This window comes from Hirundo rustica, chromosome 2 (assembly GCF_015227805.2).
Source record: "Hirundo rustica isolate bHirRus1 chromosome 2, bHirRus1.pri.v3, whole genome shotgun sequence".
In the NCBI taxonomy this organism is placed as follows: domain Eukaryota; kingdom Metazoa; phylum Chordata; class Aves; order Passeriformes; family Hirundinidae; genus Hirundo; species Hirundo rustica.
In genome coordinates, this window is record NC_053451.1 from 27,797,773 (window position 1) to 28,051,407 (window position 253,635).

General features: G+C 41.1%; 3 protein-coding genes across 5 annotated transcripts; 2 read left to right on the forward strand and 1 right to left on the reverse strand.

Moving 5' to 3' along the window:
* Positions 1 to 72,096: 72,096 nt before the first annotated feature.
* Positions 72,097 to 82,346, forward strand: HAO2 (hydroxyacid oxidase 2). Its single transcript, XM_040056202.2, has 8 exons — positions 72,097 to 72,205; positions 73,845 to 73,997; positions 74,756 to 74,907; positions 75,696 to 75,979; positions 76,358 to 76,573; positions 78,381 to 78,539; positions 80,216 to 80,285; positions 81,972 to 82,346. The coding sequence occupies exons 2-8, from the start codon at positions 73,867 to 73,869 to the stop codon at positions 82,025 to 82,027; spliced, it is 1,068 nt and encodes a 355-aa protein (XP_039912136.1). The 5' UTR covers positions 72,097 to 72,205; positions 73,845 to 73,866; the 3' UTR covers positions 82,028 to 82,346.
* A 4,895-nt stretch (positions 82,347 to 87,241) lies between these two features.
* LOC120749079 (3 beta-hydroxysteroid dehydrogenase/Delta 5-->4-isomerase-like) lies at positions 87,242 to 97,531 on the forward strand. 3 transcript variants are annotated; one of them, XM_040056199.2, is made up of 4 exons: positions 87,242 to 87,354; positions 87,614 to 87,815; positions 92,609 to 92,773; positions 96,550 to 97,531. In XM_040056199.2, the coding sequence occupies exons 2-4, from the start codon at positions 87,662 to 87,664 to the stop codon at positions 97,362 to 97,364; spliced, it is 1,134 nt and encodes a 377-aa protein (XP_039912133.1). In that variant the 5' UTR covers positions 87,242 to 87,354; positions 87,614 to 87,661; the 3' UTR covers positions 97,365 to 97,531. The 3 variants fall into 3 exon arrangements, with proteins under 3 accessions (XP_039912133.1, XP_058279930.1, XP_039912134.1); XM_058423947.1 differs by having other exon boundaries at positions 87,321 to 87,354; positions 87,618 to 87,815; XM_040056200.2 differs by having other exon boundaries at positions 87,333 to 87,349.
* Positions 97,532 to 108,642: 11,111 nt separating this feature from the next.
* MAN1A2 (mannosidase alpha class 1A member 2) lies at positions 108,643 to 243,036 on the reverse strand. Its single transcript, XM_040055492.2, has 13 exons — positions 242,610 to 243,036; positions 214,036 to 214,291; positions 199,445 to 199,541; positions 183,189 to 183,307; positions 180,752 to 180,832; positions 156,977 to 157,071; positions 155,438 to 155,561; positions 154,930 to 155,023; positions 136,123 to 136,238; positions 130,015 to 130,234; positions 122,809 to 122,981; positions 115,617 to 115,732; positions 108,643 to 113,119 (listed from the first exon to the last, which is right to left on the reverse strand). The coding sequence occupies exons 1-13, from the start codon at positions 242,915 to 242,917 to the stop codon at positions 112,987 to 112,989; spliced, it is 1,932 nt and encodes a 643-aa protein (XP_039911426.1). The 5' UTR covers positions 242,918 to 243,036; the 3' UTR covers positions 108,643 to 112,986.
* Between the last annotated feature and the right edge of the window lie 10,599 nt (positions 243,037 to 253,635).

Here is a 253,635-nt window from a genome sequence, read left to right on the forward strand (position 1 = left end):
ACCTAATTTGAGAGTATTTTATTGTCTCTGAAACATGCATTTAGTGAGAGAAAATATTTTAAAAGATGAAAAATTTGAAAGCAAATATTCCATATTGGAGGAATGTTGTGATTATTCTTGAAAAGAGGCATTGTGAGTCAGGGAAATAAATTGGCAAGACCTCTCTTAACAGGAATTCAAACTGTTAAGGTAATTAAAATCACAGTTAACATACTCAACCAAGTCAAACTGTAATCTGTTAAAATCTCTTGTACAGAACCCTCCAGATCTTCATTCTTGTACATTTACTGTTCCATGGGATAAACAGTCATATGCTGCCATTATTATTCATAGCAGAAAATTTCCTCTTGAGCAGAAGTCTTAACCCTGCCACAGAGTGACACTTTATGATTATGCCTGTGGCCATTTCAGTGTCTTTGTAATTCAATTGATAAAGTTGATCTGTAAAGATTTAGCATATTAGCATATGTTCTTCAGAGTAGGGACAGTAATTACTTTGAGAGTTGTGATGGATCTAGAATAAACAAGCTGCATTCTCAACAGAGACAGTAAGTTACTGGTACTGTACACTTATTAATGTGACTTTGAGAGCTGAAAAGCAGATTTTTGATTTTAAATCACCAGAAATTCCACTCAGGGTGCTAGGTATGCTGGTCGCCATCCACACCAAGAGAGTGTTTAGGAATAGCTTAAACAATGGAGTCCTCTGCCCCACCATAAGCCTTGAATGCAGGATCGGAGGATTGACTAGAGTGATTGAAACAATGGAAAGCAGGAGGTAGCAGGAATGGAGCAAACCCAAAAATCATGATACAAGAAATGAAGTGAATACACAATGGTCTTGAAAGAAAGCCAAGGAAAGGAGTTTTTTGAGCAGAGCACTGACGGCAAGCAGATCTGGGATCATGAGCAAAGCGACGCATTCTTGTTCAATCTTACTGTTATTTCAAGAAGTGGGACTTTTTTTGTAGTAAACCAAGATTACTTCAAAGAAATACCTAGCTCTTGTAACCAATTTCTCATTCTAATGGAAACAGCCTGCGATATCGTGCATACAGGCTAACTGCTCAGGCCATGGTGGAGTTAGACACTAAAACCAGAGAGGGCAAACAGTGAAGAATAACAGGGAAAGAGACAGAGGGAGATTTTAGAAAAAGACATGGCAAAGTGGGAGAAAAATGAAAACTTGCAGGAAATTAACTTAAGGCACAGAGATATAAAAGAATGTAGTCTGGTTGTAATCTTCAGCATGATAGTCAATCAACCAAGAGATGCTAATGTCTGGAGGAAAGAGTAAACCCTAAAATGTACCCATGTTCAAATTTCTGATAAAAAAGAGTTTGTCCCTCCCACCCCTTTGCCATTTCAGAAAAGCAGCCCTCTCTGACAGTCAGCCAGGCATCATGATGGAGGGCTAAAACACATGAAGCTGCTGCCCATTTGTAACACGCTCTGTCTCCTTTCACATCTGTAGAGCATTTAGCTGCTTGCATCTGGTTGTGTTTGCGCAAATATAATTCCATATTCACTAATAATTCCCGAGGCTAAAGGCCCCTCTCCTGTAACCTTGTTAATATTCTCACAAGGCCTGGTGTGAACGCCTCACAGCATTTGGATTAGAATTCAGTCTGGTGGGTTTCCCCCCCCACCCCCCCGTCTCTTACTCTTTCTCTTGCTCGTACTTCTCTGGCCTCCAGTTTCCTGGCCACCCACATGACGAGACACTCTCCCTCCCGCTCTCTCCCCATTCTCAGTTTCAAGGAATTTCCTTTTGTCAAAGGCGAAGTGTGATTGACATATTTTCCCCCTCTTAAGTGCAGTCTTCTTAATACTTGATTTAACTATGTCCTTATGGGGCTCGTATAATCATTACCTAGGTGAGAAAGAGACCCCCTGCTCCCTCACTAGCATCCAATCTTGGCCTTCAAGCGCCAGACAACTGGCTACTTAGCACTTTTTACATGGTTCTTATTCACTTTTTAAAGACATTTTTATTAATTTGGTGGTGATGAGGTGTTCCGGATTGACGACATTGGAAACTGAAGTAATTTGTTTGTCCACAAAACAGCTACACCAAAGCAGCAAAACCGCTGGCTCCCCTACTAGTGTTCATGGGGATCCCCTTTCAAAGCATCTCACCAATGCCAGAAAAACTGCCTTCTCCTCTGGCCTTTGTGGAAAGAAGGCAATTCACTTTTCTCATCAGTACTCAACCCTGATGCTAAGACTGATAAAAAACTGAGCTGGAGCTCACCCTGACCATAGTGTCACAGGAGTGAGGGACGTTAAGCATTTTGCTGGTCCACTTCTGGTTTCTGCTCTTTTTAGCACGAGAAATGGTTTCTTGTAGTTCTCCAGACTATTTTCCATGTGACCTGCATAGCACAGGCTGTGAACAAATGTCCACCCCAAGTAGAGCCCAAGGTGTGTTAGGGTGGGGACAAAGGGTTGAAGGACAATAGCTGTGGGATTTAGGAACATAGATGGGCTGCTGGCAGAAAAAGAGGAATGTGAGTCCCCGAGCTGGTAGTTCGGAGTCCTAAATGATTTCCTGGTTAATCTGTGTTGGGCACCCTGCTGCAATGTTGTTTTCATCCATGTCTTGTATACAGGAAAGTAACTCTGCATTATGATGTCTGTGGGTTGGCTGGGGGAATGGAGTTGAAGAGGTTGCTCAGACTGAACCAAAAATTTTCAATACAACATAGAAAGGGTTACTAATGAGTTTTTGAATTAAGATTTGCAAAATCATAGCACACCTTTTAATCCATATGAGAGCCAATCAGAGTTTTGTATTGAATTTAGCAGTAATAGTCCTGAAAACTGATTGTTATAACCAACATACAAGGAAATGTTTATAGTAATGTATGTTGAAAATTTATGCCACATCATTGTAAAACCTTGTTTTCAGTTTTGTACGGACTTTGCTACATTTGAAATAATTACGGTGAAATTTCCCGTATCAGGGATTAATCTCTATCTTGCATCCTTCTTTCCCCCCTTCTGTGAAAAATGGATGAAAAATAAATGAGCCTTCAGAAAAGGTTTTGGGAGACTAATCTCACATACACTAAGAAAACTTGAAAGGGGTGCCAGTAACAATTAATAATCCCTACCTAATTTGTATGAAAGAGTTGTCTTTTGATCAGCAGATGGTGTGAAATGTCCCTCTGATGTCAGGAATGTGTTCTTGCCCATTTCTACAAAACTTTTCCCACATTTAGTCAACTTGTGAGCCTCAGGAAGCCTCCCACTTCACACAAAGACATTAGAAATGCATGTTCCCTGAAGGATTTCTGCCCATTCTCAACCCCAGAGGTGGATGGCAATCTTCTCTCTCAGCGGAGCAGTGGGGTGTGTGTTGTGCCCTCGGTGCCTCAAGGCAGGGGAGACGGTCAGTGCTGCTCCCAGTGTTTGTCTGACAGACCATGGGAGAGGAGAATGAACCTTTCTGACAAGACTGCAAAAGGTAGGGACCTGGGACTGAAGTCCTGTGAATGAAGGCATTGGGACAAAAAGCTGCTGAGCTCAATATCTTGATGTTCTGAGAAAAAGGATTGGTGGGGGGGCCTGACAGGCAGGACTGCAAGCATGATGAGAGAGAGGCATGGACCTCAGATACTTGTCTCCAGAAACAGAAAAGGAATTTCCACACATTGGAATTTCATAAATTAATTATAAGAGGGAGAAAAGCACCCAAAACTAGAACTAGAGAAGTAATGATTCAGGCTTCAGAGCAGTTTTTTGGATGATACGTAGTGTAAGACCTGAGGCACCTATTGAACAATGGGTATAAAAGAAGACCTTGAATACGCAGAGTCTTCAACAGAGATCCAATGGAAAATTGTTGTGTGCTTATGTAATCGAACATGGTAAGGAGGTTCACAGGTAGAGCTGAAATTAGATCAGGCCTATTACTGATGACCTTTGACATCTGAGTGTTTGACTTTGCAACACTAATAGTTTTTCAACGTATTATTATTCATGCAGTACATTGATATACTTATAATAGTCTATAGGCCAGGAACTCAATGCTGCAGAGTGAGTTAGGTTCTTTATCTCATTAATGGTTTAAATTAAATCAATTAACAACCATTTACCTTAGCTCTGGCATCAAGCCATAAAGATTCAAAAGAACGCATCCTTTGCAAAGCCAGATCCTGTGTATTCTGCAATGGGATGGGACCAAATGGTAATGATATAAAAAAAAATCCTTTCATTCTTGTCTTCCTTTCTTCACACAAACATGTGCAGCTGTGGCCCATATCTGCTGAAAATAGTCATCACCACAATATGGCAATGAATATTTTCAACCATTCTTTTAAGAAAGCTTTTATCTTTTCTTGGCCTCACAATGTCTCCAGGCAATCTATCTCCATTGTCAGGGCCTTGTTTTGTGAAGTATTGTTTCCAAGAAGCATAGCTCAGGACTTTTTTTCTGGTATGTGCCTGGGAAGGAGTTAATTTGTAGATGGCTTAGGCAGTGTATCAGATCACAGTCCTCAGCCTTGCTGCTGCCATGTGCCAACAGCTTCCCTTGCCACACAGACCTGTGACCTGTTTTGCCCTGGCTTTGCACGCACTTGGTTTGCAAACTGGCCAGAAACTCACGTTGGGTACCTGACTACAGATACTGGTAAAATACTGTGTTTATGAGTTAGGGGAGTGTGCCAGATTCCATTGCTGTGGAATAGTTGTGTCAATGCTTCCAGAAGGTGATGTGAGAACTGTTGTTTCCAGCTCCAAGCCAGCTTTGGATTACTTCAATGGTTTTTCCCTGGTTCAGGTTCTCACAGTTATTTACATAACTGCAATAGTCAGAAGTGTTTTTAAAATCAAAGCTACAATTTCTGGAGCATGGTTTACAGTAAGTGAGTTGTCCATGGGCTGCAGAGCTTGGGAAGCAGTCTCTGAGTGTGCAGCAGAGCAGGCTGTGCCCCCAGACCAGCTCACACTGCACAGGATCACTGTTCTGCCTTTTCTTCTGAGACATTTCTAATGAGCACTATATGCCGCACATTGCTGTGCACACCACCTGTGAGACGAATTCTCTATCCTTATGTCCTGTTGGGCCACTCTGTTGTCTAACATTAGGGGGAGCATGGCTCACCTTCCTACCCACTCAGCCTCAAGGCTGTGGTGTGGTGTTTGGAGGGGTTCTCAGGCTTACAGGATTGCATTGTTGACAACAGTGCTCTAGGTGAAAAACCAGGGAGCAACTTCTGCAAACTGTCAACCAGCTTTGTCTTTCAGAATGACCCAATAACTCAGGAGACAATGAATGGAAACCTGCTAGAATATTTACATGTTCCGGTTTTGCTGAAGAATATCCCCTCTGTTGTCAAAACTGACAATAATAATATCTCTTCTTTTTAATTCTAAGCAACAAATAATCCTGCGTCTTCCTTGCCTGATTAAAATATCTTTAAGTCTTTTTCTTTTCTGACTGTTTGAATTGCTAATGTAATGTCTTGATGTGTCAGGTGTTTTCCAGGTATATGTGCAATAGCATATGTTACAGCTATATGTAAAATAGTACTCTTACAGTGTCAAAGAAAGAGTACAGAAATGCTGGAACTGGAAATTTGGAATGGGATGAGACTAGTGGCAAGTATCATCATGGTCCTGGAAAATAGGCCTGGAGGGACCTATCAGTACCAGGGTTCAGTTTGGAGTATGGGAAATACAATGCAGAAAGCATTTGAATCACTCCATTGTCATCAGGTTACTGTGGAATCCACAGGTGAAGTACACTCACTTCCTTTAATGGCCAGACCAAATATGAAATGGCAGGCTGCTGCTTCTGCTTTGCAAATTCAGAAACAAAGACATTTCTGTCCCATCATTCCTTCTCAAACAAAGATAAAACATCCCAGAGGCATGCCAGGCCTTCTGTTTTTGTATCAGTAGTTTGACAACTACATTGTGAACATTGACTAATAGCAAGGACAATTAAGATGTGGAATAAGAGAGCAAGAGATTCCCAAACTCAGGATATCCCCTAGGAAGAGGGAAAACTGGGATATGGCAACTGTCTTTCTGTTGAGACATGAGTGATCCGGTGCTCCCTTCTGCATCCAATTTTAAGCTGCCTGCAGACATGTAAGGTGCTGCTGTGGGCTGAGGTGTGAGACAGAACGCCTCCTTTAGGCTTTCCAGAGGCAGCCCCTGTTCCTGTGGATGTTTTGGACAGTGAATGGCATTGTTCTGGGGGGCTGCAGCTTGCATCAAGAGGATCTACACAACATGTCAAATCCCTCCTGTCTTGACCCCTCCTGACTCCTGGACATCTGTAAGGGAACACCCCTGAGAGGGTATCTGTAAAGAACTGTTTATTTTGCAGTGAAGGGTAATCTCATAATAACCAGGGAGTTCCTCCAAGTTCCTGGGAGTACCAAGTGAACCTTGCCCAGTGTTTCTGGCTGAAATGTTGCAAACACAAGTACAATGGAGGCTCTGAAGAAAACAGAGGAGCTCAGCACCCAGAGCCCATGTTTATTTTCTCCAGAGATGAAGGGAGGACTGCAGGTCAGCCAGACTTGTGCATTTTGACTGATATTTATTGACTCAGAAGTCCTTGCTGACAGACAGACAGACAGTCAGGCAGGGAAGGGTTCCATTACAGTGACGTCGTTTCTTTCCCTCTTCTCCCCCGAGGCTCTCACTGCTGGCACTCTTCACACATTGCTGTGGCTTCTCCAGCTGGTGCTGGGACGAATGGCAGCTGCCTTTCACCTCGCTGGTGCTGGAAGCCTGGCTGCCCCCAGGGAACACGACTGCCGGGCTCTCAGCGACAGCCAGCAGCCCATCTGTCGGAGATGTGGCAACAGCACAGAGATTGGTGTTCAGCCTTCCCTCTGAGACCTGGGTGAGCGCTGGAGGTCCTGAAGTGATCCCTGGGTGCCTACAGGGCATCAGTCTGAAAGAGAAATATATCCCAGAGCTGTGTTCAGCCCTATTGCCATCTTCCATTCCCTGATGCCATCACTGCTAATTAGGTCTCTGATTGCCCATCTCTAATATTGTGCTTTAGGAGAGATTCGAGTCCTTTCTGTAAGTGACAGTAAGGCAGATCTGCTCACAGCTATATGCAGGGATGCTGTGACACACTCTGTTTGTGCCAAGGGTCATGGCTTTAATACTTTTGATTCCTAGTATGGATCCTCTAGTGTGTCCCTTTGGATTTAAGACTGTGCTGGAAATTTGTTATCTATTGCAAGCAGTAGTTACCTATGCTTTTAGTCATCAAGAGTAACTGGTTTTGATGAGTCCTCACTGGAAGTGTAAAATACTTTATTCTTCATCCTTTGTTAGAATTGAGAGGCAAAATATGCATGTTTAAATAGCATGAATTTTTTCTCTTGTCCCCTCTCTCTCCATGGGTTTTTTTAAGATGAATTTTCTCATTTTGAGTCCATTAAACCAAAGGGTGTGCAGCGGGCTGCAGCAGGAATGGTTTGGGTTGGAAGGGACCTTTAAGATCATATAATTTCAAACTCCCTGCCATGGGCAGGGACACTTCCCATTAGACCAGGTGGCTCAGAGCCCCATCCAGCCTGGCCTTGAACACTTGCAGGGATGGGATACCCACAGCTTCTCTAGGCAGCCTGGGACAGTTCGTCAACCTCACAGTGCAGATTTTTTTTGCAGTATCTAGTCTAAACCAACTCTCTTGCAGTTTGAAGCTGTTTCCCCTTGTCCTGTCACTCCATGGCTTTCTAAAAGGTCCTTCTTCAGCTCTCTTGTAGCCCCTTCAAGTACTGGAAGGTGCTATGAGGTCTCCCTGGAGCCTTCTCTTCTCCAGGCTGAACAACACCAATTCCATCAGGAGTATTTGCAGCAGAGCAGTGCCAGATAGAGCTGGTCAGAAGTTTTTTATTTGCCTCTCAAACATCGTATCAGTAGCATGGACAAATGAATCGCACTGATCTCTTGGTTAGTGAAACTTACTTTAGGGATGCCACAAAGTGACAATGAGGGTGCCCTTTCAGATTCAATTTCTATGAATATGTTGTGTCTGCAAATACAGATGCATACGAATGAGAACTCAAGCACCAGATAATTCAGTCCACTTTTCGACTGCCAATGCAAAATTATGTGCAATAGTACAAGTTTTGTTTTAACAGTTTTTAATGATGAGGTATCTTCCGTGTTTGGATTCTGGCTGTTTTTCCTGTAATTTGATTCATACTGTGAGGCATGGTTGCAACACTTTCTGTTCTGTGACAGAATGCTTCTTACATCACCTAACATATATGGAATTCTTTTCAGGCTCTGCCTCATTAAAACCCAATGCTTAGATCTCCTGCCTCTCTAATGTACAGGGGCAGATCTAGGCATATTTTCACTTTGAAAAGATTTCCTCTCCTTTTCATTAATGACAGCTGTACAGCTGTCTAAAGACTGTGGAGATTTCCCTCTACACTGCTGTGTTTACTGTCTTTGTAATCTGTTTTGGAGAGCCGCATGCTTTTGTTCCAGCAGTAAAGATCCTTTAAGTAGAACCTGTTTTCCCCAGTGTGGCCTTCCCTAATGTGGCCCTCCCAGTAAACAGGAATAAAGAGGGTGACAGGCTCAGTATGTGTGGTGGATGCCAATGATGGGATGGTACTGCAAGGAAAAGGCTTTCCTGGCTATGTCTTAGCTGCTGAGAATGTCTCATGTCCAGGGGCTGAAAAAGTGCATCTGTCTGTGAGGGTGCATGGGGAGTACCTTCAGGATGCTCATACAGGGCTATAGGAAGACCAAACCAGCCCCCAAGCATTTTATCATCTAGTCTTGCTGAGCTTTATGTCTAGCAGAGCAAAATATGTTACAAGTACTTGGCAGGTTTGTCAGCACTCTAATGGCCTTCCGTGCCTGAAGAGGGAGTAGCTTGACCATAGAGTTTCACCTGTGGGCTGACTTACATAGCTGGGATGTCCCAAGCTAATTCCTGTTTGAGTAAGAGCACATACATAGAAACAAAGCTTGATTTAAAAGCAGACTGGATGATTACCTGTCTGTTACAGGGCTATCACACTGCAGCTTTTTTATTTTCCATATCTTTAATCCACCGCTTTTCTCAGCTTTCCCAATGAGGTCTTTATGACAGTGCCTTTCAATTTGTGACCACAGAATTCTGGAAGCAGGGGGACTGCTTCTAAAGGGTGTGAGAAATAAAAGCAGTGTACATGTGCTATGCTGTAATTTATGTGTGTGAAATACCTACAGTATCTATACTGTATCACGTTATATCATAGTCTCTGTGCCCATTGGGATGGTCAAGAAAGTAAGATGAAAGGTTTTTCTCATGAGAAGAAGCAGGGTATTTGAATCTCGAGTTTATGACAGTTTTGTAATCTTTAGATTCCTTTAGTTCTGCTTTGTTTCAAGAGAGGCGCACTTTGCACTTAGCACTTGGTACTTTGCTGGTACTTTGTAGGTTGATGGCACCTCCCCGGGGTGTCCTGTTCATGCAGAAAGAAAGGACACAGTGCAGGGGGTGTTCACATGTGCTTGGAATAGGTTCCATGCTACAGAGGTATCTGGCTCCAAATTCTGTCTGAGGAAATCTTGGACGCGACATCCATGCACAGGGAAGATGCTGACATCAAAGAGTGAAGGTAATCTCTTTAATAAATCTAGGCACAAATGCAAACCTGTCCTGGACTTGGAGGTAAAAATTTTTTGATCCTGTGCAAATGACTGTAAGTCAGTTATGTTTGATCTCTAATTCAGATCCTGTTTAGTCCCTTTCAAGGACACTCCCTTGTGTTCTACTCCATTTCTTCTACCCTTCCTCAAAGTACTAGCGTGCCCCATTTGGCTACTGCGTTAAATTTTGATCCTGGTTTTGCTCAGCACCTCAGAGCCCCTTTTCTTCAGAGCCTGTGGTTGCATTTGTTTGTGTCAGCTGTATTCTAGGAACAGATTTTTTTGCTGTTTACGTTTTCCCTCCAAAGCAAGTGACAGTCAGGCACAATGGATGCAGAAAAGCTTGCATCCTTTGTTAGTTGTAGTTAGTCCTTAGCTTTTCCTTGTAAACCTCAGTCAAATCCACTTAGCTTAGTTGTCTTTGTCACTGCAGAAGGGGAAAGAGACTTTGCTGTTTTGCCTTCTACCAGTGAACCCTCAGCAGAGAATGGTACTTACAATATAGATCTACTCACATAGTGCCGATCTGCAGTCTTACTGTCATTGATCCATAGCTTAGGCCTAGGAAAACTTAATTTTGGCAGTGTGGCTAGAGGCAGATTAAAGCATTTTTAAAAAAATAATAGCAGATCTCTGAGTTCTTTGACAGATCTCCTCTTGGTTTTGTTACTTTCCCAAGACATGTTGTGTTTTCCTGCAGACAGACAGAATGATATGAGGTATTATGTATACCTAATTTATGTGTAACTTCTGTACAATGCAATGCACATAGCTGACTCTCCACAGAAGTATATACTCACAATTCTGTAGGTTTATAAGTTTAGATACCTTATCCTTAGATGCTGGATGTCCACAGGTGCTGGATGTTGTTTATGCAAAAAATGAAACGAACGTTTCATTAGCTCGAAGCTAATGAAATTTTGTTGAACATTAGGACATTTTGACATATATGAGGATAGAGGAAAAATGCTTATTAAAGTATTATATTGTCTAAAATAAGCAAGGGTGCACTTACCTAATCCTGGGTAGAAGTGAAATTTTTGTCACCAGCTCTTGAACAGACATATTTAAATTGGAAGGCTTTAGCTTTTGGGTTCTGTTTTTGCAGCATGGATCAGTTGTGTTATGAACTGGGAGTTATTAAATATGAAGTGAGAAATTGTGCTTTTCTTTAAAGGCTTGACTGCTTCCATTTTTGTCAAGTTTTTGTTCAATGTTTATCCTATGCCCCTCTACTTTATTTCCACGTCTCCCAACTGCACCTGGAACGCCTGTTAGTAACATGTACTGTTAATACTGCAAACTTAATTTTCAGAAGCTCAGCACAAAACCAAAAGCAGTTGCCTTTGGCCTCGGCTGGAATCCAGCACCTCTGAAAATCAGACACTCCTGTTTTTCAGTTGGAAGAACTGATCCTCATCTCTAAAATGCTTTGAATTTACAATTTAAAGAACTTCCAATCTATGTAGGTTTTAAAACACTGTGTACATGCAATGTTTGTACAGGAATCTGGCAGCCATTTCTAGGGAGCATTAAGCAACAAGATCCTGTAGTGAGCAGCAGAAATATTTTTTATTTAGAGATTACATAACTCTGACAAAATGGAAACCAGCCCCCGTGCTTCACTGTAGACCAGAACTTTCTCTTCCCAGATGGAGAGTGACCTTTAATTGTGTCAGTTCCACCCCACATCCTCAGAAAACAAGGACAGCTGCTTCACACATGAAGGGAAGCAGAGACTGAAGCAACCATGTTGATCAAGGAGAGATCAAGACTGAGGTAACCTTACAATAGCTACACAAATCCAACTCCATCCATCAGTTAGGTCTCCAAGAGCATCCAGACAAAAATAATTGATCTTAAATGTCTCAAAATGAATTAGCCCCCATCTACCTGTGTCCCTTTAGCAGCCGGTACTCTGGCAGTACTGATGCAGCCAGCAAAGCTGCCTGTCACCGCTAATCCATGTGGGATGGATCAAGCAGTGTTTGATGCTAGCAGTACAAAGAGTGACACTGAGCTGGAGTGGGAGGACTGGGCAGACAGAGAGCTGATGGTGCCCTCAGGCTCAGTCTGCTGGAGGAGGAGTTCCCATGTGGACTTCATGTATCTGGGACTCATAGCAAAGAGAGAGAAACTGGAAACACACCGAGGGTTCTGTCCTGAGTTAATCCATCAGTGCTCTTATACCCCTTATAAATAACTGTCCTAAAAATCCACCACCAGCTCTGCTCCCCTATCTTTCACTCCTTTTGTTCTAGACGCTCTCCTAAACGTTCGGGGTTTTGATTCTCTTTCCCTGTGTCTTTAATGTCTTCGTGGTGCGGAGGGGGTGGGTAGGCAGGAGGTGCTGGGACCCCTTCTGTGGAGCAGCTGTGGTTGCATCCTGAGAATGTGCAAGAGTCGGGAGAGTTTGTGAGGTATGAGTTTTTACTGCACGCTGAAAGGATTTCTCCATCACCCTGAAGGAGGACCTGAGGAGTGGTGAAAAGGTATAGAGTTGTCAGCCCTGAAACAAAAGCACAGTTGAGAAGTAACTGGACAGTGTCTGTGTCCTCTGATGAGCTGAGACAATTCCATTACCCACAATTTGCCATAAATCAGCCGGTTCCTCTCTCTGGAACAGGTATTCAGTGTGTGCTCTGCTATTCCTTAAAGTGTGGGGCTCTTGGTCAGGGAAATGACCAGCACCATAGTGGCTTGGAGTCACAGCAGTAAAGACTTTATCATTTCTTTTGACAAAGTTGCCACTGAAGGCAGTCGCTTGCTAAAACACAATTTTAAAATAGGAGTTCACACCGTTTATGTTAACTTTCTGTGAACAGTCAAGCAATTTACTTTTATTGACAAGAAAATCTGTAAAAAGTCAATGTCAAAGATACATATGTGTGCATTTAAGTAAACTAGTTTAAAGTTCTCATGCATAAGCATTCAGTTTTGAAGTGCTTACACATTCCCTGAGCCAAAGGAATGGAAACAATACAATGTGATTTATCTGACCAATCAAACCCAACCCAGACAGCTGTGGCGCAGGCTCTCCTGCTGGCTGCTATTTTCATGCCGGCAGAAGAAGAGGGTAGATGCCTCACATGATTGTGTTTTTGTTGTGATCTTGGCACTCTGCTCTTCTTGCCGGTGAGTCAGAAGCTAGAAAAAGGACAACCTGCCTTGAAGGGTCAAATGGGAAAAGCACAGAGACCTGGTGCTCACCAAGCATGCCTACTCATGGTCTTCACTACGTTTGACCTTTCATTTCTACATTTGAGTATGGATATGTTGATAGGGAGCAGTTTCCGAGCTGTGCTGGATATGAAATCTCACCCCCCCATTACTGATCCAAAATCATTAAAGGAACTGTGGACAAATTCTATGCGCCACGTAACATATTTGGACAAAATATGTTGACATTTTGTGTCACAGTGTTGTTCTCATGTAACACGGGGCGGGGGGGGGGGAGGGGTGGTGTGCATGAGATCATCTCTAAAGTAACCACTTCAAGCTATAACTTGCATCCCTCCTATGTATATATCTTTGTGAACAACTCAGAAATAAAATACAAAGGCCTCATTAAAAAGAAAAAAACACCCACTAGCATGAAGAACCAGCATCTAGATTGCTCAGGGACATGCCAAAACACCAGCAAAGCTGCTGCCAAACCTGAAGATGTCTAAATTCCTTGCAGGGCTATTACATTGCTAGCAAAACTTCTCGTGATCTTGAAAGTGTTGCTGAGCAGTTAAACCTTGACTGCATTAGGTCGCACAGCATGTAAACTGCTAGACCTCAAGAAGAAAACCAGAGAGGTGTGAGCAGGATTCCCTGCACACCCCTCAGGTCTCTGTGACACCACAGAAATCCGTGCCTGTGCATACTTGTGATGTGCTGGTGATCCCCCCAGCAGCGTGGGTTCGTAGCTCCCTGTCCATGCCTGTTCTTGGCATGTCTCTTATTTTGCTTTCCTCCATCTTCATCCATTACAGGGGGATCTTGCAAAGAACTTGGGAGAAAAGGTAATGTGAGGACACTGTATTTTCAAGGGGCACATTTTGACTGGGGTGTGCACTTGGAACAAAATGACTCTCAGAATGCAGCGCTTCTCAAATCAAATACTTAATTAGCTGTAGTAGCATGACCTGCTTGCTGTCTAAAGTCAATTGTCAAACAGAAATCTCCGTATAAAAACATTATTTTTAAATCAGAAAAATTGAGTGTTTTTCCCTTTTCAAACCCCAAGTCAAAGACAGATAGATATATAATGTGTGAATGCTACCATTTTTTGGTTTGTTGCTGATCTCTCCCATGCTTTCAGGCAAAACCCCTGTGGCTTCCAAGGTGTCCATGGCTGTGAAAGAACTGTTTCCTGAGGTGTGGGAAGCTCCCAGTGGGAGCTTTTGGTGGCCTCCACAAAGGAAGGAGCAGCAGACATCTGCTGCACACGTTTTACGTAGCTCTTGTTTGCAGCAGCCGTGTGGGCAGCGCGATGCATCTCACACGTTTTCTCAATCTGTATCCCCACCAGGTAGGATTGACAGCTGGAGAAAACCATATATTCTGGGTGCTAAATAGGTTATCCACCGTCCATAAGGAAGAAAAGCAGTGAGCTTTGCAGCCGTGCCTCCCAGCCCTGCCCTTGGTTGTGACTTTGCCACCGGCAAGGCTGAGTGCCTGACCCCTGCTAACGTGCGGTGCCTTTAATAAGGAGAAGGAGGGAAGTAATTTTATACTCAGCATGCGAGTGATTCATGTTCTCAAAGGGGATAAAAATGTTATTAGAAAATTCTCCTGCCAAATGTGTGGCAAATGAAACCAATTTATTAATGCTGTGAAGCCAATGTGTGAAATTGGGATAAAAGGTGAGGTGCGGTCTCACCCCTGTGCTTACTGTGGCAGAATGTGTGGCAGACAAAGGGCTCTTGTCCTTGGAAAGGAGATGCTGCTGTTGTGGCAGCAAACAAACACAACAGATTTTCTTCGGCACAGATGCACTTCAAAGTGTTGGGGTGAGAGATGCCAAGACATAAAGAGCAGACCTTGATCATAGGTGATCAAGCTGCTGCTTGAAACCTGCAAAACATTGTCAGGACACCTTTGAAAATGTTTTTATTCACTTCATAGTTCAGGGCTTCCCATTCATTTAGAGTTATTATTTATGTTATTATGTGTTAAGCAGTCTCAGTGTTCTCTGTGTCTCCAAAGACACAAAACCAAGTGAGTCCTGGGCCCCAGAATACTCTTGATCTGAAATGAAGTCCACACAAGCAAGGCATGGGTTTGGAGTGAGGAGACCTCAGACATGACCCATGCTTTCATAGTAATGTACTTTACATGGGACGACGAAGAGGTGACCATATATTCATGAAGTATCTATAAAGCAGGTGCTGTACTATTGACAAAAGCAAGGTGAAAGAGGTTTATAAAGTGACCCTTGAGAGGTCAAGAGTCCTCTTCCTTGATGCCCTTAAGATTAAAATGTCTATGACTCTTCCTGCATCCCCCTAATTTTTGCTCTCTCTTTGCCAACCCCATGCTTGATGTGACTGAACAAGACTGAAACAGTATGGATGGAGCTAGAAGCAGGATGAGCAAGTCTTAGCTCAACTTCTTTTTACCTCATATGCAAATAGCATCATTTGCCTGTTTTCGGTGCCTGGAAAACACCAGCATCTGGACAAAGAACAACCATCCAGAATAGCCAGAGCCTATCAGGACAAAGGAAATCTGTGGAGGAATTTCTGCCTTGGAAAGCTTATCTTCTCCAGAACAATATCTGACTTCAAATTATCATATAAGTGGTCATACACAGTTCTTCTGTATTCCTTTCTCTTCCTGAGCAGCCTCCAAAGCATTTTTTCAGCTGCAGGTATCTAAAAATCTGGACCTTGTTTAATCAATTTCTGATTACACTGGGGCAATCATCATCTCCAAGGTGGTTTGTTGCATGATTGCATAGTCAGAAACAAGGCTGAGGATTGTTCTGATCAATTTCTAGGAAGCTTTATCCCAGGCATCAGCTCACTTAGCCCATCCCAGACCAATCTTTCTGCTCATATTTCATTCAAGAAAGTACTTGCCATATTATCCCCTCGCTCTGGCAGTGGGGCAGAAGGGTCAAGCTTTGAACAAAGAAGTAAAATGGATTCTGAATGTTCCTGGACAAGAAATGTGAAATCTTCCTGTTGTTCTTTTATGCTAAAGGGGAACACTTAGGAATTTGCTGTAAGACTATAAGGCGTAAAATTTAGCTGTGCTAGTCAAGCACATGTGGAGTATGAGTGGCTTGTGATCTTTTTGTCATTTATGGATTTGACCTAGAAATAAAGCTGTGCAGATTTAACTATTCTCAAAACAATAAGGTTTGTTTCATTTCCCCCTCTCCCCCACCAATCTAGCCTCTATTAATGAATCTCATACTGGTAAATTTATTCATAAATGGGATTTCTTCAAGCTTCTTTCAGCTTCATTGTATACTTTTCTGCCTGCCATCAAACCAGCAAACTCATTCCACAAGATCTTAACATTACTTGTATTTTGTCTAAAGAAGGGATAAATCAATTAGTTTCTGGCAAAATATTAACATTTTATTAGCATAAGTCAGAAAGCTGAGTGATCCAGAATCCAAATTAGTTGTTTGATTTAGTATAAAATACCCACGGTCATCTGTCAGGTAAGTGTCTCCATCTGTCTGTGTTTATGGCTGGATATTAAAGGTGAAGCTTGCAGACTCAGTAGCTCAGTGCCTCACCTTCATATCATCAGCTAACAGCACTCAGCTCTCTTGCCACAAGACAAGAGTCCTTCTACGAGTGAGGTAACCACAGGTGATGCTCAGGACACAGTATTCTCAAGCAGAGTCCAAGGTCTCTAAGACATAAAAAGGCATAAATAAATAAAACCTACCACTGATGGGCAGAAAAAAGTTATTCAAGCTCCATATATGCTTCAGAGTTCCCAGATTCATGAGAGGGTCCAGTATCACACCCCTAATCCAAGCCCCACGGTGTTTTCACCTTCACAAGCTGCATATTGTTGTTGCAAATTCCTACTTCCTGTGTCCCTTAACTTTGTGAACGAGCTTCTACATAGTCCACGTTTTAAGAACGTCCTTGAGACTTGAGGCTTAATTCCAGCGTTTGTCCACCCTCTTTATGGAAGTGACCTCAGAAATATCTGGCTGTGGGCTTGCCCAGTTGTTAAAGCCAAGGAAAATCTTACGTGTTTATTGCACTTTAAACAAATTCGAGTATGCACTTGCCTGGAGTATGGATGTACTTAGTATGTTGTGTCTGATGAGTTGATTCCATGTGTTCTTTGGTCTCTTCAACAACGTTGAAAACCCAGTACATTCAGTTCAGGACCTTTCCTAGAAGAACCTCCAGGGCAGATAGAACCTGTAGACAACTTAGGCAAAGGATACCAGTGCCTAGATTAAGGCAAAAGGAACACCTGAAGCTGCATCTCAGAAGGTGAAGCCTGAGATGAATAGGCTGTTTAAACCATTCTCCAACAATCTGCTGATTGTATTCCCACCCTTTTTTCTTTTCTTCTTTTTTTTTTTTTTTTTCCTTCTCTCTCATTAACACAAAAATATTACTACAATCCATTCAACAGTCAAGAAAACCAGGAAATTGTCCCTCCCTGAAGAAGTCTTCTCTATTGGATCCCTGGAGACCAGGGTGCTGCGTTTCAGGAGACTGAAGATTTTACAGCCTTGCGCTAATTCTGGAAATGCATTCCCTACACAATTGCACAGTTCCAGTTTGCAGACCTGTTATCTGAATGGGCTAATCTCTAGGGAAAATCTATAATGGGTCAGTGATTACAGAATAATATAGTCTGACTATCACTAAGCAAAACAGAAGACAAATAACTCCATTAATTATGGAACTAAGGGAACATGGATGGCAACTTGTGGCTTTCATGTGGCATCCACCAAAATCTTGCTGCCTAATAATGACATCAAAGAACTGAACCTCTTTCTCTAATTGCCTGCAAGAGTGGCTTCCTGAATGGAGTCTCTGGCATCAGTGAAGAGCTAATCTTGCCTTGCCATCTCACCATCTGCAGGGAAGCGCTTGTAAGGGCTTTCCTCTACAGGTAGTGACTGTCATGTTGACTATCTGGAGTCAGAATCCGTGAAATATTGTCACTTGTGTCAGATATAGTTGAAACTGGCTAACCTCTTCAAGCAATATTTTGAGAAGAGAGAAAATTGAAAGGAAATTCTAATCAAGTTAACATCCCAGTCTTCCATTTTCCCCTTTGACAACGCACATGTCTTTATAAGCCTTGCTTCCTCAGGAAGCATTTTAATTTACTCTCTGAGCAGCAAAAGCACCCAACAGACTTTTCTGCCACAGTTTGATAATTTTGTGTCCTGAACAGAGACTTAACAGTCAAAATGATGGAAAGGACAATTAACCAGTTTCTGATATCTGTGCTGGTGTGTCTATCCCGTGGAGCTCTGTTGAAGTCACTGGGATTACTCTGTATTTCCGCTGATAAGAGCGGATAAGAGCGGATAAGAGCATAGCCTCATTTGTGCTCTAACTAACTTTTTCAGGGAAACATAGGATTTTCCATTTTGTATTACAATACTTAATTGGGAGTTCTTTGTAATTGTAGCATTATTGTCATGTGGCCTAAGTCTTAGTGGGCAGAGTAATTTGTCAATGTAATTTTGTATTTCCTGAAATCCCAGATCCTTGGATGTCTCAGACACAGTGCTCCAGCCAGTAGCATAGATGTGACGGAGCTCTGAGGAGCTCTTTGGTATTGCCTTGCCACATAAACTGTGATTTATAGCTGTGTATCTCATTGTTTGTATTTGTTGTTGTTTGCAGCTATACGGCAGCAGCGCTCTTCACGGTGTGCCAGAACTGTATTTGCTCTTGGATGTCAACATTTCCACAGCAGGACTGTGTGATTTTGGCTGGGCCAAGTTAGCATTCATGTCTAGATGGACGTATTCACATACATACCCTCTTGTGCCTGCTCCACTGTTCTGTGAATCTGTTTGATGCTGGTCTTAGAATCATAGAATAGTTTGGGTTGGGAGGGACCTCTAAAGCCCATCTAGATCCCACCTCCCTGCAAAGAGCAGGGACACCTCCCACTAGATCAGATTGCTCAGAGTCCTGTCCAACTTGATCTTGAATATTTTCAGGGATGGGGCACTCACCATCAACTGGGCAACAATTTCCAGTGTTTCATCACCTTAATTCCAAATATTTTCTTTATTATAGCTAGTTTAAATTGAATCTATTTCAGCTTAAAACCATTAACCCTTGTCCTAATCCACAGGCCCTACTAAAAAATTCAGCCCCATCTTTCTTATTAACTCCCTTTAGGTTCTGAGAGGTGCTATAAGGTCACACACAGCCTTCTCTTCTTGAGGCTGAACAACCCCAACTCTCTCAGCCTTTCTCCATAGTAGAGGCGTTCCAGCTTTCTTTTTGACAATCTTTGTGGCCCTCCTTTGGACCTTTGGATGTATGGAATATTTAAGTGTTACAGTGTTTATCTCCACAAAGAAACAATGTCATGACAAAGAGCTACACTGGCATTTCCCAAGCGCTTAGGCTGCAAGACCCTGACTGAGAGATGAAGGTCGAAGTGGAACATGTAGTAAATGTATGCTTTTACAGTGAAGGGTCCTTCAACAGCCTGTGTTGTCACAGTTGGATTAATTTACCTTAAAATTGGAAAACACATTCTTGAAGTGTTCTCTTCTTAGTGGCTAAGTGTTGCCAGGGGGCCATGAAGGCATGCTGGTTTTGGCTTCACAGTGATCAGTATTGGGTTGTGTTTTGGTTTTGTGCTGAACAGAGCAAAGGGTTGATAATATAGAAAGGTTTTTGCTATTGCTGAGCAGGGCTTGCCCCGTGCCAAGGCCCCTTCTGCTTTCCATACTGCTATGCTGGCAAGTAAGTTGGGGGTGTGTGGCAAATTGTGAGGAAGCACAGCCAGACAGGCGACCCAAACTGACGAAAGGGATGTTCCAGACCATATGACATCAGGCTCAGTATGTAAAGTAGGGGGAGAAAGGAGAAAGGGGGATGTTTGGAGTGATGACATTTGTCTTCCCAAGTCACCATTACATGTAATGGGGCTCTGCTCTCCTGGAGATGCCTGAACACCTGCCTGCCCATGGGGAACAATGAATCAATTTTGTGTTTTGTTGTTTGTGTGCACAGCTTTTGCTTTCCCTGTTTAACTGTGTTTATCTCAACCCATGGGTTTTCTCACTTTTACCCTTTGGATTCTCTCCCCAGTCCTGCTGGTGGGGGAGTGAGCAAGTGGATGTGTGGGGCTTGGCTCCAGGTTGGAGTTAAACCATCACAGAAGGCCAGCTGCTCCCTAAGGTTTGGGAACCTGGAAGCCCCCAACACTAACATGCCTGGCAGGGCAGCAGGTTTACTAGGCTAGGTTTACTTGCACCATGCCTAAATTATGTAAGCAGAGTAGACCAGGGTCAGCTGCAACCAAGAGTCCAGATCATTCAGAAAAACTTGTGATGATGAAGCAAATGCAAGGTCAAGACAGGAAGTCAGTCTGTGGGACAGAGTCCAGTGATTTTGGGGAAGGTCTGTAGTGACAGGACAGGTGCATGAACAGCACCCAAACCATGGGATCAAGATCAGACACAGGCAAGGCTGTGGCTTCTCTGGAGACCAGTAACCCTACAACAAAGGTCAAGCAAGGGCTGTAGTTAGCTCAGGCTGAACTCATGGGAACCTCCTGGGCCCATGGTCAAGGGTGTATGGGAGAATTCCAGGTGTTAGGTGGGTCAGAGAGACTAAAGCTGGTTAGTGCAGTCAGGGCACTGGCAGATTTAAAGTGAAAATATTGTAGAAACAGTTAGAAATGTAGCCCATTATTTGGATGAAATTTTCCTCAATACAAAATGCTCTGTAAGTATTCTTTCTGTGTGCCTGAATTCTTCTTGAACTATCCCATATGAAAGAACATTTTCTATATAAATTGATTATGGTCTAGAGCTAATGTGAGCTCTAGAGCTTGCAGGAGCTCACAGAGGAGCTTTGACTGCAAGACTCAGTACATTTTCAGGAAACATGGCTAGTGTGTGTTCATTGAGTTTTTTCTTAGTCTCATTTTGTGTGAAAGGGAGTCAAGGGTGTGATCTCTTAATGGAAAACAGCTGCTATGCTTTCAGTTTGGGGCAGTATTATATTATATTAACAGAAATACTCAGCTGAGAACCGGTCTCTGAAAGAGACTTGTTCTGCAAAAGAGAGAATTGTATCTTCATCTTCTCCAAAAGACCTGTGTGCCAAAGGATTTAGCTGCATTGCAGGAACTTCAATCGTGTTTTCACCTGCGCTGGACAAGTGCCATATCTGCTAACTGTGCAGAACCAGTCACTTGGAGTCAGTAAGAGTAATGCTGGCTTGCATTTTGGCCCCCCAAATGTCTTATTGTTTATGTGAAGTGGAATCCTGTCAACAGGAGAAATCAAAATGAAGAAGGCTCGTCTCGAGTTATTGGTCATTACACAGGTAAAACTGAAATCCCCAGTTCTGGTCAGGAAAATGTGCCTTCAGCAAAGAGTCCTACTATAAAATCGATACAACTGCAACTCATAGTGATTGCCATCTTTCCTAGCACCGGACTACATGGTGTTGGAATCGACACTCCACAGCTGAGTGGAAGGGAAGAATGCAAGATAATAAGAATAACATGTTTCTGTCTTGATAGGATGCTGAGCACTGTAAATCAGTGTGGACTTCAGCCAGAAAGAGTCTTCAGCTCCTGCTGGGAGTGTCAGCAGCAGAGAGTTCCCCAAGTTTATATCCCTTTGCACAAAATTTGTGCAAATTCGAGCTCCTCCTCACTGGTCCAATAAATTCTGAAATAGATCTTCATTCTCCATTCCTGGAACTTGTGATTTCAGTCTCTAGGGATTTGGCTTTTCTGTGTATTTTCCCCTTAAAATATCTCTGGTTGAACGAAATAAAGTTGTTTTTTTCTACAGTGTATTGGCAGAAGTAATAGAACATCAGTCATAGAATTCCAATGTATTTTCAGCCAGTGGCTGAAGGCCTGTTCTGATATGCTGTGAATGGACAGTCAAACCCAACACTGGCCTTAACCTGCTTAATTAGCTAGTAGCACATTGTGTTCAGATGAGTTGCATCACCTTACCCTAAGGTTAAATGGGGTATTTGGAGGGCAGTTTCTTTATGCTTTTGCTCTTGTTTTGACAGAGCAATCCCTTTGTGGTGAGCTATTTGAATGAAATTCCACGGTTCCCAGCTGGAATGTAAATACAAGTGGAAATCCTTAGGTGGTGAAAAGTGTTGTATCTCTAGTTGGCCAAAAGTCAGGTGAATAAATACAATTTCCATGGCAAACATAGCCTGTAGTAAATGAGCAGCATGGCTGAGTGGTATGGGCTCAATTTGTTTTTCTCTGTGTGTAGCTGAGCTCTCAAGTGGGATTCTGTATCTAGATATAACTCACACTGGGATCCCTCCTAGACTCCTCATAGTTGGGTTTCTTCCTTTTATTTTCATGTCTTATTTTGCTCCCTCTCAGGATGTAAATGGTGCACCCTGAAGAATTATTGTTGAGCTGTCACACAAAGGATATTCCATAGGTAGCAGGAAATGCAACTCAGATACATGGTTTGAAAAGGAACTGGTTGCTCCTGTTACATCCCACAGGTAGTGCTGTGCTGTAGGGGTCAGTTGTCTTACAGTGAAATTCTGCGAGAGGCTGACACAGAGTGCCCCACCCTGCTGGAAGAAAGTAATTTTTTTCCTGCCTTTTGGAAGTGAACGGAATTGCTATACACTAGCATGAAAAAGGAAGCAGGTATTGCTGCTGCTGAAGCCTATCAGCTGGGAGGCAGTAACTCTGAAAGTCCAGCTTGTGGCAAATGACTGAATGTGACCTTTTGGTGCAGGGCTACGGCTGAGTGAGCCCAGTGAGTGATGGCTGGGTAATCACTGGGTGTATAAACAGACAACACTGAATAAAGGGATCAGATGTCCTCTGCAAACAACACTGGTCATATGTATCTGGCACAAGATCTGTGCCTGGTTCTGCCTGGTTCACACTTCAAAAAAGGTGATGAAAAAATAATGAGAGTTTAGAAACTACTGCAAACACAACCAGCAAAGGGAGTCTTAGCAATGAGAAAGCACCTCAGTGATGGCCTTTAGGTAACTATACAGACAGAAGATTTTGATTGAACAGCTCAGGCAAAGGCAGAAATCACCAGGAGTCTGCAAGTTTACGCATTGTGAGATAGACAAAATCAAACAGAAAATCAAGTTTTGACACATGGTGAGGCCAAAGAGTTGCTGGAAAATAACCATCAGCAAATGCAGTGTATTCCTCTTTCCTTGAAGTGACTTAGTAAATTTACATTGTGGCTGGCAGTTTGCCTGTGAGATGTCCTCCAGCTCAGAGAACTTTTATATAGTATTTCTGTGCCTTGTGTTTTACTGGAAGTGAAAATAACTTCCTATTTTTCTCCTTTAGCTGTAAAATCTATGTCTACCTTCTCACCTGCTTCTCTGACCTGTGGGATTGCTTATTCTCCTTCGTGATGGGCTTTGAGCACAATTCTGAAAGCTGAGATAGTTTATATTCCTAATCCACAGGAAGGGTGGATTAAATTCACTGGGATCATTTTTCAAATTCTCATCATAAACAAAGAAGCTTGCCTATGCTTATTTCAGTTGTGTTATTGTATGAAAATGTCACGTTTAGCAAATAACTGGGATCTTGCTGCTGCTGCTGCTTGTGTCTTCACCTCACTCCTCAGCTTCTTCGGGCCAACTGCAGCTGTTGTGTTGGTGCTGAGTGGCTAGGAAAATAATGATCTGGAACTCAGCAGCATATTGTGTGCAAGCAATGAATTTATTGCCAAGAGTATGTATAAAATAAATTACTGCCACAATCCTTTTTGGAAATCCTCACTTTCCTTAGTTCTGTGGCATCTCCTTGGACAGTGCTGCTGGGCTGGAGCTCTGGCAGGGACTGTGTGTACCTGGCCAGGGGGTTGTGATTTGGCACGTGGCAGTGTCAGAGAGGAATCAGAAGGAGCTGGTGGAAAGGCTGAGGCTATATTTTGCTTCTTTATGCTGTGGGATCAAGGTAATTTTTCTAAGACAGGCAGCTGGATGAGGACAGGAGGACCAAGGTGATAAAGAAGCAGGACAGAGACACATAGTAGGATGGGTTAAAAGGACCACATTGGGAGGCAAAAGAGGGGCCATCATTCCTTTCCAGGCTCTGGATGGAAAACTGAGAATCATGAATTTAATTTTTTTTATTCACTTACCTATGAACAATACTAAGAGAGGGCTTAATCTATACTGGTAGGATTAAAGAGGTTGACAATCAAATATTTCTCTCTATTTGATAAAACAACTTAGATCTGAGTTATTGGAAAAAATTCTATGTCCTGCTGTCTGCCATACATTGACACTAGGATGCCATATATTTTTGTTTCTGATTTTTCAGGAGGCCTTTAAAGAAAATGTGTCATATTAGTTGTGTACTTAAGGGTTGAACCATAGTGTGTATCTACAGGAGAGCCTCATTAATGTAGGCAGCATAAAACCCAAGCACATTAGATTATTTCTGATTTGCAATTATCTGTCATTGCAATGGCTGACAGTGTTTTCATTATTTTGTTTTCTGTTTGTTGGATCATACGGTTCAACCCAATAGGGAACTGCCTAATCTAGTAGGCACTGACTGCTTTTTGCAAGACTCGTGCTCGTGCACAATGGTGTTACAACCCAGCCTCTGCTGAAATCCCCGGTCTGCCTTCATTTTCTCATACTCTTATCATTCCATTTCTATGGCTTTTCTGAGTCCCAGCTGTCCAAACCAGCACATACCAAATCCTGCTGCCCATCTGTTCATCTACACAGAGAAGCATGACCACATCCCCACAGCCTCAACCAATTTTATTCACTTCCTGCTGTCTTTGGACTCCAGATAAAGCTTTTTTTTTTTTTTTTTTTTTTTTTTTTAAAGAAACCCTCCCCTAATCTGTCCACTGACTGATGTTAGTGTGCATGCTTTCATTTAGAAGGAGGTTTTATCATAATGGTTGTATTGCTTTCCTAACAATGTCTGCCTAAGTAGGTTTGTGAGTTGAGACCATGGGAAGAGCAGGCATTTCTTTGTTTTTGTTCCCGTTAGGCATTCAATGCCAGGTGGCTCCACATTTCAGCTATCAGCTGGTTTCCATAGTCAGTTCTTGTATCAAAAATTTGCATTTATCCATTGCTGTGTGAGAGCCCCAGACACTACCATAGCCCTGCCATGTTTGCTGTTACATGAACACATGAAAATACAGCCTCTTCCCCGAGTCGCTTACAATGCGCTGTCACCACCAACACGTACCCCTGCAGCAAGCACTTCTCATGTTAGTCCCTGGTATGGATGCCTGCAAAATTAACATCATCTGGAAGCAATGGATCATTTTACCTAGGCCACCAAACACGTGTTTGTTGCCAATAACTTTGGTTCACTATTCAAGCATGTCCAAGCAAAATGAATGGCCTGGATTCAGAAGCCTTTGTATCCCACCTCCACTTTTCCCCACACATTATTCGGTAAGTCCCTGATCTATCGACTTTTGGTTTCTAGCCCTATGTAAAGCACCATGTGTTTTACAGAACAATAGTGACAGCCACATTTTCGGTCAATGTGGTTTGGGATTTGGACGTCTTTCCTCTGCCTGTCTCACTGCTTTGGGTCACTGTATTATTTTCAGAACTGGCATATCTCAGCAATCAGTAAGTTACATATGACTGGGCTCTGCTTTACCTGGGGCCTTCTTGAGTTCTGTGCCGTGAGTTTGTCCCAAATTTAAATGCGCAGTTTCTAGAAAAGATAATCCCAGCAAAGTGGTAATATTTAGCTTCTTTTTTGCAGCCATGACATCCAAGCAATGAGTAAGCCCACCAGAATACCTGTCTGGCAGTGCACATGCCTGTTGTGCCGATCTGTAAGCCAAAGCATTTCAAGTGATGGCCAGTGAAAGCAGGACACCATTGCCTGGGAAACCAAATAAATAGAAGTGCACAGCCATCCATCACTGCCATCTGGAAAAGATTGGGCTGAACGTCTTCCTGTCAGGATCTGCTACAGTATTTATTTGTGTAGCTGAGCTTTGGCTTTGGGGATTTCAGCAAAATATTCCTTTCAGCAATGACTCGAAGAGAAGATTTGGTTCTGATTGTCAGCCTAGTGCCAATTCCTCTGTTCAGTTTTGCAAAATTACAACTGTAACCAATAATTGTGTTTCTTCTTTTTCTCACAGGTAGGGAGTTCGCATGTATGGAAACAACAAGTAAGAGATGCTCTCAATTTGATATTGTGTACATGTGTTACCAAAGCGGCGTGAATACCATGAGCTGGTGACAAGTACAGGTGCAAATGATTCATGATGGATGAGTTTGCTCCTCTGGTGCTTGATAAGAAGAACAAGACTTTGCTTAACACAAATAGTCTGGTGGGTTCTCCTAACACAGCTGAAAGATGGAGTTATTTTAAACATTAAAAATAGAAACATCTGAATTTACCTAATGTACAAGGAGCCTCTGGGTCAGGTAGGTAGTTCAGAGGATAAGGCTGGCCTAAGGAATGTATGTTGCAATGCAGTAAAACAAACCTTGAAATGTGCTAAAGCCACACTTAATACTGGAAGGACAGCATGAGGTGTACAAGCTATAGAGAACAGAAGAGAGGAAGGAGGAAGTTGTACTGATTCATTTCTCTAAGTGAAGACACAAGAAAAGGAAATAAACAAATTTAAATGGGCTTTTTTTTTTTTTTTTCCTAACCACAAGCCAGAAGGAGAATATGAACAAAATCTTCTCAAACCAGAATATCGCAGAGTCACAGAATCATAAAATCTTTAAGGTCAGAAAAGACGTCCAAGATCACTGAGTCCAGCCTTTGACCAATTACCACTTTGTCAACTAATCATAGCACTGAGTGCCATACCCAGTCTTTTCTGGAATATTTCCAGGGATGGTGCCAGGTATAGGAGGACAGTCACTGCCCTGGTCCTGCTGGCCACACTATTGCTGGTACAGGTCAGGTGCCGTTGGCCTTCTCAGCTGCCTGGGCACAGCTGGCTCATGTTCAGCTGCTGTCACCAGCACACCCAGGTCCTTTTCCTCTGGGCAGCTTCCCAGCCACTCTGCCTGTGGTGCTGCCTGGGGTTGTTCTGACTGAAAAGCAGGACCTGGCACTCAGCCTCACTGAACCTCACTCAGCTGGCCTCAGCCCATGGATCCAGCCTGTCCAGATCCCTCTGCAGAGCTCTCCTGCCCTCCGGCAGACCAACGCTCCCACCCAGCCCGGTGTCTCCTGCAAACTGGGCGAGGGTGCCCTCGATCCCCTCGTCCAGGTCACCGATAAGGTTCTTACACAGGACTGTCCCAGGTACTGAGCCCTGGGAACCCCACCGGTGACCAGGTGGATGTAACTGCGCCCACCACCCCTGTCCGGGCCCGGCCACGCTGCCGGCTGTTAACCCAGCACAGAATGCGCTGCTCAGGCCATGGGCTGCCAGCTTCTCCAGGAGAATGCTGTGGGAAGTGGTGGCAAAGGCGTTACTGAAGTCCAGGCAGACAACATGCACAACCTTTCCCTCTCCCGCTATTAGGGTCACCTAATCGTAAAGAGAGGTCAATTTGTACAAGCAGAATACCACAAAATGTCATGTTTAGGGAGGAGCATGAGCTTTATTTATGCTGATACCTGCCAGAAATTCTCTTTAGTCAAAAAAGGGCAAATAATTTCCTAAACTGAATAGAAAAAAAAAATATTATTGTTCAGAAGAGAGAGAGAGTAGTCAGGGAAGACACTATGTGGTATCTGCTTAGCCATCTGAGAGGGCTGTAGAGCATGTGAAAGGCACGGAATAGCCTGGCACCACGACTTGGGGTTCTGCCAACAGAGGACATGGACTGAATTACTGAATTCACAAACACACTGAAGAAGTAGAAGAAAGAAAAGGAAAAAGTTAATTAAAAATTGAGAGGACAAAAGAAGAGGGAATTGTATTGGGCTTATACTGTGGGGAAATAGGCAGACGTTTAATTAACGCATTCAGAGAAAGATCAAATTGTCAAGAAAAATGGTCAAGGTTAATAGTGAAGAACAGAATGCTTCTGTGGGAGTCCAACACTCTATTCTGCAAAGTTGAAGTGAATGTAACTGAGAGTAAGAGCTACTTTTAAGGGAGAGATTATGGTGCAGAAGATTTTGGTCTGGCCAAAACCAAGTGCTGCTGATTTGCCGGAAATTTATTCAGAAGAGTTTTGGTCCAGAGAAACCAAACCTCAGAGCATATGCAGACAAGGATGTTCCTTACCCTTCAGCTCTTTGCTTTAATTGCTGTTCTTACTTACTTTGCCAAATTGTTTGCAAGAGCAGTAATTCACAGATGAAGAAATAAGTACTAAGCAAAGGTGAAATTATCTGCTTTCAGAGACCAAGCAGTATGGTGTGTAGTTTCTGTGCTATTTTACAGGAATACTATTTACTATTCTAGGAAACTGTCAGACTTGAAAGAAAGTGTGAGAGCGAAAGAGGAAAATTTCTCCGTGACTGGCTTGTTTTCCAGTGAAGACAAGACTTTGGCATTCTGTAAATAAAATGTATAAACCCCTGTGTTCAGTGAAGTTTACATCAACACCACCACCACCAAATAGGAAAGTGGAAAATGAGGAGAAGAAACAAAATAAAAAATTCCCTCAGCTGCTGGACTGTGGCTTTATATTGTTGGACCAGTAACTCTGGGACTTCTGTGTGTCATGGTGATGTAAGTTCTACCAATCCTTAGATGTTTAGATGGACAGATGTTGCAGAGATGCTACAATAATCACACCCGATTTCTATATCCAGCTTCTTGCTTACTTAGGACTCACCCTAGAGATGTCGAACAGCACTGCTTCTGTGCTCCCTGCATCTGCTCCCTTGGAGGAGGCAGCGGTTTTATTTTCTGCCTCGCTCTCCAGAGAAATCCTGACGCACAGTTGTATCGGGATGGCTGCATTGTGAGCGTGTCCCTAATGAGTTCAGCTCGCCTCTCCTCCTGCACTGTGGTGCCTTCCTTGGCTGCCTGACGGGCATGTGGTGGCCAGCTCACAGTGTCCTGCCAACACGGAAAGCATGATCAAGTGTTCCGAGAGCAGATGTCTTTTTATTTTTGATACCTTATATTCTGTAACAGAACTCGGAAAAAAGGGAACATTGGTGTTTTCCTGAAATGGGAATGAACTTTTTCTGTGCCTTTTCACCTCATTTCATGCTGCTAATTCACACTATTTACCTGTGTGTCCTGTTGCAGGTAACATTTTGGTCTGTTTCTTTTGCTAAAAGGATTGTGTATCTCATCCTTTGTCCATAAAAATAGCATATTTGTATATTAAGAGGGCCAAATGTGAAGACTGAAAATATAGAAAGACATAAAAACCATAACAATTTATTATTTTTAAATGTATTTAATGACTTTTAAGTAAGCCTAGCAATCTTCTTGCATTTGAGTCATGGTTTCTGAACTCTCTGATGGGCAATGCAGCAGCCTGAAGCTAAAGGGGTTTTTTTTCTGTTGGCCTTTATAGGTGCAAAACTATACCACGATGTGTTACTGCTAATAAACTCAATTTTATTTTGTTTATATAAGCTGCCTCCAAATTTGCTGTGTGCACTGGGCTGATGAGGGAGGAATTTATGTCATTTTGAAAAAGACATGTGGGAAGTCTCAGGGGAAGGAAGGAAGGAAGGAAGGAAGGAAGGAAGGAAGGAAGGAAGGAAGGAAGGAAGGAAGGAAGGAAGGAAGGAAGGAAGGAAGGAAGGAAGGAAGGAAGGAAGGAAGGAAGGAAGGAAGGAAGGAAGGAAGGAAGGAAGGAAGGAAGGAAGGAAGGAAGGAAGGAAGGAAGGAAGGAAGGAAGGAAGGAAGGAAGGAAGGAAGGAAGGAAGGAAGGAAGGAAGGAAGGAAGGAAGGAAGGATTGCCTGCTTGAACAGAGGCTAGATTTTGCTTTGATGAAGCCGCAAAGAATGTGAGCACATACGAAGAACGTCTTATGAAAGTTTTTAGATCCCAAATATGACACACTTCACTTCTCAAAGCATTGCCATAGAGCAATCCCTCATGTCCCATTTAGTACATCAGCCACAGTGCATCAAGCACCTTCAATTTATCTCTCTGACACCTCTCAAGTACCTTCTGTTCAATCCCCTCCTTCAGCCTAGGCAGTTGTCTTTATTCTAACACGTCTTTAAATGCAGGAAGGCTAGGAAGGCAGAAGGAGGACAAAAACCACTGCAGCCTATATCATGCTACTGACAATTATTTTAAAGTGATAGAAAATGAAGGACAAAGCAGGAGACTGAGTGAAAGCAAATGTAGAGCCCGTCATCAAAATAAGGAGCAAGATTGATGCTAGTGAATGCTGTGGCTGTCTCAGATGGCATGCAGGCTACCAGCTGGACTGTTAGCTATGATATAAATACTTTGTTGGGTTCTTTTTTTAAAATATTCATGGTAACTTTTTGAAAACATTTTTCTCATTTCTGGAGTCACACTCTATGAACTGTAAAGTCACTGTAATGTGCTTGTAGGCCAGGAATTGTTTAGAGTCGGGAGTAGAGCTGGTAGATATTTTTCACTTGAAAACTATTTTTTGATGAAAAATGGCCTCTTTTGTGAAACCTTCTGTATTTAATGAAAAACAGAAAGCAAATATGTTCTTTGACTCTAAGTTAAGAGTAAATATCTTCCCAAGGCAGTGTGAGCTCCACATGAAGGGGGAAATCAAAGAGTGGGAAAGTGCACACACTCCCTAGAGCTTCTTTCACTCAGAACCTGTCATTTCCTCCATAGGGGTGCTTAATTGAAACTGGTGCAGGATACGAATGTTGAATACAGAGGAAAATAGCAGTTGCAGGAGGAGGACTGCAGCTGTATGCCTTTATCAGAGAATATCAGCTAAGAGCTGATCATCGTCCTCAGGTTCAGTGTTCATAGCCTACCTATTTGAAAGATTTGCCCATGCAATGATACTTTCTGGTCACTTTTCATCTTGGTGTTATTCACATTCTTCCAGTGGTTCTGGAATATTTATGGTCTTATGTGGGTTCACAGAGTGAGCCACGGCTGAGGCATTTTTCACTCTAAACATAATTACCTTCAAGTTGTCATCATTTCCTAATGTGCTTAGTCCCTGTTCAGAGCTAGTAATAAGCTGGATTCATCTCCATCATTTAAGTATTTAAGTAGCAAACAGTTTTGGAGTAATTTGTCATTGAACATCTCTGTGCTTGAACATATGTGAACTCTCAAGGACTAAATTTAATCCCCGGGCTCTTGCTTTGCTGGGAGTGTCAGCCCTGTGTGGTGCAAGGGAGCTCATTTATTGATTCACTTGGTGCTTAGACAGACTGATGCTGTGACTGGTTGGATTTCAGCGGTATACTTCTATAAGCTGAGTATTAATTACATTTCTTGTCAGATGAAGGGTTACAGACAATCCCCAGAGACAGATATTTTGAACAAGACCTCTGTGACTTGGACATTTCTTGTGGGAAGCTTATCCCAGATAAGGGTCCCTCTTTGGAGGAGCAATGAACAGAGGCCGTGGATCACCCAGGAATTAATCTGGCACTCTGATAGCTGTGAAGTTGTCCTATCAGCAGCGTCATTGAAGGGAGTGCCACAGAGATCTTGAAACAGAGCTAAATGTTTAGGGAATCACCTGTTAATTTCCTCATGGTGTTTCACATTGGAATAAACTTTACACTTTTCCCTTAAAGCTGATCTGGTCAGAGAGTACTGAGAACCCTCTGTGTGAAGAAGTGAACATAGGGAGGGTGTGATCCTTCAGGGGCCGTCCTGTGTCCACTGTAGAAGGTTCTCACTGCTCTGCAGGACTACATCGCACTGGAAAGCAAGGAACCAAACACTCCATGTCTGGGAAGGGAAGTCTTCCTTGGTAAGTGGTATTCACAGTTCGTGGGCAAGAAAAAAATCATAAAAAATAGGTAGCTACTTGCCATTGTCTTATTTTTTTTTCTTGATTCCTAAATTAGTGGCACTTTTGATGTCCCAGGTTGTTTCTTATGCACCAAGGTGAGTTTTAGATAGCCAGGGGAGGCATAGGGCTTTATAACAGATGTGCTATTACATATCTGTGTTCGTGCTCCATGGTGATTTTAGTTCAACTTGGCTTGAGGGCCATGTTATTTACTTTTTAATTCCTTTTATTTATGTTGATATTTGGGGGAAAAAAAAAAAAAAAAAGCATGTTGTTTATTTCTAAAGAAGGAGCAGTTGCAAATAAATGACAAATCTTATCAACTGAGTGGGAATGATTGCTGAAGCAGAACATACAGAATTTTTTTCCAGTTCAAAGGCTCTCTTTAGTTTGTTCATGGCCATCTGTAATTTTCACCTATGAGACTCAGATTTTTGAGTCTGATCACTAGTCACATTTTTTTAAAAGTGTGAGAAAAGGTCATCTAGTAATTCCTAAGTATGAGGCAAAGGGCAAACCCCATGCTTTCTGAGGAAAAAGGGATGGAAATGTTCTTATGGCAATATAGCTGCAGACAAAAACATCAAAATAGGCAAAAAAAAAAAAAGGTGTCTTCACTGAAGACAGAAGCTTGTGGATGGCCTGATGAAAACTCATTTGCTTTTGCCTGAGTAACAAGCGCTCAGGGATCACACTCAGTCTAGGCTCAGTTTGTTTTAAAGTGCTCTTGTGGTACTCTTAACAACAAATGCCCGCTTGTGGTACTCTTAGCAACCAGTGCCCACTGGAGCCTTTCCCGTGTCCATTGCGTTTCCTGTATATAAATTATTTTCCTGGACTGTTTGTCTGGCACATGCAGTACTGCAGGGCACTGTGCATGTGTATTTGAAGTAGAGAGAATGGTACGGCAGAAGTAGGCAGATTTCATTGGCACTGTAGCGTTATGATCGTTGCTTTAATAATTGCCTTGGCATTCTGAAGGATCAAAATGCTATGGAAATACAAGTTATAATGTAGTTATATAAAATTAGAACGGCAGTAAAAATGAGAGTGGGCTAGAGCCAGGAGAGGATACGTGAGAAAACAGTTCCTGAAGTGAAACATGGATTAAAGGTTCATTTAAACAGGTTGCTGTGTAGCTCTGGACTGACCACAAGCATGTCAAGGCAGCATTCAGCTCCTCTGTAAAACATTTGCTGGTCCACAGGAAGAGTTTGTTGCATTAAGTAATTTATGGGGTGCTAAGAAGTTCCTTAAGCTATTATTAAAAACATACAAAATCTTCCCTGGTTAGGACTCTAGTAACTCAAACTTCTAACTAAGCAGAACTGATAGGGCAGGCCTTTTGATGTTTAATGAGTTCTGAAGCAGATGTGAGATGTGATAGACAGGGGAGCCGAGATGATTTACTGCTCATGGAACAAAATGATGAGATCCCCTCCTGAAAAAGAAAATGTAGCTAAAAAGGACAGGTTTTCTGGTGTTTTTTTTTTTTTTTTTTTTTTTTTCTTCTTCCCCCCTTCTTCCTTCTTGGTGCATGTGTTTTTGATTTCCTCACCCCGTGCCTCTCAGTGCTGGCTTGTTTCCATTCAAACACACACAGAACACTGAAAACTAATTAGCCCTGGATGCAGCCACAGGAAGTTAGCCTGCCAAGTCCCCTTTCCCCCACAATTCCTCAACTTTCTCAGCTTGCCTCAGGCCAAGGGCCTTGCACTGGGCCTCTCTGTGTAGGTTGCCAGGTCTAATTTTACAATTTCCCTTCACCTTATCAAGTGTGCCCCAGGCCCAACAAGGGGGAAAGGATCAGAACCAATGTTGTGTTGTGGGCCTTTCTCCCCCACACCCAGTCCCCACCCACCTCTTTTCTTTTCTGCATCAGTTTTGGGAGTCTTGGTCGTATCTAGTTTCGGTGTTGACTTGTTAATCTGACCTTTGCTAATGCTTTTTAAAGGAACTAAAGAGAACTTCACCATCTTGTAAAACTTGAAAGTCCCTCCTCTCCAAGAACTTTTCTTGGAGGTTAACAAATTTTCCCGAGAGCCAGAGGAGTACAGGTGTCAACCATTTTCAGGCATCTCATTTCAAAGCAGAGCCCACCACAATCCCAATGCGAGAAGCCAGAGTCTGATCAGAGGAACGCAGCAGGCTGGATGCCAGCCTACGGTGGGCAGAGTCATGATGTGCAACTCAGCTAGAAATTGTCAGCATGGCTGCAAAGTTATCACAGGCTGGAATCATACTGGGGTTCTCTTCTTGATTCTTATGCTTGGTTACTGTGGGACATTTAGCAAAGGTCGCTTCAGCAATTTTGACATCCCTTTCTAAGCTGGTTATACCAGGATGTAACCCCTTCAGGGAGTACTCGGAGCTTTATGGATGAAAGGCACTGAAATATGACACCTATTATCAAATTGCAGTGGAAAGAGCTGGGGAAGAAAAGACACCAGGCAAATGAAGCCCCCCTTCCTTCTGTGGTACAGAGGAGTGGAAACTCCTGCCCTGTCGGACTGTTGACCATCCAGTCCAGTGTCCAGAACCCAAAAGCCTTCAGAGGAAGATTTGAGGATCCTGTGGTACGATAGCTGAGGAAAGAGAAGAGGGTAGTTTGACCTTCAGTGCCATTCAGATCTCCAGGAGTTAGGAAGTGGCAGAATCCCTCAAGTACAAAATGTTTGCTGTTGCTGCCTGTGGCAGCTGTGGATGTTCTTGGTCCTTTCTAGTTGTTGTTAGGTTTTGAGCTGTGCCCGTTTCCTGAAACAATGAGTTCCACAGTGTAATTGTGTGTTGTGTTAACATCCTCTTTCCATTGATGGCCTCTGTGGAGAATATGTGGAGAACCTCATGCAGCATCTGCTGGTGCTGCACCTGCCCTATGGACAGAGAACTCCAGCAGGCATGGCTGAGAGACATGGGTCATCTGGGAAACAGCTCTAAATCAACCCAGAGTTTAAAAATAACCTGAAGAAAAATATTAAGTAGTGTGCTAGGAACGGCTGCTGTAGGAAAGGAAGAATATCCTATTCTTATTTCATTCTTCCCTCTGCAAGACTTGAGAAGAGTTTTGTAGTTAGGTTACATTTTAAAGACATTTACTGTCTTGCCTTTGATTTCCATGAATGTCCTTCCTGTAGAGCAGGTGGTGGCATCTGACGTGGAACAATGTTGGGGGGAAACATGCCTTCTGCCAGCCACTTTTCACAGCCTGCAAAACGTCTGTTATGCTGTTTTATTTAACATTTCATACATTTTGTAACTGTTAGAGACAACCCGGTTGCAGAGAAATGGCTTCACTGCATAGGCACACTGTTCTGGAGTTGAGACCAAGCAGGAGCACAAAAATATGATGTTCTAGAGTCCAGTTTGGAGCATTCTTAAATGTGTGGTGTGTAACATGTGAGTAGTCCATTAAAATGAAAGGGACTACTCTGGTGACTGCTGTAATCCTAAATTCAAATAGCTTACTGAGCTCAGGCAACCTAGATAATTTTTAGGGAAAAAACCAATTGTCTTCTTTGGGTACAGACAAGCCTGCTCATCTGATGTCAGAGACAGCAGGGTAGCAAAAGTTCTGTTGGGCAGTCTTTTTTTTCCTCTGCATCTGGACCTGGCACAAGTGACTCCCAGTGTGTTTGGCCTGTCCCTGTTACAACATTGACAAATGTAAACCTGGCAGAGTAGTAGAACAAGCAGCTGACTAGCTGACTTATATGCTCTCCTTCTGGCTCCAAGTTTTAACACTACTTGCAAGAAAACAGCCTCTTAGTTTTTTGATCTCTGCCTGAGTGTCAGGACTCTTGGCCAAGATTATCACATCACTATTGGTTGCTCTGAAGGAATCTCTAAACCCCAGTGAGAACAAAACAGCAGGACCACGTGTGTCTTAAAAGAACAAAACAGAGACCAAAGCAATTTTTATGCAAACATCCGTATTTCTTTTAGCAGGAGCAGAGCAGTGCAGAAATGGAGCACTTGATAAAGATTATTTCTGATTCTTGCTTTGAAGTTTTCTGAGAGGTATTGCTGGTTATAATGACCAACAATCCTGGAACCACAGAACACCTGTGTCGTGTTCTTTTTTCTGAGACTGGATGTCTCTAGGTCAGCTCCTTTTTCAGAATTCTTCACTTTTCCTGAAGAGCAAAAGGAGGAAAACAAAAGTCCAATGTGAGAAGCTTTTCTTCCTTTCATATCAGTGACTTCAAAGAAGAGCTTATACTTTACTGGAGACCTAGCAAAATGAGCCCATTGTGGCTGGTCCTGGAGCTATAACATTTACCTGATTGCAAGTAGAACAAGCTAAAGGATTTCTATCCAAACTTCATTTTGTAAAACTAAAAAAGAGTTTTTACTAAAAATGGAAGATTACTCAAAATAATCCTTATTTCCGTAAGTTGTTCACTTATTCTTCTTAAAACCTAAAAAAAAAATTTTCAGAGGACCATTTCTGAGTTCTTAGTGGCTAGGATTTATAACCTTTTGTCAGTTGTTAAAAAATGTATGCCTTGCCTTGCCTTGCCTTGCCTTGCCTTGCCTTGCCTTGCCTCTCTAGTTTGTCCTTTTTCTCAGTGATAGGGTTTTTAAAAGTAAATGTTTAACATTCTCCTGCCAAGATTCTCCTTCAAAAATCTTCACATTTCTAAAGGTTATTGCAAAAGCTGCAGTCTGCTTTTGAAAATTCTGTGAAGGAGAAATAGAAGTGTAGTCATTGGTGATGCCTGAGCATGTTGAACACCTTCAACTGAGTGCACATGGTTTGGTTTGAGGAGGTGAAATCGCCAGATTTGAATGTCTTAGCACAAGAATCAAATTTTAAAATGTGTGAGAAGCTGATCTCTCACCCCTGAATTTGTGATCAACGATAGTTTCTCTTCAATTAAATTGGCCTGAATAGACAAGTTCTTAATTATCTTTCTGTGTGGTCTTGCAAATTAGTCCAGGTTCCTTCAAGATTCCTCTTACCTATTACAGAAGATGTTGATCTCTGAAGCCCTTTCTCTGGAAACGGCATTTGTGAAAGTGTTTACAGGGACTCACCAGAATAAAATTCTATCAGATTTTGCCATTAAAATCAGTGTGTGGGAATGGTCTAGATCAGGACTCCAAGCCTGATGAACACCCTCACCTGGTGCTGCTGCGTCTTGGAAGATAAAAGGAACAGGAAGAAAGACAAGTTTGCTATCCTCCATGCTCTCCCCATCACCTTTGGTGATGTCTCCAGGCTGGGATGCTCAGAGTTTAGTTTCTGAGTGTTGTTTAGGCATTAAAAATGAGCAGCCTTCTCAGTTTCTCTAGTTTCTTAATCCTGTTCCTTTCCTCCCCTCCATTTCTGCGCCATCTTTCTTTTATGTGTCCTCAGGCTTTGATCCCCATGTCCCTTATACACCCTGCTGTTTAACACATGGAAGAACAAAATTCATCTTCCCCAAACTTATCAAGCCACTCCCCCAAAAATCAAGAAAATCAAGAGCATAAACCACTTTCAAATTGCTGTACTTGGATGTAATTTCTTTTTTCTCACCCTCTCATTTTGGCTGTGTACTAGAGCTGGTTGAGTGTTGAATTTTATTTGATTTGGGCACTTTCCCAAGGAACTTGGATTCTTTCAGTAAAAAAGTCAACATGTGCACAGAAAATAAGGCTTGCAATGCAAAGGTACTGGTTTACATACTTTGCTTGATGCCTCTCTTCTCCCTAATTTTCAGATTCTTGTCTCTTACAGCATCTGTCTCACCACCAGCCCTTTCCTTGGGGCATGATTGTGCCAGAGCTTTAAGAAGTTATCTGTGACTCCACACTAGAGAGGCACAGGGGCCTGAGTGACCCAACACAGGTGAAAGCCAATACTGGCCAATAGAACTGTCATTAATGATGGTTCTGATATATAATATCCCATGGGTATTTTACACAGACGAATACATTATATTTCTGGTCATCAATCAGTCACAAAAGAACAATTGCGTGGTGTACAATGTGGCAAATAGGAACTAGTGAGAGAAAAATATTTAAGCTGGTACATGAAAAACAGATAAATAAAAATAATATCTCTCAAGAAAGCGAAACAAAAAAGATTAATTACCACTGCTCTCTCAGTGGAAAACAAAGAGACCTCTCTTGTGCAGCTGACATCCTTAGAAAGTCTTTGATGTCACTGTGTCATCTTGGGTTCCCATTTCTGAGAAACTATCTGTCTCACCCTCAAATATATCTGTGTATATAAACATGGCTTTTTATTTTTGAATCACATGAGATGATTTAGTATAAACTAGAAAATAACTTCCAAATGCCCTTTTTTGCCTGCACTCTTCTGAGAACACATGGGGAAGATAGTACATACTTCTCTTACAAAGAAAATGAAAATGTCATTGTTTTCCCCAAATGAATTTGAAAAATTGATTTTGAAAAAATGCATCTTTGAGATAAACCCCTCCCATATCAATACATCAGAGGAGTAACCAGTCACCTCTGCAGAAACATTTATTAGTTTCCATCATGTTGCATTGTTTAAAGATGAAACAGCACACTCTGCAGAGGGCAGAACTTCCTCTCCTCTCTTCTCCACTTTAATTGCATTTCTGTTCTCAGTATTACATAACTTTAAAGGCATGTTATAAATATTGCTCTGCATCATAGATCATGTCTATAATTTATACAGCATTTTCACATAGATACAGTCCCCTAAAGAACAAGTTAAACATGGGAAATTAAAATAATAGAGGCCAGTGTGCACATTTGAAAGATATTTGGTGCTTCTTTTTCCCCCAAAAGCTAATTTGATGTATTTTGTGTTGCATAGTAATTGTTCAAAGTCAGATTAGAAAGGTTTGATAATTTTGTTGGAGTCAGAAAAAGATTTTTAATGGAATTTCACCCCCCATGTCCATAATTTCACGTAATGGTTTTTGTTGTGTTATTTTAAATTCAAGATGAAATCATGTCTGATTCCCACCCACAGTGAGGTAACCAGATTAACGATAGTGGAGAACACCACACTAAGAACAAGGCAGATGTGTGAGAACAACCAACTTCATTCCTTGAAGCTTACATAGTAGAGCAAAAAAGAGAAGTGCTACAGGTACAGACATTTGCTCTTTTCACAATTTGCTCCAGCAAGGTAGAAGTTAAACTCCTATGGCAGAGAATAGGGTCATAATCTAAAGACATCTTACTCCTTATTACAAATTCTGCTCATTGGCAACCTTGCAATCCAGCCTACATTTTCCCATTTGTTTATGAAATTATAGCTATGCAAACTGTCACTTTTATCACTCAGTGTATGAATATATTGCCATTTGTCTTCCAGCTGAATCTTTTTTATGTCTGCTGTGGATGATTCACTGTAATTTTGAACTTTAGTAAAGAGTGGAAATATATATTTAAGTAGCATTTTTTTTTTTCCTAAAAATAGCCTTACCATTAGCATATCAAATGCTCAGACATCCACTTTCCTGCAGAATGGAAGTTCTGAAAAGCTTTTTCCAGGAAGACAATTTTTCTGACATCTTCACTTCTATAACACATTGCAATATCCCTGAATTATGTTTTCTTTTTGTTTTGCTTTGTTTTGTTTTGTCTTTTTTAAACCATATTTCATTAATAAAATAAGTTTGTGTACAGTATTACAAGCTGTGTAGATCAAATGCCTGTTCTCTCTTAGAGATTGAGTTCCCTGGCTGGACAACATCTTTCCATGATGTGCTCAAAATCTAGTGATTCCCAGGACAAACTTTCTCAGGCAAGGAGGAGAGTGGGAAGTACATATGGAGATGGGATGGATCTCCTCTAATGGTTTCCGTAATGTACAAAGCATAGGAAAGCAATGATGGCTCTGTTGCTGGCACAGACCTGGGGACATCATGAGCACAAAAAAGGCTTGTGTTTTACACAGGAAAAAGCAAAAAGCTGTAAATATTGGTGCATGGAAAGGGGAGGGCAAGGTTGTTTCAGAGCGGGATAAAAACTGAGGTTTTGCTGGATTGCAGGTTGGCTGTGAGTTGCCAGTGGGATACGAATGTGGAGAAAACATATGTCATCCTACAGTGTACTGAAGCATTTCTACCAGATGTTGACTTTTAATATCATGATACTAGAGTTCAGTGAGAACACAGTTCATGCCTGGCAAAGTCTAAACTGAAAGTAAAATTGCAGAGGATGCCTTGCTGGCATGGCTGTGAGTAGAAAGCCTGTCTTATGTGTGGACACCAAGATAATTTGTCTTTTTAAACTGAGTTTTCAGAAGACCAGGAAGAAAATAGTAATATTCTCTGTGCATAATCCAGGGCTGAGCAGCCAGGTTACAGAAGAGCCGTACAAGCAAGTGACCATCCTGGCACAAGAGCAAATGTGCTCTGAGCGAACATGTGCTATGAATTGGAGGAGTGAGGAAAAGCATCAGTAGGAATAATGGAAACTGGAAGCTGAACTAACTCTAAGAGGGAGCTGGTAGATATTTTAAAAGGATTACATGATGTGATTGCCTGCTTTGGTGGCTGGGGAGGTTCATTATGGTTCTGCTTTCTGCTTCCTTTCAGCCAGTGTAGCCCTTTCCTGGACACCAGCCCTTGGAAACAAAGGCTGAGAGAAGGTTCATGGGATGTCTGCCCATACATCAATCTCATGGGCTGTGCCAGAGGTGCCTTTGCATATCTGAAAGGATGGAGATCATGCCGTCATGTCTCAGTGGAGAGAGAAGCTCACTGCTTCAGGCAGTCACGCAGCATCCCCCACAGGTTTGCCAGGAGCTGGGTAGAAAACTTCCATTTCATGTTCTCCATATGGCTGCAGTCTAGCAGATGACATCACCTAAATGCCCATAGTCCTGGCTCTCCCCTCAAAAGGCAGAGTGATTAAGGAAAAAATAAACCAAACCTCCTCCCTAATCCCCTTCATCCCTAAAAAAAGTGCAAAAGTCAAAAGTCTTACTGAGTGTTGTCAACTGAGGAGCAGCAACCCATCCTCAAGCCTCATAATTTGTTACGGATACTTAATTGCAGGGTTGGTTTTCTGTGTTTTTGTTTGGGTGGGAAGCCTGCAATTCCTCTTAAGGCTCTGTAACGTACTTTGTGACATGTGGTAACGCTGGGGAGAATAAAGACCAGGAAACATATGTGGCTAGACAGGCAGGGCCAGTCGTCCTCCTCCTGCCAAAGTAGGCTGCCTTCATCTGTGTTCCTGGCAGGGAGCTGCATGACACCTCTGGTTCCCTCCCATGTCTTTCCAAGAGTAACAGAGATTTTCTTCTTTGCGAAGGAAAAATGAAATCATGACAAAAAGTAATAAAAGCCATCGTCCCAAGGCACTCAAAGGAGTTTAAGACGAGTTGGTGGGTTTCTAGCACAGAATTATTTCTTTGCAGATTATTACTTGTTACTGTATTTTATCATTTTGTATTTTATTTTGAAGTGTTTCATTTCTTTAAGGTGGTGACCTTCAGCATGCTGAAAGCATAAGTGGATGATCTTACCCTGTTCTGTATGGTCCAGTCATCCTCATGCGTGTTTCAAACACTATAAGCTGCTCCTAAAGTATTTTGATACCATAGTTTACTAATTAAATTTTTGACTAATTAGGCGTTGACTTTTCCCTTTAGCAGTGCTTGCCTGGGTGCACTCAGAGGAGCAGTGGTAGTTTCCCTGCAGTGCAGAGGGAGCTGGCAGCAACGTGAGTGGTGGTGTGCCGGAGCTTTCCTGCAGTACGAATCCTGGGAAGCTGGGTGTCCCAAGCCCCTAAAAGTGATTAACCCATTCACTTTTAAATATTTATGGACGCATGATTCTTGCAAAGGCATAAATTGTCCTTTCACTCTGTTTTGTGATGTCTGTAGTCATTAAATCCTCTCTGAGAAAATTACATTTTATTTCTTTCTGTTTCCCCAGGAGGGTCTTCACCTCCCCAGCCTGAACATCTCTTTGTTCTTTCTCTTCTGACCTTTAAAGTCCCCTATGGTCCTTAAAATCCTACTACACCACAGTGTCCCCTGAGATCCCTGTCAGCCCTTCCTTGCACACAGCATGCACACAAGTTTTTGTAACTACTTCCTCTTTATTCTCTGCAGTCTCCCCACACATCCCTATTTTCCTTATGTCTCATCCTCCTCCTACATGTTTTATGATCTCTTTGCCAGTGCAAAGTAATCCCCAGTAACATGTTTGCTACTCTTTTAATAATTTCTAATGATTAAAGTATGAGAGGCAGGACTTGCCTAAATAAGTGATAATTCAAAGATGAGACCCTAATTCTCTCTTTAAAAGTACAATCCAATTTGTCTTCCCCCCCAGCTTTGCCAAAACTACAAACCAGGCTGTCTTATATTTCATATATATGATCTCATGTCAGAGCAGAAGTTTTCTGGAAAATTTGAGACAAATTGGATGAGGCATTTTTGGACTTGTACAGAAACTGAAGCATTCTTTCAAATTTTTTTTTTTTTTTTTTTACACAACTTTTTTGGCATGTCATGACTCAAAAGCACATGGGCTGGAAAATTCCAGATCTGCCAAAATCATGGGTTTTCTCCCCACAGTCTAGGTTTTCAGGTTCTTCTTGGGGCCCAGAGAGTAAAATCAAAGATTCAGCCCTTTTTGGTTGGTTGTCTTTCTCCCTTCCCTGACTGAGCTGTGGTGTGTACCAAGGGACAGCCCTCCATGTAATTACCCATCACTTCTCAACTCCAGAAACCAAGGGTTAGGGAAAGACCTGGGCCTAAATGAGCCAAGCCCACAGGTGTTCAATGTCAGCCTTTTTAATGATTTTTTTTTTTTTACCTGGATGCTGGTTTCTGAATGGTTCACCAATAGCTGGGTTTTCAGCTTGAATTCTGAGTCAACAGCACTGAAAAAAAAATATTTTAAATTATTACAAATTTATTTTCTCCCAGCAAAACAAAACATTTTTTAAAGATGCCTTATTTTTTTCTTCAATACTAAAGCAAAGAATTCATTTAAATTTTGTGAATTGTTTTTTAGTCTTAAGACTATTATCTGCAGGCAAATTTCAAAACAAAAACATTTTGTAGAAAGATCAAAATGTCAAAAAGAGAATGTCAAAAATTGTTATTTTCCTGTCCATCCATCTCCCCCCCCAACCAAATTTCTGTAGACTTGCTAAATTCAGTGTGGATTTATGAATAGTTTTGATTAACCCCAAATGATATTTTTCTAGGCAAATGCATTAATTATTTGCACCAATGTATTTTGTAGCTCCATTTTGCTACCTTTTTCTCTGGTCATCTCATCATTGACTCTTGCCTATGACTAGTTTGGTTGAAGCTTGAAGTAGAAATAAACCCATGAGCGCCTTTAGGAACTTTGCTTGCTGATTTTTATGAGCCTCAAGAAGCCCACCCCAGCCAGCTATGATATATTTAAATTTTTTTGTAGCTTCCCTTTTTGGGTACAGCATAGGTTGAATTCTCAATGAATACTGAGGAATTTACCCTAGCAGTTTTAAACACGGAGAAGGTGACTGAGAGCTCTGTATTCCCTTCATGATAGTGCCATCAGTCCAAAGATTCAGAGGGCTTTGTCTGCTGTAGTTGAGGATCTCAGGTGCTCTCTCCCTGTGCAAGCAGCCAGATATTAGTATGGTTTTTATTCTTGCCATGATCAGTTCCTATCAGAAGAACAGGAAATGTTGCATAGAATGCTAAAAACTAAAACATAAAATACTATAAAATGTGCATTGTTTTATCTTGGGAGTGAGAACAGTGGAAATTCTCCTTTTCTTTCTCCCATTTTTCTCTCCCTCTGTTGTACAAACCCTGGGATAAACTCATGGGTGGCGTGGGTATGATCTGCCATGAGAGCCTGAGCTTTGTGAGGAGCAAAGCTGGAAGCAAGGCTTGCATGGATTTTTTACTGCACACAAGTTGACAGTGATGGGCAGTGTGGTGCAGTGCTGCTGGCAGAACAGTGTGGCTGTCAGGGCAGAACATGATCACAGCTGCCAACACAGATTTCATGTCCTGCCCTGGTATATAAATCAGGCCTTGCACTGGCCTTTTGCATAAGATTCATTTTATTCTAGAAAGGAGTGACATTTCTTCCACAGAAAAATGAGCACTCCAACAGTCTAAATTAAATTAAAATTAAGAAAATACCCTTCATGTCTGAAGAATGAAAAATAATGGTGAAAGACTAGAGCTTAAAGTAAGGAGGCTTAATGGAAATTCAGTGAGGTAACGTGCAAATCTAAAACCTCAGCAAGTTCAAGGTCTCAACAATCTGTAGCCTGCTTTCCTCTTGTTGCATGTCATCCATTTGCAGTAATGAAAACAACCCACACAAATCTGCAATCCCTGTGTACATTGACAAGATGAGCCACCAATGTGCACTGTATGTGATTTCAGAACATCTTAAGCTCTCACCCAGGACATGTGCACATCTACACAACCAGAAACTCTCTTTCAGCTCTAGTATCTGTGGCAAAATCTTGACTTTTACAGCTCACAAAAGGAGCAAATATTCCCAGATTCCCATTTAAATTCCCCCTTCCATATAATGAAAATATTAAAACAATTGAATCTCCTTACAATTCCCAGTAGTGCCCTTTAAATCAGCTTTTCATTGGGAATTGAATACATACTTTCTGTAACATAAACTGAAATCTGGGAATTGTAAGCTGCCAGCAAAATATGAAGGTATGCTACATTTGCTCAGATATATAAGATATGACAATGTTTAATATGAATTAAATTTAACAGGTGCTATGATCTAGATACACAATATTCGAAGGTGTACTCCAGAGAACTCTACATTCCCTGCTGGTTCTGCATTTCTGTCCTTTCCAGCATATTCTTATCTCTAATCTTACCTCCCATTTCTTACAATCCAGATTCATTTTGTCTGAGCAACATTATCCATATTTTTATCGAGTTCCTAAATTACGGCCGACATATGCAACCTTAGCTCTGGCTTCCCAGAGGTGTTAGTTGGGGTAATTGCAGACTGTTTAGCTAAGCTTTGAGGGAGAGAGAACAAAACTTGGATGTCACATTTCTCACCCAGACAGAAAAGCTGTTTCTCTCACATGCTTACTGTTTGAAACTTAGGTGGAGAAATTACTAGGGAAAAGATGGATGGGAAGAAAGGATATTTTTATTTTCATGAAAACTCCTTAGACAGTGAAGAATCATCCATTGCTACCTCGATCAGGGATGTAAAGTATGTCAATGTGTCCACATCCTAAAATTTACACAACCTAAAAATTACAGGTCTTCCTGGGAAGACGTGCTTCTTGATTGCCACTTACAGCACCCACACACTGATTTCGCTGGTGCTGCAGGCTCTGTGTCCCAAACAGTGGCCTCTGGTCTGTTTAATGTCTCACCCACTCAGGCACTAATAGAGACATCATCCCCACCTCCACACACACAAAAATTCCATGTTTTCTGAAAGTACGATACACACCCTCATTCACTCAGCACTCCCACATCCACCAGCCCTTCTGCAGCTCAAGGAAGTCACAGTGAGAGTTCCAGGCCAGTTTTCAGTGGGGATCTGCCAGCTGGTCAGAAGCAGGTTCTCTGAAAGTTTGTTTTCTCTTTTCTGTCAAAGGAGGATGTTGAAACATCACTTACTGGGAAAGCTATGTGAGAGGAAAATGTCATCATCTCAGTGAGCTAAAAAGAACCATATTTTGCTCTCTGCCTAGTTCAGTATTTTTTAAAAGGAGCAAAAGTTTTCATTGATGATGCACTGTACACGGAAGGACACAAAAAAGAGAGACACTTCTAGACGTAAGGAAGCTGCATGAGGTTAAAAGCTGAAAATTAGCCTATTTAAAACGGAAGAGGTAAAGCAAAAACTCTACCCCTGTAAACACAGGACACTGATGATGTTCCCGGAGATCTTAAAGCCCAGAGTAACTGCTACAATATTGGTAGTGTGGGCTTCTCCATAAGATAGGCCAAGGAATTGCACTTGGTCGTTCCACTAACAGAATGCTATCTTCTGCTTTATCTCTAAATTAGCTGCTGGAAATATGTTCTGTTTTTTATTTGAAAGTGTCAGCTGATGAGGTGTTTCTTGGGTAAGTGGCTTCAGTGGCTATTTTCATGGACAAAAATATAATATAATTTATACTCTGAGATGATCTTCCTTCAGTTTCAAGTCACTCAATCTCCCTCTGCTTTTATCTGTTTCACTGGTATCTTTTCCCCATCAATGTACTTCCAAGAATTGCATGACACTTAACTTCCACTTGTATAAATTAACCAGGATGATGTGTTCTTGCTTCAGAGAAGACCATGTCACCAGAGTTTGTATGAAATATGAATGAAATCATTGAGTTTCCTTTCCAAACTTAACTTCCTACAATTCTGTGGTGAACAGTTCTTCAGCTGAAATCTTTCTATCAAGATGCAGTCTCATTCTAAAACATTGAAGTGGCTTTGTAAGAGGTATCTTGAACACCAGAGAGAACCTGTTTTTAAACCTACAAGCAAACAGGAATTAAGCACTTTTGAAGCTTGTTAGATCATGCTCCATGATCAGAATGATACCTCAAAAAGGGTTACTCCCATCCCACATCGTCCAGCAGAGGGCCTGGGTACAGATATCACTAGTTGCCTTGAGAGGAGAGAAGTGTTGATCTGAGAATGCACATTATATAAGGAGCGTGGAGGTGTGTAAATTCTGTATGTTGGACGCATAAGTTGCATCCTTTGTGTGGGAATCTGGTGCTTTTGTGGATTTCATTGGTTTGTGGATAATGAGTCCATTTACTGCTGCAACAGGCTGGTTTCAGGCCTCTGCAATCCTGCTAGAAAAGATGTCACATATACGAGCTATCAAAAAAGAAAAACCAAAAGAAGTTCAATATTCCTTAATGCTGGATCCAGCCAAGATAACTTCAGAATCAACAAGAATATTGCCAGACATCTATGGAATACACACACCTCTGACAGCCAGAGCTGCACTGGTCCAATCATGTTCCAAATTTATGAAGCTTTCCTCTAGAAATAAGGGTGTTACATGAAAATTTCTGTTAGCATTTTGTAACAAGGCATCAACCTCTCTCTATATAGCAGAGGTGCTAAACCTTCCAAGGGATTAGCTTAAGCTGAGCCATAGTAATACTATTTAGATTTTAAAAATCAATAGGGCAGGCATTTTAAGGAATGCATGTTGTACGATAGTTTGCAACTCTAGCACGGGAGGCCTGGTATTTGAAAGATAAATCTGGTCCAGTTGAGATTGGGTATCAAGCCTGTACATGGCTGTGGAGTCAGTTAGCTGCTGAAGCGACTTATTTAGGCACATGGTGGAATTTCCAGTAGTTGGAGACTTTTAGTCAAGTCTTTGAGCACATGGAAAGGTTGAGTATCGGGACTGGTGCAGAGAGAAATGTTTTAGATAATTTGTTTTGTCTTTATGCTTTAGTAAAACCTACAAGAGAAAAGGATGACAGGAAATCAAGCTAGCCTCATTTGTTGGCAAAACACAGTTCACCCAGAATGAATAAACATCCTGTGGCTATGAAGTGGAAGAAGGAGAGAGAGTGAGGACAAAATGTGGAGCAAAATCTTGCTTTTTCTTTTATTATCTTGGTGGGGTATGCCTAGGCAGCGTAGAGTGCCTACTGTATAAAACAAATAAAATGTAAGAAAGCATGGTATAAACAGTTGTGTCTGGTGTGGTGGATATCCCTGCAACGTGGAGAAATGAAATTTATATTCTGTGATATAACTTCCTTTCGTCAGGTGGTTGCACTGGTTTTGGAGCTTGAGGAGATGTGTGGACAAAGGATCAACAGCCCTGATGCCTGACAATTCCCTGCGGGTTCTCACAGACCTCCCACCTATTACTGGGAATTATTTTGTGGCAGGATTTCCAGTCACTGTAAATGGCTGTAAATGCACTGTAAATACACCTCTGAATGGTGTATTTACACCTCCCAGCCATCACTCACACACTGCAGATGTGTGATGGTTCCATCACAGACAACCACAAGACAAAATGGGAACACAACAGAATGCAATCATCTGTAACACCCTCAATGCTTTTTCTGTTGCAAAACACTGATAATCAAAAGAGAAAAACACGGATAATCACAGATGAAACCAGAAGGAATATACAGGGTATGTATGGTGAGCCCTGAAATCTGATTCTCATTGTTATAGCATATTCACATTGTGATGTTGCCCTGTCAGATATCTTGCATCTAAATTCTACACATTTTTCCAAAGTGAATTTTTTATGCTGCAAATTATGCATCTTTCCATCCCAGAACTTGTTAGTTAATTGAAAAGTGATTAGAATACCGCGGAGCTACACAGAAATGGTAACAAAGTTGAGTGAGAAGCTGAGATTACTGGAAAAATGAATATATATGGATTGAAACCCTTCCTGAGACCTGAAGTGAATATATTACTTGTCATCCTGAATGACATTTGGCTCTTCAAGACCTACCAGTAATGACCTGAACAAAGAATGGGAATGCTGCATGCAGGGAACTCAAGAACATGGCCAGAGTGCTGGGGCAAAGACAGGTTTTATACTAAAGTGAGCACTTCAGGAAACCCTTCCTAAGGCAGAAGAAAATGCTGCATGAGAGGCTTATTAATTTAGCAATTGGACGTCTCCAGAACAGGAAATGTAATGGAAACGAGTACACCACTTCCTAATTAAAAACAAACAAACAAATACATCTGCAAGAAACTCATATGAGGAGAAAGTTTTGTCGTTGGTATTCTGTTACATCTATCAGGACCCACAGAAGGCATAAATATAAATCTAGTGACGAAGTCCCTGTCTGTGGAGTGCGGGTATCCAGTTAAGAAACTTTACTGGCTATTTTCTGGACTCACTTTCAACAGGGATATGCAGAAGAAATATTTGTTAGCCAGTACTTTCGGTGTTCCCATGGTCTGCCTGACAACATATGTTAAAGTAGGAGTAAAAATTACAGAATCATCTTTGGTTGATCATGAATATTACCTAGCACAAAGACTGCCAACAAGCTAAGAGGTTATTGGCAGAGTTACAAAAAACTGTAGGCCTCTACAGGATTTAAGATCAAAGTTGCAAACCTAAAGGGTTTAGAATGTTTTTTCCAGTGACTTTAGTAGCTTGTGGTTGAATTATAGCATATCCTTTGAAAATCTTTTCAGTTTTGATGTAAGGCATTTTTGTAATGGAAAATCCCTCGTGTCTTCAGTAGGTGATTTCATTGTTTAATTAGAAGTCCTTTCCAATCCAAATTTGTAACTCTCATAGTCTTTTTTCTTGCTAAACTAAAGAGCCCTTTCTTATCAAATGCCTCTTCCCCACATGCATATTTATAGTTATAGTTCAAATCTCATCTCAAAACATCTACTGGATAAGGTAGATTTGCCTTTCTTCCTTTCTCACTGTACAGCAGATATTCTTGAACTCATGAGTCATTACATTATTTTCTGGAATATTTTTGGAATCCATTCCAAGTTTGACCATCCTGCTGTGGGTGTGGACACCCGAACTCGAGCCATTGCTCCAATCACAGTACTTTAGCTGTGGGTATAAACTGTTCAGCTGCCCTTTCTGTGCAGAAATTAGAAAGATGAGAGATACACAGTGGTATAGGCAGCTCTGGGAAGCAGTGCAGACGTGCCTAATCTCCAGTCCTCCAAGGTGCCTCTGGGAAAAGCCATCTTCTTGTCAAAGCTGGTAGAGAGAGCCTAGTGAGACCAGCTCCCCTATGCTGAGGTTAGCCTTAGAAAGAAGCCTCAGAGCTAAAAGCTGCTGTGCCCATATTGTCACTACATGATTATCTAGCAGTGTGTAGACAGATTTTCTCAGGCAGCTGATTGAGACAGAACCAGATTTACTCTTTGGCCATGAACCAGGTTCCTGGTTCAAGAACTTTCCTGACAGTTTTCCATGTGGGATGTTATTCTGATTCATGTTTGGTCTGCAGCAATAATTCAGTCCCTCCATACAGTAATTTTATGCTTTTCTAGCTTGTTTTCTTGGAAGATCTCAAAAATGCTATAAATATTCATTGATTTACATTCAGGATGATCCAAGGAAGAAAGTAAGTATGACTGCCTTAATAAGAATCTTCTGAGCCTTGTTTTAATGTTTCATGTGAGGTCAGTTTCCAAGAGGAAAATAGAACCAGTTTCTAATGCAAACTACTGAGTCCATCATATCTCTCTACTTGATATTAGAATTATTGTGCTCTGCACTGAAAATTATCTCCTCCTTTGTCTGTGTAAGTAGCCAATCCTATTGCTATAGTACCCAAATAGAGTATATACAAATACTGTGTTTATATAGTACACAAATATATATACTTGGCTATATGCTGGAAAGGAACCTCCAAGTACGTGTTGAATGTGGCTCCTTTTTTTCAACAGCAGGGTTTTTTCCTCTCAGCATTCAAAAGAAGAGGGAAATGTAGAAATAAGTTCCCCAAAAGCCTAATGGAATATTCCTGGCTCATACATTTCTCCTTTTGGACTACGCCCCCTTGGCTTGCAGAGGAAAAACTTCAAAAGGAGAGGGTAGGGAGTTCTTTTTCAGTCTGTTTGTCTAAGCTGTGGTCCTTCGTGCTATGAGAAACCTCTCAAACAGCTTCAGCAAGGATCTTCATTCTGCTCCCTTCCACATCCTCCTTTATTCCTAGTCCTCCTCCCCCTCCTCACTTTCTTTCATGTGGATCAAGGCCTAGAAAATGACAAGCCTCTTGATTAATAGATACAGAAAGTCTTCTTATGTAATTTATTTGCTTTCTGCACCTGACTAGAATCACTAGGTTTATCTGGAAAGGAAAATATATTGTCCTTCCTGACTCCGAGTGGCAGCAGAGAGAGCTGAGCATGTGATATCAAGCTGCGCATGGAAAGCAAACAAAACGCCATTTCTGTATTTTGTAAGCATCTCAGGTCATAAAAGTGTCAGCACGCTATATTTCTTGCTGGGATCCTCTCTGTTTTATTATCTGGGCCCTTTCCATTGTGTTGAATGTGCAAGGAGAGTCTCCAAAGCAGGCAACATCTGTTTCCCTGCCATGTTTTTGATTATCAGCTCCATATTCCTTGCAAGTCTCTCGCTCACATATTCCAATCAAACTCAATGGGGGCTTCAACAGTGAGGACACTTCCTTATCTCCCTTCCCCCAGACTCTCCATCCATCATTCTCACATGCTGGCTCACTAAATGCTGATGCAAGAGGCCTGTTCTTACACTTGGGTAACACACTCATGACCTCTCCAATTTGTTTTGTTTGCTTAAGTCTAATTGCTGTAAGGATGCCTGCCTCTTGGTCCTTGATGGGGGAAAGGTCAGAGGAAGGAGGCAGGTGGGATATCTGACTGATTTTTGCTTTGGTACCTGTGGAGAACAGTTTTCCAATGCAGTTTTAGATGTGTTTCCCAGTTTTCTTCCCTCAAGAGGAAGTTTCTTCCCCTCTTTTCTCGGTTCCCAATTGCTAAATCAATCTCTCTGTCCTTTGCCAAGAGATCTGTTTTACCAGTTATGCAGGAATTTCAATCTGCAGATGGGGAGTCTGACAAAAAGAATCAATTAAATCTATTGTCTTTTGCCTATGGTATTGCACTTACAGGATATCCAACACACGGAGATTTGGAAATGCAGAAATATAAGTTCCATTGAACTATGAGTTGTTTCTCCAGCGAGGTTTTGTATTCATTTTCAAATAACTTGTTTGTGTCCATGTTCAGAACAACATTGAACAGTCACGGGGTGATGCAACCAGTGTTGCACTTGGGATACAGAAGCGGCATTCTGTACAAACAATTGTATTTATTTATTTAAGCTGTAGATTTCTACCCCCACAGGTAGAAATCCATCCATCCATCCATCCATCCATCCATCCATCCATCCATCCATCCATCCATCCATCCACAACAACAAAGCCATGTTGTGCACCCACATGACAAAACATCCCAAAATATCTCCTAGATCTGGGAGAGACTGGACTTCATACTTGCCTCAATTCTTGACAGTTCCTCCTGCAGCCTGATTAATAGGAGTGTGAAAGAGATCAAGGGTTCAGCAGGGCAGCAACAGCACCAAACTGACTCCATGATGAAAGGCGACAAGGACTGAATAAAGAAGAAAAACAAAAGAAAGTGGCTCCTTGCAGAGTACCTGTCACTAAAGATGACTGCAGGAAACAAAAGATGGGGGTGAGGAAAAGCAGGGAGAAGAGATGGATGGACATAGCTCAGGTAGAAGACAGACATGGATGACTCCAGTCTTTGTTGGTGGGCCCACAGAGCAAACTGTGAGGGCAAAAGCAGACTGTTGTGAGAAACTGCAGTGCTCGGGCAGCTGCTAAACAGGAGTGTCCTAGAAAGGGAATAGGAATTCCTGAGGAAATAAAAGGTCAGGGAGAAGAAAGGGAGCTGCAGTAAGGTGGGCTACTGGTTAATGAGAAGGTGCAGGGTATGAATAGCCTGAATGGGAATCATGGGCAGGGAGAGAGACATACAAACAAGTGATCAAGAAGAGAAGGGGGTGAAAACAGAAAGTTGTGGTGGAGGAGATTCACAGAGTGCTGTGTAGGAAAAAGAGATAGGACAGGTGAGGAAAGAAAAGAGTGTGAGTGAACATGGAGGTGCCCATAAAAGGCAGAAAGAGGAGGGGGAGTAAAGATCACAAACAGCAGAAACTTCCTGTCAGAGGTCCAGGAACAGAACACACAATACCACAGCTGAGGTTACTCATCCACAGCCTTTGCTTACATTTCATACACCCTTTACTTATTAGACAATTTCCTCTTTTTTTTTCTTTTTTTTTTTAATATGAATGCTACCTTCCCTACCTTCATGATTAGAAATGTATTTACATAATGTATTATTTCCTGTTTTTCTAAACACCATATAGAATTTTTGGTCTTATTTTAGTATTTACTGCATACTTATGCATGATGGGAGCTAGCAAAAATTATTTCCTAGGCTGGCTTCTTAATTCCAATTCTACTACATAAAAGTGTGAATGGCCTCATTCATTCTATTGGTATAATTTGCCATAATGTTTTTAATAAGTTCATTGGGAAATTTCTAGTATTAGACTGTTCTATTTAATGCAATATTTTTTGAAAGGCATGATAATTAGCTTTACCCTTTAATAAAATACACAGCAGCAAGTTTGCATTAATGAAATCAAATATTTCAGCTTGAAAGTGAATCATTGCCTGGAGAAAATGCCTGAAGAGAGCATTTCAGTTATCCTGAATTAAAATTTGAGAGAAGTGGTGAGGGAGGGGAATGTCCTGCCCTGCCCTGTTCTTTTAAAACCACAGGATAGGAAAAACAGCATGAAAAACCTCAGATCAGATATCTGGGCACCAAAAAAAATTTGGGAGGACACTGCACTTCTGAAATGGGAGGTGGGAGAGAAGGTGGCTGCATGTGATACTTTCAAAAGGCTGTCCAGCTGACTGTTCAGCAAGAGGCTCTTGAACATGAATTAGTTAAATTTGTGAAGACATTTATTCTCCTTGTAGAAGAAACCACATACCTAGACAGTATCAGGAACTGAATGAGATTATGGGGAAATGTGGATCCTGTTACTGTGACTTCAGTTTTCGCTCGTGGATATTTCAGATGTGCTCGCCAGGAAACACAGTCCAATAAAAGGCAATGTACTGTGCAGTGGTACAAGGAGAGTTGATTGCAAGGCAGACTGACTCAGGGCTTAGCTCTGCAATGGGTGTAAAAGCAATAGCCAAGGAACACTAAAATTCCAAGTGCAGTTTGGCCTCAACTTGCTATGTGGTCCTTTACACAATATAAAGGTGCCACAAAGTTTTGCCCTGTCTTGATCTCACCTTCCCAGTTCTCTCCCTCATGCTTTGACAACTCTTCTGCCCTTTCTGCTGCATTTGGGAGCCTCTATCTTGCCCCTGCCTTCCACACAGCTCTCTTGCAATGCTCCTCCCCACCCGGGAAGTTTACAACCTTCCTTTACACTTTGTGTCCCTTCATCTTTTCATCTTTTATGGGTTTCCACAGCAAGTTTGCACCAAGGGGCAGTTGCAGTGCTTTAACTGGGAGGTGTCAAATCACCAGTTCTACTGTCTGCACCTGGCTGTTGATTAATATTTAGGGTAGATGCATGCTATGATATTTTGCAGGCAAGTTCCCATTCCATTCGAAAATTCAGTTTTTATTGAGTATGCATGATTGATAACAACAGAAACAAACCTGGAAAACCTGACTAAAGCAATCATAATGGCATTAAAAACAAAGAAAGTGTTCTTTGTGTCTAATTTCTGTTCTGTTTAAAAATATTTGCTCCTAAGTCCTATGTGCCAGTCATTTGTGGCGCAGCATCACAACATCTGCAATTTTAGTGTCCAGACAAACTAATTCAGACTGGGAGAAAAGCTCTGGCCATGTTTTGCAGTTGTGAGTGTGCCACCTTATGACCTGTGCCACTTTATGAAGGGCTCCTGGCAAGGTTTCTCTGCTTCTGATCCTGCCTTCTGCTGCAGCTGCTTCCCCACAGCATATACATCATTTGACCGCCTAAATCCAGTGCTGTCTTTAAGCCTCGATGCTGTGCATCTGATCTCACCTGTCAAAGGATAAGTAGCAAGATCTACAGTATGGAAGCATGAAGAGAAAGTAGACTTTGTCAGACAGAAGCTTTTAAAATAGATTTCAGTAGTGTGTGAGATGAATGGGAAGAGGGAGAGCGGTAGGTGGAGCAAACATGACATGAGAACCTTAACACAGAGCCAGCTTCAAATGTGCCTTACATGGCCCTCTGAATACCCCCTGTTGCTGTCCTGCCCTGCAGGAAGCCAGTGACACTGCCTCCTATTTGTTCCTTCTCCAGGTCACTAATGCAAGCATGTCACCCTCACATTCTTCCTGTCCTCACCTCATCTGGCTTCCACCTGCCTGGGGTCAGTGAGACGAACCAGAGCAGCCTTCAAGCAGTTTTAGCTTTTAGGAGGCACACAGGCAGACAGACTGGTAAGTGCTAAGAGTGCTTTGCTGCTAAGGTTCCACAGTGCTAAGCTGCTTTGTCCTGTCCCCTTTTTGGGATTGCGTCAATCAGGCTGTAACTCTAGACTCAGGCCTTTGGTTTCAGTAGCATAATTTAAAATGCTTTGTCAATAACAAACAATCTGAAAACTGCCTTACAATCTGTAGCTCTCCAGAATTTTGCAGAACACATTGCACACTGAACAATAATGTTGATATTTTCTAGATCTTTCAGGCAACGGGGTGAGGCTCAACTTTCTCATGTCTGCAGGCATGAGGGTACTACCTCAGGGTGATGGGATAGAGAAAAGCCCAAGAATCAGAGAGCAGGCCACTGGGTAACAAAACAAAATCCTACTAGAGAAAAGATAAAAACCAATACATATGGGGAAAATTATCTAAAACACATTATTCACCAAGGGAGCCATGGAAATATGTAGACTAAGAACAAGACCTAAGTTTCAGAGCAGTCTGTAAATTAGACATGAGTTTCCAATGTGTCAGCAATAGAGTTTGGGATGCACACACAAAGGCACCACATGAGAGAACATGATAGTAAACCCCCTCTCTACATGCCTGGTGTGCCCACACCTGAAAGTTTCAGGGGCTTTGAAGTCAGTGGAGCTGTGCCAATGAACACCAGCTGAGAGTCTGCCGGTTGTGTTTGGTTTTAGCGGCAACATTAGAGATCATTACTGACAAACTGGGTGAATTCAGTCAGAAGGAGTCAAAAGGAACAGAAGTTATGACTCAGATGGCAAGGCCCACACCTGTAAATATATATATATGAGACATAGAGATATATATGTGTATAAATGATTAAGTAAACTCTATATGATAAGTGTTCAAATGTTAGGGAAGTGTCATTTATTCAAATTCCAAACAGCTGGCTGGTTTGGCTGCAGCTATGATGCTCTCTAGGATACATTCCCTAAGGATGTTTGTGGAATGGTTGGTCTTTGCATAGATTTGCATAAGAACAAAGGTCTGTAAACAAGCATGGGTATGGGAGCAATGTTCTGAAGTGAAAACAATAAAAAGGAATGGGATTACATGTGATGCAGGGAAATGGGCTCAACTGTGCTGAATTGATCCTCATTGAAATGGCAAGATTTTATTTCCTTTCACAAAGGAAAGGAAATGAAATGTCAAAGTCAGAGAAAAAAATGAAACAAACTGACTGGGATGGACTTACAATGAAAGGAAATTCCATGGATAGAAATACGAAAAAATTCTGAAAAGAAGTGATTGTAATCAAATGTAAGGAGATGGCATGAAGCGCTCCCGCTTGGATGCCTTCTGTAATTGCAATGTCCATGGAGCTCTAGGCTTTGTCCTTTTCTCAAGCCTAAGCCTGAGCTTAAGCCTAACCCTAAGCAGAGCAGTAAAAGCAGCCTTTGGTAAGGGTGAGGTGCCAAGCCCATGAGTGGTGGACAATAGAAAGGTGTGGAAGGAGCAATGATGGGGCAGTGCCATGCTCCCCTTTGCATGCTTTTTCTAGTTGCAGTGTCCCTGGATCTCTTGGTATTTTGGTTTTCTAAATACCAACACACTGCTGGCGGAGCAGTGAAACCAGTCTTTTGGTGAGGGTGAGCTGCCAAGAACATGAGTGGTGCCAAATAGAAAGCTACGGAAGGAGAGAGACAGGCTGGGGCAGTGCCGTGCTCCTCTTGGCACATCTTTTATAGCTGAAGTCCCTGGACCTCTAGGGGTTTTGCATTTCTCAAGCCTAACCCTATGATCTTGTTTTCTCTCCATCTCTATCTTAGTTATATAGAAGTTTAGCTTAGATGTATACATTCCAGTAGAGGTGTCTAGGTTTTTGCTGCTTAGTGTATGACAGGTGAAGTTGCCATGAAGTTCCAAACATTTTCCATTTCATTTTTAAAGATATACTGGCCTTTACAGCTAGTCAAGGCCATTTAATGCCATGTCCCTTGAAATGAAATCCTGAAGATGAAAGTTCCCTGACATTCTGCAGAAGACTATCCAGGACCTGATTCAGAGCTCTGGAATTCAGTGAAAATCTTTCCAATGACTTCAAAGTATTTTCAATCATTCCTAGATAATAGCACAAATGTCACTTCTTTCTTCCTTTCCAACTGGGTTGTCTGAAACTGCGCAGTGCATGATTGAATCCCTATGTCCCTTGCATGTCTTGCATGCCAGCTCCCTTTAACGCCTTCTGTGAAGCCCGTGAGGTTGAATGACACACTCGGTTGCTGTAGGCATCTTCATTCCAATCTGGACCCCAGCTGCTTGAGGTCTAACAGATTGTTCTCAAAGGACAATGTGAAAGCAACATTTGATGTATCTACTCAGTTTAGCTGAACACCTCTAAACAGATGACTGTCAAAGTTGGAGAGTTGATCTAGTTTCAGGCACAGAAGCCTCAGCAGCAGACGAGTGATTACAAATTTACCTATTCATTAAGCTTGATAAAGGTCGATATTTTTCTTGTTTCTAGTGACTGTAATACAGAAGACTCATAATGCTGAAGTGCCCACAGAGAATTTAACCACTTGACTGTCAGAGACCCAGATGACCCACATCACATACACAGATGAATGTGAATACATGGCCAATTCTGCAGGGAGGCTTTTACTCACAGAAAATGACAAAACTTATGGAATCTGCACTCAAGAAACCCCATGCTAGAGACAGATAAGATTCATGTGGTGAAAACTCTTTGAGTTTTGTTTTGTTGACACCAGATGATGCCAGAGGTCAATATAGGGTTATTCATCTTTGTGTGTGAGATGGGAAATAAAAATCCTGGAGCTATGTCTCTGATGTCCCTGATGCTGTTCAGTCTCTCCATCACCTGACTGATGCCAACATCTTCCATATAGTTTTTAGGTACTATTTAGATCCTATTGTTAGTTCTGGTAACACAAAATCTGCTGGTTTCATTAACATTTGGTATCCTTATAACAAAATCTTGAAGGAAAATCTATCACAAATAAATTATGTCAGTGTTTTTTTCAGGGGATTCAATTCCATCCCTGAAGCTGGTCTAGCCTGTGGATAGTTTCCCTAAATTCACAGACACTGTTTCTCTCTAACAGTGTACAATCTACCTGTGCTATCAGCCTCCTCACTTGGACATTTCTATTGCATGTGACAGTGCAAAAAGACATCACTAACTAATATTGATGTTTAATGAATGCAAAGAGCTGAAGCGGAGAAAATAGATAGAAGAGGAGGTAAGACTGTTTCCCCTTGTCATGCCAGCTGATCGGGGATTGGAAAAAGAACAAGAAAGATGAGCAAGGTGGATGAGAGGTCAGTGAGAGTCCTCATCATAGGGGCAAAATAGCAGCCTTACTAATAAAACCTGCAAAGAAACAGATAAGAAAGCCTTCATATGTAGAAAACACACTCCAAATACCACAAGCACCGATGGAGAGGAAATGAGATGATGGGCAGGTGGAATGGAGGAGAGCACCTCAAACAATAACTCTCTGTATCACCAGGACACGGATTTCAGACTCCAGCCTGCAGTTTGGGCACTCTCAGAAGCTTCTCTGACCATGCCAGACAGGCCTGCTTTTGTGCTTCCATATCAGTCCCAGACACGTGTAGGCAGGTGGAGTATTTACTCTGTCACAGCTTCACACTCTCTTTCTCGAATTAATCCACATCTCCTAGAGAAGTGCTTGATCCCTGCTGTGACATAATTTTCACTGTCTTTGTGAAACTGAGTGCCCAGTCTTCCAATGTGAAATCCTCTCTCAAAAGTAATAGGCATTAGAAATAATTATGGACTATGACCTGTGGTGAGCCAGGAACACCTTCCATGACTGAGGGCTTGGAGGTGGACATCAGGCAAAATCATGTATAATCTTTCGCAGACCAGAGCAAAGGAGAAGAGAACAGACAGCAGTGGAATGCACTTAAGAGAAATAGATACACACATGAAAGAAAAAGGCCTTGATATTTAAAATATTTATTGTCTTAAAAGGCATGAAAACTGATACTAGCCATTAACTAATAGATGTTCTGCCTTTGTGATGCAGCTTACATCCCTAACTAAAACCACATCTCTCTTCCGACTTTGTCTGAAGCCAGGTGCACAGATGATTAAATTTTGGTCCAGCTGTAAGGAGAGTGTCTCCATCCTGTCCTTTCCTCTAAGCACAGACCATCTGTATGATACTCATTCATCTCCTCTTGCTGGGCTGACATACTGAGCCCATATTCTTCCAGCTTCAGTTGTCCTCGTACTGTCAAGCTGTGGAAATGGAAGGGATCTAAGCCTAAGGGGGTAACAGGCTCTGGGAGTAGGCTTCTGCTGTATTAAAGCAGTATTAACTGCTCTGCTTTAACCTTGATGTTGTTCATATGTGTTTTCACAAAAGAGGTTTGGAGCTCTCACTATCTACTCTTGCCAGCATGACTTAATACATCTGTATTCACTATATTGAAATGCTGTGTTGCTGTGAATGTCCTCCGTGTGAATCAGGAAAGGGAAGAGGTTGGCTTTGTATCTCTGAGCATATGGATGCCTTGTAATGAGCAGAGGGTAGATTGCTTAAAGCACGTTTATTTTATTTTCCGAACATAAGTTTTGAGCCCCTGTTCCTGTGTCATAGGCCTGCTTGTAGCAGGAAATGATAAACCCAGACCCTGCCTCTTTGAGGAAAAGATAGGTGGAGAAAAGGACTTCAAATACATGTATGTTTTTCATAAAAAGATAAGACAGCTACTTTAAGTGTGCTGAACATACCAGAGAATAGAAACAGACTCAATTTTTATATTTTTTTTTACTTTTGTTTGGTTCTTCCTCTGGCCTAAGCCATGAAGCCTAACCAGATCAAATATATGCAATACGTTTGACCCACATGCAGATGTTATTCAGACCTAGATCCAATTCTATCACCCAGGTTTTCCACTCTAGCAGATGTTGAGCCACACAAGATGCATTCAAACTTCCATTTCAAGAAGTTCCTCCAAAGCATGTCACTATTGTCTGACCTTACCCGTTATTCTCTATTCATTTCCTCTAAAATGCAAAAAGCATTTTCTTCCTCATTTTCCACAAGGCATTAGGATCTGTTTTCTGTTGAGGATGGTGCCTTCTTGATGTGATTCTGCCTTGTATTTCCCAGGATTATTTCAGGGATGATGGACTCAGGCTGCACAGGACACAGCCATAAGGACTGAGGTCTCGAATGCATAACCTTTGAGAAGAGCACGTAGAGAGCGAACACCTGATGGATTCCACTGATAAAGAGGCTGATGGTGGAGATTCAACACTGTTGGTTGAACATATTTTGTCAGGAAACAGCATCACCCCCATGACCCCCAACTGGTGTCTTGCCAAGGTACCAGAACAATGCTCAAGAATCCAGAAGGATGAGGATAGATCTGTGTTCTCTCTGCTTTACCCATAGATCACCCACCAGTACTGCATCAGTTTCCATCTTTCAGTCTGATTAGAATCTAGGGTGTGATAGGCCTAGGCCAGGCCAGACAGACATGCCAAAATTCCTAGAGATAAGGAGAAAAAAAATAGTGTTGGCAAGAAGGCGACTACTGGACAGTAGCATTCTGTCAAGCATCCTGCACCATTATTTGGATGCCATAAATAGTATGTTCTGCAGGACATTGTCCCTCAGTAAAAATAGAAGCCCCAAGTGACAGAACATCCAGAGAAGTGAATTGCTGAAGGTGAGCTAGAGGAGAGTATAGAAATTATGAGCTACGCTTTGCAGACACTTCCTAGCCACAAAGTCCTTGCTTTCCTCAGCCACCTAAGAAAGCTCGTAGGGAAAAACTGTAGTTCAAGTACAACTACAAACGTATATAAAAGATAGCAAATAAATAAATGTTTATGGAGTAGTCCGTTGGATTAGTGGGTTAGCAGACAGACATATGTGTAAAGGAAAAGTAGAACAGCAGATCAGAGAAGGCTGCTTCTAGAAGCACCAAACCCCATATCAAGAAAGGTTTTAGTGAACTTTTATAGTAAATAGGGCAAGAAATATTTTGCATAATGAACAATTCACATGTAAATGTAACAAACATATTCAGTCTTGTTTTGTTTTGTTCAGTAATGGACAATAAACTGTTATAAGCTTGTTATTTGTTCACTCTGTCACATATAAAACACAGTCCAAACATGGGATATTAGAGATAAAAATACATCTTGGTCTTATTTAAAATTTACCTTAGGGTCATTCTTGGAGTCCAACCTTAATTCTGCTCTGAGAAAGGCTCTATAGCCTCTTCTCTCCCTCATGGAGCTCAGTGAAAAATGTGAAAACATTGCAAATTAATTAAGAATAATGAGATATAAAAACTTTATGGTGACATTATTAGTGAGATGATTTACTATACTTCGAGATTATAATGTTTTCACTGGGGAAAGAATTGGCTTTGCTGGAGAAAAAGTAAGCAGGAGAGCAATGCAGTAGCCAACAAGTAAGCAACTTTCCCCTTCAACATCCAAACTAACAGGGCAATGGCCAAACCTCAGGCTTGAAAAACAACATAGCTGGAAAATCCATTGAACATTTATAAAAGAATAAATGTCTCCTCCCCAGGACAGAGGAGGAGAGAGATGGATGTACAGGACTGTCAGTGGGTTCTCTTTGCAAGCAGATACATTGTTCTGATGGGTTAGAACCTGTTTATCCTGTAAGTTTTTTACTTTCAAGAAATAAACCTTTTCATCAGGACTGACACTTGATTGGAGGATTGGACTCCTGGAAGGAGCCGAGCAGGAAGTGCAACAGGGAATCAAGGCACAACAAAGAAGTTCTGATGTCCTTCAGGCCAGCCTGGGGAGCTCTTTCACAGGCACTGACACCTGCCCCTCACACAAACCTTGCCAAGGCTCTGGACCTCCATGAAAAGGCACTGAAAGGGGCTGCTTTTAAAGCTTCTGCCATAGACCCTTCTGGCTAATGGGAGCCAGCAGAAATGACATGCATGAAATCTGTGTAAATGGTGAAAGAATGCTACGTTTGAAAAATAATGATTCAACTTTGTTGTAAGTATTCTACCCAGGGGAGATTTTTTTTTCAATGGGCTGAGAAGACTGATAAGAAATTGACTCCTAGAGCAACCACACGTATTATTTTCTGCATATACTTCTCTTTGTCACAGAAATTCAATACCAGAAAAAGCAAGCAGGATGCAAAGCTTATTCCCTCCACTATACCTCAGTTAGCATAGTACTGCATCTTCCCCTGCTGCAGTAAAATGAAAGATAAGACCAGCACTAAAGAGCTGGAAAAAGAGCTGGAAATTTAATTCACGGACAAATTAGCTGCATTGCATTTAATATTCCCAGTGAGGAAATGAAGAGAAATTTATTCTGTTCCTGCTCTCCACAAATTCACCAGAGGGAATGATAACCCTTAATTAAAGAAGACTGATTGCTTTTTTTTTTTTTTTTTTTAACCTAAGCTTTCATTTGCCCTAAAATAAAATGATGAGAAATAAATGGTGCATATAAAAAATAAAAACCTCACTGGAAATGCTACAGTCGTTCAAATTTCTCATCGTAGTAGACCCTACATTCTAATGAACTCTTTAATAATCTATCAGGAGACAAGCTCAAATTGGACAAATTCATTCCCGGTTTCAGTGGCGCAAATCCATTCAAGAAAACAAACAAAACCCAAGGAATTATTTCTGTCACTTCAGGGCTCATAATTTTGGATAGTTTGCAAGTAGACAGCCTTTTTTTTTTTTTTTTTTTTTTTTTTTTTTTTTTTTTTAATAAAGACTATTTAAATATGAAGAAAACAGGAAGGTCTGGATGAAGAATGGGATGGATGGTAAAGTGGAAAGGAGCCTAGGACTAGAGCTATATTGATGATACCTTGGCGTGGTCAGACAAAATTGAATAGGAGCTACAGGCTGAACAGCAGAACTGATCCTAACGCAAGCTTAACAAAGAAGTGCGGTTGTGCCCAGAGAGCTGCAAATTGTTAAAATATTTGTCAATATTTAAGGAATGAGATGTGAACTAAAACCGTTATTTGCAGCTCATGGTTACAAAGAATGTTCCTCTTTCCATTTATTTAAAAATGCAAAATAGAGGAGTTGGGAAGTCTAGTTAGAGAGAAGATGTCTCAGTACCTTCTACTGCACACATAGACCAAGAAGGAGCTCTGAAGAATCTGATGGCAAGGAGACCTTTCATAATGGATAGGTAAGGTACAGGATGACTCTTCCATGACTTGTTTCTCCTGGCCTGAATGTGGACCTGGTGCTACCTTAGACTGGTCACTCAAAGGGCTAACGACACCCTATTGACAGTCTTTGACACATTTCCCACAGCATTCTACTGCAGCAACTGTTACAGATCTTTTCCAACCCAAACAGTTCTAGGATTCCATGTAAGAAAGAGGTATATGAAAACTTCTCCTGTTTTGACCAAGGATACTTTTAGCTCCAGTACAGATCCCTGTGCAGCTTCTCTGAAGACATCTGCTCTGAAAAATATTTACTGCTACTCTCTATTTCCTTTATTTCAATTAATTCTTTTTCATGAATTTCCTTCTTATACATTGGCTATTTAGTCTACTTAGCAAGTTTGGTGAGGGACATATCAAGGCAGATTCTTTCTACAGGGCTGTCTTCGACGATCTGCTGCTGATCCCTTTGGAGATATCCAAGGAAAGTTCCCACCTAGTACTTCTCTTTACACAAAGATTTTGATTAATTTGAAGTGTATTCTGTTTCTTCACATATGAAGAATGAGTTCTCTACTGAATGCTAATGATTTGTCAACAGCAGAATTTGCCCTCTGACGCAAGCATGCCCATGTCTTCTGGAGCTGTGCTGTTCACATTTCTAGGCTTAAAAAGCACTATGAAGCATAAGAACCGTGTTTCCCTGGATGTCCCCCAGAACCTATTTTAAAGGGTGGCTTCATAAATGTCACCTTTCAGTCTTCAGTTCCCAAAGAGGTTCCAATTGGAAGGCTGCACACGGTGAATTCAGGGTTTCATTCTTGATTCCTGCTAGGTATCTGACTCCAGCAGCTTGTAATATTTCACTTTGTCTATTTGAAACAAAATCTCATCCACAATTACATTGACTTCAGACATATCTTCTGCATTTTCCCCCATATGAATTTTTTTCCTTTTCTTCCCAGTGAAAAGCATTGTGGAATGCCTTAATTGTCTCTGATTTGTGACTAATCACTAGCTGGCCATGCAGAGCCCCTAGCAAGATTTTTCTCCAGACATTTTTGATGAAGTACTAGTTTTGATTTCTTTAGCTAGTTCTCCTCGAACTCTTTTAGGATTTTTGCTTTTAATCTGCCTGACAACACTATTCTTTTCATTTTATTGGTTTGGATACAATAGACATCTTTCTGGAAATTGCCTTTTTACTGCTAATAAACTTGCCTACTTGGCTGTTCATATGTGCTGGCCTCCTTTTATCCATTCTCCGGCCTTTCTCAATAGGTCATACGCAGTGGTGTTATGCTTCCAGTCTGGTGTTCTTCAGAAGTTTCCATGCTGTTTGCTGGGATTTCTCTTTACTGACCTTTCTAGACTCTTTTTAACAAGCTCCCTCATCCCTGCATAGCTTTTCTTGAAGCGGAGGACAATGGCACTGGCGCATTTGGCCTGCAGTGCTCCTCTAGAGCTGGTGAAGCTGAGCCCTCTGTGGTCACTGTCACAGAGCGGAGCTTCCACTGGAAGGGCCAGAGCCACAAAGCTGGGAACTGCCTTTGCTCCTGTGGGCTCAGACCAGATGCTCCATGGAATAATTGCTGACAGAGCCCAAAAATGTCATCTCTCTTTCATCTGCTGGTATGACATTTGTCAGTCTACAGGAGGGCTGTTGATGTCTCCCATTGCTGCTGTTTTTCCTGCTTCTCTGATTTCTTACAGTGCATTGAATTCAAGGCATTTTGCTATCCTGGGCCAGTAACATTATCTATCGTATCAATAATCTTCCATTTTAGGCCTGGAATTTCAACCAGTACGGACTTCATGTAACTTGAGATGGTGAACTTGTAAATTTGTTTTGATGATGAGCCTTCAGTGAGGCGGAGTAATGCTCTTCCTCCTGCACAGTTTATCTCTGTATTTTATATCCTGTATTTAGTGTCCCTTTGAAAGTCTTCTTTGCTCCAGGTTTCCAATATGTATGGTTGATCAGTGTGTGCATTTTGGATCAACCATTCTGCTTCCCTATCTCCTTTTTGAGATTTCAAATGTTATGTAGGAGTGCACCACTACTTAGGTTCTTTTATTGGCACCTTGTATAAAATTCATAATGTTTGTTTTCCTTTGCCTGCTGGATTACTTGCATCTTATGGATTGTCTTTCCCAGTTTTTATTTCATAAGGATGCTCATGTTGAGCCTGGCCTTTTCCACACCTATCAGCTTGCCCCAGCTACCTGGGATTTCCAGCCTGTTGGGGAATATTTTAATTTCAAAATTACTGCCTGGGGCCTTCATTTTGCTAAGAATGTCTGAGAATGTTTTCAATTTGCTGCAAGACCAAGCAATATCATGAAAGAGACTTAGATATGTTGGATGTTTTCAAATCAGCTGGACTTGATGAAATTCCTGCTAGGATACTGGGAAGATTGTCTGAAGCAATGCCAGCACTAATAGCTGCTATCTTTGAGGAACTGTGAGGTACAGAGATAAATGTGTTGCCTCTTACATTTTTTTTCAGTGGTGAGGGGGCAGGGGAAGCAATAGTTGAGCCTCCAGAAGTCAGCTACAAGGTGAGTGGCAATCAGGTTGGATTTATTAAGAACAAATCATACCAAACCAATCTAATATGTTCCTGTGATGGGACTTGTGGCTAGGGAAGAACAGCAGAAAAATTATTTTAACTTTAGTGATGCTTGGAACATTGTCTCATATGAGCTTCTAAGAAGCAAGCTAAGGAAATATTGTCTGTGCATAATTTTCAGCAGTTGAGAGCAATACTGACTGAAAAATATAATTGGAGAGCAGTCCTTAATATTCAGACTTGACCTGGTGACTGAGATCTCTACTGCTAACTTTTTAATTAATCAAATAACACAGAAAAAAGTATAACATGTAATATATTTGACGGGTTTAAAATTATATTAAATTATCTTGATGACCTGGAGAAATAATCTGGAAATCCTAGCTTGCAGTTTTGTGAGGAAAACAACAGCTTTCGATCACCAGCTCCAGGTGATTTCAATTCCAGGCCTAAAATGGAAGATTATTGATATGATAGATAATGTTACTGACCCAGGATAGCAGAATGCCTCGAATTCAATGCACTGTGAGAAATCAGAGGAACAAGAAAAACAGTAGCAATGGGAGACATCAACAGCCCTCCTGCAGATTGACGAATGAGCTGGACAGCAGCATTGCAGGGAGGAATCTGGAGGCTGCAGTGTGTCCCAAGCTGAAAGCTTCTTGGAAAGCTCCTGCAAAACAGAGATACCCCTCAGTGGAACGTTGCCACAGATCAGTGGGCAAACAGGGTCACACTGCCTCAACTCAGCTGCTTCCCCACTCTCAGATTCAGTGTCAGCCAGAAGAATGCCTCTGTAGCGGGCTGGTGGGGATTGGGGCAGCCTCTCATCCCACATTGAGGCCTCTTGAGAGCGAATTCCCTACTTTCAAGAGAGGCTGAAGCTCTGCTGGGAGTCTAGACATTAGCAATCTTAGACAAGCCAACTCCCAATACACCCGTGGAGGTTTGCTCTCCTGAAGGCATCAGTTCTGGTGTTCCAGAGCCCTAGGCTCAGCTTAAACTCTAATTCAGTCTCAAGGGTAAAAGCAGCCTCTCTTTTGTACTTTTGAGTCCACAGTCTCATTAACACTGAGATTCATGAAACTCTCCTTTATTTTCTGTCCTTCCACTACCACGAAATCTCAAGGCTAAGGTGGATCTTTCATGATAGAGATTGTTCTTGACACTGTTGCTCAAAGGCCTCCTTTATACCGTATCAGTTTTCTCTGTCTATTTTTCTCTGAGGTGACTTCCTGGATGTATTAGGGTGTCTCTGCCGTGTTTTGGGGATGGAGTTGTTCTACATCATCTGCCGCCTCTCAACATTTTTAGCAAAATATGAAAGTTCTTTGCTAGATGGTTGATCTCTGAGATTTGGGACTTCTATTACCCTTGGCCTGACTCTTATCGGAGTTGAGGAAGAGATGAGACTACTTCTTTGTTTGGAAGAGATGAACAAACGTGTTTGTCTCCTTCCTTCATCTCAGGATGGAATGGCACATCTGAAGAAATAAGTAAGGAACATACTGCTGAGTAATGGACACGAAAATACCATCTATCATCACAGCTGAATAAACAGTAGTATTGGCAGTCTGTCTCCTGGGTTCTATATGAGGGCCAGGAGAGGACTCAGCTGGAAGATCATGTCCAGTTCCTGGTGCTTTAATTAAGGGAAGATGTCGAACAGCTGGAGAGTCAGAGGACAGAATTGGGGATGACCAGAAGTCTGGAAAATATGGCTCACGATGAAAAGCCAAAGGAATTTGCATAACTTGGTTTAGAAAAGAAACAATAGAGGGGCTGGCCCATCGATGAACTTTAAATATTTTAAAAATAGACATAAAAAGAAAGGGACTGAATCTTTTTTTGTGCCCATTATGGGTGGAAAATAACTGAAATTACAGGAAGGGAGCTCCAGATGAAACATCTGTAAATTTTCCTTGGATTATCAATTGATGAAACTGGTTTTCTTTGTGGCATCTCCATGGGTGGAGACCAGCACTGGTGTAGCTAATTCTGAGTTCAGGGACAGGAGTGGACTAGATGGCTTCTCCTCTCCAGCCTACTTTTCTGTTCTTCTATGAATGCTATCCAGTGGCTGACGAAGTCTTAGTCCTCACTGATTCCCAAATGCTGCTGTTCACAGAAGGATCACTCCCATTGTAAGTAGAAGCTAGCAGGACTTTTTCCAGCTGATAGAATGGAAGGGGACATCAAGAGCAGAGGACTCTTTGACTCAGATAGGGGCAGGTCCCGGGTATCTTTTGTTTCTGTTTTCAGTGTCCTCTGTGGATTTCAGCAAGCTACTACTTTCACTGCCAGCACCACAGTATTTAAAAGCAAGGCAAGGAAGGAAGGCCACAGCTACAGCAGCCTAGCTGGCCCAGCAGGCCAGGTATGGCCAAAACAATCCATAGCTAAAGCTGCATAAGAGTATATCATGATTAATGGCATATCCAGCTGCCTTTGACTCCCTGGCTCCAAGAGGGACAGCTGTCCGTGGAAATCAAAGGGAAAACCCCAAGCTGAGTCATGTCTGAGCTCCTCTCCCGCTCCACCCTGTGTGAGCTCAATGTCTTCAGAGACATCTTTGGCAGCAGCTGGTGAGAACCAAAGGATGTTCTGGGAAACTGCTTCTGTAGACTTTCGTCCCCAACTCTGTTCTTGCTCACCTCACATTTCACCCCTACTTTTCATAAATGCTATAGGTTGTACCTATTTGTGGAGTTCTTTGCCTGATGTACCTGAGGGGTGCTGTATGTTTTCATACTGAGAATATACAGTCATTGTCCTCCCTCCTTCAGCATTTCTCAGTAAGAGTTCAATGACTCTGCCTCTGCTCTCTGAAATTCAGTTTTTTTAATGTTTTGTTATGGTCTGACTCGGCTTGCACACACCCTCCCTGCTACCTGCAGGTCATCACTCCTCACATGACCCAGCTGGGTCTCCCACATCAAACACTGATGTGATTCTTCCTCCCAGCCTATTGGACTTATCCAAGCATTGCTGGTGTCAGAGTTTACAGCTCCAAGTCTTTCATGAAGAGGGGTAACCAGGGGAAAAGACTGCATTCCCTCTCTTCAATGCCACAAAGCACTCCAGATCTTCCTCATCTGAAGAAATATAATGGAACAGAGTTCCACAGTAGGACACAGAAGCATGCTCCTGAATTTTTTTTTTTTTTTTTTTTTTTTTTTTTTTTTTTTTTTGGGTCGGGGGGAGGGAAAGGAGGAATGAAAAAAGAAATTAGAAGGATGAGATGAAAGAAAGGATACCACAAAAAATTCAGATGAATGCTGAGCATAAATCAAGTTCTCTTCTGGTTTTTAGAGGCAGAGGTTTTTGCAGAAAGAACAGTCAAATTCTTGGTAGCCTCCTAGCACCCTAAAAAATTGTGTCACAGACTATCCCCTCCTGCCTCTTTCCCAAATTTATCCCCTTCTCTTGATCCTTCTACCCCCCTGAAACCCTGCCATCCCAGGATATCCCTGCCTGTTTTGCTCCCACCTGCTCTGTCTCTGGCCTTGTTGCCTCTGCATCTCCATCCCTGTGTGCCCCTGGATGCTGTCCTGTAGGTGGGTCCTTTTTTGAGCCATTATTTTTCTCTTCCTCCTCCCCTTCAGTGCTGTTTAAGGCTGCATCCAACTCTGGGTGGCACAGGGTGAGGGAGAGTGGGGCACAGCCAGCTCTCTTCCCTCTCCTCATATTTGGGGCTGAGCTCCTATGGCAGAGGAACACTCTGCACCAGGCAAGTCTTCAGCAAAGATAACATCTGGATTTCAGACAAGCTCTGCAGACCATGTGCAAGTGGAAAGCAGTGATTTACAGCTAGGTCAGATCTGACAGGATTTTCATATGGCCACCAAGTACAGGCTGATGTCTCCAGGGATCAACCCCCGCTAATTTCGGGCCCCTGCATGAAGCACTGAACTGCAGTGAAACCACTGTCAGACATTTTCAGCATGGGCCAGCCTTATTTTTCACTAACCTCATTCTTGGAAGTTGCTGACCAGCTTTCAGTAAAATGTTCCCAAAATAAAATTCAGCCCATCACAGAGAACAAGGATGGAAAATTTCAGCCTAGAATGATTAAAATACAAACAAATTAAAAGCAACCGAAAAACAGGTCTTATAATCAAAACTGTTAGGCAACGTTAAATATAAGATTTGTTGCCCTCTCCACCTGCAACAGAGGGATGACTATTTAAGTATTCCATTTGGGAAAAACTTTCTTGCATGACTGACATGCAAGGAGAAAACATTTTCCTTCCAAACTTGAGGCATATGCCCAAGAAAGACATCTGATAAGGAGAAACAGTGGTGAGTGTTTGCAAACTGATCTGAATTATTTCTGCTGCTTGAAGTTCACCAGATTCTTCACCAAAGTGTTTTAAAGTCCCAGGCTGAACTGAGCACTGATGGATGCATCAGGGAGAGAGATGTCAGCTTGATCCACGGTGATTTGCCATCTGTGAGAAACAAACAAATACAACCAGCGGGAGGAAGGAGCATTGTGACTGTAATAGAAACTGGAGTGCAGATTTACAGAGGGTCTTTGTGTTTGGACTCACGAGCCTTTGACTAAGTTAGCACTGAAAAGCAAGCAGCTGCAAAGGCCCAGCTACACAGATCTGTGCAAAAATCAAGCTTTGGCTGTTGCCTGCTTGACATTCTACCTGCGAGGGTGGATCAGATGTGTAATTATTTCCTGTGTTATTTTCTTTAGTTTTCCAGAGACAGCTAGGTTTCCAGCAAAGTTTTTAGAGAGTCTTTTCAAGGTTTTTACTGTACTCCAATGAAAAGGCTACAGGATTTTAAAACTTGTCCACTTTTTTCAAGTATATACAGGGGTTATAATGAAAGATATTATCTCTGTGGCAAATTTTGATTTCCTCAGATTACAGCTTCACAGCTAAATCAAGAGTATTACTGGTATCAGAGAAAATGCCACTTTTGGAACAAGAAGTCACTGCTATTTTGAATCGAGTCCATTTCTGAAAGAAGAAAATATATCTAGATGCAAAGTACAGCCTCTTAAAAGCCACAGCATAAACACAGAGATTTTTTCCCCTCTCCTGATCCAAAATACAGTATTCACAGACTATTTTTAATTCATGCAAAATTATGATAATCATGAAAGCATAAACTTTATGGTTTGCTGAACTGGCTGCAATGTGCATCCCTACAGTAGGGAAGTACTGAGATCAGCATAATGAGAAATACGACAGAGGACCCTGCAGACAACTTGTAGGTCGAAACAAAGATCGGGCCAGACCAGATGTAGTTACATTTATTGCTGTGCTGTGCACCAGAAAATGTTAAAAATAAGGCACAGGGAGTGAAGATTTCCAAACACATCAGCAGTACTCTGGTGACGTGACCGTGGCGGTCTTAGGGCCATAGTGCCTCGAAGGCCGGCAAGCACTGGGTTCTTTTTTATCGCTTTTACCAGCATAGATTGATATGAATGACCCAAACCTGACATCTAGTGGAGGAAGAACGAGGGCAGGATTTTCCTTGCCTTGCCAGGGGCGCACTGGGCTATGAGCGCACAGAGAGAGCACTTTGCTCTTCTCTTCAGAGGTGACCTGAAGGCTGTCTGCTGCATGGCTTGTCCTGGGCAGGGAAGCAAAGCAAGGAGCTGGTGGGCATTCCAGCTGATTGTACACACCATGTCTAGTTCACGACACCTGTGTCCACAGCTATCCACGCCAGAAGCCAGTTCCACCGTGTTGTCAGCAGAAAATGAGCTCTGAAGGCTGAATTTAAAGAAGTTTCAAAAGACAGCAGCAGAGATGACCATGTCTGGTTGAATTTGGGTTGAATTTGTGAATGCATCCAAGAGAAGAAACAGGCGTTCACTACAGCTGCACAGATGGCGTCAGTGACCTACAATTTCTGCTGTCACAGATGTCAGGTCTGCCCTCCTGGACCAGACCAGCCAGTTCAATGCCAGGTCATGAGGCTGCAGCTCTGTTTAGCTTCCAGCTTTTTCCCAGCACAGTAGTTCATTCACTGCCCCACCTGGACTGCTTGAGCTGAGAGACCAGCTTTGGGAAGCTTTTAACAAGTTTCTGCCTCGTCTTCTGCACTTGCCACAGTAGTATCTCATTTCTCACTTAGCAAAAAGTCAAAACTTCAGGCTCTCATACTTACATGGAAATGTTGAAGGCCTGAACCCTAAAGGCTAAAAGAAGTCAAAGGCCAAATAAAACTGTCCAGTTTATTTTTCACATCTTGCAAATTTAAATCAATATTATAAATTTGTTGGTACCTCAGTCCTGATGGGGTGCCACTCAAAGGCCATTAAAAATGGCAGAAGACAAAGGGTAATTTAGTTGTTTATACACTGGAGGAAGCGAAAAAACATCTCCTATGTGCTAGTAAAGAGTCCAGGCTTTGTAGCTGGGAGCTGTAACTACTCACACTGTCTGTGAATTATCATTTTGGGAGGATGAAGCAGCAAGTTACCAACAGTTTGGAGGTTCATTAAAACCCCCAAAATACTGTTGCTTGCCTAAGTGAATGCACATCCATCATCCACTGCCAAAGATCTCAGCTACAGGGCTCTGTCCCAAGCAGTCGCAACGCTGTCGAGGTGATGTATGTTTTCAGAAGGGATTTTTAATCTCCTGATAGCAAAACAAAGTTAGTGTTCTACAAACAGTACAAAGTTTACCACAGGATTGAGCTTTACTCTCTGGTGGTTGCTCATTGACTGCAGAAGAAACAGAAGCTGCTCAGTGAAAAGACTTCCTCAAAATCCTGTTTGCAGACAAGCTTGAAGGAGAGGCTCTCACCCCCTGCAGCTTTCCCTGGAATCCCAAACAGACAAGCTTGAAGGAGAGGCTCTCACCCCCTGCAGCTTTCCCTGGAATCCCAAAGTAAGTCTGAACTGAGGTTGGAATTGGAAGACAGGACTGGGTCTGGGTTGTTTAAAGTTCCTGTTTATTCTGCCACGACAGGGCTTGGTTTGTCTCATCGTTGTGCTCGACGATTTTGACCTTTCTAAAAGTTAGAAAAGCAGAAGTTGTGATAGGTGGTTTAACAAATGTCTCAGTGTACGTATGAAGACTTGTGCTATCAGCGCAGTTCTTGAAGTCAGAGAAAGCAGACTTGGGATACTTGCACCCCTTGCTACTTTATGCCTGTCAGAGCACACAGAACAATACTGAAGAAGAAATCAGTTCCATTTGTTCTTCCTCTTCCACTGAGTTCCTCGTCTTGGGCTCTTTACTAGCAGAGAATTGTGAGTCCTCATGTTCAAATGCAAACACAGGTACTTCTGTCAGTGATAAGCAGGGTGCCTGCCGTTTGACAAGTTGTTTCCGTGTACGTAACCTGTGTGTTTATCTGTGCCAAAAATGACCAACATGGGGCACATGGGGCTGATTTTGGTGAAGCTTGCAGCCCTTGTTAATCTGCGGTGGGAGGTTAATCCTGAAAATTGGGATATTTACTTCTTCCTGTACATTTTTTAGGGAAGTCAGACCAAGTGACAGCTGTTTTATAATTTCATGTTTCCACATACCTCGCTAAATACCTATTTTAATCAGGACTGCAGAAGTAATTGCAACAATCAATTTAGAAAATTGACTTTGTCTGTGTTTTGTACATGTATCTGTACACACGGGCATGGTTTGCCAAAACATTAATTTCAGTTCTTGCTGCTTCAATAGTATGTAAGTGCAGGCATTTTCTGGGCAGCATTTATGTTGTTTTGATTAGACATCTGGGTCACGCCACTTACATCCCCTGAAAGGCTGAGGTTAGTTCTGAGAAACGTGTTTCGTATTGTGGAATTTGTTTTTCGCCAGTGTTTGCTCTTGGTTTGTCTGAATTCTGTATGTTCCTTTTATAGTATATATCAGTGCTCCAGCATGTAATGCAAACACCCAGAAGATATTTGTTACAGAAAAGAAAGGAAGATCTGTAGAAAACTCTTTGTTTTCTCCTCAGCACGGCCTTGACAGTGACTTGCTCTCAAGGTCTGGACATAGTTTTACAGTGTATTCATGCTGGAGCAGGTTAGATGTAGACTCTATATTTATTTGTTTCCAGATTTCATGATCTTGAATTCCATCACTGTGCTCCATAACTAATTGTTCGGTCACGGAGCCCTCCTTAGGGATAATCTAACAAATGATGTTCTGGGACAACCTTTGAGCAGAATTAGTGGAACAAATAACACAGCTTGCTTTAAGATGGAACTTAGGACAGAATTACACAATTAAAATAGCAGAGGACCTAAAATGTCCTCTTCAGGCTCCTGTTTAAAACAGAATGAAGAGAGGCACAAAGATGCAAGCTTTCTCCTACTTTCACAGCTGCATCTGCAAGTTTTCCTCATACTGGGGTAGAGGATTCATAGACCAACATGTAAGATAGACTGAGACAACTCTCAGCAGCTCTTCTGTAAAACAGATGGCTCCAAATTTTACATTCAGTGACATTAGAGCCCCTGGAAGAGAGAATGGCAGTTCAGGGATCTGATTTCTGCTCCATGTTATTCTTTTCTTCAAGGTTCCCTACGCCTCTCTCAGCAATGGCTATGGTGTGTCTCTCTGACTTCGAAGATTATGCCAAGAAGTATCTACCCAAGATTGCTTGGGATTATTTCTCAGCTGGAGCAGATGACTGTACCACACGAGATGAAAACATCTTGGCTTATAAAAGGTAACGTGAGAAGGAAATGAAGGGGGTGGTACCGGGACCTTTTAAACTGTTTTTGCACGAGTATTTGGACTTGACAAGCAAAGACACCTAAAACCTTGTCCTTTCCAGGGGGTCCCCAAGCTAAATACAAAACCTGAGTGACATGCACTGTATGCTCTGGTGGCAGACGGAGTATGACACGGGTTGTGTGAGGCTTTAGGGATGCTGAGGGTACAGGCAGGTGCTGGGGTAGGGTGGGGATTTCAGGAAAGGGCACGAGTAGCTCTGGCGGAATGAGACGCAACAGGGAGCTCTTGGTGAACAGAAGGAAGCCTATGTGCAAGTAGGATGGGATTTGGGGAACATGCTGCAAAGCCTGAGGACAGGCACACCCTATAGTGAGGACAGACACACAAATGGGGAAGTGGAAGGACCCAGCCTGGCTGCAAGTAGAAGGAGCCTGGAGGAGGACGGTGGGAGAACAGGATATGGTGAGCTGAGGTGGGAGATGCAGAAATTAGGTACTGTGGCAGGAGCAATGAAAAGTGGAAGTGACCGAACTGCTGGCTGAATTGGCCTCTAAAAGCAAACAGAAAGGACAAAGAGCCTTGGTTATATTTTCTTTTATTATGATTTTATTATTTGCTGTTTTCTTCATTGGCTCAGATCCCTGCTTTGCCTTTGGTGAACAAAGACCTGGTTTCCATGAAACTTCAGAAAACTCACTGAACATCTACTGATGGGATGAACTATCCTGAAGGGATTTTTTTGCCTTACAGAATTCGTTTCCGGCCACGTATGCTGCGGGACGTATCCGTGATGGACATTAGGACTAAAATCCTGGGTTCTGAAATCAGCTTTCCTGTAGGAATCGCCCCTACAGGCTTCCACCAGCTAGCTTGGCCTGATGGAGAGAAAAGCACAGCCAGAGGTATTCTTCTGCTCTGGTGCCATGTAGCAAAAAGGGAGTTGTAGAAAACCTCAGCAAGCTGTTAGGATGACTTGAGTGTGACCGAGAAAAACTTTCAGGCTTGAGGGAGCAAACTCCATTCCTACTTTCTGACACCCTGCATAGGAAGCTGTATAGATGTTACTCTTCTTCTCCAGCTACCCCCATACAAAATCAGCCCCATGGAGCCTGCTGCAAACTGAAGACAAGGGCAGCAGACACATTTCTTACTCACACCAAAAACCACACAAGGTTTTCAGTCCTGGAGGCTCTAGATGGGTTGTAAAAAGTTGTGGATGGGACTCAGACTGTGAATTCCTTGTTACTGGTTAAGAAATGTCTTCCTTGGAGAAAAATATATCCCCTTTTCACAAATTCTGTGGTGAGTTTGGAGACCTGATCCCTAGAAATGTTTTTTCTTCTGTGTACATTGAGTAGATTTAACAGTACATTCCTGAGAGGACTCAGTCATAAAGATAAAATTCATGGTTTTCCTAAAAATGTAGATGCAAAATGAAAGCACATCTTGGTAAAATACCTCTCCCTTTTCTGCTTTATTAACAATGGACTAGGTAGAGTGCATGGTAAATGCAGTCATTGTTAATCTCAGGGCATAGCTGCCATGTGCTTTGTAAGATACACATGAAATCAGGAGTTGGGGTGGTCTCTGCAAACAGTGCATGGTTTTGTATCCGATGTCTGGCAAGACCCTCCAAATGCCTTTGTTTCTGATTCTTTTCCAATGAAAATGTTTTTGATTCCTGTCCAAGCGGCCAGAGCAATGAACACCTGCTACATTGCCAGCACCTACTCCACCTGCACGCTGGAGGAGATCTCCGCGGCTGCGCCTGGCGGGCTCCGCTGGTTCCAGCTCTACATCCACCGCAACAGGGCAGCTTCCCAGCAGCTGGTCCAACGGGCGGAGGCCTTGGGCTTCCGGGGCCTCGTCCTCACCGCGGATCTGCCCTACACGGGCAAGAGACGCGACGATGTCCGCAATGGTTTCCGCCTCCCTCCCCACATGAAAGTGAAGAACTTGGAAGGAGCCTTTGAGGTTTGTAGAATGAGCCCGTCCTTTCATTCACTGCGCGGGCATGTACCACATGAGACAAAAACCACTGGGTAACTGCTGCCTTGGCATTTGCTGTACTGGGGCATATCTTCTCCCCTGCTGGTTCTGCAGCATCCTGGCTTGGCCTCCTGCCAGACTGGGTTCTGTCTTCAAAATCCCCATCCAGCTGCCTCAGAGACACTGATCTCCATGCCCACTGTAATTATTCTCCTCCACAGACATGTGACATTTCTGGAGCTGATGAACATGTCTGTTGGCAAGTTTGATTCATCTCTTCTGGGGTAAGAAAAGACACCAAGGGACCTGTGCGTTGTTGCAGCTTGGATGAGTTTTCCTTTTGCTATTTCATTTTGGCTGTAGGGAGGTGACTGCTCTGAGTACGGACTGCCACCCAACAGCTTGGATCCTTCGGTCACCTGGAATGACATCTACTGGCTGCGGAGCCTGACACGCCTGCCCATCATCATCAAAGGCATCTTGACAAGAGAAGATGCAGAGCTGGCAGTGAGACACGGAGTTCAGGGAATTATTGTGTCCAATCATGGTGGAAGGCAACTGGATGAAGGACCTGCCACTGTAAGTAAGAAAATGGATGTCTCACATTTTCCCTGTTTACAGTCTGCACGTTTGCATTAACCTGGGTATCTCTGTGCCCAGGTTTGTGTGTATGCTTCTGGTGGACTCGAGTTTGTCTAGTGGCCATGGATGTGTGCAGATATGCTTTAGCTTAAGACTGCTGAGATCCGTGCCTTGGCATGGGGGCTACCCACTGAAGTATTTCCTCAGCTTCTTGGGAGGGTTCTGTGAGTACCACAGAACACACATAAGTGTGGATAAACCACTGGCCTACGTCAGGTAGAGTTCCCGCCCGTGTCTCCATTAGCTGGTGCAGCGCACTCAAACTCTTTGCGCACTGCAGCAAAAAGAAAACAAAGCTCTGGAACCAAAACTGTACAAATGAGAGCATAATGTATTCTCATTGTTCGCATCTGTCAAAACATGCAAAACAATGCAGCTAGATTTAGTGAGAGGTCTGCTTGCGTATTTACAGGCTCAAGTCTAAGTGGGAATTTATTGACTTACATGAGCCAGAAAAAGGATAACTTATCTGGAGACAAAATTCCCCTGCTTTTTAATTTGTACAAAGAAATCATGCATTGTTTGGACATGTGTGTATTTCACTGGCTTAATTTGGCTTCTGTCAGTTTTTCCAATTGCTCTATTTTACAGTTCTGCATTGCACAGTACCTTATGGACTTTCTTTTCTCGGTTTTCTTTTGTTAAATAAAAATAGATACCAGGGAACTCTCTTATATTCTATGTCAAGGCTGACAATAATGAATTAAAAAAAAATAAATAAACTCAGTGCTAAAGGCATAACAATGGAAATGGCATCCACATTAAACTGTTCTCCTATCTTTAAAGTTGTTTTACGTACACAGACAAGGCTGTAGATGCCTACTTGGGCTCTGCTATTCTTCCAGTGCCAAGCCTGGCTCTTGCTGAGCTAGTTCTAGAAAATTCCAGCCTGAGGGTTTTCAGTTTGAAATTCAGGGGGAAAAAAAATCAAATAAATAAATAAATAAATAAATAAATAAATCAAATGTAAAAAAAAAAATATTTATATATTTATATATATATATATATATATATATATAAAATTAAAAGAAGACAGAAAGGTATAAGACAAGAAAAGAGCATTTTGGTTTTCTCTGAAGGAGGGTTAATTATCTCCAGTGCAATATCCTGCCCCTGGTTGTACTGCCTTTGGGGCCAGAGCCAGCATCTCCGTGTGGTGTTGCCCTGCAATAACATCCAAGGCCCTACTCCATGCTGAACTCTACAGAAAAGACCTTAGATAATCAGGAGATTAACCTGGAGGAAAGGATTGACTGTACTACACAGATGCTTTAGAGTGAGGCACTCAACAAGTGGTCACCAGGATTAAGTCAAAATGTAAGGTTAGGTAGTTTGAGCAGTAGAGGTTTGACATCAGCCTTTTTTTGCAAACAGCTGTATTATTCTTCATTGTCTCAAATGAAAATAAAATATTGATGACAGTTATTCCCATTGAAATTTATATTTAAAATCTTTCATAAATCTAGTGAAAATATTACTGTTTCACTAATCAAAAGTGATAGCAAAGAATATCAGAATAAGCAAAGCATTGGAAAATGGCTTTAAGTGTCTGGAAAACAGAACAGGGAGCTTCACATTATTCTGCAGCTCCTGGTGCTGAGCTATTTGTGATGCATTGTCAGGTTTCATTTCAAGAAGGTGTCCTACTAAAGCACTGCATCTCTTCCTGTCTCTTTGGAATATATCCCCCTTCTCTTGGAATCAAAAGCTGCACTCAAGGTGAGAATTGACTTCTTCTTTGCAGATTGATGCTCTGGTTGAGGTTGTAGAGGCAGTACGAGGCAGAGTCGAGGTTTATGTAGATGGTGGAATACGAAAAGGAAGCGATGTATTAAAAGCACTGGCACTGGGAGCAAAATGCGTCTTTATTGGAAGACCAGCCTTATGGGGCCTGGCTTACAAGGTGAGTAAGAAGCTCTGCGTCCATCTGCCTGCCTCTCATACTCTCCAGCAGTCCTGAAACTGAAGTCACAGACTTTTCACAGGTGGAGAGTATATTTTTAAGTTTTATTTTGCTGAATTTGAAGTTGAATCACCCCAAATTGAATGAAACTCTGATATTGCCTCTGATTTAAAAATACCGCTGAATCTCACAATTTCCTGGGATTTTGAACAATGGGATTTTGAAGGTGATGACACTGTTTTGTGGGACCTGATTTCTTGCTGTTGCAGTTTGGTGCTAAAATACTTTAGGACTCAGGTCCATCAGTGCTTTTGGAAATCGGAGCTGAGCTTATTTATACCAGAAAGATGAGTCTGACAATTTTATTTGCTTTCAGCAAATACTTGGGAACAATACATGGTTTTGGTAGAACAATTTCACAGCAGTGCTATGAATTCTTTAGAAATACATATAGAACTCCATCCCACAGATGGCTGAAACATTTTGGACAAGGCTGAGCAAAACTGTGTCCTGGAGGTGCCTGGGTTTTCCACTGCTATTTCAATTCCAGCTTTGCTGCTTCTCAATCCCAGGCATATTTCTATGATCCAGAGTGCCTCTGGTGCAGTAGGTAAACATAATATAACTAAAATTAAAATATTATTATACTAGTTGGGGGGGTTTGCTCATTTTTTCGCTTTTAACACTCTGGATGGAATTTTTCAAAACTTTTCTCTAGAAGACACTTTTTTTTAATGGTCTAGACACATTTCCTTTCTCTTAAATGGCACTCTTGTCCAGTGCTGTGATTGCTGTGGATTCCAGTAGCAAGGCTTTGAGCAAGAAATCACCTGAATCTCCTGAAAAAAACCTTTAAGAGTTGGAAGTACTGTTTCTTTTGCCAGTAAACATCAAAAAAGGGCCTAAGATGAAAAATGTGTTCCTGCACTTTTTCCACAATGGAAACAGAAAGGAGACGGGATTTTGGGGGGTTCAGCTGTGCTGTGGTGTTATATCCATAGAGCATACCTAAAGATGTATTTCAGTGGCATTACCAAAGCGTACAACAGAGGAAGGGCGTGAACCAGTGCTAAAATTATCTGCACCCAAAGCATTCATTATTGCAAGACATAAAAAGAAAATTTAAGAGAAAAAAAAAAATTAATCCTCTAGTATTTTATGGTAAGATCAAAATCTTCTATAGATTTTGTTGGCTGTTGAGCTTCTTGGTGTCACTTACACAGAGAAAAACACACACATAGTCTGTTGGTTTTAAAGATTCAGTCCAATATTTGAGTAAAGTACAGTTTCTGGAGTGGTAGCATATAAAAAACTCTCATTACTTTGTTAAAACCTGTCAGCATTGTAAGGCTCGACATTTTAAATAGCAAGCCCATTGGTGGGGGAAAACCGAAAGCTAAAAAAAACCCCAGAAAAAAAACAGATACAGTATGTCAGAAGTGAAAAACAGCTTTGTTTTCTTTCCCTGTTCAGATGTATCCCAAAAGGAAAAGCATCTAAATTAATCTGTGATGAACTGAGCACATCCATCACATCATTTTAATCATTCATCTGCATGAGAGACTGGAATTGGCATGGACTTAAGGGACTATCCCAGCTGTCAGGGTGCAGGCATTCTGCAGCACTGCTCTGTGCCAGTGCTCCTTTTACCCTGACTGCTTTCTCTGTTGGTGCAGGGGGAAGAAGGCCTTCAGGATGTCTTAAGAATTCTGCAGGATGAGTTTCGTTTGTCTATGGCCTTAGCTGGTGAGTATTTTGTTTGTGATGGGCGTTACAGATGTTTCTGCATGCAAGCCCTATGGAATCAGGAGTGTGATGGATGGGTCACAAAAAGAGAATCCACAGGAGGTCTGCTACACTTGAGATCTTCTGGTGCCTGTGAAACCACTTGGCATTCCAGGTGTCAGAGCAATGAAGTTTGCGTGGAGATGGAGGGAGTGGGTTGGAGGAGCTCTGTGACCCAAGAAAAGAGATGCAAAACTGCTAAGTACAGCCAAGCAAAACTTGGAATCTCCTGGGAATGGCAGCATATGTTTTCCAGTATTTAATTAGTTTTTATCAAGGTAAAATGCAATTGATTTTTTTCTGCATGAAGAGTTCATTAAAAATAGATGCAGAAATTTTCTATGTGTTAGAGAATACAGTCTGTAGGTGATTACACGTTTTAAAAGCTTTTGAATTTCCTCCCAGCTTTTACTCTCACTCTGCATTTCTCACTCCTGCTCCCAGCTGTAGCTGCCCTGTTTGACCCCCTCACCAAACAGCAAATTTACTGAGCCCAGTGCAAGCTCCAGTTTTACTCTTGAACAAGAGGGTTGTGGACACTGAAACAGGCTCTTCAGGGCAGTGGTCAAAGCACCAAGCCTGACAGAGTTCCAGAAGCATTTGGACAGTGCTCTCAGGCACACGGTGTGATTCTTGGGGTGTCCTGTGCAGGGCCAGGAGCTGGACTTGATGATCCGTGTGGGTTCCTTCCGATGCATGATATTCTATATATCATGACATGTAGAACTCAAGTGGATAGTAACACTGACTGAGAGACTGGAGCTGAAATCCTGCTGGCCATAGTGTGGTTTTATGGGTTACTTTTTCAACCAGTAAAGATTCCTGGTTTTTTTTCCCCCAGCAGACTTTTGCAGTTCTTTACATGCAAAAGGACACAGGTTTCAGCAAGAGTAGCAGTTTGGGATCCCTTTGCTGGGGCTGTGAAATTCATTGAATCATACAGTCTTTTAGGTTGGAAAAGACCTTTAAGGTCATCACGTCCAACCACTGCCAATTTCACCACAAAACTATGTCCCTTAGTGCCATATCTATGTGTCTTTTAAACACATCCAGAGCTCGACCATTTCCTTGGCAGCCTATTCCAGTTCTTGACAACAACTTCTGAGAAGAAGTTTTTCCTAATATCCAATCTAAATCTTGCCTGAGCAGAGGATTCAAGGTGCAGCCTCAGCAGTGCTCAGTGCAGGGGGACAATCACTGCCTGGCCCTGCTGCCCACACCATTGGTGTCAGGCCAGGATGCCTGTATCACATCTGGGTACACAGCTGGCTCATGTTCAGTCAGATGTCAACCAGCACCCCTATTCCACTCATAATTGTCCAAATGAAATGGCAATGTAAATCTTCACCTCTGGCCATTTGGCACACAGCAACCCCTGTCTTTTCTCTGTGTTCTTCTGCTGGCTGGACTGGATCAGATTGTACCCTGCTCAGCTTGTTATAAAAATAATTTTTTTCATGTTTCTAATTCTTCTTGTTGGGGGACTCCAGTGCTGAGCCTCAAGGCTGAAGATGCCACTGAGGAGTGGAGATATTGAAGTGCCAACCTATCCCAACATGGCTCGTACAAGACTGTGATTCAGAGCAGGGGGACTTCCAAGCTTCATCCACAGACTTTTTTCTCTCACCAATGTTTCATTTATTGCAGGCTGTGCCAGTGTCTCAGAGATTGGCCAACACCTGGTTCAGTTCTCAAAGCTGTGATCAGCCTCCTGCCCTGCCCACCAAACAGAGGCAGGTGAAGCTAAGGTCCCAACCAGACTGAAGATGAAAAAGGAGGTGCAATAAGTATCTGATCAGGCCTTCTGGAAACTTCTGAAGGGATTAGGAAAGGTTCTGTGTTAGCAAAGGCTGCGCTCTGCTTTTACTGAGACCGATGAATTCCTTAACGCTTTGGGTAATTGTTACCTGCTTAAATACATTTGCTTTAAACTGTCTGTTCCATGGCTTTACCTATGTTGGGTCTCCCTCCTAAGTTCTGCTACCTTGGACAGCCAGAAGGAAAACCCTGTGCCTTACTTTTTCCACTTTTCCTGCCAAGTTTCACTGCGACCCAATCCGCACACCTCTCCTGCTCTGGGACAGTAAGGGTTGTGGCTGCTGCCTTCCAGAGATTTGGCTTTTCCTGGATGTGTTCATAACAGATATACAAACAAGATGAATCAGCTACCAGACACCCCAGCTACCCTTTGTAGGTGGGGCAGTTCTTGCCCGCTGCTTCTAAATGCAAAGCAGTGAAGGAGTGGAGCAGAGTGGTGGGGCACAGAGCCAGCTCTCAGTGGAGCAAACCCCCGGCTCACCCCGCTTTGGATTCCCTGATCCCCATTTCCCTGGCACGGGCAGAGGGAGCCATTCTACCAAAAGGTGACCTTTTGCATAAAGCCTACTTTAAATCGACCCAAAGGAGGCAGAAGGAAGCAGCTAACCCTGCTAGCTCGCTCTGTTTAGGCTTTAGTTTCTCTCAGAGATAACAGTGTCTGCAGTGATCGTCCAGAGGCCTTCACACCGAGGCCTTCCTCTCTGCTCCAGTACCAATAAACCTTGTCGGCAGACTGACAGCCCGGCAGATAAGACTTGGGAATTACACATCACACACGTTGATGGATTTCAAGGATGTACAAGAAGAGAATGAGAAAACTGGGAGTGCTCAATCCCGCCAAGGCTAAAGGCAGGGGGAGGGGGGATGGCATCTCTGCCTTTTACTGCTCATTTGGAGAAGATCCAGGCCAACTTCTTGGATGTGTGCAGTAAAAGGGTGAAAGGCGATGGGCGCAAGTTGCAATGAGGAAAATCCCAAGTAGAAATCAGTGGGGGAGAACATCACCACGAGGGCAATCAGACACCGCAGCACAGGGTTTGTGAAACCTCCGCTGTCAGAGATGTTCAGAGCTTGCCTGGGCAAGGCCCAGAGCAACCTCTCGGACACTGCTGTGGGAAGAGGTGGGCACAGAGACCTCCAGGGGCTGCCTTTCATCTGAATTGTAGGAGGATATCGCAGAATCATCAAACAAGAGCTGCACATGAGGTCTGTACCCTGCCGTACATGGATCTGCAGAGGCAGCACATGTATCTCTGTGAAAGCCTGCAAGAAAGCATTTTCTGAGTGGAAAAAAAAGATATTTGGTGAGTGAACCAAAACTGGGTTCAATCAGGATGAGAGTTTAACAGGCCCAGTTTTTCCAAGACACTGAAAGTTTTCTGTGATCTGGATTAGGTCTAACCCAATGCATACCAGAGTTTCATGCCCCACTATCTACACCAAATTCTGCTTTGTGTACTTGTTTGTTGTAATCTCAGATACACATTCGAGCAAGGTTAAATCTTACAAAAAAACTGTCCTCCAAGATTGTAAACATGTAGGTTAAGGACTAATCAAACCCTGCTGCTTCCCAGCATCCCTGGAGGATAGGACAGAGAATCAGTCTGCTTACAAGGGTAGTTTATCTACAGAATGGATCCAAACATAAACAGTTTTCTTTGGCATATGATGCAGATTTCTCCAGCCTTTAAATATATGAGTCACTCATCAATTTCAGCTGAGGAAATAGAGTTCTTCCTAAAACTAAAGGGAAAAGGAGACTAAATGTTTGTTTCTGGTTAATTGCCAAAATCACATGCTGTCTAATATAGCAAAGACTATTGCAAGAAGGCATTTTTGATCTTGCAGATAATGTCAGAAATGTTTAGAATCACCTTCTCCATTCTATGGGAAAAACTTTGGCATTACTGAAATGCGAGATATTTTCTTTGTCAGGTTTGAAGACACAGAAACACTGAGGTATTTCTAAGGTGGTTTTCTTCATACCTTGGTTGAAGTGACTGAAGTGTCTTACCAACTCTTCTCCACAATGAGAAGCTGTATCTATTCAGAGTCTGATACAGGACAGTTGTCCAGAGGTTAATGATTTAAATATTTTTTTCCCCTCTTGTCAATGTATAACTGGAAGAGAGGGAAATGTTTCCAAGAGGGAACAGTGCCTCCCACCCTGATGGGCAGAAATTTTCCTTAAGTAAATCTTCATCTCGAAGTCCAGCCTCTTACCCAGAGCTGCCAGTATGTAATCATTTTGAGTTTACAGGCATACAGTGACAAGAAACATATTAATTTTTCACATGAGGAAACATGGATTTTTTTTGTGTGTGTGTGTGTCTTTTTGGTCACAATTACTCTATATTTAGAAATCAAAAGGTCCAGCTAAATAATGAGTATGCTTTTGCTTTTACCTACTTCAGTTCTCATAAGTCTGGGCAGCAGGCCAGACTTCAGAAACCCCTTTCCTGAATTAAAATTCTTTCTGGATAAATAGGTCTGTTCTTCCTTTCTAAATTCTGGATACCCTAGTGGATAGAAAAATCAATTTACCTGAATCTGTAATTAAACAGCATTACCCTCTGTAAAAATACATTTTATCCTACAAAACTTCCATGCCCTGCAATGTTATTGCATATCATCATTCCAGTACCATGATGCAGTTTTTCCCTAAAGCTGCTGGGAATTTTCCCTTCACTATTTCTCTTTCTGTCTTGTCATCTCCACTACACTCCGTCCCAATCCATTTATCCTCTTGTGACAAGGCTAAGGAAATACATTCTCTAACACCTGCAGACGTTGCCCCAAAGTATCTGTCACAGTGAGCACAAGTAAAATCAGAAGAGCAACTGTTCCTGGGCCAGCAAATCAGGGATGTGACTGGAATGGGAAATGGTGCATTGCACATATACTAAACTATCCACTTAGTCCTCGTATAGCATTTCTCCAACACTCATCAAAATGTACAAGCTCTGATTTTCTAAAAAGATGCTCTAAGTCACACAGTCTATTCTACAGCAAAATATCAAATTCTGGTGGTGGCTTGGTTTTTCAGTAAAGTGAAAGAGCAGGAAGACATCAACATAGTCATAAAATGTCTATGCCTTGACACAGAACGCACAGTCGGTAAACTTTTCAGATGCTGCTCATTTATGTTTTAGTCTGCAAGTCCCCTGCCTGTGCAGTAACTCTGAATTTCGTCAGGCTGTTCCTGGTGGTCGGGGTCTGGTGGACTTTGGCCTTGCTGCTCATTGGCACCGTTCTGGGATGTGCAGCCCATCCCAGCATCTGCCTCCCTGTCCTTTGGGGAGCACCAGAGCTGCTCTTGTCTGCACAGGAGGAGCTGTCGTGCCACTCAGCAGCCCCAGCAGCAATGTCAACAACAAACAAGAGGTGAAGCTGTTGTCTCTGAGTGAGGCTGCAGGAAGCACCAGTAGGTCAGAGCTGGAACTGAGCAAACTGCTGCTGTCTGACCACTGACAATTCACACACAGCAGTTCAGATGAAAGCTGCTATGCAGTGAGGTATAAAATTCCCTCAAACTAAGCCAAGCATTTGTCCAAGTAGCACCTGAGAGGACAAAGCAGAGCATCAGTAAATTTCACTGCAGTGCCCTATGAAGCACTCATATTCTCATATCAGCACTACCCCTGCTAAGCTTGGTCATTCTGACAGGCAAGCTTGGTGTACCAGAGTGTTTCCTATCCTGAGAGGCTATGTGGTGTTTTCTGGTTTTATAATGCCTCTTTAAAGCATTTTATTTCCTTTTTGAAAGCAAAAAGGAAGCCCAGTTACAGAGAATGCTGCTTGAAGCAGCGGGGTTTTGCCAGTTATTTCTCCTTGCAAAGTGAACAAAATTAATTTGCAGCAGCTTCTGATAAGAATATACAATGTCAAGGTCCTGATTGTGAAAAGCCAAGGAAAGGAGCACTGATAACAATTTTTTTAAAGCTTTGTTGGAGTAAGAAGCAGATTTTCAAGGACACTAGGATTGAAAGAGTTGCCAGAATTTTGTCATGCGTCACCTTTCTCCTCCACCAGAAATGGTTTTGCTTTCCTCCTGTCACTTGCAAGACCACTTTTGCTCTAAAAAACTAACAGTGTGGGCATGCTTCTTCTACAGCTTTTCTGCAGGGCTCTCGTTAATAAGTGAACAAAACCCATGACAGAACAAAGAAAGGAGTTTAGCAGTTAGTGGCACAAATGGAAGCAAAGCATTTTGAGAGATCCTTTCCAGCTGTGCCCCAAATCAGAGATCCTTTTTCCAGGGATTTCAGCCGAATTAATTGTGTTGGTGGACTTCTTTGTAACTTCCTTGTTGCTCAAGGCAGTTCCCTATTTATCATCCTGCTTCAGCAGGGATGTCAGCCTGTCCCTGTGTGAGAGAGAGAGAAAATACAGCTGCAGCCAGCGTGTCCTGGCAGAGCCAGGAGGGCAGTGCTGGCATCAGGAGGTTCAGGTTAATGCCCTCCCCTGGTCTCACACTACAAAACAGTTTTGCTAGAACTGGAGTGAAACCCCAGGGAGAAACGTGGGCATTTTCCCTGCGTGTTGGAGATGTAAATCAGTCACGACACAGATGGCTGCAGAGGCACAAACAGCCTTATTTTAAATAGGAACTCTTGCACGAGAGATTTCCAGAGGTGAATCTTTCCCTCCTGCAGCTTGAATTTAACTTTGATGGTACATTAAACAATTTCATCACTTCAAATGCCTGGAATATACTGAACAAATACAAAATCCCCGGGGTTAGTTTCTGAACTTGCTCGGAGAGAGTGAGAAACCCACATTACAATGGGGGAGCCCAGTATCCAGAAAATACACAACAGCGGAGTCCACTCCTCAAACCACCCTAAATATCTTGTCCTGCTATTTACATTTAATTGAAATGCTCCCTACCCTCAATATTGGCACAATATTGGCACCGTATTACACAAGCAAGTGCAGGTAGAGAGAATTATGAACATGAGTGTTTATCCTCTGGGGATTTGGGCATGCAGGACCACATCTAGGCTCAGACCTCACTGCATCCAGAGCCTTCCTCTTCAGTGGGAGTGGTGTGGAAGCATCACATTCTTTTGCAGCAAAGGAGGCACTCAAGAGGGAGGGGAGCAAAACCACCGAGGTGGTTCCCTGCAGGATATAAATACAGGCAAATCTCCCCCGCAGCCTTCTGAGTTCTAGAGAAGTGGAACCGAGACTGAAGGCTGACTTTTGTGGGGTTTGTTTGACATTGAAGTTGATTTTGAGCATTTTCAGATTTGTTAATTGAACTGGTTTGTAATGATTTGTAAGAATGTTTTCTTTGCATGGAAAAAATATGTAGACTGCTCCTGAATAGGAATAGCTGGCGAAAGTAAGACACGCTTAAAAAATTGTTCGGTGCAGGGATTAAAGTTGTTTTTCAGTAGTCTCTCCTTCTGCTAACACCCTTTGATTTGTAAAGTCTCCTGAGGTTGATGTCATGTTCATTCCCTCAGGCAGGAGGAGAACCAAGCTCAAGAGACAGTGAGGAGCAGCCCGGAGCCATGTCCCTGGCTGGGGTAAGCTGCCTGGTGACGGGAGCAGGAGGATTTCTGGGCCAGAGGATTGTGCGCCTGCTGCTGGAGGAAGAGGAGCCGCTGGCTGAGGTCCGGTTGCTGGACAAAGCCTTCAGTGATGAAGCCCTCGGGAGGTTTGAAAGTAAGTGCCATTTCAAAAGGACTGTGTGCTGCAGCTGTAGGCGTTGCTGTCCCTCATGGGTAGCTTGGAAGCCTTTACCTCTCATCCAAACCGGTTTGCAGATGGAGGTTTTATCTCAAGGAAGCCTTGCTTTATCCCTCCCTCTCCCTCCAGCACAGAAAGCAGATATAAAATGTGAAAACAGGAGGGTTTTTTTGTCAGGCCCTGAGGCTTCTATATACTGTTCATGCATCAAACAGGCTGTCTTCAACCTGACTTCTCTTACAACAAGACCTGCGGAGCAAAATTAGTGCAGAAATCTCACACTTCTTCTTGGGGGAAGGGAAAATTCAAGCATTGCTATACTGGGTGGGAGGGCAGAGATATCCAGAGCATGCTGTGCTGGGCTCTGGTATGCCAGACAGCGAAGGCAGTGACAAAGTCGTGGGTGCAAATTCTAATGGTTTTCTTCAACCTGTGATTAATTTGATTAATAGTGATCTTCTGGCTGAGAGCCGTGTTGAAGTGTTTTAAAAATTGCTTTTGTTAACGACATTATTGCAGTTTCCTGTTTAAGCAAATGCTAAACAGAAGAGACAGAACCCATTTGCAAAGTGCAAGGCAGAACTCTGGCTTCTTGAATGGGTTGGAGACAGCACGGGTTGAGTGACGTGCCCAGTGTCAGAAACAGTCTGTGGCAGGGCGAGCAGCTCAGAGTGTTTTATTTTAGATGTCTTATTTATCGAGATACTGAGCACATCTATAAAAAGGTACATAAGGGGTCTAAATTCAGTCAGGTCCGTAAGTCCTTAGATTATATTTACTTAACAATAACTTCCTCCATCAGATCTTCATTGCAAGACTCCCCTTCCTCTATGCAGAAAACTATATGAGAACCCTCAGGGAATATCTCTATATGATTTGCTGCAGGGCCTCAATCACTCTACAGAGCATTAAAATGTCATCAAGGAATAGCAAAGGTGCGCAATAAACCCGGTACAAATCACACAAGCCTTTACCACGGTTTTACACAACTCAAACTTCTTTATTAAATCTGACTCCGCATTTCACTGAGGATTTCTACATGCCTCTGAGCCTCGCAGCAGCCCTTCCTGCTCTGGTTTCCAGAGAGTTTCCACAGAAACAAACCCAAAACCTGCAGCTACAGTGGAGGCTGAAGCAGCAGGAGTGTGTGTGGTTTAGCACTGATGCAGAGGGCAGAGGCATCTACACTGCTTTGGGCCAGGAGAGCTTTGTGGGGATAATGGAGCATCCTGGGGAGTGAAAACAATTGTTAGTGTGGGCACAGTCTTGGCTGAGCTGCAGCAAACATTTTGATGTATTATTTTTTGTTAATAGGCAAGCTCAATGCCCTCTTTCCTTATCCTTCCTTCTTCCTCCACAGAGCACTGCCCACACCCCCACCTCTCCTATTCTATTAACATTCCTTCTGCCTATCTGAGCAGCACAGGAGGTAGGGAAAAAGCAGTCACCAAAGCCTTTTCTTCCCCATGAACAGGTAGTAGGGACCATAGGCTGACATTCCAGATGCATTTAAACAGATTTGAACCCCTGCACTTTGACTGGCAGCTCCTCTGTCTGTATCAGCCCTTGTGGTACATTTCTTCTAGAGTCCTGCCAGTCCGTGTGCTCAGGACTACCCAGATATTTCCCTGTCATTCCCTTTGAAGCCCTTCTCTATCACAGCCACTCCTATTCCAAGTGTAGGGCTGCTACAAAACCCGTGGGTGGGGCTGGCATCTTCTGACCTGCATTATTTTTACTACAGGGACTTTTACTTGCTAGCAGATGTTATCTGGATTTCTGGAACAGCCAGGAGCAGAGCTGAGTGGGTGTTTTCCTCACGAATCTCTTGAGCACCTTGCACTTGCAGTATCTTTGGAGAGTCAGGGTTGTGGGTAGTAAGACAGAAAAGTATGTGCAAGTCACAGGACTTTGTGCCAGAAGGCACTCAGGGGCACTCCTCTTTTGTCCAGACAACTTTCCTGCTGAGAGCTTGACCATCACAGTCAGTCTGCATGGGACAGTGGCATTTGTGGTCTTCCACAGCCCCAGAGAGCCCAGGATGATCCAGTCAATGTCGAGTGCTGTGAGCTGGAGTCTACCCAGTTACAATGTGAGTTTGAGCATGGATGTCACGTTGAACAGGGTACTTTGGTGCCCTGGGTTTCTTAACTCCTATTTCCATGGCAGATTTATCTTTCTGCCTTTTCTGTGCTCAGGAATTCCATTTACACAATTCTTTTTTGTTGTTGTTGTTCAGTACTGCATTGGTGCTTCTGGAGAAATCAAAACCCCTATGTCACTCTCAATTTTAGGGCAAATAGTCTGACGGTACTTCTGAGTTAAAAACTGCTCACAATGGGACACTGAATTTTATTGAGAAATCATTGAATTTTCTAGCAAAAACTACCCCATAGCAAGCACGGAGTTTACTTAGAACTCAGAGGATACAGAAACCACTGGAAGAAGGAGCTTTCCCAGCTAGTAGGTACTTTGTCATAATCACTTTATGCAAAAATGGAGAGCTGACTTGAATTCATTCTGTTCCTGCCCCTCTGACCTACACACATGTGTTCTTCCGATGCCTGGGCAATGGTTTGTGTTGATGGAAATCAAGTTTCTCTCTGCTGGCCTTCTCAGGCTGAAACCACTGTCTGTCAGCCATTTCCTTCCTCTCTTTTTTTCCAAGCTCACCTGTAGTTTTCTCTTCACCCAGAACAAAACAAGATCAATCTGCTGATTCCTGACATGCAGCTGATGCTGCTAAAGTGAGCAAGGCCCATATTGTACTTACCATGGCAACTTCTGCTGGCTAAAATGGAATAGAGGAGCAGATTTCCTGACTCATATCACACCCACACCAACTGCCAGCCCAAACAAGGCACAAAGCACCTGGGCAGCAGATTTCTTGTGATCAGCTTTAAAAGGGACAGGCTTCTCCTGCACTTTTCCCTAAAGCTTTGATTTGCAGGTGTGAAACTTCCATTTTCCTAACCCCTTCCTGGGCACTGTGATAATGTTGAAGGGGTCACGTGTCAGAATTTATGTTGTGAAAACGTTTTCTGTCTGCTCTTGGGATTATTACAATCCCACAAAACCTTTTTCATGGAGAACATCAACCTAAGGGCAGTACACAGGCTAATATTTATTGGAGCAAATCTAACTACCAGGTGCTTAACAAAAAGCCCAGCCCTAGTCTGACACCTTTGCATCCGTGCAAGTGGAGGCCAGAGGGAAGCTTCTGGAGATGGAGTCCTAGGAGATGAATGCAGTCTGTAAAATAAAGGATCAGAAGAGAGCATGTGGAGATGACTGTGCTGGGAGGGCAGCAACTCTAGATTTAATAACAGTTTTGCAAATATTTCACCAATCTTAAATCTCAGACCAACCATCTGGGGGGGTGGGGGGGGGAAGCCCCTTAAGCCTGTTGTATCAGAATAATTTTTAAATTGATACAGGGTTAAATTCTTAGCATGCTATAGAGAAAATGAGATTAAACCATTTAAAAACATATCCCCACTCAGTTCCAGATCCAACAGCTGTCTCTCTCAGTGTTCCAAATTAAAGACATGGGATGAAATACTGCCTGCTGTGGAGCTGGTGACAAAGCACTTGGATGCAGGAAATTTCAGTCACAGCTGAAGCTGAAAGCTGTACAAACGAATCAGGTTCTTCTCTTGTCTAAAATGAGCGTTTGATTATGCTGGAAGAGGACAGAGGCTCTGCCTGTGCTGCAGAGTCCCTGCCCAGTAGCTGTGCCTGGGGAGCCATCTAGTGCAGCCAGAGCAGAGGACTTGCTGCAATGGCACCACCTCCTCACAAGTCGTGGGTTGTGCTGGGAAAGTCCCCTCCTCTGGCATTGCTGCAGCCAGGCCAGCTGATTTCCCTGGAGAGCAGCATTGCCTTGGATTGTACATTTTTCCAAGTGATTGTCTGGTGCTGGCTCATGTTTGTGTAGCTCTGGGCTGCAGAAAGAATCCTGCCTAGCACAGTCTAGGGAAGGATGGATCTGAGACCTAGAGCTCCTCTGGGGTCACACACTACAGCTGCTGTGGAGGGAGAGAGCTTAAAAAGCAGGATTTAATCAAGAGGGGCTGAGGTAGCTCAGGGGAACAGCCTTGAGAGTTCAGATATGAACCAGAAAGACGTGCAGGCTAAAAATGACCCCACAGCACAGACACTGAAATGGAGCCAGAGCTGGAGCTGGAAGAGGCATTGTACGTCCTGGCCAAGGTACAAGAAAAAGATGTCAGAACTGTACGTAATTTATTAGAAGAGCTGCAGTACAGGCAAGGTAAAGGGGCAGAAAGCAGGTATGAGCATTTCCCTGTGCTCACATGCTCTGGGTGGAGAGAGATCATTCATCAGCTTGAAGACAGGAACATGCAGTGCCTGTTCAGTACGCTTGGGTTAACACCTCCATGGCCAGCCAGTCACCAGAACATGCCCAGCTCAAGCTGCTCCTCTGTGAACCTTGACACAGTCACAACTCAAGGAAGCTTGCTAGCAGCGGAAAAGATTTCTCTTTAAAAAATAAAATAGAAAGAAACATGTTGAATGTTGGCTCCAGTTCCATGGTAGGTGATGCAAAATAAATCTCTGTAGCACTCTAGTTAGCATTTGAAAATAGAATCCTGGGGAAATGCCTTCTGTTTCACAGCCTTAAAATATTCCTGCTGTTCCTGGACAGTCAGCGCCTGCCAGGCAGGGTCAGCCCTTCACCACTCCTTCCAGTGCTCTTCTTAGGGTGCCTGTAAGGTCTTGTGCTCTGTTTTCTGCTGCCCCTGCAGAGTTCAAGGGCAAGACTGAGGTGAAAATCCTGGAAGGGGACATCCGAGATGTGACATTCCTGCACCGTGCCTGCCAGGGGGTCTCCCTCGTCATCCACACGGCTTCCCTCATCGACACCCTGGGCCTCATCGAGAAGAAGCTGCTCTGGGAAGTCAATGTGACAGGTGAGCAGCTGAAGCACCCTCCTCAAACCCACATCACTGTCTGCTCAGGAAAGGGAGCTCCTGACCCATGGTTTTTTTGAGCCAGGTTAACTGGGTTCTTCTGCATCTTGCACAGACATACCTGGGGGTGCAAATCCTGCGTCTGTGCAGCCCCAAGAAGTTCTGTGTCTCTCCACACCCAGTCTTCCACTTCAGGGCAGTGCAGGATCATTCATTCTTGTCAACACTTAGAGATGCCCGTGCTGAGGTCTGCACAGGCTCTGCCTTCATTGGTGATAGACATAAACCCATGCTCAGTGGAACTTTCCCCTCTGAAATCCCAATGCCCACCTCAGAACTTGGTTCTTATTCTGCCACTCTACATGGCATCCCTGCTTGTGTACATTTTTCAAATTTTACAAGTACTGCAGACTCTGGCTGCAGTTACAGAAACGTTGCATTGCTAACATCCCAGAGCCTGTGGCTCTCCCTTTGCTATTCTTTTTATTCTTCTTTTTCTCCTTTTCCTTCCTTTGCCATTAAGTGTGTGTGTGCAAGGAGGTAGTTGAGAGGAACAAGTGCTCTCCCACCTTGAGCTTGTAATTTAAACCTCCCCAACAAACTCAGAGCTATGGGAGGGAGGGGTTTCAGTGACTCAGTGATGGGCTTTCCCCTCCCGCTAAGGAACCCCCATTCTTCATGAAAGATCAGATGAAGGGAGAAGCTTTAGACTTAGGAATGGCACATGTAGCATCACCTACCAGGAAGTTTAAAGGTATTTCCTAAAAGAACAACTTCACCTCCTGTCTGTGATGCCAAAACCCTCAGTGCCATTCAGGGAGCTGGTACTGCCTAACCTACATGGGCACTGGCCTCCCTGGATGTGTTGCTTTAGCAGCCTGGGGGAGATTTGGGGAAGTTGTTCTTATTTACATGAACAGCTTTGCCAGTCCTTTGTTCCTCTCTGCCACAGACACAGGGCTTCTGCACAGAAAAATAAGGAACATACCTATACAGGCATCACTTTCATAAATATTGGCTGCTCACCAGTTTTCAGAGGAAAAGAGAATTCTTGGCAGTTGAGTTGTTTCTCTCATGTACCTTAAAAACAGTGGGATGGCATTTTAGTTGTTTTAGCCTGGCTCATTGCCTGTACCATTAGCTTCCAGACCCTTTCATTTCTGCTCAATCAAAGCCACAAATGGTCCATGATCAAAGCATAGAGCCCAGTGGGCAGCCTCTTAGGCCCCTGTCAGGAGGGAAGAGCAGGAAAGCAAGTTCCTGGAAACCTGTGCATTGGGTAATTTGAAAATATATATGGTCGGTGGTTCAGAAAGAGAATGTGTAAAGCTCTGTCTATATGACTGTACTCCCACCACAATCTGGTTTTTCAAAGCAGAACGTGCTGCTTAAACACATTTTTCCATGGGGAAAAATAAAAAACAACAACAACAAAAAATCAGATCAAATTGCTATTAAGATGTCCCAAACCCAGAAAGCACTTTAGCTCTGACTCCCCAGTACTCACTCCCCTGCCTATAGGTGAAAAAAGCCCACTGGGCCAGTGAGGATTAGCTGACAACTTTTTCTGGAATGAAATACCATCCACAGTCCTGCTTCCAGAGCCAACTGGCCACGAGGTGAATACTGCTGTCCCCTCTTCCCTGTTTCCTTCTATTTCCATTCTGATGCTCTTCTGGTTTTCTGACCAGCCAGGGCACTGCTATGTACTTCATAAGCTTGCAGGATGAAAGCTTTGTTTCTCCAAGAAAAATGGAACTTGTGTAAGGTAAATGTTTCAGGAAACAGATGTGGATGGTCACAAACCAGGACAGAAGCGAACAAGTTAAACTTGCCTTGATGCGGGGCTTTCCTCCATTGACACACAATATCTCAGAGCAAAAATATTTTTTTTAGGAAGGAAGGGAAGCAAATGTTTGAAAGGAAAGGAATTGAGAAAATAATTCATTATAATCTAAACGAAATACCTTCTGTGAACAAGTTCTCGGCCAGAAGAGCAAGCAAACCGTGGGGACCCACTCACTGAATAAAGCATGTAATACAGTAATAATTTACATTAGGACACACTATATGAAGGATACCTAGATTCCTATTACTGTAGGAATCTTTAAACTTTTACATACAATTCTGATTAGCAAATAAACCACATTTTATTTGGGTGAAATTCATCTTGAACAGATACCAACTGTCAAGATAATTTTATGTTTGCTTTTTTCTAAAACTTGCTATCTCATTTGATTTCATCAAGATCTTCTGCATTTGATTACCTTCCCTCATTTTCTGAACAGTATTGACAGCAGGAATGAAGCTATTATTTAAAAAATAATATAATGAAATAATTTTTTTTTCCAGATCACCCTGGCTGGTATGTCATCTAAACCGGGTGACTTGCATGAACTAAATTTTCACATCAGTTCATTCCTGTCTGCGTAACTCTTTTTCAGTGCACTTCCTTAATTTTTCTGAAAGCTTCATCCAGATTGGTTTTCCATTTTTTTCAATTTCTTTCTTTTTCTTGTTCAAGCTTGAAAAGAGGAATTTTGGTGCTCTAAACATATTCAGCTCAATAATTCTTCCAATTTTCACTCATTAACGAGTCCATATTTTTCTGCCAATATTCCTTGCTCTTCTGAACCTCTTTAATTCATTATATTTGTTGCAGTCACACAAATCTTGCCTGCATTGTGCTGCCTTTAGTTGTTGCTGTAGCAGACTGAGCAGACTTGGAAGACCTTTTATGTGCCTCACTGCTGGTGTTTGATTTTATCCCCTGGATTTTAGGCCACACTCTTCTGATACCATATCAGTCATTTTAGTCTAATGTTCCTTTGCCAAAGATGTTTCCAAATGTCTTTGAGCTGTGTCTTCTCTTCCAAAGCCACTGGCCTTTTTTTTTTTACATTTAATTTCTCTCATTACACCATGCACAAAAAATAAGGCAATTTCTGCCTCAAATCTGGGTAGAAAAAGAAGAATCTAATTGCAACTATAACAGCACAACTTATTTAATATTTATTTCCCTCTTCAGTGTGCTTTCCTTGTTTAACCTTCTTGGCTATTTAAAAGACTTTGAACAGCTGACCTCTGCTGCCCCCAACGAAAGCATTGAAGGATTTTAAATGTAAGAAACCCTGTAGTACTGCAAGGAAAAGCCAGAATATGCCAGAAAAGGAGGCATACATACACAAGCCTGTCTTTTCTCATTGCACTTTATGACCTTTGACTACATGTTACGGTGCCTTGCATCACCGTGTTTCTCACTGGGTGTGAGTACACTGATTTTGAAGCCAACCTACAGGTCCCGTACTAATTCTGTCCTTTCTTAGCAAACCACTCAAGATCATCCTCAAGCCTGAAAAGCAGGGGCTTCACCATTGAGCAGGGAGGATACCTGAGGAGAGGGGCAGCTTCTGAAGGTTCTGCCTTAAGCCAGCTCTACCCAACCAAGAGGCACAAGTCCCCGAATTTGTGGTCAGTACCCATGCTAAGTTAAGGAAGGGCAAAAATTTGATTCTTGGCATAAACACAACCCCCCGCAACAAGCAATTAGGACCAAATATTCACCCTTGTTTAATTCTGGAAGGTGCACTGATACTACCTAAATACAGATTCAGAGCAGGTTCAGTGTTGTGGAATATACTGCCCTGCTCAGGATAGGATTCTTCCAGCTGCAGGGAGGGAGATCTGGCTAAGCTCAGATGCTGTTTCTGATCTGAAACCCCCACTTTTACCTGGTTAGAGGGCCCTAGACCGCCTGTCACGTTTGTTTTCTGAAGGTACTCGGCTGCTGCTGGAGGCGTGTGTCCGCTGTAACGTCCAGCACTTCGTGTACACCAGTACCATAGAGGTGACAGGCCCAAACTGCAAAGGTGACCCCATTTTCAACGGGGACGAAGATACAGCTTATGAGAGCACATCCAAATTTCCTTATGCCCAAAGCAAGAGACTGGCAGAGGATTCTGTGCTGAAAGCTGATGGCCAGGTGCTGAAGGATGGTGGCACGCTGATGACCTGTGCCCTGAGATCCATGTACATTTTTGGGGAAGGCTGCCCGTTTCTCCAAGGCCATCTGGATAAGTGCCTGCTGAACAAGAACGTCTACCTGCGCTTCTCCAGGAAGGAGGCTCTGGTGAACCCCGTGTACGTGGGCAACATCGCCTGGGCACACCTGCAGGCAGCCAAAGCCCTGCGAGCCCCGCAGAAAGCCAAGCACGTCAGGGGCAAGTTCTACTACATCTCAGACGACACTCCTCACATGAGCTACGCCGATCTGAATTACGAGCTGACCAAGGAGCTGGGGTTCGGCATTGAGCCCCAGCTGCCCATGCCTCTGACAGCGCTCTACTACTTCTCGCTGCTGCTGGAGCTCGTGAGCTTCTTGCTGCGGCCCTTTGTCAGGTACATCCCCTCCACCAATCGCCACCTGGTCACGCTGCTGAACACCCCCTTCACCTTCTCTTACAGAAAAGCGCAGCAGGATTTTGGCTACGCGCCCCGCTACACGTGGGAAGAGGCCAAGCAGGGCACCGGCAAGTGGATTGCCTCTGTGATCCCCCAGAGAAGGCTGCACCTGCAAAGCAGCACTGCCTGAGCATGAAGAGGAGCCAAAACCCAGCTAAGCAAGCAGGGCCTTGAGCCAGAGGAGAGCTGGGTGGGCAGCAGCAAACTAGAAAGCATTTAAATGAGTGCTTTGTGTAAGAGCCCACTGAAACCCCTCCCCCCCAACCTCAGAATAAATAAAAGTGAGATGTTCATTTGTTTGTTGAGTACAGGCTGATGAAGGTAACTGTGCTGCATACTCCACACCCACTTCTACATCCCTGCAGCACAAAGACTTATTTTAGTAAGAGTCCACACGATCCAGGGTGTGAACACTTCAGCCCTTCTTTCACTCCACACCACCTCCAAGGCTTTTGTAAAACACAACTTGTCCTAGAAATATGATTACACTCCACAAATGTGCACGCTTCACTCAGCTACACCCTATTCACTCAGTGTTTGCCAACCTCACCAAACAGGCAGAAGCCATCTGATGGCAAAAGCTGTGACAAATCTTCTTCACTTTCTCGAGGGTGTTGTGCATTTCATGTTCACCTGACAGTCAAACTTTGAGCATTGTAAGCACTGAGAGATCAAAAGTACAATGTAAGTGCAATGCAGTTTTAGTTAGGGCAGTGTGGGGAGGGAGAGAAGGGACAGATTTGGTCAGGGGAATATTTTTTTATACAACCTCATTTTGCAATAAATCTGGTGGGTGTCCAGGAGAACTACTTCAAGAAAATTAAAGGGAGAAAAATATTGCAGGACAGCCTTGATCACTGAGGGGTTCCCACTGCAGAGTCAATACATTTGTGATCAACGAAAAAAAAAAAAAAGAGTGCTGAAAAAAGTCCTGCTCTTACCACGTTTCAGCTGGAAACAAAGGCCAACTTTAGCTGATAGGTACACATGTGCTGCCCCTGTGCTTCTCTGACGGCCACAAGAACTTCTGCAGAATGTGTAACTTGACTTGTGGGCAAAAATACAGGTCTTGTCTGAACAAACAGATGTGATCCAGTGTTTATTTCTTAAACATACATCTCACTTGCTGAATACAACTTCAAAAGATGGGAATTTCTTTGTTCTGTTTTGGATGGTGTGAACAGAAACATTTTACCTGACTCAGTACTAATGTAAATAAACCACATTTCCAGGGATGCTGAGAGCTTGAAGTCTGTGCTGAGTTTAATTATTCAGTGTCCTAGACATTGGATAGTCCAGTGTAAACATTACCATGTGCTTTAGAAACGCCTTTGGTTAACTATGTAAGATCTGTAGCAGTAGAATAGCAGACACCAGAACTGTCAGTCGTATTCTGGGGACACAGACCCTCCAGGGGTATGGGCTTTGGTTTCCATCTGCTTGTCCCTCCCTCCCTTCAGATGTGTGGTGATTCACCTTTTCTGCCACGGTGACACAGTCAAACACCCTGAAGGAACAGAGGGCAACTTCCAGGAGAGGTCTGGGGAGAGAAGGAAGGGCCACAACCACTTTGGGCGCAGCTGCTTTGGGCCCTGGCAGAGCATCAGCCGGTCCTGTCGGGCCTCACCTCTCCCTGCAGCTGGGACACTGCACTTAGATCTCTGTGCTTTCCTCTTCTCCATCCCCTTCCATGGCCACTGTTCCTCTTCCCTCCCCTGCATGCACATTCCTATTTTATTTATTCCGCTCTCTGCACACCCTTAGAAAAGCAAAAATGTGTTTAACACAGTAGCGCCCGTAGTTTTTCTAGGCTAATGACATTTCATCCTCATGCTCAGTGAGTGCCAAGCAACGGGTGCAGCCATGGATGCTCTGTCACTGAGGCAGGAGTAGGAAGGGCAATCCAGGCACAGGGAATTAGAGCAGGAAAGGAGGAGGGAGAGCAACAGCAGCAAAGCCGCTATTTAACAGGGGGAGACACTTCACACATCAAAGGGCTGGGGTATTCAAACACATACCAGAAAACTGGGACATCTTCCCACAGGTTTAACAGAGGTCCTAAAATATCCACAGATATTGCCAGAGAGAATAAAGGACAATTTTTTTCCATGGTTCAGTGACTGGTTTCCCAAGTGCAAGCTCCCATTGTTGCAGCTTTCTCTGCCATTTTTGCCTTCACAGGAAGACAGTGGGATCTTTTCATCTCTCCAAGGGCCTTGCTCCCAACAGTCAGGTTTCTAAGTGGCAAATTCCTCCTTTGTTGAACTTCCTCCCTGTCTTGCTACCATATCCCTTCCTTCAATTCCCATGACAAGGCATTCTAGCTTACAGGAAGCGTATTCCCCACTTCTGTCCCTCCCTGAGCACCCTTGGGTTGGCAGCTGTGTTGCCTTTTGCTTCAGGTGGCTGCCCAAAATAGTGGAGTGCCTGCAATAAAACACCCTGGAAGCCCAAAGGAGTGGCTATCTATAAAAAACATTTATCCTGCTGCTCAGAGGCACCGGAGCTGCTGTTTGCTGTTACCCAGTAACAAACACAAGCCAATAAGGATATTCCAAGGACACCAAGAGGGAGCACAGGCAGACTCACTGCAGAGGGTTGATTTTCTGCAAGTTTGCACTCCAGTCCACTTTGCAGCATCTTGTTTCCATATTCTTACTCTTGGCAGGTTAGCAAAATGGCTACAAAATTTACTTGATCAGGATGAGCCTTATTGTTTTTACATCAGCTGACCAGGACCATTCTTCTGATTTAATTAGTTTGTCTGGCAATCAATAAAGCAAACTATTGTTTATCAATGAAGCTCCACTGTCAGCAGGATCACAGTCAGTGAGAAGAACTTTACTTCTGTATAAACAATGGAAAAGAAAAAAAAAGAAAAACACAAACAAACTAACAAACAAACCACAACAAAACAAAACAAAACAAAACAAAACAAAACAAAAAACCCATAAAACACACCACCACCAACCCAAAGCATTAAGGCTGCTTTGCTGGAAAAGTGTTTATTTACCCTTCAGAAATTCAGAAAAGGAGGAAATAGCAAATATATATCAGTGATACTTACATGCTACAGGCAAATTAGTGACTTCTGGCTCCAGCAGGTACAAAAACCTCAAAAACCTATGTTTATAAAGACCACCATTTGCTGTTAAATATTTTGTCACTGGAGAGGAGGAGAGTTTTGCTTGCTAAAAGAGACCAGGACTATAATAATGCACATTTCAAATAGATTTAGGAATAAGGAAGAAGCTCCAGAGAAACAGAAGCAAAAGTGGCGATCATGCCAATATCAGAAATCCATGCCTGGAATTGGTATCATAAATATGGGATAAAGTCAATGGAGGACAGTTGGATAGTTAATGCCAGTGAGCATGTTTTTGTGAAAAATTCATTTTATCAGACAAGCATGACACTGGTATTCTGGGTGCACTGCAGACTTCAAATAACAGTAACATTTTTTACATTATGAAGTTAAATGAATTAATACAGACTAAATGATAAAAATCACAAAATTAATGTTAACTTTCTCAATTACAATCTTTAAAATTGCATTTTTTAAAACACTTTGTCTCAGTTCATTGACTTGGTGCAGAATAACAAGGTGAAAAGTTATGTACAGCCCCTCTTAAGCAGGAAACCAAAAGTTACAATTGTTTCTTGACCTGAAAAATCTGTCACTTAGACATGTAGATATAATAGATTATGGTGGCTGTAAAGCCAGTTTGGGAAGTGGAATACAGTTTGGAACGTTCCAGAAGAGCAATTTTACCACTCCTTGTCATGACCCCTGTAGTCCCATGTAAAAAAACTCTTCTCCCTCCTGCAAGCTCTCCATTTGCATCTCCATCTCAGTTCAAAAACCAATAACCAATTCAATAACTGGAATTCATGTATGGCTGTGCAATGGATTTCTTACTCAGACCAAAGATTGCCATTTCTAGGCATTCCTCAGTCACATAACTAAACTTGTCTCATTTCTTAAATAAGATGTGTCTCTCCAGCACCAGCAGCAAGCATTGAATATTAAGTAGTTAAGGACTAATCTGCAAAATGGAAAAGAGCATTAATCAAAAATAAAGATTTGTTAAATCTCCAGCTTGATCTTCTAACAGGTGCCACTCAAAATGCTTAACACGCATTGTGGAAGACCATCGAGAGAGAGAAAGATTGGGATGCTTTTGCTGCCTAAAATGTGGAAAGACAACCTAGAAAGTTAAGAGAAAACAAAATACCTGTGGGCAGAAGTTGCTTTGAAGCTACTTATATACTCAGTAATCATCTAATTTTTTTTTTTTTTTTTTAAGAAAATTAATTACAGGAATGAATCATCTTCAGTTTCTCTATTTTGTTTTCCAAGTATTCTTGCACCTCAAAATTTTCAATGCAGTGATTTCATCAGAAGCTAGATATATATTTTTATGATAACCCCACATGCAATTTTAGTTATGTATTTAGGTTTAATTTCTCTAGACCAAAAGCACGCTGGATTTTTTTACCTGCACTTGGGCATCCTACATGCTTTTTTTGCAAGTGCTGATGGCACAAGGAATGCCGCACACTCACCACTCAGTCCAAGAAAGTTCACTTTCAGGGGGTGTTTCTTTTGGTCCATCTTGGAATCGACGTCTCTTGTCTGCAGGGCTCTTGAAATAAACTCTGGCACACAGGTTTTGCTGCAGCAGTGGTCTCTCTGGCCAGCCCCGAGGAATAATCCAGAGATGAAAACTCTTTGATCCCGATCATGGCACGGTAGCTTTGGCCTGTACAAAGCGGCTGAGGCGTCTGTCCTGCAGCGTTCAGCTTTTCCTGCTTCTCTAGGAACTTCCCCTCAGCCCCCTCAAATGTCCTGGTTATGTATTTACAGGGAGGAAGTAGTTACTTTTACAATGGCCTCATTTAATTCGAACTCTCTGTCCCTGGCATTGCCATAAATGAGAGGAAAAGGAACCAGGACAGCTCCACGGCAGGAGCTGGCTCACCTCTTGCAGCAAGCTCGGTGATTAACTGCAAACTGACCGGGTCCTCCCGCGGGATGCAGACCCCAGCCGCAATCTCCGCGCCTCGTCCTGGGCTGCGGGAGCAGCCGGCAGCTCCGGAGGCCGAGCTGGGCATCAGGGTGCTGGTGGCAGAGGGCGAAGCTCCCTGATGCCCTGGCGAGGAGGTGGGGAGTGGCCACGGACACGTCTGGGAGAGGTGCCAGGGTGAGGACCAGACCCGCACTCGGATCTCGCCACCCTTTCACAGGGAAAGGGGTTTGGGGCAAGGGATGTCCTGGAGCGGCCGCTGGGTGGGGCGAGTGCCGTGCAAACCTGGGACTTTCCCCGTGTCCCCTCCCCGCAGCTCCGGGCGAGGACACAGCGGGCAGAGCGGGGTGGGAGCCCAGGAGCAGGACTTGCTCCTCGGCGGCATCCTTTCCTTGGAAAGGGAGGAGTGTCTGATCAGCTGTTGGGTAGGATTGATGCTTTGCTCCACACGGTTTAGATCCGCTGGCTCTGTTGGTCTGTGCCTCTTACTGCCACAAGATGGTATCTTCAGCGATGCTTTCCCCTCGCTTGCTCTGCAAAGCCCAGCTTAATATTCCGACTGCGGAGTTTCTGTCCTCACAAAGTCTGCACTTTTACCACAAAAAACACAGTGCAAGGTTGCTGGTGTGGGCTGCCTGCTGCTGGGTACGGGGGATCCAGACAAACGGAGACAAATTATCAACCCTGATACATCACTGAAGTAAAGTATTCATCCCACCTCCTCTCCTGCTAACATCCTTGGGCTCTTTGCAACCCAAGGCAACCCCTCTTACAAGTCAAAATTTCACAATGTCGCTTTAAGGGAATGACTTGATATATGTATTTCAAGAAAAGGTCTCAGGTTCGCCCTCTAAACACTGCTCCAGTGGGAGTGATGCCACGCTTAGCTGTGACCACACAAGAACTACAGCACAGCTGAGATAGTGTCTGGAAGAAGCTTTCAAAGGCAGAGTGTCACTGTCCAGCTTTTAGTTCTGTCTGAGAACAATTTGGTTAATACACTTGAAGTCTGCTGGGCCTCTCTGCACAAGCAGATAAGTAGAACAGGATTTAAAAAACCCTCGAGTTTCTCCCTTGCTTCCTCCCTCCAGCACTCCTGCAGCAATGGGTGGAAGAACCACAGGTGATAGAGTCAAGGTCAAGTGTATGAATCCCACTCATTATTCACTTCGATGTGAAAAGTTATTCTGTCCCTATAAAGATCAGTGCAAGAATCCAAAAGTAATTCTGGGGCTCACATTTATATCGCAGGGACATTTTACTTGGATGTCCTGTTTTTGAGTGTTACGTTCTGTACTCCGTTACTGTGACCCATCTCACTAAAATCAGGATGTTGCCAACTGTTTGAGCCAGAGCAGTCAACAGGATAAATTGCATGGTATGTCTGTGGAACGAAGATCCACGTCTGCTTCGCATTTAAGTTGTAAAAAATTGTGTTTTCTGAAAAACAATTTGCCCTTAATGAAGCAGTGCCCACTCTTGATCATTTCATGATGCTGGAACTTCTGCCAGATTGGAAGATTTGCCAAGTTTTATATTTCCTTTATTTTTAAGGGTGATTCTCACCATTATGGGGAAGAAAAAAAAAAAAAAAAAAGAAAAAGGCCAGGGCTCGGAAATTTTAAACTATGAGTGACACAAAAGCTAGAGATTAAAGAAAACCCCACAACTGCAGACATGGAAAAAGATTCTCAAACTCATTATTTAGAAGCAATCTCATACTTCTTGCAGCCTGACTCACCAGTTTTTGAAAAATCAGGCTTGTCAAGCAGCTGAAGTACAGCGTTTTCTCAACAGGAGCCAGTTTAAATCTCGTGGTGCCCACAGAGGTGACAGACCCTCCACATCAGGCAATATTTTTCCCTCCAGGAAGAAGGCTCCTCACAGTCACAGTTCATGTCCCACATCACAAATGCATTTTCATGCTTTGTATTGATTTTCTGATCTGCTCAGGGCAGACTGCTGTGCCCCCTGCGCCTGGCTGGCTCTGCTCAGCCTCACCAACTCAAACCGGGAACTTTGCACATCCTGGTGAGTTACAGACACACACGTGGGCAAAGGTGCTTCAGCATTTGGGAGACACTGCGAGTGTTTGACATTTGAACCTTAATGTTCAAATGTCACCACTCTGGAAGTCAGTCTGATACTATTATTGAAAACAAATCATGACTTCCAGCAGCAGAGCATACCCAGCCACATCCTTGCCCTTTCCCAACAGCTTGAGCCGGCAAGAAGTTTCTACTGCAGGGGTAAAAAAAAAGGACGTGGCCAGAGCATCTTCCTGATGCAGCTAACCAGCATCTGGCACTGAACATAACCTGTTCAGAGGAAACAGTACCAGGGCTACACACTGTGTTCTGTGAAGGGCTGGATGTGCTGTACTCACAGACTTCTATTAAGAAATAGCATGAGCAGGATCTGGAGGAAATCAGAGGCAGTATATTGAATGGTTTTCCTAGGGGACACACTTGAAAAACCAGCATTTGTGTATTATTTAAGCTGATAAAAAAAATCAACATAACGATGTCACCTGGATGTGGCAGTGAATTTTTCACTGTTGTCACTGAACTCTTCAAAGCCTGCTTCACAGTGAAGCAATTAATTCCACAAGTTGATGCTGGTGACTGGTGTGTATTCAAAGATTTGGAGGATTCTTCTTCTGTGAAAAATTTCCAGATCAGTTACCAAGTATCTAATGAGAACCTGAAAACCTAACCTTGCTGTGATACAAGTAGAAGTACAGTGTGGGAGCTTGGCATAAGGTTTAGCACACTGTAGTACTGGTCTGACATAAATGGTTGCTCAGGTTACACTGGTTTTAAGATTCGAGCACACTAACAGCAAGAATCTATGGATTCTTGGAAATTATGTGCCTGGCTTAAGCGCACAGAATGTGTGACCACGTATCAGTGCAGAGCTAAGAATTCTTGCAAAAATGCCAGAGAACTGTCAGGAAAATCCCTTGATGTGAACATTAATTAGCGCAGAAACAGCCCACAGGCATAAAGCACCGCAAGCAATAACGGGATGTGTACCCAAACAAAGGACAAGATGAGCCATCTAGAACTGGGGACAAGAAGAATTTAAATGCATCCAACAGAGAGTATCTTCAGAGGTTCTCTCTTGAGGCTACTGATTGATCTTCACTTATTTTGCTGCATAAGAGTCACTGCAGAAAACACTCTATTTGCAGACTGTACCACTCCTTTGTTTTAATATAACATTCTTAGTTACTTTGGGTTTGTTCAGTGAAAATCTTTAGATTAAAAGAGATTGGTGTCCCTATGTTGTTAACACTGTGCTCCAACAGGCTGCAATCTGTTCCTGATTTCTCCACAGCAAATCCAGTGGTGAAAGGCCATTGGATAACCGTGTTAGAAAACCTAACAGGAAGTATTTTGGTGAATTTCTATTCATCTTTACTCAAACAGCATAGCAAATGTGAATGAATAACTCCCATCCATTAAGTTATGAAAGGCTTTTTACTTCCTAATTCAATGGCATTTTATACTTGTCCTGCCCTAGAAACAGATAACAGCAAAGGAAAGAGCTTTTGTAAATTCAACCCTAGACTTAGAGATTTCCTCAGGAGCTCTGAAATGCAGGACAGGGAAGGACCTCCTACATCCTTAATTTGGGTATATCAAACTGCAGGCAAACACAGTACACCATCCTTTTATTCAGCAGATAAACATCTTTTCTACTCCTAGGGCCTTGTTTTCAGACATGATTCAGGCCTTGCAGGTATCAGTTTGTGTGGGGCTTTTGTACAAGGTTTGTCCTCCAGAAAAAACGGCTTTTTTCTCTCCCGGGCTGACCAACCACTTGATGTGTTGTGGACAGCAGTTATCCCCTCTGTCAACCTTCCACTTTGCCAGGTTGAACTCTCGCCTCTCTGGACACCAACTCTGCATTCCCTGATAAGCCTCAATACTCCTGTGTCCCCTGAGACGAGCCCTCCAGAACACAGGCGACCAGATCCACACACCACGTCTCAGAGGTGCTCACCCCTCTCTGCACGGCACTGACACGCTTCTCATTTCATCAGAAACCCCCTCTGAGTGCACGGCTGCCTTGCCAGCACCATGAGGCTCTCTGGCAGAGCTTGCTCTGCTCCCTGACAGCCGCTATTGATTCAGTAAGGGACTGGGCTAATTCCAAAGAACAGCCCCCCTCCATGGATGTCAAGGCCTATTGAATACCAAGATAACCACCTATGGCTCGGGAAGCTGCAGATCACTTCAGGGTACATTTGTGAAGTATCAAAACCCACTTTCCTGCTCTTCTGTTGGAATTTGCTCTTGATCAGAGTCAAGACACGAGGTCAGACAGACCTTAGTTTTGACTCAGCACAACCATTTTTATTTTCACTTGCTTTTTCCACCCTGCATTGCGTATTATGGCTGACCGTATGTTCCATTTTCTCTGTTACCCATTTCAGATTGACAATATCCCAGATTATAGCGAAAGGTTTTGCTCCTCATCCCAGGAGGAACAACTTCGCATTTTGACTTTTTAAATTTCTTTTGTCTTCTGCTGTTCCAGGCCTCAGCATTCTCTATATTGACAGTTCTTTCTGGATTTTTCTACAGATTCTTCCTACCATTACAGACAGACATCATACCTGTCACCTGTGACTATCTGTACAATGGAAACCATCCAAGAAAGTAGCGACACTGTTGGTAGACACGAACACACAGTGCTTTTTCCTTTCTCCCCAAATTCTTCCCTGAATTTTGGAGGAACTTACCTGCAAGTAAGTTTGGCTATATGAGTGACTGCTCTTTCTCAAAACATTTCTCACGGGAGTTGGCTCAGCCTGAAATATTGTCAAAAAGGCTCTTGCTCTTCATATTTAAAAAAAAAATAAAATAAATTTAAAAAAGCACACCATCACCAGCCTTCACACATCCCACACGTGAACCAGCAGAGAGAGTTACGCTTCCTTTCCAAAGCCCACAGAAAGCCTATGACTTTGCACTGAGAGAAGTCAGCTCCCAGAGCTACAAGACAAAAGCTAAAAATAACCCATTAAAGGATTAATTTCAGGATTTTTAAATGCAGCTAATTAATATGCATAGGAAAGGCACATGGTCTCCAGGAAGGAGCACACACAATCAGTCGGCAAGGGAAGGGAGGGGGGCGGGTGACACGCAGGCAGAGCGCCAACGGAGAGATAAAAGAGGATATTCCCTATATATATATATCCCTTGGGCAGAGAACATGCAAAAGAACGTCTGTTTCAGACGAGGTGGAAGCAGAAGGGTGAAGCACTTCACTGTTGAGGAGGCACAAAGGACCGGACACACCTTGCTACACCAAGGGAATTCCAGGGAGGTGGCTCAGGGGCCGAGGACACCGCAGGGAGGTCAATGGATGCAAAAGCTGCTGCTTCAGAAGCCCTGCTGCAGTCGGAGGCTGGGTGCAGCGTGAACGTGCCCGTGCAAAAAGCAACAGCTGGATGAAAAGCTGGATCTCAAGGTGGACAGCATGGCAGTACTGCAGGGGCCATGTGTTGCACTCGATTATAGCACTTCGGAGGCAATTTCCTCATGATCATTACATCCTGAGGTTGAAGCACCCTGGGATATCTGGGCATTGGATACAAAGCAGGACACAAGGGCTGGCAGTTGTGGCACATCATGAAAACAAGGTACCACGTATGAGCAACATGAGTGGCGTCACACAAAAAGGATTATCTACAGTTAATGTGAATCAGAAAGCAAATCTGGTTATCCACAGGCTGTACTGCAAAAAATAGAGCTATAGGAGCAGTTCCGGGGAATTTCAAGGTGCAGGGTGAAAACAAGCTCAGTTGAAGCCATTTCCTCATTCCACTTTCCCTGTGAGTAACACTTAAACAATTGGAAACTTTTTCACAGACAGCAGAGGAATGGACGGACAGACTTTACTGCCGAACTCACTCGCTACTTAAGTCTCAAGAACAGCTGGAGGTTTAACCTGGTGGCTTAATTATTTTGTACCACTGCTTGTCTGCCTGTCCCTTTTCCCTCATCTAAAAGGATTTTCGAGCCTTTTAGCCACTTTCACACAATTTGACAAATGGGGAGAAACCTGAAACTTTTGTGAGGTTTGGTGGCTTTCAGAGTGGCACCCGGGAACATCCTCCAAGTGTTGCGCATGAAGCTGCATCTTGAGAGCCAGCTGAGCACTACAGGGACCTGTCAGACGCAAGTATGGGCTACAGGGGTTTAATTTTGCAACAGGGGGTCTTGATAACTGTGTAAGTTGACAAAGTCCGTAGTAGAGCTGCAGGAGAAAGAAAAGTTGCAGCACCACCAAGCCTTTGGAATAGGGTCAGCTTCACAGTCCAGTGCTACAGGATGCTGCTTTTGGAGGCAAAGGACAAAAACCACACCCTTTTCACTTAAAGACATTCTTTATTCAATCTTTTTTATATACAATATTATTTTTTAATCTGTAAAAAGTACATATGCAGGATTCCAGGTCAGAGGCAGAAGGTTTACACATCAGAAGATAGACTTTCGCCCTTTTATTATTTTGGAGGAAAAAATAATCTGTCAGTTTTAGACAAAGCAAGAATAAAGGCAGAATGCAAACCCAACTTCCACCAAGCAATTAGGATTAAAGGCAACAATTCACTGTAACAGGTCAGGCTGTCTCCTCCAACTTTGGTGGTTCCCAACTTTCCTGGGCAATTACAGAGCAGCTGAAGGCGCTGACAGCTGAAGCAGCTCGTGCTCATCATCTCTGCTACAGTTGTACGCACACAACTTGCAACAGAGCCTGGGTTTCCTCTTTGTATGGCAACTCAAACTCTTGAGTCAGAAAACTGTTTTCTCGAAATTCAAGGAGTGAAAGAGGTGTGTCTTACTCAGGGTGAACCGATCTCCCAACTACAGCATGAATCAAGAGCTTGCTTTCATTTTCCTCTGCTATCAAGAAGCCTGTTTCTTATTTGTCCCCTTATAAACACGGGCTAGGCTTAGTAGTGCAAATACCAACAGGGGGTGCACCTCTAACCTAAAGGATGGCATTACAGGGAGTGCGTAATCATTGTCACCTTTCAGAACCCAGGCAACACTCAAATACTCTGGGGGAATATGTCAGTGTTTGGGAGCTAGAACATGGTGATCCACAAATTTGGAGCAGGGAGCTGAAGGAACAGCAAAGGAGTGACTGGCACATGGAACTACTTGTTCTTCCCTCTACTCCAGGGCACTTGCTATTTTCCGTACTTTCCTTGAACATTCCGTTTGAAGGACCATATTGTGCAGCAAAACTAACACTCAGAAGATTCAAGAGTTTTGTTTTTATTTAGAGGACAAAGCTAAGAAGTTGACTTCTTGACTGCAGGACATGCACAGCTCCAGGGCTGTTAATGGAAGCTGCAGAAATCTTGCCTCTTTGAAAAGTCAAGCTCTAATTGTTAGGAAAAAAATTACTGCTGGCAGATCCTGACCAACAGGCAAGTTTGAGGCTTGCATTAGGAAAAGAACCACACAACCTTGTTTCGACCACATGCAAACAGGAAATAGACAATTCTGGGATTTCCAGGCTCTTGCCCAAATCCAGTGCGCTAAAAATGCACGTGATTTTCTGCTTTTTATTTCATTCTGTAAGGGGAAAGGGTATTGTAGAAATTGTAAAATGGGACAGCTACCTAGAGAAAATGAAGATTGCTTTGTTAGAGAGTACAGTGCAAGACTCAGAAACAGCTAGGACTAAAAAGTCATTTTTGTGCTTAAATTTACACTCTTATCTTCAAGAAAGTAAGACAGCAGCAACAGAATGAAAATGGCAACATTCTACTGTACCTTATGTACCCAGAGGGAAAACAGTCTGAACTTTGGGTTGCACATAATGACCTTCTGCAGATCAGAACCTACTTTTCTGTGAAGGACTCAGAACGAGGGCACATCACTTCAGTGAGAAGTTTCAGTATCTGCCGTGCTTGGTAATTAAGCATGTACCTCACCCAGAAGCCATTACCTCCAAACTCTGCTTGATCTAGGAAATCTCAGGATGAAATTTATGAAAGACACAGCAATTAGTCCTTAATATGCATTATTTTTGATAGACTCGGCACATCATTAGCTTCTGGAGGAAAAGGATAGTTGGTATATTTTAAAGAGTGATGGAGTATAAACTGACTGTTGTTGGAGTAACTGGAAAACAAGAAACAAATGTCCTTTATTTGGTATCTGCCCCTTATCTATACAAAGAAGAAACAGCAGTACTGTACATCTGTTTTGAGAAGAACACCATCCCACAACATGAAATGGCTTAGTCCTCAATTCAGGCATTCTTGTGGCAGTAAGTTAACCCACTGGGATCCATGGAGAAGTTAAATTTGAAGGGTTCCTCTTTAATTCACAAGAGGGGGATGGCGGAGGAGGAGCAATGATAAGAAATTTGCCGTTTCTGGGATTGCAGAATTCTGTCCTTGACCTTTCTCTCAACAGACTGGCAGCCATTCTACACGTGCATTTAGCAGGAGGAGTACAGGGATTGGTCTGTGGGGCAGAAAGTACTTTTATTTTTTTCTTCTTTTTTTTTTTTTTTTTTTTTTTTTTTTAACAGAAGGGTCTGCTGTTCCTCCTTCTCCTATATACCCAGAGACATGTAGGAGAACAAGGCAATCGAGTGCAGTTTTAAACTAATAACATTTCTCATAGGATCAGAAAAACAATTTGAAAACACAGCATATCTGAACTTGGGAAAATGAAAAATTACTAGTTCTTCAGCAAGTCACTGAATAACAATTAGAAAAATAAATTAACATGGGTCCAGCAAGAAGAATATGTTTAATAAGCTACTTCTAATTTTAAATAAACAATTACTGAAATCAGTAATATCAATTACTTTGTAAGTTCCCAAATTATTTTTAGGATACTGTGGCAAATAACAGTAACAGAGTAACTGGTATTAAGGTACAAACATTGAACCTGAAACTTCCCAAGCTCCGTGTTTCCTTCCTCTTAAATAGCTCTCGGAAAAAGCATCAGATAGCATTTTTACTTAGATGATATGATGATTTCTATGTCTAAGTTAGTGACACAGACAAATGAAGAATTTTTTTTTTTGGGGGGGGGGAACTCTACAGTCAGATGTATTTTTTTAATATAAAACTTCATATAAAAACATTTTTGAGGAGGGAAAATAGCACTCACTCCCTTTAAATCTGATGCTGTATGGCTGTAGCTCACAAAAGAGTTCTTCCACTTGCTTCAGTACAAAAACATCATTAAGATTTTTTAAAGACTCAACCTGTGCACTAATTAGGAGGGAAACCAGCACCTAAAGGCTGTTTTTCAGCAAAGGGGCCAGCCATTCACCATGGCAAAAAGATTTGAGAGCTATATAGGGGAGTCAAAAGAATAATTTGAGCTGTAAGGGTTCTGAACACCAGTAAAAGGAGACTGAGAAAGACAAAACTGAAGAGATGAAAAATCTGGAAAGCTGAAACTTTTTTTAGCAAATAAATGAAGACTGAAAAAGACTCAATTTAAGTGATACTATTCAGCCTAGCCATGAAGTACTTAAAAAATCCCCATGCAGGTAGCAGCATCATAAATTAATGAAAGAAGAGACTCTTCAGTTTCTTTTTCCAGTCACATGTGAGAAATGTTAGGCTGTTTCCAAAGATCATGCTGGATTTGTACTGGAGCACCCAGAAGAGAAGCAAGTTTTGTCAAGTAAACCAAAGGCAGTTTTAGACTCCTGTCAGACCTGCAAAGAAGGTTCTGTGAATAGAACCCAAAGAATGAAATGTAACAGATTTTGTGCAAAAATACAGAGCTGCAAACTCTCACTGCTTAGCTCAAGGGGAGCTTCTTTTAGTTCCATATACTGTATCCTCCTTTAGAAATCACAATTATACCCATGTTGTCATCTCTGTTTATTTAGCTAAAAGAACCAAGACTAAGAAGTGAATGTGGTTTTTTTCATGTGACAATTTATGAGGAAGGGAAACTTAGGCTCCTTCCTACTCCTGTGATATGCTCCACACTCTGACTGTGCTTGCCAAATGAACTAAGCCCACTCTGGTGACAGTGAGCTACAAACCAAATGCTTAGTAATTTTTTTTTTTTTCTTTTTGGCTATTATTTTGAGCATTATTTTGAGAAGGGAAAATGAGGAGGAAATACTTTTCGTACTTTAGAGTTTAGCTCTAACAGATTAGAGAATGGCTGCCAGTCTGAACAAACAGATGCACCTTAGAAAATTCAGACAGGTACAGAAAGAAATCCAAATCCTGATGCTGCTGGTGCAGTGGTGTTGCTTTTTGTTGTTGCTTTGTTCATGCCATCATAAAATTTAAAAAAAGAAAGAAAGAAAAAGAAAACCTAGGTATTTGGAACCCACCCAATCTGAAGAGGTGACTGTGTGTTGTTCCTTGCAACAGCAAGCAGCAAGTTCCTCTCCCTGGATGGGAAAGCCTCTTCTTCCTCCTGCTGCTGCATTAATATTATCTGTAGATTCCATGTCTTGCCAGGGTTCAAAGTGTGTGAAGTCTCCGTCCTGAAAAAATCACACTCGCATGTTTTGGTCATGTATAAAACAGAACTTTTAACTTATTTATATGTTGAAGAGCTTTGTTTCCCATGCCAATACTTGCTTGACTCGGGGGTCTAGGTTTACCAAGTGTCTGTCTGTCTCCCCTCCTGCTAAAGTCTCAAGTGGTCCATGTAAACAAAACAGAGCTGAAAACAGTCTCTCTTCCTCTTCATAGAGCTGTTTTTATCGATATGCAGGATTTCCTGACAGTGTGGTGTTGGCTAAATGTAGAACAGGCAGAGGATGAGCTTCTGTGTTAAAAACCCAGTTGTCTAATGGTAGAAGATCATCATTGGAGAAAAGCAGATACAAATACCTGGATACCAAAACAAAGACGAAAAACATGGGTATTAAAGCAGAGCACAGGCAAGGCAGGGGCAACAGAGCAGCCTCAGCCCCCACAGTTCAGCAGCTAAAGCTATAAACAAATTACTTGCTTTCAATCTTTGTACAGCAGACACTCAACCTTCCCTATTATGATGACCTGAAGTAATTTTTATCATGACCAAGCACTTCGATGAAAAGTTGTTATAAAGGCAGCATATTAATCTTTCCACGAAACTTATGTTTTAATCTTTCCCAGAAACTTTAGTTTTTCAAGTCTCCCTTCAAAGACTTGTAGTGCAAAACAAACATCAAGACATCAACCACACGTATTTGGGGAACAGGAAGAGCAGAGAAGAAGTTGTCAAAAAGCTTTTCTTAATGGAGTAAACTCGCTTGGAAATGACTAATCCTCTTTAATCCAAAGATTTCACGGCAGCACAAGAGAAGCTACAAAACCATGGCAGGTATCTGATTTGTCATCACCAGTCTGGAAGCTGTTCAGTTTCTGGTGAGAGGGACAGCAGATAGTGCAGAGGCTTTTCACAGATGTTGTACATTATACAATGCCAAGGACATGAAGCATGTAACAAAAGAAGGGCTACTGGACATATGCAGAAAAAGAAGTATTTGCTGTTCCTTTTTTCTTAATGAACACTTCTCAGTGTGACTGGGCTATAACTGTAGGACATACTGGTAGTAGGGATCTACTGTCAAAGTTTCCTAACACAACTGCTAAAACTCAAGACATTTCCCTTGCTACAGAAAACCTGGCGGTGTTGAGTGCAAGCACAACAGCGTGGGTGCACAGGATTTCTCAGCTCCTTCTTGCTTTCCTGCCACCCAGAAAAAGACAGCTCTTGCTGCACTTGGCAAGGAAAGGGTGTCATTCCCATTAGTGGACTCTGCCACATCCAGAATGTGCACACTTGTTCTGCTGCTCCTTCGCTCTCTCTCCATCAGATACTGGGAGCGTCTGCTGCTTTCAGCCGTGTGTCACTGCCTGATCAATTCTTCCACTGCTTTTATTTGCCAGCTCTATCCGCAATCCAGTCAGTGGAGCCCTACTTTTCCTTTCCTTCCTCATCTATTTACTGTTAACAGATAAAAATTTCTTGTAGACATGATTCAGTTTTGTCACACATATCTCATCTCCTTCTCCACACTCTTCATTCGTCTTTAAAGCATCAGGCCCTTCCTTTCCTCAGTACTTCTGCCTTGCTCTCTCCTGCTGCAGCTGTCCTCTTTCTCACCACAGCAGTAATATTTCATCTTACTCAAACTCACCTTCCTCATTTGATTCACACTTTTCCTTTGAATAACTTAAGCAACCTATTTCTCCATCTTGATCCTTCCCACTCAACAGGTACCTTCATGCCAGGTACTACTGCTCAAACCTCTCAAATTTGCTATGTATCTCCGATGAAGTATCCAAGCAGCAACAAAGCATATTTGGGACAGTTACCAAATTTGAATTTGAGAGGAATGAATACGCAGAAGTAATCACCAGTAGCAGAAAAGATTACAGCAGGTATTGCTTGAGACATATTTTATGCCCCTCTTCTGAGCAACATCTTCATTTTCCTCATGACATCTGCCTTTATTTTCATTTGGGCTATCTTGCTCGACCTCATGTTGTCTGCTTTATCTCAATGTGAAACCAGTTTCTGGTTTGGTCTATGCTAATTCCATCAATGTCAAAAACATCTAATATCCAGCTCTCCAATAAACCTTCACTTTGTTCACAAGCAGGAAATGCTCCAACCCAAAAGTCAGTAAAAATTTCTGAGTTCTTTCCTAGAACTGCCACCGTCTGCAATGCTTGCACTATAGTATATCCAGTTATTGAATGATACATCAGTGGATTTTCAGATCTCCTCGTGATTATTTAAGATGCAGACAGGATTCTGGTGATACATCAAAAGTCAGCCTTGCCACCACAGAAGTCCCTTAGGAGTTGATTTCATTCTCTCATTTGGTTTTTATAAGCAGATCAATCATATACCATCAGCTCCTGGAGAGGTACTGTTTCTCTGACCTGACCCCTTTGAAACTGCTGCCTCTCTCTTTGGGACCACTGCTTTCAGTCTCCAGAAAATGAACTTGAAGGATTAAGTGAAATAAAATTAAAGAGGACAACAGAGGAGATATCAGTGGCTGACTTTCTTTTTATAATGGTAACATGAAGTAACAAAGCATTGTGATCACATAGAAGAATCTTGTAAGGAGCCAGCAGGATAGAAGAGTCACACTATCCCCTTACACATGATGAACTTGGAGCCCCTTTTTTCCCAGTGAAGCATGCTGTGATGCCTGAATCAGGCACAAGAACTGCCATTTTCAGCAACCTGCTTTCTCCCCGTTCCATTTTGTGCTCCTAATACTTAAAATCTGTCATTGTCTCCATTAGCTACTTGCAGAGCCGCTACATTCTTCTAGAATTTAGATGTGAGCTTTTACAGAAAGATGAAGTAGTGAAAAGGACTTACTTCAAAGTTTCAGCAAGGAAAAAGCTCTGCTGTACATCATCATACGTAGGAGATGAGGAATAGACATCCTTGACACCAGAAAAGCCACCGCTAACTCGGCAATACTTGTCAATCGCCTGCAAAAAAAAAGGAAGGGAAAAGACAGAGAAAATTTAACTGTAGAACAAAATTTGCTAACTTTAAAGCATCAAGCTTAATCAACAAAGAAGGTGGTTCTTTTTGTGCTGCGTTTTTCTGCTGTGAATCTCTTTGTTGAAGGATGCTATGGACATTAACTGTTTATGCTGAAAAAAAGAAAAATGAGACTGGACACATACAGAAGTAGCATCCTTCCAGGGTTATTAATGACACCACATTTGGCAAACTGCTACATGCTAAGAAAGTATTCTGGGGAAGAACACTTTCTTTCCTGGGTATTTGTTGGCTGATATTGATGACATGACAAGGATTCCGTATATTTTTCTCTGCGCTCGTGCAGCTCCTCATCGGTGACGCAGAGTAGAACACCCATCAGTCAAATCAATGCAATAAGTGCTGTGATGTGCACACGAAGATGTGCTGGACTGCAGCAGAGCTCTTTACCTTTAAAGCATGGAGTTTGAATACATACACATTCCATGAAGAACACAGTTCTGTGAAAAGCACAATGGAAGAGGAAGAGACTGGAAAGTAAGTGTTAGTAGCTCGGAGCACCTCTCGCCTACACTTTCATTATTCCACTCGCACACACGACCTTACAGCACACAAGGATATCAGCCATTAAGACTGGCTCTGGAGAAACGACTCTGAAATGATTCACAGGTTATTTGTGCTTCCCTGCTGCTTTGACTGTGCTTCCTCAGCAGACACCAGCTCTTTTAATAGATTCATGCAGGGACAGAAAAGAAGCAGGCATGAAGGAAAATGTTTGTCTCGGGATGTCTGTCATTACCAATGACTGAACGCAGCTACCTGTAGCTCAGTAATCTACAATTCAGGCCGATAGCCTCGTGTGAAGCTCCTCTCCACATGGTGCTTGACGCCCACATTTTTGTTAATTCTGATTTCTGCTAGTTATACTCAGCAGAGGCAGAGGGGATAAGTTTTGAATTATACCCTTTTTATGCAGAGAAAACAGATTCAATCAAAACTAACTCTTGAAGGACCTCAGCATCGCCTTTGCATACTAGAAATACTGAGAGACAAAGAGGAATTTTCCACTGGACAAATGCACAGAGAATGTCAGCAGATGCTGTCACTGAAATCAGGAGGAAAAGTGAGAAGTTGAGCAGGATACCCAGGACAATAAGTCACAGCACAGCAGGTACTACAGCTGAGCTCCTCCTAGAATACACTCTTACCCTGTGGAAATCTGAGACTGTTCATGGACCAAAAGGATAACCCAGACTGTACAAAGTTCTTTCAAATTTCCAAAAAGCAAGGATTTTAGAAAAACAAGTGGAGGGACTGGCAGAAGGAAGTTATTGGAATGGCTGTGGCTCCAGAGCCTGAACTTATGCCAAGAAAGGTACAGTCTTTCTTGGCAAAATCTAATGCTTGCCGTAATTCCTTATCTCAAGCACAGCTTTCTCCAAGTTTGGATGGAAATGCTCCATTTTTTGTTGGGACTTGAGTCTAAAAGGAGAAAGTGTCCAGATGAATTCTCTTCAGATTTGGTTACTGGTGCAGGCTACGGCTACACTGAGACTACTCACATGCTAAGATCTGGATTGATCAGATTTTCTCTACAGTGAAGAGAAAGGTGCATGTGACACATCAAACCAAATGGCACCAAGTGCACGACAATCTCTGCACGCTCTTGTACAACAAAAGTGATGCTACCTACCACATGGCAGCCAAACATTAACAAAACAACAACCCCAACACCACTCTCTCCACACAAAATTGAACCAGACCGATCAATCAGCCAACAAAAAGGAAAGAAAAAAATGAATGGCTTAGCTTCTGAAGAAATAATGCATATGCTGTTTACAGAACCATTTGCATATCCCTCCCCAGACTCCTACAGCCCTCAGGCAGGTGTTATGTGAATAAACCAGAGCCAAAGCACTTTTGCTTCATAGGCAGCAAAGTGCCTGCTCTTGCCACTATCCCCTTTTATAATGATGCAGAATGTGGCCTTGTGTCTGCTCTGAAGCATGGCAAGATGGAGGAGGAAGCCCCCAGCTCCTGCCAGAATTCCCAGCACAGTCTGATCAGGACAGAGTTTCTCTGGTTACCCACTCAGTGACCCTCATGCTGTGTGCCACAGCCTGTACAGGAGAAACCTGCTACTGACTGTGGCAAAATGAAAACAAGGAGTACATGGTACCACTGTTAGGACACCATCTCCTTCCTCCAGAAGAATTAAACCCCCAAGCCAGTGTAAGAGACAAAATTTGCTTATTTTGGAAATTGTAGCTAATGGATAGCACTGAGAACCTGCTCTGTGCTGTAGAGGTCTCATAACTACATCAAACACTAGTGAAGCCAGCAGACCTACAAGCCTGGAGGAAGAAAGTGTATCATCTGTATCAACTTTTTTTTTACCCTTACGGTTACCAAGTAACCTTGTATTCAGAAATTTCTCCTCTGGAAGGCAAACTCGTGTTCAGAATAGGCAAAGGATTTACCCTAGCAGATCAGAGTTCTACATAATACAGGTATCAAGGAACTGTACAGGAAAAAAACTCTGAAAGATGGCTTTACAGCTATTCATCCAAAAAGAAAATTTTAAAACATGAACAAATATTTTGTCCTTGATTCAGAGCTGTACAGAGCTTCAGGACAGGCTGCTTAAATGCCACTTGAATTTTTCAGTGTTCTGTCTGCACACAGATCTCAGAGTACTTGGTGCAGTGGCATCTGATTTACCACCCAGATACACTTTCACTCCAGAGCTGAAGACCAGCCTCCCTGATAAAACAATGCTAAATTTATTGCACCCCAGAATAGAGGGAAGATCCAAGATTACTGGAGGGGTATTAAGGTAAGGTTGCTACCATTACAAGGCACTGGCAGACTGAGTAATTTTGGGATGGCATATCTGACATTAGTTCAAATCAATTACAGAAACACAAGGAAAAAAAAAAAAATATATATATATAAAAGAATTAGAGGATAACTGACACCAATCAGCACGGTTTTATAGAAAACTATCTTGGTCACAAGCGACATTTCATTCTTTGAGAGCTACAAATTTGACAAATAAAGGTAATTGCAGAGCTGTAATAAACTTAAAAGCTTCTAAGGCAATTGACATGGTATTTAAGATGTTATGGGAAGGCAAGGCAGCACTATACCCTATCAATATAATTCAATTTAAAACTGACTGACAGTGCTCTAAGAAAGAACTGGCAATGCAAAATGATCACAGAATAGAGCTGCTTCTCACAGAGGTCCACAAGGAGCAGTCTGAAGTTTTATCAATCACTGCAACACCGCTGCTGGCTAAAATGACATACGTAAGTAACAGCAGACAGCGTAATCTGCTGGTAACTGGGTGCCAAATGAAATGAGTTTCACAAAACCAGGCACATAATCCCAAATCTAGTCATCAAGACTGTGTAACTGCAGACCCAGGCTAGCCTGGAAGGTAGAGACAACCTTTGGAACGCAGAGACACTTCAAAGACTTCCATGGACACATAAGACAATTCAGTCTGAGTTCCTGCTAGGACACTGTGGCAGATACACCCAGGGACAGTAAAGAGGGAGACAGCAGAAGGGACATGGTTTTATTTTGGCACAGGCTATTTTTTTTCTTTTTTGGCTAAAAAAAAAAAAAAAAAATGGAGCATGTAATTCTAAAATTCATCGTTACAGAAGGATGATGAACTAATGCAGGTACAGGGATTTGGAGAGAATGTTTTACAGTGAGAGACAATGCAATTTATTTAGCATCTTCAGTAATGTCAGCACTAAACTTATTATAATCTGTGGAAATACTTCTGAAAGAAAACATGGGGGGGTAAGGATATTTTAAAAAGAACATTTAAAAAGGAAGTCATAGGAAAACAGTGATTGAGAGCCAAAACTAGGCAAATTCAAATGGGAAATAAAACATAGGGCTTTTTAACAGCAAGAATAAACAAATAATGGAACAAACTACCAGGAGTAGTGGATTTTCTAGTTTCCTTTATTCAAATAAGAATAGGACAGAACAGAACAGGAGAATATTCAACAGTATACTCCTGCCAAATACACGTGGTCTTGACTCAAAAGTGACATAAAGTGAAATTTCAGTGCCTGTAGCATACAGGGAGGTCAACATGAACCTAAGTTCTCTGGAAATAACATCTGATGTGCCTTTGGATTGGACTCCAGCTCCCTCAGTTTCTCTGAGGGTGTTTTTTGTGGCATATGTGACTTTTCTTGACTGTGCCAACAACATGCCCATAAAAACTGTTCCAGTTTCTTCACCAGCTGTCATACTCACAGCTTCTAACCCATGAAACTGTGAAACCATATTTCTTTTACCTCCAGCCTATGTCTGGCTCTTTTCTGTCTACTTTTCTTCACTAAATAGAGTCACAGAAGGGCTTGGGTTGGAAAAGACCTCAAAGATCATATAGTTCCAACCTCACTGCAATGGGTAGGGATGCCACTAAACAGGACACTCAGGGCTCCATCCAACCTGACCTTGAACACTTACATCCACAGCTTCTCTGGGCAACCTGTTCCAGTGCCTCACCACCCCATCAATAAAGAATTACTTTCTAACATCTAATATAAATCTGTCCTCTTTCAGTTTCATTGCCTTTTGTCCTGTCACTATCTGCTCATATAAACACACCATCTTGCTTCGTTAACAAGCCCCCTTTAGGTACTGGAAGGCTGCAATGAGGTCTCCCTGGAGCCTTCCCTTCCCCAGGCTGAACAACCCCAGCTCTCTCAGCCTGTCTTTGTAGGAGAGGTGCTCCCACCCATGGATCACATTTGTGTCCCCTCCTGGAACCTGCTCTAACAGGTCCACGTCTCTCTTGTGCTGAGGACCTCAGATCTGTGTGCAGCTGAGGTCTCATGAGGGCAGAGAGCTACAGGACTTTCCACTCCATCTTACCATCAGGGCTCAATTTGCCTGAAGTTAGCCCAAGCTTCAGGTCGTGTCTATTTATTTTCACTGTTAGTAGAAGCTCTGACAAACTCGGCAACCTCTGTGGTGCAATCCTACTTAGTGAGATACACAAGTCCACAACTCTTAATTGAACCCTTCATTCACACAGATTAGTAACTGGCTTTACATGCCTATTGTGAAGTGGTGCCTCTTATTGCTTTCAAATAATTAGCCTGAAAAGGATTTTAGTGATTTCCTGTATTTACCATGAGTATCTTGCATGCATATTTCTGTAATACTTCAGCCAGGCCCCCAGCACACCATCATCCAATTTGACTGGCCCAACACAATCGAGATGAATGCTGTCTCTAGTGCTAAGCACAGTATTAGGGAGAATTAGCCTTTTTTTTCATCAGGATAGAGACAGAGACCCTGCCACAGGGATTTATGATCACTGAGGGAATGTAAGATTGAACTTCCTGTTTCTCCCCCACAGACACTTGATTTGGAGAGATGTAACAAAACAGGCCTTGGACAAAGCACAGGATTTGCGCTAAAGTGCATCGGTTTTGTCAAAAAATATAGATGATTAATCCAAGTATGCTTCAGAGATTGGAAGGCAAAAGGAAGACAAATTCAGACAGTGTTGTACAATAGCAGTAAGCCAACTGCTCTGCATGTCACACCAGATTCTTCTCTATTTATAAATGATGGAATAAACACAGCCAGAGCTGTGTATGATAGGGAAGAAGAAAAAGGAGTGAGTAGGTGTGAGGAATAAACACAAGAATTTATTATCTATATGCAATGAACAGAAAATCCTGGGGAACAAAAAGCTTCAAGCTTCTGTGTCAGTATGACGATGGGACAAGAAATTACCTAATAGTGGGAAGGAGGGGTTTGCAAAACCACTTATGAAGAAGTCAAAAACAGTTTATGGCTATGTTTGATAAAGAAATCTACCAAGGAAACAAGCAGAAGAAGGCAGTCTGTAAGGACAGAGGCAATTAAGCACATGGGCTGGTTGATTTACAGTTTTGATGGAGGCTGAGAGAAGGATAAAATAAAATCCTACCCCACACACAGAGAAAATTGAGAGCAGGACAGGAAGAAGGGAGGGTTTGTTTTGAAAGCATTAATGGGGACCAAGATAATGAAAGCAAATGGAGAAAACTGAACAAAATGCAATTAAAAGGCACGCTTTGCAGTGTGCTTAAGAGACAGATCCTGGCCTGAAAATCTTTACATTTGTAAATTCTTTAACCTATAATAAAGGACCCCACCTCATCTTGGATCATCCAGCCATAGCTTCTGAAAGGAGCTGGTGTTAGATCAGCAAGTATCTGTAGTATCTAAACAGGCAAGGAGTAGGTTCTTAGCTTTGTAATACTAGAAATATGCATGGCTGAGGCAGCAGGGATGATGAGATTCAATGTTTGATGTTTTGGAGACAGCAGCAATGCATTCTGGAATACAAACACTACAAATGTGGAACCTGTCTCCAGAATAACATAATTCTGGTTGGAACAAAACAGACTAAAAGGCAAAACCACAGTAAGTCACAACTGTAAAATACCTGGCCTCTTCTGTGTGCAGATGTAGGATGGATAGTAATGAGCTTGGCTAAATATTCTGAATACAGACATCTCAACAGATCTCTTCCCACCTTTCCTTGATCTCTTGCTTCTGGGTTTTAGTCACAGAACAAACCCATCCAGTCTCCCGGTTTGCCTCTTCCTTTGTTTTTCCCTCATCTCCTTTGGCTGTAGTCAAAATATTCCATTACTGTCTTGTTATCTTTAATGCTTACTCTCATCTCTGAAACTGGCTTGAGCTGTTTCCAAAGACTGCTGGAGCAACAGCAGGGAAGTAGAGAAACTCTCAGGGGCTGTGCACTACTGACAACAGGAGTCATGACTAGGGTGCTCTATTTCCACACCTAAAGCAGATGAGCCGCACGATGCCGAATGCACCTCTCACCTGAGCACCTGACCCAGCAGATGCAAACCAGCAGCAACCGTGTGCACCCTCACACGTACCCCGGCCTGCAGGAACATCAATTACCGCTCCTCCAAGTGCTTCAGTACCATGAGGCCGAACTGGCTTCAGAGGGGAAATACACAGAATTAAACTACAGACGGCCAATGAATACAGTTACCTGCGTCGCCTCCCAGCCCCACTGCCTGTACTTGGGGTCGTGGGTGAATCTCCACATGTACCAATAGGTCTCGATCACCTCTGGCCTTAGGATGTAATACTTCTCATTCTGCCGTACCGCCACCGCCTCCACGCCACCATCGAATTTGAACGCTTCTGGGCCCAGCTTCAGTGCTGCAGAGGAAACAAGCAACCAAAAAAAAAAAAAAAGTAGAAGTAAGAAAAGATTTGTTCCATACCAATCTTTGCAGGAAGGATGGGTAGGTGACTGCTATATCCCAAGCTTGTGAAAAAAAACCCAGAATCTAGCTAGTCTTGAAGCAGTCTCATAAATATTTCCTGCTGTTGAGGCCTGTAATTTTTCTTATGAATAATTTATCCAATTCCTGTGAGAAAACTACCTATTTAGACAGGACTACAGTAATCCTCTTGAAACACTAAGAATATAAACACATTAACACGTTCAATTATAGGATAAAATTGAACTGACCGACACCAGTTCTTTACAAGAAAAAGAAAAAAAGAAAAAAAGAAAAAAAGAAAAAAAGAAAAAAAGAAAAAAAGAAAAAAAGAAAAAAAGAAAAAAAGAAAAAAAGGGTCAACACAGGTTTTGATGTCCTTTGATCCCACCCAGCACAGCAGGAAAAGATCTTGGAACTAAACCAAGTAGCATCATGTCAAATAATCTGTATCTTTACCCAGACTGTTGGTTTAAGGACGTGCTGTCAGGCCACTGTAACTGATGTGCTGTGAATTTCAAGTAAAGAGTTTACAACTGGGAAATGAGGTCTTGAGTACACCTGAAAATAAATCTCTGAACTAAGAGATTCACTATTTAAGCCCTTAAAGGAATCTGTAAAGGCCCTGTGCCAGCACCTGGTAGACCACTCATGTAAGAACACCACACCTGTAGAAAAACTGTCAATAATATGAAGTTGCAATCACGCGTATTTTGTGTAAGACAGCTGCACACTGGTCCTCAAATTTAACATTAATGATGTTAAATATTAATTTAACTTATCTACAGCTGCACCCCGCCATTTGTTCTGGCAGAGAATTTTTAAGGTGCTGAACTCCGAAGCTGCACTTGAGCTTTAAAAATTATCTAAGCAATTAATCATGTAATTCCTATGGGCTAGAGGTTCAAATTAACCATGGTTTCACGGGTCTGAAAGGGGAACCTCAGAATACTATAATGAAAAATAAATGAGCAACTCTCAGTGCATGACGCAGAAGAAAATCTCCAAAAGTTCCTCAATCTTTTTGTTTCAAGGGACTATGGCTCTGGATGCCAAAAGTAAAAGCATCTGCTTCAGCCACATGAATGGTAAGGGAAACTCCATCAAGAAATGTTTACTGCACTTCTTTCAAAATGGGCCACTTTATCAGTTTCACTTAAAAAATTAAATAAATCTCACTATAAAATGGAGGAGCTACAGAGCCCTACCTAACCAAAATTCTGAATATAAGAATGGTCATACTGGACCAGATGGAATTCTCTCTGCTCCAGTATCACATCTCCAACAATAGCCTAAAACAGACATCGATGAGGAAGAGGAAGCACCCATCAAGTACATGAGATACCTTTTTCCATCTTTTCTAACAGCCTCTACCGTTTTTGAGCTCAAGACTTCTCCCAAACTAAACATACTTTTTTAGGTGGTCAGTAATTCTTAACAGATTTATTTCCCAAGTACTTATCTGCTGCATCCTTAAATCTATGTAAGTCTTGAGTATCCAAAACAACCTCTGCTAAGGAGTTCCATATCTGATACCTGTTTGATGCAGAACCACTCTCCTATCCCTACGTGATTTTGCAAATCTGCTGAATCCCACCTAGAAGGTCCCTTTTCCACCCTGAATAACACTGTCCTATTCAATTAATCTTCTTGCCCTTCTCTGCAACTCTTCCAATTCTACTATATCATTTGTAAAATGAGAGAGGGTATCATTTGTAAAATGAGAGAGGACCAGCAAATACAGCAAAAAACAGTGCCGATGAGATTAATACAGTGACATAATGACATTTTTTATTTTGCTCTTTCTCATTTTGTTTTTCCTGAGTGCTACTGAGTTGACATTTTCATAATCCCAAAAGCAATTTCCTGAATTGCAATGGCCAGTTAACACTCATCATTTAATATGTGTGGTTAGAAATAATTTTTTCATAGGTGCCTCATTTTACATTTAACTACACTGGAATTAATTTAGCAATTTATTATCCAGTTACTCAACCTCTTGAGGTCCTTGTGTAGTGCTTTTTTCTGCTGTTATCAGCACACCTACCTTACTGTTCCTACCCTTTTCCAATCATTTATATGCTTTATTTATATATAATACATATTAAAATATAAAGTGTAAATATAATATACACTTATAATGTGTATTAATATAGTATACATTTTACATACCTATACACATATGTGTAAATACATATCAAATATATCAGAGTACTGCTGGTTAACCAGCATTTATTCACTGCAAGAGTGGACTATTTACCTCTACCCTGCTTTTTATATTATGCCCATTTTCTTCCTCCATGCTGCTTAGATTGTAACTGTTTATTGTCCCTAATGGGCCTTAGTAAAACACTTGTTAAAAAGCCTTTTGGAAATCAGGGAAACATGACTGCTATGTTAGTTTTATCCACCAAAGAAGCTGGATTTCAGGCAGTTCTGGTGATGCCAGAACCTACAGAAACTGTGATGTCTTCTCTTGCTTTGCAGCCTGCTTGTGTATTAAATCGTTAATCATTTACTCACACCTACTCCTACTGCTACTGGGCACAACAAGAAATTAAACTACCTAAGGATGGGTGACCTCTGCATATTGTGATGATTTCACTGAATTCTTACCCGAAAACAAGGATGTAAAATTAATCACAGCACCTCTGCTAATAGCTGATTAAAGAAAAGAAGCTATTATGGGCACAGCACATTTCAGGGACCATTATTCTAAGCCAAGAACCATCTAAGGCCATTTTACAATGCTATACTGGTCACAGAATAATCCAGATATTTTCATACTAATAGCACTGGTAGACTATAGTCTAGGCAGGGAGAGCAGATGAGAAACAATTTCATACCAGTGCAAAACTGCAAAGCTGAACAAGCACCATTTTAAAAGGTTTTAACTGACATAAAGTTGAATTCAATGAGAGCTGTATTTAGCCCTGCCAAAAAAAAGGGCAAATCCATTTTTAGATAAAAATATTTCTGATTTTAGAAATACTTCTGAAAGTATCGTTGTATGTTTTGTATATTCCTTTAAGACTACAATCAATCTAGCAATGAATTTTCTGAAAGTAAGGAAGGATTCATAATTATAATAATACTTGCTAGGCTCTAACTCATATAAAATTGGAGGGAGAGAAAATTCATGATACTTCTGTTTGAGACTCTGAACTGTTCCATCAACACACACTGCTATTTTATGCGTCTCACAAAAACATCTTATTATTCTCATTTCTTCAGCCTCGTCTGTTTAGCTGCTTACTGAGAGTCTTGGGACAGAGACAGCATCTACTCATATCCTTGCATATGTCTCACTGAAATCTTAGTCATCTGGCTTATTCTGCACTAGAACTGTCACACATAAAAACCAGCTAAAGCTGTACCGCGATTCTGAGGACAGCTCTTGTCAAGAAACTTTAAAGAAGTGCAAAAAATTTCAGCCTAAAATAAGCTCTCTGTAGTCAGTCAATACTTTACTCACTATCAGCTAATGGCTAGGAAATTTCTTAAGTCTAAGGGATGGTATAATGTACTAAAAATACTGTGTGCTGCAGCACATGATGCCATATATACAGATAATTTTGCTTATTTATCTAACCTCTAAAAGACCTATGAAACCTGATTATTCAGATTGATTTGTTAGTGATCTATTATTTCAGTTTCATTTGACTTCTTTTTTGTTGCCATCTACATATTTCACATTGACAATTATTTTACGCCTGTGCCATGTTTCTCAGTGGCGCACGCTAAACATGAAAAAAAAAAGAACTAAGCCCCAGAAACTGGAACACTTCAAGATGTGCAGTACTCACATAAGCTTAAATATCAAGAAACCTTGCGCCATGAGCACATGAAGCTGTATTTTTGTAGTCTTACTGGTGCCCACTGACAGCATTAGGATTTTTTGTGCTGGTAAATGGGGATCCAGATCAGAACACGCCTCCTCTATCTTTGTTTTTCTCAATCTTCTCTCCAAACTGAGAGCACACTGGACTACAGAAAAACGCTGAAATCTCTTGCCATATATGGGAGATTTAGGACAGCTGCAGCATTTATCTGTTGATAGTTTAAGGTACAAAAAATAGCAGAGTAGGTAGGAAGCAGAGGCATGTGTAGATTACACATCATAAGACTATTCTGGTTACAGTTACGGTTTCTCATTGACCATCAACAAGCCTTTTCAAACCATCGGTGTTTCTAAGGAGTGCCACATGCATTCCAAATTTCCTGAAGAGGGGAAGAGCCTTGGAGGGGGCTCTCATGCTGCCACGTTCAATAGATCCTGGAAACACAAATCCCTTGCTCAGAGGCAGACCAGAATCACGACTACAGCCCCTGTCTTCACCTTCCAAAGACCACCGGCTTCCTCCAGCTGCTGAATTAGAAAGGCAGCCTTTGAGGAGTGGTGCTACAGACTGATCCTCAGCTCAAGCAGCATCTAACAAGGATTTTCACAGAGCCATGGCAAGGGCCCAAGCTTCTTACAACATACCTAACTCACTTTTCCAGCCCCTGACTCTGGAGTCTAATGTTTTCTTTCAGATATTTCTGGGGAACACTGAGAGGTGACTCAGATTATCAGTGAGTCTACGCCGCTGCATAAACTTCTCTATTACATGGCAGTGATGCCACTTGCCCCGGTGACATAATCCCCAAGTAAATACATCAGGAATAGGAATCTGTTTCAAGGACTTTCCAGCTTCTCTGTACTAGTCAGCACCAAAACAACCAGCTTTCTGAAATACCAATTCTTTTTAAACAGGTTTTCAAACCTGCTCTATGTGCAACAGGTTAATGACGGTTGGAAATATAATGCCCTCATTTTCCAGAAATGCTTTTTATTCTGTGAAATTCTGTTTCAATTTTGCTGAGACTCAAGCTCAGCTATGGAAATTTAGGTTGCTTCATAAAGCAGTATTTTTTTATTAAACCATTACACCACCAGGTACACACTGTAGTTTATTACGAGCAGCCGTGGGATGACACAAGGAAAGGGCAGCTCTGTTGGTTTATCTAAAGAAAGAGCTGCTTATCCCCTGCACGCAGTCTCTCTATCCTTCCCTCTTCTCTGGGAATGTCAAATGGAGCAAGTCCTCCCAAGTGCAGAGCAGAGAGAGAAATCAGGCAATCCCCTTTGCCTGCTGAAGCACAAATCTGTTGGTTGAACCAGGATGACTGACCGCCCTCCTAAAGATACTTTTTCTGCCATCAGCCAGTTCTGCCATTAAAGTGTACAATTATGTCTCAAATCCTGCTGTTAAAACATAATGAAGAAGTTGAGATTTTGCACGTATAAGCTTTGAAAAATCAGTCCAGAAAATTAAAACCAAAACATCCCAACACAAACAACCCACATTCCTGGGACTGCATGACTGAACAAAAGAAAACAAGGGCATTGCAAATTTATAACTGTCTGTACAGCTTTCAGTCTTTCTTGCTCATGTGTTCTTGCACAGTCATTAAATATGTAATCAAAACTTTTATCTCCCCCACCTTTTGACTTATTTAGGGTACAGAATAAACATCTGAAGGAATAAAATTAGGTCTGCTCAAACGACTGCATATTTAACATTGCATATTTTTAAATGTCAAATTAAACATTTAAATATAATTTTTCAGAATGCAACAATAGCTGCCATGTCCTACCTTTTTTTTCTTAAGCATACTCATATTTATTTCTCTTTTTCTTTTTTTAAAGCTGTTGCTAACCAAATAAAATTATCACTCGTGTGACTGAATTATTTAAAAAGACAGGCAACTACACAAGGATACAATGTAATCCTGTGAATAAATACATGAATTCTCATCTTAAAACTGCTTAGGTTTTAGTTATCATTATTTCTACTGGGAAGGTGTTTCAGAAGGTCACTTCTCTGATAGCTATGCAAAACCATTTCCAACTTCCAATCTACATTTATTCACAGTGAGCTTAAAAATCTTGCTCTTGTTACAATTGTGTTCTTTTATATCTTAAAATAACTATTTCTCTTCAGTGTTTACCCCTTGAGATGGCAATAAATTTGTTTCTTTCTTCAGTATTATTTTTTCTAGCCTGAGCAGGCCAATATCTCATGTTATCTCCACAATAGAATAAAAGCTCTGTCCCTCTATTCATTCTTTTGGTCCTTCTCTGCATTTGTTCTGCTTGAAATTCAGATTTATACAGAGTATTCTGGGTGACAAATTACACATGTCTTCTAAGGCAGTCTTAATATTATCTAATCTCTGCTGAAAATTCTTCATCTGATACAGACCAGGACATTTTTCAACTCCCAGTTCAGACAAAGAGCTCTGGACTTTTTCTACTGATCTTCTTATTTCTGATAGCCCAGTTTTCAAGATCTTTCTGCTTACTATTCTGAGACTCTTCCATTTTAATTATGCCTTACAACTATATGGCCACCCTAAGCATAATGGGTACACTTCAAGCGCCAAGGTCACCACTAAAGATGTAAAATAAACCTGGTCCAAAAGAATGGCCTTGAATGAATGAAGTCTGATGCTGCCTCCTCACCAGTCAGGCCATCGGCCTTCTCACAGTCTGCACAGTAGTCTTCATCCCCTTTTGTTTAATTGTGCTTACTCAGAATGCACTATTACTAAAACCAGTAAAAAAATCTATTTACAAATTTTTCCCTCTACTTAGCGGTAAGAACAGTATATATGAAGTTTAAAACTTCCCTATGTATCTGTGAGGACAAGAATTTACAGAAATTCCTTCCTCCCCATAGCCATATAATCCATCTTGCCTGAACGATCCAAAACTGAGGATAAACAAGCATGAAGGAACAATAAAGTCTGGGTTTGCATTTACTCACCATGATGCAGAGCAGAAGGAAATACATGGATGTTAAAAATTCATACTGGTATAAAACCAGTGCACGTTAGACAAGGTCCATGACAAATCCTAAAAATAATTACAACAGTTGCTGTATTCCAAGTACTGAAATAATTAGATTAAAAATAGGTCTTACTTGTCCTGTCATATGACTCATGACATGTATGTGCAATTTCAGCTCCAAGCTGCAAATAATGTCCAGCTTTATCATCTCTGGAACCATCTGCTCCAAGGGCAAACATTCCACCTGCAAAACAGGTCAAATGGCCCATCTTCCTTTCAAGATGCCCGTTCTTCCACTCCCCAATGAAGGTCAGTCCTCCATTGGACTTTCTGATGAGATGTTTTTCTATGGCCTACAAAGAGATTAAGAGAACTTTCAAATGCTGTTGCACAATTTGTTGTTCAAATGCAAGTTTTACTTATTAACATTCCTTTATCGAGCAAAGTCTGGTTTTCAAAACAAAAATAATTTTCTTTTTTTCAAATTCACTTCTGAGCACTACAGGAACAGACAGCTATAAGAATATCATTTCAAAGCAGAAAAAAAAAATTACCCTAACTGCTAAAAATGCTAATGACATCTAAAATAGGAAAATCAAAACATAGACAATACTGTACTTTTACTTGAGAATTCAACATTTATTTTATGGCTCAAGCAGAATTTGTCTAACTGTTAACTCTGGGAAGTACCTATTTGTTGCTCTGTGCGCTCTGTGAGTACTCAGAAAACACATCCATGTTGGAGACTTTTGGTCAGCAACACAGGCAAACCTGTACCCTCAGTCAGCCCTTAATATGAAGTGACAGGAATGCTCCAGCCAACACCTAGCTTCTCCATAGCAGCTTTCTGATTGCACATTCTTAAATGATGGGGGTCAGAGCAGCTGTTCACAAAAAACGTCATTGTTTTATACATGAGGCAACTGCTGTTTTCTTTTTGCACATTTGTACCAATACATATTGTTGCTTGTGACTTATAAATGGTATCCTTCTCTTAGAAGAATAGCTGACCTAACTTCCCAAAGTTTGCAAACAACGTCTGCTCTAAGCCTGTTTTCAGAGAGGATCACAATTCCTACCAACCTACTGCAGTATTTACTGAGTCTAGCATTAGACTGTGAGAAAGTAATGGAAGAGAAGTGTTGGTCTGCACTCCTGTTGGGCTAATTCCTTCACTAATACCACTGACAGATCTGAGGTTTGTGTTCCTGGCAGGATCCAGAGAGGAGAAGGCAGAAATAAATGACAGAGCAGAAACCAGTAAGGCTCTGACAGCTGCCAGGGTGGTTGTCTAACTATCATGCAAATTGGCATTGATGACTGCCTTCTGCCGCTAAGGAGCCTGATCTGGACAACTGTACAAGCCTCATTTGGTCTGAAAGTACTGGTACAGGAAATACTGGATCTGCTGAAAACTGCCACTGGAAAGGATATTAAGATCTGGAGCATTAACTCAGTTGATTCCATTATACTAGACTGTGACAAAACTGATGTTTTTTGACCATATGGGTCGTAAAAGTGGAGTTCTCTTTGAAGGAAAGCCACTAAAACTATGAAGACCAGGAAGGCACTAAAGCATATGGATTATTGATTTCCTAGAGGAAAGCATTTTTTTCCAAATGTTCAGTGACATTTCCTTTCAAACTGTATCTTCCCATAATTTCATAACTGTTGAGAAGTAAATGGTTGCAGAAGCATTTCCAGTGGGACAAAATTGCTGCGATTAGCACTAAAACAGGCAACAAAGGCCAAATTTATATACTTTTCTATGAGCTACTCCTCTGCTCCAGACTTGCTTTCATGGTTTGACTGAAGAGCATGTTCTAGGTGCAACGTGCTCCTCTTCTGAGCAGAAAACACATCTTCTGGACTTGAAAATAACTGCCTAGTAGAAGGGCTAGTTGTTGAAATCTGAAAAAGAAGTTCTATCAGCTACTTAATAACTAGGTTAGATCCTGAGAGTCACAAAGGATGCATTTCAAGGAGATAAATGCAACTCTCTAGAAATATTTTCTTGTTCAACAACCTGCTGCCTGCCAGCTGCAGAGAAATGATGATTAATATTTACAGTAACTAACAAGGGACAGCTGGGCATTGCTGGGAGCACTGCCTAGCGGATAAGAAAAGTTTGTGCAGGTTGGGACAGAAGTGGCATTTGTATCTTGGGCTGAATGCCTGAGGCCACAGAGGACTCCAACAGGAACTGCAAAGTGATGACATCCAGCTGGACTTCAAGGAGCATACACAAACTGGAGTGCACATGTATACCCCAACTCCCGAAGAGAAGATTTAGTTCACATCAACTAAGAGATTAACTAATGGAAGGAGCTTCCTTTGTCTGTGAAATGCCTCAGCAATAGGGGTGGTTGAGGTCACTTGGTTTATTCAGCCTAGAGAAGAGACTGAGCAGAGACCTCATTGCAGTTCTCAACATCCTCACGAGGGCCAGTGCAGGGAAAGGCACTGATCTCACTCTCGAGATCAGGGAAAGGCACTGATCTCCTGACTCTCAAGATCAGCGACAGGACTCGAGGGAATGGCCTGAAGATGTGTCAGGGGAGGTTTAGGTTGGATAGCAGGAAAAGGTTCTTCACCCAGAGCACTGGAACAAGCTCCCAAGGGAAGCAGCCACAGCACCAAACCTGCCAGAGCTCAGGAATTGTTTTGACAACACTCTCAGGTACATGGTGTGACTCTTGGGCTGTCCTGCGCAGGGCCAGGACTCGGATTCTTGATGGTCCCTTGCTATTCAAGATATTTTGTGATTCCATGAAAAACCTGAACGTTCTCTGAAGTTCATGTGCTTTTTATGACTACAAAAAATTGCATTTTCTGAGCTATCTTGCAGCAGTACTTGCTATGTTGTGACAGTCAAGCACACTGCTGAATCCTTCTTTTTAGCTCCCTAATACTGTGCAGTAAGAAAGAGGGAGGATCAAATTTATGAGCCTAACAGATTAGACTACTCAAAGCAGCAGATCAAAAGGAAGCTTACCTATCCTCCAGCTGACGTGAGAAAGAAAGAAAGACACTTGAAACCAGGCTAGCTGGAAGGCCCACATGACAATGTTGAAAGTGAAGTTAAGAGACCCGTCCTCAATTTTTATCACCACAAAAAATTCCCAACAGGTTTCACAATTTCAGCTTTTATCATAGCTGTGAATTTCCATACTAGGACATGGCAATGAAGTATCTTTTACAGTGGAAGACTGCACCCATATTATACACAGAGGGGTTATGGATATACAACTTTTTTGTATTCACGTTAGGAAGTACGTGGTGACCTGGATAAGACTTCAAATGCCATGGATCGGAAACCACGACATCTGAAGAACAGACGCTGCAGTTTTCTTCCCCGTGATAGCTCCAAGGAATGAGATATCACTGACTACTGCAAGCCTTAGCAGTGAGGTTATGTTGTCCAGCTTCCACTCACCCAGCAGTAATAAGATAAGGGAGTGAAGTGTGGCTGGACAGAGATATTCTTTTAGACTGGTGGGTGCTGAGAACATTTCCAGCTCTGTGCTGTCAGTGGGAGGAATGCATGCTACACCTTTCCCCTTCTGCTCGCACAAATGATGCAAAGAGCTTCTGCTCCACATTTTGAAAAACAAAGAAGAAGAAGTGTTAGCTACAGAGGAAGACCCATATTATAGACAAGAACAAAAGAATGGTAAGGGAATGGCCCCTTAAAAAAAATTTAAATAAAAATTCGAATTGCAGTTATGCAAAGCAAATCCTACTTAATGCCTCTCTGCCTGTGTCTTTCAGTGTCAAGCAGGATCTGGGAGAGACACAAACCCCGAAACAGAGTATGTTCCACAGCACAATAATCAGTAGAGCTCATGCAGATTCAAATGTACAGGGTAGGTTTAGCTGAGAAAAAGCTGAAGAAACTCTCTGATGCTTGGACTGCAGGTCATATCACACATGGAGCAGGAGGAACTTGGCTTTTCCTCCCTCCTATCCATAGAGTGTTTTCATGTGGTCCCAAATTTGCCTTGCTCCATCTCCATTCAGAGATGTGCCCATACAAAATGTTTGCAAGACGGTTTACAGTGAAGAGGATGAATAGGAGAGTTTATTTCTTGAAGCGTTCACAGTTTAAGAATCAGAGTAAAATATTTCAACAGTAACAAGAATGGAAGCTAGATATCAACTGCTGAACATCTTTAAACCCACAGAACCCCATAAATTGTATTTTAACCTATTAAAAATACACAACTAATGTTTTGAACTAGTAATGTAGAAATTAACAAACCTTGGAAAGCTAAGGAAGTTCAAAAGGACTGGAAAATAACCGATGCTTTACCAGTAGTTTAAAAAGTTAATAAAACAATGATATAAAATGAGTGATGTGGTTTCAAAAATAAATGTTTGATATGTGTATGCTGGTACTAGGAATATTAGGGATTTCGAGAATTTCTTGACATTTTACAAAATAGTAGTCCTAAAAAAATTCAAGGCAGCACCTATGAAGTAGACTAAAAGCTGGCTTGCTAGAACACTTCAAAGTAAAAAAAAAAAAAACCCTGTGAAAAAATAAAAAAATCCTTATCCCATGAAGATTCTGCATAGATACTTTATTCTGCATGGATACTGGGCAGCATTTCTAAAATGATCTCCAAGAAAAATGCTGGAAAGAAATTGCAGATGACACAAAAATTGATGGAACTATAGATAATGATAAAGAAAAAGTCAGTTCTGTAAAATCACTGAGAGCAGGTGACAAAATGGGTTTTGCCTGAACAATGTGTTGCAATAGAGATAAGTGTAAGGTCAAACACTGAGGAATCGGGAATGTAAATCACAGTGGTAGGAAAGTAGTAAATCAAAAAGATTATAACCAGCTTCAGAATAAAGCAACTGGAAAGTGGATGATGGTTTGAGGCAAAGGTTAAGAGTGCAAGCAGAGCTCCTGGCTAGCTGAAGAAGATAAAACCAAGAAGGAATCAGTTAGAAGAAGAATCACATTAGAAGAACCATTACATTGCTGTTTCCATACTGAAGACACTGGAAAATAAATTTTAAAAAGCTTAAGAAATTATTCAAAATCTGTTTTATATTATGAGACAAAAGAAAAAAAAGGCATTTTTCCTTCAGGAGAGAATGTCTGTTGTACATTTGATAGCAACCAGCTATATGGTGCAGATAACCCTTTAAAACAATGTAGAGAAGGAACAAGTCAAAGCAGCTGGAAGTCAAATGTAATCAAATTCAGGTCAGGAAGAAGAGATATTGCGGCTTCAAAGCAATTTTTTTGAACTTTCACTATGTATCTTTTAAAATGTGAATTTTGAGAACTCCAGGAACAGGTGTTTTGCTTTAGAAGACCGACCACAGGAAAACTAAGCTATAAAAATTTACGTTGAAAGCAACAGGGCATGCACAGAGCCTGGAACATATCAGGCACCAACCACACATCAGCACTGGGACATGAACACACAGGTCCTGCTGCTGCTGGTACAGTCACAGCTCACATGACCCACACCAGCTCAGTTACTCTCTATGTGTCTGAACTGTAGCAGAGGAGTGGTGGAACAGCAGGCACCACTAGGAGAGGATGCTGAGAGAACATGGGGAAACTGGGAAAGCAAGAGCTGGGCAGCAAAAAGCTCAGAGCCACCACAGAAAGGCTTCCACCCCAAATTCCACTGAACCATCCTGCAGTAGAGCCCTGCTTGGGCAAGCACTTCTTGGTCTTTGACAGGGAATAAGACCATAGCATGAAAGAACCATAGAAACAGCTGAAGTGTTTCTATGGTTCTGATATGAACTACATTTTAAAAGGTAAATATGGAATATAACATGTAAGTGCCTTAGAAAATAATGCAAAGAATAAAACGATTTGGGACTTCAGGTCCTAGAACGGTGAATTCTCAACACTGGAAAAAAAGTAACTTGGTTGTTCTGCACACATCTCAAGGTTGCTAGATCTCCTATTGATAAATTAGAGCTTGGGCTTTTACATTATACCATTTGGTTCAATTGTACCATTTTTAGCACAATAATCTGCATCACAGGTATTCCACAATAATACTTTTTAAACTACTCAGAGTGAAAGCTAGTATTATTCATCACTTGATTTCTTAAAACTTACATAATCAAAACAAGTCCTGTGGTTGGTGGTGGTTTTTCTGCCTTTCTGCCTAGGTTTTGTTTTGTTTTGATTTAATTTAATTTCCTTAAAATCATTAAAGATGGTTCCACTGTATTGGAAATCTCAATGAATTATAATCACCTCAATTGCATCGTCGTACATTTTCCTTGCCTCCGTGTCCATCTTGTCTGACATAAGCCAGGCTTTCAATAAATATTCATAAAAACTGTCTCCCAGCCCGCCCACGGATGTGTGATCTGTAGAAGGGAAAGAGGGAAAAACAAACAAACAAAAAAAAAGGTTGAAGTTATGTAATAGCACCTTAAACTTATTCAAAACATAAAGTTACGTTTTTAAGGCCTACTGCTGTAGAATTATAAACATTTTTAGCCTGTTTAGCAGGACAAAGCTGCTCTGCACTCTTTCCCCTCCAAACTTACATCACAGACATAGAACCTTCTGTATGTGTTCCCTATTTCTCATTCTGTACAGGCTATCCCTCAAATCAAAAGTGTACTTTAACCTATTTTTACTTCATTACAAAGAACCTAACTGTTTTGTTGCTAGGGTTCAGGGGGTTTAGGTTTTGGTTTTTGAAGGTATATGTGATAAAAGCATGTAGAAAACCTCCTAAGACCTCTGCATCCAGGATGTAACCAAGTCATGTGGCTGGCTACAAACTGCCATCCATGAACTACGCAGAATCCAATCTTTCCAGCAGATTTTTATTTCTAACAGAGTAGTTACTTGACAGACTAATGAATTTGTCAAAATAAATGTTCTTATTGAAATTATTTTAGTCAAAAGGGAAGCCCTTGCAGTGTACAACACAAGCCCTGCTCTGTTCCACTGTGCCTGTGCAGCTATGCAGAGCTGTGCCATGTGCCACAGAGCAAGGCTGCCTCACTATTAGAATCCACCAGCACAAACTGAACCTCCTAACACACAGATTTCTCTTTTGTCCCCCTTTTTGCTTTTTTCTTTTCCTTGCAGAGGTTGCTTTTCACAAATAGTGTCACTGCTGTCCTGTGCTGACAGACCGCTGGGGAACTATCTGTGTTTCTCTGTGGCTGAACTATCAAACTTCCCCACAAAAAGCCTACTGATGGTCTGGCAGCCTTGGAGCTTCTGTTCCCACCAGGGTAAGCACTCACTCTGTACACCTTTCGTTCAAAAAGCAGCACTCTGTGAGATTTAATAAGTGACTCCAATCAGAACACACATAACCTTCTCTTCCCTAATGTTACAGCCCTCAAAACAGTGGCACCAGAAGAGTCTTAGACTCCTGAAGCTAGGCAAGGGCAATGTTTAACATCAACATTGTCACAATGCCAGAAATTCCCTGCCCTAGGCATGGCTGGTTGAGTCATGCAAGCACCCTTTCACTGGGTAAAGAAAAGATACGAAACTTCCTTTTACAAAATACCTCAAAAAAGTGGTATTATTCACAGTTTTTCTGGGATAAAGGTGCAAAAGAGAGGTTGAACCCTCCTTCTGTTCTTTTTTCCTCCAAGCACCACCCTACCACAGCATGTCTGCTTGTCTGAAGATGTGAGTAGGAGGCTGGAGCTGGTAGATGCTGCTATCCTAACTCTTCTAGCTGCCTCTTGGCTCCTCTGCTACTTAAAAACGGATTTCTAAACAAAGGAAGGAGCAAGTAGAGAGCCTGTAGCTTTCCAATTTCGTTTCAAGTAGTGAATTTGAAGCAAACTACTTCATGCCCTTCTCTTACACCTCAGAATCTCCTCGACTGCCTTTTCACACCCAGTTAGTTACTCAGTGATTATGAGTTTTCATAAGCTTTCTCACCCTGAGCTGTAAGAGGACATTCAGGTCATGAGTCACTCACTTGCACAAACACGAGGGCTAGAAATTACTCTTTCAATTTAGAATTACATTCTTAAGTAGACACAAGAAAAAAAGGTCTGTGGCTTTCATGGAAAAACTAAAAAAGCCACAAACCATCCCAGGACTTCAAAGCTACAATTCATGCCAGCACTGCCGAGGGGCCGACTTCACAAGAGACAGTTTAAAGCTACTCCTGTTAAGCTGCTGCCTCGTCCCCAGCTGAGCTCTGTCACTGGAGTCAAGGAGGATCTTCAGCCCCATTTCCTTGACAGATGCACTCAGGTCCCAACAAGGACAGGCTGCTGAACCCTCAGCAGCTCCAGCTGGGTGTGGGACAGGAAAGAGCAGGAAGATGAGTTGAAAAGGTTTATTTCCTAAATGGAGAAATCTACATTCCGGTGTGTTTCAAAAGTCGATTATCAGCAACATGTCCCATTTCATGTCTATTTCTCCAGGCAGTCATTTGAGAACTGTCCTTCCCTTCTGTCAGCAGCTCTTCTCCTTCACATTGCTTCTCATCTCAGACAAGAGTATAGGGAACACAGGCACCAGAAGCATCGGGGACACAGGGTTCAGAGCCATTCCCTGGACAGCCTTTTTTGCACCTTCTCCGTGCAGAGAACAGGGCTGCTCAAGCCTCTCAGATTCAGATCCTCCTGCCATTCAGCAAGCAGAGGAGCACATGGTAAGGAACTAAAGCCTTTCAAGGGCCTTGCAACTCTCAGCAGCAGCATTTTCCTTGCTCCTTTTATGCATACCTCACTCCAGCTCTGACCAGCCCAGAGGTCAAGGCTCCTCTCTCATTCAGCACTGGGATACTCCACTCCCCAGCTGATGCCTTTCACAGCTGGCCCAGAGGCAAGACCTGTCAAAAAAGGCAAACGGATCCTGTTCCTTCTCTTCACCAGCAGGAGAGGGACATATGAAATATTTCTGGTGGGAACATAAGATGGTATTTCAGGGGAGGTGGCTGCATGAAGATGCAGCTGTCTTTATGTCCCTGTCCCCTCCCCATCCACAAAAATAGCCAAAAGAAGATGGAAGTGAAAAGGAGGCCAATGCAGGAGCTGAACTGAGTGAGTTTTCCAACTTCTGCAGCTGCATTAACTGCACCCTGGCAAGGTCTTCTTCAGGTTTTCTGCTAGTGTCTGATGGTGCTGCTAAAGCAGAATTTGCTGCATTTTATAAGAACTATAAGTAGAAATTACTTAAAACACAGTTTGGGACAGACTGTGGGTCTTTGACAATTTGCTCTCACCTACAGTGGAAATGCTAAAAAAATATTTTCCAAGGTTCCTTAGCATATATATAACTGGTGAAAACTGTAGATTTGGGTCATCACATATCATTCTCTCCTAAAAACAAAGCTCTCTGTCCAAACTTATCAAAAGGTCCAGGGTGGTAATCACTCTCTCCTGCTATTTGAGCTACAGCTCAGATGGATTCAAAGATTTAAGTCAGCTCAACTCAGAATGTTTTGCTCAGAAAAATGTTTTTCACATAAAATTTACTGACGCTTTCACACTGGCCCTACCTAACCTTTCATGTCAATCCAGAGTACCAAAAAGGAATAACTTGCGATTTGAATAACTGAGCTTACAATAGCACCTTGACACTGGGTACTCCCCAGTAAACAACTGAGAAGATAAACATGAAGTACAAGCATTTTGAAAATTTTAAAATGGATTCTTTCTTTCACATATTTAATCTGCAAGACTCATTTAATTAGCTCTTTGTCACGTAAAGGTTTTTATTTTGAAGAGCTGTTTTACAGTGAAATCCTGAAGTAGAATTCGTTCCAGATTAAGACAAATATAGCAAAAAGAACAGAAGTACGATAGCACAACAAATGTGGCTGAAGCCACATGTTCTGTTCAATGTATACATTTTTAGAACATTCCTTCCTTCAAATCAAGACAAATTTGGGTAATTTTTTCATTCTGCATTTTTCCAAATGCAGGCCCAGATGACTGGGCAAACATAAAAGGATTCCAGTCAAGGATTGCTTTGGAATTCTTTTCACACTGAAAGACACAGTAGCTGCAGTTGCAAAGATTACTTTCAACTTTTGCAACCAAAAGCAATTACAAGAAACCCGGTATTTTTTCTGGTTTGTCACACTTGAAAGCGTATTGTGTGCAAACCTGTGCAGTTAGTCTGTTTGTACGGATTCTTCTTGCCAAAAAATTACAAATAAAACCTTAATAGAAAGACAATGATATTGCAAGTTCACAGCAACATTTTTACTCAGCTACTACAAAGGATTGACATCTTTTAAATATTGGCATTTTTCTTTTTAATAAACGGCTCTCAGCTGCAAACAAAAAGCCCTCAATGAACAATAAGCCAATCAATTTCAGAGTAATACTTTAATGAGTTTTTAATGCACTGATAAAAGATCTATACTTGGTTACACAATGTGTCTCAGCTAATATGCCAAAAAGCAGACCTACATCTTTCCCACAGAGTGAGAGCGGGACCATCTTTTAAAAACTCACACCATCATTATCTAATATTCCTAAAGATGGTTTCATTCCAACTGGTCTTACTGGTACCAGCAATCCATGAGCTCCCTGCTGACACAGTCTCCCCAGACTAGAAGCAGGACAGCACTAAACCACAGCGCCAGGCAGGAGGTCAGCTAGGGCACACACAATCTCGCTGAAACGCCACTGGATCTCAGCCCCAGAGAGGAGGGAGGGTCTGCAGAGCTCTGGTGATTTGTTCTCTCTAAGTGGAATTGTTTCTTTACAAATCTGGGGAGACAAATGGACTTTTTTTTCCCGCAAACAGCTCTTCAAGGCATAAGAATCAAGGTTCCCCCTCCTCAATGACAGGTGAGGGGGCACTGAGATGGATCTGGCCGCTCTTTCTCTGCAGGACTAATTTTTGGGGACTGTTGCAGATAACAGAGATACTACGCATTCACACAGCTCATTCTCATTTGTCATACCCAGACCTAGCTGATATCTGTAAATAACTTCCTCCGCAGCAAACCCATTTCCACATGAACGGCAGCGGTTCCCAAGAATACTGTTACGGCCACAGACTGCAAGTTACCAACACTTCCTTTTGTTTACAGGGAAAGTTTGGTTCAGTGAGCAACAGCACGTTTCCCACAACAACTGACAGCCCCCTAAAGATAACATTAATAATGAAGCCTGCTCTAATGAAGGGTCTACCTGCTCTCTAGAGCAAACTTAAGATGCGCAAATTATTTTTAAGCAGATGGCTTCAAGTAGTTACCAGCAGCTTAATGAGGCAAATTTCAAATAGTTCATGATTTGCTAAATCCTCTCTGCTTTGTGCCTTAATTGTTCAATTGCCATTTCTTGGCAAGGAGCAAGAATAAAGAAAGAAGCCAGGCATTGTATTAAAGGCAGCAGCCATGCCAGAGCTGATGGTGTAGTCCCAACACCTGAGGGTGAGGCTTCCTGCTAGCCAGGAGCAGACAGGGAGTGAGCCACTGGCCCTCCCTGACCCCAGGGCACATCCACCCTCGGCAGAAAGCTCCTGCCTCGCTCACTGCACACGGGATCAAAAAGATGCAGTACCATACTGAGCAGAGGCACGTTTAGCATGCACGGGCTGCCCTGCTGGAAAGCAAAACGGGGAGATAACACTGGAGCAGTGCAGAAGCACAAGCAGGTGGAGATGAGGATCGACTATGCCACAGTATTTTTAATTCACCGATTGTAACTACAGCACCGATTCAATATTTTAAACTGAGAGAGAGCAACCAAGCAAAAAATTACGAATTTGTCTATTTGTAAACTCAAATCTAGGAAGTGCAATCGTTACTTTTGACTTTAAAATAAAGCAAAATTCACTAAAACCTGCGCTATACACTCCGTAGACTGGAAATGCCAAGATAAACCACTGTCTCATTTGAACCAAGAGCAGTAGTACAGAACTACTTTGCAACAAAAGAAGCAATAAAAAGGGAGGCTGATCTTCCTCAAGGATCACAAACTGACGAACTGCTATTGTAATATGTCAGAGAAGGAGTTCAAGAGTGAAAAAGTTAAGTGACCAGGAGGGGGTAGCAAAGCGATTAAGCTAATAATGAGTTTCATTAAGAAACACGCAGACCCCATCACCATTAGTTGTTCTGGCCTGCACCAAACCGGCCTTACACTGCAGGAGCCCTTTTCCTCGGCGCAGGAAACTTTCAAAGAATTGGTTTTCTGTTTGTCTTCAGGCTGGCTCTGATTAAATTTCAGTTCAATCTTTACTTCATGTAGTTGGACTTAGTGCTTCTCAGCTGCTCTAAATAGGTGCAAGCTCCCCTTCTAATCCTTTAATCCAGAAAGCTGAGGCCCTGGAAATTGCAGCTGCTGCAACTCACAGCAGAAATTCAACCTAAGGATGTCATAAGCCACAGTGGCTGGCTTAAAAGTGCAAACACTTGTAAATTAACTGCAGCAGAGGCAGCCCTGATAAAAGGAGGTGAAGGCGCAATTTTTAGTCGAATATAAACTATGTATCACTAAGGAACACATTACCAGCATGAAATTTTTTCTGAAGACGTGCAGGGTCTTACATAAGAGAACCACATTTGAAGAATCTAACTTAAGCATTTATCAGCTGGGAGGCAGCTGAACAGACACTGCTTCCCATTCTACTGCCTGGCACCACAGCAGAATCCAACAACACGAAACACCTCAGTGAGCTCCTCCCAACCTGGGGGTGCACGATCGCTCCTGCTCAGCACGCACAGCCCTGGAGAATGGAGCAGCTGAACTCTAAACGGAGAAACTAGGTGTGAATATTTTAACAAGGCTCGGAAAAATATGGAGGGTTCTTAACTGTACTCCTTGAAAAAACAAACTTTAATCCGAGTAGAAACACGTTCCACTTCCAGTTTCATTTAGAGATGGCTAAAGCTTTGTCAAAGTCGTTTAAAGAAACCCCAAGAGAACAGCTTGAGGCAGGCAGAATATTCCAGTTGGAAGAACTAAAGTCTGGCAGGTACAAGAAACTGAAAACACAATCACTTAAGGGAAGGTATTAAGCAATCTTAATTATAAGTGCAACCACTTTATCATACAATAAAATTAAGCAAAATTACTTCCTACAACTATAGAGACTATAAAACTAAAGATTAAAAATGGCTGAACTTGCACAATTCAAGTGTGTCCAAAGACAATAGAAATACTTTGAAACAGACCAGCAAGTATAACCAGCCAATTAATACGTATTTTTAGGTAACTAATGTGCTCAGAATCAAAACACTTCTTCAGACTGAATGCAATTTATGGTTCTGCAGTGTCAAAGGAATATCCTAATTTGGTATCTTACAACAGACTGTACTTTCACTCTCAGGAATTCACAGCTGGAACAAATGTGGTGTTTTTTTGGTTTTTTGTTTTTTTAATTCAAACTTTCCTGCAACATCAAAACATTCCAGCTAGTATTTATAATTCTGGAAAGATTTAGGTCATCTCTCGGAAGACATGTTCAGGAATTAAACACCAATCAACTAAATACATCCAGTCCACATGCTAAAATTAGGAACACATTAAATCCTTATATTGGTGTGTTTACTGAGAAGTGGCCTTTTAATCACCTGAAGTTGTCTTTTCAAGGTTATTACACTCACCCACAAGAGCCACCCAAATGAAGCACACCTGCCTCTCAACCAAGTTTGGAGTCACTGTAAATCCCAACCATGTGGGCAGCTTTAATGAAGCCGCTGGGATTTCCAGTGGATTGGTGGGAAGTCATGTGCATGTTTGTCTCTGATGACTTTTTTTTTTACTTGAAAAGGGGGCTGTGAAAAGAAGCTAAAAGGGGTAACATCACCTGCCTCAAACAATACTGCTGTAGGTATGTGCCCAAAACCCAAAGAGTCCCTTTTGAATAAGAGTTCATATGCAGGGGTATTGACAAGCTCTTAAAGTCATTACACACTTCAGTTTATTCACCTTAATCTTTCTTGAAGATCTCAATTCTCCTCTTGAAGATTATAAACAAGAACACAGGAAAGGGAAACTTTTATTAGACTAAATCTAGTCCAACACTCATCTGTACTAAATCAGCTGGCAAAACCACTGTCAAAAATTTCACCCTTCAAGTTATATCAAGACATGGCAGCTCATATATTTACATGTATATGTGTGCATATATATATACACACACACACACATATATCCCACATGGAAGCTGACAGTCAAAAGTGATTCCAAGAAGCAAGGAAAGACACTCCCTGTTTTTTATGTACTTTTGGATTACACCACGTGCAATATAAATCCAGAAACTCTGTTTCCTTCTCCTAAACTTCAGTCTATGTAGCTCTTACTTTTCTTCCCATGACAGATGCCTGAAATGGCACACACAGCCACCTGAAGTTTTGGCCACTCTGTGAGTGCTGGGAAATTGTGCTGATTGTAAGACTTGTTCAGTCCATGCTCTGTGACTGAGCTACCACACCGTATGTGGACTGCATTCATCACCACCCCTCTCTTACTTGACTATATATGTCATGTGGAACCATATCTGTAAGATCACACAATACTCAAGTCGAGACGGTATTTTAGCTTGCCGCTACAAGAACAGTCCAACTCCCAGTGGAACTTCAGGATTAAAAGAAGCCATAGGTAAGATACATTCAATGTTCACTGAACAGAACTATAGACCCTCTCTCCTCAATGTCACCAAACTGGAAATGTTTCTCATGTGGCCACCAGCAGGTACATCTCCACTTAGAACTCAGAATATGAAGCCTCACATACTGAAGACAGAATAAAAAGGAACAGATGTCAGATGTGACAACAGATGTGTCATCCAAATTTACCAATCATCTAGAGAGCAGTGACAGAAACACTTAAGTGCACAGCCTCTAAAACATTATAGGGAAGGAATAAATAGAACCAAGAAAGTTTAATAAGGCTGTAACAAGTTTATGACTGGACTTTGATACGCTTCCCTTTCATAAGAAACTAGTAAGTCAAGAATGGTTCAAAAATGCAGCTTTAGGCATAAAATCATCAAAGAAATAATGAAATTCCACTAGAAATCAAACTCTAAAAACTCACAGAGCATGTGTCAAAGGGTAACTTTTTACCTCCCGATCATTTTAAGTTAATGTCTTCAAAGCCATCAGTGTATACTCTCAAAAATATCAGGCAGTACCCTAAACATGTCACACTTCACTAACACAGATGAATTTACTGAATTCACAGTGAGAAAGATAAATGGAAAAGCTGCTGTGGGACAAATCACAAATTCTAGATATTGATGAACTCCCCATCGAGATCATGCTCTAAAAGTAAAGCATGGTGGTACAGCAAAATGAAATATTCATCTCTTTGCCTAGCAATGTATGCAAGCATTCTCATAACCCAAAGTTATATCATATCCAAATCCTTTCTTTAGGAATTATTTATAGGCACTCCTTTTCAAATGCGTAATTCGTATACGTGTCTAACCTTCCACTAACAACAGAAGCTTTAACACACTAAACAAAGCTTTTATTTTTTCAGCTTTTTCAGCATCTTGCTCAGCAGACCAGCAAAACGTCTTAACCTTGTAGTCTTATAAAAGCATATTCCCTATAATGCATAGTTCTGTTGTATTTCATTAAAATAAAGCTTTAACAGATTATCTTGCTCTTGGCTTCTGATGAATAAACAAATTTGAATGCAGCTTTTTCTTGGAACACAGCTAATTACATTTGTACAAGGTTGTAAAGGAAAAGTGCAAGGGGAATTCCCCAGCAGAGATTACACAGATTATTTTCTATTCAAAACACATGCAGGTTCCTAAGGACAGAACAACACAAAATAAATTGGAGAGTAAAATTAAGGACACCTGCCAAGATAGCAAAAAAAAAAAAAAAAAAAAAGCAAAGAACCACCCCCACCTCCTAATATGCAACAGCATGCCTACTGCTGGAAGTCTAGAAATAATGCTGTAATTTCATTTGTTCATAATGTAATAAACTGAAAGCAGATTTCAAATAGAAAAACCTACGTAAATAAATGCTTACACCAATGCCCAAACTAACTATCACATACATCACATTTCTCCAGTTCTATAAATAATGTTCCAAATGTGAATTAAAAAAGAAATTTATTTGCTAAATCAAATAAATGTGCAATAATGCAGTCAGGTTGGGAACTACTCTACAAGTACTTTTACAATATGCAATTATTTTAATTCTGCACCATTTCTATTTAAGAGAAAGAAAATCTTTTCCTTCTGCTGAAGAGGAAAAATAATCATCTGTGAGTTAAAGTATTAGAAATTATTATTCACAAGTCCAAATAGAAAGTAGTTATCTGATGAGTTTTGGAAAATACTTTGGAATATACAGGCTTACTTGACCCAATTCCCTTTGCTTCCTTTTAGGTTACGGATGTTTTGCCAGAACTTGACATTACATTTCACAGTTTTATTTTTCCTGACTCATGGCATTGCTTGTTTCTTTAAAGGTATAGGTATTAATAGACATAATCTAAGATACTCCTTGTGTTAAGCAAGGCACGTAGTAAATAAATAAGGGTAGGAGAGAAAATGCGTAGTATCTTCATACTTAAAAGAGATTATGAGCAGCTTCAGCTGGCAAAGAGAGGTTTTCCAGTACTAGCATCTTTTCACTGCCTCTGCACTATCAACCTGTTAAATTATGCTGCAATTATATTTTTATCTGAAATATGTATCTGCAGTATTTCTTTAATCTTATGAAAGACTACTTCATTCTTCAGTATTATTCACTTCACCTTGCCATCTGCAAGGGTTTTCATCTCCCAGAGGCAGGTGTAAAGACTGAAAGGGTTTCTTGCTTCATTTTAAAAATGAAAGGCCTGATAACCGATAAAAAAATCAGGATCTGGATTTCTATCTCTGTTGCAGTGTCCCTTCAAGCCTGGCAGGCGTTGACCACAGGCTAGCTCAGTTCTGCACTGCGACAGCGTGGATCGGTCGGGGTTACAGGCAGGGCGAGTAACCTCCTCCCGGTGAGTTCTTGGTTCCCCACACTGGCGAGTGGACCTGATGGAATTGCGACTGCAACGACAGAAAAAGGGTCGACTCTCTTGAGCAGGGTGGAAGGTAGTTTATTAAGGGGAGTCTGGCAAGGAGCTCCGCCTCAGCCTACTGCTGCCCAGAGAGAGCAGAGATCAAAGCCTGACGGCCACTTATAACCAGGGGAGGGCTGACAACGGGTCAGCCAACCGGGGAACACGGGGGTGTAACAGGGGGTGTCAACCTAAGAACAAAGAATGAATCACAAGAGGGGAGGAGGGGATTCCCCGGGCACCAGCCTACCACTCGATGCCTCTCCTGGATCTTTCCAGAATCCAGGGAAGGGTCTCAAAGTGACAGACAGGGCAACCATGAGGAGAGGGGGGGAATTGACAGGGACAGGTGCAGGGGAGAAATGATTGGCATATAACGTCTGGTTATAAAACTAACTCATAAGGGGGAAAACCATTACAGAACACAGGGGGGTAGAGTGGAATAAACCATTACAAAAATAACTTATAAATCTTACAAAAATAATTTAATAAAAAAACTCTTGCACCAACACATATCTCTGTAGCAACCTTGAAGGCTTGCATTCAAGAGAGCCACGCTCCCTATGGATCAGAGTTCACAATATCAGTACCCTTCAGCTGACATGCTGATTTTTCTCAGTGTTCGCACTCTTACAAGGGGATTATGCAGAGTGTGACAGCACCTTCTTCATCAAAAAGGGTCTGCAGATCACAGGGGCTGGGAGAGCTGGGTGGCAGAGCTCAGAGGCCGACAGTGGGTCACAGAGCCTTAGGTTTACATGCTAGCAACTGAAAACACCTGGGTGTGCTTGTTTTGCCCAGTGAATTTAAGTCTGAGTGTGTGTGTAGTTCAATAGCAAACTCCCAGCTGGACAGCAGGAGATCTGCATCTGGAGAGACCCAAGCTCTTTGCTGATGGCTGCACAGGTCCAGGGTGCAAGCACAGGCGCAAGAGCCTCTGCTAATATTTGAAGGATCCACAAGCATGAGGACACTTGTGAAGGGTGCAAGCCCATGCATCTATTTGACATCAGGAGGAGGATCAACACCTGGCTACCTGTGGGTGTGTTGCAGGTGAGTTGTGGCAGGACTACACAGGAGTGCTGCAAAGGCAGGGTTGTCAGTGGCTCTCTGCGTGGGCAGCTGCATCAATGTCCTCTTAATGCATGTGTGCACCTCTGGAATATGTCCTGACTGCAAATGGGAACTTCAGCAGTCACATCCATCAGACAGGGATGGCGACATTTGGACCTGGCTGGGCTTCAAGAGCTGGAAAGGAGGAGTCTTGGAGTCTCCTGAATGCAGTGGTTTTCTTACCATCTTTAACCGTGTTATATAAATTTACATCAAATTTATTTTCACTGTTCCTTTAAATTCTGAAAAACAAGTATAGACAGATGGTGCTATGTATTTGATACAATATCATATCACAAATGAAAATAGATAGGATGCATTGCTCATGGTTTGTCTATTACCTGCAAGAACTCTGCAAGAGTTTTTAAACGAAGCAGTTTGGTTAATTATCAGGCTCAGCCCAAGAGCATTAGCCTCAAACCACCTGTACAGGCAGGCATAAAAAACCTGGAATATTCACCCAGTATTTCTACTGACTTACTGACAGTAATTTAAATTTTTTTTCCCCCAATGTTTGAAAATTGCACCATTTTAAAAGAGTGTAAATCTAACACAAATAAATTAAATCCTTGCCTTCTCCAAGTAGCATTTCAAAATTAAAAGTGCTTGGTTTGATTTAATCAGTTATTGTTGAAAATTAAAGACCACCTGAAGAAAAGGCAATATGAACATCCATAAAGGTCTTTGCTTAAGTTTATTTAAAGGCCAGTCTACGGCACAACCAACTGGGAAATAGAAGATGTAAGCTTCTCCCATTCAGCCACCTGGGTTGTGCCTCTACCTACCCTGTAGTAACAGGTGCAGGAAGCTACAAGAAAGTGAGAACATCACCAGAAGGGGCTAAGGTAGTGTAACAGGCTAAATACCTGTGTGAATCTTCTTATTGTCTATAAAGGATAGCTATCACTTTGTCATGGAAGACACCATTTAAATTTAGTGCATTTCATACTCTTATCACACATGATCAATATCATTGTCAGTGAGTTCTTACAAAGATGGTGACAGTGTCCCCCACTGGGCTTTTAACTTGGACTACTTTCAAGTCTAACTAAGGGGCTTGTTTTCTGTAAGGAGACATGAATAAAGCAGCAGAGAATAGACTGCAGCCTGAATGTTCATCACATCAGCATTCGGTGGTGCCAAATTTAGTGTCTGCTGCTACATTCCTAATAGCAATGCTCAGCTCATGCATCATAAATCCACATGCTAGCTTACTTCATAGCAACTTGTTAATGTGCCCACATATCACTAAGGTGTAATAAACATGTAAGATTAACACAGAATGACATTTATGCTTATTTTCTTGCATATGGAAGCCAGCTTTGGCCTAAACCCCAACTTTAGTAACCAATCCAGGTAACTCCACAGGTAGCCCAGATGCAGGAAATGAGATCTGAAGTTAAGAGTAATTAGAGTTCTCCTTCAATAACAGTATTACTTGCAAGAGGTGCTGGAACCAGAAGAAATTAAGAAGTTTCTTTTCAGACTCGGAAAGCAAAAAGGAAGAATGTCCAGATTACAGCAATGTGCAAACATGACGTGCGCGCCCGACTTTGCAATAACACACAGGTCTGGCATTTCTTTTGTTATTGCTCTTCCAGTTGGTATTCACACCTAACATGCTTGCAAATGCAAATTAAATTTTTTCAACGTATTTTAATTTTCTAAGAAATTGCCATTTTTTAGTACAAATCAACGTCCACGATTCTGAAATCTCTGCTTTTTTAATCAACCTTTGGCTACCTTTGCTTAGGAGTCTTCTCTAGAAAGCACTGTTACTTCTTTTGCAAGTAATCTAAACCCAAAATTCTGATGCTCACACCAATCCAACTACTCACCATGTGTAAAGAAAAAGCTAACAAAGCCAACTGAAGGTTAACGTGAGAGGTTAGAAAATCCTTCCTTTCAGTCTTACAGAAACTGAAACCCCAAAGCAGAAGTATTGTAAATAACTTGGTCCTACCGGACCACCACCTTAGCCCATAAGTAAAAATGGAATCTGCCAACATTCCTGTGGGCATTATAGCTTGTGCTTTCTAGCAAATGCCTCAGTGAGCTGACAAGTCCTGAGCTGAACCCATTCAAAAGCTGCCTGTCATGACCCCCCCTGCTGTAATAATAACTGCACATTATAAGGTTAAAGCTAACTATTCAGCCATCATTTTTCTCCTCCTGGGTATAATGAACCCCCTTGCTACTACACAGACCCGTTGTATTATAAAGCATTTGCATTGGAAAGCACAGGGATTTAGCAATGACCAGTAAGCCATTCACCTAGCAGTTTTTAGGACTGGGGTTTACAGCACTCAAATGGAAAGAAATGATGGGATGAAGCAGTAGTCCTTGCTCAGTCCTGCCTGCTATGGCTTCAGACGCTGGCTGCTGCTGCTTCATGGAGGCAGGCAGAAAAAGAAAGAAGTAATCTGCTGCCAGAAGCCTTCTTCAAGGGCTATGTCAAGTGCATTAAATGCAAGTGAAAATTTAGATTAATTAAATGGTAATCACTTCAAAGACACAGCTATAGATTGATGCCACACTGACATAATGATTTGACTCATCTCTAGAACTTGTTAAGAACCTGGAAGCAGTGGTCACATCCTTCTTGATGAAATCATCGTTACTAATTGACTGCTAAGTTACTTCACTGATTATAACTTTTTAGGCATTTGTAACAGAAACATTGATTGGTCTGAATGAAAGTGCATGTCTTTGTAAGCTCCAGCAGACGAACAAGTGAAAAAGATGGTCTGCACATCTCAGGGCAGTGTCCCCAGCACATCAATCCCAGCAGTGAAACTGCAGAACATGCTATTTATACTGAGATCAAAAGGCCTGAACTCTGATAAATCAAACCCCAGCAGAAATGACTCACTGGACCCTGCACCCTCACATCAGAAGGATATCAACGAGGTTGCAGCATATCACATTCACTGCTTCCTTTCTCCTAACCCAAGAAGAGCACAGACCACATTTTGAGCATACATTTATTTAAAGGAGGCAAACGAGATGAGACACAGCAACATGGCCTAAGATCTACGGAGGCTAAGACAGAAATATTCTGAGACACAGAAAAACCCCCTGACAACTGCTGATCCCCAAAAGGCTTGAAAGACCTTTACAAAAGCTAGCTTATCACCATTCAAGAACCCTGAATATGCGAAGAAGACTGGGGTGCCAATGGTTAAAACCCACAAAATTAGGGTGTGTCTAGGCTCCTAGTGGAAATAGCGCTGAGAAGGTATCAAAATACTCTCTCAAGTATCAACGTAAAAGGTATCAAGAATTTTCCACAAGGTTCTTGTTGCAAGTAGAGATGAATCCAGTTTATGGGCCTACGGGGCTATACCAAAACCAGAGAAAACGATGTTTCCCTTTTCTTCCACAATCTTGCAACAGGAATTTCCTTTGCATATTCACATTTACCTACCAGCTTGTTGGAACAAAATTAAACAACACAGCAATATTTCTAGAAGCTTACAATTTTTCTTCTATTCAAATAGTGTAATTTTTTTTCCTTAAAAAAATAAAAGGCAAAGACAAAATGTAACTGCTTAGAAAATTTGATCTAAATTAGTTCTTCCACTATATATTTGAGAATCAAGAATGAATTGGTAATAGCATCAATTGGTCTGACTGCTGAGTTCACACCACCACTGATGTTTTTATTACTTTGAATAAAGGTACTCACCACTGGAATAAAGGGTACAGAAATAGAAAATAAACCCACCATTAGAAAGATACTATATTGCAGCTATATCCCATAGTTCTTCAGCAGTGGATTTAGGAATGCATTTATGCAAATTTATTTAATCTATTTCACACCACTCATGACTTAGTTGGAATACTGTACAGATTAACAAAAAAAAACTAACTAGAATTGAACCAAAAAAAGTGTGATTAGAGAAAAAATTGTAGAAAGAAAGAAAGGAAGAGAAAGAAAAAGGAAGGAAAGGAAGGAAGGAAAGGAAAGGGGGGAAAAGAAAGGGAAGAGGACGAGGAAGAGGATGAGGACAAGGAAAGCAACATTAGAAAGGTCAGAGTGAAGAGTTACTTGTATCTAGGCAAATAAAGTGTTCTGAAATAATTCTCAAAAACTACTTTGTACAAGATAAGATGCATCAAACTAAAGGTCAGAGCCAAGATGAAAAGGGCAGCTTTCCCAGAAGCTGGAAAAAGAAAAGTTATGCTTTGATACTCTTTCTATTGTCTCAGTCTTTCCAGTACAAAGGTACATAACAAGCCAAACACAATGCTCTTTGAAATGACCTCCTGAGGGGAACATAAAAACCTTGCCTGCCCTAATACCAGTTGTGGGACTCAAGCCAGTAACAGTGTAGGGGACTTAGACACGAGTCCTCTAGTGAATTGGAATGTTGTGTGTGAAGGCATGACCATTACTTGACTCACTTATGCATAGCAGGACACAAACTCTGCAAGGGAGAAAGAAATTTCTGCCTAAGCCTCAGTGACTCCATCTCATCTGTCCAGTGTTTCCAACCACAAGTTCCTTTACTGTAACTTCTTAAATTTTGGCAAACAGATGCACTGAAGAGTGATCTACCAGGGCTATAACAGAGACATTTTGTTCTCATTCCATCCAGGTTTGTGAAAGGAAACACAGAATTACAGATTCTTGCTATCTAGTCCCCACAAAATCAGTACTAGGCTTACATATGCTGATTGTCCTAGTTTCAGCCAGGACAGCATTAATTTTTTACAGTAGCTGGGAGCGCGCATGGCCAGACCCCAATGTTATTCAATACCATCTCAGGTCGTTGCCAGAGGCAGGGAAAATGACTCCTCTCAGAATAAGGATCCCTGACTGTTCTTTCTGGTCAGGGAGAAGAAAGTGGTTGGAAAGAACAGGTCTTCTATGTAAATCCTTTCTTTGTCTTATACCTTTTGTTATTAACATTGTCGCAGTTACTGTTCATTTTCTCATCTCACTGTTGTTTCCAGTAAACTGTTCTTACTCAAGCAGTGATCTTTGCCTTTTGTGCTTCCAATAGGAGGCAGGCAGAGGACGAGTGAGCAGCGGGTGTAGTTTTAGCAGAACTACTAGATTGGAGACTATCATCCTAAACCATGACATTGCACTGGGAAAATCCTGGAAATATTACCAGAACATCTGAATTTGCAATTGGAACCTTATCTGCTCAAAAAAACCCAAAAAACAAAAACCCAAATGCCAACCACCAAATTCCAGGAAATAGTTTTATGACTCATGATCAGCATCAAAAAGTTAAAGTCTCTATACATTTGTATTTCTCTATATCCTCAGAACTTAAGTCTCCGTTTGTAATCCTACACTTGAGTCCCAAATGTATTATCTTGCAAAATCCATTTAACAGCATGTTTGAGCTCCACCAAACGTCTGCAGAGTTAAACTTTTCACTGTATATTTATTTTTAGTGATGAGGAGTATTTTATTCCCAAGAGATACTAATTCTGTGCATTGTTACTACAAGAAAACTGGAGAGGGACTTTTTTACAAGGGCATGCCATGACAAGACAAGGGGAGATGGATTCAAACTGAAAAGGAGTAGGTTTAAATTGGATATTAGAAAGAAATTTTTCCCTGTGGGGGTGAGTGAGGCACTGGAACAGGTTGCCCAGAGAAGCTGAGTATGCCCAATCCCTGGAAGTGTTCAAGGCCAGGTTAGAGGCTTTGAGCAACCTGATCCAGTGCAAGGTGTCCTTGCCCACAGCAGGGGGATTGGAACTGGATGATCTTTACTGCCCCTTCCAACCCAAGCCATTCCATGATTCTATGAAACAGCCTCTAAAGAATCCCGGTGATATATCACATTAGACTACTTTTGATAAATCACAATCAGATGATTAGGAATAAAAAAAATAAAGAACTGTTTCAAAGCAACAATATAAAATTCTCTTTTGAATAAATAAGCCTGACTATTTGTACTTTTGCATATTTTCTTATTTCTGAATGTGCTGTTAAACTTAAATTTATCAGAAGAATTTGTCCCATCAATCCATTTGCCCGTCTCAGATGGTGTCATGATTCACTCAAAGATATAAGATGCTTTGGAGAGAATTTTGGCTTTAAAGATGGGATTAGACAAGTATTTCACAGTGACTGCAGTGACAGCTGTATTCATCTCCCTCATACCAGATTCAAAATCAGAAGCAGATTCTCAGTTTGCAAGCCAGAACATGTTCTGCTGGATATTTACAGCCAACCACTGAAATCCCCAAAACCTATCACCGATGTCAAACAGGACAGAAATAGACCATCTCACTTGTTTTTTCCTAAATAGACCCGCACTTGTAAAAGAAATAGAAATAGAAACCTTGAAGAAAAAAAAATTCTCTTTTATCACCACTACTATCAAAGCACAAAACCACTCAACATTTTTTGAAAGAACCACTTCAAGAAAGGAATCGTGTTTGTGTCTCTCTCGATGTTTTATCTCTCTTCTTACACTGTCAGCAACAATACCTACTTTCTCTTTTCATTCCAAAGCCTTTTTGTAAGGAGGTTCATCATGTCATTTCACATGCCACTAAGTAGCTGAATTATGTTTGTAGATGTCAGTGCCTAACACAATTTAACCACTACAAACGTGCATTAATGCACGTCACCTTACAATAATCCACTTACCAGATGGTTTGCAGAACAAAACCAGGAACAGAATCAAAATGAGGAAATACTTTCAGCCTTATTCTTTATTACTGAAGATTTTATTGACTGATAAACATAAAGATAGGCATCAGATTAAGTAGGAAGCTGTTTTCAGAAAGTACCCTAAAAAGTGAGTTCTGTGACGTCAGATAGCAGCAGGCAAAGATTCATTTCAGGAGATCTCAAGTTCAAGCAATCCTTCTGTGTTTTTTATTTTCAAGCTATGCTGTTTGAGCCCTACAGAATAAACTTTCTGATCTCCAACTCAGCAACAAAGTAAGAAGCAGACTTCTAATTAGGAATTAATAAAATAAGAATACTTACGCTGACCCCACCGGCCTGTTCTTGGATTCAAATAATTTGGATAAAGTCCATTAGGACGATCCATTTTTTGAAGTAACTTCCGAATGTGCATGACCTAAATTAAATCAAGAATCAGGTTCACCGCTAACAACGTTAGTCTGCCCTTGCACATAGTTAAATCTAATCTTTTTTATTTTTCTTTCATTTATAGTAGCAAATTTTATTAATCTGAACCACAAGCTTTCTTGATGGCTTTCTTCAGATTTGTATGGTTTTGGTTTTAAAGGACTGCTCACATAAACATGCTTAAAAAATCATGATTTTTAAATGTATTCTGAAACAAATAAGAAAATCTGTGTTGTCATATACTTCTACTTGGAAAAGACATCTATTTGGTAACAGAAAAACAGGCATGAAAATATTTACCTGCTACCAAGAATGGAAGTAGAATTCAATACAGAAAGTACTTCCCCTTTAATGCAATTTATGATAGGAAGTATGATAAAAATATTGATTTTTTGAGACTCACCTTGTTGTAATATACAGGGTCCCCTGTCAAATAGCTGAGGTGGACAAATTCCATGTGCAGAGTACCAAACTCAGCAAGGATGCTGCTGCCAGCAGAAGCCCAGCCCCAGTTTCGACCAACACCACTGAATTCCAACAAATATGCATAAAGAAAGGGAGAAAACAACAGAAAATTCAGAGCTACTCTGCACAGTACAACTACTACAGCCAATTAAACAAGTAACAACAGCATTTTAACCCACACCTAAGATTACAGGCATTGTGGTTTGATTGAGTTGGTTCACTGGTTGGGTCTTTTTGGAATAAAGATGCCATAACCTCATCAGCAAAGAGTCCTGTGATTAAATAACATAATACCCTGATGTGACACAAATATGATGACTTAACACTGGGCTCAATCACAGTTGTTCTTTATTCACTGCATATTCCTAAGAACAAGAATCAAGACAAGTTCTGAAGGTGGCAGCATTTGCTGCCTTGTCCTGCTGACCTGCTGTGTTCCCTTTACGTGTATGGGATGTGCTTCCCTATCTTGTGTCTGCATAGGAATACAGGATGTTTACTATCAGCACAACACGAGTTCCTCAGGCTCACCTAAAGAATCAGCAGAAAGTGTCACATACCTCCTACCTTTTGCACTCTAAGTGACAGCATCTTACTAAGTCCTAACTCCTAAATTACCTCTGGTTGAATCTAATGTGGGAGTTTTCATCACCTTTCGGGATTGGGTCTTTAAATTTCTGTAGTTAACTATGCATTTCTGAAGACTACTTCTACTTCCTCTCATAAAATATTTATGAGTAAGTGTACACACAATCTTGATATACATCCCAATTCAGCTACTGTTTAAGGACATAGTAAAAATGTAAACGCCTCAAAGCATCAAAAGTTCTCTTAAAATCTGAGGGAAATCCTAGCACTAAGCAAGCAATGCAACATAAAATAGGCAAGGCAGTTGTCTTCCACGAGGCAATGCAGACCATCTAAGTTCAGTCTGATCTGAACAGTCCTCTAAAGGAGGCTCTCCATTGCACAGACCACAGTTGACTTCAGCATACCAGACTTCATACTCAAGCTAAAATGTAAAATAAAATAACAACTTCAGAGTCCTATCATATTCTCAAATGCTGGGAATCTTCCAAAGGTAACATAGAGCTCACATAGTATAGAAAATACAGAAAACACAGTAAGTTCAACCATGTCCTGCAAACGAATTTGGGTTTTAATAGATTTTGTAATGACTAAGGAAACAATTACTTAGCTCTAGAGCAACACACAGAATAATACACTCAGTGTGGTCCAATGGCAAATTGAATGCTTATTGCAGAATCATAAAAAAAAAAAAAAAAGATCAAAATTTATTGCAGTTAATGAGTTAGAATGCGCTGAACTCTATATCAAAATTATTCTAACATGCCAGGAATGACAATTTGTCTGCATCTTCTACAATTCCACTACTATGATAAACTGATGTATGCCATTATTAATTTTAAGTTGGAGGGAGGGGAAGGAACACAATTCACAAAAGAAAACTCATTACCTTTTCAGATTCACCATTGCCCATGGTATACCCGTAGGTGTGTTGAAGGCTGGAAGAAGTTTTCCTGCCAGTTGCACTGCTTTGATCTTGAAAACCTAAGATAGCAGGATCAATTGCAAATAGTTACAAAGTCTGATTTATCTCCAAGAACTGTAAAGACTGAAATTTCCTTGCCCCACCTACCTCTTTGTATTAAAAAAGCTTTAAGTTGTAAAAAACATATTAACTTGTAATTTTTTGCCACTTTTTCACTTTGTAACTTTCAGTTAGATTTGAACATGAAAAGCAAACTTGTCATTTTGATTTCTTTCCTTCCAAGCTCTCCAGCAACAGTTCTTAGATTCCTATTACAGAAGAATATCAGGTCTCCTCCCACTTCCCTCCACCGGTATTAGGAATTTCAAGTGCTTTTTAAAACAGTCTTTAAATCATACCTTGTATTTTTCAGTTAAAAACCAAGACACAATTCTCCTACTGAAGTATTTTAACGTTTACAAACTTGCAATCTCTTTTTAATGAGATTAGTGCAGAGAGAGTTCCTATTTCTTTATGAACACTGTCTGTGCAAAACCAACTCTGCAGTTTCCTCTGGTTTTTTTTCCTTCATTGATAATGCATACAAAAAGTAATTCAGAGCTAACCCTCTTTCTCCTAGTCTAATCCCTCATAGAAATTACTGACAGGACAAAGTCTCAGTAATTTCTAGCATTATTTCTATTTGCTTTTGGAACGTAAATCTGTAAAAGCCTTACTCAGAGCCAAACGATTATTAGACAGACAAGCAACTGGGAGAAAGTTCCTTCTAAGCCTACCTGTTTTCCAAAGGCATATTTGGTATATCTCCATGGTATGAATCTGCTTTTACCAGTTAGTTGCTATCATACATTTTAATTAATGCACTCTCAGTATTCACTACATATCTGGAGATAACATTATTTATTAGTTTGATGCACCATACAAACCAGTTACAAAGAGAGTTACCAGATCCCAGAATAACTTATGCAACACAGATGTAGTACAGAAACATCATCTCCTTGCAGACCAGCAAGAGGACATGAAGAAACCTAATGAAGATGCATAATGGCAATTTCAGATAGAGAAAATGTTCTTCACTAAAAGAATGGTCAGAGCACCAAGCCTGTCAGAGCTCAAGGAAGGCATGGGTGATGCTCTTAGTCATATGGTTCAGTTTTAGCTAGTCCTGAGAGAAGCAGGGGGTTGGATTCCTCAGTCCTTAAAAGTCCTTCTAACTTGAGAAATTCTACAATTCTATCTATTCCTGTCAACTATCTGACCAACAATCAGTAATCAAAATTAATAAAGCCTTTAAGAAAGACTGCAGCAGTTGATTTCTAAAGTCTATGGAAAGAAACTGAAGAGATGCACACTAGAGAAGCAAGCTGAAAAATAAGCCATCAGGAATATCCTTATTTTTCATATGAAAGTGAGAAAAAACCCAGTATCTTAATGTTTGAGGAGATGACTAGTGAGGCATGAAATAAACCAGAAGAAAATATTAAAGATGACATCTAATTGTATTTGACGCAGTGGAGTATGGTGAGATGGAGGTGAATCTGAAAGCAATGAGCTGGGATAAAGAACTTTTAGAGGGGTTCTCCATATGAATTGTAAGATGGCATATATCTAAACTGAAAAGAGATATACCTGAGAATATGATTTGATAGAACTGTGAAGCAACTGAGGCAATACGGTTTGAATTATTTTTAGCAAAGAAACTCACAAGAGACAGTCTTTGAGAAAACATGCAGAAATTTAGCAGTAAAATTCATATTTTACTGCTGACTGCTTTTGTCAGTCAAATTCACTTTTGACTGCTGCGATTTTAACACTCTGACCTTGAATAAAGGACCAATTCAGAACAGGAAGGCATAGTATAAGGAAGAGGTATAATACAGGTGGAATCTATGGTAATTGGGAAAAAAGAAACCCTTAAGAGAACTAAAACCTCAGTCTGGGGGCAGTTGCATAAGAACTATCTCATTTGCATCAATAAATAACTGTCAAAAATTCATGCTGAACTTTTAGAATTTTAAGAAGTAGATGGGTCAAGACCAGACAGAACTATCTACTGGGAGTCATCTGGAGGCACTCCCTCTACAGTGCAGGTAAGCTTCAACACTTAATTAAGAACAGAATGATGACTTCCAGTGAAATTGTAAATAGCTTGAAAAGACATTTGTAACATGAATTTGTTTATCTTCAGCTTTCGTATCTTGCACCCTCTGAAAGTGCTATGCACTATCATATTGTTCATTAATAAAATATACTGAAGCATTAGGGTAAGAATATTCTATGGAACAATATCCTTAGAAACATCCTTGCTCAAGAATATTCTTAATGGCTAGCTATTTACATTGCAATCCAGCTTTTAATCAGTTTGAAATGTATGGTGTCTGAGGAAGGAGTTTTTAGCTAGAATGTATGAAGTAAAGGTTGAGCTGATCTAAATGTGCATGAATGTGGACAAGACAGATGAAGCAAGGCAATCACTGAGCCATTTCAGCATCAGAGTGCCAGCAGGAACAGCTAATTCAGCCAGCCACGTTGTTAGCAGTACCTGCCCAAACTGCCTGTGATTAGAGGCACTTTCCTGTCACCTCCATTGGGCTGAGGACCCTCGAGCACCCCTGATCCAGCACCAAAAGGGTACAACACTCCCTCTCTATAAGCCTCTCACCCAAAACTGAATGTACAGAAACAAAAAATTGGTTGAAGGCATGCCTTTACTTTCTATTACAGCCATCTCAGTCGGATCTCACTGCTACTTCTGCATGAAAAAACCACCGAGTGCTCGGCACAGCCTTTACCTGTGCAGGCTGGAGTAACAACTGGGAGACAGCTGCATAGGGTTTTATCAGAGACAAGTGACCACAAGAGCATTTTTGGAGAGAGGGAGGGAAAAGAAATGTAGCAAGCAGTGGTGAGTGAGGTGCCATTTATGGGAAACTGCAGATGTGTCCAGAGAGTTCTGCTGAGCTCACTGAAGTGCCTTCTTTAGCAATTTTCTAACGTACCATAAGAACAGCAGTAAAAGCCTCAGGCCCTAGTTTATAATGTGCTAGTATCAGACAACATGGTTACTTATCGTGTAATATTTTTAATTTTTTTTTAAATGGGCTGAACTCATAGATTCTATTTCAGCCCTGGCAGTTCCCTGTTTACAGGCAATGCATTTCAAAAAATACATAGGCAAGTAGAACAGAAAAGAACAAAAAATGAATGGTTGTCTTAAAAATAGAGCTCATTAGGAAAGAGTAGAAGAATTGGGGTTATTTAGTCTAGACAAAAGATGTTTCAGAGAGGACAAGATAATGACTTTTCTGTATATAAAAGGCTAGCACAGGTAAAAGGAAATAATTTTTTTTTCCATGGACACAGAGAATAGAAAATAACAGCAAAATGGACCAAGGCAAAGTAAGTTAGCTATTAGGAAAAACTTGGTTATAAGAGTAACTACTAACGCAACATGACTGTGATTGCTGCAAAGTCATCACTACAGCTTTTTAAAATGCTCTGTACAACATACAAAGACTTAGATGATTTAATTTTCCCAAGGAACAGAAGAATAACTGAAAATTACTCAGCTGCCTTACCATTCTTCCAGCCATGTTGCTGCATTTTTTTTGCACGGCAAGGTTTTGGTAGTGTGGGGGCCACAAGGATGGCTTCTGTGAGAAGCTGCCAGAAGCTTCCCCATGTCTGGCTGAGCCAATACAGCTGGCTCTAAGAGAGACTGACCGTGGGTCAAGGCTGAGCCCATCAGTGATGGTGGTAGAACCTCTGGGATAACATAGTTAAGAATGGGGTAAAAAATCCCACCGCCGAACAGCAACTGCAGCCAGAGGAGTGAGAATATGTCATAGAATCAACCCTGCAGACACCACGGTCCATGCAGGAGGGAAAGGAGGTGTTCCAGGCATCAGAGAAGAGATTTTCCTGCAGACCATAGAGGTCCATGGAGGAGCCCCAAATCACAGCAGGTAGATCCCCAAAGGAGGCTGTGACCCTGTAAGAAACCTACACTGAAGCAGGGTCCTGGCAGACCTGTGGCTCTGCAGAGAGAGGAGCCCATGCTGGAACACGTTTGCTGGTGGGACTGGCAACCCTGTGGAGGACACTCACTGGAGCAGTTTGGGAAAAACTGTGACTTATGGGAAGAACTCATGTTGGAGAAGTTCATGGAGGTCTCTCTCCTGTGGGAGGGACCCCATGCTGGAGCAGAGGAGAGTGTGAGGAGTCCTCCCCCTCAGGATGAAGGAGGGGCAGAGACAACACGTGATGCAACGCCATTCCCTTACCCCCTGTACTGCTGTGGGAGAAGAGGCAGAGAAACTAAGCCTGTGAAGGAGGGAGGGGTGGGGGGAAAGTATTTTAATTTTTATTTCTCATTATCAATTAATTACCCCTAGTCGAGTCTGTTTTGCCTGTGACAGTACTTGGCAAGTGATCTTTCTGTGTCCTTACCTTGACCCATGAGTCTTTCATTGCATTTTTTTGTCTCTCCCCTGTACAGCTGCGCAGAGCAGTTTTGGTGAGCACCTCGCATCCAGTCAGGGTCAACTCACCACAGTTCCCAAGTAAGAGCTGGCTTGTGCACATTCCATTCATGTAAGAAGAAAATGGTTTGCCTCTCAGATATGATGCCTACTCTGTAGACACACACAGCATCTTTCATGAATAATGGAGATCATCCATCCCCAAGCTTCTTTGCTAGCACAAAGCTACAAGTACAGAACTGATCAACATCTTCTTAAAGACACTGTAACAGCAGTAGCAAGACATCCTGCTTTGAAGATGTAAAAATACTGTTCTAAGTAAATGGGTATTAATCCAAAGGCAGCTGTTCTGTCCACGCTCAAAAGATGGGCACTCTTCAGAAAAGTTTTAGACTCCACTGTAGACTTGGAAAAGTATTTCCATTCTACATGGCAAAATCTAACACATTAAAGCCATCAACTTACATGGCCTTTACTAGGCTAATGCTTTTTCTGCAAATACTGTAAAGCAATGGAAGAAGTTTTCTCTCTTTCAAAAACAAATCAAGCTGTTTACAGCTAGAAGAACATGTAAATTGGCAGAAAAAGCAAAATCTAAATCCCAAATCGGATAAGTGGATCCCTTATTAAGATGAAAACAGCAATCAGTATTTACAAACTAGTATGTACAGCAGACCAGCTGTGAGGGCCTGAATAATTTTCATCCATTAAACTGATGCTTAACATACCAAACCTGCCACCCACCCCACAATATGAAAGCTTGCTCCTGGAGCCTATTAATCCAAGCAAGGCCTTATAAACGTTCAGAAGAAAAGGCCTTAAAGATTTCAACGATTCTTCAAAAGCCTTATTGATGTATCCAGTGACTGCCTAGATGCACGGCTGCAGCTCTCAGAAGATTAAATTATGCTAATACTGCTGTTAGGTGCTCCCTTCCAGCACTATGAATGGCAAACAGCACCAAATGGCCTCTGTTCCTAACTCTGAGAGCAATGATAGATGTTTTCTACAAATAAGGAATCTCTTTCATTTACGTGCATAGAGCAGCCTTTGAATCATTCTTATTAAAAAGTAATAAGTGCCAGACTTCTCTCTAATCTGATGGTTATTAAGTAGTGAGAATCTATGGCCATGCAACGTGGCTGGATCTGTAGGCTTGGTAGCCCTGGATCATTGAAAAAAAAAAACATCAGACCAAACAGACATACTGCACAACTCCACAGAAATGCAGTACTTGGTTCACCATCAGTACTACTACTGGTATCAAATCCTGAGCACATTTCCTTCCAACACTAAGGATAAAGATGATGGGGGAGACCTATCTAATTACTAAATGTAGATTGAAAAACCAGAGCCCCTGACAGCAATACCAAACTCAGATCCTTGAGGAAACTGTGGTAGTCCTTGGCCCAATCAGGAACAGTTATCTTTCTACCTTCAGAGTTCTATCTGCAGCAGTCAGCTCCTCACTGCCTTTTGGTAGGTAAAAACCAATTTAAAGGCCAACTTCTTAGAGAGGACCCTCTGCATGAGTAGAGATAAAGGCTCATGGTGAAAATCAAGCAGCATTATCACAAAAAAAAAAAAAAAAAAAAAAAAAGAAAAAACAGAAGCAGCTTAATAAGCATTGTGGGTTTGATGACTGTTTACACCTAAGTCTTACTGCATAGGAAAAAGATGCCTGCATGCCAGATGAAGAGCTCTAAGTTTCTAGATGAATAGCTCTTAAATTCCAACACACTGCCCCTGTAAAGTTTGGGGGCTCCCGGGTTTTACACTGTTCCTAGGGCATTCTCCCCTGCAAGTGGGGGCCATCTTGCTACCAGAAAATGGAGAAACAGATCCCTCTTCACACATCTGCTTCTAGTAATTTTCATGGATGTAATTATGAAGTCATCTTGTGAGATGAGAAAGATGCAATAAGACCTTGGTAACATTTCAGCTATCATAGTACGAAATGAGAGTGGGAGGACACTTGAGGTATATTACATAGATGTTTGTTAGTGATGATTGAAGAGGCATGCCACATCCAGAATTGGTCCTGGAGAATGTAAATCATGTTCATATGAGATTTAGCAAGGCAGTTACAAACTATACTACCTATAGAGGTGAAATGATGTAGAAATACATAAATTCAACAGCACCTCATCAGCACTGTAGATTTCTTGAGCTGTAGCAGATGTTCAAGGAGGGAAAATTTGCAGATACTGTAAAGACAATCCCATAGCTGAGGTACTGTTGCTGTCCTTGGTAAGCTGCAGTGATTACCAAAGTACTTGATGAACAACACTTAGCATTTCCAAAGGACTGAAACTCTTTAAACAAGAGAAGACTTACTCTGCAAAGGGAATGCTCTATGAATTTATAGTACTTTCTGACAGAAAAAAAATCGATATGGAAATGAAAAATCTAAACCCATCTCAGCAGTCTAAGATCAGAGTTACAAAACCAAGAATCAGCTTGAATCTGGACTATGGTGACAACTTAAAATGCCTACGATGACAATTTGCTCTTTCTTTACTTCCTCCCTTCAGGTATTTGCACACAATGATGAGGTCTCTCCTGAGCATTTTTTTCTCCAGGCTGAACAGTCCCAGCTCTTTCAGCATTTCCTCAAATGAAAGATAATCCAGTCCCCTAACTATCTTTGTCAGTCCTTTGCTGGACTCTCTCCAGTATGTTCATGTCTCTTGTACTAGGGAGCCTGGAACTGGATACAGCAAAGGGTAAGAACCACTTCCCTTGACCTGCTGGCAAATTTCCTGATGCAGGCCAGGATACCGTTCGCTTTCTTTACTGCAAGGGCACAGCTTGGTGTCCCCACCACTTTTCTGCAGAGCTGGGTGGTCCTCACATATAATGGGTGCATGGGTTTGTTCCTCCCCAGGAGCAGGTCTTTGCCCTTGCCCTCACTGAACTGAATGACGCTCCTGTCAAGCTCATTTCTCCATCTTGCCAAGGTTTCTCTGCATATCAGTTGCTCTCCCTAGTTTGGCATCATCAGCAAATTTGCTGCGAGTGCCACCTGCCTCATCACCCAGATCATTCGTGAAAACATTGAGCAGGATTGGATCTGGGGTACACCACTAGTTACTGTCCTCACACTATATTTTGCATGGCTGATTATCACACTCTGAACTTGTCTGCTGAGACAGTTTTCAATCCATCTCACTATCTGCTCATCCAGCCCATACTTCACCAGCTTCTTTATAAGGATCTTAAGAAATACAGTCAGTTCATCGTAGGTCATCAGGGCTGGTTGAACATGAGTTCTCCAATCACCTTGCTGTTCATGGACTGGAGAAAAGTTTTCTAAATTAGTTGCTCCATCATCTTTCCAGGGATAGAGGTAATACTGGCCAGGCTGTAGCTCCCTGGACCCTCCTGCTTGCCCCTTTTGAAGGTAGGAGTGATCTAGGGGCAATGCCATCACGCTCATCTTGTGCATTAGCCCAGTGATACTCACTTAAACCTTTGGCTGCCAAGCTACTACTCCTCTGCAAGGCATTCAGCTAATACACACAGGCACTTTACACAGGCAGAGGGAAAGAAACTCTGCTTAATTCCAACAGTCTTCAAAAATTTAAAATACTGCCAAATTCACCCTCATGGAAGTCCAGGGCTGGTTACATCTGCTGCTGCAAGCTACTCCTGTGCTATGAGAATTCTGGTCTCTCAAGAGCAACAGGATAAAGCAGATAGCACTTAAGCCACAAATATTTCATAACTTGATGATTTTCTCATTTCACAAGGCAATAAATGCTTCATGGAATGTTCCTTCTTTGTGGAAAAAACAAACTCCCATAGTTTTGAAAATATGTAGACAAGGTTGGTATTTTCTTTAACCAGTAAAATCACAAACAAGACTTCTACACTTTTATTTAAGAAAGTCACACTGGATTCCTCTCTGAAGGAGACACTTTTGCTGACAATTTTAAAGAACAGTAGGAAGGCAAGGAAGGCTGTCCAGGTTCAGATGATGCATGGAATTAGGCGATGTAACACCTAACCCAAACTTCATGGCTACACAAATTTGGCTCTCCTTAGTTTCTCTGCTTAAGGATCCAGAGATTCAGCTTGTAAAAATTTTCTAATGCAGCGTATCACAATTATCACAACTTCCAAGGTAAAAGCTGCAACTGCACTCTACTTCTGAAACCAGAAGCTCAGCGAAGCCCACAGGACTGGATAGGTCCGTTCATACATCCAAGCTGCTTCTTTCCTAGAGGAAAAGTCTTCCTAGACTGTTTTGAGATGAAAATACAGGTCATGACTTTTTGGAATAATGAATATGAACAATATTCATTATTAATAATGAATATTATAATAAAAATATAATATAATGTATATATTTACATAAAGTATCAAAAGAGATGGGAAGAAACTACCCCTTCATAACAATCTAGGAGAACTATCTGAGTGGTGGTTCCTAAGTTAAGAGTTGTACTGACAAGCATCAAAATGCCTCTCTGACCATATTGTTCAGCTACAGTCTACAAACGAGTTGAAAAATAAACACACAAAAATTCTTTATCTCCATCAGTTAATTGCAGATAAGACAGATATTGTCTGGTTAACTACCACTTCCCCTATTTACATTTTACAAATTAGCAATTATATATTCAAATGTTGCTTCTTAGATAAAAGATAAATACTCTGGTGATTCTCTATCATCAGCAGGGAAAGATTTGCAAACAGAATTCTTAAGTGATACTATCTTTATCTTCTTCAAAAGCTTTCCAAAGCTGGTTTCCTGGACAAGAGACATGAGGAATCCAGTTACTGTTGATTGAGGCATCTCAGGATGTAATGAAATATTCATTGGTTTCACACTACTGATATTTTTGAAAAACTCATATGAAAAAGTCTGTACATATATTAGCTTATTAGAAATATTCAACATTTCTGCTTTAGAAGATCTGAACATAAAAATTTGGCATGCACTGGACAACCAGCTAATCATATCTGAACTACCTGGCACCGGCTAATAATACTTCAATTAAACCGTATAATTTCCATTTACTTCAATAGCTGTATTAGGTTCCTTGGCACAGGTTTCATGCATTTCTGAGTAGAAATGTTACATGTTCTCAGTTTTTAAAGGGCCTTTGAATCCAAGGCGCTTTACACCAGTCAGTCAACATCACAGATGACTTAAAATTCAGAATGAATGCGATGAAAATCTGGCATATAAATGCCTCCTCAATCTGATAATTCCAGAAGATGCAGCACACTGCTTCACATCCCATCTAACAAAAATCATGGCAGTTTTGAGTTAATTTTTTCTTCTGCTATTATTATTAGAATAGCGAGCAATTTTTGCGCTTAATCTTTCCTGCTTTTCATATCTCTGGCTTCTTCAATCTAAATTTACCTGAACAAGCAGTATTAACCTGCCAGTTTAGTTACCTTTGTTAAAAAATGGTCCCTAGCCTAAAAGCAACAATCTTGAATTTGCACAACACGCCAAGCACAATCACTCATGCTTTAGCATTATCTTTTCGTCCTATGGGAGCTACTACAGTAGCAGAGGGAAGCAGATGTGAAAGCATGGACAGTACCTGGCTTCTGGCTGAAATGTTCCCCCACCAGTAGCTGGCACAGAGAAAGACAGATTTAAACTGTTGAAAAAGGGAATGGAGAAAGAGAAAGGAGAAAAATAAATCTTGAATGGCCATCAGGAAGTTGAAGAAAAGAGCCATCAAGAGACAGCAGAGCAGCGTGGAGCTTTGCCAGTGGAGAAGCAGAGGTAGTCAAGGACAGGCCTCCCAGTCCCCTACCTCCTTCAAGGTGAAGTGTCAGGGAGAACTTGGTAAAAGAAGGGAGCATAAATAGGCAGTGAAGGGAAGAAACAAAGGCATCAAGAGGAAGACAAGGAACAAATGGAGATCTAAAGACATAAAACGGATGGACTGCCAAGAGTACAGCTGTAAGTAAGAGGATTATGAGAAACATCTTGGGGAATCTGACAGGGGAAAAACACTTTCTCATCTCCAAAACATATTCCTGGGAACCAGAATTGAGTGTAATATATCAGTCTTTCAACATGCCTTTGTAGCCAAACCCATCCAGGCAAAGCAAATGGCATCAATGAATCTTAGGGGTGGTTGTGTTTTGGTTTTTGCTTTTTTTCTATTATCAATGATCTTTGGTACTACCAGCTGTTCTACTGAGTTGAGTTACAGACTGCATTATGTGCCTGAAGTCCACAACCCAACTGATGATCCAGTCATTCTGTGGTTTTTAAGAATAAAAATCTGTGTCAGAAACATCAAGAATGGTTCTGAAGTCAAATAATTAAGCTGTTTGCACTAAGCTGACAAGTTTTATCAGAATCATATTTGTGCAATAGAAGTTGTCTACTTCCTGTGATTATTAATCTCTCTTGACATTCATTTTCTTTTTGGTAACACCTTTTCGTAGCACCCTCTCCATTCATGACAAGTATCTCCTTTATTTCTCATATTTTTCTATGCCGTGAAATATATTTCCCATATATTGTTCTTTTTTGTCTCTCAGCTCTGTGCTTAGCTTGTCTCAATTTTTACTTTTTCTCAGTTATTCCTCTGTCTCCCATTTCTCTTGAATGTGCTGCCAAGCTTTCCATTTTAAATTTCATCTTGATTTCCCCTTTAGTCTTTGCCAGAAATGACTCAGTCCCTTTTAGACTGCACTTGCCTTTACAAGCAAAAGTTAAACAGAAATTAAATTACATATTGTTTTCCACTATGTGCAGTCATTATACACACAGCCTCCCTTCTCCCACTGGTACAATGTGACAGATTACAATGCAAAAATCACAGTCTAGAGGGAAAAAAAACCCCTTAAGATCACATAGTTCTTACATATTCAAAAACATATCCCTGACACAATGACAGATGCAAAGCACATTACATTGCACCTGATCAAAGTAAATAGTGTTTGGTTGTTTTCTTTGGGGTTTTTTTTTGTTTTTTTTTTAAATGAACTGGCTTGTTTTCCCAAATCAACTGATACATAGTTTATCTACAGTGTGTATATATATATATATATACATACACACACATATATAGACTGAGTTCTGACAGAAAATTAGTTGGCAAACAAAACCTATGAGCAATGAATTAGTAAGCACTGAATCTTCAGGGCTGCATAAATTCTGCAAGGCACTTGAAAAATGAGACATTTGTTTTGACAAAATGGTGAGATAAATATCCAGACTCCTAGAGCATAATTTATAGTTCTCAGGACCAGAACTATAAGATAAAAATGCTGGTTTTTTATGCCATGCAAACTAAAATAAAAAAGGTTCAAGAGCAAAAATCTGATCATCAGCATAAAATAAGGAATAAGTGTCAAGATACCTTTAGTTACATCAATAAGCAGTACTTAAGTGAAAGATTCCTTTCAGAGAGATATCTGGACTGCAGCCTGTACCACATCCTGACTATTCATGTGACCAGGAGGCACAACTACCAGTCCTCTGACATCACGACTTTCTCCTGCTTCTACAAATTCTTCTAAGAACATGATCACCAAGAGGCTTGCAGCATACCAACAGCAGTCTTTTATAAGTCTTATTAATGACTTCAACAGAAATAAATTCCTCCTCATATTTGAAGTTCCTATTTATAAACCAAAATGCTCATAGGTCTTTTGCCACAGGATTTCATACCAGAGGTCCAAGCTGAGCAGCTTGCCTTTTTTGAGTTTCACATGCTCTTGCAAAGCCACAACTACTCAGAACATAATCCCTTATTCTGTCTCCATGTTGGTCTGTTCAACATGGGTTGTTCGTTTTTCTTTTAACTTCTAGTCTGCACCTACGCCTTTGGATTTTATTTACACAGGCCTAGTTGAACATTCAATTAAATTTCTCAGGAGTTTTCTATTTATTTGCAATCTCTACAAAAGCAAACCTACAGTCACATATAAATTCTTAAGACTTTTACTGGCAAGTCACTACTGTACTGATGATCTCTTATTTTCCATTATGTAAATTTCTGGGATGGGCAGAAGAAGTGAAATCAGACTATCTGGCTCACAATTACCTAGGTCACCTTAAAAGACCTTTTCTTAAAATGCACACAGTTGCATTATTTTGATACAGGCACTTATCTTCAATTTTGTGGTTTGAATTGAAAAAAAAATAATCACAGAATCACAGATTATGCTGAGTTGGAAGGCTAGAGAACATCTTGGTCATTTCTTTAAAAATCTGTTTCTTGATTATCCAATTCATAAATGCTAACAGAATGTTACTGCAGATGGCATCCTCTTGATTCCTAACATATAAGAAGAGTTCACCATCTTTATCAAGTGGTAGGTGCACACATCGTTAGAGGCAACTTTTTTTTGTCAATATTTTTCCTAGATTCAAGTGGGTTTGCTTAGCAATTATTGTAGCATTCCTGGCATTTATTTTTCCCTCACTGTATCTGTTCTCAGCTAGCATGCAAATTCCTTTTCAAAACAAAAACTTAAGAGTTAGTACTGAATGAGAACTAGTTCCAAAAGACAAAGCCAGCCAAAGATGCTGGCTCGATTTTAAAGCAGTATCATGTCCAGAGTTGCATTTTAGTTCTGTTTCAAAGTGAAAAAAATCTTGCTGGAAGAACTGTGTTTTCAGTTGACAAAAGACAATGCCATACTTCCTTTCTGGATCAGATAAAGCGTAAAAACCCTCAGGAGGAAGAACAGGAAATCTCCATGGTACAAATTAATGTGTTACTGTGTCAAGAGTAATGCCAATAAATGAATGTCTGGAAAAAACAACATGAAGGATACAATCCTGCCTGCTGACACTGGTGCCTAGCAGCATCAGTACATTTCTTAAACTACTGAAGAGAGACAGAAAAACTAACAGACCTGGTCGAGAGGAAATACATGACATGTAAAGAATAGTTACCAATTACCTATTCCTTCTCAGTTTTTATAGCCCTCCACAGGAACTCGACCAAAGAACGAGTTTTAGGAGTAGCTATCACTGCACAGCTATTGTATTTTCTATTGCTAAAACAGACTGTCCTTTATTTCCACCAGTTTAAAGTATATTATACTAACAGGAAAAAGCTATTTCCAATCAGAGTGGAAGAAACAAATTCACAATGAAGTCAATTTTCTCCACTTCAGGTGTCATGCAGCACCAAGGTGCAGCAATAAACTGGGCTAAGTGTCCTTTGCCAGTCAAGAAAATGTTTACTACAACAGCAGTAAACATTTCTGGTAAACAGAAACTGCACAACCATTGCACTCTGCACTGCAGTGAGCAGTGGCAACGCCCAATATGAGACAATGCCTTAAAAGTCAAAGAAAAATAGAGGGTTTTTTTTCAGGCTGTGTCCTGTTAAGAGACCAGTGAGCTGTCACAACTACTTATGAATAAGCAGCTCATCTCCTGGCAACAAGCTCAAATTTCATCTTCATTGAACAGGACATACACAATGCTGTTAACTCTTCTGAGATTTTCACCCTGTGAAAACTTAATTTAGATAAGCCTTAAAGTTTTAATTTAGGTATTTTTATCAGTACACCTACGAATTCCGTGAAGCCAGTACACACAGTATTGTCTTACTCATTGAAGACCTATATTTTACATATTTAGGTCGATCGTTGGGGATATCCATTGACACATACAATTTGACTAATAAGTATTGCTGAGCAGAGGAGATGCTGCCTGCCAGATTCCTGGAAAGGATTAGTTTGAGTACCTGTTCATAGAGTATCAGGTACTTAACATCCCTCATGTTCCACTTTAAATGAGATCTGAGGCTGGATTTATCCACAGAAATGATATTATTATTTTGCCCAGAAAGATATGTCATTTTGATGGTGTTTAAAAAGATGAAAAAGCCAGTCATGTAAATGAGCTGCTTTATATCTAAAGCTGGCAAAGGTAAACACAGTAAACTATTAATCTTTTTTTATATATTGCAAATACCGTAAATAACTTTGCTCAACAAAAATAAAACAATAAGCTGCCCTTTTTATTGTATTAATAAATCAGCAGCAGACAAGAACACTTTGTCATAATGGTGTAAGTGTCCTCCTGCTGCTATCACACAAGAGACATTAGAATAATATTCACTTTGTTTTCCTTACTTGACGCCGTTCCTCAAGCACAGCCCTGTACACTGTGCAACAAGTGACCCTCTATCCATCTCCGGCACTTTTGTCATTCCATGCAGCACTGCTAGCAGGAATATTTTATTTCCAACTGCCAGTCATGCCACAAGTTTTAAAGATTGGTGAAGCTTCACTTCATGAAAAAAAAGCAAGCAGTCAATGGGTCATTTGTGCACTCTCTCCTCAGACAAATGCTGTTCATATCAGAGAATGCTTAGTTACTCTAAAGGCAAGATGGGGTCACTCCTGCATACCCTACAAATCTCTTATGGACTGCTAACAAAGGAGCTCTTGGCAGAGCATGTAAGTATCACTTACTTAGCCCAATTCTCAGTCACTTTTCCTACAAACCAGAACACATGAACTGGAAACAACCTTCAAATTCTGCGGCAGATGAACTTTTGTGGGGAACAATTCTGAAGCCATGGGCTCAACGTTTGGTTTTGTTACAGGCATTCTATCGGATACTAGTCTGAAGAGTTAAATCCAAGTTTTAAGAGATCACTGTGGTATTCCTTTCTCTGATTCTTGCTTCAGAAAATGTGCTGAATTGTCAGAAGCTTTAAGGACCCTAATCTGTGAGGGCCACAGACTCTCAGAGTGCTAACTGCTGAGAAAAGGTAATGTCATACTCCAGATCACTGAAGCACTCCAAATCCAATAACTATCTCCAGTATTTTTATCCTCCTGTGTCTATCCGCTTTGCAATTACTAATGCCTGAAATGAGCATGACAACACACATTCTCACAACACTGTAAACCTTCACAAACATTAATGGGACATATGTCCAATACAATTCCACAAAAGATGGAGAACAGGAAGCTCATCCTGGGTGCTCATAAAGACCATGGTTACACATACACACACACACCTGCAACTCTCATGCAAAGCACACATGGGTGATGACTCCGTGATCACCCCTCTGGCTGAGGTTGCATTTCATGCATTTGCAGGACAGAGCACTACTTCCCAAGCACCCTGGAATGTAGTGACCATCTCAGACATGGAACAGAGGAGCACTGGTAGCACTCAGTATACTACAGTCAGCACACACACTGCTTTGGAGGAAGTCCTAGATCAAAACAACCAGCTTGGCAGATGCATTCTAGGGTCTGTGATACAATCTTTTTTAAAAAAATCACAGAGTAAGCACATCAAAGCAAGCAATGACTTCTTAAGGATCAGAAAATAAAACAGGCTAACTCACTGAAACGACCGCTAAATAATTTTGTTTGTACAGATGTGGGATTTATTTACGTGGTTTTGTACTGTTTCTTCTTTAATGTTTGGAAAGACGGGAAATCCACACATTTAAAGGATCCATCTTAATTTGGATAAAATCTAGGTACCTGAAAGAAAATCTGCAGTGAAACAAAATAGATCCATGTAACATCACGTTCCTCTGACTCTCAGTCTCAGTTAACTACACCTCCTCAGCCTCCTGATGATGACATGCATTTTGCATCCTGCCTTCTCCTGTGTAGAGACATAGCTCCAGCAAGTGCCTACATATGTTTGCTCCAGGTACTCTTTCTCTGTGTTAGAGGATTTTATTTCCAGCTCTCCATGTAAACAGTAGCTTATTTAATACATATCCTAACACATATTACAAGAAAACAGAAAATAATGTGTGCTGGGAACACACAGGGGAGATACCAAAATCCCTAACCCAGGCTGAAACTGCTATTTGAGCAAGTTTACCAACTCCCACAGGTGACACCAAGCCCCAGAAGGAGTCCATGGTCATGAGGGCTCACCATCACAGCAAGCCACCAGTGAGCCATGAAGTGTCACAGACCTGGGCTGGGCTGTAGCCATGGGGAAGGAGCAGACTTGATACACAGAAGGCAGAAGACTCCCTCCCCTCTTTGGGAGATGCTGCTAATTCTGTAGGTATCAGTGGATGGAGCCCTTTTCTGCTTGGCTAGGGCTAGCTGTGAAAGAAATAAGTATGCCAAGCCACTCTGGAAAGACAAACTCTTTCAAAGCAAGAAGTGGTCCCACAGCATGGAGAAGAAATAGTACTCAAGGATTACTAACCTTTAGGGAAGACGTCATAGTATCCGGAGACGGCCGACATGCCTGTGACTGGGATCACTGTGAAGAGATTACTATTCTTGTAGAGTTGCTCAAAAGATTGGACTTTATCTATCTATTTTTCAAGAAGTTGGACAGACATTTGGCAGGCAATCACGTTCATTCTAGCAGTGGGTATCATCAATGCTGGAGGCTATTGGGCACGAGCCATAGAGGAGCAATGACAGCAATTCATCAAATACAACTGTAAAAAAATCAGATTTTGAACACAGAGCAATAACCTCTGGTACAAGATTGCTCTTTATCTTACTTAGGCTTTATTGCTCCAATGATCATTCCCTGTGTTTAATTACAGGATGATCCTGTGTGTACGCAATACTTGGGCTCTGCAGATGTCTGTCCCCTCCCTCCTTGAACAAATTCCCATTTGGAGAGCAGAAAGTTCATTTACAGTGTGTTCGCAAAGACCTGGAAGTGAAAATACTGCTCATAGCAGAGTTCGGTATCTTCTCTGCTGTCTTTTGGATGGGTTTCAGAAATGAGGAACAATGGATCCTGCAAGACGTTCTAGGAATCCCCAGCTGCCTTTAAGAGCCCAAGGAAATTCACACACCCCCAATATGAAGGATCGAAGCTGGTTTCTTCTGGCACTGTCATCTGTCAAGATTTCCTCATATTGATTGTTCCTTCACTAGCCAGGTATGGGAACAGCACAGCAGAAATTACAACCCTCGGACCACTTGATGCAGCAGACCACAGAAAATCCAACTTCTGTTGAAAATTCCAGTGTGACATCCTACATCAGATTGCAACAGACCTTTTACTGTTTTAGTCCTTGAGGACACTGTAACTCCCAGTCTCCTGGTAGCCAACTCTCACAAATTCTACATTCACACACAACCATCATTTTGTAGACCTATTTTGTAAGTTCTCCAGCAGTTTATTGCTGTGGTCTGTTGGCAAGCTTTGTTCTTTCAGCATTAACGCAGAGAGGTCAGCCAACTCATTTCTGCTTTGTGCCATACATTCTCACTGCTTGCCTGCTTGTTGCTCTTTTTCACTAGCAGTTGAAAGCCCTGTGAACAGGCAGTGATTTTACAAAGCAGTACTCCTACCCTTCCTCAGAAATCAGTATCAGCTACACTGATGCCCAAAAAGACCCAAATTCACAGATGTGACTGAAAGAAGTGGAAGAACATATAATCACTCATATACCAAATAAAGATCAATTAGATTATTCGTGTTGAAAAAAAGAATATACCAGTACCAACATCCACATTGAAGAGAAAAAACCCATGTTACCCAGAGAAAAACCAAGCACCAAACATGACTGATCTTGAATAAAATCTTGAACCGCAGAACTAGATAAGACTGTAGGATATCAAAGAGTTCCAGAGACACATCCTGAGAAACCAGCCATATACTACGGGTTCAAGATAATCTCCTTGGAAAATCACTTTAGAAGACTGTATGAACAGATAGATCCAATCTAATAAGAGTACACCTTGCAATAGCAACCTTTTTTTTTTGTGTGAAATACAAGTAGCTTTATCTTGCTGTAATCTCCTTGTATACATGATATTCTTTCATTAAGCATTTCTTTCCTGATGCTGTTACACACAATAGAGTGATATCAAAATATTTGATTTTATTAGTGCTGGATACTAAGTTAAAGAAAATCATAAAGAACTTGCAACATTCTTACACAGTAAGTCTAGGGAATTAACTTGGAATAAACAAAGAAGCCTACTGTTCTGGGGAAAATGCTAAACAGTGCCTTGGTAGGCATCACTAAAAACTATAAAAAAACCACATGGATTCATAACTAACAAAAATGATATTTGTGCCAGTAAGATGCACAAAAGAGAAAATCCCTTAATGCAGCCACATTTAAAAAAAAAAAGTTGCCTTTCTTTTGTGGGTTTTTTTTTTTTGGTTGCTTTTTTGGGGGGGCTTGTTTGGTTGCTTGGTTTTTTGGTTTTTTTTGGTTGGTTAACCAAAAAAACAGTTTTTACTGTTGTTTTGGGATTTTATTCATGGCTTGTTTGTTTTTTAAATCATCTAAGGCTAGTTTTCACCCTAAGTTGCCATACTCAATGCTTACTCCAAACTAGGCATATGTAACATTTAACTTCTACTTATTTCTGTTACATTATCAGCTGCATCATAGTGCTGTTCCCCCATCCCAACCCCACAAGCATAACGAAGACTGCATGCAGTTCTTAAAGAAATTAAAGGATTGTTGAAGGAATTACCAAGAAACAGTCTGGCTCAATTTAGGTAAGAAGTCATCATATCTTTTACCATCAATACTTTATTTTGGACTATTAACTCATTTGACAGATGCAAAAGAGGAAGAACAGTGGTGCCTCTGAACTAGGAAGATGGAAAACTTTCAGTTCACATACTTTAACTACAATCCTGTTTGATCAAAATGTAAAACAAACATGTTATCCATTCTACCACAACCTGGGCTAAAAAACAGGAGTGCCTAGTTTTCACAGTCACTCACAATTCTACTAAGCAACTCTCATAAACCCAATACCTCAAAAATATTTAACTAATAGCTCCATATTGAATATAGGCATAATGAATTTTGCATTTCTTATTTAGCTGTTTAGGTACTTAGAGATTATACCTGTTAGCATACAATTTAATAAGGAGTAACAATAACACTTTGCATTTGTTGCTTACTGGAACTGGGAAGAAATCTCTGGCATACAGCAAAAGTCTATAGTCTGCCTGGAGAGGCTGAACTCTATTGTCAAGGTCTTTTCCAACCTAGATGATTCTATCATTTTATGACACAGAGCACTCTCAAGAGAGATGATGCTTTTTGCCTTCATTTTTTATTGAGCCTCTTTTTCTTTCACAGAATCAGATTGGAAGGGGCCACAGGGGATTCTCTGGTCCAACCTCCTCTTTCTTTAGTGTGGCAGTATAATTTCAAAAGAAATACACTAACCCCCCCACTTATACTGAGGACCCTAATACTGTTTGCAGCTCCGGGGTCCCAATAAAAGAAGAACTGTTGGAGCAGGTGCAGAGGATGGTCACAAAAATGATCCAAGGGCTGGAGCACAGCTCCTTTGAAGGCAGGCTAAGAGAGTTGAGGTTGTTCAGCCTGGAGAAGAGAAGGCTCCAGAGGGACATTATAGCACCTTCCAGCACCTAAAGGGGGCCTGGCTTTCAAGAAAGATGAAGACGACTTTCTATTATGGCTAATAATGACAGGAGAAGGGACAACTGTTTTAAAACTGAAAGGGAGTAGATTTAGAGAGGATATTATCACAAAACTGTTTAAGTTGGAAGAGACCCTTAAAGATCATCTAGTTCCAACACCTGCCATGGACAGGGACACCTTCCACCAGATCAGGCTGCTCAAAACCCTCTTAGGGCCCTATTAGGAAGGCATTTGTTACAATGAGGGTAATGAGACTGTACTGCCCAGGGAAACTGTGGACACACCATCCTTAGCAGTGTTCAAGGCCAGGTCAGAGAGGGCTCTGAGCAGCGTGTCTGTTGAAAGCTGTCCCTGCCTATGGCAGAGGGCTTGTACTAGATGATCTTTAGAGGTCCTTTCCAACCCATACCATTCTATGACTCTATATTCCACTCTTCTAACATATTTTCACTATATATTTCAATAATGTAGCCTGGAGAAAAGTCGCTGCCTCAAAGAATCCCATAATCAATGACAGATTGAGCCCTCATTTCTCTGTGGGAACTGAGACAAAGAAGGTACACTCTTATATCTGATAGCATACACCTAGCCAGACACCAGATGGCCAGTCCACAATCAGCCAGGAAAAATACTGTGCAGAGGATTTAAACAAGGGTCCCCCAGACTGCAAACCTATAACCCCTGCCACCAGAGAGGTATCAGTGTTGTTTCAACTTCAGAAGACTGAAACAGAATGCCTGGGCAAATTTTCCTCCATATCAAGGTTTGCAGTTGTATCTTGATTATCTTCTATTCAAAAGGCATGCTGAGGTGGAAAAATGGAGAAAGGTGATGATCCTTCACACATCAGGAGAACTGCGTATTTAGACAGGGAAACAATTTTGTCTCCCTACTTTAGCAGAAAGGTACATTGAGGCAAGACAACCACGACATTTGCACCAAAATGCATCCTTCTCAAGCTTTAGCTTTACATGCTCATCAGTCATGAAAGTCCAGCAGAAATTCCCATGTGAAAGGCTGAGCTGTTAAAAAATTTACGTGTGTCATGTTTCACAAAGAAAGGCCTGTGACTCAACATCGGACAAGACAAGCCCTTCAGCATTTTCAGCCAAGCTGTCAGCTGCTGAAACCAGCAACTTTATTTTTGGTTGTATGGGAGATATATTTCATGATATCCACCCATTCACTGCAGTGAGTAAGAGGGAACCCTTACTGATAAAAGGACAGCAATATTCACAATCTTAACACAAAAGGCTTAAAAATATACCATTAACGATAATCAGCATGATTAAAACCGTGATCTCAGTTAATGCTCCTGTAAGTAACAGCACTAACACGACGGTTTAAATACAGCATGGAAGCCACAGGGTCATGCCACTAGACATGCTAAATAAACTTTAAAAACGAAAATGTTTTCAATAAAAGCATTAAAAAGGACTATTTAATCTAAATTAATGATCTGCTGTACTTGAAAACTATGGTCAATAGCTACCATTATGAATCAATCAGATAAAATCCTATTAAGCACAGTTACTCTCTCTCTACAAAGGGCATTGTAGATAAACCATGATGACTATAAAATTCCCCAGATGTGTCCATTTACAAATGATTGAAGTTCTGCAGCTGATGTTGAGTCTTGGACACTGTTTTATGGTTGTCCCTACAGCACTTTTATCAACACTAAGTGATAGGAGTCAAAATGAAGTAAGAACAGCTTTTGTAACTATCACCAAACAGCAGTAACTCCTGTTGCAGACTTAAGCAGAATTTGTATCTACTAAAAGGAGAAAAACATAATTAATTCAAAGCAGCAGATCATTGTGCTGGACCTCTCTTTAAATACATCAAACAAGACATGCAAAAAGTATGGAAAATCAGTATGAAAAAACCTTCTAAAACCAATCTAGCAACATTCTTGCAGAAGATGAGGGAGGCTCAGAGGTAGAAAGATGGCGACTGGAATATCAACAAGGTGTGGTGAGTATGACCATGTAAATGATGGCTTGATGAATAAAGAAAGGATGCCTACCAGGAGACAGAGCCTGCTTTAAACATGTAAGCCCACATACCTGTTCACAGCCTGATCAGGCAAAATACCCAAATGGCTGGGAACAGGCTGGGGTCTGTCTTAGCAGTGCTAGAAAGCGTCTGAAGGCAGTGAATAAAGAAATCAAGCATGCCCCTATTCTGAGCTAAGGAATATCTTCCCTTCTAAGGTAAGAGAGAGGACCAGATTGGAAATCACATCTCAAGCAACCTGTTTCCAACTCCAAGGAGTTCCCAGATGCAGGTGTCTCTCCTGGGCTCACGTGCTGAAGAGCCTCAAAATTCCTTGCTTGTCATATCCACAATGACAAATTGTAGAGAAACCTCATCCAGTTTGGCAAATGAAGCAGTCTCTCAGACACTCAAAGCAATCCTAGCTGCCACACTATTTTGGAAGAGCACTTTTCTTAGCAGCTCTTTAGGAAAATAAAGTTGATACATATGGACACTTGACGAGAATAATCCTGTATCACAAGTCATGAAGCATTTGAAGTCTGTCGGAGGGAATGATGCCATAAAAATCTTAAAAACAAAAGATTCAGCCCAGCCAACATTTAGGAAAGAAAGGGTAGATGCTTTCTAAGAAGGAAAGAAATTAAAGCTATTTAAGCAAAGGAACTTGTTCTGATTCTACCAAGAGGTTAGAAGAAAATTTAAGAAGGAATTCTCTGCTTTACAAATGCAAGGAGAGCGCGTTTTGGCAGTGCTTGGCTGCACCCATCTGCATACTAGGGCAAAAAAGTTCTTTTTAAGGGGCTTGTTCACAAGTGCAGTATCAATCTATACAAATAATCCAGCTATGAACGTGTGACCCTTGTTTTTTCTCTGATATTTTTCATATTCTCAGCAGATGCCTGCTAGGAGCATGTTCTGGTTTGAAGAAGCTGAAGCAGGAGCATTGGATGAAAAATAAACCACCCATTTCTTTCAAGAAATACACAGGATTTTTGCTTTGCCACTGAGCTCTTCTTCCTATGAGAAGACACTCATAAAAGAGAAAATTCACAGATCCCAGGATCATGCCAAAGACTTAAAAGAGACGACAAATTATGAGTTTTCTCTCGGTTACTTTTAGGGCTGCGGTCTTAAAATCCCTGAGAACTTGTTTATATGTATAAACAAAGGAAGAAGATACCTAAGAACACCTGAAAGCCTTAAGCCATGAAATATGTCTTGTAGTGAGCTACAGAAGTGTAATGAAAAATAAAGGACAAAACCAAAGAATCAAAGACACAGGCAATAGGTAGCTCCTAAGACATGAGAAGAGCTGGCGGTCAAGCTCTAGTCTTGTTAAAGGATGTGAAGTAAGAGGTCACAGCACTGTGACTGCTGGACTAAGGAAGTCCATTGTTGCAAGTCTTTGGGGATGTGCATCCTGTCAATCTAAGCACGTCTCTACATCTTTTTTAACAGAAGTTTCAGAAGTTGAATAAAATTGGCTTGCTATTTCTCAGTTTGTCACCAAGAAAATGGTAAGATGATTGAGTAGCACTTTGATGAAGCAAACCTACAGCCTTGCAGGACAAGCGACAAAGCTATTATTTCCACCTTCATGGAGTTACAGAATATCAAAACAAGTTATTGTTGGCATGAGAAGGCTGACATTTCACTTGACATTTCAAGTTGATGCTTATTTGAGTGGATATCTTCTGAAAACAACTTGATAAAAAAACATTTCAAAACTATAACCAAGTCGCCTAAATGGCACAAGACCTACTCAGAAACAAACTTTAAAGATTCCATACTCTAAGAATTTGATTATTTTGGACAACTAACTGATGTGAAATTAGTTTGCAAGCTACTGAGAAATCAAGATTCTATAAAAGTCTCCATATGCCACATTTGCTGAAATACAATGAACTTCAGACACCTTGCAATCTCCTTACCTCTTGACCTGAAAGGTAGTATGCTGCTAGAAGACCACCAATGAAGCGAATATTGACCTCAAAAACGGACACCTCGGAATTCTAGAACAGAAAGAAAGCATTAATAAATAATTAACCAACTCCTTAATCAAGGAAGAAAAAAATTGTCAAGGCAGAAGAAAGTATATATCCTAAGGCAATCCACATGCAAGGGTCTGTACTATTGCAGTCTCTAGATCCAAACTGAAATTCTCGTGCACATCTTTGTGACACCAAGTGACAATTCTAGTTACAACTTCAACAGATTTTATTAAAATCAAATTAGTTTTTCTCCTGCCCTCTAACCATTCTATCACCACAAAGTACAATTACAGTAATTTGAGGCTGGTGGGAAAGAAGGCAATTTCTATAATTCAGCATCTTCTCTCTCATGCTTCAGCATAACACCAAACCTTCTAGGTTTAAAAGATAAAGCAGAATAATAATTAGAGAATTCCCATAATGCACTTTTTGAACCTGAATTACTAAGCTCAAATTCAGAGCTCTATTTTAACATAATCTTTGTCTCAGAATAGCCTTTATGTTACGACAAGTAGTACTGCAGGACCACTGAGAAACTCAAGAGAATAAACCATTTTATTGCCTTCTTCCACATTATTATCCTTAGGTTAAATTCAACAGTATCTTTTGACTCATTTAACCCACAAAAAATTAAGAGGAACCAGATAGTTTTAACAACCAACTCCCTCTGTGCCCCATTCACTTAATTTTCCACATACACTCCATCTGTCTCCCCCATAAACTTCTCTTCAACCTATTAGACACAGAAATGTAGTTTTATTAAGAGATTTTGAGATAGGGAAGAACTTTTCCTTTTATCCCAAGAAGTCACTGCAACGTGCAATGAACCAGCTGACTCACCAATCTGCACAGAGCTGAAATGACATTTGCAGGTACATCTTTCCTTTCATGCCATTTCAATGGCACCTGCAGCGCTTGGATCAAAACTAAATGCATTTTGCGCTTATTACATATTTCAGAAAGATTACGTGAATAAAGATTTCTTCAAACAGCACTGATTAAAAGTTGGAAGTTTGAAATACTCCCAAATGATTTTAGTAAAAGGCTTTCTCTTTTCATATAGAGGTGATACAAGAAAAATAGCACCAATGCAGCATGATTTCACTTAATACCTATTAAAGTCATGAATCACACATGCAGTGGGACAGTGTAAATTGAAACCAATGATTTCCATTTCCCAGTAGAAGAATCCAAGAGGACCAAATTTATGTATTTATTTATAAACTCCAAACCCTATCAGGAAATTACTCAAGTTTGGTGTATACACAAGACAACTCACTAACCTTCAGAAATGGTGTTTGATACATAGGAGGATCTACTTGAACCCCAGAGGGTCATGTAAATTTTTTCCATCCAAATCCTAGATTAATATTGCAAATTTATATTGAAATTCCCTTAGATCAGACAAAAGTTATGGAAGCAATTTAGTTCACCCTCATAATGGTATCATTATATCTGCGTTGTCTCTGATATATTTAGGATCTTCAGTTTTAGGCTGAATAATTATCTGGCACTAACGAAATAGAGTAAAATTCCTTTGATGTTTGCCAGACAGTCAAGGTATAAATCAAAAGGAAAAAGCCCAAACAAATAATTTTTGAAAAGTAGGGTAAAATACAGAAACAACAGTATGCATTTGCTGAATTCTGAGTACAACTATACTTCATTATGTGCATTTACTGAATGAAAAATTTTTCTTGGAACCATATGGCAAATCCAAGGATTGAAATACAAATTCCATTACAGAATCTGTGACAGTCCCAAAATTAGTACTAAGAACACCAATCAATAAGACTAAAGTAGAGTAATTTCTTGCATTTAATGCTTCCAAACTCTCAAGAATGTCAGATGCTGAATGGCCAACTGGTAAATTCTTGTGATAGATTAAAAGTCTTAAGTAGGAAAACTCAAGAATTCAAGTGGCATAGTTTGTGTTAAAACTCTTAAGAAATGGAAGAAGAGACGAGATGTATCCTTAAGTAATTTATGCTGTGGTTTGGGGGAAATTTTGAGTCTTTCATAGTTCAGTTATTTGCAACGACTATCAGTCAGTAAAGCCTCATTTTTCTGTCTTAATTTCTGTGGCCTGGTTGTTTCTCACAAAACACTTCCCTTATTTCCATTATCCAATTACAATTTGCATCTCGAAAATACAATAAATTGATGTATCTTAACTTGCAATCATAAGTGTGAAAGAGTCAGGGTGTATTTTTTTTTCTCAAGCAAAATTAGATACACAGAGAATGTCACTAAAGTTTATATCCGACACTTTGATCCATAAGTTTTATTAAGCTTTACCAGAAAGACCTCTTCTGTCTCTCCCTAAGATGAACACTATGAAAAGGGCTAGAGAAATATTAGGGCAGGCTCTACTCACCACACTGAAATCAAGATTTTTGTCAATCCATTCTTGTCCTTCTCTAAATTCATCATGAAGGCCCATGATATAAAGAGTATCCAATGCATCTACTATGGTAGCACCCATTTGTGAGTTTCCTACAAACAAAAAAGAAGGGTTTCTATTACAAGTGACTTTCACTGCTTTTCTTTAACATCACAAACATGAGAAAATAACCCAAGCAGTAGCAAAGCAACGTTACTACAAAGGCATCAGCACAAAAAATAATCAAAATGAGCAAGGAATTATCAGGTACTGAAGAGGATTCCCACTTCTCTTTCAAAGTATCAATCCTCTGGCACAGTTTGGCTTCTGGGGAAAAAGAATACTAAAGATAGAAAAAACAGTCCTCCTCGTCTTCTTTCTTAACTTGACCTTGAGCAACTGTACTTTGACACAAAAAAAAAAAACCAAAAACACCACCAAAAAACCCCCCACAAAAACCCAAAGGACAGAAAGATATTCAGCTTCAAAAAGCGACTAGGAATAAAAATAAAGACATATCCAAGACAAAGCAATCAGTACTTGCAGTAACGCCTTGCATTTCCCAACATTTACTTCCGAAATATTCTAAGTTTTGCAATTATGGATGCTACCTAATGACTGAAAAGCACGGACTGACGAGCAGGGAAGCGCTGGCCTGGCGTGACTGCCAAAGCCGCAGTCCCAAGATGCTCCCTTCGCGTCTGCAGGGACCCACGCCGCCGTGAGCCGCTAATGGATTCCTCAACTGTCACCACTTCAAGTGGAGCATTGAAAGCCAAATAAAAATCAATGGTGCTCTAAGCTAAAATGCCATTCACTTGAAAGAGCAGCAGTTTAGAGCTGATTGATGAGTGACTCATCGGGCTGTGCAAGGCATGACTAGGTGGTGAGCCATGGCCCATGACAGCCCCGGTCTCCCTAGGCCATCCCAACCCAAGCTGCCTCAGGAGGGGCACAGATCTTGGTTTCTAGAGGAAAGCAAAAATTATCATGGGTATCTGTTTTCATGGAGTGCACAAAACTTTCTGCGCAGCAACAAAGTAGCCAAATTTCACTGTTCATACCTGTAATCTATAAACCAGTGCAATAACTCTGATTAGCAATTTAATGACTCTAGTGTCCTAACAAGTCAATTTTAGAGGTTTTTAATGTGCTTTTCACCCATAATGGGAATCTCTACAACACAGTGTTTCAGCTTGGTAGTTTTTATTCATCCACTTCTGACTTTCACATGGTTAGAGCTATATTTTTTCCCCTCAAACATAACAGTAACTGAATGAAGCTATCACCCCCCATTGTGTTTCTTTCATACTCCTAAATGACTGACACGTAAGCTTAATTCCATTTTCAGGGACTTCTTTCCCCAGATAATAAAAATTAAACACAATAGTATCAATGACAGTGTAACCACCAACTAATTTTTGAAAAATAGCCATGCATTGGTTTTAATTAATTTCAATTAGATTTGGAAAGCCTGAATTTGGTGGTGTTTGTTAAGAAAATTCAAGTACAGATTGGGACATGCTACCTTTTGCAACATTAATTAAAAGACAAATCCTTTGACAAATTGTCCACCAGCCACACTTGTAACTCTCAGGAAATGAATTCACTGTGGTGCTTAAGTACTGTAAGGTTTAACACCTTCGGCCAAAAACCAAATTCCACTACTTGTGCTAAAGTGGGGATTGCCTTGAGCAGAGCCCCAGCACCGCACTTAACTCAGCACCTTCTCAAAAGCATAATGTGACAATTATCTAATTTATCACTTCAAAAATATGCAAATAAGACCATGACACAAGGACTACCTTCAGTACCAGCTGGCAAAGTATTTTTTAACATAAAGTTAGAATGTGTTATACTGCTTCCATGACACACTCAAAGTAATTTCTGTTCCTTTATTTAAACCACATTGATAAATTTTTCAAACACACAAAGTGTTTCAACAAATAGGGATACATAAGTCTTGAGAAATCCTGGAAGTTCCTCTTGCAATAGTTTCAAAAAGTAAAAACTTTCCAACTCAAACACAGTGGTAATCACATCAGTAAGCTCCTGTATTCTTCAACTGACATGGAATGGGGAGAACATGTTGCATGGAAATGGAACGGTGTGTCACTGACCACCACCCTACCTCCCCACACCTACTCCAAAGAACTTCAGACACTAAGGTACAATCTTCCACAGTTTTCTAGATCTCAGAACTACATTCTAGTAGTATGAGAGAGCAGCATGATGGGGGTAAGAATATCTACTTGCCAGATCTCAAGAAAGTATCCTCAAAGCCCAAATTTAAACAACCTTTTGCATGGAGTTCTCTGCACAGAACCATGAAAGAAGGGCCATGGAACTGAAAAAGGTCATAACTTTTGCCATACCCAGTACATGAACTCAGAGAGAACAGAACAGAGCTCTTTCCAGAGCTGATCAAAAGAGTTCACGGTTTCCTCAGTGCATCCCAAAATGGCTGAACCATATGACTTTGCCAAATACAGACAAGAAATTTGCTTTCACTATCACTGTGTTAAAAGTGAGCCCTCAACCCCATACACAGAGATCTTACCTAAACCAGTGGTCCCCAAAAGGGATTACCTACAACTCATTTCACATCAGAACCTTCGGCATTGTTTGCAGCCACAGAAACAAAGGAAGCCCAACAAAACCAGCTTGTTCAGCACTTTTTGTCCCTCCTAAGAGTCAATTAAAGGCATAGGCTCACACTCCCAGATTGTTGTCAGGGCTGTACCCTAATACTTTGCTCAAGCCCTCCCTCTGGCTGCCTTTACACTCCTCTCCTTCACATTTTATTTTTATCTTTCTGAGAACCATGAATGTCCAACAAAACACTACTGAGAAAAACCCCTTCTCTCGTGTGCCTCTTCACTAAGCAGTGACAGGCACATGTTTCTGAGGCACAAATCAGTATGGTTATAGTTTCTAGACTCCATGTGAGAGCCCGACTATTTTTTATCCCCATCTCCTAAGAATAGCATACACATCCCAACCTACAATAAATGATTAGTTCTTCTCTTTTCATAGAAGCAAGCTTTTTCAACCAAATTTGAGTTATTTTCTTCTTTCTACACGCATACTTCTTCCTTGAGGAAGACTAGGAGGAACAATATTTGCATTTTCAAATCCTTTTGGCTAAACACATTTCCAAAAGGTCAAGAGATGACAAGTCAAAAATCATCTGCCCAGTCTTCTTCCTTTAGTGTCAGTCAGGCAGCAGGAAGCAAGCTAATTCCCTCCTCATGAGCATTGAGGTGAGAAAGTCCAAAATGCAGAACTCACATTCAGAAGTCTTGTGCCTACAAGAATACAAGACAGAACTGAACATAATGCAACACTGAGGACAACACACATTACCACCTTGGCTGCTCCATACTGCAAGATAGGAACAACTTAAAACCATTTGTGGGCTACATTCTGCTTGGTCAGAGAGTAAAATTAATTAATTGCTCTCAGTTCCTTTCTTCAAGGACTATGTAGAAAGGATGACATTCTTAATTTGATCTTAAGTAAGAGCTTCCACTGATTTGTTCTATATCTACAGCTTGACCAAAACAAGCAGTGACATTGTAATAGATGTCTTCATCTTAAAATGTACTGCGCTACCAGCAAGGCAACAACTGAAAACCAAAGAAGGAAGAAACAGCAAGTGTTCAAATCACTAGCCTGCGTTAGGATCACGTGTGCTGCTACAGGTAGAGCAGAAATGGATAGGCAGTGGTACTTCCCACTTCTGATGTTGATAGAAGTTATCCATCTAAAGTCACAAAGTGAAATAATTTTCCATTCCTAATAGAAAATGTTCTTTTTTTTCCTTTCACAGCCATGCCAAGATCCATAAATTTTGCCTTAAAGGACAAGGGGATAACCTTCCTGGAATTAAACTGCAGAAAGCATCATTTGAAGCGCCATAAAGTAACCCTAAATAATGAGATAATAGTTTCAAGTATACACTTCTTGCTACCACCTCAAGCAGTCTATTACTGCTCCACATACAGAGAGAAGCAGATGTCTCATTGTGGTGAAAAAAAAAAGGCTATAAAACAATTAAACTATAATAGGAAATAACACTTCTGCTAGCTGAAGGCACTCCTCCCACAGTTTGCCTCTGTTCAATACAAAGGCTCAGCTAGTCATGTCGCATAAGATAATAACCAATTCCAAAAAGGCTCGGTTTTACAAACGTCAGATTAGGAAGTTTCCTCTCCATATAATTATAGTTCTAGCTGATTGAGCTCCAAATTTAATGAAGTTTGCCTAATGAATGCAATGCTCATTCTTCTAAATAAAACAGAACATCCATCATGAGCTAATGGAAAGAATTTAGCAGTGAAATAGCTGAACTATTAAGAAAATCATGCACACACTCATTAAGCAAGAATATTATTCGAAAGGACTGCAAAATGGTAATTCAGATTTGTAGTTAGGTAGACTCAAGTTTCCTGAGATAAGCAAAATAATTCCTTCACTTGATACCACATAAATCTACAGTTTGAAATTTCTAGCAAATCATATGACTAAGTGTAAATATCAGGGCCTCTAAAAGAAAAATGGTCTTCTTATCTAGAATTCTTTCAGGATGCCAAAGCACTAGATGAAGAACTGGCTTATTAGTACCATTTGAAAGTCTCACAAGAGACTATCAAAGTACAAGGGAGACAGATCGTTGTCAAGTGTTCCACAACAAAAGGAATATGAAGAAAATAAATAGCCCATTTTCATTATACCATAAGAAAAAGTGCAGAGATTTAGAACATCTGATATCAGCTCAGGGTTGCTTAGTGTATTAATTATGTGGAAGGAGAAGTGACTAAAAGCAGTGAGGTACTAGAGAAAATATGTGAACAGATCAACTATGCATAGACCAATTATGAACAGAAAAGACTAAAGATATGAGACGTAGACAAGTTAAATAAGGAATAAGATGACAAATTAAAACTCTGCACCAGCAAACTGAAGTAATGCACTAAGCTGAAAGGTAATCGTAAAATAGGAGCTTCAACAGAAACTCTGATTATTAACATCTCACCCATACCTCCTCCTTACTTCAACATATATATGCCACACACAAATCTCATTACCTCTGCTGAAAAACACTTCCATAGGGGCTTTCATTGGCCCAAGTGGAGGGTTGAGCAGGGATACTGAGTCTGCATGGGACTTAATTCTCTTCACAGCAGCTTGCATGGTGCTGTGGGGTTTGGATGTTTGACTAAGCCAGAGCTGGAAACACATCAGAATTTTGACTGCTGCTGAGCAGTGCTTACACAGCGTCAAGGCTTTCTCTTTCCCATGCCCCTGCACCCCCACAGTGAATAAACCAGGGGAAAGCAAAAGGTTGGAGAGAGAATTTCCTTCTTACCCTTTTTCTGCCTGTGCTCCAGCACTTCTGTGCCACAAGTGTGAGTGTCTTAGAACACACTTGGCATTTACCCAGAGACTTGCTAGAGGAGTAAAAAACCTAAAGGAAGTCCAGCCTGGTCAAATGGATCTCTAATTACTAAAATGTATGCTGCTGCTATGAAGTCAAGGAAACCAGCCTAAGGTGGAAAACTACTGAGGCCACTCTGCTTCCAAGGAAATCATATAAATAGGCTAACAGGTGCATGTAACCATTCCTACTCTTCTACCTCAAGCAGTGACTGAGAAAGAAGCATTTTACTTTTTCTCAAAAAATACAGCAGATGACATGACCAAAAGCAGGATGCTCATCAGTCCATTTATAATAAAGATAGGGTTTTCATATTTCCTAAACCAGTGACAAAATCACACAGGAATCTATTAAAGACTCATTCTCCTTTGCAAGGACAGCTTGCAGACATCAACAGCATCTACATTTTGAAGAAAGCTAAGGGAATTTGCAAGATTGAGGAAGAACAAGAAGTTGGATACAGTAAAAGCATTTGGGCCATTACTGAAGACAACTGTCAAAGAGCAAGTATCTCTGTACTAAGACATTCCTGCAATCAAATTAAATTATTTTATACTCTAGAAAGGAGACTTATCATCCTAAGCAATAAAAAGCTGGAATCCATAGTTAGTTATGGGCAAAGACTAGAGATCTAGATGCAAGAAAATAGCTTTCACTCTCAAAACAGCTTTTCATGGCCAATGGGATGATCATACTGATTGACAGAACCATAAGACAAAAACAGAAATAGTGCCAAAAATAGTATTGGTCTCAGCCTGTCTTATGACCAATTCTTTTTTTTTGCAGGGTCCTGGACAGACGTCACCTAGTGAACGCTGAACTTACTCCTACTGGTGCAGAACATGCTTGATTACTGGTGGAGCTACTTGGGAATGGAGGCAGGATCAGCTTGCAAAAGGAATGTTAAGAGGACCAAAGCCTCAAGGGATAATTTACCATAACTTCTAAGATAAATTTCCACTAAAGCAGGGGACCTCAGCTTCAGGCCGGTCCAGCACTCGTGACAGAGCAACCCAACCACTGGGGTGTACACAAGCATAGAGCAGATCCTCCCTTCTCCACCACAGTGATTCCAGAAACAAAAGAGGAGATGTAAAGCCTCCCCAAGGAGGAATTTATACTCTCTCACCCTCTGAAGCTAAAAGTTTAGTTATTTTTCACATAGTTTCACATATAATTCCTAGCAAGTGAGTGAAAATGCTTCCTTAATAAACTGAGCCTGACATTAAATACAGAGTTATTACAATCTTAAAGAAAATAAATATTCTTGCTATTGATATTCCTGTCTGCCCAGATTCATAATGGCTGAAAAATACATACTAGGCAAGACTGCACTATATATTTGAAAATGTATCAATTTCTACTCCAAAAGATTTAAATAATTCAAGTTTTCAGAGTGTAGCAACAGGATTTCTTGATGTGTCAGACAATTAGAGACATGGTATGAAAATACGTAACATTAAAATTAAAAGCAAACAATTATCAACTGTTTTCTGTATCTCTAATGAGGGTCTGGCAATAAAGCTGCCACTACTGAAGCATACCACTTGCAAAACATCTTAATGACTCACGAGGAACAAGATAACATTTAAGAAAATTAATTAAACTTTTCAACAAGAGAATTTCATTTCACTGAGAAAACAAGTGCTTCAAATTAGTCAATGAAAATATACATTTCATACAAAACTGCAGTGTATGATTTCAGCTCAGCCATAAAATGCAATGAATAAGCCTGTAAGTATCCATGAAGAAACCAATTGCCTTTAACATTTTAGACTAATTAAAAAAGCAGAACAAAAAACTAAGCACGTTGATTGCTTAGTTCTGTTAAATTGCTGATAATAGACAAGATGAAAAGGAGGTCTTAATGTTTTATACCAGACAATAGAGTACTTTAGCCATAAATAACATTAAATGATCAATTGTAATGCTTTCCTTAATTTCATAACTGAGGAAGTAATGGGAGCAGAACACTGAATTGTATGCTAGGCTTTGAACCTATTAAAAACTGGACCTGCTGGTATTTGTTAATAATCAACAAACTGCTGCTTAAATACCTATGCTCTTAAGACCCAAAATTTAAAACTTTGTCTAGAAAGCTATGCTGCAATAAACCTTCCTCTTGACTGCTTTACTTTGCTCCCAACCTAATCTTACATGGCCCTTTAAATAAATTCAAAATTCATGCAAGCAAGAGCTGAATGCAATCCCCATAGTACAAAGTCTGAATATCCTCAGACCATTTCAACTTTCTACGTTTCTATCTAATTTCCTCCATATTTTTTGTTCTTTATTTTTAAGCACAAAGAGCAAACTGAATTATTGTACACAGGAGGAGGACTGTGTGCAGACCACAATAAAGATTAATGTTGGAACTATGATCTGAGTTTGTGGAAGGTTAAAGACCTGGTGATAACTGAAAAGCCACAATGTCAGGAGAGAAAGGTGAGGATGAATTTCAGAGTAGGAAAGGAAAGAGGGAGAGAAGCTGGCTTTGAGTACAAAGGCGGCCATGGAAGCGTGTCAGAAAGAAAGAACAACACCTGAAAAGTGAATGGTGATGGCAAATCTGCTGCACACGCAAAGCAGTCAATCAAAACTAACCAAAAATACAGATCTGAAGTAAGCCAATTTTGAGAAAATGCGAAGTGCAAAACTGAAGGGAAAAGTATTTGTGAATGATGGCCTGGAAGTATGAAGAACCTAAGCACTGTCAGCAACCAGTAAAACACAGCAGCAAGCAAAGCAAGATTAATATTTGAGAGTAAATAAGAGAACAAGATGTTATCTGGACTTGAGTACAGTTGTGTGACCTGATGTGTGAAGCAAGCTAAGTACAGATCTCCCAAGACAAGATACAATCTCCACAGATAATTGTAAGCTAAATTACTTTATCAGCTAAGCAGTAGGAAAAGCATATTAAAAAAAAAAAAAACAACACTTAAGAGCCATCATGGCACACAAGCTTTTCTATCTTTAAATCTGGGCCCCTTCCGCACATTTTGGCCCAAACCACATTCCAGATTTTCTTTGTGACAGTGTAAGAGGAGCGGATTTTCAGTGGGATAGCTGTAGAGCTTCACCAGAAGGGTGCAGGACTTGAGTGAACAGTATCAGCATATTAGGGACAAGCACGGTGCTCCCCTCCCGTGGTTGAACTGCGCCTGAATTCAGCTGCCTCGTACATCTGCTGGCTTCAGGTGACAGCAAAGTGTACCCACACCTGACTCCCTCGCTGTACATGTGCCCATGGAGTTGGCCTCAGCAGACTGAGTTTTAGAGCTCAGAATGCTAATTCTTACCCAGCTGTCATGCCTGTTCATATTTTAACATAGTCCAAAACAAGACTGCATAGCCTTAACTTCATTTCCTTACTATACCCTCTGTTCTCAATTCCAAAGTATAGGAAAAACGTTTAAATTCATGAACAGCACTCCCACAACCTAAATAAATCCCAAATCGAAATAAACATTAAGTCCAAAGATTTCCAACAGGAAACTATTTTTTATTTCCTTAGAGCAAACCATCTGGTTTATATGAGAAGAACAGGAAAGAATGCTATTCGAAAGAATCAAAATTCTCAGTCTGAACCTCAGCCCTGAACTCTAGTATGACCTAATTTTTTCATTCCCATTTCATGCAGATGCTTACCTCACTATCCTGCAAGGCAGGTTACAGAAATGAGGTGTGCTTATCTAATTCCTTTTTGCATTTGTGCATCTTTTGCTCATTTTGTGGGATTTTCTGATTAAAACAGAATTTTCAATCTTCTGAATAGGATTTAACATAATTGCTTCAGACACTTAAAAAGCCACTGAGTACAACTGCCCTAAATGTGTTGAACACGAACTAATACAAACTGTATGAGAAGAATGCAGTAGGAATATTGTATTATTCAAAACAACAGCTGCTCATGGTGAAGTTCCTGATATTCACAGGCACACCGTGACAGTTTGATGAAGTATCAGATATTCAAAAAACATTCTTAGCTAAGCAGTTGTTTTTTTCTACAGCACCAGCACTGTAAAACGCTTAAGAGGGAACACACAAACAGATTGTATCCTGTCTGCACGAATTGGCAAGTTTCAGAGAACAACTATATTCTGAATAAGCACAGTATGCATTGCAGTGAAGCAAAACAGTGCTAACAAATCACTATTTGCCCAACTGGCACCACCATTCAGATGACAGCTTTAAATGAGACAAACAAAGACGTCAGAAATTTTGTAGAGTGAAGTCTTATCTTAGCATCAATGTTAAGGGCTTTTTAAGAAGTGAACTTGCATGTGGACAGAGAACATACACAGAAGGAATGTGAGACCACCCCTTAGCAAAAGCTCTTGAGAAAACTGACCTGCCGTGGGGTAAAAGAGAACTGTTCTCATGTAGACGAATAATGGTTTAAAAGACAGGAAATGGGCTAAGTGTAAAGCTAAAATTATCAGTGGGATCCTACTGAGATGATTGCTCAGGCAAAAGCTTAAATATTAAATAACTGAAAATATTTATAACATTAGGTTTATAAAATATATAATTGGATTCAGTGGATGAAGACTTCCAGAAGGAATGCTACTGCAGAAAAGCTACCCTGAACAGTGTTTGTAGACTCAACAAGGAACCTAAAAGACAGAGAATACAATCATTAGGAAAGGAACAGCAAACAAAACAGAAAATGGAACAAGGTTTTAGCCTTCCTCTCGAAGACCAACAAAGACCCCAAAACCACCAACTTGAAAATATACAAAGAAAGAAGACAGCAACATATCAGGTGTGAAAAAATGTAAATAAAAGAAATTAGTTTACAGGCCAAGACCCTCCCTACAGAACAGGGGCACTACTGAGGGCATATGCACTTCCACAAACTCACGAATGGCAAGCCAGAGATGACTAACAGATTTTTTTTTTCCAACATCAAAACTAGTAATCCAGGACAGTGAGCAGACTTCAAAACTAAGATGTATTTCTACACAATATCAAATCAAACCACGTGTAAATGGGTTATCTTGCTCTTAAGTTTGCCCAGACTCCAACGGTTTGGACAAAATCAAGGAAAGATAAACTAGAAGTCATTAAATAAAACTTGCTACCTCTGACTACAGAAGCATGAACGTTCTGTAAGGCTGTGAAGTACTCCAAGACAAGCTCACTACAAGCTTTTCCTGCTCTTACATATCTTCCCTAGGTAGCTGCTGAGAGCAATTTTTGAAGACTGAGTAATGATCATGTTTGATCTGTCCTCTGATCTGAAGGAACTTTTCTTGTGATATAAGAACACTGTTCTAGTTTTAAATAAAGCCAGCAACTCAAGAGTTATGCTCTTTCTGAAAATTTTATCTTTCCAAAATTTGTGTTAATGGTCAAAAAAAAAATACACATTCAATGTACATATAATATTCAACATTATCTCGCTGTAGTCACTCATTACTGAATTTGCAGAGGATACAGATGCATAGGCCTGTCTTAAGGCCATTTCCATTTATTTTAAAATTGTCTTGAACCTCAAATACAGAGATTAGGATGAAATTTGCATTGTGAAATTACCTCTCTTCCCTAGTTAGTATGAATAGATTTTCTTTCCCCCTCCATTTGCCACAGAAAAAGGAAATAATGAGTAGATTACTTGTGCATGTACGGTTAAAAGATAAGAACTACTGCTTACTAAGGAGGGTATTTTTTAATCAAGATAACACATAGTCAAGAACATATTTGTTTACATATATACCTGATATTCTCTTTTTGTGCTCATTTATCCTCTACATGGATTCAGAGGTTGAACACTTGCACAGAAAAAGGATGCTGAGCAGAAGCTGCATTTTCCATCTGTCTTTTCATTAGGACTTTACAATGAGAAGACACCAAAAGTCTCTGTCATATCTTCAAAATGTCATTCCACAGTCTTTAAAGTGTATCATCTATTTTCTTTCCAGTAAAAGTGTTTGTCTCCATACTGTTTATAAACAGGTATTTTGCCAGCTAAAAACTAACCGAACAAACAAACCAGAAAATACAAAAGGCTTACTAAATCAGACACCCTTGGCACTCAATGCGAACTTCAAAAGTAAATTACAACTAATCAGGTGACAGCAGATGATAATGTCAAAGCATCTCAGGCAGCCCAGTAACTGCTACAAGGACAGATAACAAAAACGTCTTATAAACTAACAAATATTTCCAAGGGTAAGTAATAACAAAAAAATCTGTCACAGTGTTTTCTTGTAGCGCTTACAAGAAATACTCCACCTCTCACTTCAGGAACGCCAAAGTGGACAAAGAAATCGCACTGTTCTCCCAAGCTACACCGTACTTGTCAAAGGTGCTGGAAAAGCAGGCTCCAGTGCCTGACTCAGCTCCTTCTTGCAACAGCTTCCCATCCTTGCAGTCTGACAGATGCATTTTTTTTTCTTTGGGAGTTTTGCTGCTCCTGCTCCCCAGCACAGGGAAGAAATGCACGGTCAGATCTCCATTGCTTAGCAACACCAGGAGCTGCTGCAGGAGCCTCCTACGCTGCTGCAGCAGCAGGCAGTCACCTCAGCAACTTTGTCCCATGTCACGAGGGTCCATCGGTGGCACTGGCAGCTAAAGGCTGAGGCTGGCTGTGTGCAAGCCAGGCAGCCAACAGGACACAGTCAATGATGTGGTACAAACCAAGCAGTCCACTGGTATATTAGAGAATATTCAGCACACGAGCTGCCCCACCTGAATCCTTGAGTTATCCCCTTGGGGCATTTCTTGCTCACCTACGGACACTTAAAATGCCAGATAAAAACTCCTCATAAAAGAGATGACAGACTTATTTGGTCAAGTTTTAAGGAAGAGATAAGGCACTGCATTGCAGCCTTGGGGCTCTACCAGGTACCACAAATACAACCACAATGTGACTTCAGTGATAATTCTCTCTTCCCCTCCAGAAGGCAGGATCGCAAGAGAGAGCTGGCAGGTAGCACAGGTTAAATTGACTGTCTGCATGGCATCTGAGGTGAGAGAACAGGAGAGGCATGAAAGCACTTTCAATGCATGAGACAGTCCCAGTGTGACAAAATACAAAATAATGACTTTATTAAATCTTTGAGCATGAGAATGGGTATGTTTGTATGCAAGGGCCTACAGCTTCAAAACTTTGTATCATTATTAAGATCTTTCCACACCCCTCAAAACGTATCAAGACATGTAACTGTTTATGGATAATGTACATTACCAGATCATCTTCATATAAAGCAGCTCATCTCTAGACAGAATACATTCAAATGCAAGGTTTAGAAATGCACTGCTAGTAATATGGGAAGTTTGCAATTTTGCCAGAGTTGTATCAGTACTTTGTCACGTACTTATTACTTGACAAACCACACATCTTCACTTTATTTTTCAGGTAATTAAAATCAGCAAAACAAATCAAAAAATAACCCCAAAACAACAAAATAAAATGCCACAAATGTCAGAACTCTCAGTTCAGAAAGCATCAGGTTAGATGTCAGCCTGTAATTTCTAGTTTTGTTGAGGACAGTATTCCAAATTCCCCAAGCACTGTCTATTTTCTTGATTTTTTCCACAAAGTAGATCAGGTTCTCAAATAAACATATTTTAGAAAAACAGAGATTAAAGACTAATACAAACTAACTAGTACTAACTATTCAATTTAACTCACAATCAAGTATCCTTACAGCTTATGTTATGGTAATTAGTTCACATGATACTGGAGTAAAAGATACACCACAAGCACATGCAATTGAAAACTCTGAAGCATATCTGGACTGAATAATTTTAATTGTACTTTCAGGAGATGTTCACTTACAGGTCATCAAACAAGTGCAGAGACAAATCACCTTCAAACAGCATGTTTCAGCTGGTTACTCTCATCCTCAAAAGCAAATCCAGTCAGATTTCATTACAGGAAGAGAATCTGACAATACCGTCAACTACTCCAGTTTGTGCTAAATTCAGAAACCCTCCTGAAGCAAGCTCAGTGTTTGTTGTGCTTGCTTATTATTTTACATACATCATTTTCCATCAGCCTTTTCTCTTCACCCTTTGTGTTCTCATTAGAACTTTATGGAGATCCCACACAAACTCCCTTTGCAACAATGCCTGGTGGCTGCCATCAAATTCTTGCACCAATTTAAGCAGTCCAACAAAAAAGGTCAATTTTTTTCTTTTTTTTTAGCTTAGCTGCAACAACCTTCAGCAGAGCTGAAAATAAAAATTTAAACAGGAAAGAAAATTTACACCTCTCTGCTGCACTTTCTCCTTGACTTTTATAATTCATTTTACAGGGTAGGAATAAATGCCAGACTTTTCAAAAGCAGTTATCACCCCGTTTCACCAACAGAGAACCTATTAAGGCCTGTTTCATATATCTTCTAAATGTAAATATCTTTAAAAGCTCACCCACTCCCAGTCATACTTTCCCAAAGCAGTACCATACTACTCATGCTGTGAGCCAGCTATTGAAGAGGTGCCATTCAAGATAACAACTACTGCCCCAAAACACCATTTGAAAGACAGTATTTTTAGCAGACTTTCCTTTAAGATTTACAGACATCTCAAAAAGACTGGCAAGAGTTTCTTGCTGCAGGCCAGCTAAAGCAAACCTAGCATGTTTTGTCACAAAAGTCAAACTAGTAATTGAGGAAACCCACAAACATTCTTCCTGGCATGCTTCAGTGAGGCATAGGGCATCTTGCTTTAAAAAGTTTATCCTTCCTTCTATTTTTAATTACTCAAAACTAAGATTTTTAAGAGCAGAGCAGGCCACCTCCTCTCACCTTCTCTGACCCCAGACTGAAACCTGCTAGATCTTGCAAAGTTAGAAACACTGGTGTTCTCCTTGGCACAGATAATAGACATACACTGCTTTAGACAAAAGTGGAGTCCAGCAGGGAAGACTAATGACTTATTTGTTTTCTAAATTGCATCATGTTTAACCTCGCTTGCGAGTTATCAGCAAACCTGATTTCCCAAAGATTCATGCAAAGGGCTGCCGTTCAAGCAGTGATACCATCTCCTTGCAGGATCTCACAGACGTGCTAGGAATTGAAATGGAAGCACAGTAGATTGCAGTAATGGCTGAAAATAGTTTGGATCAAATCATCTTTGAGATGAATAATAAAATCAGATTTTGCCGAGCATCTTTTTATTAAAACGAGCATGAGATTTCAAAAAAAATTAAGCAAGCCTTCTATAAAGGCAAATACTGCTGGGAATCATGTCAATAGGGGTAATAGAGATTGGTAAAGAGCTAGGAATAACAATACAGCCTAGACAGTCCTTGGTACAAAGACCAGTTCCCACACACACATTCTCCCCATCAACCATCCACCAAATGAATAATAGCTGATTCTATTTTAAACTTGATATATGCTGAAGATTATGTGTTTCAGAAAAGTTTTTCACATGAAATAGCCTTGAATAGAGCAATCATGACATGATTTGGCTAAAAACTAAATGGCACAAAATAGCATCTGGATTTAAAAGGACAAACATGTAGGGCATTGGCTGCTAGAGTTAGCTGGAACAAGAGGAGCAGAAACTTTAACATGGACAAGGCCTGCAATTTCTTTCAGAAAGCAATGCCAAAATTTCAAAAAATGAGCACTCCAAAGAATAATCATTCCAAGGATAAAAAGCAGAAATCCTCCAGACTCATTTACCAGACATGTCAGAAATAAGCAAAGGAGGAATGGAAAGAAAAGACTACAGTGAAATTGTAATTCATAACTGCTTCAAAATATCACGTCAGTCACGTTAAAAACAAACATCATAAAAATGTCTTCCTGCCACATGAAGGAATAAAACTAACTTCATAGAGTCTGGGTACAAACCAAGGTTAATCTAAAATTACACATGGCAAATTAAGCAACAGAACTGCAAGTAGCAAAGACTACATGATCATAGAGGTGAACATTAAAGATTTTTCCCTGTCAAGTCCAATTTCATCAGCTGAAAAAAATATAAGGGCAAGCCATCAATTAATCATAAAACTAACATAACTAACATAAAACTAAATCACAGTAAGCTTCAGAAGAGATTTTCTTAGCGAAACTTAAGGCAGTGCCTATGTACAAGCTAACAAAGTATCTAAGAATACTACACAGCGCTGTCCTGGTATCTAAGAAATGCCCTCCTGTCATGGAAGAAGCCTTTTTCTCCAGTGTTCCCTTCAGCTCACACTCTCTCCTTGCACTGTGCTAAGTACCACTGGTGAGGCACTGGCACAGGTTGCCCAGAGAGCTGGAGGTGCCCCATCCCTGGCAGCGGTTCAACACCAGGCTGTGTGAGGCTCTGAGAAACCTGGTCTCACAGAAGGTGTCCCAGCCCATGGCAAGGGAGTTGGACTAGGACATTTTTAAATTCCCTCCAACTCAAACTGTTCCGTGATTCTCATGGAATTAAACACAAATATCTAGACAAGACAAGGTGGGATTAACCAACCCCCCCCCCAAAAAACCCCACAAAACAAAACAAAAAACCCCACCACATTTATATTCATTATATATTCATTACATCTCAAAATATAATGAAAAAATAACCATCACTGCATCAGGACTTTCATTTATATATACACACACACAAAGCATCAGTGCACATAGACACAGCTTAGGCTCTGCAACAATAAGAACATGCTACCCCCAAAAAAGATAGGTTAATAAAGCAATTCAATGAAATACGACTGAAATAATACGTTCCTGTCATTCACACTTCACAAGATTTTTTTATTAAAACAGAGACCGCTAGAAAGATTGGGTAGACTTTCAAAGAAGATACATGGACAGAAATATTAAAAAAAATCACAAACAAACCAGAAAATATAGCCTACCAAATATGTTGGTGGAATGTCCTTTTCGGGCAATTGGTTTGAGCTCATTATGTCCCCATCCATATTGCCTATAATTGTCCCAGGCATGCTTCATCATCTAAGAAACAGAAAAAAACAGGATTTGATTACATTATAAAACTACTCTCAATGAATACAATATTTTATTCCTTATTTAAAACTTCCTCTTTCACAGGCATCCCAGCCTACTGACTAATTACTTTGTCACTGCTTTTGTTACAGAAATCAGATTTTACAGCACAGCATAAGTAAATTTGGAAAAAATTTCAAGTCTATTTGACTTGAGCTATGCTCTGCATTAGGTAGTTTTCTTATTCTTTCTTTTCCTTTAATATATGCACAGACATTTAAGAATGTAAACATAAGGAATGCATTTAAGTGTAAGGAATTGCTGTAAAACACTGGCTAATGTCTTAAGATGCTAACTAAAAGGAAAATGTATTTACTGATACCTGAAGCATAAAAACGATTTCTTTACAGTGGCACATCCAAGTAGGAGTTAACAATTTTGCAAAAGGCCTAACAGATTTCTCATCAGCAACCCTACTTGACAAAGATGTACCATCATACAGCCTCTACCAAAGAAAAAGCCAAAAGCTTTGCTTTTTAGAAAGCGTAATGAACAAAGCAGTATAACGTTATTAATATTTACTACACAAAACATTTAGCTTTTTAATAGATATTTCCACCACCTAGTAAGAAAATGACATCTAAAAACACAAAAGGTCTTGCTGACTAGTTAGGCACATCAGCCACTAAGCAATGCTTTTATGGATTTGCTAAAACTCCTCAAACTCCTTACTTGTTGGAAATTCAGCAGTCACCAAATTGCAAAGCGAATGCAGTTTTAAATAAATAAATATTATTAGTACCTAAACAGATAAAAGTAACAGGAAGAAATTAGGTATCAAAGGCCAGTGACTGCCCCAGACACAAGAACAGTAAGGAAAAACCTTTAGAAAAACAGTTGTGTGCTTGTATCTGCAACATTATACATATTGTATTTTTACATCTAATTTTTTAAATGGCATTTAAATACTGTTAATATAAACAAAATCCCCAAGAAAATGTACAGGACTTAAAATCATGATTTTCACAAGTTGATAAATGCTTTCTAAGAGGATAAACTATGTGAATGTAACTAACAGAACAGTACTAACCCTTTAAAAAACTGAAGCAAGGCAATCTGTTTTCACTATGATTTACATGACTGTAATTTTTTTATTTTAATCAGAGTCACTGTACTCACAGAAAATTTGGGGGAATGAGCAGATGCTGGCTAAAAAATGAGGTGCAGCCAGCTGCCTTACCAGCACTACCTCACATCCCTCCTCTTACTACCTGAGATCCCTCCTCCTATCAAATCCAAGATTTAGTGGAAGTCAGCATCTGAGAACCCCAGATCTTCCAAACTGCATCTAAACTGCCTGCTGAGACATGGAAAACCAAGTCTCTGCTCTCCCTACAACCACCAAGAGATCCCTTTCCAAACTACAAAGCCATAATTCCTATAAATGTAAACTCCCCCCAGGTTTCCCATGGCTCAGTTAACTCATGCCTAGACAATAAATTTGAGCCCCACACAGAGCATGGAGCTAGGGAGCACTTCTGTGTTAAATTGGCATCGACCTAAGCACAGCTGCCCATCTCAAGACGCCAAAGTCTTACTCCTCCCACTTGTCATTCAAGGTCAGCTCACATGGTGCTTTCAGTATTTGCACTAATTTTGACACCTGATTAGGTCATAATGCTCTAGAATTTCTCTTGGCGTCATGAACTAGCAGTGTAAGAAAAAGTGGATGCAAATCTATTAAAACAGGAGAGAAAAGCCATTTCCCTAGCATTCATAAACTCCTTAGTGTTTACACAGCACTTGTCAAACTGGCCAATTCATAGCTATTGGAACATCAAGACAAAACAGGTAAAGGGATCCTCTCTTGACAGGTAAGAAAACTGCAGCATGACAAACACAATAAAAACCTCGTCACAGGCAGTAAGCACAGAAGTTCCTCTGAGAGCTCTCGCTAATGTTGTCCAGAACAAACCAATGAATTTCCACATAAAATTGTTCATTAACTTGGCATCAAAATCGAGACACAGCATCGTTGATACGGGATGGAACCTCAGGAGACCCCTCCTGTTTGAACTCCTGCTCAAAGCATCATCACTTCTGAGATCAGACCGGGCTATTTAAGGCTTTATCTGGTCAGGGTAGACTTAAGGACTGGGGACAGTCAAGGCTTCCTGTGAAGGGTCCTGCTCTGACCTGCAGCCTGCCAGTCCTAAACACTCTGCTTGGGAAAACAGACTTAAAGGTTTAGAAAGAAATAGAGGATGAAACTAAAGACTGACCAGTGCACCCTCTGTGTTTGAAAACAAATAAAAGACTACACAAAAACGTGACCACGACGTGGCAGATCGTGGCTCGCGCATAAGGGAAACTGGCTTCTGAGATCTTTGGATGCCCCAAATAAATATTGCATGAAGGAGAATCAAATAGCCATTGACATTCTAGCTTTGTAAAAATCTGATGGTATAGGCAAATACCAGAACAGATCAAAACTAGCTAAGTCCAGGAGAAGAAGAACTTGCTTCCTCACAGCAGAATGGTAATTGTGGAATATTTCACTGTCCTAATTTGCTGTGCTTCTGGGGGGAAGGTACATATTTTTTTACACAATATTTAGTTCTGAAGAAACCCCCCAAAAGTATGCAAATTACAAAGGGCTTAAACAGAATACATATAACACAAGATGTTTCTATATATATAATTTATCCTAGGAAAATTGTATTAAGATAGAAACTGCAAAGGATTAAATTTCAATGGATGCATGAATTAATGCAGAAGTAACTTAAGAATATACTAGTGAGACCTGAAAGTCTCTCTTGAACACAAAAGACTAAGACACCGTTGACTGCATCAACTAAGACTGAGATAAGAAATCATATTTTGATGAGGCTGAGCTACTTTGATAACAACAAACAACATCCGTCCTGCCCCTCTGCCTGCCCCAAACACTAAGAATACAATGTCTAAAGTCCTCGAGAATAATTTATTACACTAAGTAGCCAACTGATTTTTTCCAGATGAACACTGACCATTACTCTGGCACACAATTCGCTGCTTTCCTCCACCACAAAGCAAGCAGACATCATGATATCATGTTAGCAGAGAACTGCACATTACGTGCAAGTGAGAAGTCCCACAGCTCTTGCATACAGTATTAAGTTTTGCAAGGATGATGTGTCAAGAGATCTCGTAACAACGTGGAGATTTCTGTTACTGCCAGAACAGGTAGCATGTTATACTGTAGACAGAACATCTATACCATTGGGAGCAGTTGCGCTCACAAAGCTTTGGAGAGACACGAGAAGACAGATGCCTCTGACAGCTACAAAATTTAACTGAGGATGGCATTTTGGCTGAGGAAGTACATACAACATGAACTGCTGATTGGAAAAACAAAATTAATTCTATAGGTATGCTACGTAGTGTCTGCATAGTGAAAGTTGGAAATGCTGAAGAATAGCTGCGAGCTTTTCCTAAAACAATGCTCTGTCTTTAAGAGGAGAGGAAAGTCTCAGAACTAAATTGAACATCAGCACTACATATAATAGCAAGAAGGTAAAACGATTTGCAAAAACGTGTACCCAGCCCTTAAAGAACTCCGGAGAGGCACCTCAGACTCAGCAGAATGAAAATGACAAGCGGGGATCAATAACTGCGAAAAACGCAAGACACACATTTCCATAGCTGAGATCTCCATAACTGATGGCAGTTTGTCACAGGAGAGGACTGGAGCTTGGGCATATCATATATATATAGATCTTGCAATCTGTCCACCAGAAAACAAGCAGTTTTGGCAATGGACTTTTTAACTGACACCACTGATGACAGATCTTGCCCTCGAAAGCAAAATCATTCATAGGGCATTGGTCTGTTGCATACTAATCTTGGAAATGTTTATTATGGGATGCAATGGAAATAACAACCAGCAGGATGCTGCTGCAAATACAACTTGGTAATTCTACAAAAATACTTATTTGGACTCTGCTGCAAGACAGAAAGGCAAGAAGCAGGACATGCCAAATGAAACTGCTTTTGTAGGTACACCATTATCTAGTTGGTTTTGCTGACTTTAGAACATGTTTATGGGATCTAATCCTCTACAGTCACTGGGAAATCAGGTTTTTATAAAGAATTTTTATAAAGACAGAGTGGCAATGACGTCTTTTGACAAACAATAAAAGGAGGTTACAATTATCGAAAGGAGATTTGTAAGGAAGTTCTACCACAACAGCAGCACGTCAGAAACAATAATTCAAGCTAAGGACTGGTTCAAAAACCCCTTTTCAGTCTTAAAAACAGGACAGGCAACCGGCAAACTGAAAGTAGGAGTCCTGAGAAACAAGCAAAATAACCAATTTTCTGGCAAATTGCTGTATTTACTGGTTCCTGCCATTCCATCAGGAACATGCATAACAGACAGCAAATAGGTTTTGCTTTCAAAGCAATGTATTCTGCTTAAGGGTACAATTTTGAGAGATTTATATAAACCACCTCCAAACTCTGTTTTAAAATTAACCAAGGACTTGCTAGACAAAATTACTGCTCAATTGGCAGATTAAAAATTAATAACCATTCTCCTACTGTCTGCAAAGAATCTTTCTTGGATGTTAATTTAAAAAAATTATCTTTTCCTTGTATACTCAGATTTTTGATGAAACTTAGAAAATTCACCTTTTTATTTTTCTGGGAACTCTATCTCAAGAGAAATTATTTCAGGCATCACTTCATGCCTCTGTCATGCATTTTTGAACACTGTCACTGAAAAAGTCTGTTTGGAATATGTTCCTAACACACACAGAACATTAGGTTTTCTTTCACTGTCAAATTTGGTATCGAATCCATTACTAAAACAAAAACGCTTATCAAATGCATGCAAAGTGGGAAAATCTTTTTGCAGGCATTAAACACTTGAAGCCTTAGATGCCTGATGAAATTACATAGGAAAGTCTTTCATATTAGTGAGAACTGGAATAACAGATGTAAAGAGCCTAAATTTGGAGAGCTTGCAGCAGTGAACGTTGCTCAAAAACGTTCAAGAAAGCCAAATATTTTTAATCCAAGGTGATGCAGGTATTTTTGACCTTGTGCACCACCATGATTCAAGAGAATATGATATTCACAAGATCGACTGGTGCTGTGTTGTTTAGAAAAGTAGAGCCTCTCGGATCATCTTTGTAAACAACCACAGGTGCACATCAGCCAGGAGAGAGAAGTTCCTACAGTTCCTTTCTTCCAGTCTTGCCCTTTTAGGCATCAATCTAAGCATGTCCATCAGCTTAGCCCTTCAACCTTTGCCGGTTTTAGCCTAGCCTTTTTGAAGCTGAAAGACTAGACCTACATGAAACTTAAAAGATGCAGGGGAACCTGAGCTTCACAGTCTACCCTAAGAACCTCATCTATTTTCTTCTCCTTCCCTGAAATACTGAATAGCTGCTCACTGTCTGCTGTTGAGCACTACAGTGACATTTCCAAGGAACTATAAAAAACATAATTTCTCATTCTCAAGTGTACTAAGTCACCTCACAGCTTTTCATACTTAGCATGAAGTTGGAATCTCTCCACCTCCAACCCTAATATGCATCATTTTACATTTAGCTGAGAAATAAAAAAGGAGATTATCACTCAGTCCCCAAAGGTTTCTCTGCAATTCTTCATGTTGGCAGCAAAGTTGTCATACCACTGCTCATCCATTTTCAAACTCTAAATAATTAATTTGTATAATTTAGAGCATGGATACCTAGCACATGTCCTCTGTGGCCTCCAGCACTATTTATCTGCACTCTCCATTTCCTGTCTTCTAACCAATTACTCCAGGCAAGCACACAAACTATCCTCCATCCCATGGCTGCTTAGTTCAACACCTATTAGCAGTGAACCTTGCCAAATATCTTTTGAAAAACTACGTATCCAACCATCTCTCCCTTGTTTACATGTTTGTTGACTCTTTAGGGATCTGCTACGGCTTTGGACACCACAGTATCAATAAAAACAGAGCATGGTATCTTACGTATCTGTATGCCCAGTGACTCTACTCCCTGTTCTGGTTTCTGGTAATCTCCAGTTCATTCAGCAGGCACAGGGCTCTGCAGTGCTTTGGTTTCCCCTTGAATCCCTTTCAAAAACTGATGCCTTGTTAGCCACTATTCCTCTGGTAACAAAGCAGAAAATAAGAATAGACGCCAGCGATGCAAATCAGGAATCCAAATCTCAGAGCAAACTAATCAGAGTGAACTGTAGGGAGTTTCAGGTAGTTCAGTATTGTATAGAGATGGTCTCTGTCTCAATGAAATGCACTGTGAGAGGTTACTTATCAACTACCAGCAGCTCACATTGTGTATCAATGAATGACATCATTACTATCAATACTTGAGAGCTAACACCATCAGGAAAGCTGCATGTTAAGAACACACTGGCATATATTCTGCGGAGTTGCTTCAGCAAACACAGAGGGGACTACAGGAGAAATTATGTAAAGATGACTAACAAGAACTTAAGAGGATGCTCTGGCTTTCCAATCAAAGTTTCCACAACTGAAAACACACCTATCATCATTTGTATAATAGATCACGGGTAATTTAAAATAGAGATCTCTTCAATCTAGCTGTAATTCATGATTTTTGTTACCAGCACTTCTGTTTTACAGGAATAAATGGCATATAAAATACAAAATTTAAAAAAAAAAGAATAGCAGTAAGATCAAGTAGATTTCATGGAGCCTTTTGATTTACCCAGTTCTGAAGATAAGAAATTTACCTGAACTTTTGTTCATTTTTGTTTGGCTGATAATAGCAGGTAAGTGAAATATTTCTGTATTTCTTTGATTTTAATTTGCATTTATGACTTTTAAATACTGCCAATGTGCTAATTCATTGTTGAAAGACAGGTTCTTCTCACAATGGTCTGGAAAAAAGACACCTTTAATAATGAACACCTTCCTGAATTTTTAACATGCTTCTAATACTGCATGACTGCTGGAGAATTCTGTAATTTCTACAACTTGACTAAATTGATTCATTTTTAAAATACCCTCAAACAAAAGCTTGCATTCTTCGTGAGTAGTACTTAAGCTATGAATCAAATCAACATATCCAGGATGTGCAGCTCAAATCTTGCAAACGAAGCTTCCATTCTTCTCTTCCAGTAAAATAAATACACTGAGCTGCAAAGCTTCTCACAGATTTAATCAATAAATGATTGATTTAACAAACGAAAAATGAGTTTTTTATAAAATCATTCCAACAAGCCAGGGCACAACTTTGTTCAGGGCCACTCCTAATATGCCCATACTGGCCAAAGTGCCAAGTGAACAATACTCATTCTAATATATAAGTGGAAAATCAGTTTACCAATAGGTTCAATCAAAAAGATTTTATCCTTAATTTACAGATTTCACTACTTAAGTAAAATTAAAATTAGCTTTAAAAGAGCGTAGCAAAACAAACTGAAAGCAAAGCTACCTGTTCTCAACTTGCTAAATCACACTGAAAAACCCAGGATGCAAAGAATCCAAACAGTGTGCAAACAAAACCAACAAATAAACAATGCATCTGTATACATATGTGTAGATAGGAAGAGATTTTTATATGCACACACTTACATCTAAAATGTGTGTGTTTGCATTTTATACAAACATTCACACTGCAGGGAGTGCTACCCTAAATACTGAAAAAGTTGGGTCATGATACTTAGATCCTTCAGTTTCAGGAAGTAACTGAAGGAATCTAAGTCAGGAGCAGTGAGCGACAAAATACAGTGCAAAATCCTTAAGAGGCATGGATTCTCACAAACTGATGTTGCAAACAACTAGAAGTCCAAGTAAATTTGACCAAGGAAACAAAGACTGTAAAGTGTCAGCAATAATGAAATTGTTCTAAATTGGTTTTAGATATTGAAAAAAGGTCCCCCAGTCACAGAAGGCAGCTATTTGGCTAGATCAGAAACACTCCAATTAGAAACAATAAATGAGATTAGGATTGAAAGTTGTATGAATAGTAACTATGAAAAGAGGACTTAGGCAGCATGAAAAGATCTCTGGATGATTAAGTAATTCTTTCTTCTACACAGCTCTTTCCTCAATAAGCACACAAAACAGAACTCAGGTAAAGGGATACTTACTATTTTTAGCCCAATTTCTTAAAAGAATGAGGCTTATGCAATCTTGCTCTCTGCACATCCATCATTTGACACATTATCATGGGTTGGCACAATTTTGTTTCCTGGTTACATAGCCTTTTAATCCATTTTTTAATTTCACACTTGATTTTAAAGAGCTGGAGGAACCAGATACTCTACTTTTTGTGTTGAGAAAAAGAAAAAATATCTGTGCCTCGATACAGCACATAGGCACAAATTGGCTCCCTGACTGAGACAAAGGCAGTTATAATTCAACCCTTTATTCGTTCAGGGGGGCAGCATTTAGCACACCAGTAGCTCTAAAGAAGGCACAAAACGCACTGCAATTCATGCAGTCAGGCAGGAAGGTACAAGGATATTCACAGCAACAAGTGCATGATGAGCAGAGGGTGTTATAATGGGATGTAGGTCAAAAATCCATAGGAAACCATAAGTTTTGCTGCTTATAAAATAGCCTGTTACTTCTCAACAGTATTAGCACCCTCTTGAGTATCATCCAGAGACCACGATGAAAATACATTTTAATTACTTTGCTTCTTGGCACATACCTGTAAGTACTTCTGATATTGCCTCCACTAATATTAAATAAATTATCTTCCTACCTTCCCTTCAAACAGGCAATATATCACAACTCTAATTTTAAAACAGGATAAATGGAAAGTTTTGCTGAGGGAAGTTCACTGGCAAAAGAATTCAAGTCAGAACCTCCCCAGGCTCCCAGACAGACTTGTTCCTCAAGTGTGCAAAGCATCCAAACGTAACTCCTTCTACAGGTGTCATATGTCACAAATGAACTTCAGGTTGGACTAGAAGACCTTTAAAGGTCCCTTCCAACCCAAACTATTCTATTATTCAATGACCTTTAACTCTGGCACCTCTACTTCCTGGATGTCCATTTCACAACAACTTTTGCTTAAATGTCTTCTCCACCTTTTTTTTTTTTTTTTTTTAAACCAGGAAACTGTGACATGCAGGAACAGAACCAGGATTTTGCCCTGTTGAGAAAAGCTTATCAGAAAGATCTCACCTTGCCATCCCATTTCATAAGAGCTTTTAAACTGCACAAGCAAGAATGGAACTGATGCCTTGTAAAGGCTGACCTGGAACAGAGACTAGATAGAGCTAGAGAATAAAGTAAGTATTTATTAAAAGGTCTTTAAGGCTACACCCTGGGCAGTAGAAGAGCCTGGCCGGGGCTACACCCAAGATGGACCCAAAATGGACGACTGTCACGAGGTTTCACACTTTTATAAGTTTGGATCCATTTGCATATTGGGTTTAATTGTCTAATTACAGCTTCACGTTAAGAAGTTCCATCCTCCTTGTTCTCTCCCCTCAGCCCTTTGTTGTTCATGCTTTTTTGGGCCTGAAACTTGTAACAGTTCTCCTTGGTCCCCAGCAGGAAAAGGATTTGTTTTGTCTACCTACCCTGTGAAAAGAACAGACTAACACTTAATACCAGGCTCAGAGCTACACACCTAGGCAGCAGAGAATCTGAAAAACATGAAAGCTAAAACTTAAGGCATCAGTACAGCCAGCAGCTTCAGTCACATCATAACTCTACCTTACCTCTGCGGACACCACTCCTCCTCTGAGCTCAATTTTAAAGTGTATTTACAATTAGCACTGTGCAATTACACGACAGCACATCACAACAAATAAGACCAAGTAATAGAACAGAAGCTCCAGAGAACTCAGATTTCCCAATCTGAAACCTACAGCATCATGATTTAGCTGTTAAGTTTACCAAGTGCACTCATGTAACACTCTGGAGAAGCTGTCTTCCAGCTGCCAGGCTTAGTCAACAAACATCATCCTACCTCAGAACAGCTGAGGTTGGAAGGAACCTCTGGAGGTTATCTGGTCCCACCTCCCTGCTCAACCAGGCTGATTTGAAACAAGCTGTCCATTCCCAGTCATTTTATGAGTATTTCCGAGGAGGGAGACTCCACAATCTCTGTGGGCAACCAGCTCCAGTGCTTGGTCACCCTCACAATAAACAATGTTCTACGATGTTCACATGGTGCTCCCTGTGTTTCGGTTTGTGCCCGCCACTGGGAATCACTGCAAGGAGCCTGGCTCCGTCTTCCTCGCGTCCTCCCTCCAGGTATTTTGTAAGATTCCCTCTCTTTCCAGCCCAGCTGCCTCATGCTTTGCTCAGATGAGAGATGCTCCAGTCCCTTAAGCATCTTTGTGATCTTTCACCAGACCCTCTCCAGTATGCTCGTGTCTCTTTCACACTGGAGCATCCAAAACTGAGCAAAGGACTCCAGGTGTGGCCTCACCAGTGCTGAGTAGAGAGGGGGAATCACCTGCCTAGGATTAGGACCATTATTGGATGAAATACACTATTTTAACAAGTCTCCTAAATGAGTGCTGGCAGTTAAATAATGCTGTGACATCTCAGGCTGAAATTAAAGAAAACATGACCCCTGAATAGAGTGAAAAGAATTACAAGATTTTCCTTATTTGACTGGGTAAAATTTACCTTCCCAGGGAAATAAAACGCACTATAGACCACAGAGCACTACGTAACGATTACATTTAAAATGAAAGGAAAAAAAAAATACTCTGAGCACCTTTAAAGAAGACAGTAATGGAAATTAAGTGCCAAAATTCCAAGTGCTCAACAATTTATAGCAAATTTAACTTGGAAAGGAAGCCAATGACTTCCAAAGGACAAGATTTGTTCTTCATTTCTCTGCATTAATCACAATGAAAAGACATCTTAAAGCCTTGCTGTAAAATTGTACAAGTTGCACTTATGATCTTAAAAAACCCAAGACTTAAACCCAAGATTTTCGATCTTCAATATTTTTATTTTACATAGTACAAAAAGCCAAAATATGAATACAAAGCTAAAGTGTAGTAGCAAGAAGAATTTTCAGTGTGTTTGTTCTTAAAGTACTAGATAATTAAACAGCTTTTTAAAGCCTGAACAGCAAGCTAATATGCCAGAGAAGTGCTCTAAAGCATGTACGGTAAGCAAGTGGAAAACCTTTACTTCTCAGAGTTGTCACTGTGCATCTAAAATTATCAGCCAACTCATAAATGCTCCTGATTGAAATACTTAATAGCTTCTAAGAAGAATATAGACAGATTATACAGTTTTGTAAATTAAACTTGAGAATACAATGTAACACTAAACATAATTATCAGAATCAAAGGACACACAAACCAGTAAGATGCAGATTCTGCTCCCAGTTGTATTTCTTGACCTTAAGAAGCCTTCCTCTCTGTGCTCAGGAAACATTCCTATTATATAAAGCTTTCAAATAATTGGCAAAGCTCTCTTAAGAGCATTACACAAATTCTTTTTTACTTTTATATGCACCTGTTTCTAAAATCAAAATATGCCTTTTTAAAATATTAAACTACTGCCAGGCCACTTCTTACACAGAGATGTTTAAAAAAGCAGCCTTCATCCAGCTGTTATTTGGAAAGAAGAACTGTTAATATATTTTCTGCAAAAATAATAGAAACTGGGTCCTCATTTGAAAAATTTCCAGCCTTTCTCCCAAATGTAAAGACTCACGTCTGTTACAAACAGCCCCCATCATTCCACCCAATTCACAGTTTTTACAGGGGGTGAAACAGGCTGTATAACATCATTCATTTTGTGAATTTGAACAGTATAAAGCTGTTCTTTGACAGTGAGGTTCCTCAAATATGTATCAGGACAATTCACAGTAAACCAAAGCCGGTCAAATGTTTTCTTGAGACCATCAGGAGTTCTGAAGTTAGATAGGTAGCCTCCAAAGAGCCACTAGCTTCCCTGGGCTGTTTTTCAGGCCTCGATCCAGGCAATCATAATGTCTTACATGTCAAAAATTAACTTGTTCTTTTTTTCTGCTAAGTCTCTATCTACAAAGACTATTTGTATTAGTCTACACTGGTTACATAAAACAGTGAGGGAGTGATGAACATATTTCACAATGCACTTCATATACCTGAAATTGCTGCAGACATCTCTGAGACATCTGACACTGTCAAAAACATTTTGTTTCAGACAAACTATTATTTATTTGACACTATTAATACATGTTTTATCTCAGCCACATTGTTCCATCAATGGCTCCTTGGCATTACCATTTGTCCATTCTCCCTAGCAGACCTCCCACTCCGGGGTTCTGTGCCTTCACACATCTAGCTGTAGAAGTGACAGTCTCCTGCCTTGCATGAAACAAAAATTAAAAATTCTAGAGATCACCTGGTAGCTACAGTACTAACATGACTGAGTCAACAAAGGCAATTGAAATAACAAAGAATTTTCAGTCGTGCTCCCGTGATCCTGGGCTGCCACAAGCACAGTGCGCGCACAAGTGAAAACTGCTCCAAAGGCATATTACCCTAACTGAAGGACTTACCCACTTAAAACATAGTCCTACAAAAACCTATGGTCTGGTAATGAAAAGCTACACTTCAGAAACCATAATAGTAGTCATCAACAAGTTAAGCAATAGAAAAACAGCTTGTCAGTGTGACTCACGAGTAGGCAGATCGTCAAAAAAAGGAGTAAAGCCTTTCACAGCACAAGGTGTGTGGCAACGGCAGCTAAGGATCACCACCTGGTGATTCTTACTCACAAACTACCCTGAATTCCTTACAATTTGCTATACCTTCAAATTTAGATCAGCAAGAATGGTCCAAATTTTACTACTTTTTCAGGAGACCAGGAAAATTGCCATTCTATACTAACCCAGAGCTTATCATCTCTCTACATTCTGACCAAACAACCTCAGAAATGGAAATACTAATTTTCACAGCCCCCTCCTTCCAATTCCAGACTTGGTCTATAAGAACTTCGGTTGATTAATTCTTCCAACTGGTTCTTGACTGTTAGCTGTGCTCAGTAATTTAGCATTACTTATTCTGTGCATTAAATCCATCTCAAAGGTATTTTGCTACAGTAATCTGTAGTAAAAATTAAGAAGTGTTGACAACCATGCCATTCAATGTTCACCCTACAAAAACATTTAGAAAAGCGAAAACCTCTGTATACTCTCACTCAAAACGTTTGCAGACAAATCACAACAGCCTTTGCGAAACGACAATTCACTGATGTCCTGTGGGAAGCAGCCCGAACCAAGCAGGGTCAAGGAGGTCCAATATTCCAGACACAACTTCCTAGACAAAAGTACTTCCGCAGTAATCACTAACAAGGCACATCTTGCAGGGAAGGATTTGCCATTTCAGACATCCAGATTGTGAGAGGGCTCTATATGGAGTAACTACTACAAATAGTGATACAGCTCCACACTGCATCACTCATGTATAATAAGCAGTTGCTCATTACTTGATAAGAGTGGATTCCATCTAGCCATCATTAATATTCAAAATAAAATTCCAGCTTGGGTGATCTACCCACAGAATGGCACATAATTCAGCTACAACTCCTTCCTATGACAAGGACAGCTGTGTGACTGATCTCTTTTTGGTTTTATAAGCTAACTAAACTCAGATTTAAATTTAAAAGTAGATTTATCTGATGTAAATATTAGGTTCTACCATCCTGGATGTTCTTTAGTAACAGAGACTCTGCTTGTCTGCATCTGGCCTGAACCATTCCTGCTTTGCTAAATCGATTTTCTGGCATAAAACTAATCAGAGTGTAGGAAAGAAAAAGAACAGTAAGGCTGTACAAGGTTTCTGCCACACTAGTTATAATTACAAACTCAGAGAAATGTCTGGCAATGGCAATGAGAAACTGGCATTGCCAGGACAAAAAGGGGCCATGGATTTTCACAGTAGTGAAGAGGCCAAGACCACAAACAGCAATTCCCATAGCATAAGCTGCCACAGAACCAAAAACCTAAGCAAAGGTCTTAGTTTATCTCATTTACATGTAAAACATTCAATCCACTTAAATTTACTCAATTTTTTTAGACCTATTTAAAATGTATTTTGAAAAATATGTGATAATTTGCTAATTTCAAATATTAGCAGGTCTTCTTTTTCCTTATCTTTTCGATGTAATGTTCTAACATCTAAAAATATCCTGTGACACAGTAACATATCCCATTCTTTGAAAGGAAACTCACAGTCATGCTCTACTTTAAAGATGCTCTTGTTACTGTTCCATGTGTTAATGACAAACTCACTTTGAATCCATACCACAAAGCTGAAGAAATTCCTTAAAATAATTTTTAAATTGTTATTGAGTGAAATATTACCACTCAAACACCAGAAAAAAAAAAACAAACATGCAATCATGTTGATGCTCATTAATACCCGTTCCCTTTTAGTTTACTAAATGATTTGTAGATCTGTTTTTCTTTTTTAATATAAATCATAGCAACTAATGCTACAAAATAACTGCTGTCAGACACAAGAACGGGTAGGACCACATCATCATCATCACCATTTTTACCTCTTTAACTTTGTTCCTCTTCTCTCGGATATCGGGGTCTGCTGGTTCTCCGCTGTTTATCCCTATCAGGTTTGGTAAAGGAACAGGAGGCAGTGGCTTGCTGTCTTTCTTTTTCAATTCTTGCACTACTTTGTTCTTTTCTGTCTGAATCTCAGCTTGAATCTCATCCCGTGATTTCTTCAATTTCTCTTTAGCCTCTTCCAGAGCCTTTTCATGATCTGCCCGGATCTTATTTCTCAGACGTTCCTCTTCTTCTCTAGAGACACAAATGCAAGTCAGCATCTCACTACTAAAAACATATTGCTTACAAACAAACTGCTGCTTCAACAGAAAACACATCCTCGGTTGGTTTTCTCTACACAATTCTAATGATTCAGACAAGTATATTGATTTATGTTAGTAACTATCCTAACATTATTTTTGTCAGGAACCCCAAAAGAACACCACACATAATCACAACACTACCGTGGAAAAACTTATCATAGGAATTTTTTAGACTGTCTTAGCACCTTTGCTTGTCCACTCAAGAATTTAGAGAGCTGTACTTCAACTACAGGCTGTGTGCAGAAGCATATCAATAATATTTTTTAAAAAAAATCAGAAGGGCTTTTCTTCACCTTCTCCACAGTAAATAAATCACACACAACTTGACAAGATCTGAAGTAACCACTACAAAAACAAAACAAACAACAACAACAAAAAAAAAGCCAATCACAGCCACTTCATTTATTGACAACCCCCACCACAGCATGTTTTCCCTTCAATTCACAACTCACTGTTCCAATCAGTACACTCCTTAAACCATCAATCCTAAAAGCAGAATTAATTATAAAGCCATTTAGGAGCATAAGAGCTTTTAGCAAAACATGACGAAATTCACTGTCAACAAGACCCACATCATCTTGGTTTTAAGCAGTATCTCACACTGTGATCTTTAATGATCAGTTAAGGTTTTAAGATTTGCACACAGAAAGAAGAGTACTGTTCAAAACTTGGTTTAAACAAGAAGTTATTCTAACAACAGACAAAAGTGGCCCATTCTAGTCCTAAAATATTTCAAGACGTCAGAAAGACGCACATCAGACTCTCAATAAAGCACCACCTTTACAAGCTTCTTTAAAAAACAGAGTTGCTCAGTGACTAATGTAAGACAAAAAAAGTTGCAGGCATTTAAAACAAGCATGAGGTAAAAAGAATGCATTGTTGCACCGAGTACTTTATTAGCCCTTACATTTTTCCAAAGTGCTATGAGGTTTACATTTAAAATAAATTATAGCAGCATTATTACCTTCAATATATCAGTACTAGGAATACAAAGCAACACTTTAATAGATGCACTGATGGAAACGCTTTCAAACTGAAGTTCTTCAGCCACTTTTCTCAATATGATTCACACCATATCCATATTTCTTCCAAACAATAACAAAACAAAGGACTGAGCTCCTCAATTTGATTGTCAAATCCAAGATCATTAATACTGTCTAACAGTATCAGTGCCTCTCTCCCTTAACTGAGAAGCAAAGAAAAAACTTTCAAAGCAGCAAAACATTATACTAAAAAGAGAAAATAAGCAATATCATTTAGGATAACTTTTACTTCTACCATGACCCACTTACATGAGAAAATAACTCCCTTGTATTCCTGCAAAAGCTACTCACACTCTGTCATGGCAGCAATATTGTGCTCAAATATCAGTAACAAAAACAGGCAAAATACTTCAGTGTGGGAATAATGTATTTTACAGGTATATTTCTCATATTCAAAGCTCAGTATCTGGAGGCAGTTTTTACTTTCTGACTAATTCCACCAACATTTTGCTGATAGGTACTGAAAGTCCTTTTCCAAAGGATCAACCATCCTTGAAATAATTGTATTTTTAATGAGGGAGAAGGTAACAGTGTATCTCACACCTTAATAAAAAGCTGGTCAAGGTATATTACATTAACCTAACTGCTTTATTGATAAATATGTTTGGTAAAACATATGGTTAACTTGCAAGTCCCCAAATACAATCCCCCTGTGTGAAAAAGAATTATGAAGTCTGAGTAGTTACCGAGTCTGATTCACTGAAATGAGTCACTGCTGAAGGTGCTTTGTGCACCTCCACAACTTTGCACCATCTATATCAAGTGCCAGGAAGATTTCGCTTTTACCTTTTTTGTTCTAAGTTTTCAGTTCCAGATGCTGCATGGAACAACCATAATATAAGCTCCATCACTCTACCAACTTCATCTGTTTTTAGATTCAAACTGCATGAAACAGCCATAAATTGGAAAACAAGTTTTGAACTCACATCTGTCTACACTGTAGGAAACACTGTATAAACACACAAAAGCTGTTGATTTCCAGAGCGCTATAATCCAATTAGAGTCATTAAGAAGGTTTGAATGGCACAGTCTGCTTTCCTTCAGTCACTCAGAAGAAAATACACAGACTCAATAGAGATGAAAAATCACAATGCTAACTGTATGATCAGATCAAAGCCTTTCTTCTAGGAAGTGACATTTTGAGATAAACATAAGAAAACAGTAAGATGAAGAGAAAGGTCAACAGGTATTTGAGGGAGTTTACAGGAGATAGTACAAGAGCTTCTTTTGCAGACACATATTCTCTGTGCAATTACCAATGATGGACAGCATGAGCTGCATGATACGTCATACTCTATATGCCAGCTGAAGACATATTTTCCCAAATATATTCACGTATAAGACCCTGATAGAAGAAAAATCGCACCCTTAAATAATAATGCCGTGTTTCTCCTGAGTTCTTAAGCAACATGAATTAAGTGAAAATACAGAATACAGATAAGAGAATGAGAAGACTTAGTATGTGTGACCCCCTCAAGTCACCAACAAGCTCCCTGGCTAGCAGAGGAAAGAGTAAGTAATCATTTAATACACGCAGAGAGCACTATATTAAAATACTCATAATTAGAGACCTCAGAAGAATCAATCTAAAAATATAAAATTGGAGAGAATCCCAGCACAAACACGTATACCAAAATCTGTCAAACTGTTTCCGTATCCCGCTCCCGCTTCCAAGCAACATGAGCAAACTCTTAAAATTTAAAGTATTTTGAGTAAATCTTCAAAACCCTACCTAAGAGAAAGCTACTTTCTTCCAGTCATCCCAAAAGCTTATTCAAAAGTCTCAAGAGAGGTTCAAGTACCATGAAACTACAGCAGTAGCTACTTTAAAGCAAGCAATGTTATTAAAATAACGTGTGATTAGACTGTTTTTGCCAAGAAGAACCATAAATAGATCTAATAATCAAAATCTGAAACTAGAAACAGGTGCAAGTTTTTTAAACAATCACTGCAATGAGTTATTGCAGCTGCCTATGCAGGAACACTGTATGCCCTCAAAGCGTCCACGAGCTGCCTAAATATCATTCAGAGAAGACCACAAATTGTAACGCTTGACACCCAAATCACCAACTGGAACTTAATGTGCTTTAATTATGCACTCAGTAGCACGTCTTCTGAACAGCTACCAAGCCTCACTTGTCAAGACAATGACTTTTAACAAAAGTCCTTAATATCTGCTGTGATGTAACAGACTCTTTAAAAAGCAAACTGAAAAAGAAAAAACCGTCTAAAAATTAGTTCAAATTTCTTTGTGAGATTCAAGATTAAAAAACACTGAAAGAAAAATTAGAACAGAGTCAAGAAAAGCAAACAAGCCACCAGCAACTGTTCTTGCCACTAAAAGCAGGCCACTGGCTTACTATACCAAAAGGACACACAGCTTATTATCATTTGGATTTTCAGCAGATGGATAGACAACTGTTAGAGGACATAAATATTTGTTTAAGCCCATCATTCAGAAATAACCTCCTGTGTGGAAATCGTGAACTTTTACCCTTTGGCCAAGCTTGATCTTCAACTGGAGGCTGCTTTCAGAGACAGTGAAACAAAACAAATCCAGGCACTACCAAAAAAAAAAAAAAAAAAAAAAAGGTCTGAGAGCACCTAAAAAACCCCCCATTTCATACATTAACTGCAAGACTTTACTCCAGTCTTTCAGCATACACAGTTTTGTAATATCCCCACATACCACAATCTCCTTACATTCTCTCAGGATATAGTGAAAATACACTCATGGCATACAAGAAGCATGGAGATACATATACTGCCCCTCACATGACTGGAGTCCGAAGGAGGAAGAACAGAGCAGTTGAGCTGGGTTTTGTCCTTGCTGGATCACCCTTCCTGTATGGATGGCTACATTACTCTTTACTGTCAAGCATGTACAGAAAAAGAGGCTAGATTATTTTTTTCTAATGTCTGGTTCTCGTCATGATCAACCTGCAAAAGTTACCACTTTATCCCAATTTGCTGGGCTGCTCTGAGACATCAGAAGTACTCTCATGAAGGAGTACCAGAGTTGGATGTGTCTGTGACAGCTGAAGAGGGAAGCTCCACCATTAACAGGGAGGCTGTTACTTAGCCTTCTTCCCCAAGGGAGTCAATAACAGTTCATTTCTCATTCAAGAGAAGATATGTAACACACTTTGAAAAATTATTGTTAAACAACTTTTTCACATACAGAAGCAATCTGTCGAAAGGAATCTGGGAATCCTGGTCAGTGGTAAGTTGAATCTGAGTCAGCAGTGCCCTGGCAGCCAGGAGGGCCAACATTGTGCTGGGAAGCATCAGGCACAGCATCACCAGCAGGGCAAGGGAGCGGATTGTCTTGCTCTCCTCTGCAGGGGTGCGGCTTCACCTCGAGATACTACAATATAAGAAACTCACTGAGCTATTTGAGAGGGTCCAAAGGAGAGTCATCCTCTGATGGTGAACCATCCTCTGGAGAGGAAGCCTTATGAGTGGCTGAGGTCACTTGGTCTGTTCAGCCTGGAGAACAGCACACGGAAGGGAGACCTCACTGTGGCCTGCAATTTCCTCACGAGGGGAAGAGGAGGGGCAGGGATTTCTTCTCCATGCTGACCAGTGACAGGACCTAAGGGAATGGCCTGAGGCTGAGTCAGGGGAGGTTTAGGTTGGATATTAGAAGGTTCTTCACCCAGAGGGTGGCTGGGCACTGGCACAGGCTCCTCAGGGCAGTGGTCACAGCACTGAGCCTGACAGAGTTCAAGAAGCATTTGGACAACAGTCTCGGGCACATGGTGGGACTCTTGGGGTTGTCCCATCAGTACCAGGAGTGGACTTGATGATCCTTGTGGGTCCTTTCCAACCCAAGATACTCTCTGATTCTGTGATTTATCACCCAGAAAATTACCCCAAAAAACAGATCCCTAGAGTGGTTTCTTTTAGACAAAGATGACAGTAGAATTTATTTCTAGCAAGTCGTTATATTTGCATATGACATGAGCACTGTTCCTCAAACAGAAGGAACATGAGACAGAATCCTTATTCAACTCCTATCCCTCTCCATCTGGTATCAGCTTTTTTCCTACTGCTGTGATACTTCCTCTTGACCTCCTTCATCATCCTGCTTTCTACCTTCCTTTACTACTATTTGTACTACCTTAGGCTTCATTAGGTTGCTCGCTTGGTCTTCAACAAGGGCACAGCCACCACTCTGGACACCAGTCCTCCTCACTGTAATCATTCAACTTATATGGACAATGCTAGGGAGAATTCACTAACACAGGTACTCTCCTTGAATCCTAAATATTCCCGAAAAGTCTACGCAGACCTTCTCCAAATAAAATTTCCTTCCACTCCTCTGCAAGAAATTATGCCCCTAATTGATCTTGTTTGCAGCCAAATCTCAGACCAAGAATCTGGGCTTTCAGCCACCTTCATCACTGCCCTCAAGACTTCTCATCTCCATGATGGAAGCTCACAGATCCTGTTTCAGATCTGGTCTCTTGTTTAAAAACCTTAGCCCCTGACATTTCTTTGTAGATAGTTGGGTGTCACCTTCAAGGCAAATAAACTGCAACTTTTAATCTTCCTTCCATATCTTTTGTTTAGCAGTGGAAACTTCTCCATTGTCCAGATTGCCAGTGTCTGGGCATTCTTCCCATTTTCTAGAACCTGACTACACCTAATTTATCTGCTTAGCTGCCAAGTATTTTAAATTCAGTCTTTCTTAACCCATAGCATTAGAAGCCTTAGAACTTGATTGTGCCCTTTCATCCAGCAATTCCACCAGGAAGACAAGCCACTTAACTATTGACATCCTTAGACTATGTATTTTTCTTTCTGTAATTTTTCCCCTGCAACTGTAATTCATCATGTACGGTTTTTTTAGAAACACTCAAAAAACACATCTACTTCCAGAAGTCCAGTATGTTAAATTCCCAGATTTCTATGCTGGCCATTAGAGATCACTTCTGCTTTTTTCCTTTACACTCCTTTACTGTCTCTACCTAGTTGTTTTCTTCTGTCTGGTAATTTCAGTATGGGCCTTGGAAATGGCTCTAGAATGAGGACAAGAAAAATTCTGGCAGAAAATATTTAGGGAGAATTTCAAAAACAGAGATTGACTGGGCACACAGAATTTGCAGAAGGGAGTGCAGAGTTGAAGCACATCCCTTATGTATGAAGTCCTCTACAAAACAAAAAGACACTGAGTATTCCTTGGTATCTTGTACAGTATTTTGGAACATAGCCAAGACCTTCATGAAGCCTGATATGCTAATAATTTATTAATAAAGAATGTTAACATAAAAGATAACTCATAGGGTTTCTTTACAACCATAATAAAAAGAACAAAACATACCTTCCAGTTAAGAACAAAACAGTACAGCTAACACTATCAAATGTGAAACAGGTATAGCCTTCAAAAGAAGAAAAAAAGAAAATGATGTGCAAGTAAGGGATCACACTTTGGGAATTACTTGCTTCCTATGTTATGAATATTTACACAAACCAAATTGGTAAAACTTATTTTGAGAATCTGTCAAGTGGTGTGACCATTAGCAAAGGCACTTGTTCCTCACCTCTGTCTACAGAAGCCACGTAATTCAAAAAAACAGCTTAAAAAAGAATGAGGGTGCCAAACTCAGGAAGCACTGCTATAGCTGGTACAGTCAGCTCAAGTTTTACTAGGGAAGAAAAGTAGTTGTTTTCTACAAACACTCCTACACTTGCACTTACATGAGCAGCCAGGCATTTGTCAACACTAAGAAGGGTCACTAGAGACCATGTAAACATTTTAAGCTTACATACAACTTCTTTGTTTTGTACAGTATCAGCTGAAACATATTTTCAGAAGAATCAGATCTATTATGTCAAGAGGAAAAATAATGCTTTTTAAGACTACAACAGCAATGAATGCAACTTTCACTAGTGGTGAGCAAACAAAATTACACGTTTTCGACTAGATACAAGCAAACTCATTCAGTTTTTAGCGTCTTAACGTCATTCAGGTACAAAACTACTTCATTAGAAAAAGCAATAGTTGCACAAAGTTCGACAGTGTAGAGTTTTCATTTACTACAGCTTTATCACCCACATCTCTTTTGTATCTCTTCTGCTCCTCCAGTGTAAAAGAGAATATAAATACATTTGCCTCAAGGCAGTAACACAATCAAAAATAGGCATTATTAAAGATTTTTTGATGATTCAAGGAACTTGAGTTAACATCTGCAACTAATTACTTCTGCGCAGAATATTAAGCCTCTGCAGAACAAGGTCTTAAATCTGTCAAAGCACTTAAAATGCTAATATAGAGGGAAAAAATATTTTTTAGGAATCAATCTTATGCTTAAAAAAGGACTCTGAAAAGTCTACTAAAAGTCCAGAAAACTTAGGATCTCTTCCTGTTTCCTCAAGAAAACTGAATGAAAAGAATGGTGGTACCTTGCCCTGTGTAAAACTATTTTAAATAGCTTCCTGTATCCTAGCACCATACTGACTGTAGCATCAGATCTTCCTTTCCAACTAGCACCCAAATGAGACAGACTTTATTTTTTAAAAGTAATGAAGATGAAAGAACTCTGCAAGAAATGGGAGCAAAAAATACACACAGACTATGGGAATAAGAAACAGAAAAAGGAATCAATACCGAACAAGAAAATTGGGCAAGATAAAAAGTTCACAATTCTCCATTTGGACATGTAAGGTTTATTTTGATGTGGGGTTTCAATCCACCAAAAACCAGCAGGATTATTTTAATTTAGGATGAATTTCAAAAGCCCATTACAATTAACAATGTCAAACCACAGCATTTTCTACTACAAATCACTCTAAGTCACTGGAAACACTGCTACTACACAAATTTAAACATGTATATAGCAACGTATTTACACTCTACTGGCTACAGTCAAGTCTAAGACAGCATGGACCAACAACTTGCCTACTGTATTATTTATCAACACAAAGAACAGTTTGATGAAGGCAGAATAATACACAGCTGGTCCTGTGATACTGAGGAAGTAATGAACTGAGTTCTCCTGCATGGCCAGTGCATCATCTCTGCTTCCTATTAAAGAAGGAATTTTTATAAATAAGCACATTTACATATAGGACAAGGCAGTCCCATTGATGTTGATGGCACAGATCAGACACTGAAGCAGTACTAAAAGGAAGCAGAGTACTCCCACATACAGCATTAAGTACTTGAGTATTATTTCTAATCTAATACTATTGCCCAAAACTAAGTTTCCAATAGCAAAAAACCCCAAAGATTTAAGCCCATCAAACAAACCATAAAGGAAAATAAGAGTGGTACATTCCATGAATTGGCATACATCACAAAAGTTGCTGCAGAGTCTGAAGCATTACTGCATTTTCCGTATCACTCAAAGCTCATCTTTCACAGAGGTCACCACACTACAAATCTTCACAAGCATTACTTATTTTTCTTTATTCTATACAAAATTGAGTATTTGTAAACTCGAGTTTTTCACTACGATAAACAAAGCTGCTTTGATAGAAGTTTTTCTGAGGAAAAGCTGCTAACTCAGCTGCCCAATAGATTCAAACACCTAAAGCCCAAGAATATCACTGGTTTCTGCTGCATCTTAATTTTCACCCTTTCAAGCACATGCCGACCCACAAGTTGCATGTGCAACTACTGTTCCATAGAACATTTTAATATTCTTTGGAATGAAAAGGTTTTGATTTTTCAGAAACATAATTCTTAAATATTTTTTACCTAAGGAAAATGAATCATGGGTTCCATTTTGTACACCACCAGCAACTGTTTCAGGGTATGCTCTACAGAAGCTTGAATTACATGTTCAGCACTACAGCACTGACTTGCTACTCCTTCACCTTCTGTACCACTCATATTGCCTAAGAGTTGTGCCAAGACAAGATGATGAGTTCAAAACCTCAGATTTGTACAGGAATTTTGAGAGGAGATGGGGACAAACACAAGAACAAAGTGACAACAGAAGAACTGCAACCGTACATGCGGGTTATACACGGTATCTTGCTCTCCTCCTTTTCTGATATTCCCAGAATTATAAATCTTTCCTTCTACACATGATACTACCAGGGGAAAAGAAAAAAGTTTCTGGAAGCATGGCAGAAAATCTCCAGGAGTAATGGAAAGGACCCAAATAATAGCCTCCAGAAAATAAAGTTCTGAGTAGGAGCTTGAGTCAGTTGAGAAAAATTCTTTTGCTTCTGCATATGCACATGTTAAAGCAAAGGAATTTTTAGCACATCTACTGATATGCATACACCCTTGTTCAAGTTGTTCAGCCCAATAAGAGAATGATATTTGTCTGCATAGTAATCTATGAAGAGCTTTCAAACATTTCACTGGAACAGAAACAGCAATATATGAAAATCTTTAGGCAAAAGAGAAGCAGGATCTTGCCTGTTTACCTTCATACGATTATAGCTTGAAAACTTTCATTCAGCAGGTATCAAAAGCTTGCTGCAATCACTGCATAAGATTATCACAGTCAAAGTTGCATTAATTCCTTGCAATGAGAAGTGCTTAATACAAACACTTTAAATACTTAATAGAACAGGACAGCCTCATTCTCCACCTGTGGTAGGACAGATGCTTCTGTGACATTCTACACAGACATAAGCTTGTTCTAAAATGAAAGAACAAGAGGGGACGTACTTGAAAAGAATTTGTCCAGAAAACCCCACACTAAATGTGTTATTCCAGGAGGAACAACAGCACAAAGAACAAAATCCCTGGTCTACTCAGGTTTTGGATAAAAGACCAGGAAAACCATAACACAGACCAAGAAAACTTTTCAAGCGACACAGTTAACAAGCAAACACCTCTATCAACCCCTTTCTTTGATTTTATTTTGCTAAGGATAGGGTTTGAAAACTTTATTTAGCTTCAACAACCAGAAAAAGTTGTTCACACCAACTGTGAGCAGTAATATCTTGCTGACTTCTAGAAGTATCAAGTAAGCAATTTTAAGACCAGAACCCGAGACAACAGAAAATAGGCTGACAAAAGACATTCGTCATATAGAATTGTGGTTGGGGGTAAGGGGGTGTCTTTCAAGAAAATTAAGAAGCAGCAGTAAGTAAAAAGTATGACAATCACTTCAATATTCTTGTGTTTCAAAATGGAAATCCTGGAGCTTTTCATCATTAAGAGAATCCACCATTTGAGCTAGTAGCAGGTGGCTGTCGTCCTCTATCTGTGTAAACTACAGGGAAAGAGAAAATACCCTGACAGGGTTTCATACATATCAACTTGCAGCAAAATAAGAGACTCCAGTTACAGCTGCACATTATATTTAAGCTGATTAATACCTGGCTACTGACAAGTGAAAAGTCCCAACAGCAAAAAGGCAAGGATCTGCTGGAAACTGAGGACTGTTAGATTAAAAAACGGTGAGATAAATGATAATTGGACAACCAAAACAACACCTAGAGCACAGATCACCACTGCGTGCACAAGCCCGGGCAGGTTAAGCTTTGGGAAGCTCTTCTCTGACAAACTCAGAGGGGACCCATCTGCAGATCCAACTTCCAGCTGGAGAGGTGACAACACTGCCTCCACTGCATACCTGAGATTGAGAAGTTACCCTGTGTGGTGAGACGATATCCTGGGTAAGTTAGAGTTGCCCACCATCAGTATGGATCTCCTCTGCTGATCAGCAGCCAGATAATGCCCAAAACACAGCTTCCCTAGCATTGTCACAGCCAGTCACCTGTGCACTTCTGTAGAAACAAGTCAGCTGGCACTTAAGGATGCCTGGATGTCCATACATGCTGCTGATTTAGTAAGTTAAAGACTGATTGTGTATGACTTCAGCATTACTACAATGATCAACTGTAACAGCTGAAATATTGGTTTACAGATAAAGGATGTTATAACCCTATATTCCTTATATTGGTTACCATCTCTGTGCAAATCACTCTTTTCACAGGGTTTTAGTGGCCCTGTAAAAGCAAGCTCACTTACTCCTTATGCTGGTACTCAGGAGACTGGGCAACAAGCCATTCAGCCAGTGGTGAGCTGAGCCAGCTGAAAAATTATGGATCATTTCAGGCCAAATCAGGTCTCCTAACTGGCTGACTGCCCAAACACTGATGTTGGGGCTAGAATATAGTCAAGATTAAATATCTGGGGACACAGCAGAACAGGAAATGAGCTTCAAAGTGGTTTAGACCTGCATGTTCAGGGATGTTAAACTAAAGGCCAAGGTACAAGTAGCGTGTTTTCTGCACACAAATTCACATGGCCATTAAGCACTACTATCCATGGCCGCTCCCTGCTATCACGTCTATCTATTGCATCACTCAGCCATACAGCTTCTTCTTCTCCAGATTACCCCACTGATATCACTTCTTCCATCAGCAAGAGTCACTCCCTACCATCCTAAATTTTATTTATGCCTTCTTGACTATCAACTTCCTCCAAATGTTTCCTCTCACCAGAGACTAATCAGAGGCCTTGGGATCTCAATCAGCCAATACCTGCCTCTTGACACCTGAGACAGCAATAATCTTTTTCTACTTGGGGAAAAAAGGGAAAGAAAGCATCAGCAATGATATTAGTGTGGTCTTAGTCTGAAAGTTCTTAATTGTTCAAATACCAAATAAGTTGACAGCAAAAAAAAAAAAAACCTAAGTGAGGGCTGTTACAAAGTAGAAGTAGCAAGTGGCATATAATGCAGACTCAGAGATGGCAAACTTTCAGGTAAGCAGATGGTACCAGGCTTCTCTGCATGGGAAACCCTCTGGCAGGTCCTACAGAGCTCTAAGGAAGTGACTACCCTCACACAGATGTTCTGTCAACTCAAGCTACCACATTTCCATAATGCTATTTTAATCACCCTGCCAAAGCTGCCTTGCACATCCCAGAAGCAACACTGCCATAAATATCTGATTGGAAGTTCATGCACATTGCTCAGATTTATCTTCCTCCTGTACCAATAATTGTTACAGTATGTCTGTATGGCAAATTGACACCTCTCTATCAATATGTTTAAAATCAGAACAGCGCTCAACACGCACGGTGCCATAAGCCCTGCAACGAAATGTTGTATCACAGAGCTTGAAGAGAAAGAAGAGAGTGACTATCCTGGGATCTCCCATAGGAAAGTGAGACGAGCTCTTCGTTATGGGGAATCAACACTAGGAGTGTGCAGCTCTGTCCAAACACAGGCTTAGAACAATTTCTCCTGACTTGTTCCTCTTGTCACTAGGACACCACTATGCACAACCCTCCTGGCTCACACACTCGCCTCGCCATGGCACAGCAGCAGCACTGGATTTGTCTGAAAGGTGCAGCTCCTTGCAGTGCAAGAGTGGCAGGATCACTCCCTTCCTTCTGTGTGGCAGCAGTTTAAAATGTAGCCCTGCCCTGCAGAAACAAGATGGACTACAGGGCAACAACAGTAACAACAACAACAAAAAAATTTAGTTCGAACCCAGTCTCCGATTATCAATAGTTTCCAGACGGTATTATGTGACATGTCGTGAGAAAAGCTCTGACAGGACAGGAGCTGCAGGCAATGTACTGTTATTAAATACAGTTGTCCTTGTTTCAGGGGGGAAATGTATACACACACACATACGTACATAGAGCACACAGGCTGTGATTCAAAAGGTTTTCATATAAAATGACACAGACTGCAGTGTGGATATACTTCACAGTAATGCTCTGTTAATTAAAATATGTAAGTTCTTCTCCCATTCAGCACCACTGGGACTAGTCAGAAGGAAAGAACACCAAAGCTTTATACCTCTCCACTCAGCAAATCAGCCACAACAGTAACTAAAGATAGAGCAACAGAATACCTGGAAATCATGACGTACAGTCTAATCTGCACTGTTTCCACAGAGCAAAACTCTATCTCATTATTCCCAAAGTTCTTTAATTTTGTCAGTAAAGCAGAGGATAAGAGACAGCTATATGACAAACTATTTAGCTTTCCAGGTGCTTTTAATAAGCTTCCACATGACAATAATCCCCACTGCTAATAAAATACCCAATTCTGATTCAGGAGACAGATAACTCAGTGTTGTTCTTTTTCCTTTTCAAAAAGGCCAGAAAAGCAACACTCGATTACTAACTCCCCTTCCAAAAAAAAACCCTAAAAATGCAAGTCTCAGACGACTTAGTACATCTATGAATATGGAAAGCAGGTATTTGCATGTCAGAGGAGAACATTCCCCTCATCAACAGACTGACAGAAACGTTGAGGGAGAAAGGGATCTCTGAAGGTCATCTGATCCAACCCCACTGCTCCAGCAGGGTGACCTAGAGCTGGTTGCCCAGGATCACGTCCAGATTGTTTCTGAATATCTTCAAGAATACAGACATCATTGCCACAAATTATGCAGGAGTTTGCTCATTTGCTCCATTCCATGAGCAAACAGCACAAAACATGAATGATAAGCTTCACTCTGCAAAAGATACCTTCCCAACTGAAATGTCTTCCCAACTGAGTAAACAACACTGCTGACAGCCATTTTGGTTAGCAAAATCCAGGATGTAGTCTATAAGGAATCACTAACCCAGAAAGAAGGTAAGGATGTCAGCATCATGACAGTAAACATAACAGAATGCAAAAAGAAAAAGTACGAGAGAAGAAACTATGATGTGTAAAATACTCTTAAGACATTACAATTAATTCAGCCAAAGATGACCTGGCATTCTTCAGAAATTGCTGAGCAAATCTTTGCTCATGTATCTCTGCAATCAAAATACTGTCAGGACACAATAAGTGAAACAAAATACAGCAAATGAGCCATGTTTCAGCAGTATGTACATTTAGAACTACCATGTGTGCTTTTCACAAGCCTATCATAATATTAACAGATTAGGCTAATGCAATGAAATGCTGATTTAAAGCTATCAGCACTATTTCCAGTATCAGTGAAATACTTTAATACTAAGATGTTTTACAAGCTACATATACAAGCTTTAGATGCACGCAGCAGCAGATAAGCTGAACACAAACCACTCTTGACATGACTATAACAGAAAACACACAGAAGTACCGCAGCCCAAAATACGAATCTAAAACAATGGGAGAGCTGGGGGTATAAAATGTCCCAGCGATTTGATCTTTGAGTTCTCTTCATCAACAGAATCTCAGGCTTTTCAGAGAGCTTCAGAAACAGTACACAGCATTGTTTTCCTCTGTTCATTTGCAGAATAAAATAACATATGCATGCAGCATGTAAAGTCTAATTTCTTCCTTCTCTACTGTCACCGAGACACACAAAGCAGTCACACGCAGACAAGAGGTTTTCCAGAGCAGAGGTTTCTCCGCCCACCTCAAAGCTGAGACAGGGCGGAGAGAGAGCCTCCTTGTTTATTTTTTACTTTATATACATTTGTGGGTCTAGCAGAAGATTGGCTTTTAGAGTTTTCACCTCTCAAGCCAACTGGCCAGACCAGCCATGAGTTACAATTGTTTTCAGGTTAGAAATATGCAAACAAAGGACAGAGAATGAAAAACAAAGGATTTGTTTATGTTACATCTGTGGAAAAAGGTAGAAAACTGCTCTTAAAATTGTACAATAACTAAAAAGATCGGACTCCATTTATGAAAATCAAAAGGCTCAGAAAAACCAGGGTAACACTCTACCACCACCATATACAACTTCCTGAACTCCCAACAAAATGCAGCCCATGGATAGTCGTAGTCACACGTCTGATTCCTCGCAGATTAAATTAAAATCTGTTTCATTACTTTAAATTATTATGGCAACGTTCTTCCTTCTTTCATGAAAAAGAGTTAATTTCACTAACAAAAACATCCACACTATAACAGTACATAATTAAGAAAAAGATGACTCAAGCAGGATAACACTGTCAATTTGACTGATCAAAGTTTTGGAAATGGAAAAAGACCCACAACCCTTTCCTTCACTACACTGGCTGCAGGCAACCAAGTCATGCTTGAGTCCAGATCTAACAGTTTCAAATACACTGGTCCAGAGTAAACAAGCATGCAGTCCCAAGATCACTAAACCAAAAATTTTACTCTCTTAGAACCCAAAAATACAGTGTGAGCTTGGGCTGAGCTCCTGCAAAAATAAATTGGTACCTTATAAGAGGATTCTCTCATTGCTGTACAAAAGGTAAGAAAAGAGTGTAATTGATGAGACACTAATTTAATTCAAGAGGAAAAATATTGACTCAAAGAGGCATAAAAGCCGAGGAAAAAAAGTGGAGCTGGAATATGTTGACTCAGCAAGATCAAGAATCAACACACTCCAAGATCAAAGGAGGCTGATATTTTCCTACCTTATACCCTCCAGGCCAGCAGGGACTCCTTGAGCTGGTAAGCACATTAATCCACAGTAAATTGCCTAACTGGCTAGGCTCCCTGCATGAGCCAGTAAATAATTGCTGTGTATCTCCTGCTTGAAGAACCTCTGTGCATGGTAGAAGATGCTGAACATTCACCCATGGCAATTTTAAAGACAGACTATTTCTCAGGACTAATGGTATGGCAAAAGGTCATATCCTAGCAGCCAATGTCCTGCATGGAAGATAATATTAGCTGGAAGTTCTTTCCAACCCTAAAGTAAAGGTACTGCAAAATTAAGCACTCAGACTAGGAAATGGAAGTTTTATTCCCTCCCCATAATTATTATGGCAACATCAATCATTACCATTTTGGATTCCAGAAATAAGGTATGGGGCAAAATGACACAAAACAGAGTATTTAAGATGGCTGTCAAAGCCCAGTGTAAGTTCCTTTCTTGAGGATTTCTTTAGTTTTATGGAGGCTTTTACTCATTCCTTCTTCCCAGGGCTTAAAGTTCAGTTATTATCAACAGGTTAAAAGAAGAGGCAGTATTACGCATCCATCACAATAACATGTTTCAGGACCATACCTAGCCTTTGTAGGAAAAAGGCTGGGGCAAAGGCTGTGATGTGAAAAACAGCACGGTTGTCCTGGCTTAGGGCAAATTTAGGGAGGAAATCTCTGAAGGGGTCCCTCTAAAAAGCAAATTCAAGCGGCTGCTCCCCCACTCGGTTTGGGAGACAAAAATCTCCTTTGAGAAAAGTAGAAAAAAACCTGTTTATTTAACAAGCAAAGTACTCACAAACATGGAAAATTGAGTAATTAATTAAACAATGGAACCTCTCGTTGCTCTGAAGACATGGCAAATTCAGACAGTCCTTGTCATGGGATGTAGTTCGGCTCACTCAGTCTCTTATCAGTCCCTCCTACACTGGAAAATGTCGTCCTGGGCCTCAGGCGGGAGCTCCTGGTGTTTTTCTGGGTTTTTGGTCCAAATCAAGGCTGATCAGTCCCAAGAACACGAAAAGCCACAGGCTGGGGACCTCCTCTGCCTCAGCCAGCAAAGCCGAGCTCTCTCCCAACAACACCATCCATGAGACAGAGCTGAAGCTCTTACCTCTGTGTTTTTGAATACAGCCACCTCAAGACATTCCACCGCTTCTCCTTCCCCCTCTTCACTCTCAGATCTCATTTTAAAGGTGCAAAACTTATTTCTGGCCTAAACAGATGAATGGGGATACAATTCAGCATCATAAAGTCATCCCAGGACATTGGTATTAAGGAATACAAGAAAAAATTCCGGGTTACACTTCAATCCAACTCTTCCTATCCTTTCCCAGCTTTTCCATCTCTAGAGAGCACAGAAGACGATGCTGCTGTTTTAGCAGTTCTGGAGTAGAGAGCCATGGCATAGCCCTTACCACTTCACTGCCCTGTTTTATTTCAACTGTTGAGCACTGAACTGAAAGCAGAAGGGTCAAATTGCTAAAAATAAGAGAACAATTCTATAAAAAGGAAAGGTAGAGCAGAAACTGAAAATAAAATACAAACCCAAAAACCATCTGCCACCAATGTGTTTGAACAGTTTGATGTAAATATAAGAGTTTCTAAATCTCAAAAGACATTCTATTTTAAGAAGCATTACTGAATACATTTTAAAGCTGGAAAGAGCAAGGTTATGGCTGATGGAGTTTAAGGCAATTTTTTCAAGACAGCTTGGAAGAACTCTACTTACAGTCTGTACAGGCCCCAAGATTTTTTCTTCTTAAAAGAACTCAGATATAGAAAAATGAATTTGTTAAGTATCACATTTAAGGCGTATTTAATTTTTTTTATGCTTTCATATATTTTCTAATTACTAAAACACTAGACAATATTACACATCTTGCATTTTGCCTAAAAATTCCACACTATGAATGCGTGAAGGTTCAAAACAAATTTGCTAATGAAACAAATAACAGCAAGTAATTACAACTGCCTCAAAAGTTACACCCACTGCTTTGGAGTTTGGGCTAGTTGCTACTTGGTTCACTTGTTAGTGCATGAAAGGAAGCTCCACAGATGTTTCCTTGTGTTTTTTTGTTTTTGTTTTTTTTCCTTTTAAACTCAAAAGGTACTTTAAATTTTCCCAGGATCACCACCACCACCAAATTCTAGAGATCGAAAAAATTTTAACAAAACCTTAATGGACTAAACCACTAAATCTTGTGACGGGTATTGATCGGGTGGCATGTGTCAGCATCTGAACCTCCCAGCACAAGTAAGGGTGGCATTTTCTCTGCTCTGCCTCAAGTCTCTCCTGCAAGTGTTCCTGCAGGTTACATTACCACTTGAAATGTCATCTATTTCATTGAGCATAATGATTCAGGCATCTTGCCAAATTGACACGAATATGTCAAGCCTCATTTTTCTTTGTAATAGCAGTAGATTGGATGATCTAGTCTCACTGTAGTGTGATGGCCAGATGCTATTCTGAGAAAATTATGTCTGAAGAGGGGAGACAGGGTGTCAAGCAAATGACGATGCATAACTGCAATAGCAAATCCATCTGAATAAAATTAGTGCTCAAGTGATTTATGGAAATCAAAACAAACATCAAAAGACCACAGATGTGTAAAACCCGGACCAAACCAAGGACCTGGGGTTCACATGAAGTCCTTATAACAGAATCACAAAAATTCCATTGTTTCACCAGCACACGCAAGAACAAAGTCACCATTAGGCATTTGGCTTAGTGAGTCAATAAACTGTTTCCATTGCCCACTCTAGCCAGCAAGCAGCTGTCAAACACTGCAATGCTAACATGGGGCTAAGTGAAAGGCAGTCAGAAAGAACAACAAAAAAACACTTCTGGAAGAGAACCTGGAATCTTTTCCATATTAAGGAATACCAAGAATGACAGAGTGATGGCAGGGCTTATTGTTTGGTTTTGGGTAGGGATTTGAGTGGATTTTGGTCTTGTTTTCACAAAAGAGCTTATTTTGGTTACCAACACAACTCTGAATTATTTCCGATCATCATGTTCATCAATGTCACTTTAAGAAAATACTGAACCAAGTTCATACAGAAGTTATTCATAAAAACTGCCAGTACAGTATCAGTCATCTCCTTAGCCACTGGCTTTGAAGTTTCACACTCAAGTACTTAAACGATGGTACTGACAACTAATTATCCACCTCACTGGGCAGTTTATAGATATTACATACACAGGCACCTTGCTATCCTTCCATAGGTATCAGACCCCCAACGTGACAAAGCTCCCAGATATGATAAAAAACTAAAAAAATTCTTAGTTATCAGTGTGGCAGCTACTGAAGACCAGTTAAGTTCCCTTCCAGCATCTGGGATTTGAAAAAATAGCTCATTTCACATAAAAACAGGTGTAATGGTGAAGCTCTTTGAACTTCTCACTGCATGGATCTGGAGCAGTCTAACAAGTGTAACAATTAGTAGATCCAGCTTGACTGTTTTTAAGTATCTAAATCAGAACAGCTCACAGTAACAACCAGATAAAATAATGTGTAAGACAGAGACAAAACTGAAGTTAAAGTTTTGTTTAATTGCTTGCATTATTTCACATTTGTTCTGATTTTTCTATTTACTGGAAAATGGCTGTATTACAGACTCACTAATATTTTAATTGTCATGGATTCCACTGTCTCTAGAAGGTGGAATTATTCACAAATTAGAAATCTGAATTTCCATTATACTCCTTATAACATCAGAACTCTGTGATGCAAAGAGCCTCTTTCACCTCTGTGATTTTTTCTTCTCCAGAACACTGCACATTGCAATTCAGAATTCACTACATGTGTTACTTAATCACTTGGAGAACACTTTCCACTCAAATAGAAGCCAGTGACAACAGAACAGATGCCTTTAGGAAACTAAAGATGTGTGATTACAGTACTGGAAAAAAAAAAAGACACATGCTTGCATCATCTGCAATTATTAAGTTTAGAATTAAATAGTCCTCAGTGTTTCCAAGATAAAACAGATTAAGAGATTTAAAGGTCACTAGAAACATGGTCCTGAGTCAAGCTAGTTCATGCTATCATTATTTCAAGACAAAATGCTTTCTTTCTGTGAGGAAAAAATAAAAAGGACAGGGGAGAAATATTGCATCTCAACCAAGAATATAACTTCCCCTCTTCTCTTAGCTTTCCCACTATGCCATCTCAAACAAGCCAAGAGAGTGGCAGGTCTTTTTTCAAGTTTTGTTTTTAAAGCATACAGCAAATTTTATTTCATAAAAGTAATGCAAACAAAACAGCAAGTCTGTGGTCCAGAAAGTCAGCTCTGGATTATGATTCTCTAAATATACTGCAGAAAGGATGCAAGTATTCTGCTGCAAAAGCAGATCCTCTAACTTGCACTGGGAAAACAGCATATAGCCCTCAAAATGCATTACATTGGTAAAGATAGCAACATAGCCAGAAAAATCTGCTCAAGATTAGCAGCACATGCCTGTAAGCTATTCTTACTAGCCAATAAACCTAAACCAGGAACAGAACCCACTATATTCACCACAAGTTTGTTTATCCAGCAGAACAGTCGAAGCAGGATGTGATCTTCCCATTTCCACTGAAGGATTTAAGGGATATACTTACATATCACAAATGATATGTTTCCCTCGCCCTTTGTAAGTGCATTCAGGTTGATCCAATAAAAAGTAAATTGGATTAGTTTGATTTACCACTGATGGTCACCTGCTCTTAAGTGGCCTGATGGCACACTTCAGCCTTAAAACATGTCAGCAGGTCACAGAGAGATATGATAACAAATTACTGAGAAAATACTTATGTAGCTTGTTTGTGCAAGCCTCAAATGCCTTGCTGGCCTGCAAACAGTGCTAAAACTCAGCTGAGATAAATGTCATCATGCAAAAGATTTCTAACCAGGTACTAGCATACAAAAAAAGCTGGAGCACCTCTTTATGAAGACAGGCTGAGAGACTTGGGGTTGATTCAACCTAGAGAAAGCTCCATGGACACCTTCTACCAGCCTTCCAGTACCAAAAGGCATCCTACAAAAAAGCTGGAGAGGGACTTTTTATAAGGGTGTGTAGTGATAGAATAAGGGAGAATTGCCTTAAACTGAAAAAGGTTTAGATTAGATGTTAGGAAGAAATCCTTTACTGTGAGGGTGACAAGGCACTGGAATGAGTTGTCCAGAAAACCTGTGGATACCTCACCCCTGGAAGTGTTCAGGGCCAGGTTGTATGGGGCTTTGAGCAACCTGGTCCAGTGGAAAGTGTCCCTGCTTTTGGCAGGGGAGTTAATAATTGATGTTCTTTGAGATACCTTCCAACCCAAACCCTTCTAGGATTTTGTGGAAATTGACAGTTCTGCATGCTGGTGTTAACAGACACAAAGTAATCTCTTAGAGCTTTATATAGCAAGAAAATACTTTCATCACATGCACTCCCTTAAAACTGTAATTTTGCTCATGCCATACTGATCAGATTACATAATGTTAAGCCTAGTGAAAACCTCAAACTTGCTCTATCAGATAGAATCACAGAAAATAGCTAGCTGGCCACTGCAAGCTGCAATGACAGCGCTACTGCAAGGAGCTGGTGAAGCACTTCCAAAATTCTCTGGTGGACTAAGAGTTAACTAACAACTAACAGAGCAGTCAAACATTAACAAAACTTATGCTGAATACAATATGCAAGGTAATCCAGTTCACAGGTGTGCATCATAAGAACATTTAAAAGAACAAAGGTAGTAAGACAGAATGGCAAATATGATTCAACGTTTGGGCAAATAAATCCTCTGAGAAGCAGAACTAACACTGCACTGTATTTCAAACATGACTGGCCTTTAGCTTGCTGTCCCAATGTTTTCTGCTACTTCAGTAAACTCACCCCATTGTTACTGCTGTCCCACAAAACCCAGCTTTTCCTTATCGCAGCATTCATTTCCAACCACCCCTCTCCAACAATCAGTGAAGAACAGAAGACTCATGCTGTGGCTGGCTCAAAATTACACTTGTGCAGACTGGCTAGCAGCAGCAGAAATATCACAAACTACACCTGGGCTCTGTGATCCTTCCTTCAGCACTGCCCCCAATTAAGGTCTGTCCCTCAGCACCAGGACACACACAACATACAGGAATGTGCCTGTTCTGACAGATCACCCTTCGCTACTTATCCACCGGGGAAAGAAGGGAACAGAGAACATCAATGGATCGGTGAGAGCTACAATGTGTCCATAGCATGTCCACATAAACTTTGCTGGCTTCAGAGAAAATGCCAAAAAGACCTTTCAAGAGCAGTCTCTAGATAACAAAATAATATTACAGGTTACTTATTAACCTTTTTTCTCATATATGTATATTTATTTATTTATTTATTTTCCCCCTTCTTTTAAATTTTAGAAATGCCAGTGTACCTGGTTAGGTACTCAAAAAAAACAACAAAAACAACAACAACAACAACAACAAACAAAAAAAAAAAAAAAAACCAAGAACGGAAGGAATGGAAGTTATGAGGTAAAGTTATCTCTCTTACTATTTATCATTCAGTATTTGTAGAGCTCAAAAATAACACAGAACCTCCACATCCTTGAGTGAATGGATGAAGTTACATCATTTGCTCTATACAGGGCACTAGATTAGACAACATAAAGACAAAAGGAGTCAAAAGCCTACAGATTTTATGAGCAAACATATGACAAGAACTTAGTCACCAAAACTTTTCCCAATCTTCCCCCCCATGACACATTCATTTGGAGCACTCAGATTTTTTATTTCAAGGTTTGAGGTGGCAGGAAAAAGGCATTTATTTTCTCCCTTTCTTACTCCTTACTGGATCACTGGCCTGTTAAACACCCCTCTCCCCACAGTTTACTTGCAACTGAACTCTAGATTTCAGTAAAAAATGATAATCTAGTTACTGAATTAAGACGGATGACAGCACTCACTTGAGCCTTCTGAAAATGAAGGGAAAATAACAAATCCCACAAGCTATACCTAAACATGTGTCCCCAAGTTCCTGCTGTGTTAGCCTGAATAACTACTGTGAGAAACAGATGCTAACCCATGAGACCAGACTTCTCTCAACATCGAGAGCTGCAGTAATTAAAAGTGAAGGATGGTGGAATGACCATGCTTAGAACTTCACAGGTTTCTTACGGATGGACGTAAGAAGAAAGGCATTACAAAATTTCTCCTCTTTGCCCATATTCAGCCTCAGTTCAATTGTTATTAAAATGTACACATATCACACGTAAAACTAATTACAAGTTGGGTAATATTTGTTGTAGCAAAGAAAAAATACGTAACTCAGAACTAGCCCAGTAGGATTGAGATGTTTGTATTTACTACAGGAAACTGAAAGGATCAGATGGGGGAACTCCTATAGTGCAGTACGCTCACAACTACCCAAACTGCTTACTACTGCCTGCACTGCTGCCATCATCAAGCAACCCACATTTATGCTGAAGTTCTTTGGAGATTTTAATCTATAAAACTCCAAATGAACCAAATTGCTACTGCCTCCCACCCACTAGCTGGCCTAAATCCAACCAGCAGGCTTCCTGCAGTTTTCCCACGCCTGATTGTTTTCCAGCGTGTAGACAAAGTGTAGATCATGCAGAAAACCAACAAGTTCAAGCTTTTTTTTTTTTTTTTTTTAACTGGAAAAGGTAGGAGAACACCAACACCCAACTCCTCTCCTTCATAATACAGGAAATACTTTGACTAACTGGAGTACAGCAAGAGAACCTGGAGCAAGCAGCACTCTACGCATGATGTAGGCTGCTCAGCAGATGGGGAGCAGAGAGGAGGGAGGACATCTAAACAGATGGTCTAGAATATGCATTTTGTATTTCAAAGTTGAAAGCATTTCTCAGCCTACAACATAAAGCACTAATTTCAGCAAAATCTTAGAAATAATCCAAGAGGGCACCTCTCCCGCTATCCAGTGCAACTTCAGGAAAAATCCCAATTAAGTTTAAGGTTGTAATGTGGGCACTCCAGAAGACATCAAACTCCCATGATTGTTCAAGTACCAGCATCACCTCTCAAGTCTCTTCTCAACACAGGCTCCAGAGAAAAGGATAATGTGCTGCTACTAAAAACTCCAGCTGAAAAATGTCTTCAAATAAAGAGGGTCAGTGCTCTTGCAAAAGCATCAGCAGCTGAAGACTGACACCAGTTACACCTCAACCTTACCCTAGACATGTATTTCTGAAGTCTGACTTGGAACACGCTATCCTGCCCTCACTGGCTCCAGAGGTGTCACCATAAAAGGACCTGCATTTCCTGAATGTGGCACTCCAGAGAATCATTGCGTGCAGATGAAGCATCTCAGCTTAAAAACCAGTGCCCACATTTCAAAGAGGCTGTGGGGGAGTCTGCTCTGAAGACAGGCTCAATCTCATGCACTGAAAAATTGAATGGAGTAGGAGCTGGAGTGCAGACACTAGAGTGGCTCCTGATTTTTCAGGGGAAAGAAACAGGCTCCCTTAATCACAATAGCAAATACTCAACTTCATTAATGAACAGTGCCTCAAGTAACGTTGGAAAGAAAGAGCAGAGTTTTATGCACTTTTATACTTGATGGCATGGCCGAGGATGACAGAAGACACTGATCCCACTGAGTAACAGAAGCTAAATTATCTCCTCTGCCCACGTTTACTATAGCTAATTAAGTCAGAGAGATGAGAGAAGATAAAGGGATTCAAAAGAAACATATTAAGCTTTTCATGTTTCTTTAAAAAAAAAATTTGCAGAAATAGGAGAAGACATTAAGACCAAAAGTACCTCAGAATAACTTTTGTTACTTCCAACTAAGAGTAGAGAGAGCCACTGCTACTACCTAAAAGACAACCACATACTAAGCAACAGAAGAAAGAACACTTTTAGACTACTGCCATACAGCTGCTGACCCACAACTCATCATATCAGACTGCAGAGCTTCCATTTTAGCATAACACAGCAGTCAGCATTCCTCAGCATTCCAGAAACAGTCAAAAGCTCGATTTAAACTGATCTATACCAAATGCCACACAGAGGCCAAGGCCACAGAGGTGGGCACTTGTATTAGCAGCAGCTGCTGTCAACCTGATGACTCGAGGGCTGCTGAGTTTTTTTAACACAGACAGAAATTTTGACTTGAGGTGCTACACAGGGAATTCAGCAGCTGAAGATCCATCTTCACAAGTTCTGAAGGGTTTAACTGTTTGTCTAACAGCAGTCCGAGTGCTGCTATGAAGTAGCTATGAGCTCGTAAAATTACATTATTCGTTGCCTCTATGATCGATGTACTATCACCACAGAAATGGCCTTAGCTTTTGTCAAGTAATACAAGCAAACGCTTTGACAACTCTTTAAAGAAACAGGTCTCCTCAATTTTCATATTGCAGACAATCTTATTTTTAAAAAAATCTGAGAAATCAAGCAGATTACAGGGCATTTGCATTCTCACTCATTTGCATCAGATGCAAAGAAGCTATAAGAATGCTTTGGTTTACTTCCAGAGCTATCTTTTAGTATCTGGTACTGAAGAATGAAATACCACAGATACTTGAGAAGTACGTGGGTAGTAAGAAACACCTTAAGTGTCTGTGTGTGGCAAGAGATGCAGAAGTTTGGGAAAAATTAGTTATCTAAAATCATGTAACAAATTTTGGGTGCTACCCAAGTTTGTTTGGCAAGATGCATCTTCAAAAACATGCAGCTCTTGTTCCAGAATCTCTGCAATATCCTATCTGAAATGGAAAAAAGTTATCTTCAGGAAATGAAATTGACTTTTTAAAATTGTATGCATGCTTGTATCTTCCTAAGTCCTGGACTAATCCTTTCCACTCTCACTCCTCTCAAAGGCAGAAATTTGTGGCACACCTTCCCCACATTACTCATTCCCCACGCACTACCCTGAAGGAGGAGTTTACAGACGAAATGAACAGCTGAAAGCGAGTATTACCTTGCAATACAGCCCATCCATTTCCCAAACACACACTGCAGCTTTACTCCAGATTTTAACCATCTTCATAGAAGAAATGTGTTTTTCCCTGGAGATTGGCAAGAACATTGTAATTCTTGAACAAATATTTAAGACCACCAGGAAGGGAGGAGGACTTCTCCCCCGCTTCCCCCATTTTTCTGCCTGGAAGGGGAAAACAAAAGAGGGACAGGAGCAGTAAAGAAAACAATTTAATGGAAGATGTAAAGTTAATGTCAGCAAGGGGTGACCACTGTAACAAAAATAAAAGCACTCAAGAATGTCAAGGGTGCCCAGGGGAAGAGGTGGGAAAGCAATCCAAGGAATACAGAGAAAATCCAGTGGGAACCATTCTTTGCACACCCACCACTAAAGCATGATTTTCTACCTACATCACTGCTGAATTTTTCTAGAAGACAGAAATACAAGTATTTTCCAGCAGCCTACAAAACTAAAGATTTGTGTAAGGCAAAATGAACATTAAAATATTATAGCATATATACCAAGGGAGCAGTAAAATAAGATGTATGTTTTATCATTTGATAGACATCAATACCAGATTTCCTTTTTAGCAACTAAATCAAAACATCTGTCACTTCATAATCAAGTGTATATTTCATATGAATGACTTTTGATCCAATTAGTTCTTAAGCCCCCGGCTTTCTGGAAATACAGCTTGTCAATCCATCCTCACACTTCACATCCTAGACTGCACCCTCCTTCATACTAGGAATAGGTTAATTTCTCTTGACCTTTTGTACCCCAGCTCTTCTGCCTCACCCAAAAAACACTTACAAAGCAGCTGATGCTCGACTTTGCCCCTTGACTGGAAGCAGGACAAATTTTTCTGTCCCAAACTGAGACAATAAGTAACCCAGAGCTCACCACTGAAGATCCTACACTTTCTCAAAGTACCATCTGTCAATGTCCCTGCAGCCCAGGAGCAAGCACTCCACAACGAAAATGGCAGCATGTGTTTTCCATTATGGAAAACAACCACATCACCCCAAGCTGATGGCAAATAGCCCATTGATAAAACTGTGGTAATGAGCCAAAGAAGTTGCTTCAAAAGTAAAGCATATAACCTTGCTTCCCAATGCAAACTGTGACATTCACACAAGGGTCTTACAAGCAGGTTAAGCAGGCAGGCTTTTTAAGTAGTTAAGATATGCCTGGTTTGCAAAGCCAAAACAACAGGAATAATAACTATTCTTGCTCAAATAACAACTCAAAAGATGAATATGATGAATTCTGGATGGAGGGCAGGTGGGAGGTACACACAGCCATAGCAGTACAGGAACCATAGGACAGTCAACTGATGTCAGGATAACCACTTTGTTTAAGAACAGATCCCAAACAACCAAATTGCATTTAGCTCTGACAGCTGTAAGCTACTGCTTATCTACACGTGATACACAAAAAAGTATGTACTTCATTCCTAAAGCTGTGGCCTCAGTAAGTAAAGGAGAGAACCTGGAAAGGATTCATATGAGCTATCACTATCAACACACTCCTTTTTTCTACAGCCCATCTACTGGGCAACACAAGGTACAACAGCCACAGCTGGAGTTTCAAACATCTCTGAACTCTGCTTTTTGTTTCATCTGTCCTATATTTTAGAAACTGATTTTGACTGCATGTGCCATAGGGACTGGGGAAGCTAAGAAATATGATCTCACACACACACACAAAGAAAAAAATAAACCCACACAGTGAAAGACAAGAACTTCAAAGGCATATTAGAGGCTATCTAAAGCTATGTTTAATGCAGCATTTAACCACACCAGCAATTAACATCATAGACAAAATGAGTCCTTGTTAAATATTAAGTACCCGTGCCCTTCCAGATAGGGAGAAAGGGCTCACGTTAAGTGCCCCAAGACATTCAACAGTGAAGATGCCGTAAGGAAAAATACCATAGTATTCACGTATTCTTTATAACTCATAACAGATTAATAAAAATAAATAAATTAAACCCTCTCCTTTTAATCTCATACAAATAAAAATTCTTATGCCAGTAAGATATATTTTAAGCTGTTTTCAAAGGAACACTATTAGCATAAGTAACCTTACTTTAAAATTCCCTGTATTACTAATTTGAGTATGGAAAAGCGGGTATTTTATTACCCATCATCATATTTTAACATATCTTTGAGAGTGAAGAGAGATCTGTCAGCCTCATTAATATCCAGGCAGCAGGGTAGGATTTAGGCAACTGAAGTATGCTAGAAGCAAATATACTGTGTAATCATCATTTAAGGGTTTTTTTACCTCCGTTTTGAATGTTTAACTTCACATGATCCAGTCCTGAACATTTAGAGGCTTGCACCACACAGAGCTTTAGGTGGCCACAAAAAGCTGTCGATACAGCATATCTACCCTTGATACTCTTATCTGCGATTTCTTTACGCTGGCAAATACAATTAAGGAAACTCAGCCACCAGCACCTTCAATCGTCTGGATTAACATTAGAGCAAGTGATTTTAAGGGCCAGAAAAAGGCAATTTGCCATCTGCACTAGTTCTGTGCCCTGCACGTCACAGGCTGACAGCCTCTGGATCACAGCATGAAGTCTTTTTCAGATCAAAGTTCTTGTGCACTATTCAGCAACAAGCAGCTGTTTTGAGTAAGCACATAATAGCTATAGAAGAGATGCGGCAGTTTTTCAGTCACTTATACGGTCTCCACAAATACCACAACTTTAACCCCCTTCTTTCCACAGCCGATGCATGGAATTGGCTAGGGTGAGAAAATAAAACGCTGGAGGACACCTCGCCACCTTTGCCCTCCCAGCTCTCGCTCGCCAGGCGGCTAAATTCACACTGGGGAAGGCAACACGGAGCCACGGCTACCCACGGCAGCTGGAGGACGCTAGGCTAGCGCTCAGAAGTTGATACACGCCGGGGAGACACGAGGATGTCGGCGAGAGGAGGGACAGCAGGACCTATTTCAAGGGATCCCCCTGCCACCCAGTCCCGCTCCCCTCCCGGCGAGCGAGGCACCCACCTGTGCCGGTGCTCGTCGTGCCCTTGCCCGTGGATAAGGAAGCCGCCGAGGTTCTTGCCCCCTTTGCTGGTGTCCACGTGGGGAATGAGCACATCCTCCAAGCCCAGGTCAAAGCGCTTGTGCTTCGAGGAGTCGGGCAGGAAGAAGAACGCCCCGAAGCACAGGGTGATGAAGGCACTAAGAATAAGGAGCAGGATAAATTTTTCGGAGAGTCTCAAGGTAGCCCTGTGGTGCGGGAAGGCGGAGGCTCCCAGGTTCAGCGGGGGCAGCCTCCGCCCGGAGAGCGGCAGCAGGGCGGGAGTGGTCATCCTTCCGCTAGCGACCCCCCGGCGGGGCACGGCTCATCCCCTCAGCCCCTGCGGAGGGCGGCCCCGGCCCGGCTCGGGGGCTGCGGGCGGCTGCACCATCACCATCCTCCCCTCGGGCGCCGGGGGAAGGGAGAGCAGGGGGGGGAGGCCGGGCCGCCCCGACGGCCGCCGCCCCCACGGGGGCTCGGGCCGGAGCGCGGTCGCCCCGCTACCTGCGCGCCCCCTTCCCTCCCTCCCTCCCTCGCCGCGGGGCCAGCCGGGCCCGAGCGAGCGACTCCGTTCAGCGGCGCTCCCAGAGCTCCGCGGCCGCGGGGCTGAGGGACGAGCGGTAGCGGGGAGCCGGGGGCCCGGCCTGGCGCGCGGCGTCGCTCCGCCCGCGTCCCCTTGTCCGGGCCGGGCGGAGGCGCATCCCCCTGGCCGCGCCGGGGCCCCGCTGCGAACGACGCCGGGAGCGGCCGCCGCGCCGGTCCCGCTCCGGACCCTCTGCCCGCCCCCCACGGCGCCTGCGCGGCGGCGGCGGGCGGCGCACGCGCGCGGGGCGCGGGCGGGGCCGGGGGCGGGGCGGGGGCGGGGCCGGCGCGGCCCCCGCGGGGAGCGGTGAGCGGGAGCGGCGGCGGGAGCGGGAGCGGGGCCGGGAGCGGGTGGGAGCCGGAACAGCGCTCGGACCAGCGGCTACGGAGAGGGCCCGTGGGAGACCGCAAAGGTGCTGAGCATCTCTCTTTCGAGGGAGCTGCGAGAGCTGGGCCTGTTTTGTCTAGAGAAGGCTGAGAGGGGATCTCATTAATGCGCGTAAATACCTCAAGCGTGGGTGCCAAGAGGATGGTGCCAGGCTCTTTCCTCTGGTGCCCGGCGACAGGGTGAGGAGAGTGGCCATAAACTAAAACACAGGAAGTTTCACCAGAACAGGATGAACAACTTCTTTGCACTGAGGGTGGCAGAGCACTGAAACAGGCTGTCCAGGGAGATGCGTGGAGTTTCCCCTCTCTGGAGACACTGAAATTCCACTTGGACGCATTCCTGCTCTATTAGTTGCACCTAGTAACCTGCTCCAGATGACCCTGCTTTGGTAGGGGGGTTGGACTAGAGGATCTCCACGAAGTCATCCTGGGCACCCCATAAGACAGGGCCGCATGTACAGGGTTTCATGCAAAAGCAAAAGGAAAGGTGAAGGAAAAGCTTGGTCAAGGAAGCTGCAGGAACCAGATTCAGTGGAGGTCACTGAAAAAAAGTAGGTCCATAAATTTGGGAGACAAGTTACTCCTGCAGCTTTTTTCAGAGTAAGGTGTTTTCCACATTTTAAAGGTTTAACAAGCACTGGAGACCCGGGTACTCCCAGATTACGGAGACCAGAGTCTTTTTGGTGAACGTGGCAGCCAAATCTGAATCACGGCCAAGGAAGTATAAAGGCAGGGGAGGGAACAGGTCAGCTCAACCAGCTGAAGTACAACTAACTGAAGAGGACTTCCCAGGTGCAAGGCGGCAACCCCGGGTTTGGGTAGGAGAGGCAGGATGAGAACTGAACTGAAGCAGCAGACAGCAGCTCCCTGCAGGAAACCTTCCTGCTGAGACAAGCTCCAGAAGGAAGAGGAATCCCATCTAGAGGTGTAAATATACACAAAGAAAGTGAGAGAGAAAACATCGAGACACGTGTCCTGCAGGTAGACAAAGCAGACACACAGCCAAAAGGAACCACAAGAGTGGTTTCTAGTACCACAAATGCTGCCGATGCCCCTGACTGGGGTGCCCTTGGTCCCTGTCGCAGCAGCTGGAATCTGAGCAATGCAGGTTTGATAACAGCAATCCCGGGCATTTAGGTTTGTTATCTGGCTTATACTTTGCTTTTACATGTTTTGAATTTGTGGAATTATGCTGGCCTGTGGAAAAAGAGGTCCAAGTCCGACTGGACGTGCTGAATTAACAAAGGTTAGTCCTCAGCTTCTCATCTGAGTGTGGTTTACTATGAAAATTAAGCCCTCAGGAAAGGTTACTTTGGGAGGTTTCCAAGGAAGGAAAGCAGCTGAGCTAACAAAAAACACTCTGGCAGTCAACATAGTAGCACAGATGTGGGTGTGTCAAAAAAATCCAGATCAGCGGACGCTTAGGGCCAATCAAGTTAGTTGAAGTTAACTGGTCAAGGTAAAGGAGACCTTGACAAGATTAACTTGTATGCTTGTGTCCTCACAACCAAGCTATGAACCCCACCTTGCTGGATCTTACTGCGTACCATATCGAAGATGTTGGCCTTTCCCATCTCTCCGCCCAGCTAAACTCTTCCATCAACTTATTTTGCTTCCTGTTCCCTGTTTTCTGCAAAGAGGCCCTGTGACAATGCCATGCAGAAGACAGATGGGCCCTGCTCAGTAATCTTGCACTAGTGAAAAGCAGAATAAAGTGAAAAACTGCCATGAGGTGATAAAAGCCAAAAAGCCAGTGTGGGACAGAGATAGCAAAGAGAGGACATACAAAAAGAGCTGTGTTATCAATGATACTACAATGCACTCCAGTCAGTGCAGCAACTAAACCCAACATTTAATGTTGTTAGAACAGGATCAACATGCTTCAACTGGTCTGCTGGCCATTTCACCCGTCTTCTAGTTTTGATCTAAAGATAAAGTAAATTATCTTCAAATATGTTCATGTCTTCACTTGTTAAATTGCTTTTACACACAGTCTGGAAAACAAAGATCAGTCCATGAAGACTTTTGTTCTTCAGTCTTTTTGCCCTTTGCTTCACTCTTCTCTACCAACTGCTAGTTTTTCCTTTGTTTTAAAAGACTGGGCAGAAGCTTCCAATTTCTTTATAAAATGTTTCTTTGTGTTTAGCTTATTGGAAGAAAGTGACATTTCTATAGGTTTTTTAGTTTATGATGACCTTTCCAAATTCTAAAGCATCTCTGTCTAAACCATGATGAAGTTTTGTATTTCTACAATTTTGCTTGTTTTGACTTCCTTACTTTTTACCAAAGTCTAATAGTACTTTTTCATCCTTTGGTTCTGTCATTCTGGGTAATATGCATACCCCTGTAAGTTTGCCAATGATTTTTCACGCTACAGTGGTGTTACTCTGTAGCTGAATAACATTAAATATAGAACTACATCGAATTAGTTGGGTTTTGTGAGCCTGTGCTATATTATATAGATTTTGCCTCTGTTAGTATTTTATCACAGATGCCCAGAACACTCTCCAAAGTGTCCTGAGCTGAAACCTAAAGGTTTTCACAAGAACCAGGAATTTCCTGTACTCACTGCCTTGACTTTGATCAATTGTTAATGTAACTGGGAGCTTGAGGTCCAAAAGTGCTTGATCATCAGTACTAAAGTCACTGTATTTCCACAAGCCAACATTTCTGGAAAGCTATTAGGGCAGTTCATATTTTTCAAAGGTACACAAAGTAAGTCTCGTAGAAGTACAGATCCATATCAATGTACTATTTCTTTCTTCTTGAAACTGCAGTTTCCTTTCTAGCATCACAATTTGGGCACACAGTCTGGATTCATTATTTGCGAAGCCTCTTCTTCAGTTTTCTCTCCAAAACTGTCCAGTCTTCCCAGGTTCCATGGAAAATCTGATGTAGTTCAAAATAGCATTCATATTCTCTTGGACTCAATGGTGATTGGGGTCCCAAGAGCACATTCTTTATGAAATCTAGTCTCTAGACTCACTGGCATCTCCTGTGACTGTCTTTATGTTTTTCCCCCTATCCCTCCAGTCACAGCTTCTCTGAAAAAGGCTTTACCCTCATCCAAGCTTTGCCACAAACCTTTGGTCTTTGGCCCATTGCCCTGCTCTCAGTATCCTCCTCACTGTGTTGCTGGATATATGTAAACATACATTTTCCTATTATTTCTAGCAAAATAATAATCGCAAATCAACTTTTGGAATTCAGATACCATTTTGTTCTGAGCAACCCTTACCCTATAACTTTATGAGGAAGATTAGCCTTGTTCATCCTTAGTGTGGCTATAGCAGGATGATTAATTCTGTCCCAATCTCATTCTCCTCCTTCCACTTCCAATCAAGTTGAGAACACACTCTTCTCCGAATTCAGACCAATATCCCCGTGCAAGGTCTTCTGCTCTGAATTCCCCTTATGTCCTCACATCCAAGTTCTGACTCATGCCTTGCTGAATTTTTTTTCTGTGTAACATATCAAAGATAAGAACTTTCTGATCCATCACCTCAGACAAACTATTCCACCTAGATATTGTCATGCTTCCTTGTCTCTGGTTCTGAAAAAGGCAGTATTGCACTTTTCACGTCCACTCAGAATGCTTCTGGAAAGGCATCTTCTTTCTGAGAGATTGTCCTTGCTGTGTCACTTCAAGCTTTGCATCTTCCCAATCTTTCCTGACATGCCTTCCTGCTCTCCTAGCATTTCTGATTCATCACTAAGACACCAGCTCCTCCTACACCCAGTTGGCCCATAATATCAGCCTCCAGCACCTATTTATTAATGTTTCAAGTATTTCCATGCTTTCTTCAGTGCTCCCCTAAGGCATGAAAGGACTTGCACATCAAAAAGAAATTTGGGAGCCATGAAAGTGTATTAGACTACACCAGAAAATTTGCAGCTAGGAAAACTGAACTTACTCATGGCAGCTTCTCTACAGAGACACAAAATGGGCATAAATATCAGATTGTAAAGGAAAATGTGATATCTAGGAGTGTGTATTGGAATCAGCAGAAGTAATGCCATTCTTTGGCTTAAAAGTGAAAATAAGTTTTCCAGGGATGGTCAGAGAAAAAAAAAAGAGCCAAGAGCCGCACAGCTTAAAGACCTTGAAAACAAATAGTTGCACGTAGTGTGCACTGGGAAGACCATCCCTGAATTATTGCAGCTTGTTAAATTCATGGAAGAGATTGTGTAACAAGTATATCACCTGCTTAGTGGTCTGGGTTTGCATATGGTGGGACTTGAGGTTGTCCCTGGAAATAAAAACCAAGCTGATCATTCAGATGGACACAAATCTCACACATTTGATGTTCGACACCCTAGCACAATCTGCTTTAAAAGAAAAACAGGATTTATGCCCCGTTTGTGCAATCCTAAAAATAGAACTGCTAAGACATCTTTACGATAATAGAGATGAGAAATTTCTAAGTAAATAAATTATAGCTTCCCGTTGCCAGAAGTTTATTACAGAAATGAGTCAAGATAAAGATTTTCAACATTATAAAAAACAAGTCAGAGTCCTCTTTGAAACATAATTAGAAAAACCTGTCACCCATTGCCACAGGCATACTGAGATGGACAACATTTAACAGTGGTAGATCAATCAATGTTTGAAAGGGTCATGTTTTTCTTAAAATTCCATCCCTAGGCTGGTGAGCACTACAGGAGAGCGTGAAAATCAAGTTCATATTTCACAGTGAAGTGTTCTTCCATTCTGGAGAGGGAAGATTAAAATTTGGCTGGAAAAGAGAGAGATTCGCTCCCTTGCAGCTGTGTTTTGGAATATCTGCATGTCCCCCGTTCCTCTATGCAGATCTTCATGCCTGTCTCAATGAGCCTCCCTGCAGGCATATGGGCCCAACTGCACTGATTACTTTGCAGAACTGGGGGTTAGAAATTACAAAGCCACATGCTTTATAATTGCAAAGTCACTAACTTATCCCAGTCTTGTTCAACGATCTTCTCCTTCCCAGCAGGGCCCATCTGTCACCATTTCACTAACTCCATGTTTTAATGAGATCCAATTTCAGTCTTTGCTTTCAAGTGATTTTATTCTATATCTGTACATTGAAAGAAAAAAAAAATGTTTTCCATTAAAAGAAAGTCAGTCATAAATATGTGGAAAACTGAAGGCCCCCTGCACATATTGCCATTTAACATTTTATCATTGTATTATTGATAGCTTTGCATTATCTCCATTCAATGCCAAAAGATCAATTAAAAGATGTTTCAATTTAGAAAGTGAAAAAACATGAAGGAAAGGTGGACATTCAAGAATAAACTGCCTTAGAACGACAACAAGCTGGTAATCAAGTCCTTTGGCAAGCCTAATCTTTGGGTAAAATGTTCTCATTCAGCTCTTGCTACTGAATGAGCCTTGGATGATGAATAGTCAGTGAAGAATTCTGCTGTTACAGGAGAGTATTACACCACTTGATGTAAAAACAGCAGTGTCAGCTCTCACAGTCACCTCCCTTCATTAGCCCAGCCACAGATCTGGAGGGAAGAAAGGTTCTACACAAATTGCAGCTCTTCAAAGTTTTACCTGCATTCCCTTTATACTTGGGATCGCCTAGGCTGCCTCAAGCCTGAGGGTGGAGCTGAAGGCATCAAGACAAATTGACTAGATGCAGTAGCTGTCAGTTCACAGGATACACTGTGAAGTTCATGTACCCATGCTCCTTTGCCCCAGCTGAATCCAAAAAAAAGCCAGATCAGGAGCAAGATCATCATCTACAGTGGGCAAATACATGACTTTGTTGCATGGATGCAACTCTCAGCCAACAAATGTCTGTCAGACTGTTGTCTGTCTTGCATTTATCCAGCCAGCTGCAGAGTGACGTGCAGCTGGGAAAGCTGCTGCGCTGTGTCCCAAGCGTTGTGCTCATCCTTGCTACCCTGTGAAGCCATCAGGGTACCTATCAGGACTGGTAACAGTAAGACAGGGATTTTTCCATCTGCCTCTGTGCAGGTTGAAAGTCTAGCCAGTGGAAATGGAAGATTTTCTCATCCAAACACAAGGCTTCCTCTTGATTTGTTAGTCTGTCCATTACACTTTTTGGTAATCCTGCCCTCATTTATCTAACACTTTCTCCCTCTCTCCCATCATTCCCTCCAACTCATCTAAAGCCACCCAGCCCTCAGGTGTCCACTGCTCTTTAACCATCTTTAACTGAGCTTGTGTGTGGGTCTGTAATTGCACACACCCAAACTTCAGACTAGCACTGCAGGGCTTCCCTGCAGAAGCTGAAATGTAAATGCATCCAGCAAAGGCCCTATATTGCATCACCAAAGTGCCTCGTTAGGAACCTGTAGTACCCTCCCCTCTTCCACTGCATGAGGCTTTCTAGCCACAGATCCCACAAGATCCCTGCCTGTGTTCCAGCTGTGCCATGTGAGCCTGAGTGGCCTCCCACTGCTGGTCTGGGATTTCCCAGATGTGCATATGTGTGGATGAGGAGTAAGCCTTTTTGATCATGCTGCATTTATTAAGGTATGAATCAGAATCATACACACCAGGAACCCAGAATTTGCTTAAAATTCTCTTCAGGCTCCACTGGCTGAGTAGCAGACAGAAGGTAATTGAGTCCAGTGCATCCTCATGGCACGAGCTCTACTTCACAGATATGCAGCAACTGTGTGAGGTGTGTGTTTGAAAACACCCTGACTTCCAGATACACAGCCCCCCCAGCTGGAACAACTATGCAAGAGACTTGCAGATGCTTGGATCTACTAGATACACTTAGAAATTCTCCTGTTCCAGGGAGTTTGAAATTCTGGGTACTGAAACAGGGCTTCTCTGGTCAAATCTAGGCACGGGACAATGGGTGGAAAAAAAAAGGCGCTTCTGTGCTTTCTTCCACTGGTTGTGATGACCACTGTTGCTGCTGTTGATGAAAATGCCCCGATGCAGGAGGCTGGGAATTTCCCCTCTGCTGTATCTGTGATTATACACCTTCACCATCATTATAGATTCTCTTCTTTTCCCCTCCAGAAACACCCACATGTGAGCACACATTCTGAAAACTAAGAACACGGAGCTGTCTCCCCTCAGGAAGAATGAAGCCAACTTCATCCCTTCTCTCAAGCATGAATAAAAATCTGCTGATCTTACCTGAATGTCTTCAGAGCTTTACATTTAGTCCTTTCATGCCTCAGAGAGCCTATCCAGCCTCCCTGTAAATGCTGCAATGGAAGTTTATGTTCCATCCAATAGTTAAATAACTGCTGACAGGTTATTGTGTTGTATCATTGCTAGATATTCACGTACTCCTTCAGGGACAGTGGCTGAGTCAAAAGCTAGAATAAAAGCGGCATGAATGCTGTGCTTACTGTTTGTGGTTTTGTTACCTAAAATTTGTATGTAATAGGACTTCAATGTGTTAGAGTCCTTAAAATGGAAATCACAGGTACCAGTAAATACAGAAAAAAGATCAAGGCAGTGGAAGATGTTGCCAGATCCTGCACTTGAGTCGTAACAACCCCATGCAATACTAGTCTTGGGAGAGAGTGGCTGGAAAGCTGCCTGGCAGAGAAGGATCTGGAAGTTCTGGTTGACTGAATGTGAGCCAGCTGTGTCCAGGTGGCCAAGAAGGCCAATGGCACCTGGCCTGTGTCAGCAATGGTGTGGCCAGCAGGATGAAGAGAGGGATTTCCCCCTGTACTCAGCACTGGTAGGGCCACACCTCGAGTCCTGTGTCCAGTTCTGGGCCTCTCACTGCAAGAAGGACATTGAGGTGCTGGAGCATGTCCAGAGAAGGGTGACGGAGCTGGTGAAGGGTCTGGAGCACAGGTCTGATGAGAAACATCAGAGGGAGCTGGGAGTGTTTAGCCCTGGAGAAAAGGAGGGTCGGAGGGATATTATCACTATCAACAACACCCTGAAAGGAGGCTGCAGCCAGGTGGAAGTCAGTCTCATCTCCCAAGTAACAAGCAACAGGACAAGAGAAATGGCCTCAAGTTGTTGGGACGGTTTAGACTGGACATAGGTAAGGTCTCTTTCATGGAAAGGGTGATCAGGCATTGGAGGAGGCTGAGTCACTATCCCTGGAAGTATTTGAAAGACATGGAGATGTGGCACTTAGGGACATAGTTTAATGTTGGACTTTACAGTGTCAGCTTTATGGTTGGACTTGATGATTTTAAGGGTCTTTCCCAACCTAAATGATTTTATAACTGTAAGATGTTATATGAAAATCACTAACCTTGGAACAGAAAAATCACAATAAAAGCAGAGTTTCAACCTCTCTGGGGTGGTACAGCGTAAATAACATGGCAGCTTAAAAATTATGAGATGCTGATGAAATCTTGGAAAGGATCAAATTCAACCAGTACTTTCTGTTGTACATGAAAATCATTTAGACTAGTAAAAGAGATGACCATTAAAGAAATTGCACTGTTTTGGGGAGTACTGATTGCTTTTTCTATAGGGAGATAAAAGAAAACATTGATTTGAAATCCCAAAGCAAAGGTAGGAATTGTGTCCATAGGAAGAAATTTGCATTTTCTCAGGGAGAATTCAGAATAAAAAGAGGAAGTAGGATTTTCCCTCCCACCCTGAAGAGTTTTGTTGTGGGGTGTAGGGGTTTTTGGTTTTTTGGTTGGTTGGTTGGTTTACTCAGAACTATTCATTAATGATCAGAAAGTTGTGATTCATTGAAAAAGAAATATCTGAGTGACAACTGAATCAAAATCCCAAAAGTATTTAAAAGATTACATACAGGATACTAAACAGCCCATTTAAACCTCTTTCAGTAAAGACTAGAGAAAACAAAAAGCAAAATAAATAAACATGCCAAACAATGTCAGCAGAACAGCAGCTGACATTGTTGGAGCGTATAGAACAGAAAATGTTAAAAAAACAGCAGTTGTAGTTACAATCCCAACTAGTTCACAAATATGTACATACAAGGCAGGAAAATATTCGGGTTAAAGATAGAATAACTGGGAGTAAGGTTCTTGTAAGCAGGATAAAGGGGAGGTATGCAATTTCTGAGAAAAATAAAACCAGGCGCAAACATTTCGTATGCTAACACATAGAACAGACAGAACACCATCAAGGAAACTGAAAGCAGAAATAGAAATAACTGAAACAAAATTATTATAGACATGGAACAAGCTTGAAATGTCAAAGAGTAAAATGCCACACTGAGGGAGAAATTCCAAGAACCGAGTATCTGGGCAGCATCGATTCAGAGAAAAGACAGAACAGTGAGATAAGGGCACAGGGGTACACCCAGGCAGCCAGTGAGTTTCCATCAGAACGTTGGGAGGAGCACATGTGTTTGGCCTTAACAAGGTGTATGGAAGTACAGAAAATCAGCTTCCTTAGCAAACCTGACCCAGATCTGAGCGAGACGGTTGCAGCACACTGAGTCGTATTCGCAGGAAAGAGATGTCTTCCAGAGACAAAAGAATATTAATAGAAGGCCTTGGAGATCTCTGTAACTTGCAGATTTTCTATAATACTAAAGACTTGTTCTTCTCATGTGTTTGGGAGACACTGCCTCACAAAACTCTTTCGTAGCGTGCTCTGCAGCTGTGACATTTCTGCACAGACACAAGGACCTGGCTAGATATTGCCAGGCCTGCAATGGTCCTACTGCTTGCTCCTACTCTGCCTGCTTTTGCGTAGAGGAGCAATTCTGGCAGAAATCCTGTGGCTAAACTGACATGCTCCCCAGCCCATCATTCTCCCATCATCAGGGCTATCAGCTTCTCGATTCATCAGCTGCATTTCTATGAATTTATGACATACCATACCCACATTTTCTGCCTCCTTTGTGCTATATTTGATTCAACCTTGGTTGCACCTACATCTCAGTGTGCAAAGATGTTCCAGAAATTCATTCTTCAGTGATTAAAATCTTCTAGCATCTGTTTTAAGTTTGCTTGGATTAATTTATAGCCATGCATTTCTGGTCAAATGCTGCTGGTAAAGTCCCAGCACTCAGGTTTTATGATTTTATTTTATTTATTTTTTTTTTTTTCCTCCTAATGTAGAGCTTGAAATTTAGTTTTGGCTGAATTTTTCTCATGGCAGAG

Coding starts and splice junctions, on each gene's coding strand:
- HAO2 (XM_040056202.2), top strand. CDS start 73,867: ATGGCTATGGTGTGTCTCTCTGACTTCGAAGATTATGCCAAGAAGTAT. Junction 75,980..76,357: donor ACTTGGAAGGAGCCTTTGAG/GTTTGTAGAATG, acceptor TTTTGGCTGTAG/GGAGGTGACTGCTCTGAGTA. Junction 78,540..80,215: donor TATGGGGCCTGGCTTACAAG/GTGAGTAAGAAG, acceptor CTGTTGGTGCAG/GGGGAAGAAGGCCTTCAGGA.
- MAN1A2 (XM_040055492.2), bottom strand. CDS start 242,917: ATGACCACTCCCGCCCTGCTGCCGCTCTCCGGGCGGAGGCTGCCCCCG. Junction 130,235..136,122: donor TGTACGACGATGCAATTGAG/GTGATTATAATT, acceptor ATCTCTTTGTAG/GCCATAGAAAAACATCTCAT. Junction 122,982..130,014: donor TGAGTCATATGACAGGACAA/GTAAGACCTATT, acceptor TTTCCTCTGCAG/CACTGAAGCTGGGCCCAGAA.
- LOC120749079 (XM_040056199.2), top strand. CDS start 87,662: ATGTCCCTGGCTGGGGTAAGCTGCCTGGTGACGGGAGCAGGAGGATTT. Junction 87,816..92,608: donor AGCCCTCGGGAGGTTTGAAA/GTAAGTGCCATT, acceptor CTGCCCCTGCAG/AGTTCAAGGGCAAGACTGAG. Junction 92,774..96,549: donor CTGGGAAGTCAATGTGACAG/GTGAGCAGCTGA, acceptor TGTTTTCTGAAG/GTACTCGGCTGCTGCTGGAG.